The sequence below is a fragment of the Cyprinodon tularosa genome, unplaced genomic scaffold (assembly GCF_016077235.1).
Source record: "Cyprinodon tularosa strain WSP-4 unplaced genomic scaffold, ASM1607723v1 ctg622, whole genome shotgun sequence".
In the NCBI taxonomy this organism is placed as follows: domain Eukaryota; kingdom Metazoa; phylum Chordata; class Actinopteri; order Cyprinodontiformes; family Cyprinodontidae; genus Cyprinodon; species Cyprinodon tularosa.
This window is the reverse complement of record NW_024039366.1, coordinates 152254-440611: the sequence shown is the minus strand read 5'-3', so window position 1 is coordinate 440611 and position 288358 is coordinate 152254. Positions and strand designations below refer to the sequence as shown.

Genomic DNA, 288358 nt, shown 5'->3' with positions numbered 1-288358 from the left:
GTTATAGAGAGTGGAATATTGAACAAACCAAGATTCTATGTCTAAAAGTCTATGAACCCTCTGGTGCATGCCAGTTTGCAACAAAGCAGAACCACTGGCATGATCACTGTGGAAGTTTTTAATGCCTGTCATCCATCATTTTTATTTGGCCTTCTTTTAATCTTGTCAGGAAAACCAAGATGTTGCTAAAAATAGATTCAAGGTAAAGTAACAAAAAGTAATCTTTTCCCTATAAATGTTATCCATAAAGATGATAATTCCTGTTTTTTTCACTCTGCTTGAGTTTAACTTCAGTCACTCTAAGTAAGATAATCTCACTCTAATCCTAATTCTCCCTGTCTGTTCGGTTCATTTTTAAAACAAGGACATAGAGATCATATAACCCTCTTTCTGTGATGTCATTAAACCTCCTTCTGTGCTGTACAAAGTGATTCCTCTTTGCATACATCCAGTGCATGTCTCTTTTAAATGTGTAAAATCCTGCTTAATGGTTTATAATGAGAGCTCTCATCATCAACCATAAACTTCAATTGCAACAATCTTGCTAAATTAACAATATGAGTGGCAGAATTAGTGCTAGTGATGCATAAGAAATAAAAAGCAGATCGGATAGATTCAACAATTCAACCCTGGTGAGCAAAATAACAGATTAAATAAATGGAAAGTGTTCTACTGACTGCTTTTATACCAGTAGATTTAAATGGATGGAAAAAAAACCTTTACCACATAATTCAACAATATCTAACATGTTATGCAGATGATATTAGAATGATTTTCATTCTAATATCATATCATATTTAGCATGATTTGCTAAGTGTATTAAACAACATGAGATGAAAAATGTTGTGAATTTGTGCTATATAAATAAACTTAATTGAATTGAAATAAAGTTTTAATTGCATGAATTCTAATGAAGGGCCTGATGATTAGATGGTACAGCAACATGCCTGTTCATGTTGAATTGCTCCATATTCCATTTCTGAGCTAACTGTTTGCAAAAAGACAATATAATTTGAAGATATTCTTGTGAAAATGTTTGCAAACATTTTAACCTTAGTCACACTGAAATCACAATTTATTTCATAGAAACTTGACATGACAGATCAAACCAGAAAATTATATATTTTTTGTAAATAGGAATGTTGAATGTGTAATAGTATAATGTATTTAGAGTTCATATACTATATACCTGTTATCTATAGAGTTAAAATAGTTTTTACAGCAATCAAAGTGTAAATACAGTTACTCTGTGAAGGCCTCAGAGGACACTAGTGGACCAAAAGCCTGTCGACCAAGAAGTATAGCAGACAGTTCTACAGTTGTGGAAAAGCTTAAAACAGATATTATAAATGGTTACAAAATAGGTTTTATACAGCTAAAAAGTGAGAAGTATTTCCTAAAGAATAATTTGCAACAACAACAAAAAACACTGTTTCCAGGACAAGAATATATTTGAATATTTCAGAGTTTCTCTTTTTACATTTTGGCTAAGAGTAATGCAATCTGTGCAATTCCACAGGAAACCATTTTACTGTTGCATGCTTTGTGCATGTGTGGGTTCTCTCCAGGTACTCCAGCTTAATGTCACAGTCCTAAAACATGACTGTTAGGTTAAATGGTGAGCTGTCCAAGGTGACCCATAGTCTGCTGTAGATAGGCACCAGCCCCGCCATGTTCCGGACATAATAAACGAGAGAAGATGGATGGATGAATGAATAGTGATATATAAATCAACAAGAAATACAAACCCCAATAATGATTAGGAGGATTCACCTTTTCTCAGGCAAATTCACTTTTAGAGTAATGTCAGAGGCAGAACCTTTAAACTTTCCCTGAGACTGCTAAAAAGGCTGTGCTGGACTCAGCAAGATATCCTGCAGTGGTTTGTGCTGCAAGCAGTGGCAGTAACTTGTGAAGGTGAGTGTACAAGTGGAGTTATTTAGCCCTTTAATTTGTCATTAAGTCAAGAAAATAGAACTCAGAACTAAGGCTGGGCAAATCATTGATAAAAATAATTAAATTTAATTGTTTACTTGTGATGATTTAATTGATGGAAAATCAAGATTTTTAATCACCACTACTCTGCTTGGCCTTCCATATATCGGTTCAACACTCTTTGTTCTTAGATGTGCTATAACTGTTGAAATAGTTCTCTGTGTGATAAGACTATCTGCAAACATTTAGTTTGTTGTATTTTAATTGTTTTTTGTGAATCAAGTTTATGTTACAAGCATATTTCACAGATTGAAATCAAATTTCCTAATTTTTAAAGGAAGATACATCATTTATAATTTTTATTCTGAAACTTAAATATGAACTAGATAAAAAGATTTTTGGTTGGAAGAAACTGGAGATTAGATTTTTAAGCCATATCGTCCAGCTTTACTTAAAACTTCATCGGTGCAGTCAGTTTATCATGAGTTAGCACACATTTAAATCTGCTTTCAGTGTTTGCAGCAGGATTGAGCTTTGTGTGGTCAGGCAACTCTGGCAATTGTCTCAGCCGGTTGTCTGATTCAACTTCTCTAACTTCTGTCAGTGGTCATTTCTTCAGCCTAGTCATCAAGATTTTCCTGAAACCTTTCACTGAAATGTGCATTTTGGAGTTTCTGGAGTGGCAGAGCTCCACAGACAAGCTGATAAGCTAGCTAAGAGAACTGACTGGTAGCACTGGAAATCCTGTTACATCAGCCTTAAGTTGACCAGTCACTCCATGATTTTCCACTATCCTTCATATGTTTGTTTCAAAGTAAACACAAAGCATTTATTAGGTATACGTGGAAAAAATGCTAATAGCAAATTATAAAATTCAACGGTTTTTTTTTTGCTCTGAAGTTTGAAATATTTGGTTAATCTACGTTCTACTTATAAAACTTTGCCAAAATTCAGTAAAAAAATAAATATGTTAATCCAATACTAATAAAAGTAATCATCCTCATTCTTCCTTTTAAATAAAAATATTATATTTAGTTTTATTTTAAACAAATAAATGCCCGAGCTACAGTTTATGTAATTACTAAGTTATTCATTTATATGAACATATTTTTTTTCAGTGATGTCTATGTCTTTCACAGATATTTGTTATTTTCCCTCTACAAAATTAAAAGGTGCATAATATGTGATATATTCATTTCCTTCTCCTGTTTTATGGTTTTAATGGGGCCCTCTAATCATGCTCTTTTTCATTAGTGTTTTGATGTTTTTCTGTGTCCTGTATTTGCTTTCTAAGTTGCATGTCTCTTCAAACTTGTATTTTGGTCTCATAATAACAAAAAAGAAATATTGGTTTTTGAAAGGCAGCATTTGTTATTGCTACCTTTTTCTAAAGCAATTTCAGTGAGTTACTGACAACTGCAGATGTAGTTTGAGGAACTAAAGTTCAATGGGATCAAACTGGAATTCCGCGATAAATCAGTTTTCTAAGATGGGGAACTATGTGAATCAGTATCCCAATTCTTGCCACGATTTTTCTTCCTGTTTCTCTCTGCCATGACGACAGCTGCCATCACAGTCACCAGCACAGTGACAGTGATAACAAGGACAGTAGCAGTCTCTGCAAAACAGAGTTGGCTGTCCACCCAGGCTAGCGAAGCCCCCGTGAGCTGCGGAGGGTCTTGGCAGGTCACATTTCGGTAGTCGTCAATATGAAGGTGACGCACGTGTAAGATCTTACTGAAGACACGATGCAGCTCACAGTCACAGCTCCATGGGTTGCCTACAAAGGTAAAAAAGTAACAGAGAAACATGTTTTCACTCTGCTTTTATTTGTATTGTATTTCTTTTAAATTGAAAATAGAGTTTGAGGCCCATTTCCACCTTGAGAGACTCACACAGAGAAAAGCTTCAACTAGAAAATGTTCAATTTATTTATACAGGTAACAAAATCATATTCTTCAACATATTTCTGTCTAAGTAAAATCAGTTAATTGCATTGATTCATGAACTCTCTGCAATACCTCACACTAAGCATGCATGTAGCAACAGTGGTGAGGAAAACTCCCTTTTAACAGAAAGAAACCTCCAGGAGAACCAGGCTCAGTGTGAGCAGCCATCTACTTGGGCCGACTGGCGTTCAAGGAGATAGAAGCAGATGAAGATATAAATGAAACAATTTCTTTGGCCCTTGGGCCCCGGCAGAAGACATTTGCTTCGATGAGCAACCTACAAAACGATAAGAGTAGTTTTAACCCCCGGGGCACGGACACTGATGGTGGAATAAGCCAGAGGGTGAGTGGGACTGAAAATGAGGGAAGAGGTGGGTGAAAGTTTGCTTCCATGTGGAAGAGAGAAGCTGGGCCAGGAGCTAAATGAAGGGGATCTTGCAAGGTGATTGACTTCAGAGGAGGTGTGGTCTCAATTTGTTTGGTGGGGCTGAACAAGTAACATTTCAGGTGGTATAGGTGAAGCTTACAAGAGTCTTCCAGATTTAATTTATACTTAAGCCTTATTTTGAAGTTCATAGTTGGCAAAGATTTTATATTCCACAACAGATTAACTTAGAATTTCAGTTTAAGCTCTATTAATTATACTATTTTACTAACTATTTTGGCGTTATTATAGGAAGATATATATAACTCTCTAAATTTTTTCGTGACATTAAGGCTAAAAGTCACAAAGACTAAAAATATATACTGTTGCAGTAGTCTTTTAATATTTCATTCCTGTCTTTGTTCTCTTTTGCCCAATATCAGCCTCAATGAAATTATACCTTAACATTGGTCAGGAACAGAGGTATCAAGAATCAAATAGTACAAATACTTTGTTACTGTACTTAAGTACACTTTTTAGGTATCTATACTTTGCTCCATTAGTTCTTTTTCTTCCTACTTCTGACTTCTACCCATTACATTTTCACAAAAGTATCTGTACTTTCTATTCCTTACATTTTTAAAACAAACGTTACTTATGACTTTTGGCTTTGGTTTGATGCAGAGATCACGCATTAGCGGCCCGCAGTCCAGATCTGGACCCAACCCGATTTAAAACATTTCTAAATTACCACATGTTGTCTGACGACAGTGTCTAAAGTCACTTGCGCCACGTCTCCTGTTACCCCGAAATCCCACATCCTCCGTCATAGCAGCGCTCCAGAACTAAGCAAAGCCTACAGCCTACGCTGTTCTTCCAGTATTGCTGTGCTCCGACTTATCCTCGGAGCTCAAGGAGAGCATGTGCGATATTATCGTTGAATTCGTTGGAGCAAAACATGCAGAAATTAACGCTTAATTTAGTAACATATTTAAAAAATCCCATCAGCATCAGCATGTGCGGTTTCTGATGGATATGAAAAATCTGCTTCCTGGTCTGTTGAAGTACCAATAGTTTGCATCCAATCTTTTAAATAAACGGTGTTAGTTTTTTGAAATATATAAATATTATGCTCTAATTTGTAGTAACCGATCTTCTGTTACTATATTTTAATTTGACAAACTGGATCTTCCCGCCGTTCTTTTTCCTGTTTGGTGTGATTGTGTAACCCAGGTAAACATAGCCCTCACTAAACATAAACCTTTTCATAAAAATAGCTATAAAATGCTCAAATAAGAAATAAATAAATAGGAAATAAATAGGTCTCAAAATAGTTAAAAAATATTAATAATAATAATTACAGATATTATAAATGGTGTATTTCATTTTATGATATTTTATTTTGTTTGAAACTACAAAAGAGATTTGATTTCATTGAAATTTGAAGCTGAAGTAGTCCATTTATGTTGTTTTATGTTAAAGACACAAAACAAAAACAAAAACCTTGATATTAACAAATGGACTGGTGTGGGTGAAGCATTTTTCCCCAAAACACACAATGTTCAGAAGCCAAACTGACGTACTCTCACCGGCCACTTTATTAGGTACACCTGTCCAACTGCTCGTTAACACTTAATTTTTAAGCAACCAATCACATGGCGGCAACTCAGTGCATTTAGGCATGTAGACATGGTCAAGACAATCTCCTGCAGTGCAAACCGAGCATCAGTATGGGGAAGAAAGGTGATTTGAGTGACTTTGAACGTGGCATGATTGTTGGTGCCAGAAGGGCTGGTCTGAGTATTTCAGAAACTGCTGATCTACTGGGATTTTCACGCACAACCATCTCTAGGGTTTACAGAGAATGGTCCCAAAAAGAAAAAACATCCAGTGAGCGGCAGTTCTGTGGGCAGAAATGCCTTGTTGATGCCAGAGGTCAGAGGAGAATGGCCAGACTGGTTGGAGCTGATAGAAGGGCAACAGTGACTCAAATAACCACCCGTTATAACCAAGGTGGGCAGAAAAGCATCTCTGAGCGCACAGTACGTCGAACTTTGAGGCAGATGGGCTACAGCAGCAGAAGACCACACCGGGTGCCACTACTTTCAGCTAAGAACAGGAAACTGAGGCTACAATTTGTACAAGCTCATCGAAATTGGACAATAGAAGATTGGAAAAACGTTGCCTGGTCTGATGAGTCCCGATTTCTGCTGCGACATTCGGATGGTAGGGTCAGAATTTGGCGTCTACAACATGAAAGCATGGATCCATCCTCCCTTGTATCAACGGTTCAGGCTGCTGGTGGTGGTGGTGTCATGGTGTGGGGAATATTTTCATGGTACTCTTTGGGCCCCTTGGTACCAATTGAGCATTGTTGCAACGCCACAGCCTACCTGAGTATTGTTGCTGACCATGTCCATTGCTTTATGACCACAATGTACCCACTTCTGATGGCTACTTTCAGCAGGATAATGCGCCATGTCATAAAGCTGGAATCATCTCAGACTGGTTTCTTGAACATGACAATGAGTTCACTGTACTCAAATGGCCTCCACAGTCACCAGATCTCAATCCAATAGAGCGTCTTTGGGATGTGGTGGAACGGGAGATTCGCATCATGGATGTGCAGCCGACAAATCTGTGTGATGCCATCATGTCAATATGGACCAAACTCCCTGAGGAATGCTTCCAGCACCTTGTTGAATCTATGCCACGAAGAATTGAGGCAGTTCTGAAGGCAAAAGGGGGTCCAACCCGTTACTAGCATGGGGTACCTAATAAAGTGGCCAGTGAGTGTATATGTTACTTTATTCAGTAGAAAGCAAAGTTAAAAAGAAATTTTGTTAAGCTTTATTGGTTATAAAACCAGGCCTTTAAGTTTCTGCTGGAGACTGGAACGGAAAAGTAGAACCCAGGAGCCCTGTAACTGCCGTCTAGCAGGAGATACGCCCTCTGCTGGACATTTCAAATCATCCAAACTGGTATGACCTGCCCATTTTTTTCCTGCTAAAAAAGCAGTGGATTCAGAAAACCAGGGTTAACCCTTCAGGATCAACAGAGGGAAAGGACATTGATTGAAGCACAAGTTATCCAATCTTTTGCTGGATTGTTTCTGTTGTGTTTTATTGATTTTCTTTCTGAAGCATTTTCAGTATCATTGTAAGTGTGTGGAATGTAAATTGTCTGTTGGGTTATAATAGAAACAAGAACTAGTTAAAATTAAACCCTTAACTTCCTAAAAAGAACTCTACATAACTGAAATTGATTTTAAAAAGAGATTCATTCGTACAAACTATAAATGAAATAGTTAATAGTATCATTCTTGAACTTAAATATAACTTTAACCTAGGTTTAAATAAATAGTATCCTTTAATACCTAAAATTAGGTGTAGATGTGAAACAGGGGTCAAACCGATCATTCTGAAAGAAATAGGGAAACTATTGTGGATTGAATTTTGTGTCATTGTATGTCTATTGTTTGTAATATTGCTCTTTTCAAATAATAAGACGGCAGTTTAATTATATTTTCTGGTCTGTGGTCATTAATACACTTACATATTTCTCTACTTTCATAGCCGAACCTAGCACTGGTCTTATTATCTGTTATATCAAATGTAAACTCATTGTAAGTGTTACAATTGCAATAGCCTTTTTGACCTGGCCGGAACGGAGCGGAGCCTGAACATTTAGAGAATGTTTGGCTCAACCTGCTGCTGTGAAGCATGATTCTCCACCATGAACAAAATCAAAAATAAATATGGATCCAGGCTCAAAATGAGCACCTTGATATGTTCTTGAGAAAGGCTTTGTCTTTATTCAAATCCAGGTTTAAAGCCTTGCAGGGCAGCCTAAAGCCCACTGCTCTCATTGAGCCAGACAAAAACAAACAAACAAAAAAAAAAAACAATCGGTTCAGGTGTTTTAAAAAATATATGAATCAGGAAATTGTCTATATACCAAACTAAAAGATTGTTGTTCTCTACTTCAGAAAACACTTTACATTTTTAAAAAGTTTCTATTTTTTTAAAAGATGTTGAAAGGTCGGACACAGGCGAGAGCGTATCGGGAGATGGAGACAGAGCCCAACAAGACCTCCCTCATCCTTGGCCCTATCTCAAAGGAATTTTCAAAATAGTCGTAAAATTGACCTTTCATATACTATAGTGGCTGTTTTTTAAAAGTTTACTTTATAGTTTTATACTTTAAGTAGTTTTTGTAGCACATACTTTTTCACCTTTACTTGAGTATAGAGGTCAAGTTGATATTTCAACTTTTACCAGGGTGTTTTTAAACTGCAGTATTTATTCTTGTACTTAAGTAACAAATGTGTGTACTTTTGACACCACTGGTCAAGAATTAGAATTAACAATTTTCTTTGAAATTTCTTTTTACAGCTGTATGCTCATGTCGCCATTCAGACCTTTGGTGCAACTACAATTTAATAAAAAGAGACTAGGGACAGATCATGTAACTTCTTGCTTTTGAAAACTAGGAATTTCAGAGATTAAAGCATGTATCGTTCTTACTCTTCACCAGCAGCAGTTCATGCCATCAGCTTCAAAGTTAAGTTTAAAAGCGGCCATCAAAGGTCAAATGCAGACCGCAAATGAAGATACTGTTGAATCCTTTGAATGATTGTGAGACAGAATCTATATGTAGGTTGTGGGTGATGTATGCAGATCCTTTAGGGATGTTTTTTTGTCTATGTTGTGCTCTAAATAGGCGTTAGCTATTAATGTTAAATAGAATTTAAAGAATTGGCAATTTGATTTAAACTGTCATGTCAACTAAGCTTATTTAGGAGACATAAGAGGCTAATTAACAAAAACCTGGGGGGTTGTCAGGTCTGAATGCATAAAGGATTTACTTTACATTGAATAACCCATTACTACTTGCAGTAATAGAGAAAAAGTATATAAATTTTTTGTTATGTTATCAAAAAATGCTAACATATTCCCTGCTGCTACACTTGCATGTTTAAATATGTAAAATGTGTAAAGAAAGAAATCTTATCTGATTCTATTACTAAAGTTCAGATTTATAACATTTAAGTATTTTTATCACCGAGCAGGAAATGTCTCCAGATTTTGTCTCAGGAATCTGATCGCCTTAAATTGGTATCATACCAGTAGGCACTAACTGCTTAGATCTAGATTAGATGAGATATTAGATGAAACCTAAAGGAAACACCTTAAAAGAACCTAGTTAAATACTATGACTTTGTGATTTTTCAAGGACTAGTTCTATGCTACAGTAAGATACCCAGGTTCAGCTGCAGTAAGTGAGATATTAGCTGTAAAATAACCCTTTATTAGCTGCACATTGGCTCAGTATGTAGCTCTGTTTCATTCCAGCAAGAAGGCTCCAGGTTCAGTTCCCAGCCATGGAGTTTGCATGTTTTCCCTGAGCAAGCGTGGGTTCTCTCCGGGTACTCCAGCTTCCTTCCACAGTCCAAAAATATGACTGTTAGGTTCATTGTCTTTTCAAAATTATCCTAAGGTGTTAGTGTGTGTGTGAATAGTTGTTTGTCTTTATATGTCTCTGTGTTTCCCTGCAACAGACTGGTGACCTGTCCAGGGTGTACCCCGCCCCTCCCCCATAGACTGCTGGAGATAGGCACCAGCCCCACCATGACTCTGATGTAATAATCAGGAGAAGAAGGATGGACAGACAGATGGATAAGCTTTTATAAGTTATTTTAAAAAGTGTCACTTTAATATCCCTATGACACTCATAACCCATCTACTAGGGGCTGGGCTCTTTTATTTGGTTGCATCATTTAAAGTCAGGTTTAGAAATAATGGCCAAAGAAGAACCAATCAAAAATGTTTCAGTTAACCTGAAAGCTGAATGTGTGTTGCTGTTGTATGAAGACTGATGAAGGTCTTAAACTTCAGGTGATGTAAGTTGTTTCCCTCCAGATTGAGAACCGCCAGACTATGGAGGGGAGCCAGGGCATCAGTATCTATCTGGGAAATGTTGTTGTTACTCAGCTGGAGCACCTAAACCGACAAAAATGGATACATTTCATACAAGCACTTGTTTTCAAAATCATTCCAAAAAAGGCCGACCTATTAATCCTTGTCTATTTCCATGTCACACTGTTAATCAATACCACAATTTTTTCGTCTTAAGATACATTGTATTATATAATTATATATACAGTTACTAAATAGTGGTTCTATAGAATTATTTTATGCTCAGTATTGAATTCCAACAAAACACCTTAATAAATACAAACAACATTGGAGTATTTACCTCAAGTCCAGGCAGCATATCCAGACTACCCTGCTCCACCACAGTCAATCTGTTGTTGTGCAGATAGAGCTGTCTCAGCCTAGAGAGGCCCCTAAACACACCAGGGCCAACAGATACCAATCGGTTATGACTGAGGTCCAGCTTCTCCATGTTGTCCCAATACTCCAAGCTTTGAGCACAGAAAGAGTTCATTTTAATTCAGACAAAACAATAATTCTTTACCTTTTTTTTTTTTTTTACCCCAAAATACCAACATTTTGTTCAGTAAAATGTATAATTGACTTTGATATGAGAACTTAGGAGCTTCTTTGAAAACCAAAAATTTTTTTTACACCTTGATACATTGCAAACACAAATTTTTGTTTTATTTTTTATATATATATTGTTTATCTGACAAACCAACTCAAGGAAACCTAATTAAAAAAAATGTGGTCTGCATTTGTGTTTCGCCCTCCCAGAGATTATTTTTAATACAGCCATGTTTCAGATCACCTTGAAGAGCCCTTAGCCATCTATGTGGCAGAATTGCACATCTTAATACATTCTTCAAACTGGATTTGAAAGAGGTTGTTTTCTACGGTTTCTCCTGTATTTGGTTAGAACTGACCACATGGCTCTCTACAGGAGAAAAACATTTCCAGAGCATAATGCTGCCACCATTGCTGTTCTTGGTGGAAGATCGGTGTTCAGGGTATTACTGAATACTGGAACAGGAAATCTAAATGTAAGAAGAACACTGTTGTTGATATAAAGTATATTTAAAAGATATAAAAAATTATTTCTGTCCTTCCTGTGAACTATGCACACTTAGACAGACTGAGACAGGCACCGTTACTTTGTTTTTATTTCCACCTTTACGGTTTAACATTTTCAAGGTTACACACTGACCTTGAGTCATTTATGGAGTTGAGTAATTAATGTGTGCAAGGAAAAAAAACAGTACTCAGTTTCCAGCTTTCAAAAACGTACCATGCAGCAATTGAGTTAATCCTTTCCCTTTTTCATTGCAACCCCACCTCCTGCACAGGAAAGTGGAGGACCTCGCCTATTCAGCCAGTCCGACGATACCCTTTAACGACCGACCTTTCAGACACCTAGATGGATATGGGGTAGTGCAGTCTAATAAGTGAAGCTAAAAGATCCCCATTCCAAATGGTGGACCCCTTCGTCTGTTCCAATTAGCAAGTTTTCAAAACCGGCTTTTGTTGGGCTACTGCATAAAACCTATTCCTGACATTTGAATTGAAAAATAAAAAGCGGAAAGTCTTCAAACTCGGAAACCAAGTCCAGTGGATTGTTTTTAATTTTTTTGGAATGACTATGACCTGGATGACTGAGAACTTATCTAAAGAGAAAAAGTAGTAACTAAAGTTTACACTGTCTGGCAGTAGTGGACAAAGTACTTAACTATAGCACTTAAGTACTATATTATTATTATTATGAGTATTGATACTCATTGTCCAATCTTAGTCAACTACAAGTAAAAGTTACTCTGTCAAACACCTACTCAAGTTTAAGTATTGAAGTACCCACTTTTAAAGTATTCAAAAGTACAGATTAAAATTTTCTAATATCTACTTTTCTGTATAATTTTCAGAGTAATATTAAAGAACCTTGTAACTTTTAGAAACCACCTGATGTATTGATTCTTATAAAAACCTGCTACAAATTCTAAACCATCAATAAAGAACTTAATAGCATGAAAATGCCACAAATAAATAAGAACAGCGACTGATTTATTATTCAAAAACAATCCAAAAAGAAAACAGGAGTGTCTTGATTCTCCTCATGCTTTCACTATGGAATAGAGGTTTAAGGTTGCATCTATTACCACAAAGAAACTACAACTCTGATTTCAGATTAGTTGATTACTTGGTCACATGGGAACAACTAATGCGTAAATAAAACTATTAAGTACAAAAAACTTTTTATTTGAGTTTTACATGTGTGGAATTTCATGCAAATCTCTTAAACAGTGGTGTCCAGATTCAGTCCTAAGGGCTGCTCTTTCAAGAAAGAAAAACAACAACGGCGGAATATAAAGCTAAGCTGAGCCAAAAGGAACAAGGAACTTTAGCATCTTATTAGAAATTGAGTGGAGTAGGAAGTACAATATTTGACTTTAAAATGTAGTGGAGTGAAAGTTATAAGTATCTCCAAAAACGTGACTCAAGTAAAGTAAGATACTCAAAAAAGTACTTAAGTACTGTAATCAAGTAAATGTACTTTGTTACGTTCCATCACTACTGTTCGGTATGAAGCAAAGCATGATGCAGGTTGGGCTTATTTCTTCTGATCATCGCCTCCATGCAGAAAATCTTGGGGAGCAGCTCCTCACCAAGACAGAAAGAAGTAAAGGAATGATCATATATTAAGTCCTCTGAGTCCTAATATTAATTGTAGAACCATATATTTCCCTTAATTCCTTTCAGTAACAACATCCTGTGGTTTTCCTTGATAGACCTGCATTTTCCAGTCTAAATTTGCTCAGCATCACATGTTGCCCACATCTTTTGGCCATATATACTGCTTGAAGGGGCAGCATCAAATGAAAGCAACAAGATGCTCTCCCACTGTGATATTTGGACTTCGTTATTGGTGAGTGGCAGGCTCTGTTCCCACACATCCCTAGCTTTCTCTTACTGCTGCTGGTTTGTCTTGTTGACAACAATCTGGTTTTATATCCCGGTTCTCAAAGTGAATCCCACACTACAACCTGTGGAGTGACATAAAAGCCTGAAAAATTGCTTCTACAACTAATTGTATGTTTTATTCCCAATACATCTTTGTAGATCCAGATCAGATCAGAACACACCCAAGCGTGATTTCCATGAGTAATCTCACGTTTAATTTCTTTTTTTTTTTTACACTCTTTTCAGATCTCATTATTTGGATTTGTTGAAGAACAAAAACCTACAATTCTATAGGAGTTTCATAACACTGACAAAATTCTATGTAAATCAACAATGAGTTTTGTTTGTTTAAATCCACTTTTTTTTCTTTACCAGATCACAACATGGGTAAGAGAAAGTTAAGAAACATGCTTTTATTTGAAACCAAAACAGGTACCTGAATCCTGATATATAAAGTAAGTTGTTGTGTTCCAGTCGCAGCTCCTTGAGAGCAGACATGCTGGAGGAGAGGTCCACAGGGAGCGTTATTAACTGATTCCAGCTGAGATCCAACTTCTCCAGGAAGGACAAAGAGAAAAAAGCCTGTGAAGACAAAGATAAATTATTTTTTACAATCTAGTTGAACATTTCTTCAATTGACCAGCTTGCCTCTTTGTCACTGTCTTTCTGGAAAGGCAGAATCCAGCAATCTTTAAATGACCCATCTAGTTTATTTTGTCAACAGCGTGCTCATAGCAAATGCATTGTAACATATTCATTAATAAAGATAGCATCTGCACTCTCCACATGATCTGATTCTAGCTACTTGTCTGGAAAGGTTGCTAGGCGATGATGTAACTGCAATCCGAGAGAGAGCAAAAAAAATCCGCAAGCAGAGCCTACGGGTTTGCGAATGTATCTGAGACTCGAGCAGAGCGCGGTTTGTGCGCAAAGAGAAGGAGGCAAGCAAGAGGAGAAAATATCTGTGCAAGAAGCATTAAATCTGAGAGAAGAAACAAAGATTTTAGAGAGAAGAGAAACTATTTGAGAGAGAGCGCATATTTTGAGTATGAGCAGCATTATAAGTTTTGAGTGCAAGAAGATGAAATTATTTTCTCAAATTGAAATTATGTGCTCCTGCATTATGGCAGGATAATTACCCCATACTAGTTTACCTTTATATTTTCTAACATGGAGAGTATTTATGGATCAGTGCTTTGATGTTGTTTTTGTTTGTCTCCTTCTATCTCATGAGTCCCAGTCAGCCTCGGCAGATGGCCACTCACACTGAGCCTGGTTCTGCTGCAGGTTAAAAGGGAGTTTTCGTCTCCTCTGTTGCTACATGCAAGACTCATATCTAACCCTAACCTCAACACTGCCCCCCACCTCATTTCTTGGACCCCCTTTCTTTACTGAAAAGATGAACATGGAACTTTCATGCATCTGGAAATTGTACTGAAGGAGCACAGTTCCTTTCCTGGAAGCTAGACTGCTTTCTTTTGCTAATGCATGTTAGAAGTGTACCTATTTAAAGCTCAGATGGAGTGAACAAAAAAATTCTGACGCTAATTAGGTAATGACATCATTAGGTATATTAAGGTATGGTAATTATAATATGCAATTAGAGAAATCGCTTTTATTCGTCAGACAACTAAAATCTAAATAACTTTGATAATGATTACTAAATTACCTAAAAACTTTAGTTTGATTATATTTAAACTGTAATTGAATAGTTTTCTATCTTCCCAGATCTTGTATTTACATACAAGATCTGGAAGGATAGAAAACTGGTTTTACTACAGTCTAATTGGGATAATGCTTCAGGCTCTAAGCCGGTCTGTTCTGCCTACCTGGGGTTGAATTTCTCTGATCTGATTGTTGGTCAGCACCAGTACCCTCAAGGACCACAGTCCAACGAAGGCTCGGGTTCCTATGGTGCTCAGATTGTTTCCTCCCAGCTCGAGCAGCCATGTGCCACGAGGGAGGCCCCTGGGTACATGTTCAAAATTGGCAAGGCGGCAGTCCACCAGTTCAGCCTGTTCATAGCAAATGCATTGGTGTGGACACACATGTGTGCTTCCAGCAGATGGGATTAGCAGCCCAGGGAAATGGATGAAAAACATGAGGATGACAATGTAAAAGAAAATAATGTTCATATTTGACAATGATTGAAGGCTAAGAGTGAAAGATTCAAATACGTTACATCCCTTTTTTTCTGCTCCCAACATTATGGTCAGTATCGACACAGCTCTGAAAAAATAAAGGAAAAACAGAGACTTTACAACAAGGTTTAAATTGATACCATTAAACATCTTGAAAGATTGCAGTACCTTATATACGTCTCTTTAACTTGTTCTATTTTTTCTTACATTACAACTACAAACATTATTATATTAATTTGGTATTCCATGTGATAGACCAAATATTTAGCTTGTTTGCAGCTGGGAGCTGCCAAAGATCAGGTGTTGCATCAGGGGAGAGGGGGAATATTTGATCAGCTCCTGTTGAAGAACCTATCCAGATCAATTAGCCAACCCACAATGTCCTGCAGCACAGGAGTTTGGTTGGTAACTTAAAATTGAGATTTGCTTCTCTGAAACCCAATGAGGTTATATTAATGCAGTTATTCCCCCATCTTTTTCCTGTTTATGTTTTCTTATTGTTTCTATTTTTTTTCCTATTTATGATCTTTCTTCTCAGTTCCTTCTGCATAATCTTTATCTCAGGGTGACCAGGGCTTGTTTTTTGAGAAATATTACCTTAATGTGGGCAACATTATGGTCCACACAGAACTTTATGGATTTTTCAATGCTTGAATATACTCTTGATTGTGAAAAAATATATGCTGAGTTGCAGGATGTATGTGAGCCAGACCTACAAACCTGACCAGCTCATTTAGATCAGTTCTGTTTGGAGGAATGAGCAAAAATTCCAAATACTAAGATAAAATTGGTTTATTTAAATAGCGCAATTCATTTAAATTATTCAAGGAGATTAGTTCAATTGTTCGGAAAGCTTAGGAAACTATTGCTGGATGAGCAAGTGGCAACAGGCATTCATTTAAATTGTTGACTAAATTGTAGCAAGAAAGTCTGTAATTTCAGATTATCCAAGATTTACTGAGAAAGTTTCTTTTCTACTATTTAAAAGGAGATAATGGAGCTCTGCAAAGATGACTGCTTTCATGAAAACATCTCAGGGTACGGAATTTTACTCTGTTTTAATTCCCTTAATGATCAGTTTGAGTTGATCTGATCTGAATTAAAATTAAAGTAGTATTGAGCTTATTTTTCAAATTTTGACTCACCTCTAATGCTGCTGCGGAGCCCAAACATCTTGATAAACATCTTGATGATACCAATTTTTTTATGTCCCTTCAATTAGCTGACTGATGATGAGACAAATGCAGCAGTAGAGATACAGGAATATAAAACAATGAAAGACAATCAATGTTGATAATGGAGGCTTTGAGTTGCAGACAGCTTTGTTAGTAATCCACTAATCCTCTTGAATCACAAAATGCTTCCACTCATCTTCTGACCTCTCTGCATTGATGGGCTTTCTGTCTTCTTTCCCCTCCCTCTTATATCGTGTTAATACCTCTGCGGGTCCCTCCCATCTGTTTGTTTCTGCATAATTGATGTTATATAAAGGAACTAAGCTTAGTGTTTGCAGTCAATGCATTTTAGAGCTTGTCAAGGTTTTTTATTTTGTAGAAAGAATTCTTTGGATAATGTCTAGCAAGAGGAAATAAAGCATTGTTCTTTTGTTTAATATATTATAAATCAGTGAAGTTATCTTAAGGAGCAGATACTGTGCAAACTGTTCACAGAGCTTTATTAAATCAGTCATCCAAGACATACCAAGACATGAGAGGATTGATTAAAGAACTTAACGGCAGATTGACTGGAACTCTAAAGGAGATGCATGGAAAAGTGGCTATAAAACAACAAGCTGCTGATTCTAAGCTTGTATCAAAGAATTCCTGCTCAATTTAAAATATTCTTGTCATGATGGGATCCTAAAATTTGCCCACTTGCAGAACACAACTCAGAGGCAGGGTAAAAGTTTACCAGTTTATTGATGTATGCAACCAGAGAGACAAACATAAAACTCAGATGGACAAACTAAGGGGAATTCTCAGCAGGAGGAAAATCTAGCGGTCTGGTGAACTGGAACCGGAAACTTTAGAGGGGAGGTAACTGTGATGATGACTGGTTGTAATGATTCACTTAACGGGGTTCTTGGTTGAACCTCGGGTTCAGTTTGTGGGGGTATTGACCAGTGGTGGTTGAACTCATTGGAGGGCGGACAAGGCCGACTAGTGATGGGTCCTGAGGAGCAACGGAGCAGACTGTCACAGGGTTTTCCAGAGGTTGGCTAGAACGGATCTGGTGAAGGTTTCCCCTTGCTCAGTGTGACTCAAATATTTCCTTCCAGGGAGGGAGAAGGACCAGGGTTATCCAGCGGATCAGGAGGATATCCTACCGGAAAACAAAAGGAGACAAAGGCAAAAGCTTAGACTCAGAGAGACAAGGCTCAAAGGTTAGACTCTGCTAATGTCGGTATGGCTAGAGTACCCAATACTGGCAAACACTCTGGCGTCGAGGTGGTGACAGTCCACTGCTCTTATACCCCTCAGGTAATGACCCAACAAACCGCAGGTGGGGAAGAAAAAACCCGGAAGTCCCCCTCCAAGCCAGAACGGGGAAAGGGCACCACCTGGAGGTGGAGGGAGAGACTAAAAGACCCCACAAACAGAACCCTAAAGATTCTTCTGTATAAAATAATCTTCAGAGTCCCTATAACACAGCTGGCCTTCGCCATTAGCTTGTTGAGCTTTTTTCTGAGTCCTTATCTCTTAGTAATGTTACCCCAGCAGATGATGGAGGAAGAGATCACACCCTCCACAACAGACTTACTGTGTAAAAGAACTGCAGTATCTAAGCTCCAAACACTAAAAGACCTAAACTTCCTTGGGAAGTACAATCTGCTCTGTACTTCTTGCAGAAGGCTTCACAGTCGGTCTCCAGTCTAGTTTGTTGTCCAGGTGAACACCAAGGTATTTCTACTCCTCCACCACCTCCACTTCTTCTCCCTTTATGTTAATCATCTCCCTTGTTTTGTTGAGATTCAGGATCAGGTGATTGCGTCTATACCATGCCATAAAGAGGTTCACCAGCTCTCTCTACACAGCTTCTTGTCCATCTTTGTTTCACCAAATAACTGCAATGTCATCTGAGTATTTCTGCAGATGACAGGACTCTGTCTGGTCCTGGAAGTTAGACGTGTTATAGAGTAAAAAGGAATGGTGAGAGTACCGTCCCCTGTGGTACTCCCATGCTGTGGACTACTTGATTAGACAGCTGACCCTTTAGTCTAACAAACTGTGGTCTGTTTGTCAGGTAGTCTTTGATCCAGGTGATTGTTGATGCCTGGCATCTCCAACTCCACGACAATAAACAAACTTCAGGGAACCAACAGAAGTCTCCCCAGGACCTTCACAGAGGTGTCAAGTAACAAAGTACAAATACTTTTTTTCTGTACTTAAGTACACTTTTTAGGTATCTATACTTTACTCAATTACTTATTTTTCGTCCTACTTCTGACTTCTACTCATTACATTTTCACACAAGTATCTGTACTTTCTATTACTTACAGTACATTTTTAAAACAAACGTTACTCATTATTAATTACAATCCCCCATCCTCTGCTCCGCCCTGCAGTGCTCCAGACCTCCTGCACATAGCAAAGCCTCCAGGCGCCAGTCTTCCTCCCATACTGCTGCGCTCTGACTTCCTCTGAGCTTTAGGAGAGCATGGGCAATATAATCATTAAATTAGTAGGAGCAAAACATGCAGAAATTAAGGGTTAATTTAATATGAAATCCATATGTTTCCAGTATATGTTCAGTTTCTGATGGAGATGAGAAATCTGCTTCCTGGTCTGTTGAAGTACCAATAGTTTGCATCCAATCTTTGAAATAAAATGCATTACTTTTTTTAAATATATAAGAATTATGCTCTAATTTGTAGTAACTGATCTGTTGTTACTATAGTTTAATTTGACAAACCGCATCTTCTCGCCGTTCTTTTTCCTGTTTGGTGTGATTGCAATAGCAGATCTTGACCTGGCTGGACAGGAGCGAGCCTGAACATTTAGAGGATGTTTGGCTCAAACTGCTGCTGTGAAGCAGGATTCTCCACCATGAACAGAATCAAAAATAAATCTGGATCCAGGCTCAAAATGAACACCTTGATATGTGCTTAAGAATGGCTTTGTCTACATTCAAACCCAGGTTTAAAGCCTTGCAGGACAGCCTAAAGCCAACTGCTCTCATTAAGCCAGAAAAAAGAAAGAAAAATAACAAACGCTCAGTTCAGGTGTTTTATAAAATATGTGAATCAGGAAATTGTCTATAAACCAAACTGAAAGATTGTAGTTCTCTACTTCAAAAAAACACTTTAGATGTTAAAATGGAAACATTTTCTTTTTTTTATTTATTTATTTATTTAAAAAGTCAATGTATAACATGGATGCATAAACACCTTAATTTATTTTCAGTGTTAAATTCTTTTTAAAGTGAGAGCTCATTAAAAATGTCTCTGGACCTTTAATGGTTGATGATTTTCTTTATCCAGACCCTGCTGATTTTTAATTGGTTACCCCTGGATTAATGTTTATAAATATTTATTTAACGTCACGTGTTCCATCCACATCTAGTGAAAACAAGTTAATTGGATGAGTCATATAGCGCAAACACTTATTGGTTAGCAAAAGGAAATCATAAGAAGCAAGCAGGTATTCTTCAAACTGCAAACGTGAATTGTCTATGCCATGCTACGATGTCGGATTCAGAAAAAGATGTTGAAATGTCTCTTCCTGTTTGGCCGTGACCCCATCCTGGAGAGAAATATCAGCTGTGCTGCTTACATAATTTGTTATAGATGTTTGAGATCTGCCTGTTTTTAAATGTAATCATGTTTCTCTCACTGTGATTAACTGGATGTGACTTCATCCTATGAGATAGGAGCAGGCTCGGAGCTCGTCTGTCTGGCTGTGTGTTTCTCGGATGGGGCCGCCTTTTACAGCTGCTTTTTGTATCTCTTCTTTGGTCTCCTTGAACTGAGCCTGGTTCTGCTGGATGTTTCTTCCTGTTTAAAGGGAGTTTTTTCTCTCACTGTCGCTACAAGCATGCTTAGTGTGGGGAATTGCCTTTGAGTCAACGAATCAATATAATACACTGGTTTTCCTAAGACAGAAAACTTTTAATTAATTTGACTGTATGATCTGGTGAACTGTAAAGTGCCTTGAGATGACGTGTTGTGAATTGGAGCTATATGAATTAACTGAATTTAATTCAATTGAGTGTAGTACTTAATTACACATGATAGTTAAGTACTACTACAGGGAAATGTGTATACTGTGGGGAGGAAGAATAATACATGTACTGAATAACTGAACAGGAATATTACATGTAAAGATGTATTGAGATGCCAAAAATAAAAATGAGTTATGAGTAGAGTATTTAAAAGAATTAAGGAAAAGTTTAACATCAATGAAACATTACAAAGGGAACAAAGGTATAGAGATTATTTTTAATTTTTTAACAAAAAACAAAATCAATTAATAGGATTTTGTAATGTAACATACTTTGGAGCTTAAATCCTGGGTAGTAAAACGACATTGGAGATATGGCGCGGTCTAGACAGAAGGTTTGCGAGTGGAGTAAGAAGTTGATAGGAGTTGAAAACTTTTTGGTGGATGGCATAAACTGTACATTGAATGTAGCATTATGGCTTCCACATTAGGTTGAAATAGTTGAGAGGAAATGGAGTGGATGATGTCTAGGTCTTCAAGAAGAAAGTGTGAAAAGAGGCAAAGAGAGGAAAGAGATAGAAGTTGGTCAGATGGGAGTGAGGTTAGAGAAGAAAGTAAAAAGACAAAAACAAACACAAGTCCGAGAATACGAGCCCAGTGAGAGCAAAATGGGGAAGAGGAGTGAAAAGTTACAGTCGAGTTTAAAAAAGAAGGAGGATATTTACGTCCGATAAAACTAACTAAAGCAATTGAGAAGAAAATTGGACAAATCAAGTCACCCAGGATAATGCACAACCATAAGATACAGATTTCTGCTGTTAGCAAAAAACAAGAAGAACAGATTCTCAAAATGACAACTCTTGTAGGTGAAAAAAATCAAAACATACTTCCCTGGCGCAGCTGCAAGATTAAGAGAGTACATTCCCAACCCAATAATATGTTTTGCTTTTCAAAGAATGGGTCATGTAGCTAAGGAGTGCAAAGGGAAAATTAGATGTGCAAGGTGTGGAGGTTCACAGGAATATGGAAAGTGTGATAAAGATGCCAAAGTTAAATGTTGTAACTGTTGGGGAGAACATAGTGCAGCATTTGGTGGATGCATATTACAGAGTGAGGCAAGACAAGCACAAATATTAAAATAAAAGAGAAGGTTTCATATGTTGAGGCAGTCAGAAAAGAAAATACACATTATTTGGGGAATCAAGAAACAAGTCAAGGAGAGTTAAATCAGGAAAATATTGACTCACAAAGAAAACAGAATCAAAACATTGTCAAGTCGACAGATGAACACTATGTATGCAAGCATAAATGTAATATAGCTGAAAATACAATGCTGGTGAAAAAAGATAACTTTGTGGCATTTATTTGTCACATTATTAATGTTGCTGTGCAAATGAAAAAGATGATAAAATCAAAGGTGATAAAATCAAAACGATCGTAGGGGCAGCAGGACGGTTCCTAGACATTCAAGAGGTCCAAGCAGATCAAATTTACAAACTTCTGAGTTCAGCTGATGAAAAGGATAAAAAAAAAAAAATATATATATATATATATATATATATATATATATATATATATATATATATATATATATATATATATATATATATATATATATATATATACATATATATGGTCATACATGTCATGATTGGTTTAAGCGATCTGACCCACATGAAGAGAACCACTCAGAGACCAAGGGAAAAAGTTAAACAGGTTTATTAAATGTAGATGAAATACAGAAGTTGGATCTGGAACTCAGTGGACTGATGAACCGGAACTGGAAAGTCTGACGGGGAGATCACAGTGATCAGTTCAGGGACAGTAGGAAATTTGACTGATGCTTGAATATTACTGGAGAGGGACTCACGTTGGAGGGGAATCTTGTCAAACGTTGAATCCAGCTTGTGGGGGGTTAATCCAGAGAAGAGGGAACATGTTGGAGGGCGGACAGATAGACAAGCGTTGGACCCAGAGGAGTAAAGGAGCGGACTGTCACTTGGATTTACGATGAGGACTTGAACGGATCATGTGGAGGTTTTCCCCTGCTCAGAGTGTACTCAGTTAATCCTTCCAGGGGGAGAAGGTCCAGGTATCCAGTTACTCAGGAAGGCTTCCTGCCAAAGAGCAAAGACAAAAACTAGATAAGACTCAGAGAAACAAAGCTTAAGTTAGACTCTGCTAATCTCAGGTTGGCTAGAGTACCCAAAACTGGCAAACACTCTGACATTGAGGTAGTGACAGCCCACTGCTCAAATACCCCTCCAGTAATGATCCGCAGGTGTGCAGGGAGGCCCAACGAGGACAGGGCACCACCTGGTGGTGGAGAGAGAAAAACACACAAACATCCCCCACAAACAGTGCCCCCCTCAACAACCGCCACCCGGCGGCCCAGCAGAGCCGCAGGTCTGGGACGAACGAAAGTCTCTAATCAAAGATGGATCTAAAATAAAAAGATCCAGGGACCCAAGAACGGTCCATAACCCTCCCAGTTGACGAGGTATTGCCAACCGCATCCACGGTGGTGGGCATCCACAATCCTGCGCACAGTGTAGGCAGGGTGGCCGTCAACGTCCAAGGGGGGAGGGGGCTCAGTGAGTGGGCACAAAGGGCTGGAATTGACAGGCTTGAGATGGAAAACGTGGAAAGTAGGGTGGATTCTGAGAGTAGAGGGTAGACGAAGGCGAACAGCAGATGGGCCGATGATCCTCTCCACCTCGCAAGGGCCAATGAAGCGGGGAGACAACTTCTTGGACATGGCCTTGAGGAGAATGTCTCTAGTGGACAGCCAAACCTTTTGGCCAGGGGTGAAGGTAGGGGCGATCCACCTCCTGCGGTCAGCCAATCAACGTTTTTTTTTTCAGAAGTGCGTCCGAGAGCCGCTGCAGTCCTACTATAGACTGCTTTGCACCGGCGAATGTGATGCTGAACGGAAGGGACGGCAGTGTCTGCCTCCTCAGCAGGAAAAAGGGAAGGGTTATACCCCAATGAGACTTCAAAAGGGGACAGACCTGTGGCAGAGGGGTGTGTGAATTGTGGGAACCCAGGGAAGATATTGGCTCCAATCGGTGGGGTTAGTGGCAGTCAGGCATCTGAGGGTGGCTTCCAACTCCTGTTTCATGCACTGGACTTGTCTGTTTGAGTTTGGATGATAGCCAGAGGTGAGTGAGACCTTGGCCCCAAGGGCCGAACAAAAACTTCTCCAAACCTGAGATATAAACTGAGGTCCTCGGTCCGATAGAATGTCTTAGGGAATCCCAAGTAGGCGAAAAACATGTTTGACCAGGATTTGGGCCGTCTGAAAAGCTATGGGTAGTTTCCTCAATGAGACAAGGTGGCAGGCCTTGGAAAAACGGTCGATTATGGTTAGGATGGCGGTCATACCTTTGGAGGAGGGAATTCCAGTGATGAAGTCGTTAGCAGTATGAGAACAGGGTCGTTTGGGAATGGGCAATGGCTGTGATAGCCCAGCTTTAGGCTTTCGAGACTTGTTCCAAGCACAGGTCGGGCAGGCTAAGACAAACTCTTTCACATCCATCTGCAGGGATGGCCACCAGAAACGCCACAGAGCCACAGTCCGGCTGATGCCTGGATGAGCAGAACATTTAGAAGTATGAAGCCAGTTAATAACTCGAGCACGAATAGCACTGGGGACAAAAATCCTGTTGGGAGGACCAGTGCCTGGATCAGGCTCACACTGTTGAGCCTGTTTAACAAGGTCCTCAATTTCCCAAGTGACAGTGGCTACAGAGCAGCTAGGAGGGAGAATAGGAGCAGGAGACTTCTCAGAATCATCAGGGGCGAACTGTCTAGAGAGCGCATCAGGCTTTATGTTTCGAGACCCAGGACGATAGGAAATAGACAGGTTAAATCGGGAGAAAAACAGTGACCAACGGGATTGACGAGGATTAAGTCTCTTAGCACACTAAATGTGGGAAAGATTCTTGTGGTCTGTCCATACCACAACAGGGTGAATTGCGTCCTCTAGCCAGTGCCTCCACTCCTCAAGGGCAAGCTTAATGGTTAACAGCTCTCGGTCCCCAACATCATAGTTCCTCTCAGCGGGTGACACTCTGCAGGAATAGAAAGCACATGGGTGTATCTTGTGGTCTGATTCAGAAACCTGGCAGAGAACGGCTCCAACTCGGAGGCATCCACCTCTAGAATGAACTGTTTCGTGTGGTCAGGTTGAATTAGTACAGGAGCATTGGCAAAAAGGTCCTTCAATCGATTAAAAGCTGCATCAGCCTCAGGAGACCAGATAAAGGGGGCATTGGTGTATGTGGGAGATGTAAAAGGTTGAGCTGTTTGACTGTAATTATGGATCAAACGTTGATAGAAATTTGCAAAACCCAAAAATCTCTGTAATTGTTTCCTAGTCTCTGGAGCAGTGGCGGCCGGCCCATAGGGGGCGCTGGGGCACCGCCCTCCCTGATAAGAAGAGAGAAATGTAAAATATATTTTTAGAAATTAACTCATAAATGTCTGTTTTACTCTCTAGGGTGTGTACCTATAAGCAAAACAAATTATATAAACTACATTTCCCTACCTACTGTCATTCATTTGTGGATTTCCACAGACAGACTCGTCTCTGTCTCTGTCTTGGGGCGCTGATCAGACAGACCCACATTTGCAGAGAATCTGTCAATCATGTACTATTGCTAGATGAATTTAATGGCCAATCAGCGTCTCAGAACTTTATGGTCTTGGGGCGCTGAAAATACTGCGCTTTTACAGGCTTCTGCACTCAATGCGCAGGTGCAGACAATTAGAGGGATGATGGCGAATGTAACGAGCGAGATGCAGCTTCCACCAAATTCGGTGAGATCCTTATTTATCTACCCGTTTGCCAGAAGAACATCCCTGTTGTAGGATATGAAACTTTCCTGTCATGGTTATTGTGACTGCGACGAATCCACCTCGTCGCTTAAAACTTTGCATGCCACACACACATTCCTGTTATACTGTGCTTGTGAGGACCAATTCACTCGCGCAGAGCCCAGTAGCTCCATTAACTTAAAACACACAAGCTGTTCCTGGTTACCTGCTGGCGTATTGAGGGTGCACACTTAATATTTCAGTGGGGTTAGCCGTGTGTGTGTGTGTGTGTGTGTGTGTGTGTGTGTGTGTGTGTGTGTGTGTGTGTGTGTGTGTGTGTGTGTGTGTGTGTGTGTGTGTGTGTGTGTGTGTGTGTGTGCTACGGGGACTTGTCATCTTCAGTCTGGCTGCGTCTTTGCTGGGTTCAAACCCTGTTTGGTGTAATTGAATAAGTCAATGAATCTGTGTAAAAGAATTAAGTTGTAAAAATTATTTGTTTTTGTACATCAATTGTTTGTGGAGGTAATATATGGACAAAACTGATTTATGAGAAGAAATCAGAAATAAGAGAGCCTGAGGGTAGGGGCTTAAACTATTTAATGAGGGCTGTGGGAAGAAGAGCGGCCATTTCTGTTTTCTGTTTCTTTGTTACATCATTGCTGGTAACTGGAGGGAGGCTGAGGCCCAGAGGATCTTGTATATGTTTAGTTTATTTTGCACCCTGTTTTGAGTTTTTGAGCACAATAAATCACCAACACCGGTAACCCGACTGAGCCTGGATTCTTGGAGGCCAAAGAACCCCGTCACAGTGACCCAAATCATCACTGTTACTGTTATTATATAGTAAATTAAATCATTACTGTTAAATTGTATGTATTGTGCAATTGTTTATTTGAATTCATATTCCGGATTAGTTGGAGACATACACTAGGCTATATCAGCCCCACCAAAAATATTTTTCACCAGCCGCCACTGCTCTGGAGTGGGCCAATCCAAAACTGCCCTTATTTTTTCCTTAGTGGGTCTTACCTGTCCGCCCTCAAGTATGACGCCCAGGAAGGAGACAGATGATTTGTGGAACTCACATTTCTCAGCCTTGACAAAAATCTTGTTCTCCAGAAGGTGCTGAAACACTTGGTGGATATGGATCCTGCGCTCTGACAGGTTCTTAGAAAAGATAAGAATCTCATCAATATAGACAAACACGAAGACATTTAGGAAGTCTCCCAGGACTTCATTGACTAGCGCCTGGAAACAAGCAGGAGCGTTAGTCAAACGAAAGTGCATCACCAGGTATTTAAAGTGTCCAATGGTAGTCTTAAAGGCGGTCTTCCATTCATCCCCCTCCCTTATACGGAGAAGATGATAGGCTTTTCTTAGATCCAGTTTGGTGAACACCGTAGCTCCCTGGACAGGCTCAAAAGCAGAGGATAAGAGGGGCAAAGGTTACTTATTTTTGACCATGATATGGTTCAGATCTCTGTAATCTATGCAGGGTCTCAGGGAACCCTCCTTCTTACCCACAAAGAAAAAACATGCTCCCAAGGGTGAAGAAGAATGATGCCACCAGCCAGGGACTCCTGAACGTACAGTATTTCTCCATGGTCTCTCTCTCTGGCCTGGAGATATTAAACAGGTGACTGTTAGGTAGAGGTGCACCGGGGAGCAGATCAATGGCACAATCATAGGGTCTGTGGGCAGGCAGAGAACAGGCTTTAGACTTACTAAATACCTGAACGAGGTCATGGTAATCAGCAGGAACAGAAGAGATATCAGGGGGGTCTGCCTCACATCCTTCAGCCGGTTGAGAACCTGGCGGAACTGCGGATCGGAGACAGCAAGAGTGGCAGTTTATAGACCATGAGTCTATATGTCTGTTGGTTCAATTAATAACAGGGTTGTGTAGTTGGAGCCATTCAAACCCTAAAATTAAGGCAGAATTAGCAGTAGGGAACACGTAGAGGGAGATGTGCTCATTGTGATAACCAGAAACAGTCAGTTGAATGGGATGAGTCTCATGGGTTATTTGAGGCAGATTTTGTCATGATGTTACAAAGTTCAGACCCAAATGCAGAAAACCGAACAGAGAGACCAGGGTAAAGGTTTAATGGGTTTTATTGAAGAAGTTTAGCAGAGGGAGAAGTGTTGCTCTGAACACTGCTCAACCGGAACTGTGAAGTGAGGGGAAGACACAACGGTTAGTTCAGGCTCAGTGGGGAATTTGACTCTAGAACTTGGGGAAGAGGATTTGGTTGCTGACTCACGTTTCAGAGAAGTTGTTGAATCCTTGACTCCTGTCTTTGTGCCGTGGTTCCAGTGTTTGTCTAATTCGGTGGAGGGCGGAACAGGGTTTACCCAGAATGCGGTTGAAAGTTGGTGAACGGAGAAACTGACTGCCAAACAGATTTCCTGCAGTACTTAAACGGGTCGTACTGGAGAATATCCCTTTCTCAGTGAGAAACTCAAACGATCTCTTGGGGAAAGTGGATCCAAAACTCCTGTTTGAATCCCAGCTCAGTTGATCCTTCCAGGGAGTGAAGGTATGAGAAATCCAGTTCGCAGGATGACTTCCTGCCGAGAGGCAAAGACAAAAACAAAGTTAAACTCAGGTAAACAAAGCTCAGCTTGACTCAGCAAAAAACTCAGCTTGGCTAGAGTACCCTAAACTGGCAAACACTCTGGCGTTGAAGTAGTGGCAGTCAGCAGCTTAAGAACACTCCATTTAACGAGGAAACCATTAGCAGGTGTGTGAGGAGGCGGACCAGAACCAGGCACTTCCTGGTGGATGAAGGGAGACAAACACAGAAACACAAAAACAGGAGTCCTGACAGATTTATGCCATCCAGAGCAAAAGTGGGAGTAATCTTCTGGTCCGCCAGTAACCTCGCCTTTGCTGGTGGACCCTGGCTTTTAGCAGAAGGGGGCAAACAGAAACAAAATGGCCAGCTTCACCACAGTATAGACAAAGCTTGGCCCGCATGCGGTGCTGCTTCTGCTCAGTACTCAGCCTCATGCTACCTATTTGCATAGGTTCAGGAGTAGGAGGACTGGAAAAGGCCTCAATTAAAGTTGGGTGGTTAGTTGCAGAAAGAGGTTTAGGAGGAGATGACCTTTTACCTTTCTCTTTGGCTCGGGCTCGAATCCAGTTGTCCAAACAGATCGAAAGTTTGATTAGGTCCTCCAGCATCTTGGGCTCACCAAGGGTAGCTAGTTCATCCTTTATTGAGTCATTGAGGGCATTTGAATAGACACATATGAGAGTAGCAAGGAAATATTCATAGGAATAAAAAATAACAAAAGCTCAAAGAATTTAATTATATTTATAAAAAGAAAGATAGATCGGTTTTAGCAACAGATTAAGAAATAAGTATGAATGAAATAAGAATAGCTATTAAAGATACTGGATACTGAGCTCCAGGAGATGATAATCTATGTTATGCAATGTTTAGAAGGTTACCGGAACCGACTTTAAAATTAATATTACAACTTTTTAATAAAATATGGAGAGAAGGTGAAGTTCCTAATAAATGGAAAACTGCAAGAATCCTCCCATTTAATAAACCAGGAAAAAAATCTTCAGACCAATAGCATTGACATCTCACTTATGTAAATGGATAGAGCAAATATTAGTAAAGAGATTGGGGTTTACTTTAGAGTGGAGGCAGATAATCAGTAAAAATCAATGTGTCAGGAATCCAGTTTGTGTGGTCTGTTTTTGTGTTTCCTTTCCTCCTCCACCAGGTGGTGCCCAGTCCTCATTGGGTCTCCCTGCACACCTGCAGCTCATTGCCTCATTACCTGTGGAGTGTTCTTAAGCTGCTGACTGCCACTACCTCGACGCCAGAGTGTTTGCAAAAACAGGGTACACTAGCCATGCTTAATTTAGCAGAGTCTAACCTAAGTCTTTGTTTTGCCAATACTGGACACTCTAGCCATGCTTATTTTAGCAGAGTCTAACCTGAGTTTTTGTTTGCCAGATTTGGATTCTCTAGCAAAGCTGAGCTTTTCTGAGCAGATTGAGCAGTGTTCAGAGCAACACTGGACTCATTTCCTTCTACTCCGAGCAGCATTGGTTTCATCACATTATTCCTAAATAAAAACTAATTAAACTTTCCCCTGGTCTCTCTGTTTGGTCTTCTGCATCTTGGGGTCAGACCTTAATATAATCATGACACAATGTGGATTTATAGCAGGAAGGTCTACAATGGATGCTTTGGTGAGAATTTCTAATGACATAGAAAGGGGACTAAAAATTAGATAATTGATATTAGCAGTATTCTTTGACATAGAAAACGCATACGGCTCAATATGAAGGGAAGGTTTACTGATTTAGTTGGAAAATAATGGAATAGGTGGAAGAATGTATAACTGGACGGCAAGTTTCTTTACAGATAGGAAAATTAGAGTTAAAGATAGGGACGAATACTCAAGAGATTTTAAAGTAGAAAACTGCATTCCTCAAGGGAGTATAATGAGTCCTGTACTTTTGAATACTATGATAAATGATATAATCTTAAATCTAGAATAATGCATTTTATTTATGCAGATAATGGAGCCATATGGTCTAGGGGAAGGAATGTCTCACTTGTAGTTAAAAATATAAAGAGAGCAGTTAATAAAATAGAAAAATGGTCATATCAATGGGGTTTCACATTGTCAGTATCCTGTTATATGATTTTCGGTAACAAAAGAAATATTGATATAGGAAAAAAAATAATTATATGATCAATGTATTAAAAGAGTGGCATAATTCAAATATTTAGGATTATGGTTAGATGGTTCATATACATGGAAAATGCATATTAAGCAGTTAGAAACAAAAGGTATTAAAATAATAAACCTCATGAAAGCTGTGGCTGGGAATGGTTGGGGGCTGATAAGCAGTCACTACTGAATATCTACAGGGCACTTTTGAGATCAGCAATAGATTACGTATGTATGGTATATGGAACAGCAGCAAAATCATCGTTACAAATAGCAGATAAATTGCAATAGAGGGCATTAAGTATAGCTACTGAAGCAACTAAGACTACCATTAATGCTCTTTTAATAGAGGCTGGAGAAACTCCTTTAAAAATAAGACGGGTCAAAATAGCACTTTCATATTGGATCAGAATTAAAAGCAGTAGTGAAGGAAACCCAAGCATAATTAAGAACTGTTGGGAATATTAAAAATTTACAAGAAAGGGCTTTGGCTGGACTGCGAATGAATGGGCAAAAATACAGTATATGAATTGGATGATAAGAAATTCTGTAAAAATAACCCAACCAGTGCTGTACCGTCATGGTTCTTTCCAGAAACAAAAGTGGACTTTGTTGTAATTTTATGTTCAATGCCCATCCAGATAGGATGTCACATTAACGTTGGGATTTTATATTCTATTTTATTTCCAGCCAGCTGGGAATGTATATTTCTGATACTTTAAGATGTTTATTGCCTTCCCCGGTGGTAAAATATCTTATTTAATCAAATATTTTTTCAGCTGTTATATACTGTTTCTGAACACACACCCTACTAGCTGTGTGATAGAACAATAAATGAAAGAGTGATTCGAGCACTAATCAGGGTCAAACAGTTAATTCTGCACATACATGGAAAAAATTCACCACATCTTCTGTTCAAAATATAAGAGTTTATTAACAAAAATCAAGAGCCAGCTTCTTCAGCCGAGGATCAGAACGCCAAGGTCCCTGCCCTCGACTGCCACCCATCACAAATTGCACCCAACCCGTTTGGCCCCTCATACAGGTGGTGAGCCCATTGGAAGGGGAACCCATGTTTCCTCTTCGGGCTGTGCCTTACCAGGGTTCCATGGGGAAAAACGGGGTGAGGGAACACTACGTCCATTTATTTTACTCATCATTACGGGTCTTTGGGCTGCTCTTTGTCTGGTTCCTCACCTAGGACCTGTCTGCCTTGGGTGACCCTACTAGGGGGCATAAAGCACCCAGACAGCATAGCTCCTAAGGTCATTGGGACACTCAAACCCCTCCACCACGATAAGGTGGCAGCCCAGGGAGGATTCCACCTACAGAGGAATCACACTCTTAAGCCTCCCTGGTAAGGTCTATTCCGGATTCAGGAAGAGCAGCGTGGTTTTCGTCCTGGCCATGGAAGACTGGATCAGCTCTACACCCTAAGCAGGATTCTGGAGGGTGCATGGGAGTTTGCCGAACCAGTCTACATGTGTTTTGTGGATTTGGAGAAGGCATTAGACCTTGTCCCTCGGGGGGTCCTGCGGGGGGTACTCCGAGAGTATCGAGTACCAGGCCCTTTAATAGCGGCTGTTACATCTCTGTGTGACCGATGTCAGAGCCTGGTCCACATTGCCGGCAGTAGGTCAGACAAATTTCTGGTGCAGGATGGACTCTGCCAAGGTTGTCTTTTGTCACTAATTCTGTTCATAACTTTTATGGACAGAATTTCTAGGCGCAACCAAGGTGTTGAGGGGATCTGTTTTGGTGTCCTTAGGATTGCATCTGTGTTATTCACAGATGATGTGGTTCTATTGGCTTCATCAGGGCGTGATCTACAGCTCTCACTGGAGCGGTTTGCAGCTGAGTGTGAAGTGACCAGGATAAGGATAAGTGCAGAGTGCCTTCTCCGGATTGGGGAGGAATGACTGCTGCTAGTGGAGGAGTTTAAGTATCTTGGGGTATGGTTCACGAATGAGGGGAAGATGGAACGGGAGATTGATAGGCGGATTGGTGAGGTGTCTGCTCTCAAGCTTGCACTGTACCGGTCTGTTGTGATGAAGAGAGAGCTGAGCCGAAAAGCAAAACTCTCGATTTACCGGTCGATCTATGTACCTATCCTAATCTATGGTCATGAGCTTTGGGTCATGACCGAAAGAACAAGATCCCGGATATGAAATGAGTTTTCTCCAAAGTGTGTCCAGACTCTCCCTTATATAGATAGGATGAGGAGCTCAGTCATTGGGGGAGGACTCAGAGTAGGCCTGCTGCTCCTCTGCATCGAGAGGAGCCAGTTGAGGTGGCTCGGGCATCTGATTAGGATTCCTCCTGGACGTCTCCCTGGTGAGGCGTTCTAGGCACATCCCACTGGGAGGAGGCCCAGGTGAGACCCAGGACACGCTGGAGGGATTATGTTTCTCGGCTGGCCTGGGATTGCCTTGGGATTCCCCAGGAGGAGCTGGCCCAAGTGGCTGGGGAGGGAAGTCTGGGCCTCCCTATTGAAGCTGCTATCCCCGTGACCCAACGCAGGATAAGTGGAAGAATTATGTCAGGTCCTGCGGAAAATAGAAATAGGAATGTTTTCAAACCAATTCACAATGCAAATCCAGTAGGTGAATAAAACATTATTTGGCCAAACAATGTTTGATTTAGCTTTTTTTGGGGGGGGGGGGGGGGTCTGCAGAGGTCCTGCAGCTGTTCATCATGTCAAAATGAAATATGGACACTGGTTCCCAATGTCCAAAAGCTATGATCATGGCATATGGAACAACAACTTTAAAATACATTAAATGAGAAGAGAATGGAAACCTAATAAAGTTGAGGTTAAAACTAGCTTATATGTTAGACAATTGAATTTTAGTTATTTAAAAATGTACACAAATGGTTCAAACTATTCTAAGGGAAATGTGGGAATAGGGATGTTCATTCCAGATTTTAATATATGTATATGTAAAAGATTAACAGAACTTTCATCTATATACACAGCAGAAATGGTAGCAATTATTTTTAGTTTACAGTGGGTGAAGGAGGTCAAACTGGACAGGGTGGTGATTTGCATAGATTCCAGAGTTGCAATAGAAAGCATTCATTCAGGAGGAAATAATAGGAAAGACCTTGTAATAGAAATTAATCAGAGTTTGTTTAGGTTATTTAGGTATGGAACAGATGTTCAGTTCTGTTGGGTTCCAGCACACGAAGGGATGAGAGGAAATGAAATAGCAGACAAGATAGCTAAAAAGGCTTTGGGAACGCAGACTATAGATCAGATTGCATTTGGGAAAGGGGAAGGTAAAGCAATAATTAAGAATAGAGAAACAGAATTATGGCAAATAATATGGGGTGAAGATGAGAAAGGAAGATTATATAGAGTTAAAAAATCTGTAATTGTTAAAAATTATGGAGAAAGAAGCAGAAGGGAAGAGATCATTTATACCAGAACTGGACTTACCTACTTGAATGAGTTTTTGTTTATACTAGGGAAGAGAAATAATGACTTATGTGAGGGTTGTGAAAGAAAAGGAAATGTGGATCATCTTTTGATGGATTGAATTAAATATGCAACTGAAAGAGAGAGGATGAGGAAAGTAATTATGGAAAAAGCGAGAGAATGGAGTATTACAGGAATTTTAGGGACAGATGGAGATAAGGAGGAACATTTGGTTATTAATAAAGCATTGTTTTTATTTTTATAAAACACAATAAAAAATAGAATATAGTAGGTGGCACTATAGAGCTACACACTCATGTAAAGTATGTGGCGGTATGCACCTATAAGCTGTTTGCAATCCGCCAATCTAACAAAGAAGAAGAAGCTTAAATGATTGCTCGGTTCGAAATCCTGGGACGCGTCCTTGGATGGTGAGATTCGAAGGACGATTACGTCATATCGCGGCTCCGAGGTCTGGTTGATGTATACTCGGTATCCCTGGTTTACCCAGGATTCATTGCGAGACCAAGCAAGCCGGCTGCTCCGTGATCAGAGGAAAGGTCAGTTGGCGCCGAACAGTAGTGAAAATTGGAAGTTCAGTTTAAATATAATACAAGTCTGTTAATAGTTCCGTCTGAAATGAATGAAAATAGTTGTTTTAATGGTTTTTGAGTCAGATATGTGGCGGTAATGTTTGATTTATCTAAAGGTTTTTATCTGTTACTGTGTAAATGGGTTTGGCTGTAATTTAAAAACAGATTCTAATAGATCGGCAGTGTGGGGACTATAAATCTGATATTTTATTTTTTTATTGCTGTTTTGTTAGTATGGTTAACTAAGTATTTTTTGTTGTTGAATATTAGAGATTTTGCAGATATATTTTTTATACATACATTGTTTAGATTTACTTATATACACTATATTGCCAAAAGTATTTGCTCACCTGCCTTGACTCACATATGAGCTTAAGTGACATCCCGTTCCTAATCCATAGGGTTCAATATGACGTCGGTCCACCCTTTGCAGCTAGAACAGCTTCAACTCTTCTGGGAAGGCTGTCCACAAGGTTTAGGAGTGTGTTTATGGGAATTTTTGACCATTCTTCCAGAAGCGCATTTGTGAGGTCGCACACTGATGTTGGACGAGAAGGCCTGGCTCTCAGTCTCCGCTCTAATTCATCCCAAAGGTGTTCTATCGGGTTGAGGTCAGGACTCTGTGCAGGCCAGTCAAGTTCATCCACACCAGACTCTGTCATCCATGTCTTTATGGACCTTGCTTTGTGCACTGGTGCACAGTCATGTTGGAAGAGGAAGGGGCCAGCTCCAAACTGTTCCCACAAAGTTGGGAGCATGGAATTGTCCAAAATGTCTTGGTATGCTGAAGCATTCAGAGTTCCTTTCACTGGAACTAAGGGGCCAAGCCCAGCTCCTGAAAAACAACCCCACACCATAATCCCCCCTCCACCAAACTTTACACTTGGCACAATGCAGTCAGACAAGTACCGTTCTCCTGGCAACCGCCAAACCCAGACCCGTCCATCAGATTGCCAGATGGAGAAGCGCGATTCGTCACTCCAGAGAACGCGTCTCCACTGCTCTAGAGTCCAGTGGCGGCGTGCTTTACACCACCGCATCCGACGCTTTGCATTGCACTTGGTGATGTGTGGCTTGGATGCAGCTGCTCGACCATGGAAACCCATTCCATGAAGCTCTCTGCGCACTGTTCTTGAGCTAATCTGAAGGCCACATGAAGTTTGGAGGTCTGTAGTGATTGACTCTGCAGAAAGTTGGCGACCTCTTCGCACTATGCGCGTCAGCATCCGCTGACCCCGCTCCGTCAGTTTACGTGGCCTACCACTTCGTGGCTGAGTTGCTGTCGTTCCCAAACACTTCCATTTTCTTATAATACAGCTGACAGTTGACTGTGGAATATTTAGGAGCGAGGAAATTTCACGACTGGATTTGTTGCACAGGTGGCATCCTATCACAGTTCCACGCTGGAATTCACTGAGCTCCTGAGAGCGACCCATTCTTTCACAAATGTTTGTAAAAACAGTCTGCATGCCTAGGTGCTTGAATTTATACACCTGTGGCCATGGAAGTGATTGGAACACCTGATTCCAATAATTTGGATGGGTGAGCAAATACTTTTGGCAATATAGTGTATTTCTACCCCTTTTATAGAATAGAAAGTCCCTTTATTGACTCACAATGGGCAAATTTACAGCAACAGAAAGATTATTAAAATGGTCACACAAATGTGAACCTTAGAAAAATGTATAAGCATAACATCATAGGGGAGAGTTAAAATATAAACAATACAATTCTGTAAAGTGTTTTAACAGTATATAACTGAAGAATAAATAACCAATATGTAGCTATGGACATTTTTACAGTAATGGATATTTGAAAATAGCAGCAACATCAGAGATGTGCAAAATGACAGCAGCATGTTATTTAACTTGACTGAGGTTTCTATCATTATATTTGCTTTTATTTGTTCCTGCTGTTGGAATCTTTATTCCACTCTGGATTCTTGTGAGTGTAGTCTTTGTTAACTTTATTATAAAAAATAAATAAATAAACAATTTTGAAAACTTCGCTTTTCATTATTTTCCTGCTTTGTGTGTCAACTTTCACGGTTGCTAAGCAACAGAGCATACGGCGGTAAAACCCTCCGAAATGTAGACCTGTTCGAATTCACAGCCAAAACTCTTCCGGTCTCCTTATTTTCAAGGACTTCGAAGGATCCAGTCTAGGTAGACCGCGTCCTTGGAGGATGCAGCCCAGGTTTTCGAACAGAGCCAAACTGTTTGCAATCCGCCAATCTAACAAAGAAGAAGAAGCTTAAACGATTATTCACACTCTATACCGGTTGGTGGCAGTAATGTGCTCGTTAACGTTTTTGCTAACAGCCCATAAACTCCGTGAGAAGAAGAAGAAAGGGTGTCGCTGCCAGACGAAGTGGGTATTCCTCGGTTCTGTCGGAGCTGATTCTGGCTGCTGACCGCTGGACAAGAAAGCGCCGCCGCGATGCTCTTATCCTGGTGTGTTATTCCTGGTGCACTTCACCATGTTCTTAAATCTTCTTGTGACTAAGACGCGTAGAAATCGACGCCGCTTTGCTGCAAACAACAACTACAGGAAGGTGAGTTAAATTTAGCAGAATTTCATAAGATCAATGTGGTATTTATTATACACACAATTTAATCTCACAGCAACTTATTTTGAATAATTCTGAAAACCTAAATATATCACTAACTGTTTCTTTTTCAAACCGGGTTCAAAGTCCTATAAGGAGTCACCAACCAAGGACAGTCGTTAACATGTAGTGAATTTGTGTTTGTTATTATTTCCCTTTAACTCCTGAAGAAATCTGCTTTTTTTATTATTATTATTTGTATTTTTGTTACTGTGCTGGACCGAGTTTGAATTGATCAGATATTGGGTTGAATTAAATAGAACAATCATATACTTGCTCAATTCAGGCTTTCAGCAGTAAGCTTACACCATGAGGACTGATATTGTAGAGTTTATTAAGAAGAGTGACGTTTGTTAGTTTGTTTTTATAAAATGCATTTGCTGCTATGTCATTGATCTGCATTGCTGTTATTTCCTTATGCTTCTTTCATCCTGAGAAATAGACTCAATATTTTTTTTATTTTTTTTTACAAATATGTCTTCTTGTTTAGTTTGACAAAAAATATGCCTATTGTGCAAATTTGTCTCTGGCATAACAGAACATATCCTGTGATAAACAGATCTACAGAAACTCTTTGTTCTAGCCAATCTACCGCAGCATTAAGGTAAGAATCAACCAATTTCTAAAATCATTTGGACTGTAGAGCCAGCATTGAGATCATTAAACATTGTCAATTTAGCCATATCTTAAAATTTTGGCAGCTTTAGCTTCAGAGACATAAATTCTGCATTCTAAGCACTATTTGAGTCGTATCCCTCTTGGTACCAAATATTTTTCTTTTTCTTCACGCTGGATCTCATCTAGTTTCCACTCTATGCTTGGAAGTGCTAACTGGCTTAGCCACGGTATGCTACTTCCTTGTTTACCCCCTGTGCACATGCAGTGTCATAGCTCAGCTGTAATTGTAAATACACACAAACAGCTTTAAGTCTAATAAAAAACCAAATTGTAAAAGACTTAAAACAACAAATGACAGAGCAGCAGGATGTCACATTAATTTATAAAAAAAACTTTGTAGTTTTTCATCTTTATACACCAGTAACTCACTCTGGTTTCATACCTAACTAGGTAACTAGGGCTGATATCATAATAGTGATTGATCTATGACTGAAATATTCTTCACCTAGATTAGTAATCAATTAATCATTAGGTGGAAAATAGAGACTAAACCATGCCTTTTGCAACCCTCTTAGAACAGTAAATATGCTAAAATTTGAGTTAAAAAAAAAGTTTCTGTCTGTCAGTAAACTATCCAGTAGAGCTGGGTATCGATTCAGATTCACCAAATCGATTCGATTCATGATTCAGTCTGATTTTTGATTCAGTGAAGGCTATCCCACAGTTACAATTTTACTTAGATATGAAAGGCATTAGCTAAAAAACTAATGAAACCAACTTTAAAATGTAACCACATACAGTTACCTTCATCATGTACTTTTTATTTACCATGACCAAAATCCCATCTTAAACCATAAAGATGTCTGATCTGTGCACATGGAACTGAAGTCAAATGAGGGGCGTTGATTGGGTGATCAATCAACACCCCTGTGATTGGCCTGTGATCCTGAGAAAAAACAAAAAGTCTACAGCAGAATGGATCATGAGCTCCGGGGTTATAAACGTCCTTAGGGGAACAAATGTCTACAATGACCCAAACACAATGACTTAAAAAATGGCAGAATTCCTCTTTGACAACATGAGATAGTTAATTAGTTCAGAACACCTGCCCTCTGTCTTCTCTATGACGGTTCCAAGGCCACATGTAAATGCCTGTTGTTGTTCTTCTGTCTTGTTTGTTGCCGCTGCAAAAAAAACCCCAAAAAACAGCTGATTTGTTGCAAAGTTGTTTTTATGTATTGTTTTTTTTTTTTTGCAGTAGCAGTCATGGCGGAGGCCGGAGCCCATCTGACCTCAGCGGCTGTTAATGAACTGCCATCCATCTTTGAAGTTCTAGCCCAGGACTCTCTGATGGAAGCAGTCAGACCTGCACTGAGACACGCCATCATGGTTAGGCTAAACTGGAACCCGTCCAATCTGGTTGTCAGCAGGGCTTTATAATATTATCCCTCTGCTCTCACCGTCCTAGGTTCTGGCTGAATCCAACCCTTCACGCTTCGGTTTCCTGTGGAGATGCTTTGACGAGCTTTACCTGCTGCTGGATGTCCTCCTGCAGAACCACTTCCTGTCCCACTGCAGCGCCTCCTTCTCTGAGAACTTCTATGGACTGAAGAGAGTCCCAGCACGACGGAGCCTCCCCGCACGCCTGGGCCTTGGCAGGAGTTTGAGCTGCAGGTCCCTGCTGCTCCTGTGCCTGCTGCCGTACCTGCGGGCCAGGCTTGAGGCCATGCTGGCTCAGCAGAGGGAGGAGGAAGACTTCTCTATCAGGCTGGCACAGACCTGGAAGCTGAGATTGTACCGAGCAGCAGTGGCAGCATACCCATATATCAGCTCGGCCTACCAGGCCTGGGTCTTCTGCCAGCATCTGCTTTTTGTTTTTGGAGTCAGCAGGACGCACAGTCCCCTGCTGTGGTTGGCCAACGTCAGATTGGCAAGACTCAGTGGTCAGGACCTCATAGATATGGAGCACAAATCCAGCCCTGCGAAGCCAGCAGATGGGAGGTTCGTGATCTTAAGGACACACGTAGTGGGATGCTAAGCTGGTTTTTCTGATAAATGTTATATTGGTTTCCTCTCCAAGTGGTTCTGTCCCAATTAGACTGATACACTGAATTCTATTGTGCATGAAGGCTCCTAATATGGCATTACATGAGAAAAGCTCCATGAAAATATGCAGCGTGCCCTTCAGAATCAGTATTTACAGCTGAGATGATGCACTTCTGCACCACCAGCAGACAGAGAGCAAACGTTGAAGGCAGGAGTGAAGGGAAAGATTTCTGGGCTTAATGGCAAATACCCAAAATAAGAAAGAAGACATGGGTGCAGCAGAGAAAGTTTTTAGTAGTTTTAACAAAACAAACGATATTCAACAATTTAGAATTGGGGCAGGGAAATATGATCTCAAATCTAAATCACAATAATTTGGGCAGTTTGACCTTTATGCGAGGGTAAAGATGTATATATGCACGATAAATGCTCCGGCTCCTGTATGACAAATAAAAGCATGTGCAAGAAATGCAACTGATTTATTAATAATTTACTTATTCAATAAATCACATTACATATTAGTTTTATTTAAATATTAAAGTCTTGAGCCCATTCAGGTTTAAACTTTAAACAACATCTCATTGAATAGGAGAAAAATGTTTCCTCTCTTGTAAACAGTTTTGTGCAAAGGTAATGTAGCCTTTTGCATATCTTTGAACTCCACAGTGTGGCTTTGCTGCACGGGGAGGTTGGATGTGTTACTTTGGGTATTCCAAGACAGTTTTCAGAAAAACTTTGCATTTCGTGTCCCTTTGCTCATCATCTATGGTGTAATTTGTGTGCCTCTGAACTGAGTGTGCAGTGAGAAAAATGTGCATCGTTTAAACTCGTACAACCTCAAATCCGATCTGCTGCCCATTTAACTCCGACAAACCGCTTTCAACTTTTTCTCTGCATGCTCAGCTTAATCTCTGCTATCACTCAGCTTCACAGGATTAACTAATGTAATTTCGTTTACAGCCCTGTTAACGCTTCAATGGGCTCATCCACCATTCTCTTTGTGTGTTCCGACTGGATCGGTGGAGTCATGTGACTCCCCACATGCTGCAGTGTCTTAAAGGGGAAGGAACCACCCAACATCGCACACAGGAAAAACAGCAAAATCACGTTTATTTCATTCACCGACATGGGAAAAGCAATCCGGTTTATCGCCCAGGCCTAATTAGAATACCGATTTTTATTAGTCATTGATTCCTAAAAAAGGATTCCAACTTGAGAAACTATGAATCCATTCATCTTTCAAACCATTTATCTTTGTTCATCTGTCCATCTGCTAACGTCGCCATTTGTTAAATAATCTGTCCATTTTTCTCTGCTTTCATTCATTATCTCCTTCATCTGTTTGTTTCTTTCATAGATTCATGTATCCTTCTGACTCTGAAGTCAGTGTTTTTGCAGACTTTAGATTAAAACCTGATCTTTGTGAAGTATCTGTAAAACAAAAACAAAAAAAACGTAATAGGTAAATTTAGCTAAAAATGCTTTAAAACTAGAAAAGCAGACTTCCGCCAAGCAGCCAATTTTGTAAATCACAATTTTATTGTGATTTACACCTAAAGGTAAAACTCCTATAATCTAGATTATTACCAAGCGTTAATGAATCATAGCTTAGAATCTTCTTTCTATCTTTGGGAAAAATCCCCTTAAAATCTTTTCATAAGTTTCTAAATAAGGCCCAGTGTGTGTCTGCAGCCTCTGGTGTTTGTTCTGCTCTCACCGTCATTCACTCTGCTTTCTTGTTTGATGAGCAGATGTTGACTTTGAGCAAATCGTGGCTCACTTTTCCTGTGTTTTTGTCTTTATTCTAAAAAATTCTGTCAGATGCTGAAGTTGTCAATAGTCACTGCTGCCATCTTCTGGTTCAGAGGGGAACTGCTTGTCCTGCCAAATAATGTTAAAGAATCCTTTAGAAAATGATGTAGATCATCACCAACATTTAACGGTTTGTTCTTTGGACTGAGGTGCACCTTTGGTGACAATTTTATTAAAATCCGTTCATAATGTTTCATGTTATCCTGTACCCCGACCGACATACGGACAAAACAAAACAAAACCTCCTTGGCAGAGGTAATAATCTGGAAATGTAAGTTTTAAAGTCTTACATTTTAAAAGGGGAAGTTAAGGGACCCTGTTTAGAAAGGGCCAGCAGCACTTTCTCTGTTTCAAAGGGAAAATGTTGTTACATTCACTAAACAAACAGCTGCTATATTTTATTTAATAGGACATTTAAAAAAAATCTAATAATGTCTTCTTTCACCTGAAGAAACAATATTTCAGTGTTTTCTTTTATCATTCCTCTTCCTTTGTTTTACAGGGTTTCCATAGGTCATTAAAAATCATTAAACTATAATTTTTTAATTTAAGGCCTTAATTGGCATTAAATTTAATTAAATGTGATTATCGTGGCATTTAAAATGCTTTATTTAAAAAAAATAAATTTTTAATGAGAATTTTGTCAGATACATTACATCAGATATAACTGGTTCCACATGTCTGCGCAGAAATGCTTCAGGTTGATCGTAAAGCTGTATGTCGGAAGAGAAGCTCGAGGCGGAGAAAAAGCTAGCGAATGGGAAAACAAAAATTTCAACAAAAGTGGCTGAAAAAATTAACATCTTATTTGGGGAAAAAAAAAAATTAGGAGGGGAAAAATGTCAGTGGCCTCCACCTGTAAAATCATTCTTGTTTTGATGCTTGTCTCGTTGTTGCCCCTCTAGGGCACCTGTTGTTCATTTCATTAACATCAACTCATTCCTGTATAAACCCTGTTTAAGTAAAGATGATCCTGCATGCAACAGTTTGGCTGAACTAAGGTGTAAATCTGAGTCTAAACCAAGAAACATGTTCCTATGTTTGCAGGCTGGTGCAGAGAACATGGTGGCTGCTGTCCCAAGCCGCACAGGGTGCAGCCGTCTCCCTCTCCACCTCCCTCTCTCTGGGCGTCTTCTTCCTACAGTTCCTGGAGTGGTGGTATTCCTCAGAAAACCAAAGCACGGTGAAAACCGCTACCTCCCTGCCAGCTCCTCCACCCCCGCTCCATCTGCAGGGCCTCGACACGCAGGCAGCCGCCGACAAGAAGAATTGTCCCCTGTGCCTAAAGCTGCGGACCAACTCCACCGTACTGTCGACATCAGGCTTTGTCTTCTGTTATCGCTGCGTTTACGCTTACGTCAAGGCTAACCGCTGCTGTCCGCTCACTGGATTCCCCACAGAACTGCAACACCTCATCAAGATCTATGAGCCGGAGAGTTAACTTTCTGAAGGCTGCTTTGGCTGCTGACCCTCTTTGGAGAAATGTGGCCTTCCTTTTATCTCAATTCCTAACTCTGCTTGTATCAACAGCTCTATAGAAAGGACTTTATAAAGAGTAGAATTATCCCTCTTTGCTGTGAATATTTTACTCTCAGTGTTGAGAAATTTGGATCCAATGGTGTTTTTTACTTAGCATTGATAAATAAGCATTGATTAAATAAAGATCATAATATATATTCTAGTGCTGCTAATAAAGTCTGTTTCAGCTTCCTTTGCAGAGCTTTTTCAAATTTAGCCACATTGCAGGATTCCCATTGAGTCTTGGTTGAATCCAGATATATCCTCTTCACCTTTCATGGGCTTCAAAGTTGTCCATATTTATCAAAAGGTTAAAATGTGTATTACTGAAGTAGAAGTATAAATCCTACTGTTTAAAAACACTTTTGTAGTAATAAGGACATCAATTTAAGCTTTTTACTGCAGTAAAATTGTAAAAGCACCATTTTTAAAACTACTTAAAGTATAAAATTAAAAGTAATGCAGTAAGAAATGTTAAGGACAGATGCTCAATCCATCAATTTCTTTATTGTCAACTACAATTTGCCATGCGTGCCACAGAACACTGCCGTTGGCACGATCTCACGGCTGCGTGCTTACTAGCACAGCTTTAAAATTAAAGGAGAATTTTTTTTCTACAATTCTGTTTGATAGCTTCCTTATACTTGCTTATATGGCTTAGCACCTAAATACATCACAGACTTGCTATCAGTGTATCAACCCTCCAGACCACTCAGGTCTTCTGGCTCCAGCCTGCTCTGCATACCTAGAACCAGAACTAAACATGGAGAAGCAGCATTTAGTTCCTATGCTCCACTTATCTGGAACAAACTTCCAGAAAACTGTAAAAGTGCGGAAAGCCTGAGTTCCTTTAAATCAAGACTAAAAACACATTTGTTTAGGATTGCCTTCGACTGTTCTAGTTAAACAATTCAACAAAAACATGTTTTCTTTAATCCAACTGTTTTTAATATTCTTTTTTTTGTTTATTTTATTTTATTTGTTTTTTATTTTTTCCTACTTGCTTTGATTCTGTTTTATCTTCCTGTATTTTAATCATGTAAAGCACTTTGCATTGTCTTTGTACTGAATTGTGCTATACAAATAAATTTGCCTTGCCTTATACTTAATTTTCTTAGTTTTATAACTAATTGCAATAGTGCCAAATTTAACTTTGCATCATCTTGAAAAACTTATTTAATTTGGTATGCAGTAAACCACAAATAAATGAATTATTTGAATAAAACTAATTATTTTGATGGATTTTATTTTTAAATACCAAAAAATTAGCTTAAATTAAAGAACTAACAAGTCTATAATTAAAATGTAAGGAATAGAAGTAAAAAGATGTCCAGGTAGCCAAAGTTTCTAAGATAAATTATTTTCTGTTTCCAGCTTCCTGGAGCTCACTGACTAAAGCGGGGCTGCAGTAGACAGGCGCCACTGTCCCCTCTTACCCTCCATCAGTAAGCAATGCTGGAGAAGTGTCTTGCCCAAGGACACATGTTTAAAAGGCAGACTTGAAGCGATGACCACTCGGTTGTACAGAAAACAGGTACAGGTTGTATGAACTTCCTGTAATATGTATGAACTTCCTGTGGTTTGGCTGCTACCTTGGCCAGGTCTCTCTTGAAAAAGAGATTCTGAATCTCAATGGGACTTCCTGGTTAAATAAAGGTAAAAAAAAACTTAAAAAAAAACTGCTGCATCTGAAGGTACTGTCAGATGCAAGTAGACATTCTTAAATATATCTGCTTCAGAGATGTATGAAGGATTCCATAAATAACAGAACAGAACCAGGCTCAGTATGAGCGGCAATCTGCCAAGGCAGACTGGGGTTCAAGGATGTTCTGACAAAGAAAAAGGAACATAGAAGCTGATAAGACAAAGATACTTTCCATAAATACTTTCTATGTAAGTAAAGGTAACACTAACTAGCTCCAGAGCTGTCTCTGTTTAACAATGAAATGGTTAAGCAGACAAACCCTGAGTTGGTTTGCATATCAAAAGGGATGAAAGATAGAACATCCAGTTGGTCACAGTGAGAGCTGAGATCATAGCTATACGTAGGAGAGAAACAGGATTAAACACTGAAGGGGGAAAAAAAGCTACTATGACGATAATAACCAGAGAGAATACTGTTAAGGGTTTAACTAACAAAAACTACAGCATTGGAGAATAGAAATAGAACAAGGCAGAACAGTTAAAACATAGTGGAGGGGATAATCTGAAACACTAACTATAGGCTTCATCAAAAAGGAAAGTTTTAAGCCTAACCTTTAAAGTAGACAGAGTGTCTGCCTTACAGACTAAAACTGGTAGAGTGGTAGACTAAAAGACTTCCCTGCCATTCTACCTTGAGGAACTTCTAGAAACCACTAGTAAACCAACAGATCAAGAGCATATGTTAGATAAGGAACAATCAGATCACTGATATCAGATGGAGCTTGGCCATTGGCCAGCTTGGCATATTCAGCTGAATATTGATTATATATTCTCCAGATGCACAGTATTTATATTTGTAAAAACACTGTACTGTACAGTGTTTTATTTGTTGAACTCTTTCACATATTCTGTTATTTTTGTACAGTTTTAAGGTCCACATTTGTGTGACCACTTTTGCTGTAATCTTTTGCTGCTGCTGTAACACCACAATTCCCCCACTGTGGGACAATAAAGAGATTTACTGTTCTGTTCTATTTAAGGCTTTATATGTGAGAAGTGAGATTTTAAATTATATTCTGCATTTAACAGGAAGGGAAGCCAATATAGGAGAGATATGATCAATTCAGTCAATTTATATCGCAGCAATTGACAACACATGTCATTTCAAGGTATTTAACAGAGACAATTCAACCAGATTATCCAGTCAGATTGGTTTAAAGTTGTCTATGTAAGGAAAACCATCTGATTGCATCGACTCAAGGACACCAAAGTGATCCCTCATACCAGGCATGCCTGCATCGACAGGCATGTTAAAAGGGAAAATCCCTCCTAACAGGAAGAAATCTCCAGCAGAACCAGACTGTCATCTGCCGAGGCCAAATTTTAAAATTTCATAAGAACCCTGGCTGAAGCATTTTAGATCAGCTGAAGGCTTTTAAGGAGTTTGTAGTCTTCCTGTGAGTAAAGCATTACAATAGTCCAGCACTAAAGTAACAAATGCAGGGACCTGTTTCTCAGCATCACCCCTGGAAAGGATATTTGTAATTTTTGAAATGTTATTCAGATTAAGTAAAGGAACCTCTTTGATATGGGATTTAAATGACAGGTCCTGATAAAAAGTAACACCAAGATTTTTTACTTTAATCTGAGATGAATTTAATCCCATCCAGTTGAAGTGACTGATTAATCAACTTATTTTTCAGGCTCTGGTTTTGTCAGCATTCAGAAGCAGAAAGTTAGGAGTCATCCAGGCTTTTATGTCTTCAAGAAATGCCTGTAAACTACTGTATGTAATGAATTAGTTTCATCTGGATTTATAGACAGATATAGCTGAGTATCATCAACATAACAGGGGAAATTATTCCCTTGCTGTATAATATTTCTACTGATTGGGAGCGTGTGTGTGAATATATATATATATATATATATATATATATATATATATATATATATATATATATATATATATGAATATATATATATATATATGAATATACATATATATATATATATATATATATATATATATATATATATATATATATATATTAGGGATGCACGATATTGGGATTTTGGCCGATATCCGATATGCCGAAATTTTAAAACTCATGTAGCCGATAACCGATACCGATGTTAAAGCTGGACAAAAATAAGTAGGTATTGAAAATAGCAGTTTTGTTATCCATTTCTGACACTTTGAAAAATAATATACTCAAATATATTTTCATATGCTGATATCAAATCTATTTTTAAAAACGCCGTATCTATCTATTTTACTTTCAAAATCTCGTGAAATTTCATCGTTCTGTTACAAACTCTTGTGACATTTTGCAAATTCTTGTGAGATTTTGTTAGTAAAATAGATCGATACCGCGTCAATATATCAACATATAAAAATATGGCAAAATTTCATGAATTTTCGGGGGATTTCGTAGCATAACGATGACATATAGCAATATTTCATTAGTAAAAGAGATTGATATGGTGTTTTTAAATGCCAATATATCAGCATATGAAGATATTGTGATATTTTAATGTATCAATATTTTTTTCCTTCGTCTTTAGAAGTTTTTAAGTCTGTAAAAAAGAAGTTTTTGAGGAAGAAGAAGAAGTAATATTTTTTTTTTTTTTTAGACTTTAGAAACTCAGAAGCTGATCAAATATCGGGTTAAATATCGGTGGGGTGGCCGATGTCCGATATTCAATTTTAAGGCCGATACCGATAGGGGACCGATTATATTGTGCATCCCTAATACATATATATGTATATACTAAGAGAAATGGCCGGCTCCTGTGAAGCTGAAATGTAAAGAGATGTGCTTCCTTTCAATGGCTTCTAATAGCACATCTTACTTTATGCCATGTTGCCCATTCTTCATTGTAGAACATTTCAAATCTCATCGGGTTGGAAAGGAGACGTCTGTACATTTTCAGATTCTCCAAAGATGTTAAGTCAAATTTAACTCTGGCTTGGGGGTCATCTTTGATAGTACCACATCAGTCACATTACCTGATATGCATATTTTTATCTACGAAACATTCTTCGTCTTCATTCCTCTCTTTCCCCGCCCTTTGGTTCTGTTCTTATCCGTAGCCTTGTCACCATCTGCATTCATTACTGCAACTTTTTACTCCTCGCTAGAAATTCCCCCCATGAGTTTCAGTTAGTTCAGAAATTAGAAGCTTGTTAAATTACCAAAGCCCCTCATTTCGTCACATCACCTTAGACTTAGAGGGGCTCCACTGGCTCCCTGTCAACTTCAGTACAAAAAGTTCAGTACAAAATCCTGCTGTTCACGTTCAAGGTCATCCGACCATAATCTTGCCTGGACTTAGATCTCGTTCATAGATGCTACCCACCTTATTAAGCCTCTTGCCTCCCTCATCACAATAGGGAGAGCTGTCTCCAGCTCTGCTCCCAAACTCTGGAACCACTCCCTCCTGATATTCGTAATACAGATAACTTACCTCTCTTTAAACAAAGCTAAGAACTCATCTGGTCAAGACTGCATACCTCCACATTATGCATTGTTGATTATGCTAGTGGTACACGATCAACAATCCTTGGGTGTTCAAATAAAATATATTATTATCATCATTAAAATTACGCCTGAGACATTCATAGATTGCTTCCAAAGCCTTTTCTTTGAGATTGTGGCAATGTGTTTTGGGTCATTGACCTCTGAGGCAGATTTTTAATAAATGATTATTGCTGCATTCATCATTCCAAATTATCCCGACTAATTTGCCAGTTCCTACTGCTGAAAACATGCCCATAGAACGACCACTGTGCTTCGCTGCATTGATGGTAATAGCCTTTTGTTGCTCCTCGTATGCTAAAGAGTTTCATCATAATTTTAATGGTCTGAGAGTCCTTTCAGGAGCCTTTGTAAATTTAAGAGCAGAAAGTTAAGAGTCATCCAGGTTTTTATATCTTCAAGACATGCTACTACAGTAGCAGCCATTTAAAACGGCCCTCCCAGTCAGATGCCAGTCGAATGGCAGCCCACTTCCAGCCACTGGAGTGACTCCCTCCTTCTCCTGGGGGTGCATTTTTTTTTTTAATCCAACTCCAGATTTTCACTGAATTACAGGGTCTGACTAGGAAAGAGCACTTCTCTTTAGATGTTAATGTCCACAAATCATGACAGAGAGAATATTTTAGTTTATGATGTTTAAAAAAGGAATCTTAGGGGGGCAGCCAAGGGCCCATCAATGAAAGTGGGGACATTTTGAATGGCTAATACTGTAATGATTTAGTTTGATCTGGATTTATAGACAGATATAGTTGAGTATTATCAGTTAAGACAGGCCGCCATGCCCCCTTTAGGAGGTCACTTAAAACTTAGATAAATTGTAAGCTGCAGAAAAATCTTAAGAATGATCAGTGGAAACATTATTTTGACCTTTACAGGAAAGACTGTATCATTAACATTGTCAGATCTAAGAAAGCAGAGACATATCACCACAATCCTAATAGCCTTTTATGTCCCAGTCACAGTAGAAAGCGTTATCAACCATTTATAAGTTTATGTCAGGTGCTATTTTAGTCCTAATCCTGAAAGTTAGGATGTTTTTTGTTTTTTATCATACTACATAGCAAATTGAAAAGTTTTAAATAATACGGTGTAAGTAGACTTTGTTCAAAGACAGTGTTAATTTAGCTCTTAATAGAGTTATATCATACAAATAAAACTCTGAGGTGTCACATGTTAGTAGTCAAAATTGAGTGTTAAGAAATTGTGTTACATAATAAATCTGGAGGTGTTAAAATGGAAAAAATAAGTCTTTGTCTATCAACTCTGAACACCTATAGTGGATTTGACACCCAAAGAGTACACTGACACACTCTAATGCTACAGGTACCGAACAAAGCTGAGGAAAATGTTACTCTCCATTTTGCTCTCATACAGACCCGTTTACCCAGCCTGGTAAATAATTACTCTCAGATGGTTTAAATTCTTTATCTGCGTTCTAACTCTCAAGCATTTTTTGAGTCAAGATAGAGCCGTGTGATAGACATTTGCTACATTGTGTTAGCTACATTGCTTTGGCGACAGCCCAATCATGTTTAGCTAACTTGTAATCTTTGTAACTATAGTGTTGAAAAAAGGGGTTGTAGAGAATATTTGATGTATTTTTTTGGCTAAACTCATCAACATCGATACACCTAAAAGAATGATTTGAGAAATGTTATGAACACATGGAGCTACGTGAATCCCCTCCTTCAGAAGAATGTGTCCCATAAAAATTGATGCAGCAAATGGTGGTTTAATTGGAGAATTGAACCACCTCTGCAGTGCCTGAACATATTTTTTTGTTTAAGTTCTCTTCGGAATTTTGTTACAAAGCAAAGAATTGAAGTGGAAATTGGCAAAGGTTTCACATTGTTACATGTTTATAAAAAATACCTTCCAATTGTGATGCCGTTTTGAAATTAATGTTTGCTGAAAAAAACAAATATTGCTTCTTAATTTATTTATTTTTCCAAACGGATTTTCATATGTTCAGAAAAGTAAAAATTTTAGTATTTAGAGAATATTTATAAAATATTCCAATTCTAACACCTAGTTGGTGTAATTAAGTGTTAAATGATCAACTCCAGAAAGATTTATTATATAACACTAAATAAGAGTTACAATGGCAACTCTCTAAAAAGAGTCAAATTAACACTTGCTGGTGTTAAAATCAAATCTGACAGAGTTGATTTAAGCATATTGGATTTGCTGTGTACTTTTAAATCCATTAAGAAGGTTTTAGGTTTCATTCTGTTTTTTCCTTGAAACTTTTAATTTTACCTTATTCAATAAAGGTAAAATGTAATAATAAAGCACAATAAAAGACTAAAATACTGCATAAAAAAATAGGCCAATACTATGAAAACTAAGTAAACAACATCAATAACTAAGTCCTGACAGTGTTAAAAGCAGGAGAATTAAAGTAAATCTTGAGCCGTGTTTTAAAATTGGACAGGGAAGGAAACTTCCTGATGTGCAGTCGGAGGCTATTCCATAAATGAGGAGCAGCAATAGAAAAGGCTCTGGGCCATCTGAGCTTCCACTGAAACCTCGGTATCTGCAGGAGCTGCTGTTCTGCTGAACTGAGGAGGCAAGTACTGTAGGCATGAAGAAGATCAGAAAGATAACATGGGGCAAGGTTATTTAGGCACAAAGATAGGAATTTTAAAATCAACTCTAAAACTTCTGTCTCCTTGAACCCCAGTCGGCCTCGGCAGATGGCCGCTCACACTGAGCCTGGTTCTGCTGGAGGTTTCTTCCTGTTAAAAGGGAGTTTTTTCTCTCCACTGTCGCTACAAGCATGCTTAGTGTGAGGGATTGTATTTGAGTCAATGCAATCAACTGGTTTTCCTTAGATAGAAAACTTTGTATCAATTTGACTGTATGATCTGGTTGAACTGTAAAGTGCCTTGAGATGACATGTGTTGTGAATTTGGCGCTATATAAATAAACTGAATTGAATTGAATTAAAACGCTGCCATTGGAGTGAGGTCAGGACAGTAGTGATGTGATCATATTTTGGAGTACCAGTTAAAAGACAGGCAGCTGCATTTTGTACCAGCTTTACAGCTGGTACAAAATGCGAGACAGCAAAGACTGGCAAACACCAACAAAGAGGCCGTTACAGTAATCCATTAAATAAAAAGCGTACATATAACTTTTTCAAAGGGTTGCTGTGAAAGAAAAGGTTTTAGTTTTGCCAATTGTCTTAACTGATAAAAGCAAGATCTGATAACTGCTCCAATTTGCTTTCCCAATTCAAAATCACTGTCCACCTTAAAACCCAAGTTCACGACGGTCGATTTAAACTATAGTACCAGGGGTCCTAGGTCTATAGTAGAGGAGTCACAAGGACTATTAGGCCCGAACACTATAACCTCAGTTTTCTTCTTGTTAAAATCTAAAAAGTTCCGGGGCCAGACAGGCTTTAATGTCATCTAAACAGTTCAATAAAGACTTAACTGAAAAACCATCTCTCTGCTTTAGTTGCAAATAGAGTTGGCATTCATCAGTATAAAAGTGGAAATTATCCCATGTCTTAAAACAAAATTAAGCCATGCAGGATTGCTCACGATGGAGAAGCCCTAGATCAGGGATCTTCAACCTTTTCCAGGCCAAGGACCCCTAAACTGATGGTGAGATGGAGCGGGGACCCCTTAATTGTATATATTGTATGAAATTGTGTTATATCAAACCGATCCTATCACTGTATGACATATTGAGAGAGACATGTAACGAAAGTAATTTCACCCTGGGATTATTAGATTATTTGAATATTTTTGATTCGGATGTGCATTGATAACTGAAAGACATCTTCTGCCTCAATTTATCAGTTCAATACAGTGTGTTGAATTCATGGTAATGTGTATTTAAAGACATATTATTTATTGGAAAAAAATTGCACAGGGGGAATATAAAAAAAAGTCTAATCAACATATTATGTATGCATGTCCACTGACCCCCTGTTGAAGACCTCCGCCCTAGATGATTCAGAATTGTCAATTTTGACATAGAAAGATCAGTTAAAAGCAGTGTGCTGGATCTCTACTAATTTATTCAGACATTTTACCAGAATATGATTGTCAACCATGTCAAAAGCAGCCGTTAGATCCATCAGAAATACAATCATATATCTACCAGAGTAACAGGCCAAGAGAATACCATTAAAAACTTCTAGCAATGTTGATTCAGTACTATGACGAGCCTTAGACCCGGAATAAAAGGAGGTAACTTTCCTCCAGATAAGCTTTTAGCTGAGAGAAAACAATCTTTTTCAAAACTTTTGAAACAAATGGTAGAAATAGGCCTGCAATTTGAAAATGTAGATTGACCCAGTCCTGGTTTCTTGAGAAGAGGTGTAACTACTGCATATTTAAGTTTTGTAAAGACCACACCAGAACAGAGACTAACATTGATAAAGGGTAAGGACAATCTGAGAAATGCAATAAAAAACCTCCATAAATAAATGTGAGGAACAGGATCCTGAGGGGAACCTGGTTGATGGTTTCAGATCTGTTACCACATTAGTTAGAAAAGCTCAAACATTGTAAAACCCACAGAGCAAGGATAAGAGTCAGGAGGTAAGATTAGAGCCCTTGTGGTGGAAACCTTTTCACCAAAATAATTGAGAAAGTTCTTAAGTCTCAAATTCAGATTCCAAAAAATAGATGAGGGAAAATGGGCTACCTCTGCACCACCACTCTGGTAGATGGCGCTGTGGAGCTCATTTGCTGTGGAACGCTGAGCCATATCTGCAGTTGAGGCAGTCATGACTCAAACTCCAAACATTATGGATGCCAAAAGAACTAAATTATCAATATCTTCTGATGAACATTTACAGCACTAGCTTTTTTCTATACATTTAATTTGATAGCTGGAAAACATATTGCAATATATAGTGATATTGCAAAATCGTGATAATATCGTATTGTAGCCCAATTTATTGAGTATCGCAACACCCATGCCAATACTCACCTTTATTATCAAGTCAGAGGGTCCCAAAGCGCTTTACAGTCATCGCATCAGTAACAAAGCAGCAAGACAACCTACGCCTTCAAACTGTCTTTGATTCCACGGGTCTCTCAGTACTCACTTCTAGGTCCCGTCAAGTTGAACCAAAGATGAGGTTTTTACATGAGGCCTTTTTTTTTTTCTCCTTAATACTTAAATAATTATTTGTTGTCTGGCTTATTTTGTTGCTGCAGTTCTTCATTCACTCTAATCAGGATCAGCCAGTGTCCTTATAAGATCTTCTGTGTTTTTCCTAAGGTCCTAAAAAATGTTTTCATTTCCTTTCCTGAATGATATGGATGAATATTCCCATATTAGTGGCGTGTAAATACTTCCATAAAAATGTTTGACCAGTTTGTATCCACACTAAAGGTAAAATGTGGATAAAATTTATCTAAAAGTTATTCTCACTTGATTTGAGTAGGTTACTAAAATCGTCTTTTAAACAGGGTTCCTACAGCATAAGGCAAGTTCAATTTAAGACTTTTTAAGACTTTTTAATGCCACTTGAAATAAAAATTTAAGACCAAATTCACAAGAAACACAAGAAAAACCTGCTTGCAACAACTTAACCCAAAGGCATCTCCCAAATGTCCCGGCCGCAACAACGCTTTTATTGGTTCGCTATCGAGACAGAACCAATAATGGCGAGATGTTATTATTTTTTATTAAAAGGAAAAATTAATTGTCAATTTTAATGTTTTATTCAGATAACAAAAAAAATCGTAATAAAAATAATCTTATTTATGATATTTAAAAAATTAAGACCTACCAAAGACTGATTTAAGACATTTTAATACCAATTAAGGCCTTAATCTTATTTTGAAGAATTCAATGCCTTTTAAGACTTTTTAAGGACCCGCGGGAACCCTGTTTAAACGAAATTAGGTTTTGGGTTTAAAATAAAAAACATCTCCATAATCTAATTAAAAATTGCATTATCCCATTTAATACTCATTCCACTGTCAGATTATTTTTATATGCCTGACAATGCAGGGGAAACAGACCTGTTTTAAAATAGTATTTTGAAATCAAAATGTACTTGATATATTATGTCACACAAAAAAGAAGCCTGATGTATGGCTTGGCTCTTTAACCTTTTTTTTAAACAGCTAACAAAGCCATAAAATGTGTTTTGCTTTTGAAAGCTATGTTAAGGCATCATGATATAAGGCTAAAGAAACCAGATTTGAGGAATGCAGAAAAAAGTCAGGCAAAAAAAAGAAACTGTTTTTATAAACTTAAAAGACCAAAAACAATTCAAGACTAATTTATTGCGAGAGTGTGAAAAAATGTTTTTATTGTTCTTAACTGTCAGCTGTATTTTAAGCAGAGAATTTCTGATCAGCTGTAAACCTTTAGAAATAAATCTGGCTTAAAGGAAGAAAAACTCAACCATAAAAATTCTTAACCTAAAATTTACACTTCAGCAGGGAATCAAATATTTCTCACCACTGTCTCTTTCACTGATAAAACCAACTGTAACCGCCTCTAATAGTTGCAGATCTACACATCGGCCTAAATCACACACAGACAGCGGCAATGGTGAATCGCTTTATTGAGTTTCCAGACAAATTTAACAAGCCCACTTAAAATAGTATTAATAATAATAACAATAAAAAAAAAAACTTGAGATCGCCACAACATTACAGTGAGTTCTCAAAAACAAAAGGGCTTTATTAAGTTTCCACAAACCCCTGAATTCAAACTTAGGGTGAGGAATCACAATAGTCGCTTTCCCTTTAGAATCCATCACCCTTCATCAGGACACAGAGCAAAATGAGGCTGAAACTTCAAAATGTAGCAACTATCAACAATATTTGTCACAGTAATAGATTGCTTGAGTAGCGTGTATTGCACGTGTGTACACAAATATGCACTTTATTTACATGAATCAGCGAGAACTAGACAAAGACCATTGCAACGGCAAAGAATTAGCAAAAATAAAAAAATAAAAATCAACATCACAGATGGACAGGATTCAGGAATGTGTTTGTCATAAGTTCCAACAACTGTAACCACAAAGAAACGCTGTCTTCTGAAAACAATTCAGTGATGAAGGAAGAAATGAAGAAAATGTAACAGAGAGAAGATCTCTCCTGAATCCTGAGGGGAGGGAGAAGACATCCAGAATGAAGGCCCAGAGCTGCCCCCACTCCCCCCACACCACTGTACAGAAGGATACTACAGTTACACCACAGTATCAAGAGTGAGGAAATATACAGCATCAGTTTAAGAAGCAAAAGAATTAAAGTGTGGTGAGATTCCCCTCATTATGTTTAACATCAGTAAAGCTGTGAAAAATCTTCACAACTTTAAAGCGATGATTCTGCAGACAGCCGGTGTGGAAACCATGTGTGGACAGAGCAGCCACCAGCTCCACCGGCTTGGTTGGGTTTGATCGTTGTAATTTTGGTCTCAGCAAAATAAAGTAAAAAGTATCAGGATAAATAAATAAACAAATGTAAGAAAACATTGCTTTCCACACCCTGTAGTGACACATCTAATGGTGCATTTTAAATTCCTTAGACTTCCTTACTGCAGATCGATGAAGCCAGTCAAATATTAAAATATATGCTGCTTGACAGAGAAAGCAACAAACTATAATGACATGTCAAGCAAAAGTACAGATGTTTCCATATCTGCTAATAAAGTCTGATTTCCAACAGGTAAACAGGTTCATGTTTTGTCTAATTAGCTTTTAGCCCTTGACCAATCTAAGGAATTTTTCACTTTTATACCACAACACGCTGCCGGCAGGGAAACTATTAATGGTAACACATTTGCTTTAAAGACCCAAATGTCCCTTGAATTTCTCTGTTTCTTTGTGCTTATTAAACTTCTGTCAACCTTTGCCGCTGACAAGATCGTGCACCATCAAACTTGGTGCTCTTACTGCTCACCTTTGACTTCCCAATAAGTTTACCACAGCAACACTGCTGTGTAGGGTGCCCCATAGACTGACACCAAACAGATAACACAAACAAGAGTGTATGAAGGCAGATAAACCCCCACACATCATCCAGGTGCTCGTGCTTTCTGTTGTGCTATCACATCAACACTGCAGTAGGATCCAACAGTATTTGAAGTCCATCACTCTGATATTGCTTTGAAAGGATGTGACCTGAATGCCGATATTTCCGCTGCAGCTCTGCATGTCCGGTTACAGTTAGGTGAACTAATGTGAGTATATGTGACCTGTAAGCTTTTAGCAGCACTGGTTAAACAGATGGGTCCAGCTCTGAGGTTTTTACATCTTCAGTTGATGAAGTGGTTTGTTTGTGAAGTAACTAACTAACTAAACTGGGCTTTATTAATCATTGTGTCATCCATATATATATTTTTGCAATTAGCAAGAAAGTTTAGCTTATGGTTCAACAGAATGTACAGAAGCAAAGCAACTGGACTAAACCCAAAGCATGAAGGGAATGAGCGAATTAATCCTAGATTTTTAACGAGCCAACATTTTTCTATAACATTCTGACGGTAGTTTTTAGAGGCCAGTCAAATTGCCAAAAAACACGACACAAATGTATTCAGTGTCGTCAAGTCCTCAAGTCAAATGGGTGAAATTGTTTTAATTTGTGTGCCTTTGAATGACACTTATCCCACCTACCGCAAACGTTGGAGAAGCCGCCCCCACTGTCCCGCATCCAGCCGTCGTCTTCCTTTATGGATGACAGGCTGTCAGTCAAAGGCTTCCTGACACTACTTCCCCTGTGATTGTGTCTGCAAGGCCCAATCAGGAGGAGGCTTACAGAAGAGGTTTGTCTCTGCCCAACCAGTTAAAACACATTTTCCGTTGCGCAGCAGGAAAAACGGTCCGAGGGCAGAGACGCTTTCAAGAGAGCAGCTATGAGATCCCGAGCACCATCCCCAGTGTGCGCAGAGAGCTATTTTTTCCCTCTTGGACCGGAAGTTTCTCACGCATGTGTGATTTTGTTGTGCGGTGGTAGATAATGCATGCGCAGAAGTAGTTTAACATGTGACGCCATACGGCCAGTGTGACGGATCAGAGATTAAAAGGTCGTACGAACCATTGTGTTTATGCTGTCCTTGATAAAGGTTACCTGTTACAAGGAGCATATTAAAGCAGGCCATTACTGGAGCCTATAGCATTAATATTAGCTTGGCATGCTAGCACCTGATAAACAGAGGAACAACAAAAGGTGGGAAATATTGATTTTTACCATTTTTTCAACTAAATGAAATGAAAGCCCTTTTTTAATCATGTTATGATGAACCATTCTGGCCTATGTGTGCTGAGTGGATTATTCATTCAGTTATTGGAAGAAGAATTAAAAGTTTTTGTTCTAGGCTAAAAAACCAAAAAGCATTCAGAGTAATTTAAAAAAGTACTTTTTTATTCAACATTATAATTCATGTTAAGCACTAAAGTAACCATTTGGCCGACAATTTGCATTACAGTTTTTTTAACGCAGCTCCTTCTGCCTCCAGCTAACCTGAAGTAATCCATATCAGACTTCCTCTGCATTCTGTACAATCAGTGACTCTTTGGCACTAAAAGTCTTAACCATGTTTGCTAACAAACGGAGATGCCAGTAAGCAATAAACATGATTTTATTGGACTCATACTGTAGTTAAATGAGGTAACGTTAACCGTTAGCGTTACATAACTCACAAAGTGTTGAATGAATAGAGATATCAGGACTATGCCCATAAATTTCTGTTGAATTATGAAGCCATGCCCACTGGACCCACCTATTAAACCAGTCATGACCTTTCATTTAGAACACCTCCTTAGTTGCTGCTGATTGTATGAGGGCGGTACAGAGTAATGGTCCTGCCAGCGCAACATCCTCCACCAAAAGACACATCCATTCATCCCTTGGCATCTGTAAACAAACAAACAAGCAGGCTGCGGTGACGGTGGTTGCCATCAAGCCGTGCACTAGCTCCCTGTCAAATAGCCAAATGTTTAAAATATCAGATTTTCCAATAGAATATATTCAGAAATCTAATTTGATTGGTTAAAACACTGTTTAAATATTTGTTTTTTTTTTCATTTTCATACAAAGGAGAAAGTATTTTGTAGTTTATTCATACACATATGTACAGATGTAGTAAAAACAGACCTCACTACCACATGCTGTGATGTTACAGTGTGCAACTTGATGGTGGACAGTAATTACACCAAAAAAGAAATACTAGTGTTAATTATACAATGAAAGCAAGGGGAAGCCATTGTAATATTTGAAAAAGTGCCAGAATCCAAAATCTCCTTTAGAGAAGAGAATAGGGTGGGGGCTCAGGTCACACGACTTATAAAAGAAACAACCGATGGGTTTGAAGGACCGCATTGTGATGCACATGTTTTGTATAAGATGAACTTATCCTGAGATAGTATCCTCAGAATTGATTTTACATTAACCTAACTACAAACATTCAAATTAGCCTCTTCTTTTTTTAAATAAAAAAAGAAAACAAAACATTTCCACTTGTGCTGACGATGTCTTTTTAGGAATACCTGAAAAATGTACAGCTCACCAAATCCTCTGATCCCATCTTCATTGAAAAAAAGATGAAAAACTAAGGCATTCAGATGAAAAACACATATAAGAAACAATACGATATACACTGAGTGAGTAAAGCAACAGCAGTATATGTGTGGCCGTGTGTTCTCCATCCGACCAGTTCTTCAGTCCTTATTGGCTGTTTGCTTGGCTGAGGTGCACTGGCAGTGAAATGTAGATTCTGATTGAATAATTCGTGTTATCAGACAGAGAAAAAGGCACCAATAGTTCTTGCTCCCCCAGTATTTTGTAAAAACACGTTTCACCTGATGTTTTCACTGACACAGACTCAAGAAGACAAGTCGTCCGCTCGATGTCCGACATTCCGACCAGATAAAAGTTTTTTTTTATTCCGTTCCTCTGAGGACACAGAGGCGTAGATTGGAAATAAAAAAGAAGAACTGGACAAAGTCGGGTGATGTTGTGAACTGGTGCTGTATAGAAAAATGAGACCTTGCTGATGCTCCTCGTCTTTGGTTTCCACGGAGATGCCAACAAGTCGTCTGCACCTCCTTTCACGGATGAACCAGAGGAAAACAGATGCGTTCCTGCTGTTGTACAGGATTGCCTCGCCTACCTCGTGTGGATGTTTTCAGCCAATCAGAGTCCTCCACAAGCATTCAGTCCCACACTACCTATGTGTGTGCTGTGTATGTGTGTGTGTCTGTACATACACACTATGGAGGAGCAGGAGGTGTTAGAAGGAGGTGGAGGTGTTTTTGTCTTCTCTGGGAATGAGCTCCACTTTACAAGACAGGCTCTTCCTCCATTGGCTCCTCTGTTGACCTGTGAGAACATAAATCCAAATTACTTATTTATATGACCACTGGTGATACTGGTATAATTAATGCATAACCGGAATTATTCATTGAATCATTTTGTGACAGAGCAAACCATTGTTTGTTTTTCAAATAGAAGTCTTTTCAAATAAAAATCTGGGAATCTTTTTCATTTGTGGTTTGTTTTTTTTTACCCCTTCACCCTGGTTCCCCAAAACCAATCAATTTCCCGCAAAAAAAACACAAAAAAACACTTTCTATAATAAAGACCCCCCATGTATAAAAGCAGCAGGTGGTGAGAATGGGTGGGGGCAGGTGGGCTCTCCTCATACTCCGCAGGAATTCTGCGACCATTATGCGAAGCAGAGAGTAACGGATTTATGACGTCTTTTTTTTCTCTGGCCAGAATTTATATGGCAAATCCTCCCTCTTCAAGTTGACAATCCAACGTCGAAACCCGTCCGTGGAGGATCAGGAATCGGAAAGGTGAAATAAATTTTTTTTTTTCTTTTTCCACTTTTACCCGATGTATTCCAACATCCAGCTGCCATGCCATGGGCATTGTCAGTTTCACTATAGCTCTGGTGAATTTCAATGGTGAAGTCCTCTGGAAATCTTCAATAATTGTTGTTGATTGCAGATGTGTCTAGTAGTTCCCAGTGATTCTGCTTGTAAAGCGGGGAGAATGGCGCTAGGCTTACCGCACCGTGACGTCACTGCTGGAAGATGGCAGGAGGGAGGGGCTACTATATTTGGGCAAAAATTACCGTTTCAGGACTCAGTGATTGTGACGAAAAATATTGTTTTTTTACTGTTTAACGTGAAATTCATTAAATCACTGCAAACATATTAGTTTTAGGTATAGATTGGTTATCTCTTTGGTGACCGGACTTTTCCTTTAATACCAAAAACCTTCTGCCTAACAAATGCATAAATATGACCTAAAAAGGGCTTCCTTTGACTCATCAGTCCAGGATCAGCCTTCTAACTGTTGCTACAGTGAGGAAGTTGCTCTGTGTCAGGTGGGGCTACAACAGAACCTCATGCAACATGAACACATGTTGTTGCTGAGATGCTTTAGGAGATAATGCAAAGCTGGTCAGAGATGATGAAGAGAAGGGTGAAGCGAAAGAGAGGCTATAGAAGATGAGGGGATTAGTCAACAATAATAAATGAAAAAAATTAAGATATTTTTAATCTAAAAAGGGAAATATATTTTTCCCTTTTTTATCACTTCCAAATTTAAAAAAGGTATTATGGATCAGTTAAAGCTATAAAAAGCTAACAGAAACCACTGACCTGCTGGTTTCTTTGCTTTCAGGAACTGAACATGGCTGCTCCACATCAACACTCAGTGAGGCCATGGCGCTGACCGTCTCAGCCTCATCCCTCTCAGACTGGCCCTGGGCCCCTGGTGACCCTGCAAGGAGGGACTGGCCGCTGGTTTGAGACAAGCTCTGGAGACACGGCCAGTGTTTGCCTGGAACAAAAACAATGAGGCTTACAGAGTGCTGTGGTGCTCCATGTGGACACCACTAGGCTTACTACTTACTCTGGATTTCTATTACTCTCTCCAGGGAGGCACAAGCCTTTGGACAAGGTTTCTCTGGAGGCCATTGAAACCCAGAGTCACACTGAAAAGCAAAAAGAAGTCGAGCAGATTCAAATGAAAATTAATTCCCACTGTCTGCATCCAAGTAACCTGAACTTTCATTAAATATGTTTTAGAACATTTCTGATTCCCTATTAAACATTTTAGCATGTTACATCTGATGGCATTCCAAAGAAGTAAAATAAAAAACCAATCCACTGGACTTTGTTTCCAAGTTTGAAGAAGTTTCGCTTCCCATCCAGGAAGCTTTTTCAATTAAAAATTTCAGAAATAGCTTTGAATGCGAGGTTTTATACAGTAGCCCAACAAAGCCTTGTTTTTGTTTAGAAAAGACGCAAACTGAAACAGACGAACGGGTCCGCCCCTTTGGAATGGGGGTCATTTGGCTTCTGTCTATGTCTCTGAAAGGGATGTCTTTAAAGTGATGAGTAGGCGAGGTCCTCTGTATATATATATATATATATATATATATATATATATATATATATATATATATATATATATATATATATATATATATATATATATATATATATATATATATATATATATATATATATATATATATATATATATATAGCATGCATTATCAAACATGGAAGATGTAATTACAGTAACAATGTTATAAATACCTACCGTATTTTCACGACTATAAGGCGGATATAAACGTCTTTTTTTTCCCTCAAAATGTGCGCCGCGCCCTTTGGTGCGATGCGCCCTATGTGTGTTGTTGCTGCGGACTTTTGAGACCACCATGCATAACTCCTCATCTCCTCATTGAGGAGATGATGAAAGAGTGGCTGAGGGAGGTGAATGTAAGGAGTCCAGTTGTTTTTTTTCCACTCATCACCATCTCTGGTAATCTGTGACTCCATCTCACAGCTGATGTGAAAAACATGGTGAAACAAATGAACGCTGTCCATATTGCGGGAGGTCTGACAAAGGAACTTCAACAATGGTTGACTTTGCATGTAAACTGGTTGTATAGGCGCAGCAAAAGGTCCCGCAGCGCGTTTTGAGCAGCAAGCACAGAGCGTCGGGAGCGTTTAAGCATCTGACGCGCTTGACGCGCCACGAACGCGCTGCTGCTGCTCGAGATGGAAAAATTGAAGTTTTGCTGCTGGACAGCAAATATAGCTGCAAGGCAAAGAAAGGATAAGATAGCTCCGCCCAACGCGCGTCAGACGCACTTTTGCACCGCGCAGGCAGAGCAGCAAAGCTGCTTCAGCCGCGTGTCAGAACTAACTGGTACAAGCAGCAAAAATGAAGGATCAGTAGGAGCAGTAGGATAATAAAAGCGAACATATTCTGCCGGCAGAATAATTCCACGAAAAGTGGAAGGCAGCTCTACTGGCGCTGTTGTTCGAGCTTTCGCAAAAGCCGGCATCCTTTCCGAGGAGCCGCCCGGCACGAACTCTGACAGCGAAGAAGGGGATATTGGAATGTCTGATTTAGCGCAGCTGTTTAATTCAGAAACAGAGGAAGATGGCTTCGATTAATACTTTGTAATACATACAATAATAAAGCACAATCATACTCAGTTTTGCTCCCGCTCTATTTTTCTACCTGAAAACTTAATTCAACAGCAGCCTCTGGGCCGGGTCGCCTCCGGCTTCACTGCGGCGGCTGGCAGGTGTTTTTTCATCTAAATAATCTGAAGGATTATAAAAGGATAATAGGATAATAAAAGCAAACATATTCTGTCGGCAGGTTTCAGGATTTTAAGTTAATTTATGCGTAATAAACAGTTTCAGAGGAGTGATCACAGCCCTGTGTCATCAGCGATGTGTCTCTCACAGCCGGCTCCCAGGTTTGAATAATACTTTGTAATAAATACACCTTGCAGCTATATTTGCTGTGATCAGTGGGAATAAAGTAGTTTTAATATGTTTTTAAGTGAGAAAATCCACCTGAAAACTTCATCATTGCAGTCAGTTCATCCAGATTATCATCCTGCCTACTATTTCTGTCGGAGGCGCTCAGACCCCCCACATACCAGCGGTGCACCGACAATAGGAATGTCTCACCGCCAGCTCCCAGGTTTGATTAATACTTTGTAATAAATACATGAATAAAGCACAATCATACTCCGTTTTGCTCCCGCTCTATTTTTAAATACGCAGTAGAGGTATTTAAAGGTAGTAGAGGACATGTACCTGTATATAAAAAACGCGCCCTATAGTCTGGTGCGCCTTATGTGTGTGTTAAATACAGAAATGGCACACATAACTGAGACTGTGCCTTTTAGTTTGGTGCGCCTTATGGTCGTGAAAATACGGTATAACAAATGGCTATTGTATAAGGCAGGGGTCTTCAACGTTTTCCAGGCCAAGGACCCCCAAACTGATGGCGAGATGGAGTGGGGATCCCCTCATTATATATATTGTATGAAATTGTGTTCTATTAAACTGGTCCTATAGTCACTCTATTACAGATGGAGTCATGTAACGAAATGAATTTCGCTCGGGGATTATTAAAGTATTTCTGATTCTGATTCCTCGTTGATGGAACAGGTGTTGTGAATGAAATGGTGCCCAGCTTGAAAGAGCTCCTGTACACTGTGTGTGTGTATAAAAAAAAAAGAGCTCCTGAGTGTCGCTGACTAATCTTCTGCCTCCATATATCTGTTTACTACAGTGTGTTGAATTCATGTTAATGTGTATTTAAGGACATTTCAATTAGTGGAAAAAAATTGCAGGTCGGAATATAAAAAAATTTGATAAAAAAGTCAACCAAAACTTTTACGACCCCCATGCAGTACCTCTGCGGACCCCCTGTTGAAGACCTCCGGTATAAAGGCTCGAACTCAACGCTATTCCTGACATTTTGAATCGAAAAAGCTTCCTGGGTGGAAAGCGAATGTCTTTCAACTTGAAAACAAGTCTATTGAATTATTTTTACATTTCTTTGCCCTTCTATGACCTGGATGACTGAGGATGCTTCATCTGCATATTTCTGATGCCTTTTACTGTTGCAAACTTATAAAACATCTTGTCCTACATTCCTTCATAACTTCTGTGTTCAGTTCATCTTTTACCAGATCTCCGAGGAGTGCAGAAACGCAGGCCTCTGAAGCGTCACAGATAGCAGTGAGGTCATGACCGCCTTCCAGTGCCATTACAACTCGCCCTCCTGCCAGTCCCATTAGCAGCTGCGTCAGCTTACCGAAACCTGCAAACATGTATAGTACAGCTAATCGATAGCAAGGCTTAAACTAGTGTTAACTCATGTTTGGAAAGGAAAATAGACCAAGACATTCATTGTTGTTAGATTGCTAAACAGTCTGCACTCACATTGTGCAGAAACATTGTAGCCCCCCAGAGGAGATTGATGACCTTCCACTGCATCAAAGCCTGCCGACACCAGGACCACATCGGGACTGAACTGCTGGGCGATGGGCATTACCACACTCCTACACAAACACAAAACAGGCATTAGAACCAGAGGCCACCATGCCAGTAAACAGGCTTACAATTTTTAATGTAAAATATCTTTACTTATTGAATTAAGTTGCTTAAAAAAATGAACTCTCAACAATATTCAAATCAAACGAGATAAACCTGCTGCTGTTGACATTAAATCTTTCTGTATGACTGGACTACATGTCCTTTACTGGGAGGTGGGGAAGATGATATTTGCTATGAAAAGTTTTTGATTATAAGTTGCTTATATATAGCACTGCTGCCTTGCAGTTCAGTGTGTGTTTGATACGCGGCATGGGGTCTTTCTGCACGGAGTTTGCCTGTTCTCGCTGAGTATGTGTGGATTCCCTCCAGGTACTCTGGCTTCCTCCCACAGTCCAAAAGCATGACTGTTAGGTTAGTAGGCTTCTCTAAATTCTCCTTTGTCCTGTTTGTCTCTGTGTTGTTCTGTGATTGACTGGCGACCTGTCCTGGGTGGACACCGCCTCTCCTCGTACACAGCTGGAGATAGGTAGCAGCACCCCTCGCGACCCTGCTTGGGATAAGTCTCTCTTTCCTTCCATCTGTTTGTTTTTCTCAGCCAGATGATCCCCTCTGGAGTTCTGACAATTGGCTTACTTCTTTCCGTATTGCCTGGATTTTGGCTTCCAGCCCTCTCTTCCATGGTGGACACTGTCTTCAGTGGATGCTCTTGACTTTACCTCGGCCAAGCAACTGAAGGATCACTAATGCTGTAGTGTTTATCAGTTCATTGGGTTCTGTGACACTTGCAGAATTCAAATCATTCAGGAGAACATCTGGTAGCACCTTCCTTAACTTTGCTATGAGAGTAGAAAAGTTCTCATCTGAGCCTGATACCCAATATCAGGGGGATTGATCTTGCCATGGAGCTGGCTTCTAATGACCTGCCTTACTCATTGGAGGTATTTGGCTGTAGCCACTTTCATTATCACTTCTTCCAGGTTGCCATTTGCTTGTGGGATTCCGAGGCACTTGTGTCATCAATGTCTGCTATTGTTCCTACGCGGAGTGAGAGCCCCTATGTGTGGATTACCTTCCCCTTAGTCACCATCCAACCACACAAGAGTTTATATATTATATATATAAATATAAGCTCCCAGGCCTCTGGTTGAGGAACCAAGCTTGGAGGAAAAAGAGAGACCGCCCACGGTCTCTCTGGTAGCAGACCGCTTAGGACCAGTAGTTTAATAAGTCAAGACTAAAGATAAGGTCACTTTAACCCCTAATCCTTTATCAGAACTCAACAAATATGATCAGGCAAATATCATAACTGCTTTTATAGCTTTTGTGTTTAAGGGGAACTGTAACTAAATGTTAGAGTCTTTTACTCTGAGGATTATGTGCTGTTTACTGCACAGCTAAACTTTACCTGAAGGCAGTGAGGTACTCCACATCACCCATAGGAGGCTCCACCCCTCCAGTCCATGCTATGTTTACATTAAATCCAACTCCTGCTGCTGAGCCTACCTGCAAACAGATATAGGCAATTCATTAAAAGGTATTGTGAAGTGTCTTTGATAGCCTTTTTTTTATATTGGCAGCTGTGTTTAAACTCAACAAACTTTCGCATTTCTTTCATTTTATACATAAAAAGTGAATGACTACATACCTCCTCTGGTGCTCCACTGCCAGGAAAGAAGTTTCCATCATCGTACCGATGCAGAGATATGTAGAGAACATTTGGATCATTGTAGAAGGCCTGCTGAGTGCCGTTGCCATGGTGAATGTCCTGCCATCACAGTTCATATTGGGATCGGTGGTTAAGGCATTGAGATGCTTGGATACATGTACAATAAACAATGGTGTTTTTCCCCTGGTATAATGTCACCTGAGTGACAAGCAGTGGTGCGATAGCAGCCACCACAAGTCTATGTCCACAGCCAGAAGTCAAATAATTAGAAATTTTCACAAACATTTGCATCATGATTTCCTAACATATATAAAATGTTTAACTCTACCCTCCTTAAACTAGACCCCTTTCTCCACGTTTATTACTCAAGAAGTATAAATCCTACTGTTTAAAAACACGTTTGTAGAATTTAGAGGATAAATATAACCTTTTTACTCAAGTGAAAGTGTAAAAGTGCAATTTTTAAAACTACTTAAAGTAAAAGAAGTAAAAGTAATGCAGGAAAAAATGTTAAGGACAGAACTTTACTGCTCTAACCTTGTTTTTTCAACCATTCTGCACGATAATTCCTTATGCTTAATTTTCGCAGTTGCTATGTGGTGAACAACCACATACCAAAATAATAACCACAAAATTCCAACAGGCCATAATGAAAAGGAGCTTAAATGACACAAAACTAATGAGTCTATTTTTAAAACATAAGGAGTAGAAAGAGATAATTGTAGAAAAAAAAGTAATGTGTAGAAGTAAAAGGTTGTCTAAAATATAATTACTCAAGTGAAGTATAGATAGCCCAAATTGTTACTAAATTAAGGTAACAAAGTATTTTTTTACTCAGATACTTGATGCCCCTGGTTTCATTTACACATAATATAAGACTTCATATAAAGTTAACCAAAGGAGTTGTGGGTGGATGTGTCATTGGGGCATTGAATGTGCCTTTTAGAAACCATTATCAAAAAACAAGTGGCAATTTGATTTTAGTTTTAAAATCCAGTAACTGAAATGAAAAAGCTGTTTCTCTTATTTTGTGTCAAAAAAAGGATGTGGAAAATATAAAAAAATAATTAGTTTAGTAAATCATAATTTGGCGAACACATCCAGTCATAAAATTAGTACCCTTTTCCTTCTCTGTTTATGCTTTTAAATAACTAATTTTTTTTTTTATCGACGTAGAAAAAAGACTCAAATAATAAAAAAATGAATATTATGTCACAGAAATAAAAATATATATATTTCAAGTAAAAATTTGAGTTTTAAAATAAAATAGCCACTTGTTTTTGTTTATTCATATCCATTTTCAAAAAGAAAATGAAATGATCAAAGAAAAGCCACATGAATAATATTCTGTATCATCGTGACCATTTCCTGCAGTGCACAGATATTACTCTTAGCTTTTATATTTTAAGCTGTATTACGCAGTATGGAGTTGGGCGTCATAGAAGCAGAGCAGGCCTTTGCTTTACATTGCTGGGCTAAAGTTTAAACCTTTTGTACTGGTGGATGTTAGACTGTTTAGCTCTCCTGTTTAACATTGTAGGGGACAGGATTTCTAGGACCAGCCTATTCTAGGACCAGCCTATGGTCAGAGGCGTTTCTATGATTTCTTTTTTTGTTTTTCTTTGAAGGAAAAGTCTGGTCATATTCAGAATTCAAAATTCTGAAAGTACATTAATTATGAAATTTTTTACATACTGTTCCTTAAAGCATAAGTGTTTTTAATTAGAGGTAATTTTCATTTAAATGTGCTTTACTGGAGGCATCCATGTTTGTCAAAGAACACTACTGCCACCTACTGGTTTGTGACGTCACAGTGCAATATCGGCTGTTGATCAAGTCCCAGTGCTGTATCTGGTGTTTGTCACAATGCCAGTCTTGTTCTAGTTATTGAAAAGCAGTAACTAGTTTCTGTTACTAGTTACTTCATTTCTAAAGTAACTTAGTTACTAACTCAGTTACTTACAACATAAGGTAATGCGTTACTGTGAAAAGTAACTATTTAGTTACTTTTTTTTAAAGGTTCACATTATGACCTTATAGCCTTCATTTCAGAAATGTTATTGCAATGGAGAATAATACCATCTGTTGAAGAACTTGACATGCATTTGCATCATGAAGCTCTGCTAAGCAATTCTATATACAAGCAACAAAGATATGTTTCAAAGTGCCAATTTATTTCAGGGCAGAACAAACTGACAATGCTACATAGTAGGTAGTTGCCTGCAAAATTGCCCTTTACAGCAGGTGGCCTGCTATAATTTGTTCCCCCCTTGTAACTTTAAGAAACAAAGGTCAATCAACTCCAAAGTGTCAGGGGTTAGTTGTCATCATAAAAGATGCTTATAAGCCAAAAATGAAAAAGCTGGGACGTTTTTTGTCTGATTTAGACAGGGGGGAACAGATTATAGCAGGTGGCCTGCTATAATTTGTTCCCCCCTTATAACTTTAAGAAATAAAGGTCCATCACCTCCAAAGTTTCAGAAATAAATTGTCATCATAAAAGATGCTTATAAGCCAAAAATGAAAAAGCTGGGACCATTTTTGTCTGCTTTAGACAGGGGGAACAGATTACAGCAGGTTTTATTTCATCCCATATTGCAAATTCTGGCAATATGGGAAATAAAACGGCTGATGTTAGAACACAAACTGTTTATTAAGGATAGTACAACAGTGATAAATTGTAAGCTAATATAAAACACAAATATAGATTTAAGTACTAAATTTCAACCAGGAAAAAATTATTTCCTTCTGCATATAGTCTTTAATGATTACACGTGCACTCCATTTTCTATTTCATTTCTATTACAAGTATATGGTTTGCAACAGTTTTCAATGGGATGAGAACATTTGGACACTGTGAAACAATTAGAGATTTTTTTAAGGAACGTGTGGAAAGGAACAAGGATCTGTTTGCTTTCAGAGGAAGGAGTAGACACTGCTGTCAGCAACCAGCTTTCAAGCAAACGTTTGTGTTTTATTATCAGTTTTAAATCAATATCACTGGCGATATTCTGCTATAACATGTGAAGTAAAGAATAAAACATTGAAGCTCAACTTTCATACACGTAAAACCTTTCAAATTTCAAGTTCTGCACGTTGGAATTGAGGCGGAGTTAAGTCGGGTTGTTCGTCCTACTCCGTGCTCGCTCCCAACGAGGGGATACAAATTTTCCCAGGGATAACTACCTTGGCACGACACCGGTAGCGTCTAGCTTCGTCGCAGCATGTTGCTTTTGTAGGTGTTGCTGTTCTGGGCTGTAGATAGAATCTTTGATCCAAGGCACAAATTGTAAATTAATGAGAATATCTCCAAGTGAAGAAACTCAAATTGGGCTCTGCAGCAGCCGCCATGATGACTAGTGTTGGTAAACACAAACACGCCTTCAGCATGTTTCCTTCCTGTCTCCCTCACTCTAACACAGGAAAACAATACTTCACTGCAGCTTTTAAGTCTCTAGCTGATCCCGAGACTATAAAATAACGCTGTAACGCATCATGTAGTAATGTTAACGGAGTTACTGAATTTAAAAACTAACGCGTTAGCGTACTAGTTAGTGAAAAAAATACCGCCGTTACAGTAACGCGTTACTTGGAACGCGTTAGTCCCAACACTGCACAACGCGCTATTATCCAAGTCAGCTTGAAAACATTCTTCTTCCAAATGTTGGCTACATATTACGTGTTTTTTCTCTGGCCAGAAGTTCGATGGCAAATCCTCCCTCTTCAATCCAACAACGAACATGTCCATGGAGGACCAACAATCGGAAAAGTGAAATAACTCGTTCTTTTTCACTATTATCCAATGTATTCCAACATCCAACTGCGATGCATTTCAATGGTCATCTGGAAATGTTCAATAATTGTTGTTGATTGCAGATGTGTCTAGTAGTTCCCATTGATTTTGCTTGTAAAGCGGGGAGAATGGCGCTAGGCTTACCGCACCGTGACGTCACTGCCGGAAGATGGCAGGAGGGAGGGGCCGCTCCCAGACTCAGTGATCGTGACGAAAATTGTTTTTATTTTTTTTACTGATTAACGTTAAATTAATTAAACAACCTTTAAACTTATTAGTTTTTAGGTATAGATATATATATATATTATGATCCATTGGTTATCCCTTGGTGACCTTCCCTTTAAATTATTGACTGATTGTTTTTCAATAAAGTACTTTATAATGGGAGCTTTAAGCACAAAATAAACTGAATGTTGTTTGTGTTTTTGTGCTCCTTACCCAGTCCACAATCAGGATCTTTTCCACTCCTAGCTTCTGCTGCAGCAGCTTGGCAGTGATGGCTACTGAGTTGAAGAAACAAAACCCCCTATGTGCCCACAAACACAAAGAAGAATGCAGATCTGTCAGGATATACACATACAGAACTAGTACACGCAGATCTCCCAATTAAAATAAAGGTGAAGGTACTGACATGGCTGTGGATTCCTCAGCATGGTGACCAGGTGGACGCACGACTGCAAAACCGTTCTAGTGGAAAAACAACACATTTAAGAGTGAAGGGTTAGAGTGAAGGCGGGTGAGAGGGTGTTTTATACAGGGGAGAACTTTTTCATGTTACCTTTAGTTCCCCTGCAGCCACTTTAAAGGCCAGCTCAATAACTGAGCCAACTGCCATGCGAACTGCCGCTGATGAGTGCATTTCATTCCACACGGTGTCACTGTCCACCTAAAGAGGGCAGCACCGAGTTTATGTTTGGACCAAAGCTGTTATAGAGCTCAGATAATTCCACATCTATAGAGAATCTTACCCCTATTCCCCCACAGGGAAGAACAGCATACATCTTCTGGCTGATAGGACCTGAAAAGCAACACAAACTATAAAATAGCCACCACGGACAAATTTACAGGCAAAAGTTCCTAGAAGATGAAGAATAACAGAATTAAAAGATGAACAAAACTAAATGACTGTTTATGATTAATGCTTGTAAAGACCAGAGGTCAGAAATCTTTTTGAAACTTAGAGCTGCTTCATGTCAGACGACAGGCTACCACCGGTGACCGTAGAAGAGTCAGAGTTCATTTAAACTTCATGTAAAATAAACATATTTTTGCAAAATGTTTTTAAATTATTTTCAAATCTATATAAATGCAAGTATGATTAAAAGCAAAAACAACAAAATAAAAATTCCCAGGTGAGTCATGCTATTTTTAGAATAGCCTCTTGTGCTTCATGTGTAGGGACTACTTGATGCCCAGAGCATCCTGTTGTTGACCCTGCTGTAGGTGTAGATAGACAATTACCCAAAAGCTTTTTGTGGTCAAGTTTGTGGCGATTGAGCGGGCTAGTTCCATACAGCAAGGTATGGAACTCTGAATGGACCGACTGGATCTCATCTAGAGACGCTTTTCTCCCACGAATCCTCTGCTCACATACAGGTCAAGAGAACGAGAAGAGAAGAGAAGCTTGGTTACATACAACACGTTCTCTCTTTTAAGTTCAAAGATTTAAATCCAAATGTTTTTTCTTGCACTATTTTCTGTACCTCACAGCGACTCAGTAAACCAGTCTCCTGCAGTCTGGACCAGATGCTTTGGACCCTCCCAGCATGCTCAGGGTGGATGTGAGCGTTACCACACACACACTGATGTTTCAGCATTAGGCTATCATATACCAATCCTGTAAAGAGACAAAGCAAGTAATCGCTCTTAAATGTGCATCATGTGTGGAAACATGTTTTCAAAAAGTTCATTTAATAAGATCCTTTATGTTCTCCACAATTTACTAACTGTTCAAGGTGATAATTTTGTTAAAAACAAACTGATAAAAACCTGATATTGTTAAACATAAACAGTTTATTTTTAGAAAACAAAAAGAGTGTCTGACATTAAATCAGGAATTCTTAGCTTTTTTTTAACTTTAGTTCCTCAGATGTGTTGTAGATATTCATGAATACTTTTTAAATAAAAGGATAATGTGTATAATTATTCCGTCTCTCAGCTGCTCTGCCTTCTCTATGCATCTGCTTCAACTCAGCTCTTTAGACTGGCTCTTCTAGTTTGCTTATCATTTTTCCCACTGGGCCTCAGTGTACAAGCTTTTTGATTCTTATAGTTCTCCATCAGAGCCATATGTTCCTTTGACATCGATCTGCTCATGTTTGGCTCCAAGTTTTTTCCTTAATAAACAATTTTAACTCACCATTCTGGTGTCTTAATCCTGTTTGGGGATTTATTCAGCTGCTACCCAAAAAAATCATATTTTTATATAATCTAATAATCCCAGAGGGAAAATACTTCTCTGCATTTAACCCATCCCCCTGGGGAGCAGTGGGCTGCCACTGTGCGGCGCCCGGTGAGCAGTGTGGGGTTAAGGGTCTTGCTAAGGGACCCAGAGTGACAGTCTGTGGGAGTGGGGGATCAAACTCACAAACTCAGGATTCAAAGCCCTATGCCCTAACCACTAGACCACCACTCCTATCAATATATAAGGTCCCATATCTACTCGATTTTATTTTCTGATAAAAACCTTCTTAGAACCTTCTTCAACATACTAATCAACCTATGCCGTTTTCAATATTATTTTTAGGAAATGTTGATTTATAGGTCAGGAAAGCTGATGAATATTTATTTGATATTCTGATACCTGCTTGTAAAAAAAAGTAGTCACAAGACGTTGGTCGGCCCCCAACCCACAATACAAGAGTGGATATTGTAAATTACATTTATCTTATGAAAAGGGTCACCTTCTGCCTCCAACTTCAAAAAAACATTCACTAAGAGGTGGGCCAAGTGGGTTAAATATGCTGGTCTTGAAAAGACCGAAGTACAGAATGGATGACCATGCAAAGCTTGTTTATTTTTTTTATTTTTATTTTTTTATTTGAAAGTTTTGTAGTGTCTAAGGATTAATATATTACTGTATCTCTCATACTTTACTTCAAAACTGCTTGGTAGACACCTTATTTATTTTTTGGCTTTTTCGTGTAGGCCTATCTTTCTCAGTTTGTTCAAAGTTGATGTAATTTATTTAACTTTGTATATTATTCCATAATTTTGTACAGACAAAAAATAATTGTGAGTGGTGGTAGTAACATTGTACGCTCCCTGAAAGTAACTACCACTGTATTGTAATGCTCTCACAAAATGAAAAAAAAAAAATTCTTAAACAATAGTTTTCTTCTTCATAAACAACGTGCTTTGTCTTATTGGGGAGCTCCAATATTTAACAGCCAATATAGTAAAACTCAAATGTCAAAAAGACACACAAATATCAAAGAGGCTCACTTTTTTTGTATGTTTACTTTTAAAAATAATAACTAAGAGATCAGAATTCCGTAAAAATTCAAAAAATATCCACTGGACTTGGTTTTCAAGATTTGAAGACGTTTCGCCACCTCTCCAGGAAGCTTTGGTGTTTGGTATCACCAAACCCCCCAGCCCATCACAGAGGAACGAGGGACCTACCCGCCCCAGCCGGTGAACAATACCTCCTTAACGACCAACCCTTAACAATCATAGACAGGTTTCAGGTATTACAGGAGACAATCCCCCCCGTTAATGGCAATCCCCCCTTTAACGACCGACCCCTAGTATCATAGACAGGTTCAGATATTACAGGCTAACGATGGAACTAACGACCCATTCATCGGTTACCATTGCATGTTTCCAAGCGATACAAGGCGTGTCTATATAAGACTCAAACTCACTGCGGATCCAGACATTTGAATTGAGAAAGCTTCCTGGAGAGGTGGAGAAACGTCTTCAAATCTTGAAAACCAAGTCCAGTGGATATTTTTTGAATTTTTACGGAATGACTATGACCTGGATGACTGAGAACCTTCATCAGCATAAGAGATCAGAACAAAATTAACTATTACAAACAAGGTAATCGTAACCAAGGAAATGAGACACCGCTCCTTGTTGCTAGGAAACAAGGCAGAGACTTTCAAGAGGTGGACTAATACCATCCCACTCTCATTTAATCAGAAAGCAGATGTTTATCCTTTAAAAGAGATCAATAAATAAGCAGGAGCCTAACCGGTGGTGAAGAGGTGTTTGATGGGATTGACAGCGGACGCAGGGGACGACTTGGCTCTTCCCAGAGGTCTGTGGGCCAGCGAGGACGAAAACACACTCAGATGCTGCAAAGACTGCTGGGAAAAAGAGGGAGAGGTATTCTGATTCACTGCAGGATGATTCACAAATCAGTCCATTCATTGCAGAGGAAGAGGTGTGTTTGTGCGTGTGGTTTAATAGGAGCTAAAAAAAATTAAAAAGGAGGTTGATAATACAAAATTGCTGCAGAACACACGCATAAACAAACACTAAGATAAAAACTATAGTTTCATTCATAAAAAGAGAATCTGCAGAATAGGTAGAAACTGAGGACATTTCTGCCACACCAGCCTCACCGAACCCATTTTTTCAACAACTACCTCACAACCCCTGTGTGTTTGGGTGTGTGCGGGATTTCAGGGATGCGCTGAGCACTTCAGTCGCACGCATACGCCGATTCTGAAGTGGCTATATATAGGGAGGTGTTGCTGAGCTCCCTGCTGCGCATTGGGTGACTCATCATGCGTGGGTGGACACTCAACACACACACTTTTAGACATACAGACACACATACACAGCGGTGAGTCCAGTGGTTGAGTCATCGCACGGTGATGTCACTGCAGCATCAACTATTGTGTATGTGTTTCTGGATAAAGTTGAAGAAATGTGATCAAGTGTAACTGCATACATCTTCTTATATATACCTTATACCATAATTATGTACTTTCCAGTGCTTTGCCATATTCATAAGAAGAAACTTGAATAAAGCTTAAGCTCAATCAGATTGGGTCATGTTGAATGAGTACTCTCGATTGACTTTAAGCCAACTGGGCCAGTGAATATTTACTGAAATATTCCACCGTAGCTCTGATGGTGGTTTAGTTGCCTTGCTGTAAAATGTATGCCATCCCCAGCTTTGCAAATATTGCTCTGTGTTTAGACAAAATGATCTCCATATACTGATTCCATGTCTCTGTTGAAGAAAATGAATCGCAACAGCATCATGCTACTTCCACTGCCTGCATGTTTGTAGGTCAAAAAGCACCTGTGTCCATTATATGGCTTACAGCAAACTATTCCAAAGAATAGCTGTATATACGCTCAGACTAAATGATTTAAATATCCTGGTGGTGGATACTAGTGACTAATTCAGAGTGCAGCATCCCCCTTCCAATCAACTCTGAAGGTCCTGCTCTTTTGAATAGAAGCATTCCTAAAAAACAATTCCAAAAATACTATGATTCTATTTGGGCATAAAAAAAAGCATGTCAACAATCCAACCACATTTATTTTTGAATTTATTAAAGTATAGAAGGGAAATAATTACTACAAAAGCATATTTGTCAGCAAAACAAGAGCATAAAACTATGCCGGGTTATTAAGGCTATTATTGGGTGTTTGTATGTGATCATAAGGATGATAAACAAATGGAGGGGAAAGGACTTTAGAAAGGATGTCATTTTTAGCTGTTCTTTTAAAGGGGAAAGCCTTTTTTTTTACATTTGAACCTTGATTTTATGTTATTACATCATGTTCTACTCACCCATATGAGTTTTTGTGTCATTTGGAGCCGTTCTGAAGATATTCCGTTAGGTTATATCCAAGTAACGTCGTTGTCCATAGGAAGATGTTACTTGGATATAACCTAACGGAATATCTTCACAGCAAATTGTGAAAAAGCTCTTTTAACAGGTGCATCTGATATAGGGAATGTGAGGAATTTAATTGTGTGCTAAAGTGCTAAATCCTGAAAGCAGCGGTTTCCTCCAGCAACTTTAAAGGATTCCTCTTCCAACCAACGCATTGATCGTCAGCCCGAAGGTTATCGCACCAGATCCACCTGCTGCTGAAACTAGCATAATTTGTGGTACTACTACACTAGTCCTCTGTTGTAATCCCACTGGCAGACGACATTAGCTAATCAGTGGTGGATAAAGGTCAGGAAGGCTTTGCTATGAACCAGTAATGATGAATGATTGGTGGACGTGTGTTTTAATAGCTTAACTCAAAAACTGCCGATCTGAATCTGAACCAGACCATATTATCTCCACCCATCCAAAGCAACTTTTGCCATCAAAATGAAAACCACCCATCTGGGCAGTAAACCACCCAATCTGGCAACATTGACGAGAACTCTATTTTCTTTTGGATAAGATTTTCTTTTTTTCTGATGGTTTTTGCTTGTGATGTTGAATGCTGTGGAACCGGAAAGAATTTGACTGATATTTACTTGTTATAAAGCGTAACCAGAGCAACCACAGCAAGTTGATTAATAACACCCTGGAGCAGCTATTAAGCATCTTTAAAGCTCAAATAATACATCAATTACTTCCTCAAGTACAAGCTGAGTTGAAGAGGAGGCACCAGGGACGCAGAGCAGGAGCAAGGAGAAGAAAACATTTGACCCATTTCTTCCATCAATCATCAAGAAAAGATCAATGTAAGATCTTAAGGAAACGAGTTAGAAGCCCTCCAAGCCCTAGCGAGGACCCAGCCAGAATATTTGTAATGCAGTATTAAGTGTTTTACTGAAACATGGCTGTGGGTTTATATCTCGGAGCTCTGTGAGATTCTACAGCACCTCTTATACCTCATCGTTGTCACTGGAATTGACCCAGGAGACAATTCAAGAGATGTGGAAGACCTCCTGCCAAGGGCGTAGGAATATGTTTACAATTGGGGGGGACACATGTCGGAAATCTGAGATTCGTAAATATTCAGCAGAAACATATCTTAAGTACGCTACTTAAAAAAAGGCTATTTAATCTTTTACTTTATTCCTTTATAAATGTGTTTGCAAAAATAATGCATTTAAAATTAACATAATGCATTTGTTCATAAGATGTGAGCATATCACCAAACAAAATGACTGGACTCTTTTATTAAGCAAAGGGAGATGTCTTTCAAGGGCTTCAGCCCTTGGCATATTTAGTGTCCGCATACGCACTAGAAAATCAAAACAATTCAGTAGGCCACACAAGTGCAAAGTTTGATATGTTTTATTTTGTCAAACTTGCAATAATGGTCAAAAATGAATTTATATAGGTTGACTGACAGAGGGAGCTGACGGAGTGTGTTGAAGAATTATGGACAGGGCGCTTTGAAGCATCTGGTTCAAAAACGCATTATCAACCTTTGGTAGAAATCCATCCATCCTTCCATTTTCTGTACACCCTGTCCCTTAGTGGGGTCGGGAGGTGCTGGTGCGGGGTCCACCCTAGACAGGTGGCCAGTCTGTCCAGACCTTTGGTAGAAATGGCGCCTTTAATTCCAATTTGCAGTACAGAACAGAGAAAACTACAGAGTTGTCATTGTTGTGTTAATCTGTTTATAGTCTAAAAAGAGGAGCCAGCAGTTTATTTGAGGAAATAAAGATGCAGAAGTTAATTAGTTGGTTAATTAGTGGTTGTGCAGCAGTCCACTGCACGACCAATGCGGCCGCCGCTGCTAAGAATTAGAATTAATTCTCCCTGTGGTTAACTAACGATCAGGAGCGTGGCAGGTATAACATCTGTCCATTTCGGCGAATCAAAACCATGCAAAAAATAAAAAATCCTCGTAAAACGCACGCCCAGACCGGGCTAATTTCAACACAAGTTGTGTTAGGTGACTGTTACTCACACTGACGTTTCTCTTTTAAAAAAATCTGAGTAAGTCCTGCTGCTGTTTCAGCCTTTTAGTTGGTGGTGGCATTGTACTGAAATGAGATATAAAAAAAAATATATAAAAAAAACATTTTGGCTAGCGTGGCAAACGTCTAGAGAAAGTTAGCAGTTAAATATTGGATGAGTGATCAGCCCAAGACTACGGAAGAGGATTAGGGCCACTGGAAAAAAAAATGTTAAATGATTTTTACATTTTATTTCAGTTTAATACGGGAAAAAGTCAGAATTCTGACTTTTATTTTCAGAATTAAGACTTTTTTTTTCTCAGAATTCTGACTTTTTTTCTCAGAATTTTGGATCTTAATGTAGATGGGCACCATGAAGGCAGAGATGTGGAGCACTCAGCTTCACTGACATACAGGTGCTGGTCATAAAATTAGAATATCATGAAAAAGTAGATTGATTTCAGTAATTCCATTTAAAAAGTGAAACTTGTATATTATATTCATACATTACATACAAACTCATATATTTCAGATGTTTATTTTGTTTAATTTTGATGATTACAAATGACAACAAATGAAAATCTCAAATTCATCATATCAGAAAATTAGAATATTACTGAAGACCAATAAAAACAAAGGATTTATAGAAATGTTGGCCAACTGAAAAGTATGAACATGAAAAGTATGAGCATGTACAGCTCTCAGTATTTAGTTGGGCCTCCTTTGGCCTGTATTACTGCAGCAATGCGGCGTGGCATGGAGTCGATCAGTCTGTGGCACTGCTCAGGTGTTATGATAGCCCAGGTTGCTCTAATAGTGGCTTTTAGCTCTTCTGAATTGTTGGGTCTGGTGTATTGCATCTTCTTCTTCACAATACCCCATAGATTTTCTATGGGGTTAAGGTCAGGAGAGTTTGCTGGCCAATTAAGAACAGGGATACCATGGTCCTTCAACCAGGTACTGGTAGCTTTGGCACTGTGTGCAGGTGCCAAGTCCTGTTGGAAAATGAAATCTGCATCTCCAAAAAGTTGGTCAGATGCAGGAAGCATGAAGTGCTCTAAAACTTCCTGGTATGTGGCTGTGTTGACCCTGGACCTCAGAAAACACAATGGACCAACACCAGCAGATGACATGGCACCCCAAACCATCACTGACTGTGGAAACTTTACACTGGACTTCAAGCAACGTGGATGAAGTGCCTCTCTTCTTTTCCTCCAGACTCTGGGACCTTGATTTCCAAAGGAAATGCAAAATTTACTTTCATCAGAGAACATGACTTTGGACCACACACCAGCAGTCCAGTCCTGTTTCTCTTTAGCCCAGGCAAGACACTTCTGACGCTGTCTGTGGTTCAAGAGTGGCTTGACACAAGGAATGCGACAGCAGAAACCCATGTCTTTCATACGTCTGTGTGTGGTGGTTCTTGAAGCACTCACTCCAGCTGCAGTCCACTCTTTGTGAATCTCCCCCACATTTTTGAAGGGGTTTTGTTTCACAATCCTCTCCAGGGTGCGGTTATCTCTCTTGCTTGTACACTTTTTTCGACCACATCTTTTCCTTCCCTTCGCCTCTCTATTAATGTGCTTGGACACTGAGCTCTGTGAACAGCCAGCCTCTTTAGCGATGACCTTTTGTGTCTTGCCCTCCTTGTGCAAGGTGTCGATGGTCGTCTTTTGGACAACTGTCAAGTCAGCAGTCTTCCCCATGATTGTGTAGCCTATAGAACTAGACTGAAAGACCATTTAAAGGCTTTTGCAGGTGGTTTGAGTTAATTAGCTGATTAGAGTGTGGCACCAGGGGCCATCAATTTTGAACCTTTTCACAATATTCTAATTTTCTGATATGATGAATTTGAGATTTTCATTTGTTGTCATTTGTAATCATCAAAATTAAACAAAATAAACATCTGAAATATATGAGTTTGTATGTAATGTATGAATATAATATACAAGTTTCACTTTTTAAATGGAATTACTGAAATCAATCTACTTTTTCATGATATTCTAATTTTATGACCAGCACCTGTAGATGTGAGTTGTTTGAGAGCCAGTGACACATTGGTGGAAAATGACAGAATTAGGCAACTTTTTACGTGCCCGAGGGGTCCCCCCATTAATGGAGGAGCAAGGTCATTAAAACAAGAGAGCTAGTCTCTAAAAGAGACATGGCTATGGCTTGATGCTAACATGTTTGTTGTTAAACATACTTTTGTTATATTACATTTGTGTTGTGTTTTCCAAATAGTATAGAAAATTAATGGTGGGTTTATAATGTTTACCTTTTATGAGCAGGACAGGAAGCAGAGAAGTGTAGCATTACCTCCAACTAGTTAAACTCATAATTATGAAGTTATTCAACAAATTCCTCAAGTAAAAAAGTGCAACTTTTATTTATTTATTTTTTTTTTTTTTACCAGATTTGTTGATTAATTTCAGAATTATGTATTCCTTCCAAATTTCCAAATCTGAAGAATTTTTTAAACCAATATCTACATTATTTAACATTTAGTTTGTTTTAGCAGTACTTCCTGTTATATTTCTTTATACGTATATTTTACATTTTCTTGCACAGCAAGCTCAGCAGATTTGAAATTGTGTGCTTGTGTAAACACAAGTAGTCAATCTTTACTCTAAACATATATTCTGGTTATTTTTTAGTTAGACCTTCTTGTTTTTATATATCTGTATAGTACCGACGCCCCCCCCCCCCCCCCCCCCCCCCCCCCCACCAAAAAAAAATGTAAATTGATTAGAAACATTAATCATCTGTCAGATTTCTGAGAAAAAAGTCAGAATTCTGAGATTAAAGTCAGAAATCTGAGAAAAAAGTCAGAATTCTGAGATTAAAGTCAGAAATCTGAGAAAAAAGTCAGAATTCTGAGATTAAAGTCAGAATTCTGAGAAAAGTCAGAATTCTGACTTTTTCCCCCATGTTAAACTAAAAAAAATTAAAAATCAGTTAACCTTTTTTTTCAGTGGCCCTAATCCTCTTCCTACAAGACTAAGATGCCTAAACCAAAAAGATTCAGTTTCTATATATGAAAATGAACTGACAACAAGACGTTATAAATAAGCAATATTCATAGCAGCATTCCCGACAGACCATTTTACCTCATTCACAAGTTTCTGACTTTCTGTATCGCTGTTTCCCTCTGAGTGCTCAAACACTCAACAGTTCACAGAGGGGAGGGGGAGTACAGTGACGTAACGCTATGCTGCGCCTTCAAAATAAAAGCACGATAGTTAAAAAATTGTCAAAATCTAATATTTTGCGGTACAATTTTTGGGGGGGACATATCCACCTGGCTTTTATATTGGGAGGGACATGTCCCCCCCGTCCCCCCCGCTTCCTACGCCGCTGCCTCCTGCCTTGTTCCATTGCCAAAGATGACTCAGTGAATAATGAAAATTAGGAAAGTCCCAGAGAGGCTTCTGTTGGTTCTCCTCACCAAGAAACAAACTAGACCGGAGACACAACCGTTTAGAAATCTACAAGAAGGAACAGAGCAGACTACTTCCTAAGGAAGCTTAGATCCTTTGGAGTTTACAAGAAGATGCTACTTATCTTCTATAAGTCTATTGTGGACAGTCTTATCTCTTCCTCCATCATCTACTAGGGTAACAGAGCAAATTACCTTAAAAAACATTAACAGGCTAATTAAAAAGACCAGTTCTGTTCAAGGAACTCCTCTAGAAGCTCAGGAGATGATTTCACATAGAATAATTATTCATAAAGTCAAGAAGCTCATGGACAACTGTGAGCATTCTCTTGAGAAGATTTATAAGCAGCAAGATGTCCTCAGTCAGAGGCTTCTCAAGATCCGGTGCAAGCCAGACTGATACAGAAAATTCTTCCTGCCTGCAGCTATCAACACATAGAACACCTGGTAAAAACAACCAATGAGTAACTGCAACATTTACCTTTGGGATTAGTAAAGTATTTTTTTATTTAATTTTATTGAATCTTTAAGTTAAAGTTAGATGTTCCCAGACATTTAGCAGGAATCGTTTCCTGCTTTTCTCTTAAATTAAAGTAAGAAAAGAAACATCCAATATTAGTCTCAAGTAAAACCTAATAGGAGGAGCTCAAACTCTTTTTATTAGTTTTATATTTATTGTTGGGATCTGGAGGTTTGTCCACTTTCTCCACCAGAGGGCGCACGAGATCTCCTGGAGCATGAGCCGACCGCACCACCTGTCTCTCATCTGCTCATCAGGAGATCCGTACTTAAGGAGGCGGAGAGCTTCACTCCAGTGCCAGTGTTTTGCCAGTAACGGTTAGCATGCCTGAGCCAACCTGCCTGTCTGTGATCTCTGACTTTCTGTGAACCAAACCTGATCCCGTTTTTCTCCTCTCTGCCTCCCAGGTTGATCCTGCCTGAATACCTGAAACTCTGGAGAGTTTCTCTGCCGGTGATCTGTCTGCTCATTCTCAGTAGGACTCTGGAGAGCAGCCTCAGTCAAGTACCTGCCTGCCCGCTCTCAGAAGATTACTGGAAGGAAAACTCAATCAGTGATCTGCCTGAACTCAGTAAGCTCTGCCTCCGCCTCTGCCCTCAGCCAGCCGACAACCTCTGGACCGTCAAGGTTCCCCCCCTCTGCAGCTCTGCTCCATTTCCGAACAGGTACAGACCTGAACACTCACAACCAGCAAAAGACCTGGACCTCCACTAATCTCTCTGTCCTCCTCAGCAGTGAACCCACTCGTGACCAGTCAAGCCCCCTCTTGGATCTGAACATACTTGGTACATTTATTATTAATAAATCTTTGAACTTTTTCATCTGCCTCCGAGTGTTCTGCATGTGGGTTAGACACATTAATCCGAACATTCTTACTCAGTGTGAGGGATTGCTGAAGAGTCAACAGCACAATGTAAGCCAGTATCTGCTGTCGCCTCATGTTCATCCAGGAGAGAATCCTGCAAAGTCAATGACTGGATGTAATCAGCTTCAGATGCAATCAGACCATTTAGATCAGTGCATGCCTGAAGTACTAAAAAATCTGGCAAAAACGCAGGAATATGTTGGGTAACTTATGGGTACGTTTTGTTATGAGCACACTGAAGCACGCTGGCACACGTCGACATATGGCGAGAACATGAAGAAGCTTTTAGCATTTTCTAAATTTCCCAATGTATGCCATATTACATGTTATTTATCTGATTGTTGACATACGTTAAGTGTAAGTTACTCATAAGTCGTGGTGTCTAGCTTATTCAAAACCTATGAGTAACTTGTGCACAACTTATCAAAAGCTTATCTTCAACACATACAGCTACTGTATAATTCCACATTGGCAGTGTTTTAATTAGGGGTGGGTATTGGCAAAGAAGTCACGATTCGATTCGAATCACGATTTACATGCCACGATGCGATTCTATCACAATGCATCCTGATACTTGAAATATTGCGATGCATTGCTATATTTTCACTGAACACTGTAAGAAAAAGATACAGCCCTTACCAGTGGCTGACTGGCTGGGTGTGATCTGGATAGTGTCTTCAATTGATACATAACTGAAAGCAACTGAATTCATACATAGCTGCAATTATTGAAATGACTTTTGGAGGTGTTGGCATGAAAACAAATACTGGACACAAATATTACTATTACTGGTGTGGACACGCTGACAAAAAGATCTTAGGATTCATCAAACTTAAAATAACAAAATAAGGATAATCAGTGCCGTTTACATGGCCTCAGTGGTCCTTTAAACCAATGAAACGAAAACATTCAAAAGTATGACATTTCCCCTTTTGCAAATTACGTGCATCATATCAATGTTGTTATTACCTTCTTTGTTTTTAAAGCCAGAATGCATCCAAGCATCTGACTTGAAATGTGATGGAGCCGGGGGGCGAATTTTCATAGTGTCCTCCATGTTTTATTTCGTATGACTCGGCGTCAACACATCCGCAGCGACATCTGCTGGACTGGAAGTTGTATTCCACTTGGTTTGGCTGATGTGCGCCAACCATTAATGTATTTTATTATTTTATTTTAGTTTTTTTTTTATAATCGATTCTTGCCTTCAAGAATCGATGCAGTAGATCGCAAAAATTAGAATTGCGATTGCATGATGATTATTTTGCACACCCTTAGTTTTAATATAAGAGGGGGTTCACAGGAAGAAACAATGAGTTCTCCTCCATACATCATCCCCATTATAGGGTGAGCCAGAAGGTGAGTGTGAAGGATCCTCCCTGCGTTCATGCCCACGGCCAACAAACCTTCTAGCATACATGATGCTGAATCTGCTGTGACTGAAAACAACTCTTTCTTTTTTATTTCTATTAGGGATGCACAATATAATCAGTCCCCTATCGGTATCGGCCTTAAAACTGAATATCGGACATCGGCCACCCCACCGATATTTAACCCGATATTTGATCAGCTTCTGAGTTTCTAAAGTCAAAAAAATACTACTTCTTCTTCTTCCTCAAAAACTTCTTTTTTACAGACTTAAAAACTTCTAAAGACGAGGGAAAAAATATTGATACATTTAAATATCACAATATCTTCATATGCTGATATATTGCCATTTAAAAACACCATATCAATCTCTTTTACTAATTAAATATTGCTATATGTCATCGTTATGCTACGAAATCCCCCGAAAATTCACGAAATTTTGCCATATTTTTATATGTTGATATATTGACGCAGTATCGATCTATTTTACTAACAAAATCTCACAAGAATTTCCAAATATCACGAGAGTTTGTAACAGAACGATGAAATTTCACGAGATTTTGAAAGTAAAATAGATCGATACCACGTTTTTAAAAATCTATTTGATATCAGCATATGAAAATATATTTGAGTATATTATTTTTCAAAGTGTCAGAAATGGATAACAAAACTGCTATTTTCAATTACTACTTATTTTTGTCCAGCTTTAACATCGGTATCGGTTATGGGCTTCATGAGTTTTAAAATATCGGCATATCGGATATCGGCCAAAATCCCAATGTCGTGCATCCCTACTTTCTATGTATTTTTTTTTTGGGCGGGCAGCAAATAGCAGCTAGTTTAATACCGAGATCAAAGACATCTTTTTATTCAGACTGGGCGCCTTCGGGCGCATTGCTTCTCCCTTCAGGAGCAGCAATGCGCCTGAGGGGAGCAGCTTTAACTGATGCTGCAGTGCATTATACATAAGATTAGCTGCCGCTGGACATTGACTTGTTATGAATACGGTATGTTTACGCCCAAAATACATAGAAATTTCAGCATATGCCAGTGTTTTAGGAGATTCTGGGATGTAGGGCAGACGCTGTCCAAATCGGCAAGGTAAGACAGGGCCCTTAGATAGTAAACTTTTTGAATTGTCTCTTTGAGCTGCCTTAAGATGACGAGTTGTGAATTGGCGCTATAAAAATGAAATAAACTGAATTTCATTGAATTAAAAAAAAAATTTATTTATTGAAACTTGTGTTGTTTGAGTGTGTCACCATACCACACTGAACAATCCAAATCACATTTACTCAGCTGTTAATAGGGCTCACATATCATTAGCAATGTGATCCAAGTAAGCAGGGAGCAGCTCTGTATAGAAGCAGGCATCACATATTGTACTTTCAACTCACTAAACCTTAATAAAGAGGAAATATTTAAAGAGACATAAAGAGTTTTTTGTGTTAGAGCAGCTGTGCAGAGCCTTCCTCAGGTTTATGTTGAGGTAGGGGCGGATAATTATTAGCTTAAGTCAGAAACACAACATGGCGACAACTGAAATAGGACAACAACAAAAAATCAGTCAGAGGGAAAAAACATCAAGACATCAGCTGATGATGCATTTGAGTGATTCAACCATCTTTGTGATAATGTTTCATAAAAATGATGACCTTGGTTTTAGACTGAAAAGTTATCAAACATTTCATTTCATTAACCCTCAATGCTATATTGCTACTGCACTGGTCCATAAATGATGGATTCAATGTTGGATGAGAAAAATCCTATAGTGTAGAAGTGGCTTAATTTACCAAATTAACTTTAACTACTTCATTATACGTTGGTGAAATTATTTAATTTTTTGCAACAGTGAACTATGGACATGACCAAGCTCATTTTCGTCTGTGTAAAATTAACATTGAGCTTGTTTTTTTTAATTATGAACTGGAACAAAAATGTCTGTACCGCTGCAGTGCTTTTCAATTTTTTTCTTCTTTTCTATTTTAATTTTCTGTCCTGTTTTCATTAAATTTTATTCATTTCAGTATTTTAACTGTGAAGGAAGGAAGGAAGGAAGGAAGGAAGGAAGGAAGGAAGGAAGGAAGGAAGGAAGGAAGGAAGGAAGGAAGGAAGGAAGGAAGGAAGGAAGGAAGGAAGGAAGGAAGGAAGGAAGGAAGGAAGGAAGGAAGATGTATGATATTATCATACATATTAATACAATACATAGAAATATTAATATTTGGAATCTAATATCTTTCATTTTTAACCAGACATTGAATATCACTGAATGAAATTCCAGAACTTTTCCAAAAATTTTCCAGATTGTTTCAAATCCTGAATATCCAGGTGTTTGTAATGAATAGTTTTGATACTGTAGAAAGGCAGTATTTTCACACCAACCTGCATGTAGCTGCCCCTTTCCTCTTCCTCGCTCTCTCTTAGCTGGATGACATCATCATCTTCCTCATCTTCATCCAGCTCACTCTCCGTGCTGTCGCCTTTTACATGCATTATCCTGGGCTCCTCCTCCCCCTTTATGTGCACACCTATTCGCTCAGATGAATGGCTGCTGTCATCTGATCCCTCCTTCTGCAGCCTGAACAACAGAAAAAAACACATCAGAGTCTTCTAATTTGAACAGAAACATCGGTAACCTGGATTTATGTTTGGAAGTAAAGAGCTTTTACTAAACCTGTGTTGCCCCGCCCCTTCGTCTTCCTGCATGTCATTGTTCTCTGTTAGCTCCTCCTCTATCTCCTCAGGGTGAGTGGGTGGTGGTCTAGGGAGGTCCCCCCCTTTTGATAACATCTACATACCAAATGCAGTGTTACTGTACAGACCTATGACAGCTGAGGAAGATTGTGAACTGGTTATACCTTGTAGTGTTTCTCAAGGAAGTGCTGGTGCTGCTGTTGGACTACCAGCTGCTGCAGGGCCTGGGGTGACTGGGGTAAAGGAGCACTTTGTGTGCGAGCCAATGGTCGATGCCGGGGCAGCTTGGTGATGGGCCGCATTCCAGTGCTGACGCCTCTTTCTGCAGTAACCAGTGGTGATTGATTGTACATGGGCCCTGATTGGATGGAACAGTACTCAGTAATGACTGTATTGTTATTGTGACAATGTTAGGGTAGTTTTTAATTTGTTTTACCGAGCATAGCTGTTTGTTGTCGGGCCTGCTCCAGCAGCAGGACATGTTGCAGCAATGAGGAATGGGCTGAATGAGAGTTGGGGGGCGGAGTCTCCACATCATGAGCAGCACCTGTAAAGGAATCAAAAGACACCTGTCCACCAAAAGTATCCCTGGAATGTTTTGAGATTTTGTCACATTACAAGAAACTGAACTCTAGCCTAGTAGCTTGGCCTCGTCTGTTCCTATTTGGCTGTGACTCCATCCTGGAGAGAAATATCAGCTGTGCTGCTGTCATCTATGTGGTGTAATTTGTTATAAAAAGTTTTGTTTTATTGTGAAGGGCCGACAGGAAGCACTTAGGTACTTCTGGGTGGTGGTGGTGAGAAGCTAAATAAAAGAGACATAGTTGTTCTATGAAGAGTGGCCTGAATTCCTTTGAAAACCGCGAGCACGACATGGTGTAAGAGGTGGGGAGGATTGCCTGAAAGTAATATTATCGGAGAGTGACATTCACCATTCAGCCTCCAGAAGCATTTGATTTCGCAAAGCCACAGGAATGGGAAAAGTGGATACGCAGGTTTGAAAGATTCAGACTGGCTAGCAACCTACATCTTAACTCAGAGGCTAATCAAGTTAAGACACTCATATATTGTAGGGGAGATGAAGCAGCGACATTCTGCAAGGCCAGGTATTATCAGATGCCCAAAGACACCAATACCAAGCAGTGAGAGACATTTTGGATGCATATTTTGTGCCCAGAAAAAATATTATTTATGAGAGAGTCAGATTTAACCAGAGAGTGCAGCAGGTTAATGAGACTGTTCACTCGTTTGTCACTGCGCTTTATGCCTTGGCTGAAAACTGCAACTACAGTGCACGATGAGTAAATAAGAGATCGCCTCGTTGTGGGATTGAGAGACACCAGCCTGGCAGAGAGACTTCAAATGGATAAGGATTTGACGCTTGAGAAAGCAGTGAATAAAGCCCGCTAGTATGAAATCATAAAAAGGCAACAGACAGACATCAGGGGGGAAAATAAAGTGGAAATGGACGCTGTTTTGGCAAAACACAAAAAGCAGAAACATCCTTCCTACAAACCCCAAATTCAACCAAAGTACACTACAAAAGCAAGAACACCAAGTGAGAGATCATGCTACAGGTGTGGTAGCTCATGGAAAAGGACAATGCCCAGCAAAAGATGTGAATTGTTATACATGTGGTAAAAGAGGACATTACAGTAAAGTGTGTAAATCTGTAAAATCTGTACATGTGATAGAAACTGATGGCTGTAATGACACACTCATGTTCCTTGGTTCTGGGTCTGACCCCTGGTATGCAGACATTACTATCTGAAATCACAAAGTTAGATGTAAGATAGACACTGGAGCTGATGTATCAGTTATTCCATCCCAGACACACTTCCACACTAACCCAAAAAGGAGAGAGCTGTGTAAACCAGATAGAACTTTTAAAGGACAACTACCCCAAATTGTGTCAGGGTTTAGGGGCAATACAGCAACCGTACACCATTAAGTTGAAACCTGATGCTGTACCTTTTTTGCTGGCCACACCCAGACGAGTCCCCATCCCTTTGTCAGGAAGAGTGAAACAGGAACTGGGGAAGATGGAGTCAATGGGAGTCATCAGCAGAGTTGAAGAGCCAATGGAATGGTGTTCAGGTATGGTCCCAGTGCCAACTAAAATTGGATCAGTGCGCATTTGTGTGGACCTCACTCATCTTAATGAAGCAGTGTGCCGGGAAAAATACATCCTGCCCTCGGTTGAACAAACACTTGGATCCCTGGCTGGAGCAAAAGTTTTATGTAAGCTCGATGCAAACAGAGGCATTTGAAAGGTTCCACTGTCATCAGAGTTAGCAAACTACACAACATTTATCACGCCTTTTGGACGCTACCATTTTAACAGACTTCCTTTTGGGATTCCCTCAGCCCCAGAACATTTTCAGTGTAGAATGTCAGTAATCCTAAATGGACTGCAAGGTGTGGTTTGTCACATGGACGACATTCTGATTTGGGGACAATCCGTGCTTAAGAAGGTGCAAGAGGCTGGAGTCACGTTAAACATGGATAACTGAACAAACAGGAAGTAAAATTCGTAGGACACATCTTGCCTGCAGATGAAGTTCGACCCGACCCAGACAAAACAAAAGCTGTAAAAGGAATGGAGGAACCAACTAATGTCAGTGAACTTCGCAGTTTCCTTGGGATGGTTAATAATTTGGGCAGATTCATTCCAGGACTGGTAGACAAAGATAAGCCCCTGTGTGATCTCCTGTCAAAGAAAAATCTATGGGTTTGGAGCTGTGCACAACAAAAAGCGTTCAATCAACTGTAAAATGATCTGACGTCGACACCAGTCCTCAGACTTTATGACCCAAATAAAGAGTTGAAACTGTCAGCAGATGCCTCATCCTATGGTATGGGAGCCGTTCTATTTCAAAAGGAGGAGGAGAAGTGGAGACGTGTAGCATACGCATCACCCTCCCTAACAGAAACTGAACAGAGATGGGCGCAGGTGGAGAAGCAGGTGCTTGAGCTAACGTGGAGATGTGAAAGATTTAAATACTTTCTTATTGGGAGACAGTTCTCCTTAGAAACGTACCATAAGCCACTTATCAGCCTGCTAGGACAACAAGCACTTACAGAGCTTCCTCCCAGGATCCAGCGGTTTTGACTTAGGCTTATGAGGTATAGCTACTCTATCACCCACACTCCAGGTAAAGCTCTCCTTACAGCAGACACATTTTCACACGCACCCGTTAACCAAGATCCAGATCCTAGAGCTAACATTTATGTGGATGAAATCATCAGAAGCCTACCTGCTAGCTCAGCATACATCACACAGCTGAAAGAAGAGCTTATAACAGACAGTAAATGTTCAGAGGTTATCTCATATTTTCAGAAAGATTGGCCAGACTACAGCTTTCTTTTTGGCCCTATAAAAACATATTGGCCACATAGAGACTCTAACTGTTCTGGATGGACTGTTATTGAAAGCCACCACACTTGTTATTCCAACCACTATGCGGAATTCTGTCTTTGTCGCCCTACATGAGGCACATCAGGGAATGTCCAGATGCAGAGAACGCGCCAGAGAGACAGTGTGGTGGCCTGGTCTGAGTGGTCAAATCAACAAACTTGTGAAAACTGCTCGGTATGCATAAAAGACTGTGCCAACCCTGTGGAGCCTTTAATGCCTAGTGAGCTCCCGGAGAGACCCTGGCAGAAAGTCGGAACAGATCTTTTCACCTGAAATGGCAGTAATTATTTACTTCTGGTGGACTACTACTCCAGGTTTGTGGAGATAGCTAAGCTCACTCCTACGAGATCAGAGGATGTCATCGTGCACCTGAAGTCGATCTTTTCCAGACATGGAATTCCTGAGCTTTTCTACAGTGACAACGGTCCTCAGTTCTCTAGCCAGCAGTTCAAAGACTTTTCAGCAGCCTATGGGTTCAGATATATAACCAGCAGCCCAAGGTTTGCTCAAAGTAACGGCAAGGCTGAACGGAATGTCCAAACTGTAAAAAGGCTATTAAAAAAAAGCAAAATACCCCTATCTTGCACTTTTGACCTATCGTGCAACCCCATTGGCAAATGGATATAGCCCAGCTCAATTACTAATGGGACGGAGACTTCGCACCGCTGTACCAAAACTTCCCTCCTTGCCCTTTCCCAGTTTGCCACACAAGAATGCGGTGGAGTCAAGAGAGAGAGAGAGAGAGAGAGAGAGAGAGAGAGAGAGAGAGAGAGAGGGGGGAGAACAAAGGTCAGCTAAGTATTCAACAGAAGACATCAGGTTCGAGACACCAAAATCAAAGGGATTGTCATCTCACGTCACTCCAAGCCCCGTTAATATGTGGTGGGGAGCCCTTCTGGTGCCATCAGGAGGAACAGACATCACCTATTGCCACTATTTACGTCACACCAAAGGAACAATTACCCAGTACACCAACAAGTCCTACAAAGGACACCTCGTCCACACCAAACCAGTCTGAGAATGAAAGTCAGAAGTCAAGGACAGTTTTCATAGCTCCTGTCAGAACAAGATCAAGAGAAACAAAAGAAGTTCAGCGCATATAAGAGAAGAAATTTGATGTTATAAAGTTGATTTGTGTGAGTGTTCACATAGTGCATTGTTTTCTAAGAAAGGGGGATGTGGTGTAATTTCTTCTAAACAGTTTTGTTTTATTGTTAATGGCCAACAGGAAGGACTTAGGTACTTCCGGGTGGGGGTAGCGAGAAGCTAAATAAAAGGAGACAAAGTTTTTCTACGAAGAGTGGCCTGAATTCCTTTGAAAACTGCTAACACGACATGGTGTCAGAAGTCGTGAGGATTGTCTGAAAGTAATGAACTGGATTTGCCTTCTTCATCCTCTGACATGGGAGCTGGCTCAGAGCTTGTCTGCCTGGCTCTGTGTTTCCTGGACGGAGCTACCTGTGGAGCTGGTTGCCTTTTGTTTCTCTGCTTCTGTCTCCTTTAACCCCACTTGGCCTTGGCAGATGGGCGCTCACACTGAGCCTGGTTCTGCTGGAGGTTTATTTCTGTTAAAAGGGAGTTTTTCCTCTCCAAAAGCTTGCTTAGTGTCCGAATTTTAGGTTCACTTATTGGGTTATCCGATAATCCGAGGACCAACCACCGATGCCGCCGGGTCCTTGGTCCTGGGATTATTGGATGTGAGTGTTTTGAAGGTGCATCCGCGTATTTTTGGCTCATCTCTACAGAGTCTGTGTGGTATGAGTGGGGGGCACTAAGGTGGGAAGGCATGACTAAGACTGTGAGTTTATTTTGTTTGTTTTTGTTTTTTCAGGTTGGGGTCTGAACTGCTCCCTCTCCCAAGCACATCTCCAGTCTACTCCAAATGCGGAGCCCATTCCCCTGTCCTGTTCTCTCTCTGCTGGCTGGCGCCTGGGCTTGCAGGTACACTGGTGGAGCTTGGGGTTTGGGGGTGGATGCCCGGGTGGCTACTGGCTTATTCCTGGTGGCTTTTCCACAGGGCCTGGCCGGCCAGGGGCCGGCAGGGGCTCTCGCCGGCGGGTGGGGCACCACTGGGGCCTCGAATCCCTGGGGCCCATGGCCGGATTCACTTCGGGGTTGCTGGCTGCCGGTGGAGCCTGTGGACTCGTCGCCGTGGCTCCCGGGGGTTCCGGCATTGTGGCGGCTGGGGGACTTCCTCAGGGCTGTCTCTCCTCCTCCCTTGGTGGGGGTCGGATCTCCTGGGTTGGCCCCTCCTTGGCGCCTTCTCTCTTGGGGTCCCTGTGGGCGTCTGGGGTCCCCCGGCACTGGACTCAGTGCTCTGGAGGGGTACCTCTTCTGCTTTTCACAACCACTATTGAGCGTTTTTTCATTGTATAAACTTTACATGCACAAGTGCACTCTCACAAACAACTACAGGTGCTTGGTTCCCGGTTCTTAGAGATTCACTTCCATACAGAAAGCCCATATTCTTATCTTCAGGTAACACAGAATACATGTCAGATTAAATAATACCACTTATATTTCAGCGATAGTATCTAGGTGTTACTTAATTGTATGCCTTGTACCATGTCCGTTGGTTGTGCCATTATTTTTACATCTCTTTGCAGGTGATGAAGCAGACTGGAAATGTTTTATCACTATCTCTCTTTTATTTCCTCTTTCTTTCATCTTTTCTCCTTTTTTGTCTGTTTTTCCTTTCCTGTTCTACTTACATTGCGTTGTCCAATTAATCTGTAAAACTCCCTGCATAATAATAATAAAGCAATTTATATGTATAAAACAAGCGGAACACTATGTCGATAGCCGTACTGCTCCACTTGTGAAAGTAAAATCTGTTGGGCTCTTTTTGGCATCAAGACAATTATTCTTATTGCCACATTGCCAGACAGGACACTGTTACTAAAAAAATTAAAAAGAATACGGAATTAATATGTAACCAGTTAAAAACTGAGCAACAACCAGGCTCATTATGTGCATACATACTCAAACATCAGGGAGTTTATGACAGAGAACATTTAACCCAAACTGATTGTTTTAGACTGTGGACGTAAGACACAGTTTCCAGAAAGAATCCAAGCATGCACAAAGAGAGCAGGCAAACTTTAAGCACAAAGACAAACTGAGGAGTTTGTTTTACCAACTGCAGCTTGAAAATGATAAATGGCTTTTAAGATAATTTACAAATAATGTAAACGTGAAAAGTATGATGTGCTTTTGTCCTCAGTTCTGATCTGTTTTTAGCTAGAAGCTCCATAATTGACAATCTAACTTAATAATATCATATTTTTATGGCAAAATGAGTCGCACTCTATCTACTAAACCTTTCTTCTTCTCTTGCCTGTATAACCTGCAACTTTAAGCAGCAATATATTTCATGTAAATATAAATATATAATATATATATATATATATATATATATATATATATATATATATATATATATATATATATATATATATATATAGTATTTATATATAATATATAAATATAACTATGTGTGATAACCTGCTCTGTTGAATTAGTCGTCTATTACACCTTAAGCCGAGCATACATTGTGCGATATTTTCAATCTTTGCACGCAGATACAACTTAAACTGTATGATGAAATCGCAGGGTTTAGAACTTCACAGCTTACCAAAATATTTACAAAAACGGCAGTTCAGGGGGCTTTTGTAAAGCACTGTAGATGCTAATCGAATGTTTAAATGGTGCATTAATCTTGGTGCTCGTCTGCCTGGCCGTGTGTTTCCTGGACGGGGCCGCCTTTTACAGCTGCTTTTTCTATGTCTGCTTCTGTCTCCTTGAACCCCAGCCGGCCTCGGCAGATGGCCGCTCACACTGAGCCTAGTTCTGCTGGAGGTTTCTTCCTGTTAAAAGGGAGTTTTTCCTCTCCACTGTCGCTACAAGCATGCTTAGTGTGAGGGATTGTATTTGAGTCAATGAGTCAATGCAATCAACTGGTTTTCCTTAGATAGAAAACTTTGTATCAATTTGACTGTATGATCTGGTTGAACTGTAAAGTGCCTTGAGATGACATGTGTTGTGAATTTGGCGCTATATAAATAAACTGAATTGAACTGAATTGAATCTTACCTGCAGGTATGGAAGAAGTTGAGAGGAACTTTCCCGTAAGAGCTCCGCCCCCTCGTAAGGACTGGATGGCCTGATGTTCTGCCTCTTGCTGATTGGTCAGCTTCTGAGGCGCCTGTGAATGGAAGGTGTCTTTGATGTTAAATTAAGGACCAGGTATAGAAAAGAAAACAAAATAAAGCTTAAGTAACAAATACGCTAGAAAGCAGGTGCCTGTTAAATGTCAGCCAGCTAATCAACAATGTATCACAAACACACAGAAATCTATAAGGTGACGTCTACAATAAAAAAACTGGTATATACATTGTTCTTATATGAAAGAAAGAAAGAAATGGCCTTTATATTGAAATCATCTTCAAAACTATTTTATTTTCCTCTCCCAGGTGGAGAGACAAACTACTTACATTCAAAGCACAGCCATTTTTATAATTTTTATATTACTGTTCATACAGGTACGTATATATGTATATATACACATATAATTCAATTATATACATATGTATATATGTATATTTACACATATATGTATATATATATATATATATATATATATATATATATATATATATATATATATATATATATATATATATATATATATATATATATATATATATACACATATATGTACACATATACATATATATGTATATATATGTATATACACATATAAGTGTCCTTTTGTTTAAAGCAATGTCGATCCAAAGAATCTGCCCAAAAATGGCAGCACATATCGGTGATTGGTTACACTGATGTCAAAATAATGGTTGTTGGCATGGGCCTTGGAAATCCCTTTGAAAAGACTGGTATTCCTTACTTCTCTGCTCTACAAAAAAATCTTATGGAAATGTTGCTATAAGAAAAAAATCTCATTATCTGCAGGACTAATACCACCAAGCAAAAACATAAAATGTGGAGGTTTAATACATTTAAGCAATGACTTACTGTGATGTGTGTGTTGGCTGGAAGGCCTAAGGAGATATTGGGTAGGGAGGGTGAAGTGTAGAGGCTAAGATGACTCAATGTCCCATCAGCCCCCAGAGTCTGATGAAGAGATCTCAGCTGCAAGACAAACAGTCAGCTTAGAGCCATTTTCATCCAAAACATGAACATTCTGCTTCCAACATTCAGTCAATAGAAAAATTTAATCAAAAAGAAGATTCATCAGTCTTCAAAGGTATAAATTTCACTGGTTTTATCACAACAATTAGCGGAGACCATGGAGCTACTGTAGGTAAAAAACGTTTTCATTGTTTTTGGTTTTTTTCACAAATGTAGATTTGAGAATGAAAAATGTCCAAAATCAAGTATTTAAACCAGTGTGACTGTTATTAAACAAGTGTTTTGGTCAGAAGCTTTCCCACAACCACTGAAAGACAGAGCCCTGCTGGTAATCTGTCCTGCCTACAGCCATCAGCATCAACAAAAATCCCATACAGACCATAATAGGATTTAACCCAAATGTCATTTCCAAACCTGAATTTAAATGATTTCCATGGCATAGTCGAATTGAGTGTGGGAACCAAGACTCTGGATTGACCACCATCACACCAAAAAACTAATTATCTGGGATCCTTGGTGAAGTAGACCCAAACCAAAGTAAAAACAGGTATTTGACATAATCTCTGCTGCTTCAGGCTAAACTATCAGGGTTCCAGTAGCCAGTAGACGGTTATGGGTAAGATGTGCTCTCTTCATCCTCTGACATGGGAGCTGGCTAGGAGCTCATCTACCTGCTGATTTTCCTGGACGGGGCCGCCCATGGAGCTGGTTGAAAAGTTCTTTTTGTATCTCTGCTTCTTTCTTTATGTCTGCTTCTTTCTCTTTGAACCCCAGTCGGCCTCAGCAGATGGGCCTGAGCCTGGTTTTGCGGGAGTTTTTTTTTTTTTTTTACTATTAAAAGGGAGTTTTTCCTCTCCACTGTCGCTGCATGCATGTTTAGTGTGAGGGATTGCCTTCAAGTCAATGAGTCTAAACAATCAACTGGTTTTCCTTAGATAGAAGTGTTTTAATCAATTTGACTGTTTGATCTGGTTGAATTGTCTCAATAAAGGGCCTAGAGATGACATTTGTTTTGAAATTGGCGCAATATAAAAAAACTGAATTGCTGGATTGAATTGAACTGAACTGAAAAGCTTTCCATATAGAAAGAAAGCTAAAAACACACAAATAACAAATCTATTTTTATCAACAAGTGAACTGAATTCACAAACTTTGTGCTTTCATTTTGGGCATACGGCCAAACATTATCCAGAGATTTGGTTCTATTGGCGCTGTTGTTGATGGGGGAGATGCAGTGGAGGCATTTCAGAGACAAGGGTCGAACAGAACGGAGAAATACCTGCTGCTTCTCACTAACTTAGTTTTGAAACTTTGCATGTGTGACTCCACTGCCTTGATTCCCATAGTGCCTCATCTACAATCCTGGCTATGGGTTTCACCATGCAGAAAACTGAATTTCGTTAATTCTACACTTCCCCATGTTGTCAAGATAAAAGTTAGTGGCGCGTTACGCCAAGTCTGGCTACAACATCGTTTTTATTGCTTCCGCTATCAGGACAGAAGCAATAATGGTTACACACTGCAAAAAAATTTAAATCTGAATGTGTCAGGTTAATTTTTTCTTGAATTGAGGAGGGAAGTGAGACACTTTGCCAAGGGAACAAGACAATTTACATGTAAAATATAATAAAAAACTTGTCTTAGTTTAATTGCATATTATCTAATTACCTTAATTTAAGAGTAAAAATACTCAATCCATTGGCAAGTCATATTATTTACCTACTTAAATAAAGGGTAAATACACTTGATATAAAGCATTTTTACTTATTTCTAGATTGCTTTTGCAGTGCAGCAAGCCATTCGGTAAATGTAAAAATATAATCATTTCATTATTTCAATGTTTGGTATGGATTTCAAAAAAAATTCTATTTATGATGCAGTAACAATTTAAAGACCTGTGACAGGCAGCGTTAGTTTTTCACTGAAAAATTCAATGGATTTTAAGACTTTTTAAGGATCCGCGGGAAGCCTGACTCAGATTGTGTTTGTTAAACAAAAGTTTACTATCTCCAAAGGCAGAGCCTTAGTACTGGGATGAACAAAGGGTTCAGATTCTAACCTAATGACAAAATAACTACTTTCCACAAATTAGATTTATCAAAATGTTTTATAAATTCAACATAAAAAACCACTTTTGATTCTAATACACCGTGAAGACATCAACAAAGTAGATGTCTAAGTCGCTGTGGAGAAAAAGCTGATATGAGCAAATATGAGAATGAAAAATGGCATTTCAGGCTTCATTGCACCCAAAGTAGAAAGGGTGGTAGATCTTTTAGTTATCAGGCTCCTCTCCTGTGGAACCAACTACCAGTTTTGTCCGTGAGGCAGACACCCTGTCTACTTTTAAGGCTAGGCTTAAAACTTTCCCCTTTTACAAAGCTTCTAGTTAGAGTGGCTCAGGTTATCCTGAGCTATCTCTATAGTTATGCTGCTATAGGCTTAGACTTCTGGAGGACACAAGGAGCTATTTTTCATTGTTCTGCTTTATTCTACCTCTATTCTCCCACTGTAGGATCTGTTAGTTCAATCTCTAACATTCTGCTCTCTCTGCTTTTTCTTATAGTAGCTTCATCTGGTTTGTTCCTGTTTGGCTGTGACTCCATCCTGGAGATAAATAATATCAGCTGTGCTGCTGCCATCAACGAGTTTGTGTATAGATGTCCAAGGCTACGTTCACACTGCAGCCTGAAGTGACCCAATTCCGATTTTTTTGCCCATATGTGACCTGTATCTGATCTTTTTATGACAGTCTGAACGACACAGATCGGATTTCTTTAAATGCGACCCAGGCCACTTGGATATGTGGTCCTGAATCCGATACGTATCTGATCTTTTCAAATGCGACCTGTGTCTGTACGGGCAGGTCGCATTCATCCGACCTACACGTCATTGACACTTGACAAATGTTACTAAACGTTACTAATCTGCGTCCTACTAAGCGGAGGCGGGAAAAACTAACAACCATGGCGGAAGATAAAACAGAGAGCAGTCAATGGAGAGAAAGTGAGGTTGCTGACTTACTTTTGATCTTCTTAAAAAGATTTCGTTCGTAATGTGCCTGCTCCTGTTGGAGAAGAACTTAAAGAACGCAATATACACTGCGGTATTACGAGTCATGTTTACTTCCGCAAACACTGAGGACGCTTGCTACATGTGACTTCATTGCGTCCTCGAGTGCGCATGCGGGACACTTCGGTTGAACGCTTTCAGTTCACACAGTAGATCACATACAAGTCGCATATACTTGGAAGTGTGAACGGACACGCAAAAAAATCAGATTTCACAACAAAATCGGAATTGAGCATTAAGGCCTGCAGTGTTAACGTAGCCCAAGATCGGCCTGTTTTTCAGGGTAGTCCTGTTTCTCTGACTAACTGAATGTGCTCTCTTCATCCTCTGACATGGGAGCTGGCTCGGACCTCATCTACCTGGCTGTGTTTTTCCTTGACGTGGGCGCAGTTGCCTTTTGTATCTCTGCTTTTTTCTGTATGTCTGCTTCTGTATCCTTGAGCCTCAGTCGGCCTCAACAGATGGCTGCTACAAGCTCGCTTAGTGTGAGGGATTGCCTTTGAGTCAATGAGTCGATAGTGGTTTTTCTTTGTTAAAAAACTTTGAATCAATTTGACTGTATGACCTGCTTGAATTGTTAAGTGCTTGAGATGACATGTGTTGTGAATTGGCGCTATAGAAATAAACTGAACTGAATTAAAACTGCACCCGACTAAGATGGCCCAGGCTACAATATACAAGGGAGAATGTTATACGCTTCTTATCTGCATCGTCTCACCAGTTTCAGTGGGCAAATCTTCCCCATAACCTGTTGTTAAATTTGTATGGTCTTAAATGTTAGATATAATGTGCATTCAAGACATTAGTTTTATGCTGTAACTGGTTTTAAGCAAACTATATGACCTTTAGGAAATTGACTGCACTTCTAAGACTCTTTCATCTAAAAAAACATGTAAAGAATTAATTTAAAAAAAAAAGAGGGAGTTTCACAAAATACAGCAAACAAGGTTGACACAAACATCCTCTGAATAATTGGTGTCTGTTCTTATTATTATGTTTGAGTCACATTCAAATAATGTCCAAATGTCCCATCTTTCATTTTTAAACCATCTGTCCAGCTGGCAGCCCACCAGTAAATATTACACTTACAATTTTCATTCAATTGTTTCTATTCAGTTGAATAAAAACATTATCAGTATAATTCATTAATGAAAATTAAATCTGAATAAATTAAATGCATTATTTGATGAAACAAGTACGTTACTTTCATTTTGCTAAAGCTAATTAATCTTTAATAAAAATACTGATTACTGATCCGGCCAGTCTTGACTTGTTTATGAAAAGGTAGAGACTGAAAAACTCATGGAACAGACCTATTAACTTTGCTTGAATAATTTAAGTTGTGAATCTCTACCTCAGTCTGTATGTTGGGGACTGATCCCGTGTTGCCATTGGCGATCGCTGTGTTGGAACTGTTGGGACTGCTGGGACCTGAACCTGGAGCGCTATTACAGAGGGTGGAAACTAGGACAGAAATCGAGAAAATGGTTTCAAGTCGCTTTTCAGGCTTTGGTGGTTTGTTCGTCTTCTCTACTTTAGAAAGAAAGAAGTCTTTGCTTACCTGATATCTCAATGGCCCTTTTCTTGAAGGCGCTGATGACGGTTCCGTCCTTCCTGCGCAGGAGCGGGGAGCTACGCCTTTCTGCCACTTTTTGCTTCAACCTGGAGCGGACCTTCAGATTCGGCTCCGAGACTGAACAAGTCCGACATAGAGAGATGGCGACAAAGGGACTGTCTGTAGAACTTTTTCAGATTTCAAATATTGCTGAACATTTCATTTGGCAGTTTGGGAATTTCAACCTTCAATGAAGCCTGCAAAGTAAATCCTCAGTCGTGAGGATTTCAGAGATGAGTGTAGTAGAAAATACTATGAGTATTTCAGTATTTTCCAGACCATGTTTTTCAGATGAAAAATATTGATCTGTAAAACATTTTACTATCATGTAACTATGGAGAGTGGTGAGTGCTGGCAATGCACTACATAAATTTGTTAAGACTGTGATCCTGGTGAAGACTGTCAGTCATCCAGGTCATAGTCATTCCATAAACATTAAAAAACAATCCACTGGACTTTGTTTCCAAGTTCTAAGGCATTTTGCTTCCCATCCAAGAAGCTTTTTCAATTAATAATGTCAGAAATAGTGTTGAGTTCAAGGCTTTATACAGTAGCCCAACAAACGGGCGGACGAACGGGTCCAACCCTTTGAAACGGGGGTCGTTTGGCTTCTTTGTTAGCCTGCAAAGCCACATACCAGTCTATATCGCTGAAAGGCGGGTTGTTCCTGGATGGGAAGTGAAATGTCCTCAAACTTGGAAACAAAGTTCAGTGGTTTGTTTTTTTTAACTGTTTTGGAATGACTATGTGCCGGATGACTCAGAATCTTCACCAGCACAAAGCACACTTATGTTTTAATAAATTATCATGGATCTTTCTTGGTTTGCAACAGGGGTGTCAGGTAACAAAGTAGAAATACTTTGTTACCTTAAGTAGAAATTTTGGCTATCTATACTTTACTGGAGACAACTTTTTACTTCTACTCCTCACATCTTTTTCAATTTCCTCAAATTTCTACTCCTTACGTTTCAAAAACAGACTTGTTATTTTTGTTCTTTTTAAGCTAATTTTCATTATGGCCTGTTGGTATGTTGTTAAAACATCCAAATAATTTATATCAGCCAGACAATTTCTTTGTGGTTGGACTTGGTGCAGGATCAACTTGTTGTTTGCCACATTTATGCTGCAAAGTTAAATTTGAGACTATTACCAATAGTTATAAAGCTTTGAAAATTAAGTTTAAGCAAGTTGTCATCTAGAATTGCAGAAAAATTATCTTAACATTTTTTCCTGCATTACTTTTACATTTTTACTTTAAGTAGTTTTAAAAGGTGTACTTTTACACTTTTGAGTAAAAATCTTAAGTTCTACAAAAGTTTTTTTAAACAGTAGGATTTATACTTCTACTTGAGTGATAAACATAATAAATCAATATAAACATAATACTTTTGACACCTATGGTTTGCAATATACCAGGTATGGAATATGATGTTTACATTTAAAATAATAAAAACAAAATATCTGATTAATTTTTTATTCCAGTGCAATAAAGGGAACACTGAAATAACACATCATAAATATTCTTATTTAATACTTTGTTGAATGTGCTGAAAACAAAATTACACAAAAATCATGAAAGGAAATCAAAGCAGAAAAAAAATTCAGGCTGATCCAACTTTGACATAATGTCCTTAAAACTGGTCAAAATGAGGCTCAGTACCGTGCGTGGCCTCCATGGGGCTGGATAAGCTGCCTATAACCGCTGGGCATGCTCCTGATGAGATGTGCTCAGTCAGATTCAGGTCTGGGTAACATGCAAGCCAGTCCAGTTCAATGATTTTGTGTTACAGGAACTGCTGACACACTCCAGCCACATCATGTCTAGCTTTGTCCTGCATTAGGAGGAACCCAGGTCCAACTGCAACAGCATATGGTCTTAGAGGGGTCTGAGGATCTCATGTCGGTACCTAATGGGAGTCACTCTTGCGAGCGCATAGAAGGCTGTATGAAACGCCTCCTCACACCCTTACTGACCCCCTGCCAAACCGGACATGCTAAAGGATGTTGCAGGCAGTATATCGCTGTCTAGGGTAGCTCAAGACACTGCTACGTCTGTCGCATGTGCTTAGGTAGAACGTGCTTTCATCTTTGAAGAGCACAGGGAGCAGGTGATGAATTCGCCAATCTGGTGTTCTATGGCAAATGCCAAGCGTCCTGCACGGTTTTGGGCTGTGAGCACAAGCCCTATCTGTGGAGTTCATTTTGCAGGGGTCTGGCAGTGCTCCTCCTGTTCCTCCTTGTACAGAGGTGGAGGTAGCAGTCCTGCTGCTGGGTAGCTGCCCTCTTACAGCTTCCTCCATGTCTCCTGGTGTACTGGCCTTTCTCTTGGTAGCGCCTCATGTCTCTGAACACTACGCTGATGGACACAGCAAACCTTCTTGCCACAGCTCTGCGCCATCCTGGACAAGCTGCACTACCTAAGCCATTTGTGTGATTTGTAGAGTCTGCCTCATGCTGTTGGGGAGGGTGAAAGAACCACAAACATTCAAAAATGGCCAAAAAATATGGCCAAAACATCAGCCGTAATGAGAAGTGATCTGTGGTCCCCACCTGCAGGACTCATTTGAGTGTGTCTTCCTAATTACCAATAATTTCCAATTGCTTACACTTATTGGTTATCAATGTCAAATGCTGTTTAGCATTTGACATTGATAACCAATAAGTGTCTTAACAAGTGGACAGTTTGATTTCACAGAAGTTTGATTTAACTAATTTTATTTTCTGAGCAGTGCATTCATCAAATTTTAGGTGCCAAATCTTTACTCATTGTTATATGAATTTTTGCATTGATGGAGCAAGATTTAAGTTCATTTAACTCTGATAGTATACTGGCAATTTTATTGCTAATAAGACAATTTTACATTTCGAATAATCAAATTACAAATATCAACTTAAAAATATTGCGATATCTGTTTTTTGTCCACATCATTTCCAGTAGCAGCCATTCAAAATGGCCCTTCCCAGCCAAATGGCAGCCCACTTCCCTCCAACTCCCAGCGAAATCCCCACCAACTTCCAGCCACTGGAGTGACCCCCATCTTGCATCTTTTTTTACTGACTCCACCCTTTAACGGAATTACATGATCTGACCTGGAGATGACGGTTCTCTTTAGATCTATATGTTCACAAATCGTGACAGAAAGAATATTTTAGTACAAAGATTAATGTTTAAAAAGGAATTAAAGGGGACCAGCCAAGGGCCCATCAAGGAAAGTCGATAAATTTTGAATGGCTTCTACTGTTTCCTCACCAAATGACTCAACTTTTTCACGTTAAAAAGCATGACACAGGAACAGATCTGTTCTGAGTAGTCTGCTACATGTCATCATAACAGATGCTCTCTTGCAGCAAAGGACAGTGGGACTGCTCATTTCTCAATCATGGCATAGAGTTGTTAAATCTCTACATTGTGTTTGGATGCACTTTGTTGTCAGTCGTATTAAAGAAACGGTGTTAGCTCAAACAGGAGCATTGTGACATTACAGTCTGAATGAGCAGTGTTCACCTGTGCAAGAAATAAGGCAACTTTTTGATGTTGATAAATAACTCAAAATAAAGACTGCTTTCTGCGCTTCTCACCCGTCTTTCTGAGAGGGAAGTCATCTTTACCCTCATAGTTGCCGAGCAGAGAGGGGAGTTTATAGGAGGGAGGGGTTCCGGGGGTGTTACTCTGAGGTGGAGAGCTCTGCTCCAATGAGGTGTGCTGGCCTCCCCTGCAGTTACAAACACACACATTAGATAGCAGCTAACCAATGTCTTTGTTTTCTTTAAGAGGCTTTGTGTTTTATTTCTAAAGTTAATCTTTTGCTAAAAAAAAAAAATATTCTGCTATTCTATGAATGAGATTAATTCCACCACGTGTCTCTTCCCATCAATTTCTTCCTGCAATGAAATAAAAGCTTAAAAGGTTTAGGAAAAAGCTTCAGACATGCTAAGAAGATCCACCTATCAACTTCAGGCCAGAAGCCGGGGGGGGGGGGGGGTTATCACACATCTGCACACAAATTTTATACTCAATATCAATACCAAGTAAAATAATCAATGCTTGGTTGATAGCATAGGGATAAAAAAAAAATAACAATTGACAACCCTAGTGCATTCCAAATGATTCCAAAAGTGAAAAAGTAACTCCTCTTGTTATAACTAGACAGGCATATTTGTTATAAATGCTTGTCTATAAATTGATACTGACTAATAAGAGAAGACATTTTCATGTATGGTGAGAAATGCAACAACAAGTTACAATTCTGTTTTTAGCATCCTTTAAAATAGGGCAGCAACTAAAGATTATTTTGCAAATCGATTATCTGTCGATTATTTTTAGATTAATCGATTAATAATCTGATAGCCAAAGGTTCCTTAAAGAAGATTTTTTATGAAAGTAAACCAGGTAAAACTAAAACTTTACCACTTCAAGAGTTCTGTATAAAGAATATTGACAGATGAAACTTTTTTTTAATCTTTAATGCAAAATGTTTATGTATATATATTTTTTTATAATTTTGTTATAATTGCTGCTCTAAGTGGGTCGCTCTGGAAGCTAAAGGGCAGTTTTACAGTCTCTATGCTCCAGTTAATGATTAATCAATTACTAAATTAGTTGAGGATTATTTGGATAATCGATTAATCAGATTTTTTCAACCTTACAATAAAACATAGCCTCCCTTGACTTAACTGGGCTGTTATTAGTTGAATTAAAAGTGTTTACACTACTGAATGCCACATTTTTTACATTGAAAACCATCAACACCACCCCGGCCGGCTCCGGCGGGGGTGGTGTTGGGGGGCCGGTCTGGGCGGGCTGGCTGCGCTGGCTGGGTATTCGGGTGGGTTTTCCCTCCTGGAGGCATGGCGGGGCTGCTCTGTTCCCGCTGATCACGGCGGGTGGGGCTGCGGGGCGGGTGGGGGCCTGGAGTGGCTATGGCCGGCGCGTGTTGGGGGGCCGGGGCGGCGGAGCTGCTCTGGCCGTGTGTCAGGGCCTGGTGCGGGCGGCGGGGGGGGGGGGGGGGGGGGGGCGGCGGACGTGGCTGAGCTGCTTTGGCTTCGTCCGGTGGGGGGGTGGCGCGGTTCGCTCCGCTCTGGCTTTGTGCTGCCCCTCGGGCTGCTGGGGGGGGTGGTTGCGCCGGCTGCGGTCTGCTCTTCTTGCGGTTTTGCGCCGGGCGGCCTTTCTGCTCTCGGGCTGATTCTGTGCGCGGTGTGTTTCGTTGCGCGCTGTTGGCATCGGACTCGGTGGGGTGGGGCTTCGCTTTTGGCCGGGGGGGCGTTTTGGAGGGGTCCCGCGGCGCTCGCGGCCGGTTCGCGGCGGATGCGCGTGGGCCCCGGCCGGGGGCAGGGCCGCCTGAGTGTTTATCCTGGGTGGTGCGGTCGCGGTGGGTGTTGCGGCCGGTCGCCGGGGCTTGGTGCCGGGGGGCGGGGCGTGTTTCGGTGCTCTGTGGGGCTGGGGCGCTTCGGTCGGCGCCGTGGGGGGGGCTGGTGTTCGGTGCCCGGCCCTACCTCGGGGTGGTAGGGCCGGGCACCGCGGACTCGTCCCCGCGGCTCCCCGGGGCGCCGGCATGGCGGTGGCTGGGGGGCTTCTTCGTGGCTGTCTCTCCTCCTGCCTTGGTGGGGGTCTGATTTCCGGGGCTGGCCCTGCCTTGGTGCCTTCGCTTCTGGGGTCCCCTTGGGCGCTTGGGGCTTTGGGTCTCCCGGCGCTGGACTCAGTGCTCTGGGGGGTGTGCCTCTCCGGCTCTCCGCAACCACTATTGAGCATTTTTTCTATGGTTAAACTTTACATGCACAAGTTCACCCTCACAAACAACTACAGGTGCTAGGCTTCAGGTACTTGGAGATTCACTTCCAAACAGAAACCCCACATTCATATCTTCAGGTAACACAGAGTACATGTCAGACTTAATAATATTACTTTAGCGATAGTTTCAAGGTGTTTGCTTTATTGTATATCTCGTACCATGTCTTTTGGTTGTGCTGTTCTTTTTTTTTTTTTTCCATCTCATTACAGGTGTTGAAGCAGACTGAAAATGTTTTGTCATTGTCTCCTTCCTATCTCCTCTTTCTTTCATCTTTTGTCCTGTTTTCTTTTCTTTTTCTTTTTCCTTCTTCTTCTTCTGTTTTTCTGCTCTACTTACATTGCAGTGTCCATATGAACTGTAAAACTCCCTGCATAATTATAATAAAGCAATTTATATACATGGAACAAGTGGAGCAGTATGGCAATTGCGATACCGCTACACTTGTGAAAGTAAAATCTGTTGGGCTCCTTTTGGCATCAAGACAATTATTCTTATTGCCACCTTGCCAGACAGGACACTGTAAAAAAAAAAAAAGAAAACCATCATAAGTCAGGAAAAGCCGTGCATACACTGTATGATTTTTTTCCCTTTTCGGGCCGATTAGCCTCTCACGATACCTCCCAGTCAGGCAGGTGGGCAGATCCTGCTGTTGAAGCAGAGCTACGAGCCGATTTACCAGAACATAAAGCACTGTGCATGTGCAAACAAGGGAGTTCTTCTTCTTCCAGATCGACGAGTCTGACCAGCGCAATCTCTCGGCGCTGAGTCCGACGTGGGGTTTTTAGACATACAGCGTGAGCAGTTGATCGTGTCAGAGCGTCAGGTCGCACAGAGTGAAAACATGCATTGTTAGCTGTGAACTTTTAAACTCTGCAGTTTCATACTATAGTTTCAGTTGTAGCTGTGTGCAATGATTGAAAATATGTGTATGCCCGGCTTTAAGCTCCAAATGTTTTTGATGTTTAGTACAGGATAAATGTGCTAAGTGACCAAAAGAAAGAAACTAATAAATGTCCTAAAGATAGTCCTTGTTTGTTGGCTTATTGAAGTCCTTTTCATTTAAGGCCTCTTTTAAACTCCCCACAGGGTAAAGTGTCATCTTTGGTTAGTTAAAATCGTAGGGAACCACGATGTTCCAACTGTTGCCGTTCCAAATTCTCTTGAGTGGTGCCTGAATTTACAGAGAGTAAAGTGAATGTGACTGGTCGATTATGAAGGGGCCGGGATTGTTGTGGCGGAAGGTTCGCAAGCAAGTCTGGTGTGTCGGAAGCATCTTGCTAACCAGTTAGCAATTTAGTGCTAGTAGGTTCCCAATGGGAAATTCCATTGGGACGAAGTAGCACTAAATAGGTGACTTAGAAACGACGCTGTCAAGGAACGCTATGGACAGGGGGACATGCAAGAGGAGGAGAGTTTAGTGTCAGAGGTCGTGGATGAGCCTCCTCTGTCATCCATTTTTTATTTAGAGGAGGAAAGCGGGGACGAAGATGTTGTGGAAGAGGACGCCAGGGCGGCAGAAGCTTGGTTTGGTGTAGAAGGCTTCCAGCCGTACATGTTTGAGCCCTTGCCTCGCAACGCTGCCAGTTCTGTTAGCTCTACGCCTGCCGAAGACACAGACGTCCACACTGGGACGGAATGCAATGGGAAAGTACATAATGATTCTTATTTCTAATTTCAATCGTTGTTTATATTAGCTGCGACATATGAATCAAGATGCTATGGCCGAAAAAATTTGATTGACGGTTGACCGTTATATGATTAGCCGTATTTAGGTGTTCAAGCTGAGGTATAACTAACTGACCGAATTTAAGACAGGATTTTTTCTAACTTTTGGGACAATATTGTCTGGTAAAGAGTACATTTATATAAATGTTTAAGCCAGAATGATTAGAAAGTTAAATATGATAACTTTAAGCAAAATACATCCAGATAGTAAAACTTTTGTGTAGCTCAAACTACTAAAACTAGAGACTAGCTGAGGAAGCCGGTGTCATACTCACCAGCACTTTGGGGAGAAGGAATGGTTGAGTCCTACTGGACCAGGCTCTTTCTTACTGAGAAGGAACTCCTGCAGCTTTAGCTTGACTTCTGTGCTGGCAATGGCGCCTTCCAAAACACAAACATCCGGCGATCAGGATGTTAAACTGTCTTTACATTCACATGGCTATTTTAGGTGTAGCCACTGATGGCAGCACTGTAACCTACTCTCTTTGCTTTTCTCTTTGTTCCTCAGCAGCAACAGTTGTTGTTCCATTCTCTGTTTCTCCTGTTCTTCGTGCCTTTGTTGCTCCAGTTTCCTTTTGTGCTCCATCTCTTGTTGCCGTTTTGCTGCCAGCAGCTCCTGTTGTTGCTAACACACACAAAAACACATGTAGAACCTGGGTTACAGGTTGCTTCTGGAGAAGATGGATAAACCCTTAGAAGTGGTGGCTGTACTGAGAATGTAAGCTACCTTTAGGTGCTCTTGTAACTGAACCTCATGTTGTCTTGTCAACACTTCATGTTTTTTCTGAAACTCAGCAAACAGCAGCTGTTTCTGGAGTTCCTGCTGCTGTTTGAGGAGCACCAGCTCCTGCTGAAGCTGTTGCTCTCTCAGGGTTGTGTCCATTGCTCCGCCACCAGACAGAGACCCCACCCTGGGCTCTGTTCTCAGGTCGACTGGGCATCCACCTCCACCTGGGCCTTCTCCAGAACCACCGCCTGGACAAAACATTACAGACAGTTCTTCAGGTTCCTTCACAAACATAAAGGCCTGAACCGGTGCGTATGAATTATTAAAGGTATAGTGGAGGAGGTTCTTTTTGTGGGTGGATCATCAAAATTCTTTCTTGTGATATATTTATGTAAGGCCATCCTAGGTGCTCGTCCCCATTTTTACAGTGGTGAGTCTGACATAGTGGAAAAATTACAAATCTTCTTTTGTAAAGTAAGCTTGCATGAGCGATGCAAACAGCAACTTTTAAACAGAGTGTACAAAAGGAGAAATAGGCTTGTGCAGGCTTTGCAGGCATTAAATGAACATTCCCTCTCAGGAGCACGTACAGGGTCACGCAGGTGCATTTTAAGTGGGGACCTGGGTCTTTTAAAAAATTTGCTAAGATCCTCCACAATACCTTCAATCTCCAACCCAAATTTTTTTCCATGTCACACTGACTACGTAAAGAGAGACTCCAACTAGGCAGGGTAAGCAGATCTGCGGATTTTTTTCACTGTTGTCTCTGTGCCACACAAATTTAAACAATTTCCCACATTTGCCTTTGAAAGATTATGAAAAGCACTGGCGTAACTTTCTGATGGACTGGTGGGGACATGAGTCCAATCTTGAAATGGGTGGGGACAGTCCCCACCAATAATTTGTACATTTGTATTCGGCTCATTTACTTTAGCCATCAACAATTACCTCAGGACGCGCCTGGCTGTCTGTATTCTGAGAGTTTTCAGTCAGCGTTTCTTTCTCGCTATCCCACTGCTCCTGTCGCTATTCACCGCGTCATCACTAGCTACATGATTGGAGGAGAGACGACACACAGTGCACTATCACTCATTAATATTTACCAGCAGCTACTTCGGCTTTTATTTCGAATAAAAAAATAGTAGACGGGTTGGTTTGAAAAAAAAAAAGATGCCACCGAAAAAGTCGTCAGATATACGGAGCTTTTTCAACAACAAAAAAGAGTGTAAGTAGCCTTGAAAATTAGTATTGTAATGCAATAAGTTTGACAAAAGCAGGTGTTTAAATAGCGTGTTCTTTGCTAGTTAAAAAAAGCAAATCTCAGCTCCTCACAGGACCATGACTAGGGGTGTAAATAATAATCGTTTTGTATCGATGCATCGATCCAACAGCCGACGATCCGATGCATCGACACGTGCGCAAGAGAATCGATTCATGTTTTTTCCCCCTCCGGTCTATTTTTATCCATTTTCTCCTGGGCGTAATTCTCCCTCCCGTGCTGCGGTTGTGCTAAACCTATTTTGCCCTCCTAGCTCGCTTCCTGGTTATACTCTTACAGCAGTGTGTTGCAGTGAGCTTGACACAGACGTTTTTGATTTATGCTCAATATGGAAGCGTGGTCTGTGCTACACTGTGGGTCTAGATACGGCCGAGGCGGCGAGGAAGTGGGGGCGAGTCCGACGACCGAGGGACATGAGGGCCAAAAAGATCGGAGATCCAGGAGGAAAAAGGGTCCCAACGTTCTCGCGCACCTCACTCTTCTAGCGGGTCAAACTTCAGGAGTTGTTTTCTGCAATTTCGGTCATAAAAACAAAACTAGCCGGCCTCCTGTCTGCGGCACTGTCAGCTACAATTTGGGAGAGGAGCAGCGGAGCGTCTGTGGAGGGGGCGGGACGTCTGGAGCCGAGGCATTGCACTGCACTCATTGCTCTGATTTTGTGCATTTTTTTTTGATGCAACTTTTCTACTTCTGTTATGTGCTGTTTTTTCTTAAAAAAATGCATAACGACATTACAGCTTTCATTGATTTATTTGAAATTTGAAACATTGTCTAGCCTGTAAGGTGTAAAAAAAAAAAATTAACCAATTAATCGAATCAAAACGAATCGTGGTGTATTCTTGAGTATCGAAAATAATCGAATCATTGGATCAGGAAATCGATACTAAATCGAATCGCCATGATAGATGTGATTTACACCCCTAACCATGACTCAGAGTTAGTCTGATTTAAAAAATGTAGCAGAGTGCAGAGGTTCTAGATATATCAAGGAAAAATCTTCTAGATTTTTTAAGTCATGCAGAGGTAAATTGAAAATATGTTTCTTAGCTTCTTAGATTAGTCGACATCTTCATGAAATGTATGTTTCAGGAGTGATCAGAGACAGATTGAGGGACAGCTGCAGATTTCAAGATAAAAACGATTTACTGGGATATGCAACAAGCAATAAAATCTGGCTGAAAAAGTACTTTGCAAGAAAAAAAATCTATATTAAAAATGTAACATATCTTTTTGTCTTTTGTAATTCAGCAAGACTCAGAAATAGCTGTTCCAACAAACTCAGACCCAGATGCAGAGTCAGAATCACAGGTAAGACCGACTAAGGAAGCTACAAGAATCAAAGCACAAACAAGAGTGTGCAAATCAGTTAATCAATGAATTGAAATAAAACTTTCAATACTGAGACTTTTGCTGTTAGAGATATGTGGGACACAATTCAAAAGTAGATTTTGCTGCTCCTGTGATGGAGGATAGTACAGCTGAAAGGCACATTGAAATGATTGTGTGCTTTCAGATGTTTTTCTCAGCTTTTAGTGTATAAATCCAATATCAAACTATCTGATATAGAGAGGATTTTGTTAACAGCCAAATATCAGCAGTAAAATAGTTTGGTTGTTAGGATTTTTGATGTTATAATATAATCGGTTGTTACACAAGAGACAAATACGTTCATATTTTAAAGTCTAAAAAATAAATTTTCACTTACATCTATTCGTAAGAGTTTTCCTGTTTTTATTTGTTATTTATGTCGCTGAAGTTTCTGAGCCATTACAAAAAAGCCACTTTAATGAACCAGTCTATCTGTACATTATAACATTTTTATTTTGTTACTGTTTTATTCTCAGCTATATGAAAGCAGTGAATCCATCCATCCATCCATCTTCCTCCGCTTATCCGGGGTCGGGTCGCGGGGGCAGCAGCTTAAGAAGGGAGGCCCAGACTTCCCTCTCCCCAGCCACTTCTTCCAGCTCTTCAGGAGGAACCCCAAGGCGTTCCCAGGCCAGCCGAGAAACATAGTCTCTCCAGCGTGTCCTGGGTCTTCCCCGGGGCCTCCCCCCGGTGGGACGTGCCCGGAACACCTCACCAGGGAGGCGTCCAGGAGGCATCCTAAACAGATGCCCAAGCCACCTCAACTGGCTCCTCTCGACGTGGAGGAGCAGCGGCTCTACTTCGAGTCCCTCCCGGATGACCGAGCTTCTCACCCTATCTCTAAGGGAGAGCCCAGCCACCCTACGGAGGAAACCCATTTCGGCCGCTTGTATCCGCGATCTCGTTCTTTCGGTCATGACCCAGAGTTCATGACCATAGATGAGGGTAGGAACGTAGATCGACCGGTAAATCGAGAGCTTCGCTTTTTGACTCAGCTCTCTCTTCACCACGACGGACCGGTACAGCGCCCGCTTCACGGCAGACGCTGCACCAATCCGCCTGTCGATCTCCCGCTCCCTTCTTCCCTCATTCGTGAACAAGATCCCAAGATACTTAAACTCCTCCACTTGGGGCAGGACACCCCCCCTGACCCGGAGAAGGCACTCTACCCTTTTCCGGCTCAAGACCATGGCCTCGGATTTGGAGGCACTGATCCCCATCCCGGCCGCTTCACACTCGGCTGCGAACCGATCCAGCGAGAGCTGCAGATCACGACCCGATGAAGCCAATAAGACCACATCATCTGCAAAAAGCAGAGACGCAATCCTAAGGCCACCAAAACGGATCCCCTCAACACCTTGGCTGCGCCTAGAAATTCTGTCCATGAAGGTAATGAACAGAATCGGTGACAAAGGAGTCCAGCTCTCACCGGAAACGAGCCCGACTTACTGCCGGCAATGCGGACCAGACTCTGACACCGGTCATACAGGGACCTGACAGCCCGTATCAAAGGGCCTGGCACCCCATATTCCCGGAGAACCCCCCACAGGGCCCCCCGAGGGACACGGTCGAACGCCTTCTCCAAGTCCACAAAGCACATGTAGACTGGTTGGGCGAACTCCCATGCACCCTCCAGGACCCTGCTGAGGGTGTAGAGCTGGTCCAGCGTTCCACGACCAGGACGGAAACCACACTGCTCTTCCTGAATCCGAGGTTCGACTATCCGACGGACCCTCCTCTCCAGCACCCCCGAATAGACCTTGCCGGGGAGGCTTAAGAGTGTGACTCCCCTGTAATTGGAGCACACCCTCCGGTCCCCCTTTTTGAACAGGGGGACCACCACCCCAGTCTGCCAATCCAGGGGGACTGCCCCTGATGTCCATGTAATGTTGAAGAGTCGTGTCAGCCAACACAACCCTACAACATCCAGGACCTTGAGGAACTCCGGGCGGTCTCATCCACCCCCGGGGCCCTGCCACGAGGAGCTTTTTAACCACCTCGGCGACCTCGCCCACAGAGATTGGAGAGCCCATTCCAGAGTCCCCAGGCCCAGCTTCCTCAATGGAAGACATGTTGTGGGATTGAGGAGGTCTTCGAAGTATTCTGCCAACCGACCCACAACGTCCCGAGTCGAGGTCAGCAGCACACCATCCCCACTATAAACAGTGTTGGATCTGCACTGCTTCCCCCTCCTGAGACGCCGGATGGCGGACCAGAATCGCTTCGGAGCCGTACGGAAGTCTTTCTCCATGGCCTCTCCAAACTCCTCCCACACCCGAGTTTTTGCCTCAGCAACCATCCGAGCCGCATGCCGCTTCGCCCGCCGGTACCCATCAGCTGATTCCGGAGTCCCACAGGCCAAAAAGGCGCGATAGGCCTCCTTCTTCAACCTGACTGCATCCCTCACCGGAGGTGTCCACCAACGGGTTCGAGGGTTGCCGCCACGACAGGCACCGACAACCTTGCGGCCGCAGCTCAGATAAGCTGCCTCGACAATGGAGGAACGGAACATGGTCCACTCGGACTCAATGTCCCCCACCTCCCCCGGGATGTGTTCGAAGTTCTGCCGGAGATGGGAGTTAAAGCTCCGCCTAACAGGGAACTCCGCCAGACGTTCCCAGCAGACCCTCACAACACGTTTGGGCCTGCGAGGTCTGACCGGCATCCTCCCCCACCACCGGAGCCAACTCACCACCAGGTAGTGGTCAGTGGAAAGCTCAGCACCTCTCTTCACCCGAGTGTTCAAGACATACGGCCGCAAGTCCGATGAAACGATGACAAAGTCGATCATCGAACTGCGGCCTAGGGTGTCCTGGTGCCATGTGCACATATGGACACCCTTATGCTTGAACATGGTGTTCGTTATGGACAATCCATGATGAGCACAGAAGTCCAACAACAGAACACCACTCGAGTTCAGATCAGGGTGGCCATTCCTCCCAACCACGCCCCTCCAGGTCTCACTGTCATTGCCCACGTGAGCGCTGAAGTCTCCCAGCAGAACAAGGGAATCCCCAGGAGGGGCACCCTCCAGTACCCCCTCTAAGGACTCCAAGAAGGGTGGGTAATCTGAACTGTTGTTCGGCCCGTAAGCACAGACAACAGTCAGAACCCGTCCCCCGACCCGTAGGCGGAGGGAAGCTACCCTCTCGTTCACCGGGGTAAACCCCAACGTACAGGCACCGAGATGGGGGGCAACAAGTATGCCCACTCCTGCCCGGCGCCTCTCACCGTGGGCAACACCAGAGTGGAAGTAAGTCCAGCCCCTCTCAAGGAGACTGGTTCCAGAACCAGAACCATGCGTTGAGGTGAGACCGACTATTTCTAGCCGGAACCTCTCAGCCTCGAACACTAGCTCCGGCTCTTTCCCCACCAGCGAGGTGACATTCCACGTCCCAAGAGCCAGCTTCTGCAGCCGAGGATCGGACCGCCAGGGTCCCCTCCCCCGGCCGCCACCCAACACACATTGCACCCGACCCCTATGGCCCCTCTCACGGGTGGTGGGCCCATGTAGGGGGGGACCCATGTTTCCTCTTCGGGCTGAGCCCGGCCGGGCCCCATGGGTAAAAGCCCGGCCACCAGGCGCTCGCCATCGTGCCCCCCCTCCAGGCCTGGCTCCAGAGTGGGGCCCCGGTGACCCACGTCCGGGCGAGGGAACGCTGAATCCAAATATTTTGCTCATCATAGGGGTCTTTGGGCTGCGCTTTGTCTGGTTCCTCACCTAGGACCTGTCTGCCTTGGGTGACCCTACCAGGGGCATAAAGCCCCAGACAGCATAGCTCTCAGGATCATTGGGACACTCAAACCTCTCCACCACGATAAGGTGGCAGCCCAAGGAGAGGAATGAATAAATGTGTGCTGTTCAAATTTGTGTTTGGGCTTATTTTTAGCTAAATACATAAACCTAAGAAAAGCCTTTAAATCCTGTAACTGCAGGTTGATCATCACCAACCCTTATAGCAGGGGAACCAATTAAAAATCATGGGGGTCCGAATAAAGAAAATCATCAACCAGTAAAGGTCTGGAGACATTTTTAATGATCTGTTACTTTAACACTGAAATAAAATGAGGTGTTTATGCATCTATGTCATACATTGAATTTTTTAATTAAAAAAAAAATTATATTTTAAAATGTAGTTTTTTTTTAAGTAGAGAACAACAATAGTTTGGTATACAGACAATTTCCTGATTACCATAGTTTAGAAAAGACCTGAACTGACCGTTTCTTTCTTTTTTCTGTCTTAATGTTGGCAGTGGGCTTTAGGCTGCCCTGCAAGGCTTTAAACCTGGGTTTAAATGGAGACTAAGCCATTCTCAAGCACATATCAAGGTGCTCATTTTGAGCCTGGATCCATATTTATTTTCGATTTTGTTCATGGTGGAGAATCCTGCTTCACAGCAGCAGGTTGAGCCAAACAGCCTCTAAATGTTCAGGCTCCGCTCCGGTCCGGGCAGGTCAAGATCCGCTATTGCAATCGCACCAAACAGGAAAAAGAACGGCGAGAAGATCCGGTTTGTCAGATTAAAATATAGTAACAACAGATTGATAACTACAAATTAGAGCATAATTCTTATATATTTAAAAAAAAACTAACACCATTTATTTAAAGGATTGGATGCAAACTATTGGTGCTTCAACAGACCAGGAAGCAGATTTCTCATCTCCATCAGAAACTGAACATCTGCTGGATGCTGATGGAGATTTTTTTTATATGTCAGATTAAATTAAGCGTTCATTTCTGCATGTTTTGCTCCTATGAATTTAATGATAATATTGAGCATGCTCTCCTAAAGCTCAGAGGATAAAGAACAGCGGAGGCTGTAGGCTTTGATTTGCGGCGGAGCAGTGATGGAGGATGTGGGATTTCAGGGTAACAGGAGAAGTGGCGCAAGTGACGTTTAGACACTGTCCTCAGACAACGTGTGGTAATTTATAAATGTTTTAAATCAGGCTGGGTCCGGATTATCCAACAGATGGATCTGGTTCCGGACCGCAGTCAGCTAATCGGTGACCTCTGCCTTATAGTGTCCCCACCAACTTTCATTACAAAGTTACACTCTTGATGAAAATTTATTTAAAAAAACAAAACAAAAACAAAAGTCTCTAAGGCTTTGCAAACATGGAAAATGTAACGTACCATGATAATAAAGACCAAGTACACATGAGATGCTGATCTTGCTCTCTTTGTAGTTTTCCCAGAGCATTGCATAGTCTTGGAGTGAATTTGGGAAATAGCCAATACCAGGAAGAGCGGTCACTGTTAAAAATGTCCTGACATTTTCAGAAAACCTGACCCAATCTCCAAGGAGGCAGGATATTCTTATTTGCATTACTTTATAACTACAAGTTTAACACCTCCTGGCTACTTGCCTGCTCCTGTTCCGTACTGTTACCTGATATTAGCATTAGAGCTGAACAATTTAGCCAAAAATGAAAAGTGGGATTATTTTAAACCAATATTGCATTGAGATTTTATTTCGATTTTCCTTATCATTAACCAAAATCATGTAAATGTTTCACTACAGCATATCAGTTTCTTCATGACCTGGAGAGCTTGCTTGTCCAGAGTCCATTGTTGCAGGACTTTACTGTAACTTCTGCATGCTAGCTGCACCTCTCTCTTCCTTTCTGTGTGGTTGCAAACCCACTTTAAGCATATTACCGCCTGCTAAAGGGCTGTAGGGATAAATCTTTCTACCTACTGTTTAAATGTAACATGACCAATAGTGATGGCCTCTTCGATTTGAAAATTACCTTTTGTTATATTGCGATTATATTGAAAATGCTATTTATTGCCCAGCCCTAGTTAGCATATTATGCAACAGACTGGCCACCTATCTAGGGTGAACCCCGCCTCTCGCCCGTAGACAGCTGGAGATAGACACTGGCCCCACAGTTCGGAAGAGGATTAGGGCCAATGAAAAAAAATAAAAAAGTTTAAAGTTTTATTTCAGTTTAACATGGGAAAAAAAGTCAGAATTCTGACTTTTTTTCTCAGAATTCTGACAGATAACAAACATGTTAGCATCAAGCCATAGCCATGTCTGTTTTAGAGATTAGCTCTCTTGTTTTAATGACCTTCTGCTCCTCCATTAATGAGGGCACGTAAAAAGTTGCCTAATTCCGTCATTTTCCACCAATGTGCCACTGGCCACCTCAAACAACTCACATCTTTGTCAGTGAAGCTGAGTGCTCTCACATCTCTTCCTTCATGGTGCCCATCTACACTAAGATCCACAATTCTGAGATTAAAGTCAGAATTCTGAGAAAAAAGTCAAAATCCTGAGATTAAAGTCAGAATCCTGAGATTAAAGTCAGAATTCTGACGTTTTTTCCCATGTTAGACTGAAATAAAATTTAGAAATCAGTTAACTTTTTTTTTTTTTCAGTGGCCCTAATCTTCTTCCATACCACAGCCACCCTGACAAATATTAAGCTCAAAAAAATGGATGGATGGATAGTTAGAATATTAAAGCTACAGTGTGTAATTTTCAGCGACATCTAACGTCCAGACTGCAGACCGCAGCAACATGAACATCTCCCCCCCACCGCTTCTCCCCCCCAACAGTACGGCAAGCGTTAGGGGACAAAATGTCTTCCACGACGTCGGAATCACCTACCTTCTCAAGTGATGAGGTTTGTTTACATAGATAATTTTACAGATAGTATTTCATTAGTCTGTGTAGGGTATAGATTTCATGTAGACTTTAGATAATAAATATACCCGTTATTTTTTCTACATCGTTGTGACGTTTTGGTGAGCTGCTTTGCATGGTGATATAAACAGACGAAGGAATTGTAGTCATTAGTTTAACAGCAAGATTGTGTTCGCTGGAAGAATATATATTCCCCGTTTACAGAGTCCAAGTCTTGTTTGTGGCACGGGGGTTACAAGGCGAGGAAGAGGGCGAGGGCAGAGAGGCCGGGGTGGGCGTGCAGCTAGGGCCAGGCGAGGGAGGGGAGCCAGCGGGGTGAGAGCAGAGGAAGAAAGGCTTGAAGATCTCCAAAGGAGCCGGAGAGAAGTAACCGAGGTATATATCCAGAAAATTATTTTACAGAAAATTACTGAATCATTACCTGTGAAACGTCAGGGACGTTGCTGAATAAGTATACTGGAGAGTAACAGCATCATCACGCAGCATGTTATTGTTTTAGACAGGTCTGAGCATTCTGTACTCCAAAAACTGCAGTGATATTAGACAATTGTGTGTGTAGGATTATTTACCTGTCCAAGAGAAAACTGGCAACTTGAGCGTCACTTTGAAAACCTTTTTCCTCCATCAGTGACTTCCATCGTGTAAATGCCGTGCCAATGTTGATCCGTGTTTTTTGTCGTTTCTTGTCACGCTTGCGTTTATTCTCGTCGTGTTTCCGCTTCTTAGATGACGGGGGTTCGGTGTCCGCCGCTTTTCGTTGTGATACAAAGTAGGCACGATCCTCCATTCGTCTGATGTTTGGCCACACAGTGCCAAACAGTTTGCAAAGTCACTCGCGCCTGCCGCCTTGTTCACCTTTCTTGTTACTGAGGCGCAGTATACCTGCTTCTTCTTCTTCTTTGGTTTCAGGCAGACTAAACGCTTCTCAGGCATAGTACTGCCATCTACTGTTCAGTACCGTCTCAGTTAATCTCTCTCAACTTGCCGTAGTTATTTTCGAGCGTAATGGGCGATCTCGCAATCGCTAGTTTGTTGCCTCTGCGCTTGCCGTAGCGCAAAGATGTCAGCCTCCATGGCTGCGAGACCCGCTCCTATGTAATTATAAATAACGAATTCTAAGGCAACGCAAATATTATGGTTAAATGGCTGAGCTCATAGGTGATGATAAATAACATAGTTATGTATAATATATTAAATTTCTGACTTTATATCCCTGTAATTATTACACACTGTAGCTTTAATAAACTAAGCAGCAGCAACCTCCTCATGGATTTTGAGCCCCTCTTCTTTTAAGTCAGCACCTATCCTCAAAAGATTTGGGGGTTTTGTTGCCTTGAATCTGAGAAATGTAACGGCTGGATGAAGCCATTTCTCAGCCCTATAACAAAGTTACTACCATCTATAAAATCAGACACTTCTAATGCAAAGTTAACATTTTTTAAAATGTGTCTATTTTGAGTTATATTCAAGTACTTTTGAACCTCGTTAAGATGAGCGCATTTTGTTTATGTTCTGATGCGTAAAATCCTAAATCTGAAAGTGTGTGTAGTTTTATATTTCGTATTATCTGATTCTGCTTGTTTTTCTTGGGAGGAAACTCACCGCCTTCCCCCCCGCCTCCTCGTTGCTCACTTGTTTCTTCGACTGGGCTCTGCATACCTGATGGTAGGCTGCTATTTACCTCCAAGACTGAGGGAGAAAAACAGAGAGAAGTAAATGATTAGCCTTGGACAGTGAACAGTGTTACGTCCCTCAGGAATTTCCACAGAGTGTATCAAGTCAGCTTCTATTTCCTTCACACAAACAGTGGTAGTGAAAGTCAGGGACACAGTGTCCTGCCTCCCTAAAATAGGCACAAACCTAACATTAGCCGTAACACTGTTACCTTGGCATTAGTATAAAGTATATTCAGCACGTTTCAGCTGAAGGACACAGAGGAGAATGATTACTGCTGGAAAAACAAAACTGTCACAGAGGATGCAAAATATCGCATAAAGTTGGCGACAAAATTTGGAGAGATGAAAAAAAAATGAAGATGTTTTCCATTAATAATTATGTTTAGCAGGCATGGGAGGGTTTGTGGCGGGTCTAAACCTGTCAGGTTACGTATGTAGAAACTCATCAGATTGTCAAAAGAACTTATCACAAATAATGTACAGAGACTGTAGAAATATCTTGCTGTCATTTGTGCGTATGGTTGCCTAGAGCAGTGACTCGCAACCAGGGGCACAAGTACTTGTACTCCTAGTGGTTCATGAGTGCATTGCAAGGAGTTAAAAAATATGTATATTATTTCTCAGGTAATACGATGAAATAGGGCTGGGATCTGTTCTGCTTTGTGAGGACCCATAGAACAAGCTTTTTTCAACCAAAAAATAATTTATTCTTACATATTTGAGTTCACCTTCAGCTTTGACACACAATAAAACTAAGCTGAGGAACAGATTGGATGTAGAAAACAGCCTGGGATCAGCTGATTTTCCACACCTGAGCTCATCAAAGCAAGCTCAGGTGTCCTGAATGACGAAAACAATATAAAAAGATATGGTTTCAGTCTGACTATAATTTTTGTTCAGTATTGTGTTCCCAATTCCTCAAGTTTAAAGGAAAAGTCGGTAATATTCAGAATACAAACTTCTGAAAGTAATTCAAATATGAAATTATTCCATACTGTTTAATAAATGATAAGTGTTTTAATTAAGAGTAATTTCATCTGAATGTGCATTACTGTAGACATCCATGTTTGTCAAAGAACACTACTGCCACCTACTGGTTTGTGACGTCACGGTGCGGTATCGGCTGTTGATCAAGGCCTAGTGCTGTATCTGGTGTTTGTCACAACGCGCTATTATCCAAGTCATCTTGAAAACATTCTTCTTTCAAATGTTGGCTACATATTACGTGTTTTTTCTCTGGCCAGAAGTTCGATGGCAAATCCTCCCTCTTCAAGTTGGCAATCCAAATTTTTTTTTCTTTTCACTTTTACCCGATGTATTCCAACATCCAGCTGCCATGCATGTGGGCATTGTCAGTTTCACTATAGCTCTGGTGAATTTCAATGGTGAAGTCCTCTGGAAATGTTCAATAATTGTTGTTGATTGCAGATGTGTCCAGTAGTTCCCATTGATTTTGCTTGTAAAGCAGGGAGAATGGCGCTAGGCTTACCGCACCGTGACGTCACTGCCGGATGATGTCAGGAGTGAGGCACTATATTTGGGCAAAAACGGCCGCTCCCAGACTCAGTGATCACAACGAAAATTCATGTTCAGACAAAATGCCCAAAGGGGTTAACAAGTCTAAAAACATGGGGAAACTAGCCTGGATGTAGGATTAGGCCACTTCCTGGGAAACGTTGCTACCACAAGCTGGGAGGTCAGGATATTTCCTACCTGCATGCCAGGAAGTAGATTCAATTAGGACTTACTCACACAGTGAAGTCTGACCTTTGTAATGCGCTCTTCATGGTCAGCTGCCACACTTTCTAGTTCTGCATCTCACATGTCTTATAATCTCATTAAACAGCAACATTGACGGTAATGCCAAGCTGGTTAGCTCTGTCCAGGAGGATTGGAACTAGTTTGGCCTGGGACTATGATCAGATAGTAAGGAGTGACAGTAGGGGAACTAGATCTGCTTTTCTTTTAAGTATCTTGTCTTTGCACAATGTCTTCTTGCATCTCAATAGACTAGAGTATGACTGAGAATGTCTTTTGATTTAATGATTATTTCTGAATCTTTGAAATAATAAACAAAGTTGATTGCATCCAGCAACAGGAATTAATAGTAAAGTTATACATTTTCTTTATATATATATATATAATTGATGTGTAATCAATCTAAATTAGTTTAACTTTTTATACAGAACCACATAAATAAATAACGTGTTTAAATCATTGGTCATTTACTACCTGATTTTTTTCCAGTCATGAATAGAATCTGGCCTTCCTTCTGGGGTTTCAATCAATCATGTTTAGTCATTGCTAATTTTTCCAACTTCAGGGGTGTTTTGTGCTTGCTTTGAAAGCTGATGATTTGATGTATTTTACTTTAACCTGTCAGAGTTTTCTGCGAGAAAATGTGATAATATGGCTCAACTGAATCATTATTTCCATCAGGCGATCACTCAGAACTCTGGTTTCATCAGGGGAAATAATCTGTTCTATAACAAGAGAGATAACTGTTCAAAATTGGCATCAGAACCACCATTGAACAAAACAGCATGCTATAAAAGACCTTGAAAAACATTTGTATTAGATTAAATGAGATTTAAATATAATGCAGTATATAGAGAAAATCTGTGTATGTTTCAAAACTAGATTGCAAAAAGAAAACACCCATGATGTCTTTGAAACCTAAATCCAAAAATAAATACCGGTAATTGTAATAATTAAAAATAAGTTGTGTTTAATGTTAAGTGTTTTATATTACTTTTAGCCATCCAATTAAAAAAGAAAATATACTGCTGTAGTTAGAGTGAGAGAAGTTTGGCTCCAGAAATTAATTTTTACAACTGTTGCAGTTAAATCTAAGCTATAGAAAATGATCAGCTTAAAAGACTCTTTAAGTAAAAAGATGTGGAAAGACGGTCAGGAGAAAATAAAAACAATGTTTTAGAAAATTTGATAACTTGTAACACTTTTCAAACCTTTATAGGGCAAGTTACCGTTTTTGATCACTTGCATACCCCTTACAAATATCCCTCCCCGTCCCTCAGTGATGTCTAGAAGAACAAGATCTATATCCAGCCATTCAGCAAAGATACTGCTGCATGGCTGTACATCTTATTTTGGCATTTGATCAATTAGATGAACCCTTGAATGATATATTACCTATTGTACATTAAGTTTTGTAAAAAAGGTTACAAGCTAATAAAAAAGTTAAAAAGCCTAGTTAACAATTATAGTTAGGTAATGACAATAATGTAATGTCATCAGGAAACTAAGATGTGAGTTGAACTGGTTTAATGTAAACATCAATACCGCATAATGACTGTTAGTCACAGCATAATTTAAAGAAGACAAAAGTGTCAGCGATGAAATGTTTGCCGTTTTGGTGTCGATTGAACATGCAATGCAGCAGATGTTCAGAACACAACTTTCTGCAGATGGTCCAAAATGGTAGACTGATAAAGATTAGGCATGTCTGTAATTTAAACATTAAAAAATAGCTTTTTTTATTTTAGATTTTTTTTTTTTTTTTCACTTAACCTCTTAAACCCTAAGGGGATATAAATAAATTTCTGCCTGACAAAAACACACAAAAGTAAATAACTTATAGCCTCAAAGCTATTAGATTTAAGAAGAAACTTTTGGTACGTCTGTAAAGGTAAGATGTCATAGAATGGTTTTCTGGTGTCAGCACCATTGTAGCTTTGACCCTGCCTGAAATATTAGGGACAAAATACAAAATATTTTGCAATTTTTGAACCTCGCCAAAATTTTCTTTGAAATAAACATTGCAAAACACTACCAAAATATTATTTATAGCACAAAAAAGTAGTACAGACTTTCAAATCTAAATGTTGTGTAAAAATATACAAAATGTGGACTCAATCAGATGAATCATATTTATTTTAGAATGGTATTAGTGAGAAATTTCTTAGGCGGAGAGGCCATTTTGGCACATTTATCCATAAATGTCACCAAACTGTGCCAAATATGTTTTTTACATCAAAACTGGGGGTTTGGTAAAACTACAAGGTCATGTAGCAGCTGGACCCGCCGGTGGGTCCGTAGGGTTCAAGGGGTTAAAGAAACTTGAAATTACCAACAGATTGTTACTTTTTTCTCTTTTTATTCAGAAACAGAAAATCCAAGGAGCCAACCATACGCTATTAATGACTTTGAACATTGAAAATGTCAGTTATAGTAGCAGCCATTCAAAATGGCCCCTCCCAGCCTTCCTGCCTGCAGCTGTCAGCAAAATCCCCTCCAACTTCCAGCCAGTGGAGTGACCCCCCTCTTGGATATTTTTTTTTTTTTTACTCTGACTCCAACCTTTCACTGAATTACAGGGTCTGACGACCAGGAGATGACGCTTCTCTTTAAATCTTAATGTCCACAAATCATGACAAAAATAATATTTTATTACAAAGTTTGATGTTTAAAAAGGAATTGTAGGGGACCAGCCAAGGGCCCAACGAGGAAAGTGGGGAAATTTGTAATGGCTACTATTGTATTTCAATAACCAAGTGATACAACAGGTTTTTTAATCTTATTTTTGATTCTTTTACATTAAACGTGACATAATCAGAACATTACATCAGCCAACTAATATAACACTATAAATACAAAAATGTAGTGCAGTGAAAGGTATGTTTAATACCTTCTCAGAGGTCCTTTTCTAATAAGTAATTTTTATCCAAGCCTGATCAGAAGGCTAATTTATGAAATATATATTATATTTGTGCATCTTGTGAATATTTAAGAGAATCCTTTCTAAAAAAATACTTGGACCTTACCCAGAGGCGGTTAAAGCTCATCCTTACAGTTTCTGCTTTGTAACAGTTACTGTGGATGAAAACCTGAAACTGAAAAATGTAGATAAACATGGCTATGTGTGTGTTTGTTTGCTTTTTTAAAATGTTTTTATATTTAGACATATGCAACTGCTCATATCTAAATAACCTAAACAAATATCCCGGCGCTTTACTGTGACGCATGTGTCTCCCTTCCACTACCACAAACTGTCTCTGTGTCTGGGTGTGTGTTTGGGAGTGTGTGCCTGTGTGGGAGTGTGTGTGTACGTGAGAGACAGCTCTGTGAGTGTGTGTACAACAGTCCGCTTGGCAAGAGAGCCGCATTCCACAGCAGCAAGCGTCTGACGTCAAAGCAGGGACATTTATAGTCTGGTAAACACACACTCACATGCAGTCTGACAAAGAGGTGAAACTGAGGTACCATTTCACTCCATCCAGAAAGTTTCTTAGCTGAATTTTAGCCACTTTTCACAGTAGTTATAAACTGACTCATGATCAAGAAAATGATCAAGCAAGTTAGGAGTTTGAACTGTTTGTTTTGCACATAAAAATTATAAAGCAGAGCTTATGACAACAAAATTGTATTTGAAGCCACCATGCTAAATAACAAGCAACACTGCAAGATTAGCTGGGCTTTAGTAATATTCAATTCAGTTTATTTAAAAAGTGCCAATTCACAACACATGTCAGCTCAAGGCACTTTACAGAAACAGTTCAACCAAATCATACAGTTAAACTGATTCAAACTTTTCTATCTAAGGAAAAGCAGTTGATTGCATCGACTCATTGACTCTTCAGCAATCCCTCACACTAAGCATGCTTGTAGCGACAGTGAAGAAGAAAAACTCCCTGTTAACAGGAAGAAATCCCCAGCAGAGTTAGGGCCGACTGGGGTTCAAGGAGAGAGAAAATAAACAATTTTATTTTCAAAATATTGACATAACACATACTTCAATGGATCATAATGGGATTTTTTTGTGTCATAGACTGGAGTATACACTTGTGAAGCAGAGCAAAGTTTTTCTAATATTTTTTAAACAACACCTTTATCAGACACACTGACCTTTAACTTTAGGGATTATATTTCAAGATGTTTCACCTTTTACATATTTTTTTTTCTTATTGAGACAAAAATCTGAGGAACCTTACATGGCTCAGGTTGTTTCTGACATGGAAACAACCTGACATCTAACGATTATTTTGCAATCGATTAATCTGTCGATTACTTTTCACATTAACTGATTGATAATCTGATAGCAAAAGGTTCCTTAAAGAAGACTTTTGACCAAATTAAACCAGGTGAAACTAAAATGTTTGCACTTGAGGATTTCTGGATAGAGAAGATTGACAGACGAAAAAGATTTTAATCTTAAATGCAAAAAGTTTATGTATTTTTTTTTTACAATTTTGGTGTAATTGCTGCTAAAAGTGGGTTGCTCTGTCAGCTAAAGGCACGTTTTAGATTCTCTACACTCTAGTAAACCATTCACAGCTTGCTACATTAGATGATGATTATTTCAATAATTGTTTAATCATGACTAATCTGATTAATTGTCTCACCCCTAATATCAACATTAACTAGCATTCCCAAAGAAGATGCTGCTACCTAAATATTAGATTTGCAGTAGTCAATGCTCAGAAATTGCCTGATTTTCACATGATCGGCCATGACCTGTTGCATTTTTGAGTCTCTGAGCAGACACGCATGTTTCTCCTGCGCTTGGTCCAAGTTTTTTTTGGTCAGAGAGCACACAACAGCAGGGGTGAATCCCCCAGACACCAGTGGTAAGGTGAAACAGGGTTCTAGAACTCAAACAAGCAGCTGGAAATCAGTGTGAGAACATTGGCTGAGGAGCCCCATAACCAGCCATGCCCCCTGCCAGAGCTAAGCTCGTGGAACAGGGGGAGAGGCGGCAGCTTGCTGGTGCGGCTTGGAGGTAGCACGACGAAACAGTCCTTCCAGGGCTGAATTGAAACTGCTTTTTCAAAAGCTGCCAAGAAACCTTTTAAGAGAACTAACCACTTCATTCTTTATCAACAGTATTTTCTCTTTCTTCCATCTCAATTTAAAAAAGCATGTCTCCCCTGCATCCTTCTCACTCCAACAGTGATCAATTCATGATGCGTTTTCATCTCCTAATTTCTACACTAAAAACAACGTTAATGAGACAACAGTACTGAAGATTTAATGGATTTGATGCCGTGCATTCCTCGGCAGATATTGATTTTGTGATTGACTACCAAAATCCTGATTGAGTTCATAAAACCGGAAGTGATCTACAGCACAATGTGTTGTTGAGGACGTTGAAAGGAGACAATGTGCCAATGGGAAGGTGGGTCAAGCTCCTGGTGGTTCTGACCACACCAGTGGTTTTAACTAGGGCTGAAACATTAATCGACTTAATTGTGATTAATTAATTATTTAAATAATCACCGACTAATTTGGTAACCAATTTATCATTAACTGGAGAGTAGAGACTATACAACATGCCTTTAAATGAAAGAGCCACCCAATTAGAGCAGTAACTTTATCAAAATTGTAAAAACAAATATCTAAAAATCCTCATTTAAAATTTAAAAAAATATTCTGTATATCAATATGGTCGGTTCAGAACTGCTAAAGTGGAAACTGGTTTAATTTCGTAAATCAGTCTTTTTTAAGGAACCTTTGGTTATTCAATTATTAATCAATTAATCTAAAAAATAATCTACAGATTAATCACTTTGCAAAATAATCGTTAGTTGCAGCCCTAGACTTAACCAATCCAAAATATCGATGGATTGGCTAGATCTGCATGAGTCTGCACACAGATGCAGTGTTCAGATACTCTCAGGTAAATTCAAATGTGTGCAGATCTAAAAAAAGGCAACATTTTTCTTTGTGCTCTTTTTGTTTTCAGTCAGTCACACTGCTGCTGCCAGGGGAGGTATTTCTGGAGACCGGTGTTTCTTACCTCAGAACCTCCTCGCTTTTACTCTCTTTCTCATTTTGTTTTGCAAAAAGAAAATAGGCTCCATGACGTCAGCCCTGCAAAACACTCAGCTAAGGGAGAGAGAGGGAGAATAGAGCTAGCAAGACCGAGAGTGCGGTAAAAATAGGATAATAGCCGTGTGTACTTTAGACAAATTAGAAGCTAAGAGACAGAGACAAGAGGCCTCATGAGAGCTGTTGCTATAGAGACTTTAGGGTAGGTTGGTAAACTGTAGGTCATCCACTACTGGTATTGTGTTTTCGGTTGAAGCCCTCATAATATCTTTGAAAACATCTATTCAGTTATACTTAGTTTGATGAACACAGCTCTTTAGGTCCTCTCCTTTGCCTTTTCTATAACACTAACATACAGTGTTTTGCATGAGGTTGAAGACCTCATGACTTTTTATCATTTTGCAAATTAAAACCTCGAACTTTACTGTACTTAAAAACACAAAAAATATTATTCTCACTGTACCACAGGGATTGTGTTTTAGTCAAGTGCTGTGAAATCGTGATCCTGTGTGTGGTGGAAAGTACAACATCCCATCATCATATTCAGAATTCAAACTTCTCAGAGTACTTTAAATGTAAAATTGTTACATACTGTTCAATAACTGATAAATGTTTTTAATTAAGAGTAATTTCTTTGAATGTGCTTTACTGGAGGCATCCTCCACGGACGGGTTGGTCGTTGGATCGCCAACTTGAAGAGGGAGGATTTGCCATCGAACTTCTGGCCAGAGAAAAAAACCCGTAATATGTAGCCAACATTTGGAAGAAGAATGTTTTCAAGATGACTTGGATAATAGCGCGTTGTGACAAACACCAGATACAGCACTGGGACTTTGATCAACAGCCGATACCGCACCGTGACGTCACTAACCAGTAGGTGGCAGTAGTGTTCTTTGACAAACATGGATGCCTCCAGTAAAGTAGGGGTGTAAATAATAATCATTTTGTATCGATGCATTGATCCAACAGCCGACGATTCGATGCATCGATACGTCTGCAAGAGAATCGATTCATGTTTTTTTTTTTCCTCTGGTCTATTTTTATCCATTTGCTCCTGGACGTAATTCTCCCTCCCGTGCTGCGGTGGCGCTAAACCTATTTTTCCCTCCTACCTCGCTTCCTCGTTATACTCTTACAGCAGTGTGTCACAGTGAGCTTGACACAGACATTTTTGATTTATGCTCAATACTGAAGTGTGGTCTGTGCTACGCTGGGGGTCTAGATACGGCCGAGGCGGTGAGGAAGTGGGGGCGAGTTTAGTCTGACTACGGAGGGACATGAGGACCAAAAAGAGCGGGGATCCAGGTGGAAAAAGGGTCCCAGTGTTCTCGAGCACCTCGCTCTCAGTGGGTCCAACTTCAAGAGTTGTTTTCCGCAATTTCGGTCATAAAAACCAAATAAGCCGGCCTCCTGTCTGCGGTCAGCTACAATTTGGGAGAGGTGCAGCAGAGCGTCTGTGGAGGGGGCGGGGACGTCAACACTCTGGAGCCCAGGTATTGATAGATAGATTCTGAAAGGCCTTGCATAAAAAAAATACTGCACAAAATCAGTGCAATGAGTGCAATGATTTTGTGCAGTATTTTTTTATGCAAGGCCTTTCAGAATCTATATCACAGAGGTATTATTATTTTTCAGTGAATGAGGTTTTATTAGGAACAGGTGGAGTAAAACTTTTCTACTTCTGTTATTTGCTGTTGTTTCTAAAAAAAAAAAAAAAAAAAAGCATAACCTTATTGCAGCTTTCATTGATTTAATTCAAATTTGAAAAATTTTCTAGCCTGTAAGGTGTAAAAAAATAATTAAAATAAAATAGAACCAATTAATCGAATCGAATCATACCGTGGTGTATTCCTGAGTATCAAAAATAATCGAATCGCTGGGTCAGGAAATCGATACTGAATCGAGTCGCCATGATGCAGGTACATTATAACCCTCATCTCCACAAAAGAATTTAATCTAAGATTACTGTTATGCTACGTTCAAACCTAACGCACTTTGAGTAGCAGAAGAAGCTGGTTTCCCTGTAAAGTCTATGGTTGATGCACATTAAGGTGCATCCAAAGGTACAGCAGTGCATCTAGAGCAGCAGGAGCAGCGCATCTTGAAGCATCTGAGTAGCTGAACTGGGAGCTGTCAGGGAGACAGACACAGCACCTCTAATGCAGGTCGTTATGATCACTCCTATGAAACAGTTTATTTACACCTAAATTCACTTAAAATGTCGAAACCTGCCAGCAAAATGTGTTCACTTTTATTATCCTGGTGCCTGAAAAACATAACATCTACTTCCAGCCGCCACAAACAGTAGGGGAAAACCCCCAAAAGGCCTGAGGCAGCAGCTGCTGGGGATTCCCAGTGACAGTGCACCTCCGGGATGTGGGGGTCTGAGTAGCTCCTACAGTCAAATAATAGTTGAGGGTAGGATCATAATCTTGATGAACTGTCTGCACAGATGATATTTTCAGGTGGACTCTCTCACCTGAAAACACTTTTCTATGTTTTACCCACTGATCACAGCTAATACAGCGAAGCCACTCTGCCATTGAACACAGGAGCAGCAGAATCATCGGAACCATCTGGACACACATTACTGGACGCGCTTCAGCAGCAACTTTGATACGTTTGACCTTAATCTGTGCAGGCATCGAAAATCAAGCAATAGGCAAGCAATGAATGATTTTTTTGCAAATAAAAAAAAATCATGCTTCCATTTTTCTTTTAATAAACACTAAAGTAATTTATTTAGATTTATTTTCAAAGACATAATTGTTTAGTTCCCTCCAGTAAGAAAAACTGCATTATCTTTAAATAATATCAAGGGCTATGAACATTCAGAATCCACTGAATTAAAAAGGAATCCCTAAAAATGTGCTGGTGTGTATATGATGTTCTTGATGAGACCATTCCAATAAATTCTGCAGAATATGCTGTTTTTGCATATTAAGTCCATCAACTTTGAGCAGCTACCTCACTCATGCAAAAGAAGCCCTACAACAGGATGCTGCAACCACCATGTTTTTTCAGGATGTTGCTGTGTGAAAGGTATTGTGGAGGATGATTTTTTTAAAAGACCCACCCTCTCCACTTAAGAAAAAATAAGGGATATGCCCAACCCTGAACCCGCCCCCGAGAGGGATCGCCTATTAAATGCGTGCGAAAGCGTGCACAAGCCCATTTTGTCCTTGTGCACGCCCGGTTCAAAAGTTGCTGTTCTCATACCTTATACAAGCTTACTGTGTCTAAAAACTAACCCCTAAATCCCTCAATCACTATATAGAGTTCATCATATAGAGGAATTTATAGTGAATTAATTTAAGTGACTGTTGTGGGCAGATGATCACTGCTTTTTGCTCCGTTGGTCACGTAACTCCTCCTCCACCATGCGGTGCCCGGCCACTTTTGTTATTAGTCGTCACTGTTGGGTAGAAGAAGCCTATTGCGACAGCAGGCCGCTATGACAGCAAATCCCATAATGCTTTGCGATGAGAGCTCTCCGTGCAAAGCATTCTGGGATATATCTGCCTCTTCTGAGGCCTTGATTTTCTTCTCATAAAGTTGGTAGACAATTTATCTACGCTCACCGTTTTCAAGGAACCGCCTTGAGAAAGGTGAGCTTCAATGACTGTCTGAAACCGTAGCCCACAACACATATACGCAGCTGAAAGTGCGCATGCGCAGAAAAAAACAACTAACGGGACGGGCAGGTAGGATGACTATACACAAACATATCACCAGAATAACTCACAATTAGGAGGAACATTTATTTGGACGATCCACCCACAAATAAAAGATTGTCCTCTATACCTTGTCTTAAGGGTTAAATTTTACTCTTTTTTTTCCCCCTCCAACATAGGGATTATTAAGTGACTCCTCAAGGTAAAAGGGTTTATATTGGCACATCATAGGGAAGGAGGCTGCATCAAATGCACATCATAAATTTCACATTTTCTAACACCACTGAATTCAGAAATAAAGGTATATGAATACCTTCATGAGCCACTTTGTAAGTTACAGCTCAAAAGACTGACCGCTGTTCATGCTTATTAAGTGTCCGAAATAGAATCACACACCTGCCTCTTCCACATGGGATCTAAGACCTGCGGGTTTCCTCCTAAAACTGCACCCTATCAAATCTTCCATTCTCTATTAGAGAATGCCAGCCAGCTACATTCTCATACCCCACTCCATCAATCAAATATACAAACACTTTATAATCTCACATATGAAAGGCTTGTTTAAAACAGGCAAATGCATTCATTCATTTCATCAAACACCATTTTCTAACATCCCCACCTCTACCTTCCCAGAGATGACTCACCAGCAGCAGTCATGTCAGCACCAGTGCCCCTGCTGCCGTTGAGGAGCTCCAGAGGCTTGTGGCGGCTGTCTGTGCTGCCAGTGGAAAAACAGGATTCAGTCTCATAGATGGTCTGCAGCATGGTGCACAATCCTGTCACTGTGGGATGCACCAGCATGCCAGGACAAAAAACTGCTGCTTAAGTAGGTGAAGGGAAAGCAGTCAGCTGCACCTCAGATGTAGCAGCATAGTTTAAGAGAGGCTAAATCTGCCACAGATTGTGGAACAAAAATACTCAATTAGGTCTTAACTGCCCCATCAAGTTAAAAAAAAAAAACACAAGCACAAGTGTTTTATTGCGTAATCCAGCCTCGGTTGGGATCGCAGATTTGCTTGGGACTTCTGTGGCTGCTTGGTTTGTGTTGTTTTGATTGGTCTCCGACACCTTAATTAATTCCTCTTCTTCTTCAAAGCAGGTATGGTTTCCAGGAAGTTCTCTCTCCAATGGGATTTAGGGGATTAGAGTAATAGTAAATGATAAGAGACCAGGCTTCCATAGATCTCCCTAAATCCTCTGCTGGCTCCTGAAAACAGTGACAACGGCTGGTGAACTTGGTGAGCTATCCATCAGTGTTTAGCAAAAGGAAGGAAAGTTTGTTCATTCTGTTGCGGTGGCTGGTCTGGGTCAAAAATCCCAACAAAGGAAAACCAGGTTCATATCAATCCCCTCCCGATGACTGATTTTGTGAGCCGAACAACAACAAAATTCCCAGACGAAGGAGAAGCCAAGTTCCCCCTGCTCCGTAACATCAAAGGATCTTTTCGCTGTTCCCCTCCTTGCTGAAGAGGACAGAGAGAGAATTAGAGGAGGAGGAAGAGCAGCAAAGATGTAAATAGCTTTGAAAGAGCACTCCCCGAGGTTCCATGTTTCCAAAATTAGAACGAGGCTCAGAGAAAAAGGCAGTGAGAGGGAGACCGCATGAAAGGAGAACAGGGCAGCTGGGTTGGAGGACCGAAGCGGAGAATCCTGATTCCTTCCCTAAAAACCTGATCAGAAAGCCGATTTGATCCAATCAGATAGGTATTATTCGCAGCATCAAAGTCACTGGAGTATATGGGGGAGTGTGTCTGTGACGCTCTACGGGCTGGTGAATGGATGGAGGGGGGAGGCAGAGAGAGAGAGAGAGAGAGAGAGGTGGCATTAAGTGGATCACTGGGTAGGAAAGAAGTCAGACAGAAGGAAAGAATAGTCAGCAGTTAATTTTATTTCAACTAAGGAACACAAGCTGAGCAGGAAAACAAGGAGCTTTAAACATTCCCTTCTAAACATGTTTCACTGATGAAGAAAAGAGAAGAGAAGAGAAGAGAAGAGAAGAGAAGAGAAGAGAAGAGAAGAGAAGAGAAGGAGATGGTGCTTCATGGAGGGAGTTGGTCTGAAAATAGTCTGCTGTAGTGGAGGAGGAGCCACAGATAAAAATAGACAGCAGCAGCAGCAGAGAGACAGAGTTGTAGGTATAGCTCTAGGGTGCAGTGTTGGGGTGAGTGTGAAGCAGGCGGTCGGTTGTATTCAGTTATGTCCTTTCTCTCCACTGCACGTCTCCAAGACAATCTACTATATCCATCATACAATGGGATCAAAACCAGTTTTTTGCCCAAAATATCAAAGCCTCATTAAACTACCACATAAAGCCTAACATTAAACACTACTGTTCAGGTAAAAGCACATTTGCTGCTCTGCCAGAAATTTCACAGTTGCACTGGTGTTAAAGGAAAAGTCCGCTCAGCAAGGATCATCAATGGATCCTTACTTATACCTAAAATTAATATGTTCGCAGTGATTTCATTAATTTAGCGTTAATCAGTAAAAAAATAAAGGTAATAATTTTCGTGGCGATCACAGAGTCTGGGAGCTGCCATTTTTGCCCAAATATAGTAGCCCCTCCCTCCTGCCATCTTCCAGCAGTGACGTCACGGTGCGGTAAGCCTAGCGCCATTCTCCCCGCTTTACAAGCTAAATCAATGGGAACTACAAGACACATCTGCAATCAACAACAATTATTGAAGATTTCCAGAGGACTTCACCATTGAAATTCACCAGAGCTATAGTGAAACTGACAATGCCCACGTGCATGGCAGCTGGATGTTGGAATACATCGGGTAAAAGTGGAAACAATGACATTTGTTATTTCACCTTTCTAAATCCTGACATCGAACTTCTGACCAGAGAAAAAACCCGTAATATGTAGCCAACATTTGCAAGAAGAATGTTTTCAAGATTACTTGAATAATAGCGCGTTGTGACAAACACCAGATACAGCACTGGGACTTGATCAACAGCCGATACCGCACAGTGACGTCACAAACCAGTAGGTGGCAGTAGTGTTCTTTGACAAACATGGATGCCTCCAGTAAAGCACATTCACATTAAAATTACTCTTAATCAAAAACCCTTATTATTAATTGAACAGTTTGTAATAATTTCATATTTAAAGTACTTTCAGAAGTTTGAATTCTGAATATAACCAGACTTCTCCTTTAAAAAACATTCCTGTTCAGCAACAATCTAAGGGACGAAATGTTGAAAACCTTTGCACTGTGGAAATAACTCTAAATACAGGATAATAGTGGGTAACAGGCATTAGATTTTTTACCTTTTTAAAAACCATGGAAAGGTGTACTACTTGCTGATAGTGATTGCTTCTGCATCACCTTCATATATGGTATGATTTATGCTTCAGATGCAGGTACACTGCTCTGCCGATAATGCAAGCATAGAAGAAGAAATGTGCTGTTTACCTGTGCAAAGAAAGAAACAACGAAAGAAAAATGTCTGAGGACTTCAGTGTTGAGGAAAAGCATGAATTCTTTGCCGAGCTGAATGCGCACTTTCATCTGGTTTGGTCTGCCGCGCAGGCGCGCGCTTTTAGGAAATCCTATACACTACTGTTTACATTCTAAACATTCTAAATGACTTCCAGAGATGGGGACTCGAGTTTGTGACTCGTACTCGAGTCGCACTTAAGTCGCATATTTAATGACTTAAGACTCGACTTAGACTTGCATTTAAAGGACTTCAGACTCGACTGAGACTCGTGATTTCCAACTTGTGAACAATATTTTATTCCAGTGTAAAAACACTTATTAAAGTGTTTTTTGTTTTACTAACTTGACTGATCGCCGCTCGCCTTACCCGCACACAGAAGAGGTAAAAAAAAAAAACTCAAAGACCCAAACCGTGAAGCACTCAGGTTCAAGTGTTTTATTTATACAAAAAGCCACAGCAAAAGTGGCATAATAAAACAGTCCTTTTCTTCTCCTAATAAAACCTAAAATTCAAGAGTTTTCCTTAAAAATCACAGGCTGGAAGTTGGGCTCCGCTTGTTATGCTGCTTCAGGTGCGAGTGATCGGCCTGCAGCACCCACTGGCTGATCCACAGACTCTGCGGCACTCCAGCACTGTTCCACTCCCTGGCGTGCCACACCCCTTTCCTGACCGATCCAGCTAAAAAGAGAAGCAAGGAGAACGCCAGCATCCACGCGCAAAAACCCCGTCGGAAGATATATTCCTGTTTATGCTTTAAGCGAGGGGGAGCGCTACTTACAGGCGAGGTTCCTCCTCTGCCCTAATACTTCTTACTGGGCCATCTGTGCGCCCTCATGGCGCACGGATCCCACCTGCATCTCCCCTGGCAGCGCGTCCGTCTCTGTCACCTGCAGATTCCGTTCTCCTTCTCCTTTCCTTCAGACTCCTTTTATGTCGGCTTTAATCAGCCGTTGCTCACACCTGAGCGCAGCATTAAGCAGCGCAATTAATGCCTCCTCAGACAACTACTTCAGTCAAGTGCGCATGGATTGTCACAAGGGAAAAACAAACCAAAACAACCCAACATGCAGGAAAAATTCAAAAGTCTAAAATAAAGGAAAACAATCATAAAAAAAAGAAACATCAAAACATGCAAAGCTCAAGAAGAAAATACAAAGAAAAACAAATCATATCTTCCTCTCCAAACATGCAAAGCATAAAACTAACATTTAAATGAAAGAAAACCATAAATCATATTTTTCCCTGTGCAACACACTGACGTCACTGACGCAACAGTACGTGGACGGCAGGATTGTGATTGTTTTTTTTTCCACAGTCCTCATTTTCAATAAAAGAGCAGACATTTATTGCTAAAACTAGAAAAAGTTGTAACCTCAAATGTCAGGTAAATACTGTAAGAAAATGCAAAATTTATCTGGAAAAAAATTTTGCGTGTGCTTTTTTTAATTGTATTTTTCATTTAGCAGTTCAAGATAATGATCATTCCATAGATATTTAAGCTATACCGTCTCAGTGACGGAGATGAAAACACAAGGAGAAACAAGCAAGCACGAAAATTATTACACTTTTTTAAATGAATCAAGTGATTAGAATTTTTTGTGCGATTAATTGATTATTGCGACAGGCCTTCTCAAGACTTGAGACTTGACTTGGACTTGAGCTCTCAAGACTTGAGACTTGACTTGGACTTGAGCTCTCAAGACTTGAGACTTGACTTGGACTTGAGCTCTCAAGACTTGAGACTTGACTTGGACTTGAGCTCTCAAGACTTGAGACTTGACTTGGAATTGAGCTCTCAAGACTTGAGACTTGACTTGCAAAAAATGACTTGTGAACATGTCTGATGACTTCGTTTCGAGTAAATTCTGGATGCTACCCACTCAGGACACTTGGAATACATTGGACGAGCAGTATGGAGGAATATTGACATGTTTTTTGTGGACTTTTATGGACCTTTCTGCCTCGGGCACCATAGACCTCCATTATTTGAATGTCAGCAGACAGCAAGAAGCCTCCCAGATCTCCAGATCCATTTGAGATATCAAAAAAGTACTCCAGAGTGTTGTTCAGCATGGGGGTGAGTAGAAAATGAAGGCTAATCATGTTTTGGGTGTACTATTCCTTTAAAGTACTTTCAGAAGTTTGAATTCTGAATATTCTAATTTCCTTTAAAATTAAAGGTAATATTTGGTTAGACATCCAAAATGCTCCTAACTGTTACCTGGTTATAAGCATCAATAAATGTAGTAATGGCCAAATAATAAACATAATGATTGTGACTATTTTTTTTTATTCTCAGTTAAGCTAGTGCACCATTCATCTTTTCCCATTTTTTGCCAACATAAATAAAAAAAGGATGCAGCACAAGATGTCTTCAGACACAGACAAAATGCAAAATAAGGGATAGTTTAGCCAGATGTATTTTTCTCTCTAGTCACCACCTTTTAATGGCATTGCAGTGAAGCGCTTGAAACAGTACTAATAATAAAGGAGTAGTTGAATGAAGATGTAAGACTGCGTTCTTAAACTGTCACTCAGGACAGCTTTTGAAAGAAAGTTATACTAAAGTAGAGCAGGAGGAGTTTTTCCTCTTAAAGTGAGAGGTTTGTCTTATAGGATTAAATATTACCTGGGATTACATAGGCTAATGAACAGCTGGACTGCCTGGATTTAGAGCTGAGCAGTAAGGCTTAAAAACCTAATCTCAGATTTCTTTCCGATTAATCGATTCTCTATTTTTAACTTAAGTTTAATAATAAAAATGACTGAAGATGGTGTTATTTTTAATTTTTATATTTATTACTCCCCTCTTCTCACTGTAGTGCTTCTGCCTGAATGTTTTCATTACGGGTCCAGTTACTAGAACCACATTTAGCAGAGCACAGTTTCTTTTCTGTAAAGGATCTAAAAACACACAGTATTTTTTTGGAATGCTGTTAAAAGTAAAAGAACCAACTTAAGCCAGGAATAAGCGTTTTTTGCCCTTTTCGGGCTGATTCTCCAGTTGTGCAGGAATTTTTCTATCTGGCAGACTTTCAGCTGTTTGACGTGTAGTGAACAGGAGGTAACGAGGGGCGATCAGCCTCACACGACCGCCTCTCGATCAGGAATCGTAAGGTCGGGAGAAAATCAAACATGTTTGAAATTCAGTTCAACATCGTAAGGTGGTGGTGGGAAAATCGCTGAGTGGGCAAACAAGGATTCTTGTTCTTCTTCCTCTAAGATGAAAACACAGAAGCATAGCTTGAAATGGAGTTCTTGCTGTAAAATTGACAGATCGTAGTAGCCACGTTTGCTCAGCCATGTCTTTGTCCAAATCTGTCGCCTTTTCTTTTTAGGGCTTTCAGCACAACATTGCACAAATTGCCAAGGTACAGGTTTCACTCCAGTGAGCTTCATATTCCTCTTCGACTCGCTTGGCTTCTGGATAGACAAGTCCAAGTAGCGCCATCTCACTGCAGAGCAGAGTCCGAAGTGACTTTTAGACATGTGTGAAGGTAGATCGCATCAGAGCATCAGGTCGCACAGTGTGAGAACAGCTTTAGTAGGGAGGCCCAGAAGTTCCTCTCCCCAGCCACTTGGGTCAGCTCCTCCGGGGGAATCCCAAGGCGCTCCCAGGCCAGGCGAGAAACTTAGTCCCTCCAGCGTTTCCTGGGTCTCCCCCTGTGCTTCCTCCCGGTGGGACGTGCCTGGAACACCTCACCAGGGAGACGTCTAGGAGGCATCCTAATCAGATGCCCGAGCCACCTCAACTGGCTCCTCTCGACGTGGAGGAGCAGCGGCTCTACTCTGAGTCCTCCCCGGATGACTGAGCTCCTCACCCTATTTCTAAGGGAGGGCTACGGAGAAAAATAATTTCAGCTGCTTGTATCTGTGATCTTGTTCTTTTGGTCATGACCCAAAGCTCATGACCACAGATGAGAGTAGGAATGTAGATCGACCGGTAAATCGAGAGCTTTGCTTTTTGGCTCAGCTCTCTCTTCACCACAACAGACCGGTACAGAGCATGATTCACAGCAGACGCCGCACCAACCCACCCATCGATCTCCTGCTCCATCTTCCCCTCACATGCCCTGATGTAAAATTTGAGAAATGCCTTATGAAGTATGAGTATACCCTTTTTGGAAAATGACGGTTCAAGCCCCATCTCTGGCATTCAATGTTATTGTGTCCTTGGGCAAGACACTTTACCTGCATTTTCTACTGGTGGTGGCCAGAGGGCCCGATGGCGCCAGTGTACGGCAGCCTCGCTTCAATCAGTGGGTCCCAGGGCAGCTGTGGCCACAATGTAGCTTCCCAAAACCAGTTTTTGAGTGCGTGTGTAAATGGGCAAATAACTGAATGCAGTGTAAAGTACAAGCCATTTATGATTTACCATTCCTACTAAGGTGGCTTTCTCATGGCAAAGGCTTAATGAGGCTCTTTGCACTGAATGACAAGGTCTGGATATTTTATAGGACTGTAGACCCTTGCTGATCATTTGAAGGACCCAAAGTGGGTGGCAAGCCTTGCATATTTAGCCAGCATTTTTAACAAACTAAACAGCTTAAACTTGTCCCAACAGGCACAAAAACTAATGTTTTATTCTCTCTGATAACGTCACAGCATTGAAGAGAAACAGGGGCGGTGGGCTGTACGAGTGGATGAGGAAGTGTTGAAATGTTCTCAGAGCTGGAGGACTTTATGGAGGGTTAACATAACATGAAACAAATTACTGCTTCTCACCTCAGGAGCCTGCTTGAAAGTTTCAATAATTATTTTCCAAATGATGCCGGAAAAGTACCACTGGATACGCCACCTTCTCCGTGCATCACCTGTGATCAGAACTGCAGAACACCCTGCACCATCTCTCCTCTGATCGCACATTACAGACTGCTTTCTATGCATGTGTACTGGATGAGTTCTGGTTGTCAGTAGCAACAGAGTATGCAGCTATGTTTCCATTTGCATCCACATATCTGTGAGAAAAGACCTTTTCGGTAATATCTGTGTGGCCGTGTCTACCATTAAGCCAAGAATACAGCTGCTCTGTATTTAACAGGGCCAGCCCTCACATTAAATAGTTGCAGAAAGACATTTCATATATATATATATATATATATATGTACATAAAAAATTTTTTTCTAGTGTGTGTTTTTAAAGTTGAGCACATGCTGTTATGATTTTTTTTATAAAGAAATAAACAAGTGTGCAAACTGATGTTTGGAAAGTTTGTCTGTTTGGAAAGTTTACCTTTTGATGCTGCTTCGAGTTTTTTAAAATAAATAAAAAATCCCGGTTTGTTTCACACAAAAAGATAAAGTGACTAATAGCCAAAGTGAGTTCATAAATAATTGTCCAATTATGTAGGTCTGCAGGGCACAATCATGCCGTCCCTGAGCACGCACCATGTGCTAAGCCTCAGCGCTAGGTTGCACACCTCTGAATTATTGCAACTTGGGGCGGACCGCACACGCCAGCCTTGTTCGAAATGGGATGATATAAAGTTGTTATCTATGAACAAGTTTGCCTTTATTAACATCAAGTGGTGCAGAATGTTCCAAAGGAACAGAGCAGTACTGTCATTGTTCATTCAGTGACTGAAAAAAGCATACAGGGGCAAGTTCATTGGCTAAGCCTGTGGTACAAACAAGGATTTTATGTTTGGTTTACATCACATACAATGTAAATAAAGTCTAAAACAATTACACACTGTATACAGTGCATTCCGCTTTTATTTTTTTTATGTTATAAAAAAAAAGAAAGAAAGAAAGAAAGAAAGGTCCATAGGGGCTTTAAGGGTTGGGGGTCTGGTTCCCCCATCATTACATCTCTGTGTGCATAAGGTAAACCTACCGTTTTATTCCACCATATATTTCTGTGAAAAACACCTCTTATTCTTGAATAACCATAAAGTCTTACATAAACAATACAGCACACAGCCATTTTGTAAGTGGGACGTCAACTGTTTTTCTCTTTTTTTCATGTCTTTTTGCTTATTATGTTGATCACTACCGCTCTGTGGTTTTTGCGAGTACTGCATCTACATCTACCCCAACTATAAAAGGGTACAGCGTTTCTATGGGCACGTAAACAGCGTGCACAGACCGACGCACAACTCAAAGCACGAGTATAATTCGGCCTTTACACTGAAGGGTCAGATGTCTAATCAAACAGTGAGCAGCACAGGAGCACCACAGGGATCAGTACTCTCACCATTTCTTTTTAATCTGTAAGCGTCTGACTTCCTGTCATCCGCAGGAATACTATGATCACCTGCAGTCATTGGGTGAATCAGAGATGGACAAGAAACTGGTGAACTGGTTTGTGGCATGGTGTGGAAACAATCATCTGATCCTGACTGTCAACAAAACAAAAAGATGATTGTAGATTTCAGAAGAAATGCTGAATCCTGTTAACATCATGGGAGAAGAAGTGGAGGTGGTGGAAAAGTAGAAATACCTTGGTGTTTACCTGGACAACAAACTAGACTGGAGACACAAATGTAAACTCTTCTACAAGAAGGGACAGAGCAGATTTTACTTCCTAAGGAGGTTTAGGTCCTTTCTGTGTTTGATGCAGGAGGCTATATATCTTCTATCAGTGTGTTGTGAAAAGTGTGATCTCTTCTACCATCATCTGCTTGGGTAACAGTATTAGAGCTAATGACTGTGAATACTTTTTTCTGTTTAAAACATGCAACACCAGATGAAGATCAAATGAAGGAAATGAAACAAGCTTCAAACCCTGTTGGTGGGAAAACAGATGCCCTATTTTCCTAAAGCAATGCTACAAAAACTGAGGTGCCAACTTCATCGACTGATTATTGAATTAAAATGATGCTCTGTTAGAAAAGTGTTCAATAATTTAGTTTTAATTTTGTGTCTTGCAGCAATATAGAGCAAGGACCCTTTTTAACCAAAAGAGCTAAAAATCTAACCTTGATAATCTCAAAAATGACCATTTAAAACTGCTCATTGCTGTTTTTAGTGTTTGCGTCTCTCATTCAACATTCAGTCTTAAGAGAGGCTTTGCGGTAAGAAGGGCATTCTAGCATTAAAGCAGATTATCGTGGGATTTGATTGAAACTGGCTCCAGGTAATTGATGCAAATACCCGTTTGCCATCAGTGACAGAACCATGAAAAAGACCCAGTGAGCCGACATGAACTCTAATTTAATCTGCATTTCTGACTAACCTGTTGCTGCTTTGTCACTATTTTTCCTAAAATTGTGATCTTTGCACCATTATCATAATCTTTTTTATCCTCATTGGCATCTCATCTACATAATCCCTGGAAAACACCTTGTTTAGTCTAGGGCTGCAACTAACAACTATTTTGCAAGTCGATAAATCTGTCGATCATTTTTCAAATAATCGAATCAAAAAGAAAAGTTAAGGAAGACTTTTTATGAAATTTAACCCGGTGAAACTAAAACCTTTGTGTTGACAGAAAAAAAATTTCAATAAATCTGAAATGGCTTCCCTTTACAATTTTTGTATAATTGCTGCTCAAGGTGCGTTGCTTTGGGAATATTTTAGAGTCTCTACATACCAGTAAAGGATTAATCTATTACTAAATTGACAATTATTTCAATAATTGATTAATCATGATTAATGTGATTGTTTCAGCCCTAATTTAGTGCCAAAGCCTGTTTTTAACAGTGACCAAACCCACATAAAAAGTCAAAACAGTGCTGAGTGATTCAACGTAACCTGGAAAGCTGCGATTTTACCTTAGATTAATTGCTGTTGTTCTTTGATCCAGAGCTGTGATTACTAATTCACAAAGTGTCCTCCCATCATAAGGGATTATTTAAAACGAGTCTGACTGTAAAACAGATGGGATGGAACAGGTACCAAGACTCACATGTCTGAAGTCTCAAACACATCTGCTGATTTGTTTGAGATTTAAGGTGTGTGTGCGTGTGTGTGTGTGTGTACTGCTGCGGCTCAGCGGATGACTCATCTCTGCGTTTCTATTAGACGCGCATCAACCCCAAGAATCACAATGAACCATGTAAGGTTTATTTCATAGGTTTGTGTTCAACTTATCTTAAAAAAAAGTCAATTGGAATTTATTATATAATAAAATAAGGGTGAAATTATTAAAGATTGTAGCAAGAATATTAAACATCATAATTGTTGGTCAAAATGAAAATCTTACTATTTTACCTTCTCTATATGTTTTCTAGGATTACAAGAGAAAGAAGGCATAATTATTGAACCAAACAAAAATTAGAGGTGGATACCAATTTCTCATTTCAGTTGTTTAAAGTTTTACCTGAGTACATAGATCCACACGTTGTTAGTGGGGCTCCAGAATCCCCTTCCTGAATAACTTAAAGTTCAAATAGAAAACACATATTTATAGTTTCTCATTTCATTGTATGTACAGAATTAAATGCATCACAAGGTAAAAAAAAATTACAGAATTTTGTCGTGTATAGCATAAAATAATTCGTTAAGATAGCAGACGGCACGAAAGTCCTCTTTCAGTCATGTGACCCACTGAGGGATGCCTTGACGTTAGTCTAGTCAGGAAGTAGTCATCTTAGATAGCGTGTCAATATTTATTCACCTTTGTGATCAAGTTTTTACCCTTTAACAAGGACGAATACGAAGCAATCAGAGTGGTTCTATTAATGCTCGCTGGTTTAATCACCGCTGCTAAATGTTCTTTGATCTTATGCAGAGCCGGAAGTGGAAGAGGGGATCGCAGGATACGCATTGGTTCTTTGGTGGCTGGGTTCGGTTCTGAATAGCAGGGTGGGCAGCAACAGGGGAGGTAATTCTCAGCACAACAGATGAAACCCGGAGGAGAGAATCAAAGCAGGGGCAAATTTCGGAAATTTGGGGCCCTAGGCAAAGACAGGCATGGGGCCCTCTGAATTGAGAAGACAACTCATAATACAAACATTATTTACTAAATTATGACTGCCCTTAATGAATGTTTTTATATTATGTCTAGGAAAAAATAACAATTCAAGATATCTTTAATTACATTTTGGAGAGTTAAAATCCATTTGAGATATCTTAAATGTCGTCATCTGATTTGTCATTTAAAGTGTCACACATCCAGAATTATACTCAAGATATTTCAGTTAATTTGGACTAGTCAAAACTATATTTTTTAATGTCCGAATTATGAAATATCCCCCTAGTGCTGTCACTGAGCTGTCCTGTTTCCTGCAGAATTTTGTGTGGCAATGGTGTTGGCTCTTCTTGACAAAGTTGTTTCAAAGTGCCAGAATATAGAAAGAACTCAGGAGTGTTTTTTCATATATTTATACACATCTAGCTTACTTTAAATTAGCCAATAGAATCAATACTGATTTTCTGCTAAACAGTCTATTTTATAAAATAAATACCTTAAATGAATATTTGAAAGGTGAGTAAAATGATTAGATTTAATACAGGCTTATTTCATTTTCAATCTAATTCTAATGTATTTGAATTTGTAAGCAGTTTTTTCAGATTTTGAAAATTATTTCTGCTGTTTCAATTAAATTGATGGAATTTGAATAAAATACTTGGCTTGAAAGGATTCAGATGAGGTTTTGTTCCATATTTTAATAGATTTATTGCCAAAAGATTCTCCAAAGTAAAACTAAACAAGTGTCCTAGCATGACTATAAAGCTGATCCCAGTGGGAAATGAGTCCCTTACTCTGTAGTTAGCATGGCTAACATGTTAACTCTGTAGGGGCAGTGATAGCCATGCTAACTATGTAGGAACAGTGATAGCCCTGCTAACTGGGTAGGGGCAGTGAAAGCCATGCTAACTCTGTAGGGGCAGTGATAGTCATGCTAACTCTGTAGGGCAGTGATAGCCATGCTAACTATGTAGGGGCAGTGATAACCATGCTAACTCCATAGGGGCAGTGATAGCCACGCTAACTCCGTAGGGGCAGTGATAGCCCTGCTAACTATGTAGGGGCAGTGATAGCCATGCTAACTCCATAGGGGCAGTGATAGCCATGCTAACTCTGTAGGGGCAGTGATAGCCCTGCTAACTATGTAGGGGCAGTGCTAGCCATGCTAACTATGTAGGGGCAGTGAAAGCCCTGCTAACTGGGTAGGGGCAGTGAAAGCCATGCTAACTCTGTAGGGGCAGTGATAGTCATGCTAACTATGTAGGGGCAGTGATAGCCCTGCTAACTGGGTAGGGGCAGTGAAAGCCATGCTAACTCTGTAGGGGCAGTGATAGTCATGCTAACTATGTAGGGGCAGTGATAGCCCTGCTAACTATATAGGGGCAGTGATAGCCATGCTAACTATGTAGGGGCAGTGATAGCCCTGCTAACTCCGTAGGGGCAGTGAGAGCCCTGCTAACTCTGTAGGGGCAGCAATAGCCATGATAACTATGTAGGGGCAGTGATAACCATGCTAACTATGTAGGGTCAGCGATAGCAATGCTAACTATGTAGGGGCAATAATAACCATGCTAACTATGTAGGGTCAGTGATAGCCATTCTAACTATGTAGGGGCAGTGATAGCCATGCTAACTCTGTGGGGGCAGTGATAGCCACGCTAACTATGTAGGGGCAGTGATGGCCATGCTAACTGTGTAGGGGCAGCGATAGCCATGCTAACTATGTAGGGGAAGTGATAGCCACGCTAACTATGTAGGGGCAGTGATGGCCATGCTAACTGTGTAGGGGAAGTGATGGCCATGCTAACTGTGTAGGGGCAGTGATAGCCATGCTAACTATGTAGGGGCAGTGATAGCCATGCTAACTCTGTGGGGGCAGTGCTAGCCATGCTAACTCTGTAGGGCAGTGATAACCATGCTAACTATGTAGGGGCAGCGATAGCCATGCTAACTATGTAGGGGAAGTGATAGCCATGCTAACTATGTAGGGGCAGTGATAGCCATGCTAACTATGTAGGGGATGTGATGGACATGCTAACTGTGTAGGGGCAGTGATAGCCATGCTAACTATGTAGGGGCAGTGATAGTCATGCCAGTCCAGTACTGTAAAGTGCCTTGGTCAAGGTCAATTACCGGTGTACCTGACATGTAACAACCAGACCATGCATATTGCTTTAGGTTAATAGAATATATTAATTAGATATATATACTTCTAAAAAAATAATAATAAAAATCCACCATCCCCCTTCTTTTTTTTTACAACTCGACTGCTGAATCCAACTGATGCTGAGAGAGCATGATTGATGACATGGGAATCTGCTGTGGTGTGATCAAAACATAGTTTGTGGTATCGGTTTGGACGCCACAGACTGTCCAGTTGATTTTTGTCTAATTTATTTTCTTTCCAGATTGAAATTTGACACAACACCGGGTCCTTCTGATAATTGGAAGCAGTACAAAAGTGATGATGTTTTAACTACCATGCGTGAAGTAGTTTTTCTATACACCTGCCAGAGGACATTTGACTACACTAGCTACGTTTACATGCGCAAAATTTCCCCGATCCAATCCAAACCTTGGTTGATCGGAAATTCAAAATCTCTGTTTACATGGACACTAAATGAAATGATCCGATCATGACGTGTGTATACATGTACCAAGCGTTGGATCAGATTAAATCTTTTAAGCATGCGCAGAACTTCCTGCCAAACTTGGCAGTTCTGTCTGCGTCTGGTTTTTGGGAGGCCTGACAAACGATGCGCTCGGAGCAAGCGGAAAGAAAAAAGGAGAGAGGAGGAAAAAAGCGCTTGGCAGCGAAATGTCCGAGAGAAAATGTAGAGAATGAGCGATTGAACCGGCGTGGGAGAGCGAGTGGGCTGTGGAGAGGAAGAAGAGGAAGAGGAGGAGGATAAATTCCTGCTTCCTGCAGCTTTAAATGAACTTGAGTGTATAAGTCGGCGTTCCTAGACTCCTCCCGCCATGTTGTTCACAACAAGAGCGAGAGCGACCGGTGGTTTCCTGTTGTTGACAAGGCGGAAAAACGTCACGCTGACGTCGCACACATGCGCAGTGAAGATTATTTTACTCTTAAGATCCGAATGGGTGTTTACATGGACGCCAATCGGAATGGCGATCGGCAAAAACCACCTCTCTCTTTCGGAATTAAATTTAGATCCGATCGGACCGAATCGGATTAGAATCTTCAGTCTGACATGTTTACATGAAACATTTTTGATCTGATCAGGCCTTCAATCCGATTAGTTGTGTCCATGTAAACGTAGCTACTGACGTCACACCTGGGTTTCGTCACATGAGTGCTCTAGAGGAGTTAGAGGCACTCAGCATACTGTAAAATTCTCTCGATTTTTATTATTTGGAGCATTTTTAACGTGATTTAGACCAGCCACATAGAGAAAAGAAAGTATAATCTACCATCACACACGATAAAACTGCTCTAGATGCACTGCTTTCTATTTGACTTTTAAATAGCTGTATATACTCTAAAAAAGAATGTACCTCCAACCGTAATAACTCTTTCAATTGGTAATGAGTAATTGATTTAAGATTAACTTAATTATTTACAGTGGTTAACTTGTAAACTAATAAACAAAGTTAAACATTTTTAGTTAATTTAGTTGAGTTAATTTAGTTAATTCAGCTTCTCCTTTAGAGTGTGTGAATTTGATCTTGTTTTAAAATTGAAGGAGGCAGCTCAAGTCAGTTCTAAAAACCTGCTGTTTTGACTTTAACAATATTTAAAGCTACAGTGTGTAATTTTCAGCGACATCTAACGTCCAGACTGCAGACCGCAGCAACATGAACATCTCCCCCCCACCGCTTCTCCCCCCCAACAGTACGGCGAGCGTTACGGGACAAAATGTATTCCAAGACGTCCGCATCACCTACCTTCTCAAATGATGAGGTTTGTTTACATAGATAATTTTAATACTGCCATCTATTGTTCAGTACCGTCTCAGTTCATCTCTCTCAACTTGCTGTAGTTACTTTCGAGCGTAATGGGCGATCTGGCAATCGCTAGTTTGTTGGCTCTGCGCTGCCGTAGCACAAAGATGTCTGCCTCCATGGCTGCAAGACCCGCTCCGATGTAATTATAAATAACGAGTTCTAAGGCAACGCAAATATCCTCTCCACTGTCGCTACAAGCATGCTTAGTGTGGGGGATTGTATTTGAGTCAATGAGTCAATGCAATCAACTGGTTTTCCTTAGATAGAAAACTTTGTATCAATTTGACTGTATGATCTGGTTGAACTGTAAAGTGCCTTGAGATGACATGTGTTGTGAATTTGGCGCTATATAAATAAACTGAATTGAATTGAAATATTAAGGTTAAGAGGCTGAGCTCGTAGATGATGATAAATAACATAGTTATGTATAATATATTACATTTCTGACTGTATATCCCTGTAATTATTACACACTGTAGCTTTAAAGGTGTAATAACTCCTTAAAGTCAGTGGCTATTTACAAAAATGTTGCCTATATATTTAAAAAAGCCTGTCACAAAAGACGATTAACCACAATCACACAGAGCACAAAACCTGAGCTCTAAACAATAAAGAAGTTGTCTTTGTTTTTTGTTTTTTTCTATTTTAGGTAGAGAATCTATTTAAATTAAGAAAATATATCTTTGAATTGTTTCCTCCTTTTTGCCACCGACAGATGAACAACGATGTTAAAGGTGTTTACCTATTGGTGTTTAAGTCAACAAAAAGGCTTTGGACAATAGATAGAAGTGACAACCATTGTTATTCCTTTTCTCCATAGGAACTGCAGTTTAAAGGCAGGATAGTAGAAATGGCTCATGTTAGTTACCTGTTGTGGAAATTGACCTGTTTGCAGGGGGGGTAAGGGGTGGGGGGGTTGTATATGTATATATATATATATATATATATATATATATATATATATATATATATATATATATATATATATATATATATATATATATATATATATATATACTGGCGTTCAAAAGTTTGGGGTCACATTGAAATGTCCTTATTTTTTAAGGAAAAGGAAAAGCACTGCACTTTTCAATGAAGATAACTTTAAACTAGTCTTAACTTTAAAGAAATACACTCTATACATTGCTAATGTGGTAAATGACTATTCTAACTGCAAATGTCTGGTTTTTGGTGCAATATCTACATAGGTGTATAGAGGCCCATTTCCAGCAACTATCACTCCAGTGTTCTAATGGTACAATGTGTTTGCTCATTGGCTCAGAAGGATAATTGATGATTAGAAAACCCTTGTGCAATCATGTTCACATATCTGAAAAAAGTTTAGCTCGTTACAGAAGCTACTAAACTGACCTTCCTTTGAACAGTTTGAGTTTCTGGAGCATCACATTTGTGGGGTCAATTAAACGCTCAAAATGGCGAGAAAAAGAGAACTGTCATCTGAAACTTGACAGTCTATTCTTGTTCTTAGAAATGAAGGCCATTCCATGCGAGAAATTGCTAAGAAATTGAAGATTTCCTACAACGGTGTGTGCTACTCCCTTCAGAGGACAGCACAAACAGGCTCTAACCAGAGTAGAAAAAGAAGTGGGAGGCCGCGTTGCACAACTGAGCAGGAAGATAAGTACATTAGAGTCTCTAGTTTGAGAAACAGACACCTCACAGGTCCCCAACTGGCATCTTCAACAAATAGTACCCGCAACACACCAGTGTCAACATCTACAGTGAAGAGGCAGCTCCGGGATTCTGGGCTTCAGGGCAGAGTGGCAAAGAAAAAGCCATATCTGAGACTGGCCAATAAAAAAAAAGATTAAGATGGGGAAAAGAACACAGACATTGGAAAGAGGAACACTGGAAAAAAGTGTTGTGGACGGATGAATCCAAGTTTAAGGTGTTTGGATCACAAAGAAGAACGTTTGTGAGACGCAGAACAAATGAAAAGATGCTGGAAGAATGCCTGACGCCATCTGTTAAGCATGGTGGAGGTAATGTGACTCCGTTTTGCAACGCCATGCCATACCCAGCGGACAGTGCTTGAATGGAGCCAATTTCATCCTACAACAGGACAATGACCCTAAACACAGCTCCAAATTGTGCAAGAACTATTTAGAGCAGAAGCAGGCAGCTGGTATTCTATGGGTAATGGAGTGGCCAGCGCAGCCACCAGATCTGAACCCCATTGAGCTGTTGCGGGAGCAGCTTGACCGTACGGTACGCAAGAAGTGCCCATCCAACCAATCCAACTTGTGGGAGCTGCTTCTGGAAGCATGGGGTGCAATTTCTCCAGATTACCTCAACAAATTAACAGCTAGAATGCCAAAGGTCTGCAATGCTGTAATTGCTGCAAATGGAGGATTCTTTGACGAAAGCAAAGTCTGATGTAAAAAAAAAATCTTATCAACCCCTGCCTATACAATATGTAGGGGTATTATTCAGGGTAACACACACTTCATAGAAATTACAGGCCTTGATGTTTAACTGCATTTATTTCATTCCCTCACATTTAGATCCAAAGCATCTATTTCAATACATAAGACATTATAAATAAAGCTCTTCTCACACAGTTTAGACATAGATTAGTGATAGTATTAAAGTATTAGTAAGATAGCATTAAAGGCTGCTCTTAAGCTATTACCTTCAGTGTCAGCATGGATGTTAAAATCCCCCACTATGATGGTAACCTGACTCCGCCAGATGGATTTGCTCCGCATATCCATCTGGAAACCTTCCGTTGAAGTAATTTTGGGAAGGGGCGAAAATACTGGTTAGCTGATTGGCCTATGTTGGTGATAGACGGGCCAAATAAACCAATCAGATCAACGAAGCATATGATGTACTAACAGAGCGACGACGAAAACACAACCACAAGCCAGGCACAAGCCAATTGATAGAACAAACTCTTGCCGAGACCAGTCGGGAGAAGAGCAAAAACATCTTTTCCTCTGAGAAAAGCCTCCAGAGCAGTGTTTTGCTCTTCTTTCAGTGAAGAAATACTCTGGAATTCCAATAAAACTTGCTCGATAGCCACGCTAGCGCTAGTTTCATCGGCTGAAGCCGCCATGTTCTTTAGACTGAACATTTGCGCTTCTCGTTGCATCACACCTCAACCCGCCTCAAAGCCAACGCTGATTGGACATTCATTTGGTGAACTGCTCCAAATTTTCTTTAACGGGAAGTAGCCAGACTGATCTGCGAGTGAAACCTTGAAAGCTCGCGAGATCAGGATGGTCTCACGAGGCAACTATGATGGCCCTTTCAGTATGCAACACCAAAACAGATAGAAACTCTGAAAACTGATCTAAAAATTCAGAGTAAGGACCTGGTGGAAGAAGAGGAATTTTTCTGGCTTTGCAATTTGGATGAGGGAAACTAAGGGTTAAATGTTCAAAATAGTTGTAATTATTAACTGCCTTTGGAGTAATCACTAAGTCAGACTGAAAGATTTTTGCTAATTGTCCTCACCCCGAATTTCTGGGTATGTGAACATTTAAATAGCTAGAAGGAGTTGCCTCATTTATGTTCCACTCCAGGGTTTCAGTTTTTTCATGACCTTGAAAGCTTACTTGTGCAGAGTCCATTAATGCAGGACTTTCCTGTAAACTTTGTTTGGAAAAGAACTTGCATGCTTGAAACTGCATGCTAGCTGGAAGTTTCTCTTTTCTTCTGTGTTACAACAAACCCGCTTTAAACATATTATTGTCTCCTAAAGGGCTGGAGTAAGTCTCGTTCATTTAATGTGACCTAAATTGAGTGCCCCTGCGATTTGATTTTGATTTAGTTAAATTGCAATTATATTGCAAACGCAATTATTTGCCCACCCCTAACAAGTATGGCACCATTCTAATGACAGATACCTTCCTACAATGAGTCTTTGAGACATTTTATAAACTGTGGTTTTATATAAAGGACAAAAAGGTTGAAAAATTAGGACTATGAAAAAATATATTTCTTTCAGTGAATCAGCAATTTCTATCAATGAATTGTAATTTTAGTTGTAATCACAGGAAGACAGCCCTGAAGGTTAACCACAAGGATCACAATTATGCACCCATATTATTAAAAAAAAAATTCCCCCAACCTTCCATATCTTATGTGCAAAACATTAAATGTTTCCAGTGGAAAAACCTGGCCTTTAGCAGAGGTGTGTAGGTTTTAGAGTGCCAGTAGATCACGGTTTCTATATAACAGCTTGATAGAGACTCACTGGTCTGGTGGGAGGAGTTCATGAAGGCGAAACCTGGACTTCCGCCTTGCATAAGCTTCTGTTAAAGGGGGTCTTCTGAGTCAGCCATGGGTTGACAACAAAAGGAGGCAGGTTCAAATTCCTTGCTCCTCAATAGAGTGTTCACCTGTGAAACATATAACAAAGATTTAGATTTGACCCGCTACCATCTGATAATCCAAAAAAAGAAACCAAGTGTCAGCGGTAACATAAAAAGATTAGAAAAGGAGCAGATGAGCTTCTTCAACAGACATCAGCTTCAGCACAGGAATGAAAATAACCTGAACACACAATATTAAAGTACAGCAATCAATTGGTCAAGTCAATTCCCGTCTTGCATTGATCATGCTGGATAAAGCATGTTTGCCGGTTTTTATTTTATCGTAACAAATAAGGTAAGGTTCTATGTCTATATAGTCCCTTATAGAGAATACATAGCGTATGCTATTTACTAACTATAATAAACGCTAATATGGGATACTAAAGATTTTCATTTCATTTTCAAGATTTTTATTTTCCTCCTTTAAATATTTGTCCTGAAATCCTAAAAATTCCCAAATGCTGTCTCTCCTGGAAACACAGTGTGGTCCTCATATTACTAAATAAATACTGATCACAAAAAGGTTTCTTTATGTTCCTGCACATTTGAAATAAATTAAATACCCAGTGCCAATATATATTAATATGGATACTGATGTGTTAAACTGAATATTAAACAAAAAAAAATATATATATATACTACTATACGTCTAAGTTCTGGAGAAATTGGTGAGTAGGAATTGGCTGCAGCACCACCGATTGGAGCGTTTTAAAGAAAGTTCAGTCTTTGACCTGCCAGTCACCAGTGAAACCCAATCAGAGAACATTTGATTTCCAACACATTAAAGGAAAGTTATATTCTTGTTTGTAATTTTCAAGATGGTTTTTCAAATATGAACACTTTTTAATTTGGATTTTATTTAAAGCTATTTTTCTACCATTTTATTTCAAAGTTTTATTGAAACTTTTTTCCGCCAGTTTACTGCATAATAAATTAATTACATACATTACAAGTGTAGAATGAGAAATAAATATCAATTACAATACTAGGATAAAGAAGAAACATATCATTAAGACTCTGAATGGGTATGATATTTAGTTTTAATGTGCATACACAATCTAAACATGTGCATAAATAAATTCCTGCAAATACAACCCAGTAGCTTTCAGCACTAAACCCTGAACAGAGCCTTTCTGTTTGGTTTGGTTCATGGAAAGTTTCTTACTGGGGAAAAGAAATGTAGCAATAAGATTATTGGAGTTCCCACTGGCTCTCTGGCTCCACCTGCTGCTAAAGTAATGGTAAAGCGAGAAAGAACATGGGCTGAAGTGATAATTATCTGAAAATAAAGGTGCATGATGCATCATGTTAGCAAAGCTCAAATAAGGCCATTAAAACATATAGAGACACTCAATCTGACACTCTGATCAGTGCTTCTATCTAATCAAGGGTCCTGACTCCCTCAGGTTGGATTTTTCTATCTGGATATCACCTTGCGATGCATCTGCTGACATCCAGCTGCAATGAAGTGACTGTTTTGGTCTCTTGCGTTATATACCAACCAAGCTGCATTTGTGGCATCAGACTGAACTTTGCTGTAGATTCCCTTTAAATAAGGTTAAAATATATATTGTTTTTCTTATTTTGTATTTTGATGAAAACGGGTTTCATACAGGAGGTTTACTAAACCATTCCATGCTCAACATAGCTCAATAACACAGCAAAATTACAACATAATGTTGCTGACGAGATATTAAGAGCGTATTTCTTAACACAGAGATACAGCTTGTTTACTTTGTCTTGAAAAGCCAATTACTATTTGAACACCCTGTTATTTTGCAAGTTCTACCATTTAGAAATCATGAGAGGTCTGAAATTGTCATTGTAGGTGCATGCCCACTGTGAGAAACATAATCTAAAACAGATCTTCAACAGGGGGTCCACGGAGGTACTGCATGGGGTCATGAAAGTTTTGGTTGATTAAACTTTTATTTTATATCCCCCCCTGCAATTTTTTTCCACAAATTGAAATATCTTTATATCCACATTAAAATGAATTGAACTCACTGTAGTAAACAGATCAATGGAGGCAGAAGATGTCTTTCAGTCATCAAAGCAAACATTCAGTGACTATGTCAAGCCTTTTTAACCATCCACAATTACGTTCCAGATATCTTCAAATATATTTTGACTAGACAAAACCACATTTTGTATCCGGAATGGTAATTTAAAATATCTGTATTTACACTATGATTAGGAAGAATAATAATTCAAGATATCTTAAATTACATTTTGCCTAGTAAAAATTCCTTTAGAAATATCTCAAATTACGTCACCGGATTTGTCATTTCAAGCGTCACACGCTGATTTAACTTTTCCTCCTATGGATTAAACTGACAGTAAGACATTTTTTTAGGAATGATCCTCCTGGAAGCCCATTAAAAAGATCATTACAAATTTTGACTCTTCAGAATGTCAATTTAAGATATCTTTAATGGAAAAGCTGAATAATTCAAGATATCTTTAATTCATTTAGAGATATCTTAAAAGGAATTTCGAAGTCAAAATTACAATTCAAGATATCTTTAATCTTGTTTTGTCTAGTCATCATTTGCTTTTAAGATATCTATAATTTAGTTTTCACTAGTCAAACCTGCATATCTCCTATCCTAAAATACATTTAAGATATCTTGAATTATGGTGGCATTTGAGATATCTTTAATTAGAATTTTGACTAGTCAAAACTAAAATCAAGATATCTTGAAATTACTTTATGACTAGTCGTAATTTAATCATGGATATCTGAAATGTGTATTTCAGATAGTCAGTAATTCCTTCTAGATATCTTAATTGTCATCTCTATACAAGTTAATGGTAAATCTGATGTCATTTCGACTAGTCAGAATGTAATTAGAGATATCTCGAATAGGAATTTTGACTAGTCAAAATATAATTAGAGATATCTTAAATCGCTAAAACGTCTAGTCATAAAACAATTTGAGATATCTTGAATGTAAAGGTGTTATAACCGAATTTATGCTAAAACGGCTTGCCATACTGTGACACACTTTCAAGCTGGGCACCGTTTCATTCACAACACCTGTCCCGTCAATGAAGAATCAGAATCAGAAATACTATAATAATCCCAGGGTGAAATTACTTTTGTTATATTACTCCATATGTAATAGTGTGACTATAGGACCAGTTTGATATAACACAATTTCATACAATATATAAAATTAGGCGATCCCCACTCCTTTTCGCCATCAGTTTGGGGGGTCCTTGATCTGGAAAACGTTGAAGACCCCTGATCTAAAAAGACAATCTAGAAATCACAATGATTATTCTAACTATTTATTTGTTTGATAAAGCTAGAAAAAGGTATTTGAACACCTGTCTATCAGCTAGAATTCGGACCCTCAAAGACCTGTTTGAATGCCTTCAAAATGTCCATCTCCACTCCATTTATTATCCTAAATTAGATGCACCTGTTCGAGGTCGTTAGGTGCATAAACACACCTGTCCACCCCATACAATTAGTAAGAATCCAACTACTAACATAGTCAGGACCAAAGAGCTGTCCAAAGACACTATAGACTAAATTGTACATCTCCAAAAGGCTGGAAAGTGCTATGGGGAAATTGCCAAGCACCTTGATGTAAAAATTTCCACTGTTGGCCTAGTGGGGGAAGTGTTGACCTAGTGGTAAATTGCCTGTACTTATATAGCGCTTCTTCAAGTCAGGAGACTTGACCAAAGCACTTTACACTACATTCAGTCATTCACCCATTCACACACACACTGATGGTGGCAAGCTACATTGTAGCCACAGCTGCCCTGGGCTTCACTGACAGAAGCAAGGCTGGCGTACACTGCCAACACCGGGCCCTCTGACCACCATCAGTAGACAATGCAGGTGAAGTGTCTTGCCCAAGGACACAACGACACTGAAAGACGGAGCCGGGGCTTGAACCGTCAATCCTTCGATTTCAGGGCAAACTCGTACATCCGACACCACTGTCAGATGTAGGAGTAGTTAGAGAAGTGTGCTTGTGCTCTGAGAAGGTTGCAAGTACCCGGTTCCATCCCCACAGCCTGCACTCTGGGTCCTTGAGCAAGACCTTTAACCCCACACTACATTAGGGATGGAACGGTTTATGAAAGCCGGCCGAACCGTTCGGTTCGACTGTCTCGGTTCGATTCGTGTGTGTTGCGTTCGTTTCATGCGCTGCTCGTTTTTCTCATAGAGGAAGGGCGTACACTCCAGAGCAGAAGGTGGCGGTACTGTGACCAAAGCCAACCACCAGTAATAAACAAGAAGAAGAAGAAGCGAAGCAGCGTAGCCGGGTGTAGCAGAAAAAAATCTGTTGTTGTGGAGAATTGTGTGGGTATGGCGAGTGGGAAAGAACAGGAGTTGGAAGATGCGCCAGCAGCACTTTATAGGTCTGCTGTATGGGACCACTTTGCATTTAGAGTGACCTACGATGATGGCGGAAAGCATTGTGCAACACGTGTTATACTATACAAGACATAATTGATTTTCCTAACAATCAACATATACCGAACCGAACCGAAAACCGTGACCACGAAACCGTGAACCGAACCGTGGATTTTGTGAACCGTTCCACCCCTACCGGGTATTAAATTATTTTTTTTTCTAATCATTAGAAAATGGAAGAAGCTAAACATGACTGTCAGTCTCCCTCACACTGGGGCTCCATACAAGATCTCACCTCGTGGGGTCTCAATGATGCTAAGAAAGGTGAGAAATCAGCCCAGAACTACATGGGAGGAGCCGGTCTATGACCTGAAAACAGCTGGGACCACTGTTTCCAAGGTTAGTGTTGGTAATACACCAAGACATCATGGTTTGAAATCATGCATTGCACAAAATGTTCACTTGCTTAAACGAGCACGTCAATGCCCGTCTCAAGTTTGCCAAAATATAGCTTTTTGGTCATAATTCCACTAACCGTGTTTGGAGGAAGAAGAATGTTGAGTACCATTCCTAGAGCACCATCCCTACTGTGAAGCATGGGGGTGGTAGCATCATGCTTTGGGGGTGTTTTTCTGCACATGGGACAGGGCGACTCCACTGTATTAAGGAGAGGATGACCGCTGCCATGCATTGCAAGAGTCTGGGGAACAACCTCCTTCTTTCAGTTAGACCATTGAAGATGGGTCGAGGCTAGGTCTTCCAACACGACAATGACCCAAAGCTCACAGCCTGGATAACCAAGGAGTGGCTCTGTAAGAACCATATCAAGGTTCTGGCATGGCCCAGCCAGTCTCCAGACCTAAACCCACTAGAGAATCTGGGATGGAGCTCAAAATCTGTGTTTTTCAGCGACAGCCAAGAAACCTGACTGATCTAGAGAAGATCTGTGTGGAGGAGTGGGCCAAAATCCATCCTGCAGTGTATGCAAACCTGGTGAAAAACTACAGTAACAGTTTGACCTCTCGAATTGCAAACAAAGGCTACTTTACCAAATATTAAGATTGTTTTTCTTCCAGGTGTTCAAATACTTATTTGCAGCTGTATCATATAAATAAATAGTTGCAAAATCATACATTGTGACATGCACCTACAGTGGTACCAGCATCTAAGATGACAATTTCAGACCCCTGCAGGATTTCTAAGTGGGAGAACTTACAAAATAAAATAGCAGGGTGTTTAAATACTTATTTTCCTCACTGTACATGTGCTTTAGGGCTACCATCAGTATCTTTAAATTGGCTTGAGTATAGGCCTGAAACAATTTTATCAGGCAGCTAATGTATTAATCTTTTATAACTGATTAACTAATGCTGGTTATATGTCTTTAAAAGTGTTTAATGTTCACTAGGATTTCTAACTAGTGCAAAAAGAGAATCATTGCCACTGTCAAGATTAAAGAGTAAATATGACCATTTTCATTTCTAAATTCAACTAAGTTTGATTCAGTTTATTTATATAAGAGTAATTCGCAGCAAATTATAAAGCCCTTTACAGAGGAAATTTAATAAAAAATACAGACTTATAACAGGGAAACCAGCTGATTGAATCAAGTAATTGATTTTGCAGAATCCGTCCCACCTGGATGAGCATGTGGCTACAGTAGACATTGGGTTGCATTATGTTGTTGAAAGCAATCTCACACACCAACCATGAATGCAGCAACAGCCATTTAATGCAAAAGGCTTGAAATATCCTCCATTGTTCCTGCAAGACCGTTCACTGACAAATTGACAACTTAATTGACATTAATTGACAACTTTTTAAGTGAAGGAGTCTGCAGAGATGGGCTTTAATTAATCAAAATGAAAGATAGAAAAAATAACATTGACAAAGGATGATGGGAATGCTCTTATGAGGTTAGAAGGTGGCTTTTAAAAAAGTCATTTCAATTTAGCTCTAGAAGGACTGTTTGGTGTTCCTAGTTCTACACCAACCAGCAGTCACATTTTCTCCTCACTCTGCCGCTGTTCTGTCAGATTAGCATACCCCGTCAGACCAGCACACCCATAGTCATACACATGCTCAAGATGTCAGATTTGCGTTTGTCCGTTTCGTTTTTTACAGAAAATAGACTCTATACTACCTCGAGAGGCGTGTATCCATTTAGTCATGTACAAAAAAAAATATTTTAGGTCAGATCACCATATGCTTCAAAAAACACCAAAAAGTACAAAATTGTAGTTTTTTTTTTGTATATGACTGAAGGGATACACACCTGTTGAGGTTGTTTAAAGTTTATTTCTTCATACAAAACTAAAGGAATAAACTAAAAGGATAAACTGGTATTGACTATGGGTATGCTGGTCTGACCGGGTATGCTCATCTGACAGAACACCGCAGTTTCTGCCGGCTGCAATTTTTCCATCTCAAGCAGTTAACGTCTAGGGGTTAGCCGTAGCCTCTACCTGCTCTTTCCCCAAGTACTGCTGTCCTACTCCCAACTAGAGACTGACATTTTTTCGGGAATCCCACGGGTCACGGGATTCCCGTAGGATTCCTGTGGGATTCCCGTGGGATGGGAGTCAGTATTAGTAACGATCACGTGATTGGGACGGTACAGGATTAAACATTGATGTATTAAACTAGGATGGATGCCAAAAAATAAAATAAAATAGAAAGAAAAAAAATCCAGTACTGGCGCCGCCATTTTGTAGTTTTTTTCCTTGAAGCCTACACTATAATGCGAGTCAAAAAAACTACACGACCCAAAAACCAACAGTGCTTCCACCCTGAGTTTTTCACCCACGCTCAAAAACAACAATAGAGGGACCAACAGTTACTACAGTTAGAAACAGGAACTTAACTGACCCTTCATAGAAATTCAGATTCAATGTATTGGCAGAAATCTTATTGAAGACAACAATAATGGGAGTGGTGTAGGAGCGGGAGTCATTCTGAATGGGAGCGGGAGTAATTTCACCAGGAGTGGGACGGGACAGGATTTAGATTTCTACTCTGGCCCGGGATCGGGACGCAATTTGTTTCTGTGGGAGTGGGACGGGACACAATTTTTTTTGTGGGAGTGGGACGGGACAGGAGTGAAAATCCACTCCCGTGTCAGTCTCTACTCCCAACCAACAGTAGCCTCTGGTTCAAAGTCAGGGTACTGTTTCTCCCAGGGGACTTATGCGATCCGCGCTACTTCAATCCCCCGCATTTAGCCTAGCTAGCCTCAGTCAGTTGTAGCCTCGCCCCACCTGAGCACTGTTTCCGAGGCACATCTACCATCTTCTAGTATGCTCCTCCGATTTTGAGTTCCCTGATTTGCCCAGTGGGTTACTCCTATCTTCCTTAGCTTCAGAGGGGGGTGCAGCTGGCCCCCTCATCCAGGGTATGGTGTTCTCACACTGATCCACAGCTGCTTCTGTCTAAGCTCAGAATGCTGTCTTCGTATCCCTCTGTTGACGGATGATTCATCCCCGTTTTGGGTAAACATGCAACAAGCATAGAAAAAAGATGCATATCAGATCTCAGTAAAATAAAATCACCAAATATCTAAACTTTTTCCATTTAAAATAAATAAAAATGTTGTCATCTGACAATGTGCTTTGGCCGGAACTCCTCAAGTGGAAAAAAATCATGAAAATTTGGCTATCCGATTACAGATGAATCGATTTGCAAAAGCAGTTGCTGCCCTAGACTCATTTAAGAAAAAAATTCTAACAATTTCACAGTACTAAAAGATTCTGGATATTTCTTCTCTTAAATCCAGCGCTGATATTTTTTTAAATGTTTGTGGCCTTGCCATACAATTTTAAACTTTTAACTGACCCTTGTATGGAATTTTTAAACAGATGCATTTGTGACAAGCATGTGTTACCCTAATATTTGGCTTCTAAAATTGTGAAAATATTAGCAGATGGCATCCTGCAATGGACGGCTAACTAACTATTGTTTTCTTGCATAAAGTCTATCTCAATTACCTATGCACAGCCAGCTGTGTACTGTACATACTTTAGTAGTGTAAAGCACTCCAAAGATCTTCATGCATAAATAAAACTTTCTGATGTAATCGGCTAAAAGAAATGTTTTAAGTAAAGTTGATCTGTTTGGTTTACAGTGCTTCACACTTTATTTAAAAGCGATCAAACATTGTTTTTTGTTGAGCAGCTAAGTTTCTTACTTGCTGCTAAGACTAATGACATAAAGCAACGTGCCTTTTTGGCGAAAACACCACAGCACCTTTTTTTTTGTTTTCTTTTTTTTATTTCGCTGATCAAGCATCAGGAACTGGATATCAGTCCTATTCCTCCTTCTCTACCACCTCCTGCTCCTCTTCACACCAGCATTTCCAAAAATACATGGCCCCTCCTATTGTGTAAAGCAGCAGGAAGTGCTGCCTGGCAACCAGGGGTCTCGCTGCCGTGGAAACAGCTCACCTGAACACCTCCTTCCTAAACAAACAGCAAGTGTGTGCACTAAAGAAAGGCTGGAGGCAGAGAATTTAAAGTTCAATTCCTGCTGATGTCACTGCTTTCTCACACAGACAGAAAGCCATAGAGGTAAAGTCTGTCCATAGTAACACACTTCCAAATTCAAGGCTGCATATATATATATATATATATATATATATATATATATATATATATATATATATATATATATATATATATATATATATATATAATTATATATATATATATATATTAGGGCTGCAACTAACGATTATTTTAAAAGTCGATGAATCGGACGATTATTTTTTCGATTAAACGATGAATCGGACAAAAAAAATTTTTTATATTAACCTCTTTATTCCAAAACACATTCGCAGTCTGGACGCTGAGGCTCTGACTGCAGCGCTGAGAGGGACTCCTGCAGGAAAACGCGGTTGGGGTGGGGGAGGCGCCCCACGGCAGAGTAGGAACGATACATGCTTTCACGTAAGAGTCTCCAAAAGCCGCCAGTGACACCGAAAAAAGTCGCCAGATTTGTCGCTAGTCGCTTTTTTGAAAAATAGTCACTGGAGGGGTCTGAAAAGTCGCTGAGTTGGCGGCGCTGGCTCGCTCTGCCAAGTACATCCCGCTGCAGCCTGCGGGAAGGCGGGGCTTGACGTCAAGCCCCGCCCACATCAAGGACAGCCATATTGGAAATGCTGACGTAAACAGGGCAGGGAATATATAAAGATATATGTAAAGATATGTTTTCATCTTAATTGTGAAAAGTTATCCCTCGAGCCCTGACGTAAATAGTCTGTAAATTTAAACAAAAATACGCCGCACAGTGCTGAGGCATCATTAGTCAGCTTGAACCAGCATGTTTGAGAAGCAGGTCGACCGCCCCAATATGGCGGCCGTAATTCCTGCGCCGCGACAGCCAATGCGGGGTCTAAAACAGAAGGGAAGAAATAATTATGACTAGATTAAGAGTAGGACACACCTATTTAAATGACACTTTACATTTAATAGGGAAGAAAAGTAATGATAAATGTGAAGGATGTGGAGAGAAAGAAAATGTAGAACATGTATTAATGTTTAAAAATGGCGGCGCCCCTGGCGGCAGCGGCTGGCATACAGCTCTGACCAACTTGCGGAGATTTTCATAAAAATATACCGCCAAACCCGCTGCAAACTGCTTATCTACCTAGCAGATCATCACTGGACCGCCAGCGCCTGCTGGAGTTACGATCATGCAGTGTATTTGGACTTGTAACCACCACTACGCTCGACTGTTTACGTGACTCCGGAGTGCTCCGGGATCAAGCCCCGGAGGCCTGCGATGCAGCGGACCCGTCGAGCGGCTCACGCTGGAGGAGAGCCAAGCGAAAGCGGTGCAGCCGGCCGAGGAAACGCGGCTGTCGCGGAGGTTTAGCAGCCAAGCTAAAGGCTAACCCCCACAGACCATCGCTTCCATCCATCCTGCTCTCCAACGTACGTTCACTTGATAACAAAACTGACCATCTTCAACTCGAGCTCTCAGCAAAGAGGGAGTTTAGGGACTGTTGCGCTCTCATTCTGACAGAGACGTGGCTCACATCATCAACCCCGGACAACGCCATTAGCCTGGAGGGGCTAGCTACTTTCCGCGCCGACAGAAACAAAGAACTCAGCGGTAAGAGCCGAGGAGGCGGACTCTGTGTTTACATCAATAACAACTGGTGTAAAAATGCTAGAATAGTCACAAGTTTTTGCTCTCCGGACATAGAGCTTCTGACTGTTAGCTGCAGACCCTTTTACCTGCCCAGAGAGTTCACTGTTGTTACCATCACAGCGGTGTATGTCCCCCCCAGCGCTGATACAAAGGAGGCCATGAGTGTTCTCTATCGGACTGTCTCTGAGCTGCAATCTACACACACAGAGGGCGTTTTCATCATTGCTGGAGATTTTAATCAGGCGAATATGAAAACTGTTCTCCCTCATTTTTATCAACACGTGGATTTTGCTACTCGTGGAGAGAACACTCTGGACTTAGTTTATACAAACATAAAAGACGCATTCAGAGCAGCCCCCCGCCCCCACATCGGCTCCTCAGACCACCTTTCTGTGATGCTAATTCCTGCATACAGACCCCTGCTGATCAGAGCAAAACCTACAGTGAAGCAGGTGAGGGTCTGGACGGAGGGGGCCATGGATGCACTCCAGGACTGCTTTGAATGCTCTGAATGGGACATGTTCAAATCAGCAGCAACATATGACAACAAGATCAATGTTGATGAGTACGCCATGACTGTTTCAGCCTACATCAACCACTGCATCGAGGACGTCAGCACAACAAAGACCATCACCACCCGAGCCAACCAACGGCCCTGGATGACTGAGGAGGTCCGCCACGCGCTAAAAGCACGGAACTCAGCCTTCAAGTCTGGTGACAAGGAGGCACTGAGGACAGCTAGAGCCACCCTGAACCGTGCCATCAGGTTAGCAAAGCGGAACCATAACCAGAAAATCCAGCATCTGTTCCACGACGCCAAGAACACCAGGAGCATGTGGCAAGGCATACGGGCGATCACAGACTACAACACGCCCCCTGCCCCGGTGGATGAAGTTGATGCTGACTTCCTAAACGGACTAAATAACTTCTTTGGGAGGTTTGAGGCACTAAATCGCACTCCAGCAGTGAAGGCTGTCCCACATCAGGAAGAGGAGGTTCTCTGCCTTGACACAGCCGACGTGTGGAAGACTCTGAGGAGGGTCAACCCGCGGAAGGCCCCAGGTCCCGACAACATACCTGGGCGGGTGCTCAAGGAGTGTGCAGGTCAGCTAGCTGGTGTCCTCACGGACATTTTTAACACCTCGCTGGAGCAAGCCACAGTGCCAGCATGCTTCAAGTCTGCCTCCATCATCCCAGTGCCAAAGAAACCTCAAGTCACCTGCTACAACGACTACCGGCCCGTCGCACTGACTCCCATCATGATGAAGTGCTTTGAAAGGCTGGTAAAGGAACACATCGTCTCCAGTCTCCCCCCAACACTCGACCCGTTCCAGTTTGCCTACCGGCGAAACCGCTCCACTGAGGACGCCATCTCCTCTGCTCTTCACCTGAGCCTGGCCCACCTGGAGGAGAAGAACACCCACGTGCGGATGCTGTTTCCTGGACTTCAGTTCAGCGTTTAACACCATCATCCCACAGCACCTGGTGGGAAAGCTGGAACATCTGGGCTTCAACACACCCCTTCGAAACTGGCTGCTGGACTTCCTCACCAACAGACCTCAGTCAGTCCGGGTCGGTCAGAACACCTCTGATGTCATCACCCTCAGCACGGGCTCCCCTCAGGGCTGCGTCCTGAGCCCCCTGCTGTTCACCCTGATGACATATGACTGCGTCCCCAGGTTCACCACCAATCACATCGTGAAGTTTGCGGACGACACCACGGTGGTGGGCCTCATCAGGGACGACAACGACCGGGACTACAGAGAGGAGGTGGAGCAGCTGGTGGACTGGTGCAGTGAAAACAGTCTGATCCTGAACGTGGAGAAGACGAAGGAGATCATCGTCGACTTCAGGAAAAACCGCCCCCACCATGCTCCACTGCTCATCAACAGCTCAGCTGTGGAGGTGGTCAGCAGCACAAAGTTCCTGGGGGTGCACATCACGGACAACCTCACCTGGACTGTAAACACTTCATCTCTAGTGAAGAGGGCACAGAAGCGCTTGTACTTTCTGCGGAGGATGAGGAGAGCCCGCCTGCCCCCGCCCATCCTCACAACCTTCTACAGAAGCACCATAGAGAGCGTTCTGACCAGCTGTCTCTCTCTGTGGTGTGGAGGCTGCAGAGCTTCTGACTGGAAGAATGTGAGGAGGGTGGTGAGGACAGCGGAAGGAATCATTGGGGCTCCTCTTCCCTCCATTAAGGACATTTCATCACAGCGCTGTGTGTCCCGAGCCCGTAATATCATCAAAGACCCCTCACACCCCCACCATGGACTGTTCTCCCTGCTGCCCTCTGGAAAGAGGTTCCGCAGCATCCGCTGCAGATCCACCAGGTTGTGCAACAGCTTCTTCCCCACTGCCATCAGACTGTTGAACCTTTGATCCACAATCCGAACTCTGCACCTATTGCACATTATCGGGCATCAAATGCTGCTGAACTTTTAACTTTTAGCCCTTTAAATTGTTCATCTCATTGTATTTTTCAATAACGCATTTTTTGCACAAATGCCATTTTGCACTGAACCACTGCAACTTGCACACTGTCTCTTATCCTCTGCACTGTTCACACTTTGACCACTGCTGCACTTTTTGTATTTTTCTATAACTCGTGCCATTTGAAATATCAATGCAACGTTCATAAGCTGTATGTAACGCAATTTCGTTCTGTATGCACCCTGTGCATACAAAATGACAAATAAAGAAGTCTAAGTCTAAGTCTAATGAACTGTAGAACATATGAATCTGAAAGAGAAAATCTGAAAAGAATTGTTGGAAGGACAGGAAAAGAATGGAGTCTTAAAGGAATATTAGGAAATGAAGGAAACATAATGGAGATTTATAGAGTAAGGAAAGCTTTATTTACTTTTCTTAAAAACACAAGATTAATAAATAGAATTTAATAAATGTAGAGAAAATGTTGCTACACACTCGTGTACAGTAGGTGGCGGTATGCACTAGGGGTGGGTATTGCCAAAGAAGTCACGATTCGATCCGAATCACGATTCACATGCCACGATGCGATTCTATCACGATGCATTGCGATACTTGAAATATTGCGATGCATTGCGATATTTTCACTGAACACTGTAAGAAAAAGATACAGCCATTACCAGTGGCTGACTGGCTGGGTATGATCTGGATCGTGTCTTCTATTGATACATAACTGAAAGCAACTGAATTCATACATAGCTGGATTTATTGAAATGACTTTTGAAGGTATTGCCATGAAAACAAATACTGGACACAAATATTACTATTACTGGCGTGGACACACTGACAAAAAGTGCGTAGAATTTATAAAACTTGAAATAACAGTGCCGTTTACATGGTCTCAGTGGTCCTTTAATGGAAACATTCTTTCGCAAATGACGTGCGTCAAATCAATTTCTTTTTAACTTCTTTGTGTTTAAAGCCAAAATGCATCCAAACATCTGACTTGGAAAGCGATGGAGCCGGGCAAATTTTCTCAGTCTCCATGTTTTGTTTATGAATGACTCGTCGCAGTATCTGTAGTGACATCTACTGGACTGAAAGTTGTATTCCACTCGTTTTTGGCTGATGTGTGCCAACCATTCATGTATTTTATTTATTCCTTTTTGTTGATTAAGAATCGATACTTGGCATCAAGAATCGATGCAGTAGATCACAACAATTAGAATCACGATGCATCATCATGACGATTATTTTGCACACCCCTAGTATGCACCTAAAAGTTACTTGCAATCCGCCATTAATGAAAAGAAGAAATAAACAGAATTTCCAATATGGCTGTCCTTGATGTGGGCGGGGCTTGACATCAAGCCCCGCCTTCCCAAGGGCTGCAGCGGGATGTACTTGGCAGAGCGAGCCAGCGCCGCAGTTGCAGTGTTGCCAACTCAGCGACTTTTCAGACCCCTCCAGTGACTATTTTTCTTCCCGCAGGCTGCAGCGGGATGCTTCTCCACTCTGCCGTATTTGTTTTCTTCCTCTTTCAGTCAAGAGGCAGTGATGACGGCGCGGCGGATGACGCATTAATCGCGCGACACAACTAATTGATGATGAAATTCGTTGCCAACGCTTTTAAAAGTCGATTTTTATCGATTTTATCGATTCGTTGTTGCAGCCCTAATATATATATATATATATATATATATATATATATATATATATATATATATATATATATATATATATATATATATATATATATATATATACTATCATGAACTATCATGCAACAGGAGTGTCCTGGGGCCCACTGCACCAGCAACAGTTCTGCAGATGGATGTGTGGATTCCAATGCATACATCCCAACATTAGCTAAGGAGGTAGGCGCTGGTCTCAGCTGTTTGGGGCCTTGGACAAGACACTTCCCTGCCCCTGCCTGTTGATGGTGGTCAGATGGTCCACTAACTCAGATTATGGCAGCCTCGCTCCTGTCAGTGTGCCCAAGGGCAGCTGTGGCTACAAAGAATTTTGCCAATATCAGCATGTGAATGCAAATGGAAAGAACTGTAAGTCCTTAAAGTCCTTGGTCTTCTTGCAACACTATGTACGTACAGGTACAGCCCCCCACCGAAACAGAGAAGGCTCCAACTGTAAAGAGACATATGAAGAAAACTCTAACTAGGTTCAAACGGCACAATAACTCTAGTATTTTTTGACAATGATTTACATTTTTGAGAGTATAATGGGTGAAAATAAGTGTGTAACTTGTGGAGCACTTAGATATAAATAACCCCAGAAACCACAGCAAACCTGCAGCCTGAGATGACTGATCTGGCCTAATGATCGCTCTTTTCTGAGTCTCATGAGGAAGACCCTCTTCTCTGTCTGGCCACTGTTTGTAAAAATCTCTTAGTTTGTTCTGCCAGTCAGCTTCATGAGGCTCTTTGGGTGGCCCTTGCTCCATAGAAATAATCCCCATTTACACTAGCCTTTTGTAACCGTGCCGAGACCAGTCCGAGCATATTAACCAAGCAAAACCCTGTTAATGGTAGATGGCATGCAAAATGGGGCCGCGCCAGACACAACCGCACTGCTCTACACTGGTACTAGTTCATCAGTAGGGCTTGGCGTGGTTCAGTTCTGGCCTAGTTCTCAGATAAAGCGCGCATATTCAAACAGCATCATCTACTTACAGTCAGCCTCTGTAATCATGAAATTTGATGTGATGCTTCTGCTTAGCAGTGTGATGAACCTCGATGTCTGCTGTTTTTTTCTGCATCTGTAAGGCCTGAATAGACTATTGTTTGTATCGACTTCCCAAAAGCCCACTCTGTCAAATAAATTTACCAAAGGCTGCCTTGTTCGCCTGACTCTCCGCAAACAGAGAAATATCCCAATTATAACCAAACTACCTGAACGTTACGAGCGCTGCCATGTTGGTTTGCTTGTTTACCTCTAGAGAACAGTAGTACCTTAGATCGCCACTCGGAGGCAAGGAACCATGCTAGTGTGGTGTGTAAAAGGTCGTAAAGAATCGAGCTGGGCATGGTTAACTGATCCAAGTTCTGTCCAAACTTGGCATGGATCAGTTTTCAAGGGTAGTGTAAATGGGGTATTAGCCTCCCTGGAATTGATGGACTTTTGTTGTTTTATCCAATCAGGAACCCTGCTTTTCTTGCTGGTTTACAAAGTAAAACACCTCTGTTTTGAGGGGAAATTATAAAGTAAAATGTGTCCATCTCAAGAGAAAACAGTCAGGTTTGGAGTCACAAAGTACGTATTACGTACTTTGTACGTAATACGTACTTTTACGTATTTCGCTTGTGTTTCGTTCGGTTCATGCGCTGCTCCTTTTTCTCATAGAGGAAGCGTTTACACTCCAGAGCAGAAGGTGGCGGTACTGCGACCAAAGCCAACCGCCAGTAGTAAACAAGAAGAAGAAGAAGCGAAGCAGCTTAGCCGGGTGTAGCAGGGAAAAAAATCAGTTGTTGTGGAGAATTGTGTCGGACTGGCGAGTGGGAAAGAACAAGAGTTGGAAGACGCGCCAGCAGCACTTTATAGGTCTGCTGTATGGGAGCGCTTTGCATTTAGAGTGACCTACGATGACGGCGGAAAGAAAGTTGTGGATAAAAGTGCAACAGTGTGCAAGCATTGTGCAACACGTTTTGTTTATGCTAACAGCAACATGTCATGTTAACCCCGAAATCCCTCATACTCCGTCAGCAACCCCCGCTCCGCCCCGCTGCGCTCCAGACCGGCTGCTCAAAGCCTACAGCCCCCACTGTGGCTTCGTCTGCTCCCCTCTGAGTTCCTTGGAGATGGTAAAGAGCATGTAACCTGACAACAGCCAGATGCATGTCTCGCTCATGTCTCGCTCCGCCTAGCAAGACGTGAGCGAGACATGAGCGAGACATGCATCTGGCTGTTGTCAGGTTAGAGAGCATGCGCCAGATGATTAAATTCAAAGCAGCAAAACATACGCGAATGATCCAGGGTTTCCGCGGATCATTTAAAATAATTACAATCCATTATTTTTGGGGGGATTTTGTCATTAATTTCATAATTTTTTATGGGATTTCGGTGTAACAATCAACATGTATCGAATTGAACCGAAAACCGTGACCAGAAACCGTGAATCAAACCGAACCGTGGATTTTGTGAACCGTTCCACCCCTAGAACGTATATAGCAGGCTGGGCAGACTCGTACATAAAAAAAATCAATGAAATATTAAAAAGAAAAACAGAACACTTTACCCAAGCTAGGAGTTTTGAAGGACAGAAAACAGATCAAGTAAAATATTGATCCTCATTCATACTTGCAAAAACAACGAGCGGCAGACTCTGCAGGTAAGCACAGCTCATCACTCTCCCCCTTAATGAAACAAATAAATAAAAATTCAACAAACTTCACTGATCTCACCCTGAGAATCACATTTCACTGCCTCACCCAGTACTCCTATAAACCATCTGACAGTTACATTCTCCTTTTCTTTCAATGTATTTCACATTATATGTTTAATATATTCCTCTAAAAATTCTCCATCTGTTCTGGCTGCTATATGCATGAAGTGGAGCTTTGCTTCTGTCAAATGCGGGGCATAATTGTAATGCATGGGGCACAGAGGCAGAAGGGGAAGAAATCTGTACTAATTGAAATCTGATAACCCTGTGTAGTCGGAGCCTCTTTATAGGCAGTCATTGTGACATGGAAAAAAATTCAGATCTGGGATTAAAAATTCGTACCAAACTGGTGATCACTTAGAGACCATTGGTGATCATTTAGAGACAATGATTAACCAAACGGTCCAGTTTGTTGGACTGTGGAAGTAAGCTCGAGTACCCAGAGTTGACCCATATATGCAAGGGCACATGGTGCATACTTCATGCAAAAGGACCCTTGGTCAGGAATCGAACCCAAGACCCAACAGGGCTACAAACTGTTCCACCGTGCAGCATGCGGCAATGAATTTTCAAAACTTATATCTTAACAAATTATTTTGTTTGATTTCATGGCCTAGCGGTTTGAGAGGTAATCATTTCTATTATAATTTTGTTATATAGCTAATTTGCTATTTTCTAAATTACTCTAGATACATTTTTTTATTATTTAAATTCATACAAAAATTGCAGTTTCATTTTAAATAAATTGTGATAATCTGTAAACTGGTTTTCTTTCTTTATCTTTTTCTGACATTTGTTTTTTTTAAATGACCTTAAAAATGTAAGAATTTCAGAAAAAGGTTGGAAAGAACAGAAGGCTAATCAGTGTCGACAGTCACAGCATATTTTTTAGCTAGCCTACATTGAGGCAGATGATGAGCAGCAGAAGTACTTCTACTTCTAAAAAAAGAAGTAACTCTCTAGCAAAAAGAATCTCAGCAGATGATAGACCACTTTCAGTGTTGCCTTCTAAAAGAAAAGATGCCGATGAGGAGGGGGACCGAGGATCTACAGCCTCCAGGGCGAAGAGAAAGGTAATTGAAAAATGGCACTTTCGAGAAAACTGTGTTTCCCAAGAGACTGGCTTATTTATGAGGAAGATGCTAAGCTAATGAGCTGCTCAGTATACAGCAAATACGCAAATGAAACGGAAACAATGAATTTGTTGCAGGCTGTCAGTCTATGAAACACAATGAACACAAACACACTAAATGCCACATTTACTGGATGTCCGTGTCTCAGGCTCAATCTAAACAACCCATGCCTCGGCGAATGTCCGTGCAGTGATGGCTATATCAACACAAACACAAAGATGAAAATATTGTTTTGCACCACCCATGCCATTGGAAGAAAGGCTACGCTTTTATGTATGGACAAATTAACAAATGAAGAACAAAAGCATCTTCGAACAAATACAGAAAAGGTGCTCTGAGGGTGTGATTGTCATTGTCTACCAAGTCACCTACATGAATACGTATAACATCCATTGCCAATTGTTGGACTGACTTTTACATACAACCTTAATATACATATTTATATATATATATATATATATATATATATATATATATATATATATATATATATATATATATATATATATATATATATATATATATATAATATATATATATATATATTTAGGTGTATAAATGACACATAAATATATACATATACAAATGTAGTCCATAAATTATTTTTGTAAATTGGGCTATGTATGGTTAGTCTGATTTTTCCCCCCCCACTTTCAGATCGTTGAAAAGACGTTGGATGTTGGAAATACATTATATAAATAAATTATTTGAACAAGGGCACAGCTTTATTCAATATAAAACTATATTTTTCATTTGCTCATACAGTACATTTTATCCCCTATAAAGAGGTTTTATTTGCTTGTTTTTATTTAATTTGTTTAATTGTTAAAACAGTAAGTAAATAAGCTGTGAACATGCTTTTTTAAATAATGTAGCCATTACGCCTGTGATCAGTAAATACTTCATATATTTGGGCAGTGTGGGAAAAAAAACTTAAATCTGGAAAATATCTTAATCTAACCACCATTGTTTATAGATTGCAGATTCTGTGACTGTGACTGGCTGGATGTGCTTTTTTCATCCTCTGACATGGGAGCTCATCCGCCTGGCTGTGTGTTTCCTGGACGGGGACGCCTTTTAGAGTTGCTTTTTGTATCTATGCTTCTTTTTTTATCTCTGCTTCTGTCTCCTTGAACCCCAGTCGGCCTCGGCAGATGGCCGTTCAGACTAAACGCTGGTTCTGCTGGAGGTTTTTTTTTTTCTGTTAAGATTGAGTTTTTCCTCTTCACTGTCGCTACAAGCATGCTCAGTGTGAGGGATTGCCTTCCGGCCAATGAGTCCATGCAATCACCGGGTTTTCCTTAGATAGAAAAAAACTTTGATCTGGTTGAACTGTGAAGTGCCTTCAGATGACATTTGTTGTGCACTGGTGCTATAGAAATAAACTGAATAGAACTGGATTTTAAAAACTGTAATAAAGACAGTGTAACCTGATCCTAATGCAGAATATCATTTATAGATGTGGGGGTAACCAATTTATTGCTTAGATGATCTTCCCACTGGGAAACTGTGGAGATGGAGCCTGGAGGCTGCGGTCCTTTACAAGTTGGCTTGTTCTAAGACATCAGTGGAGTTAATTGCTGCCATCTGTTAGCTTTATGCTTGCACTGTACATCCTGCCTGGTCCTTTGGCCGTTGATAGTTAGCTATAGTCCAGTTAGCTCTACCTAGTTAGTTCCCCTGCAGACTGAGCAAGCAGCGGTATCTATCAGCAAACACCTGTACTATTATCAAGCTGGTTAGCTGCTGTATCTGTCAGGTGAAAGCTTCTGTCCTTTAGCTAGCTGTAGCACTTATTACACACTTTATACGCACAACGATACATTATATCTGCCATCAGGGAAAATAAAAACAGGCAAATTTGCACTTCTTCCATCCGTGGTTCCTGCCGCTGAATGGTCACAAGCATCCACGCACGCACAGTACCGTGACTTTCGGCGGAGACCAGGTCGTTTCCTATCGGGATGCGGTCGCTGCGGTGTGCTTCCCCTCCTGTCTCAGCAGGATCCAAAGTGCCTTTGGGTGGCCACAGAAAATACTGTAACTCAGGATGCGTCTCACCTTCTACCGTTTCAACTCCTCCATATTTACAGTATGGCCGTTTTTTCTCCCTCGCGCACTCTCTCTCCCACCAACAACAACATTATTGACGTCCTCCCCCTGCCACGTGACCAGACTACTGGGGCTAAAAATAGACTCTGTGGCAGACAGACAGATAGACAGACAGGCACTACAAGCAGAGGCGGACTTAGTCATACTGCGGCCCCTGGCAGAATATATATATATATATATATATATATATATATATATATATATATATATATATATATATATATATATATATATATATATATATATATATATATATATATATATATATATATATATATACATAGGCGGATCTACTGGGGTGGCATAGGGTGGAAAATGCCACCCTAAATGACAGCCTTGCCACCCCTGCTGCCACCCCTGTTGGCGGTAGGGGTGGCGAGGCTTATAAATTATGGATCATTTGAGAATTACGTCCGCTAATTTCCAATGTCGGACTGCAGTGAATGCAGCACGAGATGACAAGAGAGCGACTGAGACTGATTGTTTTGAAAACCGAATGAGGCAAGGCGAGGGAGCCAGGGGTGATGGGGAGAGGAGAAACGGGATGAAACAGGTAAAAACTGATTAACTATCTATAGAGAAATTAAATCATAATGAAAGCACAATGTCTCTAGCATAGCTGCAATGCTGATTTTTGAGATGATAAAAATCAGGTTGTAGATCGTCATTTCTCTAACTATGATGTTAGTTAGGCCTGACGTCTCAGCCTCATAAAGACATATTTGCGGTCAACTATGACAGAAAAGAGACTGTTAAGTTTGGTTTTACTCAAATCAAAATGCACAAAGGCATTGGATCTAAATAAAGTTGTGAAGCGTTTTGCTGAGCAACATGGAAATCGCTGCATTCAGCTGTTATAGTCATGTTAACTTTATGTTTGCTCTCTGGTGAACCTTTACAGAGCCGTTACATTTTGTTTTGGCACCTGAGAAAATCTGATATTTCCTTTAATAAAACCAAAAGTGTTAAAAGTTAAAAATGTGATACTGGTGTAAATCCTGCTTAATATGAAGCAGTGTTGTTGTTTCTTTTTTTTTTATATATAATATGAAACTATCCAGAAATGACCCGTATGAACCTACTCACAAGCAAAATGTATTTTTATGTTGCTTCTTTTCAGATTTGTGGAGATTTTGATTTAACATACAGAACCCGCCTTTTTGTTGATTTGTTGATACAGCTGTATGGAGGACCAACTCTGCCATATTTAAAAATAAATACAGAAATAAATAAATGCTTAATAAATAAATAGCCATACAATTAATTGCCACCAAAAATACAAACAACAAATAAATGTAACTAGAAATTAAATTATCCAGCTAGTCATAAAGGTATATAACTCTTTTAATTGGCTTCTTTATTTCTTTGCCTTTTTAATATTTACCTTATTTATTTTTTTTGTCATTTATTATCTTCAACTTCATTTTTTAATTACTTATATTTTTAAGTATTTATTTATGTGCATGTTATCGTATTTTTGTCTGTTTTATTCTTCATTTGTATTTTTTTACCCTAGTTATTTCTTCGCCGCTATTTCTTTCTGCCTGCCCTTTTTACATTTCTGCCTGCCATTATAATATAATTTCTAATTACATTTATTTGTTGATTTTATTTTTGGTGGCAATTAATTGTATGCTTATTTATTTATTGAGCATTTATTTATTTCTGTATTTATTTTTAAATATGGCAGAGTTGGTCCTCCATATGCAGCTCTATCTACAGCTTATTTACATGCATGAAATGTCCCTTTCATGTTGCCTTAACTGCTGTATGTCAAGTTACTGAGGAACAAATGGGGTAAATGTGTGTTCAGAGTAAACATTACATGGATGTCCAGTACCTTGTTTGGGTGCCTTGACCCATTTATTTCTACTGTGTAGTTCTGCTCACTTTAGTACAGCTCAGTCCATAGATCTCTGATGGGAAACTTTTTCTTTCTATAGTTTCTTCTTGTGCAAATGCTGCAAAGCTGCCTCTCTGACAGTCAATCTCACACATCTGCGACTCAGCACCTGTGTCTTACCTTAATACCTTTCCTGTCATAAGGCCCCTCTAGAAGTAGTGTTATCATTCTTCTATCTCCTATTAATTGAGATCACATTGTACGATGTATTATTAATATGAACTGTTTCACATGAAACACCAAACTGTGATAACTGTGATTAAATTCAGTGTAAACAAATACCATATGTTGCCACCCCTAAAAAAATTCCTGCCCCCCTCTTGCCACCCCATAAATATTTTTCTAGATCCGCCCCTGTATATATATATATATATATATATATATATAAAAAAAAAAAAAAAAAAATATATATATATATATATATATATATATATATATATATATATATATATATATTTTTTTTTTTTTTTTTTTTTTTTTTTTTTTATAGACATGTATATATAAATAAAAAAACTAAAAACTAAAGAGTCATGAGATTGGAAACCCTTCTAATACAGTGGAGTTGATCCGTTTCATTGAGCCATACAAAGACGTATTCTGCAAGCTTTTTAGACTGTGCAAAATTGCTGTTGCACTCCCAGTGAGTTCTGCCACCTGTGAGAGGAGTTTTTCCAAACTAAAATTAGTGAAAACCTACCTCAGGTCCACTATTACTGATGAACGTCTCAGCAGTTTAGGGATGCTAAGCATTGAATCCAGAAGGGCAAAGGCTTTGGATCTTGATGCATTTGTGGACTATTTTGCACGAAACCACAAACGCAGAATACTATTATTGTAATGTTTCAGGATTTGGTATTGCCAGTGCACGTGCATGCGAGATTACTGAAATTAAAATTTGACTGTTAGTCTCCTAAATGTTAGTGTACAGGTTTGTGAAGGTTTATCGTTCACATGTGTTGTATGTGAAATATTTTGAATAGAAATTTTTGTTTCATTGGTGCTCTAAATAAACAATAAAGTTGTTTAAAAAAAGATCGTAATTTTTTTTCCCATTCTTCTTTCTGTGCCCCTGTGAAAAAACAATGGCCCCACCTTGGCCTCCCTGGAAATGTTTTCCTAGAACCGCCCCTGAAACACGCCCCATAATCACAGCTCTATGGAGCAGTATCAGACTCATATTCTGACTAGAATTGAGTAGGACTACTATTTACTATTAAAAAAAAAGAGAAATATAGAAAAGCAGAAATCAACATCTAATCATCAGGGCTTGCCAAGCAGCCTTAGATTAGATGCAGAACCTGGAGGTCTTTGTCCAATATGGCTAATTTGCACACAGAATCCAGGGAAAGTTGTCTGATTAACAACTTTAAAAGTTTGTTAACAAACAGTGCTGTTAAAGTTGCTATTTATGAAGAACACGTGTTACGTTAAAACCATAACTGTTTTCCAGTTTATTGCTCATATTTCAGTTAAAGTGTGACATTATTAGAACTTAAAGCTCCAATGTCAAAAACAAAATGAAAGCAGCATACTGTATTTCTCTGATTTTTTTAAGTGTAGTGTGGTCCATTGAAGGTCAAAATGTAATGGTTGGATGTGGAGGGCTGAAAGGATGTCATTTATTTTTGAACAATTGTCACACAGAGTTGATTGCACACTTTGAATTTAAAAAGAATCATAATTTCAAGAATTATGGATAACAAGCATCAAGAGACAAGAATGCATTGGTCCAGATGTTCAGTCCTGCCTGCTGGCAGAGTCTTAAAGCCTGAGGAGTTGCCTTGGTCAGGTAAAGGACAAATCAGACTTATGATCAGTGAAGCCTGGTGGAGTTTTCTCCAGGGGGGCTATAAATTCAAAATAGACATATATAAAAATCCAATCCAACATATAGGAAGTTATCACACCATTATATTTATATGACTACCAACAACAAAAACATTATAAATATAATAATTATAAAAACAAAACAATTTTTCATTTACTTTTTGTACATAAATTTTGCACTTCGTAGGCTTTGTGAAGGTATACCTGTGTTTAAATGGTCCAATATTTTCTCACAGACCTAAAAAATTAAATTAAGTTTTTTATTTATTTATAAAAACTATTTATTTTCTAATAATTTTTATTTAAAAGCAACTATAAAAATTAACAAACACCTAGAAAAAGTACACTATATTATTTTCCATGTGAATCCCAGATTGTTCATCCTTTTCTACCTTTTCTAAAAAGTGCTTTAAATCAGTCCTACCTGTCTTTATCCATGCTGGGTCAGATCCTGGAGTTTGAAAAACGGAGGCAGGCAGACAAGGCAGCAGAATAGCCTCACTGCATGCAGTTAGCCAAGCCATGTAGCTAAACCAGGTCCTGGGAAAAGACAGTGTACCACCTCCATCCTTCTTTGCTCTGCTGATTAATTTTGATGTTTGGCTGATCAGGTCTAACTGGTTTCACCCCCAGCTTCTCTTGGTAAGTTGTCTTTTTTTTTTTCTACAGTGTCCTGTCTGGCAATGTGGCAATAAGAATAATTGTCTTGATGCCAAAAAGAGCCCAACAGATTACCTTCACAAGTGGAGCAGTAGGGCTATTGCATATAGTGTTCCGTTTGTTTTATGCATATAAAATGCTTTATTATAATTATGCCGGGAGTTTTACAGATTATATGAATACTACAATGTAAGTAGAACAGGATAGGAAAAACAGAAAAAAAGGAGAAAAGATGAAAGAAAGAGGAAATAAACCGGAGATAACGATAAAACATCCTCAGTCCTCTTCATCAGCTGCGAAGAGATGTATGTAACACCACAACCAACAGACATGGTGCAAGATATACAATAAAGTAGCACCTAGATACTATCGCTGAAGTATAAGTAGTATTACCGTATTTTCACGACCATAAGGCGCACCGTACTAAAAGGCGCACTCTCAGTTATGTGTCCCATTTCTGTATTTAACACACACATAAGGCGCACCGGACTATAGGGCGCGTTTTTTATATACAGGTGCATGTCCTCTACTACCTTTAAATACCTCTACTGCGTATTTAAAAATACAGCGGGGGCAAAACTGAGTATGACTGTGCTTTATTCATGTATTTATTACAAACTATTAATCAAACCTGGGAGCTGGCCGTGAGACAGACACATCGCAGATGACACAGCGCTGTGATCACTCCTAAATTAACTTAAAATCCTGAAACCTGCCGACGGAATTTGTTCGCTTTTATTACCGGTATCCTGGTGCCTGCAGTTAAAATTATTTAGATGAAAAACACCTGCCAGCCACCGCGGTGAACCCGGAGGCTGCCCAGCCTAGAGGCTGCTGATGAAAGGATTTCTACTGTCGGTGCACCGCTGGTATGTGGGGGTCTGAGCGCCTCCGACAGAAATAGATAATCTGGATGAACTGACTGGAATTATCAGTTCATCGGCTGAGCGGCTCCTCAGAAATGATGCCGGCTTTTGTGAAAGCTGGAACAACAGTGCCAGCAGACACGTTAGTCCAAGCATCTACAATCCATCCGCAAACGGTGGCGTAACTTGCCCGGCGCTGCCTTCCACTTATCCTGAAACTGTGGTCTCCGTCTGTCATCCATCGCTCCCACGCCGCTCGCAGCCTTACTTTGAACGGCCGCTTCACACCGATGTCGAGCGGTTGAAGTTCCTTTGTCAGACCTCCCGGGATAACGGTGAGCACAGCGTCCATTTGATTCACCATGTTTTTCTCATCAGCTGTGAGATGGGCACGCATGGAGTCACAGATTAACTGCGATGGTGATGCGTGGAAAAAAACACCTGTTCTCCTCACATACACCTGCCTCAGCCAAGCTTTCATCATCTCCTCATCCATCCAGCTCTTTTCATTTGCGTTAATATAATATGTCATCAGAGTGCTGTGCCTGTCTCGCTGTCAGCTCCCAGATCAGCTTCTCGAATTGGTTGATGCGGCGCGTCCAGCAGCAAAACTTCAATTTTTCCATCTCCAGCAGCAGCAGCGCGTTGGCAGATGCTTAAACGCTCCTGCTGCTCAAAACGCGCTGCGGGACCTTTTGCTGCGCCTATACGCGCGTCAACCATTGACTTTGCATGTAAACTCGCTGCTTCTGCTGCACCTGCTGGGTCCGGTTCACACCGATGTCGAGCGGTTGAACAGCGAGCACAGCGTTAATTTGTTTCCCCATGTTTTTCACATCAGCTGTGAGATGGGCACGCATGGAGTCACATATTAACAGCGATGGTGATGAGTGGAAAAAAAAAACACCTGGTCTCCTTACATTCAGCCACTCTTTCATCATCTCCTCAATGAGGTGGTCTCAAAAGTCGCATTTACAACACACATAGGGCGCACCGCACCAAAGGGCGCACCGCACATTTTGAGGGGAAAAAAAGACGTTTAAGTGCGCCTTATAGTCGTGAAAATACCATACTTAATCTGACATGTATACTGTGTTACCTGGAGATAAGAATATGGGCTTTCTGTATGGAAGTGAGTCTCTAAGAACCTGGAACCAAGCACCTGTAGCTGTTTGTGAATTTGTGCATGTAAAGTTTATCCAAAGGAAAAATGCTCAGTGGTCGTTGTGAAGAGCAGAAGAGGCCAGCGCCCAGGGGAACCAAAGCCCCACCGCAATGCCGGAGCCTCCAGGAGCCACGGGGACGAGTCCATGGGCTCCACCAGCAGCCAACTGCCCCAAAGTGAATCCGGCCATAGGCCCCAGCGATCCGAGGCCCCAGGGGTGCCCCATCCCCCGGCGGGAGCCCCAGCCTTGCCCCGGGAGGCCAGGCCCAGTGGAGAAGCCACAAAGAACAAGCCAGTTGCCACCTAAGCATGCTTGGTGGGAGGGATTGCCTTCAAGTCAATGAATCGATGAAATCAGCTGGTTTTCCTTAGATGAAAAAACTTTGAACCAACCGACTGCATGTTCTGGTTGAATTGTCTCCGTAAAGTGCCTTGAGATGAAGTGAATTGTGAATTTGTGCTATATAAATAAATTGAATCAAACTGGATTGAAGTCTAATATGAAGGTGATGGGGAGAACTAAAAAGATTTACCTTCATTCCATCTATGAGGTGTCTGTGCTCAGGCAGGCGCAAAGGGTAATGTTGGACAATCCAACATACTTCCAACTGAGTACAAGCTCTAGCAGAAGAAACTGAATCCCAGATAACAATTGTAACCATTATAACTACTGTATCGTTCATCCATTTTCTTTCATGCTTTATCCCAGCTGTGGCTGCTGCTCCATATCTGCAGCTGTCTACAGGCAAGAGGCGGGGTTTATCCTGGACATGTCGCCAGTCCATTGCAGGGCAACACAGAAACACACAGGACAAACAATCATTCAAGCACACATTCACACCTAAGGAGAATTTAGAGAAGCCAATTAACCTAACAGTCATGTTTTTGGACTGTGGGAGGAAGCAGGAGTACCCCGAGAAAACCCCCACACGGTCAGAGAGAACATACAAACACCATGCAGAAAGAACCTTCTACCCACTTTTAAACTGAGCAATACTACTGTATGGTACTCCATCAATTTCTTTTTCATCCCAATCTAAAATAGATCTGTAAATCTAGGTCTGGCAAAAGAATTATAAATTGGTGCTCTGCTTGCTGTAATCTTATGTAGCCTGTACGGTGCCAGCTGCTATATGTGTTTTATGTGTATTTACTAGGGCTGCAACAACGAATCGATAAAATCGATAAAAATCGACGTTTAAAAGCGTTGGCAACGAATTTAATCATCGATTAGTTGTGTCGCGCGATTAATGCGTCATCCGCCGCCGCCGTCATCCCGGGGAAGAAAAAAAAATATGGCGGAGCGAGTCAGCGCCGCAGTTGCAGTGTTGCCAACTCAGCGACTTTTCAGACCCCTCCAGCGACTATTTTTTTAAAAAGCGACTAGCGACAAATCTGGCGACTTTTTACGGTGTCACTGGCGGCTTTTGGAGACTCTTACGTGAAAGCATGTATCGTTCCTACTCTTGTCCTCCAGCGGCAGCTGCTGCCGTGGGGCGCCTCCCCCATCCCAACGCCTTTCTCCCTCTCCCACAGGAATCCCTCTCAGCGTGCAGTCCGAGCCGCAGGATTTTAGTGAGGAGTTTACCCTCAGCGTCCAGACTGCAAATGAAGCGCGCATGCCCCGGGATTGACGGCGCAAATTGATCACAATAATTAAAATAGCCTGCGCTTTGTAAAGTGAAAAAAGTCGTAACATGCAACTTTTGTAAAAAACAAATGAACATGGCACGGAAGCACCACTGTTATGACGCAGCACCTGAAAAGAAAACACGTTGGAGCCTTCAATGGCAGTGAAGATAGCTGATCAGCAGGATGAGTAACCATGTTTGTTTCATTTTAAAGTGGGGAAACGTAAGTTAGTTTCTCAGATAGCTCATCTGATGCTTTCCTTAGCTTGTTAGTAGGTTACAGACAGTGATAAGGTTGGCTTCTTATTTTACTTTTAATTTCATTTGAATTAGCTTAAGCAGCGTTTATATTTTCTTTATAAATAAATAAATTTGCAAATTATGAGGGCAAGGCTTTTAAAGTTTAAATCTTCTGGCAAAGAAAGTAAAGAAGATCCTGCAATTTATGGAAGTAAAGCAGAATAAAATCCAGCAAGATCAGTAATATGTCAATTAATTATCTGCCACATTCCCATGTAAATATCTGTCTTTGGAGGATGTGTTTTTTTAACACCCCTAGTTCTCTCATTTTTATTCCAAATACAATTTATAATTTGAATCACAGGGCTATTTTTATCTCTATGGTTAAGTATTTTCTTAAGTAGCAACTTTAACTGCTATACTTTCCTGTCTTAAAAGGCAGAACTCTTCTAGTCTAAAAAAAACTCATTTGTTGAAATGGGGGGGCCTATTGTTTGAACCCCTTAGGGGCTTTTAAAAACAAAAATGTCTTTTTTTGCGCTTTATGAAACAAAGTACCCTATATTTTGTGGATGTACAGCTACATTTCTCATGTAAGTTTGCATAGTTTTAACACAAACATTTATTTTTCATATAGCACCAGTACAGTTAATGAGAAACCTGTACTTGTGTGCTTGTTTGTTCTGTCTAAAATGTTTATTTTGGAATAAAGAGGTTAATATAAAAAAAATATTTTGTGTCCGATTCATCGATTAATCGAAAAAATAATCGTCCGATTCATCGATTTTCAAAATAATCGTTAGTTGCAGCCCTAGTATTTACATATAATTCACACACACTAGAACTAGAAATGTCCCACGCCCTATCCTGGTTTGTGCTCAGAGAGCTACACAGCCACTTATCATGTCTTTCAGACTAACAAAAATAAGGTATATTGATACTCCTAAGGAGTATGCAAGAGAACAATAAATCCACAAATTAGGATACCGGTAGATTGATGTGTAAGGAAGAGAACTGAAAAATGTCAACATCTAAGTATGATGTAATTGCATAGTGAAGAGTGCCTACACAGTTACTGTAAGGAGCTTCATGGCCTGAAATCCATGGCCATGTGAAGTCCGTGAACAAAAATGCCACGGTATTTGAATATGTAAGTATGTGAATATGGCAAAGTCTAATATGTCTTGGGGAACATCTTGTATCTTCCCCACTTAATGGTGATATCTGTGCTGAATTTTCTGTAGATGACAGATCTTTTTTTTCTGTGTCTGACATCTTAACTGAGTCTGAAGACACCCTAAACTGGGCAAAGCAACATACGCACCTGTTATTTGTGGAACTCTCCTCAAATAAAGGGCCACATGCTGTCTCAGAACATGTGCAAATTAAACTTTTTTCATTTGCACTTTAGAGTAATTCTATTTCTTATTATCTGAAATAGAGAAATAACTCCAATCAATTTTGAAATTTCCCTCATGTTTTTTGTCTTGGAAACTGAAAAAACAGAAATTAGTTTATGAATATCGTTTGCATATTTTCAACCTTATGTTTGGTATTTTGTTTAATAAATCAATTAGCCAAGTGTTTTGGTGTTTTTATACAAAACTTTTATTCTAAAAAACAAATATGACCGAAAATTAGTGCAGTACCGTGTGGTGGTATAGACTGAAGTTCTATCATAAATGAATAGGCAAAGAAAAAAATTAAATGTGTTACATAGCATACATTGCCGCAAGAATTAGAAGGTAAAAATCAAGATAATTGGATAAAATAACATGTATTACACAGTAAAAGAAAAGCTAGATGCCAGCTTGATAAACGATTCTGCACAAACCTTTCATCTTAACACAATAGCTAGGTAAAAGAGATACACTAAGAGGTCGGGAAAAAAACAAAAGGACAAAAAAAAATGAAAAAAAAGTGAAAAGTCATGGAAAAAGTGAAAGAACAAGTAACAAAAAAGGGAAAGATACAAGTAAGTATGTGAAAAACAGGGAACAAAACCAAGGATTTCCAATGGAATGATAAAGGAAATTGCAGACAGAAATGGTGAGTAAGAGAGATGTAAAGATATATTTCAGTAATGATGTGGTTGCCATGGAGACGATGTACCACTCCACAGGTTCTCTGCAGATTTTTAAAGAGGACCTCCCGATTGGTGCAGCTCTATGCAGCAAAATAAATGTACTAGTTGAGATATGAAGGTCAGAAGTCATCCAGGTGCCTTGTTATTTTTTTCATTCTTTCTGTTTTTACTGCTTCATTTATACAAATTATGGAGATAATTTGTGTAAATGGTGAAATCCTGTTTCATTCACAAAATGCAATTACAACATAGTAGAACATTGATCTGACTAAGCAAAGGCTATGATAATATCCTAAAAACTCCATCCATCCATTCATCTATATACACACACACACACACATATATGTATATCATACACACATACATACATACATACATACATACATACATACATACATACATACATACATACATACATACATACATACATACATACATACATACATACATACATACATACATACATACATACATACATACATACATGAGCCTATTTGCACAATCTGAAGCCACTCTATGGGACTGATAGCAACTTATAACACCCATTTGTCTGCAAACAGACCCTTTACTGTATTAAAGAAGACTGAATCAATATTAGGAGGGAACGCATGAGCTGATCCACAGGTTCTATATATTCGAACTTTTTTTCTTCATCCTCACCTCCTGCCAGTAGATTTCACCTAAATACATAAATTGATTCACTACCATTCAAGAAATAACTCGGCACTATTTTCACGCTAACGGCTACAGCAAGCCATTTTGATATGTACTAGTTTTAGTTTTACTGAATATGTATCCCTGGTATCTGGAAATAAAATATATTTATTTGTCTAAAAGACCATTTCCAACAACATTACATTCTCCACATCTAGAATAAACTTTCTGGATGTCGAGAAATTAATTTTAAATCTCCACATTCATAATATTACTGGTCAGCATTTGTATTATTTCAACTATAAAAAAAGGTTTTTCGGATATAATAAATACATATTCAGACAAGCTGATAAATGTCAGAAGGGCCACTTAAAATGTGTAAACATTTCTTGATATATAAAAGTTAATTCTTACTAGTGTCATTTTATTTTTTTTTACTTTATAAAATTAAGTTTCTGCTACAGAAATGTAGTTTAGAAAATATTACAGTTTGGTCTAGGAGTGTGATTTTGATCAGGAAGAATCTTATTTTAGTGATATACACATGGAACAACAGAGAGGAGTGCTTTAAATAAATGTAAAAACAGCCTGCCATAGCCATCTTCATATAAACGTACGCATTAACTGGAGCAAAAGGCTTCTCCTTTGCCATCTTCCTCTCCTTTATAGCTGTAGTGCTGTTTCTCTGTCCTTTAAACACATTCTCCTGTTTTATTTTTTATTTTTTGCATTTCTGCATTAAAATCTCTAGTTCCAGTGGGGTGAAATAGGCACTTCCTGTTGTCTGTTGTCATGGTGACTCGTCAAAACTGTGCTCCACTAATAATGGCTTTTCATACTTGTTACACACACGCTTAACTCTAAGTAGACCTAGTTCAAATTGATTGAACTTATTGATAGCAGCCCTTGTGAAACCGAACACTCAGAGTTCCCAACTTTTGGGTAGATCAATTTTGAATTGCAGATTTGAATCTGAATTTCTTACACCTGCTTCATGAAACGGACCCCAGGAAGAAGACAGGGTGAAGTGGAAAGAGTTTTTACAGCCACCTGTACATGCTGTACCAAGCATGAAACTACTGGCTATTCTCCCTATCAACTGATGTTTGGGAGGCAACCTAATCTGCCTATCAACATTGCATTTGGATTAACCTGTGAAAGAGGGACACACACAATATGTGAAGAACCTCAAAGAAAGTCAGACAGAGTTCCAATTAAAAAATGTTATTTATAGTCAGACCTCATATATGTATCAAACTGCAGTCATTAAATAACATTTTTTTGAACACTTTAATTTTTATGTGGTCCTTAACACTTGAATCAAATGGCTAAATTTACCTCTGCAGGATGTAGTCAGTTCTACATAACTCTTTGAGACCTAATTATTTCTCATCTCAAAGTTGCAGCACTTTCTCCCATATGTTTGTTTGAGCTCATTGAAACACCTGTAGAAATAAAACTCCTTTCTTCTTTAATGATTAATATTTGTTGCATTGTAAGATTCTGCTGCATAAGAAATTTAGCCTAGAAATGTACATGAAGAGCCATGTCATGGTAGGAAGGGATACTCCTTTGATTTGAAGGTGATGGATTGACCAATCTTTGTTTAAACGGTAGTTGTGAATATTAATCCTGCAGTTAGTTGCACTGGATTTTTTGGATTTAGGGGCTATCAGATTAGGAAATGTCAATGCCAATTTTTTTAAATTAGAATTTTGTAAAAATAGCTGAAAACCTCGTAACAGCTCTTTTCACATTAAATCCCAATAAACTGTTGTTTTTCTTTCATATTTTGATAAAATGAAAAGAGCTTAATGCATTTCCCAGAGTTTTGCAGAGTGGTGTAAATTTTGTCTTTTTAATGACCACAACCAATTCTGATTTCTAATTGTGATCACATATTACACCATAGGATGTGTGTGATATTCAAGATCACAATGGCAGAAATGTATCCTGGAGCAACTAATGAGGTCAAGGCAGCTTCATTATTTCATCCTAACACTGTGGCTGAATTGGCCAAGGGATGTAATTAAAAGTCATGAGGCAAAAATACAGAAAGGGAGACAGAGAGAGGAAAATCAACAAATAATCCATCACTACGTAGCACTTACGCACATAGCTAAGGGAGCTGTGGTGAGTCAGCCTCCTGTGAGTCACAGGAGAAACTAGAAATGTCAGATACAAAAGACCACACACACTCCCTCTCACACAAGCATATGTTGTGTTTTTCAATCCTTACAAGGACTTTGCTTTATTTATATTTCAATTATTTCCATGGCCTAAACTTGTTTCCATACCTGACATTATGATTACACAACTAAACCTAACCTCTGACCCCCAAAAGGATTTCCTCGACGTAAAAAGTAATGATCAGAAATACTAAAGTAAATACTAAAGAAGCCACAAAGGCTACGTTGACACCGCAGGCCTTGATGCTGTGCGTGTCATGGTGTTTTTAAAGAGATCTGACCCAAATGCAGGAAACCACTCAGAGAACCAGAGTAAGAGTTTAACAGGTTTATTGAAATAATCAATAAGGTTGATCCAGGGTAACTCAGAGAGCTGGTGAACCGGAACTGGAAGTGAGAAGGGAAGTTCAGAGGTTAGTTCGGGGTCTGTGGGAACTTTGAACAACGTCTTGCAAAAATCAGAGAATAACGGGACTCACGTTAGAAGAAAAAGGCTCTCTTCTTAGAATCCAGTCGGTGTGGGTTTTATCCAGAGATTGGGGGGCTTGTTGGAGGGCAGACAGGTTTTTGGTTTGTTTGGTTCCTTGAGGAGCAATGGAACGGACTGCCACTTAGTTTTCCAGGGGAACTTGAACGGGTCGTGTGGAGATTAATCCCCTGCTCAGTGTGAAGCTCAAAACAAGCCTTCCAGGGGGAAGGCCAAAAAATCCAGTTTGCAGGATGACTTCCTGCTGAAAAGGCAAAGATAAAAAACAAGGTTAGAACTCAGAGAGACAAAAACTCAGTTTGACTCAGCTAAACTCAGCTTGGCTAGAGTACTCAAAACTGCCAAACACTCTGGCGTCGAGGTAGTGGCAGACCACGGCTTAAGAGTCCTCAGTAATGAGCGCAACCAGCCGCAAGTGTGTGGGAGGACCAACGAGAACAGGGTGTCACCTGGTGGTGGAGGGAGAGAACACAAAAAACAAACACAGCCCACACACACTGAGTTCCTAACAGTGCGTCTGTCTGTCTGTTCACATTTCCAAATATATGCAACATGTATGAGATATCCTGTGTCTCTCTGTGCTAAATCTACAGTATATGATATTTCCTACATTCTTTCTGTGTCATTGGGAACTTGAAACCCGTTGAATAAAAGTGAATGACGTTAGTCATATCAGAGATCTGATTGTTCCTTATGTTCCTAACAGAGCACTTCGCTCTCAATCTGCAGGTTTACTAGTTGTTCCTAGAATTTCTAAAAATAGAATGGGAGGCAGATCTTTTAGTTATCAGGCTCCTGTCCTGTGGAACCAACTACCAGTTTTTGGTCAGTGAGGCAGAAACCCTGTCTACTTTTAAGGCTAGGCTTAAAACTTTCCTTTTTGATAAAGCTTATAGTTAGAGTGGCTCAGGTTATCCTGAACCTCAGACCGTGACTGGCTGGATGTGCTCTCTTTTTTTTTTTTTTTTTAGAACTTATAGTTTTATGATTTTTTACAGAGCAATTACAGCCATACATCAATGGTACATAACACAAAAGTTGACAATATAAAGTTTTCCATAAAATGAACATCTGAGCTCGATATCTTATGATCTCAGCCTCACATTTGTAGGCTCATCATCCTAAAACCCTACAATAAGGATACACTTTGGGCGGAATAGCTAAACACCATATGCCAAGAGACAAACTTGTTGGGCTTATTTAGATCAACATAGCTTCTGCTGCTTTATACAATTCCCTTTCTTTTTGTACCCATAAGTCATAGAAAGGAGGCTCCAACTGCATCCACTTGATTGTAATGCATTTCAGGGCTGCTGTAAAAAGAACATTCAACAGATACGTTTTGGCCGGTCCTTGCAAACTCTCCGGTATAATACCAAGTAACGCAACAATAACATCCCTCGGTATAACCTCCGGGAAGATATGGTTTATAGCCCTGTACACCTCATCCCAAAAGTTTTGAAGTTTGGGACATGACCAAAAAATGTGTGTATGATTGGGGACCGCTGGGCCACAGTTTCTCTAACACAAGTACTCTAGGATCCATCTTGGCAACAACATCTGAGGTCCTGAAATATCTACTTATAATTTTCCATTTATATTCCCGCCACGTATTGGAGTTTGTAACTCGATGTGCCTCAGTCCACACTCCCTTCCATGTTTCATCAGAGATTATTCTGGTCGTCTCTACCTCCCATCTTTGTTTTGTCCAAGTGGGATTGTTAAGGTTCATTGACAGAAATACACTATATAACTTTGCTATAAATTTTTTTTTATCTCCTCCCCCTTTCTGGTAATGAATTAGGAGGTTTTCAATTGGTGTGGGGTTGAGTACTCTTTCCCAGTCCCTGTGTGCAACTAGAAAAGAGTGCAACTGTAAATATCTAAAGAAATTACTTTTCTGGAAATGAAAATTCCTACATGACTCTTCAAATGACATAAGGCTGTTTTTGTCGATTAACTGATGAATAAATGTAAGCCCCTTTTCAGCCCATTTAGAAAACTTTTTGTCCAATTGAATGGGTGTGAAGGATTTAATATGTCCAATGCTTGATAAAATTGATTTTATCAAGCTACCAATTTTCTTCACTGCACTTCATTCCACATTTCAAGAATGGTTTTAGTCCACAATGGCAGTTCCTTTACTGGAATATCTAAAAATGGCAACACCGTTAATGGTACTGAACACTTTGCTTGCTCAATGCTCAGCCATCTTGTTTGAGAATCCTGTTGGATCCATGAAATTAAAGGTTTTAACTGAGCTGCCCAGAAATAGTATTTTAAAACTATTCCTGCATGGCTGTGATGCCATCCTGGCGAGAAACATCAGCTGTGCTGCTTTCATCAACACACTTGTTTATAGATGCTGGAGATCGGCCTGTTTTCCATTGTAGTCCTGTTTCTCTGACCGTGACTGGCTGGATGTGCTCTCTTCGTCCTCTGACATGGGAGCTGGCTCGGAGCTCGTCAGCCTGGCTGTGTGTTTCCTGGACAGAGCCGCCTTTTGCAGCTGCTTTTTGTATCTCTGCTTCTGTCTCCTTGAACACCAGTCGGCCTCTGCATCATCATGGTTGCTCACACTGAGCCTGGTTCTGCTGGAGGTTTCTTCCTGTTAAAAGGGAGTTTTTCCTCTCCACTGTCGCTACAAGCATGCTTAGTGTAAGAGATTGTATTTGAGTCAATGAGTCAATGCAATCAACTGGTTTTCCTTAGATAGAAAACTTTGAATCAATTTGACTGGATGATCTGATGAGCTGGAAAGTGCCTTGAGATGACTTGTGTTGTGAATTGGTGCTATATAAATAAACTGAATTGAATTGAATAGTGGGTTCTGTTGAGTTGCAGTAACTGTTTTACTATTTTTTTGGTTGACAAGACTCCTGTATACCAAAAAAGTCCTTTTCAAAATTCATTTTGAATTCAAAAACCTTCCTGGATGGTAGGTGAAATGTCTTAACATTTGGAAACCAAGTCGAGTAGATTGTTTTTTTTTACTTTGACTATGACCTGGATGACTGAGAATCTTCACAAGCATACTCCAGTATACGCTCCCCTACATAAAAAAAAGTCTGAAACCTTTACTTAATGAACAACTTGGGATGCAGCTAATTGTCATGTAAGGAGACTGTATCTTAAAGTCAAAGTGTATATATTTTGTATAGTTTCAGCTCAATCACTGATCTGAGTGGCTTTTCTCTCTGCAAATATCATGTTTAGAGTCAGTTTAAGTTAATACATATTTGATTACTAAGTCATTACTTCAATCATTTATTATCTAATTGTTTCAGAACCTGAAAACAGCAATGATTTATTCCTTTTATACATGTAATTTATATTATCATATGTGAAGGAAAGTCACCTCATATGATGTTGTAATTTTCAAACATTTTGAGTATTTACCCTGGCAGACTATAAGGAAACATTTTACAGAAAAAAAAACGTTTAAATCAGGACTATGCTAGGTCTGCAGAAATCAAGAACAATAGCTACTTACTCTGAGGATTACAGAAAAACCTAAATCTAAAAAGATAATAGTGAAATCAGGAATTTGCTAAATATCAGTTTTAGAGAGGTTTGTGGGCTTTAGCCTGGACAAATGCTCTTCACACTTCAGATCATTACGTTCTGTGCCTCTTCCAGACAGTTGCACCTCAAGAAATGTTTCATAGGGGTGGTCATATGGGGTCACTAAAACTCTTGGGGTGGCACACTGAAACTAAAAGCCATAATTTCAGGGTTTGATTCTACTATTGTGATAAACCTGCCTGTAGAAATCCTACAGACTTAAGTAAGGACCTACTCATATCTTGTTTTATTGTGTGATTTTTAATGTTACGTTGCTGGCTGTGCATAATGGAATGAAATGCTAAACTGATGCTACTACAATTTCCACTGGTGAGTGGGTGGCCAGGGTGGTGCCATCGGTTCCAGACCCCTGCGCTGTTTCTGTGACATGGATAATCTTCGATATAAACAGTCGAGGCAGAGATACCGCAAAGTACACTTGATACATTTCTCAGTGACCTTTTGTCCTAATATCTCACACCATCAAGTTCCTAGAGTCCATCATACACCTACCTACACAAACCTAATGTCACTAAGACAAGGCACACAGCACTTTTAGGATCACATTCTTTGATTTCTCCAGTGCATTAAAGAAAATTAAACATGACTCAATTTATTTGCAACATTTAAAGCATTTCTTATTGAATTGATAATTAGTTTTATTTAGATATTAACATTTTATGTATTTCTTATTGTTAAATAATTGTTAAATAAGGAATCTGTAGAGAGCTGGACTCAAGAGGTAAGTCCTGAAGAAGTTTAATACTGTGTGGTGGACCGCATTCCCTGTACTGGCATCCTCATGTGGCGCAGCAGCTGCAATGCAGCCCAGAGGATGGCTTTGCAGAGGTTGGTTAAGGCTGCACAGGGGACTTTAGGGAGCAGCCTTTCTTTGACATTGGACCTCCACACATCATTGTGCAGGCGGACATTGCTCTGCATCATCAAGCACTCCTCTCATCCTGCACAAACACTGTTCCAGCCCCTCCTCCGTAGGCAGGCAGCTAAGGAGCAAGAAAAACAAGACCACCAGTTTGAACCCTGCAGCTGTTAGACAACAGAACTCGAGCCACACTGAATCCTGTTCATTATTTACTTTTCTATAATATTCTTTTCTTGATTATTAAGCTAAGTAAACTCAGATGTCAATCAAAACTTTGTACCAGAAACATGCAATTCTGAGAAGACATGACAATAAAAAAATCTTTAATCTTTCATCAAAATTTTCATCCTTTCTCTTTAAATTGTATTTTTGAAAATCCTAACGTGTATGAGTACTTCATACTTTCACTTATCGCTCCTTTGTGTAGCTACTCACAGTTTGAATTCTTATTTCTAGGTCAGTTCCCTGTCAGGAGCTCCCATTTCACTTAAGGAATTCACATATATATATATTTTTTTTTTAATGGCATACTGTAGTACAAGAGTTATTAGGTATCAACCAGATGTAGTCTTTGGTTTGTTTCATATAGCCTTACAAACAAAAAATAATAAAAATAACTTTTTATTTAAAAAAAAATGTGACACAGATACCACTGTGTTTTTTTTTCGTGAGCTGTCAAAAGTTTTAAAATTAAGGAATGTTGCCTGGACTAAGGCTAAAAAATCCCAGTCTGAGGCAGGCTGGATGAGTTTCAGACATCTCAGAAATCGTTGTACTACTCCTATTAAAAGGACAAATCTGAGTTTTGGTCATCCAAAACAACATTCACTTCAGAACTGACAATTAAGAACCATCAGCAGTTAAATTGAAAAAATAGCTATTGTAACTATTTCTCACCCAGCAGAGTATTTATAAAGCATTAGATGAAGAGAGGGGAAAAGGGAGTTTACTGTGCTCACTTGATTGGGTTGGTTCTATTAATTTCGTCTCAAAGGAGTGGAAGAAGTCTGGCCCAATTCGGTTCAGGAAACACAGTCCACTCATCCAACAGGCAGCTCTCTGAGAGACGTGAATTATTCTGATGCAAACAACAAGAGGAAACTTAGCAGGTCTTAATTTTTATCAATTACCGCAGGCTTGGCAAGGGCGTCCCTTTTAACTGGTGGTGGGTAGCGCTGTAGCAGCGGCTACAGCTCCAAACAGCAGACGAACTAATGGGTCACAGCTCTGCAAGTGGCTTCGCGGCGGGACAGCAATTGAGCATGGCTGTTCCAAGGGTGGTACACGTGATTTTACCTGACAAAACTAGTGTAGTTTCTCATCTGCTTCAGCAGGTGGTTTCACAAAGCACTGCATTCAACTTGGTTAGAACTACAGGAAAAGAAAGTCACTATGTTCAGCTCTTTCTGAATTGTAGGCAGGGAGTAGTCTGATGTGAGCACGGACTCTTCTTTCAATTCAATTCAGTTTATTTCTATAGCACCAATTCACAACACGTCATATCAAGGCTCTTTACAGTTCACCAGATCATCCAGTCAAACTAATTCAAAATTTCCATCTAAGGGAAACCAGTTGATTGCATCGACTTATTGACTCGAAGGCAATCCCTCACACTAAGCATGCTTGTAGCGACAGTGGAGAGGAAAAACTCCTTTTTAACAGGAAGAAACCTCCAGCAGAACAATAACATAGGCCCACCACTTTAATTTTAATAAACTTTTTTAAACAATTAACCTCTTTATATCTTATAAATAAAAACAAAAGTTTGACCCAAATTAAACATGCAGGCATTGTATATAATGCAGGCCTAACAACAAATGTAGGCTACATGAGAGATACATAGACATACCATGGTAATGGGAGCAGTGGGCCTGATTGCTTCTACAGTTTGTCCAGTCTGGGCTTGATGTCTGTCAGAGCAACACGCATGTCATTCTCCACATTCAAACATGATCTGTGTTTAGTTTTCAGTACTTTTAAAGTGGAAAAAACAGACTCACACAGGTAAATGGTTGCAAATGGAAGAAGACATTTCAAAGCCCTTTCAGCTAGGGTGGGAAACTCTGGTCTTACATACAGCCAGAAAATATTATTTGTAAGCTTAAGGTGAATAGTTTTCATAATTTTTTCTCCATCTTCGGGCCGCGGCCCCCACTTTGAAAACCAGGGATCTTAAGGACCGCAGAGGCAATCAAGGGGAGCCAGGACTGGCCAAGAGAAGTTAACTTTCTGTGAGCTCCCCTGGAGCAAGGCATACAGGAAAACCAGGGACAAGTTGGCCCTGGGAGGTCCACTAACCCTAACAACTCCCAATTGAAACACACAACCTGAATTCTTTACACTACTCCGAACCCAGGACCCCATTCATGCCACCCTACCTAGAGCCAAAATATCCCCCTTGTCACAGAGAAAGAAGTAGCAGTTGGTCAGAAAGGAGTACATAACTGCCTCCGGCCTGCCCCAGCTCAGTCTCTGCAGCACACCCTGTTGGTGGTACAACAAGCCAAGCCTGTCCCATCACAGCCCTAGGGTTGTACCCAAACACGCAGTCTGGCTATGGACACCGTTGCACTGGTGCCAGCATCCCCTTACTCTTTCGCCCCCAGTCTGTTATTTATGTGTTCTTTAATGCACCTTTAATTTGACCTCTTCCTGCTTTTTCACAACATGCAACAAAGCAGTTTACCAGCTTCAGGCAGTTTCACTCAGGTCCTTGTCCATCTCTGATAAACACTACTAAATCAAAATTGTGTATTTCTGCAGGTGACAGTTGCCACCTGTCCCTTAAAATATGAAATAATCTTTTAGATTGTTAGTTAAACATTGGGCGTTGTATTTAAACAATTAAGGAAGCAATTTGTCCCATAGTTTCATGAATAACCGATACCTTCATCGGTCAAATTTACATCCACATTAAATCTAATAAAAATTAACAAAACAAATTGCAGGAACGATAAAAAGGCTACTAAACTGTTCTGGTGGGTTCTAAGTACAATCTCTTCCGTTTTGCATCCGCTGCTGCTGGTTGCCTAGAGACGGATTCCCTTCACCTACTCTGCTCTCTGTCACCCATGTTTACCCCCAATACTCCACTCCATACTCTATTTCCTCAGTAAGAAAGGCTAACAAAAAAAAGAAGTCAGTGGGAAGAAGCTAATCCCTAACTAAACAGTGTCAGCAGGGATGAGGACAAAGAAAATTATAAAATACGTGAGGCTCTTTGTAAGTGCTTACAGCAGACCATTCATGGCTCATGATTCAGCAAGACAGAAACATGATAGACCCCCTATGAACGCAGAATCTCAAGCATCAGTCCTTCATACCATGAGTCATACCCTCTGAGGCTGAGATATTATTGTTTTATATTGTATTATATATATTATATGTATTATATTATGTATTATATTTTTGTTTTTCTGTTGATCGTTTACATAGAGCTAAAAAAAAAATTGATTTAACATTTAATTATTAGTCAATAAAGTGGCGATTTAGGGAGTAAATAATGCTAAGAGTAAAAAAAATAATCCAAGCAAATATTAGTTTTGCTAAAACAAAATCTACTTTTAAAAAGGTAATTTTATTTCATTAATGTAAGGACTCAGTATACAGAGATAATCAATTAAGTTTGATATCAAGGAGAACACAAGAATGTTTATTTTTAGTTTCATAGTTATAATAGTACAGTATAATGAGCATTTAGCACAGACAATATTACATTTTTATTTTATATTTAAAAAGGTTTTATTTACACAAACTGACCAACTTCATGCGCTAGTAGTATGTTGTAGATTATACAGTAAGCATACAATCATATATAGCATGGATGGATATGTGGGTGCAGGAACGAATCAGTCTTCCAACCTGTGTATGCTTTCGGTGAAATTACCACATTGAACGTGAGTTGCAGTTGGAGCCTCTTAAGAATTAGATTAATTTCCTTTTTGCTAAATTGTTAATGTTACAGATCTAAGGCTATGTGAAAGACCCTCCTCCTTGACAGGCCGTCTCCTGCTGTGATTAATAAGCAGAAGCAGCTGCTGTGGTTGATCGGATTGTTTGGTGAAGGAGTGAGGAGTGAAAGTTTTTCTACCACAAATTAACGTTAATTATTTAAAATTTTAGTACATCAACTTGATTATTTCAGTTATTTTTAGTAGAGAAAACACCTTTTGAAACCAGAAAACTCTCCACGAGTGCTTTTTTTTTGAGTGAGTCAAAAATCTTCTCCTAAGAACTTAACTGATGACTCAAAGAAAAGCACAAAGTTGGGGGATCCAGCTGATCACTCGCAGATGAACACAGAAAGCAGCCAGTTTGATTGATAGACTCAACTGATTGAGTTTATCAATCAAAGCTCAACAATTGATCACTACAGAAAGCAAAGTTGTTTATTTTGGAAAAGTATTGTGGCAAATAAGGATGTTTGTTGATGAACCTGTTTGAAAGTGAATGGATCTGTGTGATCATTAATGTGTCTGACCCTGAAACTCCGCCTGCCTCTGAGAACATGTTAAACATTGATGCAGCTGTGAAAATGCCGGGTTTGCTTCAGGGAAAATTCAATTCAATTTGGGTTCAAGGAGACAGAAGAGGATATACAGAAAGAAAAGGCAACTGTAAATCAGCTCCACTGGCGGATGAAGAAAGCACATCCAGCCAGTCACAGTCAGAGAAACAGGACTACACTGAAAAACGGGCCAATCTCCAACATCTAGAAACAAAGGTGTTGATGGCAGCAGCACAGCTGATATTTCTCTCCAGGATGGAGTCACAGCAAAACAGGAACAGACAAGATGAAGCTACTATGAGAAAAAGCCGAGAGAGCAGAACGTTAGAGATTGAACAAACAGATTCTGCAGAGGAGAAGAATAGAGACAGAATGAAACAAGTGATGAAAAAGGGTCACTACGTCCTCCAGCAGTCTAAGCCTATAGCAGCATAACTATAGAGATAGCTCAGGATAACCTGAGCCTGGAAAATGAAAATTAGGAGGATGTTAAGAGGTGATGAAGATTCTCAAAGGAAAACTCAACGAGACCTTTAGTCTTGTTGACATCCACAACTTGATCTTTTTACCTAGTGGAATGCAGAACTGGTTTACTGCAGGAGTTCTTCCAGTCTCAGGTACCACCTAAAGGCAGGTAGGCAATGTTATGTAATTTACAATTTCATTATACTATGATGCCACAGATGATTACCACAGTATTATGTTTGCTTCTTGATGATTGCTTGGGTGTATGTGGGTGAAGTTGGACGCTTTCTGAAAATGTGGCTTCTGTGGTATTTATTTTGCCTATTTAATTTATGGAGCCAAAGTTTTATATGATTCATTTTTAAAAGAACTTGGAATCTTCACATCACAAGAGAAATTCTAAACACAGATTTTATTATTATTATGTAGAATTATGTTGTTTCCCCAAAGTTGGTCTGCCTGAGTGACTGGTGGAAAAAGGAGAGATAGAGCTTTGACTGACGGACAGAAGGCTAATGACTGTAAACGGTTCATCATGACCTATTATGTAGGCCTACAGTTATGTTTATCTGAATAAACACTTATCTCAATAAACACTTATTTGTGGTGAAATTTGGAAACAACTGTTTTATTTGCTTTACCATCTGCTTTCATATAATTTTCATCTTTACTTGCTTTTATTCTGCTTTTCCTCTCCTCTATTTTACTGTTTAATTAATCTAAAGCCCTTTGAATTGTCTCTTTACTTGTCAGGGTTCTGACCTCTGTTTGCGTTTATTCTTAGTTTCTTTGTATTTATATTTGCTCAGCTCATTAGTCCATCCTTTTTTCTGTTTACCTTATATGCACCTCTGCAGTCACTGAGTGCTGGTTTGTTGTTAAGTTGCTTCCTCGGCTCTGGCTCCCCACATGTATTATCCTTACGTATCTTATTTTTGGTTGTCAGTATTTTGATGCCCGTTGGGTGGAGCTACCCAATCCTCTCTTTGCCTCTAACAAAATGGATGAAATCAAAATAGTTGCTTGGCTTATTTTAATTAATAATGCAAGTACTGGAAGCAGCAAAAAAGCTTCTGTCGCTTCATTTTTTATTCTTGTTCAATTTAAGGTCAGACATCCAGTAAAGTGTGTCCAGATGCATCTGATGCTTCTGCTGTTCCTGTGTTCAATGGCAGAGAGCAGCTTTGCTATATTCACTGTTATAAATGGGTAAAAAGTAGTTTTAATATGTTTTTAAGTGAGAAAGTCCCCCGAAAAAGTCCACAGAGAACACTGTAACCCCTTTTCCACCTGGATCCCTGCTCTTTTTGGGGGACCAAACTTGTCCGCACTTCCTCACCGCCTCACCTGTATCTACTCCCACGGCTAGTTCATCATTGTCCCTCTTGCGTTGTGGTTTAGAATAACATAGCACAGACCACGCGTCAATATTGGCCATAAATCAAAAATATCTGCGACAAGCTCGCTGCGACACACTGCTGCGGGAGGATAACCAACCCTTAAGCCTTTTGCAGCATAATTATAGAGATAGCTCAAGATAACCTGAGCCACTCTGACCATAAGCTTTATTAAAATTGAACTTTTAGGTCTAGTCTTAAAAGTAGACAGGGTGTCTGCCCATGGTGTCAGACCAAAACTAATAGTTGGTTCCATAAGAGAGGAGCCTAAGATCTGCATCCCATTCTACTTACAGACATTCTAAGAATCACTAGAAAACCAACAGACTGAGAGCAAAGTGCTCTGTTAGGAACATAAGGAACAATCATAAGGTGGAGCTTGGTCATTTAAGGATTTTTATATGTGAAAGGGGGAAATCAGTTCTATTCTGGAAAATCAAAGGAATCTAAGAGAGGAGACGTAGATATTTATTTTTTAATTTCTAATCAGAACTGTTACTTTGCTTCTTATTTTTGTTTAGACTTGTCAGAACTAAGGAAGGTGTATATTTTTGTGTGTTGGTAAAAGTTACATTTAAATACACTGTTATCCTGAATATGAATGAACCCAAAAACTTCAATGCAAGTAGTAAGCTAATAATTCTTAAGTTAATAAATCAAATCAGACGCTATCAGAAAAAAAATGTCTTATTACATTTTACTGACCGTTTAGTTGCAGTTTAATTTAAAAACGTTAAAATATGAGTATAAATCTATCTTAAAGATGAAGCAGTAGGGTCCATAGCAGAGGACCATTCAGCTTAGGGGAGAAGGAAGAACCTGATGGATTCAATTCGCCATTCACATTAAATCACCACTGCTGCAAGCCAAGCGATACGGGTAACCATAAATTAGGTAATATTGGCCTTTAGAAACAGATTATTCCCTCATTTCCTCTCGACATATAACTATCCATCCCCGGTTATTTCTAATAGTAGGGCAGCCATACCTTCTACAGTCAGAATAAGCCATCAGCCCCCCTCCCTCACGTTCACTAAGCCTTTCTCCTTAAGTAACCCCTCCAAGTTAGATTTTTATGTATTTTTATTTCTTTGTTGATAACTTTTTACATTTTCAATACGTATTCAAAGTAGGGGTGGATTGTAAACAAGCTGTCAGTGGCGTTTTTCTACTATGACATCGTCTCCTAGTCACGTGGTTTGAGTTGGCCCCACCTCTAACTCTCCCAGCTCCGCGCGCTGACAGACAGACAGGAGGAAGACGGACCTGAGGCAGGAGACTTCCTCAACCCTGCGCTCCTCAGCAGCTTCTCCGGCGCACTTAGTCTCGTCTCCAAAAGAAAACCTACTTGGTTCCTCTTCATTCTGCCTTTAAAGGTGAGTTTTCATAGAACTGTCAACGTCACCCTAAAAGGTAGACTCTACAAGCCGCGGTGCTGATGACAGGTAACAGGTGTCATTAAACGCAACTGTATCCTGTATTTAATGCCGTTTCCCTAAGGAGCGCCAATATTGATGCTTTTCCTGTTCACCTTTTAGCCGAGCATAGCTTTAACTTAATCAAGACATTAGCAAAATAATAGGCTTTGCTGAGGTGTCACTAATGGATGCTCAGTTACCATAATAGCAAGGATAATTGGTTCTTTCCTGCTTATTTCACGGGTTCATGTAACTCTGTCAGCTGACCCTCCCTGTTATGCATTTTCAACCTCTGCAGCTGATGACCAGAATAAAAGATGGAGGGTTTGGTTATATACCTAAATTATAACACAAACTATTTATATTCTTGATATAAACTGCCCTTTAAACACTCTTAAAATCAACCAATACTTCCAGGTAAAGGTTAAAAAAACAAAACAAAAACAACCAAATCAGCTGTTGCATTTTGTTTTGTTTGCACGTGTATGCTGTGGATATAATTATAATGTGATATGAATAACTATAGCAGGATTAGACTCTATGGTTTCTAGGTTTTGATTCCAGCTGAGTCAGCAGAATAGGTGGTTTATTAAATAACCTCAGGTTCAGGTCTGGATTTTCAGCATCATTTTCTTCTTATAAGAGCAGGTTAGGTTACCAGTTTCAAGCTCAAGAACAAGAATCCATGATCCATGCCCTTAGAAAATGAGAAAATAAAAAGGATGGCGGCTCTGAATGAGAAACACAGTTACGTCATGGTTAACAGTTACGTCGTGGTTAACTAGAACTAATTTCTCAAATGGGTTATTCTTCTCCTGTATCAGAGATCTCCCTTCTATTTATTATGGTAGTGCTTAATGCTTAATCTCAGTCAATGGATTCCTGAGGAACAAAGACTTTGTTGACAATTTTCAATGTAGCTCGGTTGATGATGGTGTTTTTTCCATAACCAGTATCAATCCTCACAGAGTTTCTGCAGATGGTGCCAGTGCGGCTCTTATGTTCAAGAAATTAGTCTCCATGATTTTATTCAATAATGAAAATTCTTTACAATCTTCATAGAAAAATATTTACGACAAAATAATGAACATTGATTCCTTCATTATTCATTATAAGCAAAAATTTTATGATTTTGTCGATTTATAAGATCCCTGTTTTTGTGTACTATATAAACAATTTTTTTTTATTTTTATTTTGATGTAAGTTTTCCTGCTGCCAAAGCATCGACAGGTTAAGATCAATTAAAGTGATAGTTTTTCCTGAGGAATAAGGTCACAGTTTGTTATTGTTTGGCCTAAAGGTTATTTGCAGTTATGGTGGTTAAAGAGGTATAACTTTGTGTGAAAAAAACTCATATTGTGATAATTTAATTTAGTTTTTTATAGGGATGCACAATATTTTTCGAGACAATAAAATATTGTCCAATTTGGCTGAATTTTTATCAGCCCGATACGTAATTTTTTCGATAAAAAATAGCCAATAAATCAATTAAATTTGGTGCAATTTTATTCAAGCAGAGGAGTCCCAAAGTGTTTTTTTTCCCCGCACCTTACTAACAGGACCTAAGCGTGGCTCCTTCAATACCTGACAGTTAATTACCAGATATATCTTCACTAGTGCATGGCTGCAGGAAATAGGGATTCTGGGGGTGCTACAGCATCCCAAGTGGCAAGAGGGAGATAAAAAATGTATTAAAGGGGTCATAGAATGATTATATAGGGTATCTGGTGCTGGTCCTTACGGAAGAGGATTAGGTCCACTGGAAAAAAAAAAAAAATTAACCGATTTTTTTTATTTTATTTCAGTATAGTATGGGGAAAAAGTCAGAATTCTGACTTTTTTCTCAGAATTCTGACTTTAATCTCAGAATTCTGACTTTTTTTCTCAGAATTCTGACTTTAATCTCAGAATTCTGACTTTTTTCTCAGAATTCTGACTTTAATCTCAGAATTCTGACTTTTTTCTCAGAATTCTGAGATTAAGTCAGAATTCTGACTTTAATCTCAGAATTCTGACTTTTTTTCTCAGAATTCTGACTTTTTTTATTGTATTTATTTTTTATTGTATTTATTGATTTTTATTTAAAATTTAAAAATCAGTTTACTTTTTTTTTTTTTTTTGTGGCCCTAATCCTCTTCCGTAGGTCCTTTAGGGTTTTGAATAGGGTGTGTAACATTGGTTGGGCTGAAAATGGCATATTTGCTGTTCTATGAGCCCTAATGCAAGCCGTGTTAAAAGCCCCAGAATGAAACGTTTTCTTCCTTTTATGGTATAATCATGAATATTTAGATGAGCCGTGCGCTGATTGGTTGATTTACCACAAGCGAACCTGCGGAGCAAAGATGCATCATAGCAACAAGCACCCACTCACTGAAACATCGAAATTGTTGATATGGTAGGGAGACCAGAAGTCCTACATTGCTTACCTAAAAAAATGTCTGGGGGAAATTTCAAAATCGTCTGGTATTTTGGTCAACTACAGTGCAGCAAGTAGTTAAAACACACCGGGGACTCAAACTGAGCTGTCAGCTCAGCAACCAAACCGGACCCAGTGATGGTAGCCTGGACACCAGCAGGCCCATGCTTCCACCCGCCTGCCTTACCGGCCCCCAGCCCCCCCTCTCCCGGCTGAGGACGGGCTGCTCATGGCTCTCTGCTGAGGTCCGATCTAGACAGCGGCCCAGCATTCGACACCTCCTACCCGTATCCTCGTGGGTGACAAAAGTACAGGCCAGAACCAAATAAGGCAACATCCCAGAGTTTACGGCAATTCGGGGCTTCGTTTGGATTCACCTATTTCATGGTGGAGGTTTGAAATTTTAAGACTTGCAAAGAAAGGAGGTGTTTTTGGGGTTTGAACTTCTCTGTACGCCCATTTCAACCACTAAACTATTGTTATTCATCTATGACAGTGGAAACTCGGTTTTGCATTCTATGACCCCTTTGAAAATACTCTGCACAATTTATAAATTTCTTATGAATATTTTGGAAATTATTTTGACTTTTTTTTTATTTTACTATTGCGTGTATTTGGATTTTAATTTAATTATTCTGAGGCCTAATCAACACAAGTTTATGGGAGATACGTTGTCATGGCAATGTCAGGCAAGCTAGTGTCCCGCATGTGGCAGCAGGCTAGTAATTTACATAGACTAAAGACAAAAACGAGGAGGAAATGTGGGACAGAAACGCATTTCAGATTTGTCCGCTTTTGAGAGACTTTATCTCCACGAACCCCGGAGCGCACCGCAACATTTGGACACCTGTAACCAGGCAGGGCACCCTGCCTGTAGCTCAGAGTAAGAACATGGTGCCGTCACGCACTTTTATGTCTATTCCTGCAGTTTAACATAACCACAGTATTTTAGAGTCTCATTTTGATCTTGTGTTCTTTGTGTAATGGATGTGTAGAACTGTTCAATAATGTTTAAGTAGTGTAATAATATAATGATTTTCCTGGCGGTTCACGTAAAAAGAGCTAATAGATTAACGTGTGACATAACAACAAGTTCATGCTAGCTGACCAAATCTACGTTGTTAAAGTGTTGTTAGAGTGAAATTTAATTAATAGCGCATTTATTCACCTGGTTGCATGCAATGAAATGTATATGACAGTAAAGTAATGAATGTTAATCTGTTTGATTATTTATTTTTTATTGCGTTTTTACTGTATTATACCTATGAGCCTACAAGCTCATAGGTCTTTTCTCTAAAAAACTTACTCCCAGCGGCGGTTTTTTTCTCGGTTTGCAAAACCTGTTCAGCAAGAAATCTGAGAGGAGGAAAAAAGTATTCAGGTTTTAACACAACAAACCTAATAGCTCACCTCATGGTCATCGTGGCAAAGCAATATGGAAAGAGTACGAAGCAGCTGCGATGGCAGGTAGCGGTGCTAAGCCACGGTGCTAAGCCATCCCGAGCCATTGCTTTTTCTCAGACATATTGTGGTAGTCACAACACACATCCACAACTTGATCAATAAAATGGATTGCATGTAAGTTTTACCAGGGACAAATGGACATCAGATGTTATTCCGGTTAGCATATTAAGCTTAACGGCCCTGGTTGGATAGAGATTTTAACATGCAAAATGCAATGCTAATGCACAAGGCCTCATGCATTCAGGCAACGTTTTGTTTATTATTCATATTATTCACATAATTTTTGTTAAATACATGTGTTGTGTTGGTACATCTAATGTGTTGGTTGAAAATATTAGACTTTGCTCCACAAATACCTTTGCAGATTCAGATTCAGTGGTCGTTGATGGTCTAGTGGTCAGGATTCAGCACTCTTACTGCCAGGGCCTTGGTTTGATTCCCGGTCAAGGCAGCTACCTACTCTTACCCGGTGGTGTGAAAATTTAGGAAGGTGATGGCCTAGTGCTTGTGCTCTGAGAAGGTTGCAAGTACCCGGTTCGATCCCCACAGACTGCACTCTATGTCCCTGAACAAGACACTTAAGGAACACTGCCCCCCGGGTGTCGCACAATGGCAGCCCACTGCTCCCAAAGGGGATGAGTTAAATACAGAGGGGATTTTTCCATTGTGAGATCAATTGAATTCAATAATTATTATTATCACATTTTTTTTAGATGCCCTTTTTTCTTCAATTTTGCCTCCATGTTTTGTTACTGAGTGAATGCCAATGCATAAAGGTTTTATATTTGAAAAGTAATTAAGTTCATAAATACCTCTGCAGTTAAACCACTGTCAGTTCAATAACTGATTGTCTAGGAATGTTCTTTGTGTTTGAATTGAATTTTCTTTTGCTGTTGTTAATTACAGCAAAAGGCCACTGTTTTGTGCGATGACAGAAAAAAATAAACATTTGAAGAGCCAAAACCTCTTGATTTCTGTTAAAGATAAGTCAGAGCTACAAAATATATATATATTTTTTTGTTGCTGACTGTATCCACCACAAGCCCCAGATTATGCAAAGATTCTATTAAATATGAACTTATCGATATCGGACTTGAAATTGTTAATAGTTTTTTAATTATTTGATTCCTACTTTTTGCACATTGAAACATTTTGTCACAATGTGCAATCAGACTTTCTTATTTCGTCATGTTTTGTGTTTTATGTCATGTTATGTACAAAACTAGATCCCTCGATGAATTTAATGTTTCATACATGTAGATGTTTTTGTTCGAATTTTGTTCTCGGATATGTTAAATGCAGTTTTAAAATGTTTTCATTCAGCCAAAGAATTTGACAGTTCTGTGAGGAAGAATTGTAGAAATTCCTCATGTGTGTTTTTTGAGGAACAAATGAAAAATCTACACATCTTGCATGGAGAGAAGTCCAACTAACTTTCCTGCCTTTTTCTTTATCAGAAGAGTATGGGTCCCATTTAACGTGGTTTGAATAAAAAATTCTACGAATCATACTTGTTTTGCTTTAGATTCACATCTCTGCAGTCAGGAAATAGGAAACACCAGCTAATGCTCGTCTATGGCTTTTGATTCTGATGGCTTTTGGTTTTTTTATTGGAACACTCTTTAAATAAGCCTTCTTGGCCTCTGTTTTACTTCAACCATTACATGATTACATCCCCAGGTGTTCAGTAGCACTTAAGCTGAAACAATAAGACAGAAGGTAACAAGCCTTTCAAATTAATTCATTATCTTTCATATTTTATCCTTAAACTTAAATGTAGTTTTTACTAGGGGTGTAAAAAAAACTAATTTGTGATATATCGTGATTTTTGGCTGCTCAATGTGATATTGATCTTTAGGTTCCTAATATCGATTTGATTTAAAAAATGACCTAAAAACAATTAGGCAAAATGGGCCACCACTGCACTGCAACTCTAGTACAGTAGATAGCGCCGTGGAGCCCTTTTGCTGTGCAGCAACATTTCTGTAGTTGAAGCAGTCACAGTAGAAGTCATGGACTGACTCAGACCAGAAATAACATGGATACCAAAATAACTGAATGATCAATACCTTCTGATGAACATATACAGAACTTTTTTTGTCTTTACAGTAGGAGTCATTCAAAATTTCCTCACTTTCCCTGATGGGCCCTTGGCTGGTCCTCAGCTGGTCCCATAAAAGTCCTTTTTAAACATCAGTCTTTGTAATAAAATATTCTTTCTGTCATCATTTGTGGACATTACGCTCTAAAGAGAAGCATCATCTGGTCAGACCCTGTAAGTCAGTGAAAGGGTTTGACTTGGAAGGGCCATTTTGATTAGCCTGGGTGCCAGTCCGAACTTAGTCCCCCCCACAAGGTTTGAGTTCGGGGAAGTTCGGTCTGGCTCTGCTCCATAGTAGCGCGAGTATTATCGCCCACTGTCAGGCGATCCAATCAAATTGTCAGGGCGGGCTTTATACGATGATGGACAGATGATCAAGAGTAACGTAATCAACCACGTGACCAAAGCGCGCTTGGGTGACAACAATAATGGCTGCCGCTGGAGAGTTTGGGTGAGTAGATTCTGCTATTAGGTCTGTTCTAGAAGATATCGACGGCAAATTAGTTTTAAAAGAGGAACAGAGAAACGCGATCAAGGCTCATCTTCTTATTCTAGGCGTAAAACTGCACGCTTTGATTTTTGTGGACAACTACTGTATGCCTCGCTTAACATACGTCACGCACTCCGTTGCTCTTATTGGTTGTAGATATATCCAATTGAGTGCAGAGGCATTTTTTTTCCTGGTTCGTTCGAAACACGCCCCATAATCACAGCTCTATGGAGCAGTATCAGACTCATATTCTGACTAGAATTGAGTCGGACTACGTCAGGCTACATTTTGATTGGCTGGTGCTGTACATTTTGATAGCTGGATAAAATCTCGCTCTATGTTGTGATATTGAAATATTGTGATAATATCGTATTGCGACCAAAGTGCAGTGACACGTATTGCATCACTGCACACATGCCAATACTAAAAAAAACAGTTGAAGGAAGTGGAATGAGAATGATCTAAATGCTCATTCTTCTACGTTTCTATTTCTGTTTTAAGTCTGAGGAATGTATTCAACAGCAGTAATGACTTTCTTTCTCTTTACTTCCAAAAGGACAACCTGGAAATTACACAATTGATTGTTTAGGCCTCTTAGTTGCTTCTCTGATTTGACCTCTCCTTTCCTGGCCTGTTAGTTTAGGTGGATGGCTATTACCTTACTTTCCATTTTCACAGGCGTTTATATTAACATGTCTATACAAATTTTAAAGGCTGGGATGTTTTATTATACTTTAAACTTCTCCACATAAACATTCCTGACCTGTCTGCCGCGTTCCTTGGTTTCTATCATGTTTATCGACTAATGTTCTGATAAACCATAAATTTTAATTTATCTTTATAGGGCCTATGAGATACTTACAGTTCAATTAAATCATGCAAACAGATTAATTAAAAGTTATCTAAGAAAACCCAGCTGATTGCATCCCACAAATATGCATGCAGCGACAGTGAGGAGAAAAAACAGATTAAGTATTTAAGTAAATCTGGTTCTACTAATTTACTAAGGGGCTCTAAACACAAACCCCCATCACACTTCTTTGAGTTTTATTTTAAAAACAAAAAAGAACCACCGTGCTTCATTTGTTTTCTATTTTCTTCCTTCTTCCAAATTATTAAATGATTGACCTAAATGACCTAAAAAATAGTTGGGAGTTTGTTGTAGCTACATTTGAAGAAGTTTAAGGGGTAAAGATATCTTTATAGTATTCTGTGTCATGTTTCATAGGAATTATTTGTTCAAAAAAACAATTTTTTGAGCATTTAGTTAAATTTCTTAATGTTAATTAACTTTTTTGATTGTTTCAGACTCAGACTATGGAGGATTCAAGCCCTCGCCGTGGTGGCTCTGTGTTTGCGGGGCTGGTGGGAGCATCGCAGGTACTCGGACTGGTGTCTGTTGTTTTGACCGGCGTGTGGATGGGTCACTACAGAGGTGGCTTTGCCTGGGATGGTTCAGCTCAGGAGTTCAACTTGCACCCTCTTTGCATGGTGCTGGGCCTAATCTTCCTGCATGGTGATGGTGGGTCCACACAAAGTCTGCATCACTGTTAAGTCAACAATAAAGAAATGTACAGATGTGTTGTATCCTTATCCACACAAGAGACATCTCTTCAAACAACAGGGACTCCTCATGTGATTTATTGAAGGAATAGTTAGATTATAAAGCAATTGGGGTCAATGATTTGACTTGATTTTCAGTACTAATTTAGCACAACCCGACCATCTAACTATTAGATATATTTGCAAGAAAAAAATATTTATTATTTCTAAATTACTGCTTTCATGGCTGAAATTGTAAATAAGTAAGAAGGGTAATTCAAATCTGATTAGCGATTTTGTTTTCTGCTGTGTTTGTGTGTTATAAATGCAGGGGTGGATGCCTTGGCCTCAAGCTACTCTTTTGCTGACCCATTGCATTAGGGAAACAAAAACCAGATGCATGTAATTCCCATCCTTATCCAGCAAGTTAGATCTTTTACTGAAAAAGAGACTAAAGACTGTTGGGTTAATATGTCAACTGTTGGTCAATCATAAAATTAGATAGTGTGTCAGGAAGAAAATAAAAGCCAAGAAAGGAAGACAGTAAACGCGTGTATAGAACCACTTTAGTCAGATGAGCACAAATGTTATACTTTTACCTCATTTAAAAGATGTTTCGTGGTGGAAAACTGAGACCAAACCTTCAGGGTTGGTGAGGAACCTCAGACAACGGTTATGTTCACATTATAGAGTAATATATTTAAAACATATCTTAAGAAATGATAAAGTAAAATCCTGAGTCAAAAGACACTCTGCCCTTTATCTATCCAAAATGAATGTCAGTGAATTTATTTAGTCACTTTCTCCGTATGCGATAAGATTTTTAAGAGGAATTTTATTGAATAATGTGTAATGTTGCTAAACAGGCAATTGTCATTACACTTTTGTAAACTGGAACGTATGTTTCAGGTCATTTTACCTCAATAAGATGTTAATCTTAGTGCCCAGCCTTTTAATAAATTATTAAAGCAGTGAAATATTTTGGTTACGGTATTCTCTTTGTAATGCTTGTTTTTTCACAATGTCTTCAAAAAGTATTTTCCAAACTCTTAAGTATAAGGTTTGGATATCTCTACTTTACTGGAGTAATTATTTTTGGAAATCTTTTTACTTCTACTCCTTACATTTTAAAAATAGACTCTTTAGTTTTTTTTTTCACTCAAGCTCATTTTCTTTATAACTTTTGGTATTTGAAAACAAAAACTCTAAACAATTTGTTTCACCCAGACATTTATTTTCTTTGTGGTTAGACTCGGCGTTGCACCAATTTGTTGCTTCCACATACCAAAATAAATAGGTGTAAAACTGTCACCATTAGTTATAAAACTAAGAAAATGAAGTATCAGGAAGTTGTCCTCCATAATTGTGGAAAATGTTCATTTAATAAGGTAGTGCAGTAACCAGTTTAAAGCGTCTCCCCTTAACATTTTTTTCCTGCATTCCTTTTAGTTTTATACTTTAAGTAGCTTTAAAAACGCTATTTTTACACTTTTACTTGAGTAAAAAGCTTAAGTTGATGCTCAAGCTTCTACAAACGTGTTTTTATACAGGAGGATTTATACTTCTACTTAAGTTCTTTTCACACCTCTATTCTAAGAGAATACTGAATGTAGTTGATAACTCAAAGTGTACACTGCAACAGATCCAGATTCTGTGTTTTTACTCATAAGAGACGCACGATTAATAATCTTTTTCACTGGTTTGGTGTCTGTAGCCTTTGGCAGTTTCAGCAATGAGGATAACAGCATTAGTCCAACTGGTGCAGTCCAAATTGCATTAGGGTCATAAAGGAAAAGGTCAATTAGACATTAGATGGTGACTGTAATTGTGAGGCTGATGTCAGATGGAAAACCCTCCAGGGGAGCCTCTTCGCCGTTTAGAAACAGAAATTGAGGGTAATGTAGTTATATTTCTAAGCATACAACTCTAACCACCATTTCCCTTCTTCTTGTTAGAAAAAAATCATATCTCATGTTACAAGCTGTATTTTTAATAAGCTAAATATAAAAAAACCTCTAAATAAAATAAAGTTTTAGCTCTTCAGTCCTTTATGTTTAATTATGATAACAAAAAGAGTATTTTATTTCTTTGATAATCATGTATTTGTTTGCAACACAATATTAATAACATTGTTGCCATGACAAACTTTTTTGGTCTCACTGTTCAGAGTGATCATTTAACTTAAATTTACCTTTAATTTTTCTTGTTTCTTTTTGAATAAAACCAGCACAAGCTAAGTATTTAGCAGAAATAAGTCTTTCAGGCCCAATAGGCTCCCTGCTATTTAAACATGTTATTTATAATCTAGTATTAATCGTTGTTTTACCGATTAATTTAAGTATATTGATTTCACTATATTAGTAACTTTACTGTGTTTCATAACCTAAAAAAATATGTAGTCATATAACTATTAAATCATACATTTTTAGTTTTAGTGTTGAATACAGATACAAAGTATTGACCAATTAAAAAGATGGACAGCTTAATCCAGGGGGAAATGTTCTCTCTGAGGCCTCCTTTCAGTTATTTAGAACATGCAGAATTTCAGCTGTAAATTTGACTGATTCCATGTAGCACTTTGCTAATTGTCCATTCCTTTCTGTTCAAAACATATTCATCTACCAATATGCAGATTAGAAACTTGTGGTTTAAGGTTTGTTGCCTGGAAGCACACTGTCAGGTGGTTTGGGGAGTAAACTGTGGAAAGAAAGAAAGCAGTGTGTGGTGTCACAAGGGAGAAATGATTACATTGTCTTTTTGGGGATTTATGTCCTATTAAAGGAAAAGTCTGGCCAACAAGGAATGATCAATGGATCGATATCTATAACTAAAACTATTAAGTTTGCAGTAATTTAATGAATTTAGTGTTAAAAGAATGAAAAAAAAAATGAAAGCAATAATTTTCTTTGCGATCACTGAGACTGGGAGCGGCCATTTTTGCTCAAATATAGTAACCCCTCCCTCCTGCCATCTTCCGGCAGTGAAGTTACGGTTCGGTAAACCTAGCACCATTCTCCCCACTTTACAAGCAAAATCAATGGGAACTATCAGATACATCTGCAATCAACAATTATTAAAGATTTCCAGAGGAAATTCACCATTGAAATTCACCAGAGCTATAGTGAAACTGACAATGCCCACGTGCATGGCAGCTGGATGCTGGAATACATCGGGTAAAAGTGGAAACAATGACATTTGTTATTTCACCTTTCTAAATCCTGATCCTCCACGGACGGGTTGGTCGTTGGATTCCCAACTTGAAGAGGGAGGATTTGCCATCGAACTTCTGGCCAGAGAAAAAACACGTAATATGTAGCCAACATTTGGAAGAAGAATGTTTTCAAGATGACTTGGATAATAGCGCGTTGTGACAAACACCAGATACAGCACTGGGACTTGATCAACAGCCGATACCGCACAGTGACGTCACAAACCACTAGGTGGCAGTAGTGTTCTTTGACAAACATGGATGCCTCCACATCCATGTAAATCACATTCAAATGAAAATTACTCTTAATTAAAAAACGTACCATTTATTGAACAGTATGTAATAATTTCATATTTACAGTACTTTCAGAAGTTTGAATTGTGAATATGACCAGACTATTCCTTCAAAGGAATTTTTCCTCCTCCCAATTCTGTCAGAGAAAAGTGGGAAAATAGCTCCTTTAAAGCTCCTTAACTGCATTACAATGCTCCCACTTGATTTTACAATAAACTTAAGTTTTACTATCAGAGTTGTTTCCATCTGAGCAAACTCCTCCTGTCTCTCTCTGAGCTTCTGGTTCTGCTCCTCAACCTTCTTCTGTGGAGAAAAGATGAAACAAAGAAGAGATAAAAGGGAGACAATGATAAAACGTCTTTAGTATGCTTCATCACCTGCAAAGAGATGTAAACAGCACAACCAACGGTTATAGTATGAGATACGTTAAAGTAGCACTTGATACTATCACTGAAGTATAAGTAGTATTGTTTAATGTGACATGTATATTGTGTTAGCTGAATATAAGAATATGGGCTTTCTGTATGAAAATGAATCTCTAAGTACCTGTTAACCAAGTACTTGTAGTTGTTTGTGAGAGTGCATTTGTGCATGTAAATGTAAAGGAATAACGCTCAATAGTGGATGTGAAGAGCAAAAGACTCGCCCGACCCCCAGAGCACCGAGGCAAGCACCGGGGGACCCAAAACCCCAGATGCCAAAAGGGATCCTCAGAGCAAAGGTGCCCGGGAGGGGCCAACTCAGAAAATCCACCCCCACCAAGGAAAGAGGAGAGACAGCCCCAAGGAAATCCCCCTGCCACCGCAATGCCCAAGCCCCAAGGAGCCGCAGGGACGACCGCCGTCAGCCAGCGAAGTGGAACACAGCAATGCTGATTCAGGGAACTATGATCACTCCCCCGAAACTGTTTATTAACGCCTAAATTAACTTAAAATGACGAAACCTGCTGGCAAAATATGTCTATATAAATAAACTTAATTGAATTTAAATGTTGCAGGCTTGAAAAGCCACATCTTACTTTTGTTCAATTTCATTATTCATACTCTTATCAGATTCAAGTTATTTCTGTGACTACTGCAGGTTTTTCTTTAATGAAACGAAACAGTTTTATCCTTGTGTATATACCTCATTGCAACATGCCCAATGCTAATTGTAGTTTAAATACATATATTAGCAAGTCTGGTGACTTTTCAAAAGTGATTTTTCTTAATATGATATTGTTAAAGCTGATTAAAACTTGTCTTTCTCTTTAGCCATATTAGTTTACAGAGTTTTTCGCAATGAAGCAAAGAAACATGTGAAGCTGCTTCATGGCATTATTCATCTGCTTGCCCTCATCATCAGCATCGTAGGTGAGAGTCTTTTTATCAAACTTTAACATCCAAACTGTTACTTTACTTTTTGGTTACTTAAAGCTATTTGTGTGTGCAGGGATTGTCGCTGTGTTTGACTTCCACAGAGCAGCTAAGATCCCAGACATGTACTCTCTGCACAGCTGGTGTGGCATGGCCACGGTAATTCTGTTCTGCTTACAGGTATATACACACACACACATAAGATATATAGCCTTATTGTGACCCATATCCTGCACCTAAACATCACAGGTTCATCTCTAACCTAAACTCAATCCAAACCTTAGTTATAAACCTAACACCTAACCCTAAAAGAGTGTTTATACAAAAGTAGGTCCTCACAATATCCTGTGATTTGTGAAAAATGGTCAAGAAAAAGTAAGAATTACATGCAATTTAATTACATGTAAATTTGGCCCATTTCCAGAGTCAATAGACTTTAAAGACCATTTATTTTATTTCTTCCAGTTCAGTGATAAGTTACTTTTCATTGGTCTGTCACATAAAGTTTTAATAAAGGCGTTGACGTTTACATGGGCCGGTTTGCAACGGTACACAGTACCATGACATGATCATTGAAGGTTGAATTTTGCCCAGGTTTAAGGTCCCCTCCCTGAGAATATGTTAACACATAATGAATCCTACCACACAGGGCAATGCATGATATGATCAGCCATTTTCATCCAACATGTCTTCATCTTTTCAACCTTTTCTTTTTAAAGCTGAACACGGGATAATTTTTCATTCATTCTAAAAAGTTAATTGTTCAAAAGGTTTATCAATACTTTGTAATGCATTTAAAATGAAGCAAACTTATCATTTGTCTTTGTTTTCCCCAGTGGGTGTTAGGTTTGATGTTCTTCCTGTTTCCTGTTGCATCATCATGGTTACGAGCCACATACCTCCCTATCCATGTGTTCTCGGGCCTGACTCTGTTGGTCATGGCTATTGGGACGAGTCTGCTTGGTATCACAGAGAAACTCCTCTTCAGCATAACGTATGTGTCTGATTGTCTGTTATTGTGTGTGCAGAGAAAGAGTGTGTAAAAAAAAGGTCTTAAAGAATAGGAGAATAAGGGAAACTATTTTATAAAGACTAGGTAGTTAAGGACAACATTTTGAACAAAAACCAAATTGCTCTATAAGCAACCAAAAATTAGACTTAGAGACTTAGTAAGATTTATTTTGTCATTTTGTATACACAAAAGAAATTTCATTTAAAACAGCGCTAGATAATTTCATTTTCTAAGGTGCAGCCTTGAAAATAGTAATAAATACAGAAAAAATAGTAATATAAACATATGACTGTAAATTTACAGTTCTAACATTTAATTTTTTTATTTTAATAAATAAAATAACCCATTTTACACAACATTCAGCAGTCTAATGGCAGTGGGGAAGAAACTCATTTATGATGTTACGGGCTTGAGACACGCAGCGCTGGGAAGAAATGTCTTTAATGGAGGGAAGAGGAGCCCCCATGATCCTCTCTGCTGTTCTCAGCTCTCTTCTCACCTTCTTCCAGTCTGCGGCGCTGCAGCCTCCACACCACACAGTGAGACAGCTGGTCAGAACGCTCTCTATGGTGGTGAGGATGGGTGGGGGCAGGTGGGTTCTCTGCATCCTCCGCAAGAAGTTCATGCGGTTTTGTGCCCTTTTGATCAGTGAAATGGTGTTAACATGCCTGGTGAGGTTGTCTGTGATGTGCACCCCCAGGAATTTGGTGCTGTTGACCACCTCTACAGCTGAGCTGTTGATGAACAGTGGAACATGGTTAGGCCATTTCTTCTTGAAGTCCAAGATGATCTCCTTGGTCTTCCCCACATTGAGGATCAGGCTGTTATCTTTGCACCAGTCCATCAGCTGCTCCACCTCCTCTCTGTAGTCCTGGTCATTGTCGTCTCTGATGAGGCCTCACCACTGTGGTGTCGTCTGCAAACTTCACCATGTGATTGGTGGTGAACCTGGGGACGCAGTCATGTGTCATCAGGGTGAACAGCAGGGGGCTCAGGATGCAGCCCTGAGGGGAGCCTGTGCTTAGGGTGATGACATCAGAGGTGTTCTGTTTGACCCGGACTAACTGAGGTCTCTTGGTGAGGAAGTCTAGCAGCTAATTTTGAAGGGTTGTTATGAATCCCAGCTGTTCCCGTTTGCCCATCAGAAGCTGTGGGATGATGGTGTTGAAAGCTGAACTGAAGTCCAGGAACAGCATCCGCACATGAATGTTCTTCTCCGCCAGGTGTGCCAGGCTCAGGTGGAGCGCAGCAGAGATGGCGTCCTCAGTGGAGCGGATCCGTCGGTAGGTGAACTGGAGACGATGTGTTCTTTGAGCAGCCTTTCGAAGCACTTCATCCTGATTGTAGTCAGAGCGACAGGCCGCTAATCATTGAGTGAGGTGACCTGAGGCTTCTTTGGGATCGGAATAATGGTGGCAGACTTGAAGCATGCTGGCACTACGGATTGGTCGAGCGAGATCTTAAAGATGTCTGTGAGGACACCAGCCAGCTGATCTGCACTCTCCTTATACACCCGCCCAGGCATGTTATCAGGCCCTGCGGCCTTCGTTGGGTTTACTCTCCTCAGGGGGGGGGTGGGGTGGGGGGGGGTTGTATTGTAGTCTGTGATCATCCGAATGCCTTTCCACATCCTCCTTGTGTTGCTGTCGTTGTGGAAAAGATCCTGGATCTTCTGGCTGTGGTTTTGCTTCGCTGATCTGATGGCACTGGTACGCGCTGTTCTCAGTGCCTTTTTATCACCAGCGTTGAAAGCTGAGTTCCGTGCTTTTAGCGATTTCCGAACCTCTCCATTTATCCAGGGTGGTTGGTTGGCCCGGGTTTTGATGTTCTTTTTGATGCTGACGTCCTCAAGGCATTTGTTGATGTAGGCTGACGCAGTCATGGCATACTCATCAATATTTAATAAGTTGTCATACGTTGCTGCAGCCTTGAAGATGTTCCAGTCAGAGCATTTAAAACAGTATTGGAGTATTTCCATGGCGCCCTCAGACCACACTCGGACCTCTTTTACTGTCGGTTTAGCTCTGATCAGCTGGGGCTTATATGCAGGGATAAGCATGACTGAGAAATAATCTGATGACCCAAGGTGGGGGTGGGGGGGCTTCTCTGAATGCATCTTTGATGTTAGAGTAAAACAGGTCTAAAATGTTTTCACCCCGAGTTGCAAAGTCCACATGTTGGTAAAAATGAAGGAGAACAGTCTTCAAGTTAGCCTGATTAAAATCCCCAGCAGTGATGAAAACACCCTCTGTGTGCAGATTGGAGCTCAGAGATAGCCTGGTATAGAGTCTTCATGGCCTGTTTAATGTTAGCACTGGGGGACACATAAACAGCAGTGATGCTAACCACACTGAACTCTCTGGGCAGGTGGAACGGTCTGCAGTTAACAGTGAGAAACTTGATGTCTGGAGAGCAGAAGCTGGCGACCGATCTAGCTTTTTTACACCAGCTGTTGCTGATGTGAACACAGAGCCCATTTCCCCGAGTCTTACTGCTTGGTTCTTTGTTCCTATCGGCGCATTATAGCGTTAGCGCCTCCAGGTTTATAGCATTGTCCAGCATTGCTGGATGCAGCTATGAGTCCTTCAGAATGATGGCACAGCAGATACTAATCTCCTTCTTTGATGAGAGTTCCAGTCGAAGATTATCCATTTTGTTTTCCAGCAAGTGGACGTTCGAGAGCAGGATTGATGGAAGCAGAGGTCTGTGAGGATTTCTCTTTAGCTTCGCAGTTAGCCCCCCTCTGTAGCCCCGCTTCCTCCGTCTCGTGCATCTCTTCCTTCATTCGCTCTTTTATCTGAATCCCTCTCACCAGAGCTGCTCCATGTTTATCGAATGTAAAAAGATTTGTTTCGGCTTGTAAGATCAGAAGCGACTGCCGCAGTGTGTTGACATCTGTATGTTGAGTTTAATGTTATTACATAAATTAGAGGGGTCCATCTTCACGAGTCGTTTTCCACAATGGCAGTCATACAGACAAAACAAGCCGGTAAGGTACAAATAGGGAATACGCACAGTTTAGAGCAGATGTAGATTTGAATAATCAGAGGCCTCCTGTCTGCTGCCACCTACAACTTGGGAGAGTTGCAGCAGAGTGTCTGCGGAGGGGCGGAGAACGTCTCTGCCTTCACTGTGACACACACGCAGACAACCTGGTTTCAAATGAAATCAGTCTTCATTCACACTACATATAGATGTACTTTTGCCATCTTCTGGACGATTTTGGTATTGGATTTTCAAAAGTCAAATTTAGTCTTCAATCATTCATGCAATCTCTGATCCCATGCCCCCACACCATCCTGACATTGCTTGAAAATACACACATTTTACCCTGGGAACAGAGCTTCCATCATGAAGCCTACATTAATCCCATATTTCACCATTGTTATCACAAACAGTAAAACAAAACAAAATAGCCCAAACAAAGAAGCAGACACAAATTAGGGCAAAAAAAGCAAAGCAAAGTAGAAAAAGTTAATGAATTAAGAGACATTGCGAAAAACTTTAGCTGCCTTTCGGAGTTCTGAGGTTTCAGTTATAGTTGCGCTTTAAATCGTTCCATTGTTATACTTAATATTTTGCATCCAATAATCCATGTTAGGAGGTTCAGGCTTCATCCAGTGGGTGGTGATCATTTTCCTGCCTTTCAATTAGAAGAATATGTAGCAAAGTCTTGTGAAGTTGTCAGGGAACACTAGCCTAGTAAACTAGCCCCACCCATTAGCAGCCAAAAATTTTTTTGCCTGCGAATGGTCTAGCCTCCATCAATGCCCCAAGTCCTAGAACTGGTGGCCAATCAAAAAGGTAAAAAGCTAATTGAAAAGTTAAAAAGTCAATAAGTGAAGTTAACAATTATATTTAGTTTAAAATGTAAGTGTAAGTGTGTAAACTGATCAGGAGGGCCGATGATGTAGGGGAGCACTCTGACCACCGTGGCAGAGGAGGATGCTGTCCAGGCTTCAGTCCATCTTAGACAATGACTCACATCCTCTCCAAGACACACTGGTCCAGCAGACGAGCTCCTTCAGCAGAAGACTCATCCTACCCAGATGCACCACAGAGCGCCACAAGAAATTATTCCTACCTGTGGTCATCAATCTCTACAACGCCTCCCTCAAGCTATTCAGACGTATATATATATATATATATATATATATATATATATATATATATATATATATATATATATATATATATATATATATATATAGATATATATATATATATATCTATATATATATATATTTGTATCTGGAGCGTGTAACTAAAGTAATTTCCCTCTGAGATTGTTAAAGTATTTCTGATAAGTTCCAGTATCAACATTAATGCCTCTAAGGTTATGTTGTACCTGTCTTTCTTTCAATCTCAGTGTTTTTCATGAATTTATCATAGAAGCACTTTGGTTATTTTTCTTAATATATTCGTGCAAGTTCACATTTCTTGTTATTACATTGACACTCATTTTTGCCATCAAAATAACCATATTTTTTTAATGTTACAAAGGTAATAAAGTCTTGTCCTGGTTTCCAATTATGCTATTGGCTTGAAATTTTGATTTTCAAAGTATTTCACTGAGTGCCCTATAAGTGGGGTTTGAAAAAAAACTTTCAGTACACTCTCCACAAAAACGTCCACTTCCAGTCAAACTCTCTCCAATGCTGACTACCAGTTCCCTTGTGACAGGAAGTGCAGATGTTCTCCCATGTTTCTTCCTTTAGAACCGCGGTTCTCAAAGTGTGTGGCACGACCCACTGGTGGGGAATTGAGACGTGACAGGTGGGGCGCGCCAAGTTCCGGTGTGTGTGTGTGTGTGTTGTGTGACTATAAATGTAGAACGTGTGAGAGCAAACTGTCCTTATAGCTGCATGTTGCCGCTTTTTAGACCAATCAAACCCACAAAGTAATCATTAATAGCCTACATGCAGTCTAATTAAAAGAACATTAGATATGAGAAAAATTTCACCTGGAACTGAAGTGCCAAAATAATGATTGACGTGACGTCGGCATATTATTTGTAACGGAATAAACTTTCGCGCCCCAGTGTTGCCAACTCAGCGACTTTGTCGCTATATTTTAGACCCCTCCAGCGACTCTTTTTTTAAAAAAGGGACTAGCGACAAATTAGCGACTTTTGGAGACTCTTACGTGAAAGCACGTATCGTTCCTTTTCTTGTCCTCCAGCGGCAGGTGCTGCCGTGGGGCGCCTCCTCCGTCCCAACCCCGTTCTCCCCCGCTATCGCAGGAGTCCCTCTCAGCGCTGCAGAGACACAGCATGTTTACCCTCAGCGTCCAGACTGCAAATAAAGCGCACATGCGCCGGGATTGACGGCGCAGGTTGATCATAAGTAACTGAATTTGAAATATTTTTTCTTAAATAAATAGGACCAGTTTATTGAAATGACGTCTGACTCCACCCTGAGGCTCAGGTTTAATGCTCAGACTAATAGTGAATTCTGGTTTGGAGTGGAGAGGGAGTATCCACTCATCGGGCAGAGAGCTGTGTGCATTCTTCTTCCCTTTGCCACATCATATCTCTGTGAGATGGGCTTTTCAACTGTTGCTTCACTGAAAACAAAATAGAGATCTCAGCTGAACATTGAGCATGACTTGAGAGTGGCAGTATCAAGCCTGCAACCCCGTTTTGAGAAACTGTGCAATGCAAAACAGGCTCATTGCAGCCACTAATGCAGGGATAAATAGACCTGTATTGCCAGATGGATTTCACTTCTTTTCTTTTATTAACAGATTGCAGAGTGGCACTTTAATTTTTTCTATCTTTGAGCTTGATACAAATTTTGACACAGCTGCATTTTTATTTTCTTTATTTTTGAGCTTGCTGTTATTTGATGTAGATGGTTTGTATTTAGATACTACTTGTTACTTCAATAAAATTGGAAAATTTTAAGATTGTTGCATATTTCATTAGCATTGTGTTGGGGCGATGGGGACAGGCGGGGCTTGAAAATTCCCCCTTGTCCAAAGTGGGGAATGACAGAAAAAGTTTGAGAACCACTGCTTTAGAATAACATCCAATTCTGTCTCCCATTAATATTTAATATGAGAGTCATCTGATATGTCCATTTTTAGTTTTTTATATTACCTTTTCTACTTTAAATGTACTGTTAATGTGATTTATTTTTGTAGGCTTGTCATCTGTATTTTTGCTTTTCTTCTTAGGTCAACCTACTCTCAGTTCGCCCCAGAGGGGATCCTAGCTAACATCTTGGGGATCCTGCTGGTGTCCTATGGAGTTGCTCTGGTTTACTTGATAACCAAGGATGAGTACAGACGCCCCCCAAACCCAGAAGAAGAGGCGCTGTCTGTCCACTTTAAGAACCTGACTGAGGGTGGGGAACCAACAAGCCCCTGAAGCTGTGACTGCAGGAGCTGCCATATACAGGTGCTGGTCATAAAATTAGAATATCATGAAAAAGTAGATTGATTTCAGTAATTCCATTTAAAAAGTGAAACTTGTATATTATATTCATACATTACATACAAACTCATATATTTCAGATGTTTATTTTGTTTAATTTTGATGATTACAAATGACAACAAATGAAAATCTCAAATTCATCATATCAGAAAATTAGAATATTACTGAAGACCAATAAAAACAAAGGATTTATAGAAATGTTGGCCAACTGAAAAGTATGAACATGAAAAGTATGAGCATGTACAGCACTCAGTATTTAGTTGGGCCTCCTTTGGCCTGTATTACTGCAGCAATGCGGCGTGGCATGGAGTCGATCAGTCTGTGGCACTGCTCAGGTGTTATGATAGCCCAGGTTGCTCTAATAGTGGCTTTTAGCTCTTCTGAATTGTTGGGTCTGGTGTATTGCATCTTCTTCTTCACAATACCCCATAGATTTTCTATGGGGTTAAGGTCAGGAGAGTTTGCTGGCCAATTAAGAACAGGGATACCATGGTCCTTCAACCAGGTACTGGTAGCTTTGGCACTGTGTGCAGGTGCCAAGTCCTGTTGGAAAATGAAATCTGCATCTCCAAAAAGTTGGTCAGCTGCAGGAAGCATGAAGTGCTCTAAAACTTCCTGGTATGTGGCTGCGTTGACCCTGGACCTCAGAAAACACAATGGACCAACACCAGCAGATGACATGGCACCCCAAACCATCACTGACTGTGGAAACTTTACACTGGACTTCAAGCAACGTGGATGAAGTGCCTCTCTTCTTTTCCTCCAGACTCTGGGACCTTGATTTCCAAAGGAAATGCAAAATTTACTTTCATCAGAGAACATGACTTTGGACCACTCACCAGCAGTCCAGTCCTGTTTCTCTTTAGACGCTTCTGACGCTGTCTGTGGTTCAAGAGTGGCTTGACACAAGGAATGCGACAGCAGAAACCCATGTCTTTCATACGTCTGTGTGTGGTGGTTCTTGAAGCACTCACTCCAGCTGCAGTCCACTCTTTGTGAATCTCCCCCACATTTTTGAATGGGTTTTGTTTCACAATCCTCTCCAGGGTGCGGTTATCTCTCTTGCTTGTACACTTTTTTCGACCACATCTTTTCCTTCCCTTCGCCTCTCTATTAATGTGCTTGGACACTGAGCTCTGTGAACAGCCAGCCTCTTTAGCGATGACCTTTTGTGTCTTGCCCTCCTTGTGCAAGGTGTCGATGGTCGTCTTTTGGACAACTGTCAAGTCAGCAGTCTTCCCCATGATTGTGTAGCCTATAGAACTAGACTGAAAGACCATTTAAAGGCTTTTGCAGGTGGTTTGAGTTAATTAGCTGATTAGAGTGTGGCACCAGGGGCCATCAATTTTGAACCTTTTCACAATATTCTAATTTTCTGATATGATGAATTTGAGATTTTCATTTGTTGTCATTTGTAATCATCAAAATTAAACAAAATAAACATCTGAAATATATGAGTTTGTATGTAATGTATGAATATAATATACAAGTTTCACTTTTTAAATGGAATTACTGAAATCAATCTACTTTTTCATGATATTCTAATTTTATGACCAGCACCTGTATATAAAGAGCTGAAGGAAATTTGATTCCAATTTGATTTTCACTCATTTCTACATAAAATCATTTGAGCTCTAATAACTCTGCCATCCAGACCTTCATCTGACCTGATAGCGGGTGAATTAATTGGATCACCAAACATAAAGCTTGAACATGTAGTATTTTTCACGCTACAATAAGTATTTCTTTATAACAATTGGAAAGAGAAATATTTAACATAATGTGAAAACTTCTCTTTCTATGGTGACTTAAAGTGTTATGGAGATCTAAGCTTGCCAGGTGCAGTTTTTAAACCATGTTGAGTGTTCTTTCAGTTTCCACTTATTTCTGGCCCTGATGACTGCATTCATAAAATTCTGTCATTTATTTAACTCAGTAGATGTGCTTTCAAATGTATCACACCAGGGCTAAACTGATTTATATTACTGTGTTTTATGTTTTTGTAGCCGTGTGTAACAGAGAGCTATGCCAAATTTCTATTGCTGAATGTTCTCCTTTCTATTACCGGTTAAAAAAGTAAGTCTCACTGAAATAAAATGTGTTTGAAATGGCTTTACGAAACATCTGTAAGTTTTATTTCCTGTTTAGAATAATGCCCATGCAGAATTGCAGTCAACATGTTTTTTTTAAATTCTGAGATTGAAGTTATTCTAATTTGTTTCACATTTCCAGCATTTTATACTGATTTGCTTTTTAAGCCATCTAAGTTTAATCTCCACTACAGCTCAAAAATGTATTAATTTGGAAATTACTTTGTATTAACACATTTATATTCAGTTATATATGATGATTAAGTTACCTTAATCTAAATTTCTCAATTTACATAAAAGAGACAGGAAAAGATCTTATAAAAAATTGACTTGCAGCAATCTCTTCTTGGATGAGCATGTATTACAGTATTTCTGAGTTGCTAAAACACTTTTTTTGAAAATTTCTCTCGCTTTCCCAAAACCTTAAACACAAATCGCCAAACTTAAGCTACACTGTCAAAACCTTTGACTTGTCTTGCTATATCAAACAATTGCTTCAGAACTATGTTATCTTTACCCAAAACCAAACACTGTTTTCAGATATCACACACATCCAGCTAATGCATAAACACTACACAGCAGTCATTACACACTACAGAGATAAATGCAAAACACTGCACTCAAAGCAGAGCAGGGGAAAAATTAGATTTATTATGAAGTACTTGCACAATCCTGCACACAAATATAGTCACAAGCAAAATATGCAGCAGATCGATAGCAATGTCTTGGAATCATTCTGCCTCAGCATCATGCCTCTGGGCATGGTCAGGCCACAGGACCTCATCAACTTCACAGGCAATCCTGTCCCTTGCTAAACAACGGGGAAAGAATCCTTTAGCATGACGAATCCAACCTTGAATCGATTCCACTCCAATGTTGTCACATGCTGCATCCATTGACTGAAGGAGATTTTCCTGCGCATAAGGAGTTCTGTCATAGACCTTCCACCTCCATGCAGAAAAAAATTCTTCAATGGGATTAAAGGAATAGTACACCCAAAACATGATTAGCCTTCATTTTCTACTCACCCCCATGCTGAACAACACTCTGGAGTACTTTTTTGATATCTCAAATGCATCTGGAGATCTGGGAGGCATCTTGCTGTCTGCTGACATTCAAATAATGGAGGTGCCCAGCGCCCGAGGCAGAAAGGTCCATAAAAGTCCACAAAAAACGTTTCAATATTCCTCCATACTGCTCGTCCAATGTATTCCAAGTGTCCTGAGTGGGTAGCATCCAGAATTTACTCGAAACGAAGTCATTTAGAATGTTTTTAGAGCATAAACAGTAGTGTTTAGGATTTCCTGAAAGCGCGCACATGCGCGATCACGACGCTACGGAAGCCGGCACACCAAACCAGCGCATTCAGCTCGGCAAAGAACTCATGCTCTTCCTCAACACTGAAGTCCTCAGACATTTTTCTTTCGTTGTTTCTTTCTTTGCACAGGTAAACGGCACATTTCTTCTTCTACGCTTGCATTATTGGAAGAGCAGACGCTGAATGCGCACTTTCATCTGGTTTGGTCTGCCGGCTTCCGTAGCGTCGTGATCGCGCATGTGCGCGCTTTCAGGAAATCCTATACACTACTGTTTATGCTCTAAAAACATTCTAAATGACTTCGTTTCGAGTAAATTCTGGATGCTACCCACTCAGGACACTTGGAATACATTGGACGACCAGTATGGAGGAATATTGACACGTTTTTTGTGGACTTTTATGGACCTTTCTGCCTCGGGCACCATAGACATCCATAGCTGTACTATTCCTTTAAGGAAGGGCGAGTATGGTGGGAGGCACACATTTATAAAACGTGGGTTATTTTCAAACCACTCACGTATTCTAGGACCATGGTGAAAGTTCACATTGTCCCAGATTACCACATACATGGGATGCTCTGCCTGCTCATCACCTCTCTCTTCACGTCTCAGTAATGCTTCCTGTAGAGCATACAGAAACGTTATAAGATGGGCAGTGTTGTAAGGTCCTAAAGTCACATGGCGGTGAATGACCCCGTAGCTGCTGATGGCAGCACATATGGTCACGTTGCCACCACGCTGCCCTGGCAACTCTACAATGGCTCGTTGACCAATAATGTTGCGGCCTCTTCTTCTCCTCTTGGTGAGATTGAAGCCAGCTTCATCCAAGAAGATGCACTCATGAGGCCTCTCCATGGAATCCAGTTGAAACATTCTCTATAGAAATGAAAAAAAGTTAATTTTTTATATTACGTAAATGACATAGCATTCCAGGCTTCATGACTCTGTATACATGTGCTGAATTACATTCAACACAGTAAAGATGTACAGTAACTCAATAGTGCTGTATAATCTCTGGACATTACGTATTACTTGTACATATTGATATCGTAGCTCTTTTACCCTCTCAGAATTTCTCTCAAATGGTACTCTGTAGGGTTGTTTGAGACTTATCAGGTTGCGTTTCAGGACACGGTCAATTGTGGAGAGACTCAAACTGTTGATTCCTTCAAAGTTCTTGTTGTCTTCCACTCGCTGTTGTATTTCTTGCAGACAAATGAGATTATTATTGACAATAATGGTCTCCTGCTGTTGTGAGAATATACCTCTCCTTCCACCGGCATGTGGCAGTCTTTCAATTCTAGCAAATAAAACATCTTGTTAGAATTGTACAGACAGACCTAATGCAATATAACCAAATATGTAAAATACATAAAATATATATTTTTATGTAATACTATTAACAGTTTTACTGTAAAAAAGAAAAGGGCAAATTTTTAGAGATATTACAGTAATTTACCGAGACATTCCTCAACTGTACATACTGTACTGTAAGTTTGAGGGACCACAAATGATAGTACACTTACCGGTTGTGTTCTCTGAATGTCCTGACAATGGAGGCCACAGAGAACCTGTTTATATTTGGTTGGACACGTAGTCCTGCTTCCCTCATACTCATTCCATGAACCAGAACATGGTGTATGATTGTTGCTCTAATTTCATTGGAAATGATGGCTCTTGTTCCTCCTCCTCCTCCTCCTCCTCCTCCTCCTCCTCCTCCTCCTCCTCCTCCTCCTCCTCCTCCTCCTCCTCCTCCTCCTCCTCCTCCTCCTCCTCCTCCTCCTCCTCCTCCTCCTCCTCCTCCTCCTCCTCCTCCTCCTCCTTCTCTTCCACGTCCACTTCTACTTCCACCTTCTCTCCTGCCCTCCATTGTGAAAATCACACATGCCATTTGGATTTGACATGGCTTTATATCCCCATTACTGATTGGGTGCAACACATTACTGATTTGAAACAGGTGTGTTAAATTTTGAGTGCTTGTGTGTTACTGATGACAACAGTGTGTTACTTGTATTTCTGAGTTGAAGTGCACCAAAATGCTACATGTGCTTTTTGAATGACAATGTGTTTACAGTTTTGCACAAAGAGCGATTACGATTTGCTAGCTGTGTCTAACCACATGAGAAGAGTTTAAAGTTCTACAAACTGTGTGCTTCAATCAATAAAGTTGTTTGTACACTCGCAACTTTGGTTTTGCGAATGGATTTTAGTGTTTTAGCAACTCAGAAATATTGTAAAGGTTAACAGTAGATTGGAAAGACTTTGCAAAGCTACACAACCTTTTATAGGTTAAAGCTAGAGCAGAATGTGGTTGTACGAGCATCTATTACTTGCAGTGGTGGACGAAGTACAACTATAGTACTTGAGTAAAAGTGTTGATTCTCAAAGTCAACTTAATCAACTTCAAGTAAAAGTCTGTCAAACATCTATTCAGTTTATTTCTATAGCGCCAATTCACAACACATGCCATCTCAAGGCCCTTTTCAATTCAACCAGATCATCCAGTCAAATTGATTCAAAGTTTTCTATCTTAGGAAAACCAGTTAATTGCATCGACTCATTGACTCGAAGGCAATCCCTCACACTAAGCATGCTTGTAGCGATAGTGGAGAGGAAAAACTCCCTTTTAACAGGAAGAAACCTCCAGCAGAACCAGGCTCAGTGTGAGCGGCCAATCTGCTGAGGCCCACTGGGGTTCAAGGAGACAGAAGCAGACATACAAAAGGCAACTGTAAAAGGTGGACCCATCCAGGTGCAGTTATTCAAGTTAAATTATTAGTAACACTTTAGTACACAAGTATTCAAAAGTACAAATTACATTTTCTAATAACAATTATTTTCTGTAAAATTTTCAGAGTAATTTTAAAGAACCTTGTAACTTTCAGAAACCACATGCTACAGATGCTACACCACTAGTAACATAAAAATGCCACAAAAACATAAGGACAGCTATTAGGCAATACTGCTCCTAAAAATGTAGCTTGAACTAGCTAGTTTAATGTAACAGTTGATTTGACATGATTTTGCTTAAAATGACACTGGAATAAGAAGAAATTCAGAGAAAGCATTGAAAGGCTGGCATGACAGAATACCAGGAAAAATGTGAGGTGCTATTTAAACCTGCACTGTTTAATAATTACAGGGATTTACTAACTGAAATTTGATACAAGATACAAAAGTATGCTAGTCATTATCATCCAAGAACTAAAAGTCTCAGTTATTATGTATTTGTAGCCTTAAAAATATATATTTATAATTACATAGAAGCAGATCTCACAGTTATTGAAGCAGACATCTTTGTTTTACGGAACTGAGTTGACAAACTAGTGACTTGAATTTATGTAGAGGTCTATGTAAATTCTACTATAAAATTGTATTAACAAACCCTGTCATAACTTGACAATATGGTTGATGAAGGCTTTGAAGATGGCATTTTGTACCCTGACACCCGCTGTATAGACCTCTTTTCAATTGTTAAACATTGCAACACATTTCTATGGGTGGAGCTTAGCTGGAGGCAGAAAGATTCCCCTCGTGCACTTTAACAAGGGTTAATAGCAAGTTTGCTCTGTAGAAAATCTGGTTTTATCTGAATAGGTAGCCTAAGGTTTTTTTTTTTTACTTTTGTGGCCTGGACAGTTATTTATAGAAGCCAACTGTAAAAAGGACGGAACCAGGTTGGTTGACACATTAACTCCAATGGATGGAGGTTCTAACAGGATCCCCTGTGGCTGAGTGAGACGACTTCTACACCTAGCTAACTGAAAAACAGGGCCATCCGAGGTTCTGTATAGCTGCACCAAGTCTAGAAAACGAGCATGTAGCTTGGGTCTTGTAGGTATTGGCTGCCTCCAGCTAACACTCTGACATAACTGTGCCATAGACAGAGAAGGGTCTATTGTTGGAAGGTAGGGTTAGCGGTTCATGTCGCAGCAGTCTGACCATTAGATGCTCCTAATAATGACACACTGTAGCTTTTAGATATAAAAGTTCAAAGTTATTTTCATGTCAGTATGACTAAATACAAATTATTGCATTTTTTAGTATTTGAAATAAAATGAGTTGTCTTTTAATATTAGACTAAATAAACAATATAATGAAGCCAAAAACCCACTCGTTTTTGTGATTAAAATTTTTTCATTTCATTTAGTTTCAAAAAGGGATAGAGATTGGTTTCAAGATACAGTTGCTTTGAGGTGAAACCGTTCTTCTATTAATAGTCTATTTATTCCCGAATAGGTTTGAAAGCATTTATTCAACTGTATATAGACAAACAGTAAGAATAGCTCATGTATACCAGACCACAGACATATATACGTAGACGCCTGGTTGTGCATAAGTCTACTTTTACTTTTACTGTCTACTTTTAAGGGTATAACTTTCCTTTTTGATAAAATGTATAGTTAGAGTGGCTCAGGTTATCCTCTATAGTAATGCTGCTATAGGCTTAGACTGCTGGAGGATATAAGCACCCCTTTTTCATCATCCTGCTACATACAATCTATATTCTCCCACTCTGTGGTGGGATTGCCTAAGAGTCAATGAGTTGATGTAATCAACAGGTTTTCCTTAGATAGAAAACTTTGAATTAATCTGACTGGATGATCTGGTGAAATGTAAAGTGCTTTGAGATGACATTTGTTGTGAATTGGTGCTATAGAAATAAACTGAATTGAAACTCAATAAATGGTGTTAATCTAGTCACAAAGGGTTGTGTTAAAATTCTCAATTTGATTATTATTCCCCACTCCCGTTATGAGTGTCAAACGATGTGTGGAGTTCAGCCAGTATAGTAATTTGCAAAGAAATGGGTATGAAATAGTTGGGATTTATTTAGGCGAATGGTGGCAGATAAAAGTCATAGTGACATAAATCAACAAATTAGAATTTTATTGCAGTCTTATGTTTCAAAGTCTTTATTTCTGTTAGCTATCATTAGACACCTGAAATCAACTATAGCATTGTCATATTCGTTGACGAGTAGGCACACTGAAAATAGCTGAACTTATATACTTCTTATATTTTTACTTATATATATACTTATATTTTTTTTTAGGTTGGTGATCTTTCATCCTGGTGAAGACCTAAGTTCTAAATGCTTTGTTTCACATTTTGGCTAAAATTTTATATATTTGAACTAATTGAAAATTAAGGTATTATTATATTTTTATTTAAAAATTGTTTTATGAATTAAATCACTTGATTTTATTTTCCTCCCGTCTCTATCACTGATTTTATTACCAATCTAAGTTTAAATTACAATCCTTCCAACAGGGACCAAGAACCCGGGGAATCTTTTTGACTGGCCACAACATTTGCAGAGGATCCAAGGCTCTGATCCAAACCACTGAATCACTAATGATCCTGAACCATGGTCCATTATGGCTTAGTTTTTGTTAAAAACACTTTATAAAAGCCAATTAAACTATTTACCTTTTTTTAAACTTAAAAATGTATGAGTCAGGTTCTGACACGGATGAAAGCATTCAGATATCAAGCCAGAGTTATTACAGAATAATGGATTGAAAGCTAAGAGAAAACCTGAGCCACTCTAACTATAAGCTTTATCAAAAAGGAAAGTTTTAAGCCTAGCCTTAAAAGTAGACAGGGTGTCTGCCTCACGGACTAAAACTGGTAGTTGGTTCCACAGGAGAGGAGCCTGATAACTAAAAGATCTGCCTCCCATTCTACTTTTAGAAATTCTAGGAACCACTAGTAAACCTGCAGATTGAGAGCGAAGTGCTCTGTTAGGAACATAAGGAACAATCAGATCTCTGATATCAGACAGCGCTCAGTTATTAAGGCTTTAGGAAAAACAGCATTTTCAGTTGTATTTTATATTCAAGAGGAAGCCAAAGAAGGGAATTTAAAATAGAAGAAACGTAATCGTACAATTTTCTTTAGAACTCTGGCTGAAGTTTTCAGATGGACTGAAGGCTTCTAACGATATTTAATGGACTTCCTGATTGTAAACAATAACAGTCCAGCGTTGAAGTAATAAATGCACCGACCAGTTTCTCAGCATCACCCCTGGACAGGATGCTTCTAATTTTTTACAATATTCTGCAGAATGAAATTCAAGAAACCTCTTTGATATGGGATTTAAATGACAGGTGCTGATTGAAAATAACACCAAACGTTTTAGTTTACTTTCTAAGATAGAAACTTGAACATGTGGCGACAATAGCAGGTTACTTGCACAATGTTTTTGACACTAAAGCAATACCTCACAATGGGCATAAGAAGAGAGGAAAAGCAACCTGGCCTTCTGCCGAGGCTTACTAGAAGTGGAAAGAAACAGAAGTAGATGCACTAAAGCACATAAAGTCGAAGCCCTGATCTATGAATACATTCTATGTTAGAAAAATAAAAGCAAACTGGCTCCATAAGTGGCTCGTTATATAAAACACAAAGTTGAGAAGATAAGCCCAGATCCTGTTTTTATATTAAAAGGGAAGAAAGAGAGCACATACAGTACATTTAGTCACAGTAAAAGCTGAGCTCATAAGAGAGAAACAGTACTAAGCACTGAAAACCAGAAATGAAGAGACAAGGCTTTCACATCTCAGTAATTTTTATTCTTCTATGGAAATATCTCACAAGAACACATTCATGTCAGATAATCTTCTTTACTGTGATAACTGTCCAGGGCTTTAAATATCCTTCAGCTAACCAACACTGACCAGGTCACCCACTGGGTGTCAAACAAACTGTTTCAATATGATATTTTTACCATTCAGTCCCGTTCACGAACTGGACAGAGTTTTTTTCCTTTTGCTGCAGTTTCACCTTTACAACTGGAAACTCTTGAGAGGTAAGAAATATTATAGGCATCTGTCAGATTCTTTACAACTGGAAAAAACGTCAGTGACATCACAAAAACCATGGTTAAAAAGGACCGGCATGTGCAGTTTGTTCCCATATAACAACGCTACGTGTGGAAAACATACCGTTTACTCCAGCTTCTCCAAATAGTTCGACTAAAAATTCCCTTTTTAAAATTTCTTTTCAGAAAGTTTAAGTTTAAACTGAGGTAGAGAGCATCTTAGTGGCCAAAAAGGGAGAAACATGCTTTAAAATACTTTTTGTTTTTACATTATGTGTCCTTAAAACTAAATTACATTTAAATTAACAATGCAAATAAAAAAAAAAAACTAAAGGAGTAAAAAAATGGAAAAATCAATGATACATTTCAAATATATTTTTCCTTCGTTGGCCTCTAAGTCACTGCTTTAGAGAAGAAAGATGCAATCCCGAAATTCAGCCATTACAATGCTTTTTAAGAGTGGACATAACACATGACATTTCATCAATTGCAGCACTTTAAATCGGTTAATCATGGAGTTTCTTGGTGCTTCAGTAACGCAAACAACAAATAAAAAAATGAGATGCATTGTTTTAAAGTTGATTCTTGTCTGTAGTCTGCAAAGCTTGGATTTGCTAAACACATATTTCCATTTAAAAACCATCATAAAATACAAAGGAAAAGAAATTATTTTTTTAAAGAAAATTATTGTGCTGCTTAGCATATTATTATCAAACAGTGTGTTTAGCATTTAGCATCCTGATACAGCAGTCTTAAGATGGCAGTCCTTTCCTTGCCAACATTTCTATATCAAGCCTGTTCTAAAAAGGTCCAAAGCATAAAATAATAAAACAGACCAGCTTTCAGCTTTTGTATTATTGGACGAACACCCGAGCTAACATGTCTAAAAATGTAGAGAATAGTGTCCGTTGCAAATTATTAAGATAAAAAAAGTGTTGTCAGCTTAGTAACAAACCACAACGTGTTTGCAACATCAGTGCAAAGCAGAAATGCTCAAATTTGGTCAATATCCAAACCAAATCAACACTTTATAATGAAATAAAGGAAGATGTTGGTAATGATGTGAAGCCCATAACCACAAAGCGAGCATAGCGGGATTACTTCCAGTCTGATGTTGTTTTCAGTCGGGACCTATAAACTGGATAAACTTTTCAGGTTGTTTTCAGACCAGTTTAATGCAATACAGATGAAGTAACTGAATAATTAACTTGTTTTTTAAACATTTTGCTCTAATATATCTTAACTCCTCTTTTGTTTAAATTCAAATGTAGAAAATGAAAAGTCGTCCAGGTTTTGTGTGTTGAGGAAATGTCTGTAGTCTATATAATGGGTGAGTTTCTATTACGTATAAAAAAAATAGCAATGGAAATCCAATCCTAATCTGGCTGCTAATTCAGATAATTGGCAGCATATAATTTATATAGTGAACAGATCTTAGCACTGATTCCTGTACTGGTACTCCATAACTACAAAATGCATAATAATTTTGATGGGAATGCCAAATAATTCACAACCAAGACATAATTTGCAAATGCAAATGTATTTTGTTTGCTTTTTTCTTCACTTAATATTCAATGAAGAATGTAGTTTCAAAAAATTTTCTGACAATCATTGCACAATTCAGGCTTTAGATGGGTTATCAAATTTTCAGTGGTTAAAATATTTATTGCCAGTCAATCCAGTTTAACCAGTCCACAATGATGGCCTCTGGATCAGAGTTACCATGAGGCTGGTTATCACTAGCCTCGTGAGACCATCCTGATCTCGCGAGCTTTCAAGATTTCACTTGCAGATCAGTCTGGAGACTCTCCGTTATTTGGAGCCGTTCGCCAAACGAACGTCCAATCAGTGTTGGCTTTGAGGCGGGTTGAGGTGTGACGCAACGAGAAGCTCGACAGTTCAGTCTAAAGAACATGGCGGCTTCAGCCGATGAAACTAGCGTTAGCGTGGCTATCGAGCAAGTTTTATCGGAATTACAGAGTATTTCTTCACTGAAAGAAGAGCAAAACACTGCTCTGGAGGCTTTTCTCAGAGGAAAAGATGTTTTTGCTCTTCTCCCCACTGGTTTCGGCAAGAGTTTGATCTATCAATTGGCTTGTGCCTTGCTTGTGGTTGTGTTTTCTTCGTCGTTCTGTTAGTACGTCATATCCTTCGTTGATCTGATTGGTTTATTTGGCCCGTCTATCACCAACATAGGCCAATCAGCTAACCAGTATTTTCGCCCCTTCCCAGAATTACTTCAACGGAAGGTTTCCAGATGGATATGCAGAAATCCATCTGGCAAAGTCAGGTTAGGTTATCACCATGCTAACTCCATCCAGCTTCAACTGATTATGAATCTGTGAAGACAGGCCGGGTTCAAGGTAACAGACCAATCAGAAGAACGAGCACAGAAAGGAGAACGCCGTATTTCTCCTGAGAGGGAAAAAAACTCATCTGGCAGAAAAATGAGGACAAAAAAGTCTCAATGAAAAGTCAAACATGGTGGACGCATGAAAGAGACGCCAAAAACGCTGGCAAAGGAGCAAAGTTACACATGAGATGTTTAATACATCCAGCATCCCAATCACTGCAGTGCATGAAAACAGCGTTCCCCTCAGGAGTGTAGATGACACATAATAAAACAACATAATTTCATCTGGTTAGTTGGACTTTTTAATTCAACAGTGTTTGGGCGACAATAAAGCTAAAGCTATGATTGCATCATATTAATACAAGAAGAGATCAGTCTGAGCGAAATCACCCTGATTTCTGCGCTCTGCCAGAACTTTTTGTTTACCTGTCGGTTTACTATTAATCCCCCATCAGAGCAGTGTAAAATCTACCCTCCTCATTCATACTGTTACAGCAAAAAAAAAAAAAATAAAAACACACACACATACATATTGGCCAACTTGTATATTTAACTGCCTGATTGTTCTAATTGCATAAACTGCTTCTTTTTAACTGTGTATAGGCAATGGGCTCAGCATCCCTGATGGTGAACATGAAGCTGCCAGTTACATAATAAAGGCCAAACATCCAGTCTGTGATCCAGTTAGGGAAGCATTAATGCAAATCCGACACTCTGTCTCATGGTCTATATGCCAGTCCGGCCTGTGAAAAGCTGTATCACTTCTATAAGTAATCGTCATAGTGATCCAACGGACCCTCTTCATTTTTGCACTCTGATTTTTATTATATCTTTATTTAGCTTCATATATAAATCAAACAAGAAACAAGTGAATGCCAGTGGTGTATGAGATCATTATACAGGGGTAAACAAATACAGATTAGTAAAAGGTCTGTATTTGTCAAGGATAAGTTCAGTTTTAAGTAGTTGTTGGTGTTTAAAGGAATAGTACACCCAAAACATGATTAGCCTTCATTTTCTACTCACCCCCATGCTGAACAACAGTCTGGAGTACTTTTTTGATATCTCAAATGCATCTGGAGATCTGGGAGGCTTCTTGCTGTCTGCTGACATTCAAATAATGGAGGTCTATGGCGCCCGAGGCAGAAAGGTCCATAAAAGTCCACAAAAAAGTGTCAATATTCCTCCATACTGCTCGTCCAATGTATTCCAAGTGTCCTGAGTGGGTAGCGTCCAGAATTTACTCGAAACAAAGTCATTTAGAATGTTTTTAGAGCATAAACAGTAGTGTATAGGATTTCCTGAAAGCGCGCACATGCGCGATCACGACGCTACGGAAGCCGGCACACCAAACCAGATGAAAGTGCGCATTCAGCTCGGCAAAGAACTCATGCTCTTCCTCAACACTGAAGTCCTCAGACATTTTTCTTTCGTTGTTTCTTTCTTTGCACAGGTAAACGGCACATTTCTTCTTCTACGCTTGCATTATTGGCAGAGCAGACGCTGAATGCGCACTTTCATCTGGTTTGGTCTGCCGGCTTCCGTAGCGTCGTGATCGCGCATGTGCGCGCTTTCAGGAAATCCTATACACTACTGTTTATGCTCTAAAAACATTCTAAATGACTTTGTTTCGAGTAAATTCTGGATGCTACCCACTCATGACACTTGGAATACATTGGACGAGCAGTATGGAGGAATATAGACACGTTTTTTGTGGACTTTTATGAACCTTTCTGTCTCAGGCACCATAGACCTCCATTATTTGAATGTCAGCAGACAGCAAGAAGCCTCCCAGATCTCCAGATGCATTTGAGATATCAAAAAAGTACTCCAGAGTGTTGTTCAGCATGGGGGTGAGTAGAAAATGAAGGCTAATCATGTTTTGGGTGTACTATTCCTTTAAGTTATTTAATTATTATGTTATTTTGTATAGGTTCTTTTTCCCTCTGAATTAAATCAGGTCTTCAATGAAAAAGTTGGTCATTGTTTCCCAACAGCTGATTGGCTGCTTTCTAGCATTCAGATCAATCATGAAAGCTAGCCTGCCCCGAAGCAGATTTGCCATTCAGAATATGTTACCATGGTGACTAGCCTTCGTAAAACCTGAAAGTCAGGTTCAAACCTGAAGTTATCAGGCTAACCCAGTAATCCTGCTTCATGGTTCAGGACTCTGGCATTTCATCAAATCTACAAGAAAATAATTACATTTAATAAGGTAAAAAGGTCTGCATACTTAACCAGTAGAAAAAAAACATGATATAAAATTGTAGAAAAAAACAAAGAAACCAAAAATAGCTGAAACAAAGTGACTTAAACCAGAACTATGTCATTTTTGAGTTGCCTTCTCCCTACGGGACCTTTAGAAAATAGCACCTTTGTAAACGCAGACAGCTCTCAGTGCGCAGCACCTCAGCTGCACATACCAAAGTCTGAAGGTGTATTTTACATTTTTAAATGTAAATTACTGTGATGCAGCAATTTCAGACGAAAAAAAACAAACTTTCATAAAAGCCAGCCTCTTCAGTTAACCATTTTTTACCTGCTGTTATCGGCGATTCAGCCTCTCCAGGTTTTATAGCTGCACCACATCTAAAGTTACAACAGTTGAACTAACAGAGGTTAGCAGATTTGGTCCAATAAGAACATTTTCAGGTCTGAATCAGTTTTCAACCTTCAGGACTAAATGCTTTTCTTAGAATCGGGTCCCGACTGGATTTACGTTTTCCTTTCATTTCCTTTTCAGACAGGTTTTCTTTACCCGTTTTTCCAGCCTCAAGGTGACATAAATCTCCAAAATAGAACAAAAGCCCAAACTATTCTATAACCTTTGGGTAGCACAGCAAGGTGGTTGGTTACTGGAGCTAAAGGCTTTCTATTGGGCAGCCATAAAGTAGCCGTGAGACTTGGATCAGAACCAGCAGCAGTAGATGAGAGTCACCCAAAGGGTCTCATAAAAACTGGGATGATCACCACAGGGACTTAAATGAGATGTTACTTAATAAGTGCAAATTAAATAAGGTAACTGATAAAAACTCAGAAAAAAACACCCACAAAGGCTAAAACAATTCTTAATGTAAAAAGAACATATTTGTACAGTTAAATACAGACATAAGTTAAAAAAAAGATAAATATAACCCTTTTATACACAATGAAAAAGTGCTAATAACTGAACGGATTGCCTTTCTAATTGTTTGGCTTTAGGTTTGACACGCTGACAAAAACGACTTACTTTCTGACAGTTGGATCTTCGCACATTGAGATGATTTTCATTAAAGGCATAATAGCATGAAAAGGTAACAGTGGTGCATTATTTACTTTAGTGCTTTATAAACAGGAACTATTTTTCTCTTAAAAGTTCATTCAACGTGAGATGAGAGAGAAGGAAAGAAAGAAGGATATGTTGGTTTTTTTGCAATTGTTTCCATTTCACATAATTGTTCTCCATCTTGTGCTTTTGATGCATAAAGATGTAAAATAGTTTTTTCTTTTATATTAGTCTTCTTTTCACAGTAAACAGTCTCTGTCTGGCTAAAAATAACAACGCTGTTGTTGATTAAATTCATAGCCAGGATAAATGAGAGCCCTCTCTGGCGATCAGTTGAGATTGATACTGCATGAAGACTTTAATGTAGAAATAATTTGTTTTGTTTTTACTTGTGTCTCCAAATAAAATAAATAGTCCCTTCCAGTTAAGTGCAACAGAAATCTGATTGAGCACCATAAGAGACAGCTGGGATCTCTTGGAATAAACTGGTAGATAAATTCCTCTTCGCCTGTTTAATGTTTATGTTCCTTATTAGACATTGGACTCTATAAAGGGTCTTTTTGGTTTGACCGGGGAGGAAGGTACAGTCGTCCTTTCTGTCAACCTGTCGGGGCAGCTTTGGACAACCGGCATTGTTCGGGCGACCTTCACGTCAACATAGGAAGGTTGCTGACCTTTTACGCGTCCTGAAACTTCCCGCCATCGGCTGCTTTGAGGAACTCCTTTATAGAAGTCCATTTGGTTTTCGTGGCGCAGGTTGTGTGCGTTGTTGTTGCTCCGGTTGAAATAGGCAATACATGATGGTGTTTCTGGAGTCAGAGCCTTGTGGTCGGCAGGGCTTTTAGTTGGTGAGGTAACAACCATGTCAACTGAAGAAACAACCCAGGAACGAGAGGGGTTGATGCAAGATGCTGAACTTGAAGGAACCTGCTGTTGCGCTCGGACTCTCTTGTCTGTTACTCCCATGAAAATCATGTTTCTGGTTAAGAGTTCTTCTGACTCAGGAGAGGAATCGGGAAGGAGCTCATGAGTATCATCATAAACACCTTTGGATTTTGGAGGTAGATCCATTTGCTGGGCAGAGGAGGAGGTTCGAAAACTTTGGCCTTGATTAGGGTGCATCCCACTGGCAAGACTTCCATTGCTAGAAGAAAAACGCACATTCACACTATGGGAGTGGACCAGAGACCTAGGAGGAGCACAGGAGGTAGGGTGGGCACTGAGAGGGCGACAAAGTCCACCCTGGTGGTAGTGAAAGTCTTTGAATGATTTATGCCCCATCCCAGCCTCAGTAACTTCCATTGGGTAGTAAGCTGCTTTGGACTGGTTGCGGCTGAGTTGTCGGGACTGACTAAAACTATTTACTCCAACTTCTGTACCTTGGCCATATGTGGGGGTTGCTCTGGTTTGGCAAACAGGTTCAACATCTGCGTTATCTAAAGCATACAAATCTCCAACGCCGCCTCGAACTTGTGGATTGGCATTGAACGGGCTCGCATAAAAGCCTTTTCCCAATTCTTCTAACTCTTCAGGAAGATGGGCAAGATGGGAGTAAGCAGAACTATCCAAAACAATACCGGAAGGAGCCGAGGAGCTAAGCTGAGTGCTTAAGCTCCCCTCAGCCTTGGTGTTGTGGAGCCACTGGCCTTGGGGACGACTGTGCTTCGGTAGGGATCTCTTATTGGACACAGGATAGTTCTGCTGTGCACCCTCATTCGGACCTTCTGGGCTCAGGCCTGAGACGTTTTGAAAGGTGTACTGACCTCTACTTTCAGACATTATGCCGGCTCTGTGTGGATGCTGCATTGGGGATGATGGGAAATCAATGTGGGCATAGGAGAGGGAAGAAGGAGGAGGCAAAGACTGACTGGGATGGGAGAGGTTTGTTGAATGGGTGGGACTAGAAAGGTGCTGATGCATGTGAGTAGGGGACAGAGAAGATGGTGATTTCTCTCTGGAGCAGCCGTGGGTTTCTGGACTTTGAAGTGCTTTAGCAGCATGTAGGAAGGAACAGTCTTTATCTCCCTTGTAATCTTCATCTTTTTCCTCTTCCTCTTTCTTATCTTGTGGGTTAAAGCTTTCCTTGTCCTGCACCTGCAGACGGTCTGAATCCCGGCACTGCGCTTCGCTGATGGATATCGCCACCTGGTGTTGAATAGAGGAAGGAAGGTCGTGTTGCTGTGCAACTTGCCGACACTCTTCTTTCACTCTGGACAACAGTCGCTGAATTTCCCTGTTGGAAGGACACAGACGGCTGGCCTCAATCAGGTCCTCCAATGCCGCATGGAATTGTCTGAAAATTCAAAACATGATAGTTTAAACAGGTTTTAAGAGACAGAAAAAAAAATGTATTCAACTCTAAAATCTAATTCTTTCTACAGAAAATGAAGTAATTTCATCTTAAATTCATTTAGGTTTTATCTCCTTTCCTATTGTGCCACTTAAAAGTGGGACAATAATAGAACCAGGTAACAGATATAAAGATTTTTCAGATGAGGCTGCACAGTGGGGCATGTTGTAGCTCTGTTGCTTTGCAGCAAGAAGGTTTGGGGTTCGATTCCCAGCCTGGGGTCTTTCTGCATGGAGTTTGCACGTTCTCCCTGTGCACATACGGGTTCTCCCCGGTTATTCCAGCTGACTTCCTCCAAAAACAAGACTGTTATGCTACGTTCAGACCGCACACAGCAGAAGCAGCAAACTCGCGCGTGTTGCTTCATTTTTGATGCTTGAACAGGTTTAGTGCTGACGCACCGCTGAAGCATCTCTGCTGCTCTAGCTACAAGATCGAAAAGTGGATCTGATGCGCGTTGGGTGGAGCTACCCTATCTTTTCTTTGTCTGTAACAATGGCAGCTATTTTTGCTGTGATCAGTAGTAAAAAAGTAGTTTTAATACGTCTTTAAGTGAGAAAGTCCACCTAAAAACTTCAGTTCATCCAGATTTACCATCCTGCCTTCAAATATTACTTGTCTGTTGGAGCCACTCAAACCCCCGTGCACCGGCGGTACTGTCACTAGGAGGCCCGTTCAACAGCAGCTCTGGCGCAGTCACCTCTTTGCCATTTTCTGCTACTGTTCGCGGCGGCTAGAAGGTGTTTTTTTAATGTACGTAATCCAAACTGTAGGCACCAGGATAATGAAAGCAAACATATTATTCTGGCAGGTTTCGACATTTTAGATTAATTTAGGTGCTAGTAAACCGTTTTAGAGGAGTAATCATAGTGCTCTACATCAGCAATGCTGTGTCTGTCTCCATGCCAGCTCCCAGATCAACTACTCTGATTGGTTGAATTTTTTCTCCAGCAGCTGCTGCTTCTGAAGCGCATCACGCATCTCGGATGCTCAGGAGCTCATGCTGCTCTAGACGCGCTGCAGGACCTTTTGCCGCACCTTGATGCACGTCAACCATTTACTTTGCATGTAAACTAGCTGATCCTGCTGCTTGCAGTCTGAACGTAGCATTAGGTTACTTGGGTTCACTAAATTGTCCTCACATGTGTGTGTGTGTGTGTGCATGGCTGTGTGACTTTGTGTGTCTCTGTGTTGCCCTGCATCTGACTGGCGACCTGTCTAGGGTGACCTCACCTCCCCCCCTACAGACTGCAGGAGCTAAGCACCGGCCCCTGATGGAATACACAAAAGATGATGGATGGATGGAAGGATGGATGGATGAAGGATGGATGGATGGATGGAAGGATGGATGGATGGATGAAGGATGGATGGATGGATGAAGGATGGATGGATGGATGGAAGGATGGATGGATGAAGGATGGATGGATGGATGAAGGATGGATGGATGGATGAAGGATGGATGGATTTTTCAGATGTGAAAGAACTCCATCAAGAATGTTTACAACCACACGTAAGAAGCAGAACATGTATTGCTGGGTTTTGCTCACTATAATTCAAACCTTTTTTAATGGTCAAAAAAATGTTAAGCTACTTGAGTAATTAAAGTTCTAATTATATTAACCAATTAAAGTGACTAATTTGAATTAATGATACGTACTACTATTAAGACTATGAGAAACAAAAAAATCAAAATTGGTAAACAGCAAAGCAAAAACACTTGGCAGTAACCTACTCTAGGTGTATTCTTTAGCTGTGAGTTTCACCAATTTTATTTCATTTTCCATGGATACGCAGAAAGATTTATATCAGTACGGTGCATCAGGTGGATTTTATCAAGAATTAATTGCTTTAAATCGGTCAAAATGTACCTTTAATTTGACCTGAAAAGCAGTCACACTCATTCAGAAGCTAAAATGACAAAAAGTTAATAAAAGAAAAACACAAAACATATTTGCATACTCTAATTGCTTATAAAATATTTTGCTAATTAAATAATACAATGAGCAATAATTTGAGTGAACTAGAAATAAAGGAACCGGTACCTGCGGCTTCGTTTAGCTCTGGCTCGGGCGTAAAGTGCTTCATAGGATTTGGATTTCAGCTCCAGAGCTTTTGTAGCTAACTCTTCAGCACGGCCGAAATCCTGCCACATAAACACAATATAGCAATGAAATACAAGCATTGATTCATTAAAAAGAAAGCTTTTAGTTTTGCTGGAGATAAAAGACTCACGTTCATTTTGCGACAGCAGCGGGATAGATTGAGCAGCACGCACACTTTAAGCTGTTTGAAAGTCTTTAGCTCATCTCCTGGAAACTTCTGCAGGGCTGACTGATAGGACTGAGCAGCTTCTCTTAAATTTCCTTCCTATGAAAAGACACAAATTAATTCCAAATATCAGTTGCTGTGAATGGGGTTCCTACAGCATAAGGCAAGTTAAATTCAAGACTTTTTAATGCCACTTGAAATAAAAAGTAAGACCAAATTCACCAGAAACACAAGAAAAACCCTCTAGCAACAACTTAACTCAAAGGTTTATTTTAACATAAACCACTGCACTAATGTTTCAAATTTTGAAAAGCTTCCCATACAGGAAGAAAGCTAAAAACACACAAATGACAGATATATTTTAACAATTATTTAACTGAATTCACAAACTTTGTTTTAGCAGGGAACAAAACAAATCAGTTTTAAAGCCCCAACATAACCAGTGCTAAGTCTTTTTAGCAGCTATTTTTCTTTGTATGGTTTTCTTAGTATGTTTGATGGTGATAAGTGGAGGCGTTGCAGAGACAAGGGTGGAACAAAACTGAGAAATACCGGCTGTTTCTCTGTAACTCCATTTTGATGCTTTGTGTTTCGCGTTTCGCATGTGCGACTCCACTGCCTTCATTCCCATCGTTCTGAGCTTGAATGACTTCTTGCACAAAATCCACTGAGCCTCATGTATGTTCTCTGGTTTTAGCCATGGAGAAAACTCTTGGCTTGAGACAATTTTGGTTACATTTACTATTATTATTTTATATTATTTTCTCTTATTTTCCAGACAAAAAGTTAATGGCGCATCTCCCAAATGTCCTGGCCGCAACAACGCTTTTATTGGTTCCGCTATCGGGACGGAACCAATAATGGCGAGCCGTTTTTTTTTTTTTTTTATAAAAAAATAAATAAATATTGTCAATTTGAACGTTTTATTTAGATTACAAAAATAAATCGTAATAAAAATAATCCTATTTATGATGTTTTGAAATTTAAGACCTACGAAAGACTGATTTAAGACATTTTATTACCAATTAAGGCCTTAGTTTTATTTTGAAGAATTCAATGCCTTTTAAGATTTTTTAAGGACCCGTGGGAACCCTGTGTGAAAGTCATTCAGCAGGATACTGATGGCGGGAATTACCTTGTACAGCTTGTCTCCTTCCTGGATCCTTTTACTGAGCAACACCATTAAAATGTCGGGCTTGGAAGTGGCCATGGCCCAGGTTGCAGGTCCTAGAGAGACATTATTATTTAATTTTCTAAAGGTTACAGTATATTTGGCTTGCAAATGAATGGATAGAAGAAACATGTGGACATGATGCCATGTTAAAAAAATATCCCTAGAATCCTTTGCCACAAATGTTTTAAATATTTTACAGGTATTTTTATACATTTACCACAAACATTTGCACCAACTTTGGCAAAACTGTGAAGTGGAAGAAAAATGATACATGGTTTTCAAAAACTTTTTAACAGTTAGTGAAGAAACATCCTGATGATGAAACCTAATGTTGTGCAACTGTGGCAACTGCAGTTTACTTTAGATATAAAAGATAAAAGGGAAACTGGGTCAAACACGCTGAATCATAATCCTACCGATCTTGGCTCCCTTCTTGAGAAGAGCAATGACTGCTGAAGTGTTTTTGCAGCCTACGGCTCGGTCCAGAGGGCGCATCCCGCTGCAGTCCATGTGTTCCACCAACGCTCCATGATCAACTAGATACTGCACCTACAGCATAATGTCGAAAAAAAAATTGGTGTCATTTTTGATCAGGACCTGTCATTTCAATGTCATATCAAAGAGATTTCTATAATTTCCTTCTTTCATCTGAGGAATATTGCAAAAATGAGAAATCTCCTGTCCAGGGGTGATGCTGAGAAACTAGTCCATGCATTTTTACTTCAAGGCTGGACTATTGTAATTCTTTACTATCAGGAAGTCCACAAACTGTAGTTAAAAGCCTTCAGCTGATCCAAAATGCTGCAGCCAGAGTTCTGATGAAAATGAAAAAGAGAGATCATATCTCTCCTATCCTGGCTTCTCTTCATTGGCTTCCTGTTAAATCCAGAATAAAATTTAAAATCCTCCTTCTCACATATAAAGCCTTAAATGGCCAAGCTCCATCTCATATCAGAGATCTGATTGTTCCTTATGTTCCTAACAGAGCACTTCGTTCTCAATCTGCAGGTTTACTAGTGGTTCCTAGAATTTCTAAAAGTAGAATGGGAGGCAGATCTTTTAGTTCTCAGGCTCCTCTCCTGTGGAACCAACTACCAGTTTTAGTCCGTGAGGCAGACACCCTGTCTACTTTTAAGGCTAGGCTTAAAACTTTCCTTTTTGATAAAGCTTCTAGTTAAAGTGGCTCAGGTTTTCTCTTATCTTTCAATACATTATTCTGTAAAAACTCTGGCTTGATATTTGAACGCTTTCATCTGTGTCAGAACCTGAATCATACATTTTTAGTAGTTAGAGTGGCTCAGGGTATCCTGAGCTATCTCTTTAGTTATGCTGCTATAGGTTTAGACTGCTGGAGGACATAGGGACCTCTTTTAATCATCTCTAACGTTCTGCTCTATCTGCTTTTTCTCATAGTAGCTTCATTTGGTCTATTCCTGTTTGGCTGTGACTCCATCCTGGAGAGAAATATCTGCTGCCATCAACACCTTTGTTTATAGATGCTGGAGATCTCTCTTTTTTTGTACGTCTGCTTCTATCTCCTTGAACCCCAGTCAGTCTTGGTGAATGGCCACTCAAACTGTTTCTGCTGTTCAAAGAGTTTTCCTCCCTACTGTTGGTACAAGTATGCTTGGTGTGAGGGATTGCTTTTGAGTAAATGGGTTGATGCAATGAACTGGTTTTCCTTAGATAGAAAGCTTTGAGCCAATCTGACTGGATGAATCTGTACAAAGTGCCTTTAGATGACGTGTGGTGAATTGGTGATATATAAATAAACTGAATTGAATTTAGGAAATAAAGTAATCAAATTTTTTAGATGAATTGATCTGAGCCCAAATATTATCCGTTAAACTCTCAGTAGCTCTCACTGAGTATTCGAGCATTTGTTTTTTCTTCCATCAATTCTCCCGGATAGAGACAGCAACAAGGACAGCTTCATTTGGAAAAGCATCTCTATCTGTAACTAACCACGTCAGGATCCCCACGAAATGCAGCCAGGTCCAGAGGAGTGCGACTACTGCGGTCAGCATGGTTGACGGCTGCCCCTCTCTGCACCAGCTCTCTGACCAATGAAAACTGGCCTTTAAGGCACGCCCAGCTTAGTGCCGTCAAGCCTTCTTTGTCAGTCTGGTCCAGAGAGGCTCCTGGAAACAGAGAAAGAAGAATAATCTTGATCAACGTATTTCACTTTTTTAAACATTTTAAAGAGATTCTAAAGGACAGCCTAACAGGAAGTAGAGTATAACAGTACAGAGGATGTAAATGAAACAACCTGCATTTTCATTCAGCTCCTCAGACTCACTTTCTTTTAAAACCCAGGTGTATTCTTTTTCTTTTTTCATTGCCTATAGAGTAACTTGGGCTTAATCAGAGTGGATGCATAACATCACTAAATATAATTTTTTCAAGTCTTGGAACAGATTCTGAATTGGATTTAGATCTGGATTTGTACTTTGGCATCCTTTGATCAAACGCTTCCAATGCAGCTAAAACTATTGTTGTGTCCAAAATCAATGGCTGAATCCCAAACCGGTCCCTAAACTACTAATATTATTTCTTATTTGTCTCATGCACTGTTCAAACTAATTGCCTTTGGTGTGAATAATATAGTGGTCTAAATCTAGACGGATGTCATGCTCGTCTTTTTAATTATAATTATGAAAAATATAAGAAGGCCCAAGAGGCATGTTACCATGATCCAATAGAAGCTTTGCGGAGGTGATGTGTCCTTCTGAGGCTGCCGTCATCAGAGCTGTTCGACCATGCAGGTCAACCAGATTAATTTCAACGCCGTGGTTCAGCAACAGCTGCGCCACCTGTAACCAAGTAGAGGCAGAGACCCTGAGACCCTGCAGCATTAAACCCAGTTGTATGCTCTGATTGCTTTTTACCTGGCAGTGGCCGTTTCTCACGGCGCTGAAGAGCGGAGTGACGCCCTGTCTGTTGCTTTGCTCAGCAGCAGCTCCTTGATCCAGCAGAAGCCTGCAAACAGGAAGCTGTCCATGTCCTGCTGCAGCAGTCAGAGCTAAAACACACACAGCAACCACACAATCAACAGCCACACTGAGCAGCTATAAGAAACTAAGGTCTGAGCTGGAGTCTTAATCGTCCTGAAAGATTACAATAGCTAAAAACGAACAGCCATTCAGTAAAATCTACTAATTTAACTCACATCTATTCAATTCAATTCAGTTTATTTCTATAGCGCCAATTCACAACACAAGTCATCTCAAGGCACTTTACAGTTCGAACCAGATCATAAAGTTAGATTGAATAAAGGTTTTCCATCTAACAAAAACCACTTCATTAGATCGACTCATTGACTCGAGGGAATCCCTCACAGTAAGCATGCTTGTAGCGACAGTGCAGAGGAAAAACTCAGTTTTAACAGGAAGAAACCTCCAGCAGAACCAGCTCCCATGTCAGAGGATGAAAAAGAGCACATCCAGCCAGCCCAAATTCAGAGAAACAGGACTACACTGAAAAACAGGCCGATCTCCAACATCTGTTTTCCAGATAAAGAGTCGCCACATCCTGTTTCTCTTCCATTAGGTTCCATTCTTTCAGATTTTATCGCCAGCTGTAGGGCTGAACGATTTTGCCAAAAATCTTAATTGTGATTATTTTCAAACAATATTTAGATTTTTCTGTGACAGTCTTTTTTACTAGTGATGGGGCCAGCAACACTGATGCATCAGTGCATGCATGGAGCCCATAGAGCAAATTACTGCATCGGTGCGCTGGTTAATTAAAGAAAGTCATTTGACTGATACAGGAGTTTCTAACTGACTGACTCACTAAACTGTGTTTAAAAGTATCTGTCAACATGATGCATCTGCTAAAAAAAATGTATCATCTTTTGCGGTTTATCATTCAAATTATCAAGAATATTGGAGCAGCCTAAAAGGAGTAGGAAAAGTTTCAGCCGATTTTTTTCGTTGTGTCATCCTTTTCCTCTCAGTCTCAACTTTTCTGAATTGAAGTTAATTTCAAATTTAGTCCATTTACTTTTGTTTTTTAACTGTACTTATTGTTTTAAAAAACATGATTTAAAGTCCACGAGCATCCTCATTTAGATTTTCCCCTAAATTTTCATGTGTTTATATATGTTTACATTATTTATTGGTTGCATCTAAAAATATCTAAGATGTTTTCAATTTAAAAATACATATGAAATGATACAACATAACCCACAATAACTTAAGTGATATCATTGCGCTCTGGCATCAAATCAATAAAGTTTAGGATTTCTGCGTTACATTAACGCACAGTCTACTGTGTGTATATAGCTTGTGTGTGTATATACAGGTGCTGGTCATAAAATTAGAATATCATGAAAAAGTAGATTGATTTCAGTAATTCCATTTAAAAAGTGAAACTTGTATATTATATTCATACATTACATACAAACTCATATATTTCAGATGTTTATTTCGTTTAATTTTGATGATTACAAATGACAACAAATGAAAATCTCAAATTCATCATATCAGAAAATTAGAATATTGTGAAAAGGTTCAAAATTGATGGCCCCTGGTGCCACACTCTAATCAGCTAATTAACTCAAACCACCTGCAAAAGCCTTTAAATGGTCTTTCAGTCTAGTTCTATAGGCTACACAATCATGGGGAAGACTGCTGACTTGACAGTTGTCCAAAAGACGACCATCGACACCTTGCACAAGGAGGGCAAGACACAAAAGGTCATCGCTAAAGAGGCTGGCTGTTCACAGAGCTCAGTGTCCAAGCACATTAATAGAGAGGCGAAGGGAAGGAAAAGATGTGGTCGAAAAAAGTGTACAAGCAAGAGAGATAACCGCACCCTGGAGAGGATTGTGAAACAAAACCCATTCAAAAATGTGGGGGAGATTCACAAAGAGTGGACTGCAGCTGGAGTGAGTGCTTCAAGAACCACCACACACAGACGTATGAAAGACATGGGTTTCTGCTGTCGCATTCCTTGTGTCAAGCCACTCTTGAACCACAGACAGCGTCAGAAGCGTCTTGCCTGGGCTAAAGAGAAACAGGACTGGACTGCTGGTGAGTGGTCCAAAGTCATGTTCTCTGATGAAAGTAAATTTTGCATTTCCTTTGGAAATCAAGGTCCCAGAGTCTGGAGGAAAAGAAGAGAGGCACTTCATCCACGTTGCTTGAAGTCCAGTGTAAAGTTTCCACAGTCAGTGATGGTTTGGGGTGCCATGTCATCTGCTGGTGTTGGTCCATTGTGTTTTCTGAGGTCCAGGGTCAACGCAGCCACATACCAGGAAGTTTTAGAGCACTTCATGCTTCCTGCAGCTGACCAACTTTTTGGAGATGCAGATTTCATTTTCCAACAGGACTTGGCACCTGCACACAGTGCCAAAGCTACCAGTACCTGGTTGAAGGACCATGGTATCCCTGTTCTTAATTGGCCAGCAAACTCTCCTGACCTTAACCCCATAGAAAATCTATGGGGTATTGTGAAGAAGAAGATGCAATACACCAGACCCAACAATTCAGAAGAGCTAAAAGCCACTATTAGAGCAACCTGGGCTATCATAACACCTGAGCAGTGCCACAGACTGATCGACTCCATGCCACGCCGCATTGCTGCAGTAATACAGGCCAAAGGAGGCCCAACTAAATACTGAGTGCTGTACATGCTCATACTTTTCATGTTCATACTTTTCAGTTGGCCAACATTTCTATAAATCCTTTGTTTTTATTGGTCTTCAGTAATATTCTAATTTTCTGATATGATGAATTTGAGATTTTCATTTGTTGTCATTTGTAATCATCAAAATTAAACAAAATAAACATCTGAAATATATGAGTTTGTATGTAATGTATGAATATAATATACAAGTGTCACTTTTTAAATGGAATTACTGAAATCAATCTACTTTTTCATGATATTCTAATTTTATGACCAGCACCTGTGTATATATATATATATATATATATATATATATATATATATATATATATATATATATATATATATATATATATATATATATATTCTATCTTATTTTGTTTTTTGTCTGCACCAACAACACCAAGTCAAATTTCTTGTAAGTGCACACCTACTTGGCAATAAACTTGATTCTGATTCTGTTTGTCAAATAAGCTGCCTGTAGTGTCTTTAAATGTCCAGCAGGTGTCAGTATTCTGTCAGACAGTATCAATGCAGGATCAATACAGGTTGGCAATGAGTCCAAAGGCTTCAAGATGCCTCATTAATCATCATTACTTTTTACCAAGCATAAGCATGTTGATGTTCTACCCCACGGTTTCAGGTTTTTTTCATGACCCTGAGAGCCTGCTTGTTCAGACTCCTGTGTCGCAGAAGTCTTGTTGTTATTTAAAACGCTTTGAACTTTCCTACTGACCGTCTTACCTTGAATACTGGGTCCATCTGTCCCGTTCTAAGACAGTTTTAATCTTGTTTAATGTATAGCGATTAAAAAATTGAGTAACTCTGCAATTTGACACCTGCATTTTCCTAAATTGCTACTATATTGCCAATGCCATCAATTGCATAGCCCTAATTGGGTACCTGTTCAGTTAGTGAAATGGCAGATCATATGGAAACGATAACTGCTGAACTTTAAGCTTAACATCAGAAGTAAAAAAAAAAAAAAAAATTGTCACTTTAAACATAGAATGGTAATTGGTCAGGCCCACCAACATTGGATAACACAATAAAATGAAGGAAAAAAAGTAAAAACGTAAGAACATTTCTGGTTGCAATAAGGCTGACGCAGCTTTGATGCTCTCATGTCTCTTCCCCTTTTTTTGCAATAAAAATTAGAATAGTTTTTAAAGTTAAAGACTTTACTGACACTGATGCCCTTCATGGCTGCTAAATGCAACTCAAGTCTAAAGCAAATTCCAATTTTGTAAAATGTCCACCAAGATGGCAGTATCTACTCCACAAAGTTTACTAACTTCTCAGTGAAATGTTAATTTGTTTCACGGGGAACCAGGGAACGCTGCTGAATTCAGCTCAGTAAAGAATGAATGAAATTATAAAAATGTGAAAAGCCCTTTAAATCTGAATGCAAAACAAAAATCCTTCTATACCACAGGTCCACCATGATCTGAGGTTAATGCGTCTATATTCTGATGACAGGGTTTTGTTCAGACACATCCTCTCCCTCCAATGTGTATATTAGCAACATAATGTGGTCCTATTCATTCAAATATATACTTTCCCATCATTTGTCTGCAACCACGTGACTAAAGTTTGGGAGTGATGGCCTAGTGGTTAGAGCAGTGTGCTTATGCTCTGAGAAGGTTGCAAGTACCCGGTTCAACCCCCCAGCCTGCACTCTGGGTTCCTGAGCAAAGACCCTTAACCTCACACTGCTCCCCCTGGCGCTGCACAATGGCAGCCCACTGCTCATCAAGGGGGGGGGTTAAATGGAGAGTGAATTTCCACAATGCGTGACAATAAAGGAATTTACATTTACAAAATGGGTCTAAAGGCTGATTTATACTTTGAAACTAGGTCGTCTGCGTAGATGGCGCGGTGAACACAGACACGTTCCCGCCCACCAAAACGACTCGTGAAATTGGACCAGCTAGAAGAGCGAGGTGCGCGAGAACGGTGGGACCGTTTTTCCACCTGGATCCCCGCTCTTCCTCACCCTCATGTCCCTCCGCTGTTGGACAATCGTTTTCACTGCCTTGGTCGTATTTAGACCCACAGCTAGTTCGTGATTTTCCCCTTTTGAGTTGTGGCATGGAATAAACAGCGCAGACCAAACTTTAATATTGAGTATAAAGCAAAAATGTCTGTCATACCTGCGACATGCTCACTGCGACACACTGCTGCAGGAAGATAACCAGCCCTTAACTGTCAATGTTTACTTTCACATTGCCTGGTAAAGATATTCACGGTCAAAATTTCATTACAACAAAAAACTGTTTTATTGGGGTTCCAAGAGACGTAGCAAAATAAGTAATGTATAACCGTAAAGTAAGACATTGATTTAGGGCTGAAACAATTGGATTAATCGATTAATGAAATAATCGTCAACCAATTTAGTTAACTGCAATATAGAGAGTCTACAAAATGACTTTAGCTGAAAGAGCAACAAACTTAGAGAAGTAATTATACATAGATTATAGGGCTGGGTATTTTTGCCAAAGTCCTGAATCAATTCAATTTTGATTAATACATTTCTAAATCAATTAATTTTGATTCGATCTGTTTTTACAATAATGAAAGTGTTTCAACTGTTTTTCAAAATGCTGTATTTTTTCCTGTCATATTAAACACCAAGTGCAAACTTGTAAATCAGACAGTTTAAACTTGAGATGTGAGCAAAACTGTCTCAAAAGAACAAACTTATTTGTGAAAAGTGAAAACGTGAAGCCTCACTCGAGCGAGCAGACGTGACACAGAGGGGACACAGCAGATGTGTGAGCTGCCTGAACTGCAGCATTTTAACAACTACAGGGTGTTTTCTGGTCAGCCCCCATTTGTTAATGTCTTCAGTCAACCTATTTGCTATATTTGCAGCTGTCTGGCTTGAAGTCCTCTTGAGTGCATCTTTCCTGCTCATTTGAATGTGAACGTCACGCCTCACTATAAAAATAATCAAATAATCTCATTCCCTAGACATTGATTTTGCAAAAATGAACAGGAATCGATCCGAAATCGATTAAATCAATTTTTTACCCAGCCCTTATAGATTGTACAAATATATATTAGCATTTAGGTTTAAGGTTTAGGTTTTTTTCATTTGTCAAAATCCTCTATCCAGAAAATCTTAAGTTTCACCTGGTTTAATTTAGTAAAAAATCTTCTTCAAGGAACATTTGGCTATCTGATTATTAATCAAAAAATTATTGGAAGATTAATCAACGTGCAAAATAATCATTAGTTGCAGCCCTACATGGAATCCTTTTTTACAAAGGGAATTTGAAAAGTCTTATTTACCCTCCTGAGTTGTTACTTTAGAGCACCACCTTTCACTGCATGTACGTCTATATTTGGGGAATGACTATCAGCGTTGCAAAATCCAAGACTGCTTTAGAAAATAGTTTTCTTTTTTGCTAAAAAGCTCAAGAGGAGTCAGATGGGATACAGAATTTCTAAACTGCAGCCTTTCCACGGATTCTAAATGGAAACTGGTCTGTTCTATTACATTAGTAATTTTTTGCTTTAAATCATAACATCAAAGCTATGATGTGCATTTAGAGCAATAGATTTCCATTTTTTTACAACTTCTAACAAGTTTTCTTTAGAGATTACGCTGCATGATCAATATGATGATTTCAGACCTAAATTCTTTTTGCTGAAAAATAAAATCTGCACATCTTGTCACATGGTGGGGAGGAGGAGTCTGAGATAATGTGCTCTCTTAGTTTTCTGCCACATGTTATGTTTTGCATGTAGAACAGAGAACCCCTCTGTGGCCTCATCTGTAGCACCCTCTTCCACATGAGTCTTCTTTATCCCCTTCACAGCTTGCAGCAAACAACAAACACTGCTTTTCATGGCTCTTTTTCAGTGGCCCTAACCTGACTAAGATAGGTTGGCAGCAAAGTATTTGTGTAATTGAAAACTGAAAAACCACAACCCTCCCCCTCTGTTCAGTGATGTTTTTTCTCTTTTCACAACCACAACCCTCCCCCTCTGTTCAGTGATGTTTTTTCTCTTTTCACAAACATGGCTTCCTTCACGCCTCTTTAGAACCATCTGTCTTCTCCGTTCAAAATCTGAGCATATTGCTCTTCAGATGTGTGATTGAAAGTCCAGGTACCTTCCAGTTTAAACCTGTTTTATGGCTGCTATGAACTGCATGACTGAGAATTTGCAAATGAGTCTATTGCCCCAAAAAAGGTACATTTATGTGTACAGATAATGAGTTTTGCCTGACAACTCTGTGCGAACCCAGAGGGACTCCCCTTGCATGTTTCTGCAGTCAAAGCCCCAGCAGCTGCACCATGTTCAGTGCGATTCCACCGTGAGGGTATCATATAAAGGTTCATGCATAGAAATCATATTTTTGTTCAACTCTAAGTTATCCACAGCTTAGTTTTGATTCGTGACGTAATTTTTCTGTGCATGAAAAACGTTTGTAAAGCCTGGTATTTTCTGCAATGGACTGGCGATCTGTCCAGGGTGGACCCCGCCTCTCGCCCGTAGACAGCTGGAGATAAGCAACAGCAGCCCTCGCGACCCCACTTGGGGTTTAGCGTGTCTGAAAATGGATGGATGGATGGATGGATGGATGGATGGATGGATGGATGGAGCCTGGTATTTTACTTAGAACCTGTGGCAACTGTGTTGAGATGAACTTTGTTGTGACTCATACCCGTCTCTCCCCAGACACAATCATATGAGTTAATCTCAGGTCTCTGCTCCTCTTTCTCATCTTCCTCTGGAAGATCCAGGAGGTATGACACAATCTACATAAAAGACATAAAGTGTATACTGCGTTCATTATAAATATTATAAATAGACAAATGTTCCATGCTATTGTCACAGATTTTCACCTCTGAATGCCCCATGCTGGCTGCTGCCACCAGTGTCTGTTGGACGGCCTGGCTCCGGCTCATTCCTCTACAGCAGGAAGTGCAATTCCACTCAGGGCTCTTCAACAGGAGGCGCAGCACCTCAAGGTGACCGTGCTGGGCTGCTAGAACCAGAATGCACCGGCCTGAATTATCCACATGTCCAACCTGAGTGCACATTGAGGGGGAGACGTACGGCGGGTTCAGTTTTAGAAAATAAACTAAAAAGGTTAGATATTCTTTTTGTTGATTCTCTTTTTAATAAGAAATTTCCCTACAGCTACCTTGGCCTTGTGTTGACAAAGCATTGTGACAATGTCCAAGTGACCGGCTGCAGCAGCAAATCCCAGGGCAGTTAAACCATCATTTGACTTAGCATCCACCTATATATAAGACAGAAAGTCCTCATGTTTGGTTAATGTCTTTCCATTTCATCAATTCCAGAAGGTACAATTAAGAAAGAAAATAAATCACGTGAGCTCCATGGTCCAGCAGCAGTGCTACTGCATCTTTGTGGCCGAGGTGAGAATGGACACACAGTAAGGGAGCACCATTGCTGACATTGGTTTGGTAATCCACATCCGCTCCAGCCATAATCAGGAGTCTGCTCACCTGGATGGGAACGGGAGAAAAGGAATACACCATCACTCCCAATACATAAAACTGCCACCGTTTGTGTCTAATCCTACCTTTATATTGGGAGTGTAGAGGTTGCGAAGCGATGAAAGAACAGGGCTAAGGCTTCCTGTGCTGTACGACATCCACAGCCCCTGAAGAACAGAGGAGGACACTCCAAGCTTCTTACTCAAACCCTGAAAGAGAGCGGGTACAGCTAGAGTTACAAGACCTTTATTCCTGTAATGGTGCCATTCATCTGCTATCTATTCTTACATTTCCAAGTTAAAACATTTATTTTAAACAGTATTAGTATTTTTGGGTTCATGAGGCATCATGAAACATTTCGACAATTGGCGAATTGGATTGACATTGTGTCGATACTGTGTCACTGAATACTGACACCTGCTGGACATTTAAAATCCCTACATGTACCTTTCACAGGTTAAACTGATGCTGATTTGATGACTTATAACAGGATTTAAGTCATAGTTTGCTATAATGTATTATTTCATATCTTAAATTAAAAATATGTTTTTAGATTGATTTTTAGACAATCCATAAATTTGAACATATAACGGGAAAATTCCAGTGAAAAAGTAAATAAGGATGTTTGTGAACTAGGATTTATTTAGTATTCATTTAAAAATAATAACTATAGTAAGAACAGCAATTTAAAATCCTTTAAGTTCAGATAAGTTGAGTGATAATTGAGAGGACCAGCATTACACAACAAGACAATTAAAACAAATACAAGCTCAAAATGGTCCCACTCAGCTGAAACCTTTCTTTTGCCTTCCGGCTGATCCATTTTTCTTGATTCATTTGATGATAAAGATCAGAGATCATTTTGGCAGATGTGTTGCATTGACAGACGCGCTTATAAACACAGTTTAATGTGTCAGTTAGAAACAGCTCCTGTATTGGTCATGTTGAAACGACACGCACACAGACGCAGGGTTAAGCTCTATTAGCTCGACATATATGCAGACGCTTCAGTGTTGCTGGACCAATCAATAATTATTATATTAAAAATTTTTCCTTGCTTATTTTTGGCCTTTCTCTGGATCTGATATCATTTTAAAGGCATAGAAAGATACTTTGCCATCCACCACATGTTAAGTGCAAATACTGGAGTAAAAACCAAACAATAACGTTAGGTAATTACATGCAATTCTCTACAGTCTGTCTGTGCCTGTGAGGATTCATCCTCCTCTGTATTAATGAATTGTTAAATTTTATTTTCCTTTAGATCTTCTGCTCTCAGCTTGAGAAGAATCTCCACAGCATGATGCTGTCACCATGGTGTTTCATGCTAGAGATGGTGTGTTCATCAATATGTGTTGTTACTGTAGTCTTCTAAAGTGTTTGCATGTAGGACAGAAAATGTAGGTTTTGTCTCATATAAAGTGAGCGCCTTCTTCCAGATGTTTGCTGTATCCCCTGGATGCCTCATGAAGGCAGATGCTTGAAACTGATGGCCTGATCTAGTTTCTATGTAATTATACTCATAATCATCTGACCATTAAGGGTGACTCATCGTTTGCTAGCATTTATTTTTTATTTGTAAATACAGAAAAAGAAAATCACAATAAAGGAGCAATCAATCCAAAGTAGATTACAGTGAACTCCTCCCCTATAATCTCAATAAACCTGCACTTCTGAAACTGGTAATGTAGTACTACTATTCCAGATTGCAAAAATACAAGGAGAGAAAGGTGTGACATCAGTTTCAAGCCAATGTGCAGTGAGCATCATACAAGTCAAAAACATAAAAAAAAAAAATAAATTTGATGAGATACAGTTGTTCATGAAACTCTTACAGCTTGACTCCTGAGTAAAGTCTCTTGCCTTAAGCCTAATTTAATTCTTAAGTCTGCATCTTCAGTGCAACTCAGGCACCAGTTTAAGTCCGAGTCCACGTCTCTTCTTTAGATATGAATTACATGGCATTCTTTAACAGTTTGTACAAAAACAGCAATGAACTGTGTCTAACTCAGTGAGATTAATGTTCATCAGACTCAGGGCCAAGATTTACTTTAAAAGACAACATCTAAAAAAAAGTCACCATGCCGTTAGCTTGACAAAGGACTTTCCATTATCAGAGTTTAGGTTAAACGTTAGAATTATACTGTAGTGTGTGGGTGTAAAATAAAAGAACATCAGCAGTGATTAGCAGCAGAGTTAGGTTATAAAAGCAAACTCTGAAAGGACTAAAAAAGAATTGCTTCAGTGATAAATACTGACCTTGTAGATATGAGCTTTCAGAATGTGATGCCCCAGCTCCAGCGTCTGCTGTTGGCTTAGCTTTCCTTCCTGTCTGCAGAGCCAGAACGCCAGCAAGGTGTGTCCACTTCTAGAAAAGATGGATCAGAAAAAAAGATAGCCATACTATTTCCTGACACCAACCTGGTCAAATATCAGAGAACACAAATAGCGAATTAATTTTTTTAGGACTTTACAGATATGAGTTTTACTCTCAAAAAGCTCTGACTAAAGTTCTATTAAAGTCAGTTGTTAAATACTGACAAGGCCATCATAGTGGGGAGATTTCTGTTGAGTTAAAGAGTCGATGCCATCTGCTGGTTTTCCTTAGATAGAAAACTTTGAACCAATCTGACTGGATGATCTGGTTGATTTTCTCTCTGCCTTTTGAGATGACATGTGCTGTAAATTAGCACTCTATAAATAAACTGAATTGAAAAACTCACAACTTATTCTCAATGTGTTGTAATATTGTTAAGATGACCACATTGATTTATTGATATTTGCAGACAACACACTTCCAGCTTTGTTTCAACATACCTTGGGTCACAGAGAAACCTGTCATCCTGTCCCTCCTCCCTCCAAACTAGCCACTCCCTGAAGGAGGCATGGTTAAGCACCCTGCTGCCATCACTCCTCCGTAGCAGGAAAGAAGAGAGCTGCTCTAGCCGCTGCATGAACTCCCCCTTCTGGATTTTCTCTTCAGTGAGACAACCTGCGTTCACCGCTTCAAACAGCTGTGAAAACAGATCTTTAGTCATACTGAGGCTCATTAAAGCGGCACCAAGACTTAGTATTTTTTGACACTGTGAAAGCTAATGCATACCTGCTGGTCGCTCAGCGGGTGAAGGGAAGACACAGTCACATTGAGTAGAGGCAGCACTCTTTGAAAAGCTGACTGTGTAGGGAATCGCATGTTAAGCTGCAACAGGTACACCTCCGCTAGAGTCACCGGAACCACCTGCAACCATATATGGCTGATCATTATTTCATGCCGTTTACATTCTGATGTCTTTCTTTGTAAAAAAGAGTTACTACAATCCAAACCCTACCTTGAAGCTGGAACTCTTCAGAACAAGATAACCTCTTTCAATTAGGTCAAGTGTGAGTTTCAGGTAGAGAAAAGAGCCTTTGCTCAAGCTCTTAAAGTGGCTGATGAGCTTGGTCAGTGCTGTGCTGTCAAGGCGACCATTGCCAAGTGATACGTTGCTCTGAATCTCAGGACTGTTGTGGATACGGTGCATCAAGTACGTCTGAAACGCACCAAGAAAGATACATACAGAACTGGGTAAAATAATTTGCCCCTTCAACAAAATTCTCCCTTTTTAAAATTTTTTAGACTAATTTTTCAAGGTGTCGCATATATAGATACTCTTTCAACAACTCATGCTGCGCCTAACAATCTGAAAGCAAAATAAAAAAAAAAATAGTGGGAAAAAATAAACCTGAAAATATTATGGTAAAAGTTTAGGCAATTTAAAACATTTAAGTTAGTCTTTAATATTTATTTAATGTGCTCCAAATGTGCAGGTGTTGGTAAATCTCAAATCTTATCTGCCAATCCCTCTCTTTGTTCTTGAATAGGCAGACGCACGACGCAGAATGTGGGGGCTTGGTTATGAGCAGTCAGATGTTGAACTGAATCCTTCGTTATCAACAGTAGGCGATACAGAAGGCGGAAGTTACGTAGGTGGCAGAATGCAGGAATGTGTCCATCAATCCACCAGCAAATAAGAGGAACAACACGGAAGCACAGAAGAAGAAGTGCCTATAGTTATAGATATTTATATAACTGCTAGATTTCTTATGGTGGCTTGTATGCATGGGTGTCCATATCTGTCCAAAAAGTAGGGATAATTTCCAATTATTCTTTAAATGGTACAGGCATTACTTACTGCAAATCAATTATGTTTTGCATTAAGCCCTCAGGAAATAAAAATTTAGAAAATGACAAAAGCCTTTTTCCTACTTGGCTAGTTGCCATCGTTTGCTTACATACAGCTTATCAATTAGAGACAGAGCCAAGCCTAAAGCTGATTCTAACTGACATTACAGACAGGATATAAAGCTTTTTCTGCTGCACTTTATTTTCAGTAGCTTGTGTGCTGCAAGGATGTTGAGTCCAGTGCGAGTTGAGCAGGCAGTAGACTTCAGAGTTTAGCATGTGCCAGACAAATGTTAAGCAAGCACCCAAATGTCTGAAATGCACACTAGTGTCACTACTCTTAGATCTCCTACTGTGCCTTGAAACTGACAGCACAGCATATTAAAACAGGCAGCAATCAGTTTCAGGTATAGCCGCTCAGTGGTTCAAAGGTGCTGGCTTTCTTTCATCCTGTAAAGCAAACTGGTGAAGTTTCTCAGTCATCCAGGTCATAGGCATTCCAAAAAAGTAAAAAAAAAAAAAACTATCCACTGGAGTTGGATTTCCGAGTCTGAAGACATTTCGCTTCCCATCCAGGAAGCCTTTTCAATACAAAATATCAGAATTAGCTTTGAGCTCCAAGCTTCATATAAACATGCAAATTGAACCAGTTTAATAACCGCATTCATCTGAAAGTGGTTATTTGAATCTACTCAAGATGCCGTTGTTTGATATCAAAGTTTGACTAAGATTCCAAATTAATTCAAAAGAATTGATTTAGAAAATCCTGATTGTTTTTTAAGGAAGCAATTGTTTTTTTTTTATGTCATAGACACAAACAAGTCAATTTGGAAAAATCTGGAGAGGCAGTTGGTAAGGTTACCTGCAGGTCCTGGTCTATGGCATTTTTCTCCTTCTGGTCCAGAGAAATATGGTGAAAAGGTAGAGAGCGAACAATCTCCTGAAAAAAAGAAAAAACCCAGAAAAAAACAATGTTGGTCAGTACTATATTTGCAGAAATAATTTAAGTGTTGGAAATGGAATTAGATTGTAAAAATGCTTCAGATAAATTGATTACTAAGTGTGAAAAACTGTTTCTAGAACTGTATTATTATTACTTTTAAATAAACAATCAGTATTTTTTCCCTTAGACCTCTATTTGTTTAAATTATAGGACTTTTGACCAAGTACATGTAGATGGAGAAAATATTGATCAATTCCTTTATACTACTGTAAAAATGAATGTAAGCAAGAAACAAAGCAAATTAAAGAGATGTAAGATATTATGATTAATGCAATTATATTTACATTTTTATTTGATGCTAGAAATTTACTTCAGACTAAAAAGGATGACTAAAAAACTGAATCTTTTAAAACCCAAACAGAAAAGCTTTTTCAGATTCAGTTAAAAAAATTCATTAATTTAATGTTAAATCACATAATGAAATAAAACTAAGCAAAGCAATGATAACTTTTGTTATGCCTTGATAAGTAAAGCACAATAATAAAATTATGTAGCAACGTCAACAGTTTAGGGTGTTTGGTATGTTTGTAAAAACAGAAACAACACTGCAAAATTTTAAAATCTATTTAAGTAATTTCTTCTTGAAATAAGTGCATTCTTTGCCAATGGAACGATTTACAGACGATTTCCAATTAAAATATGAAAAATATAAAATATATTCTTATGTAATGTATGTATTTTCTTATTTTAAGAGTAAAAATATTCATTCCATTGGCATCATTTTATTTACCAACTCAATTTAAAGGTAAATGCACTTATTTTAAGAAATATTTACTAATTTCTAGATCATGTTTGCAGTTAAAAAATTTAGAGAAATTGTACTGTCTAGTTCATTCCAATGCTAGAATTTATTTGCAACAAATTGACATGCAGTTCTGTGTAGTACGTACAGAGGGATTTTTTGCACTAACAGGAACAGGAATACACATCAGGAACGTTTATAGTCTAGCTTTAAGAACAGAAGAATATTTAAATTGATTGATGTTTGAAATGCTTTGATGGATTGTGGGTGTGGGTAATGGGTACCTGCTGACTGGTCCTGACAGTAACAATGACCTTCAACCATGGAGGAAATTTCTGAATGTTTTTGGAGAGAAAGGAGGCTATTGTATCTCCATAATCAGGCCGGTGAAACTCAGCCTCATTAAGCCCATCAATAAGTACAATAAATTCTTCCTCATCATTGGTAATTTTCCTCTCTGTAAAGGAAAAAAATAAAAACACAAAATATAGAACAAAAGGTGGCTCAGACTCAAAGTGCTTTCTTAAATGTTGCACTTGTACCTTTGTGCAGAGTATCCAGGGGTTCTAGTATTCCTTTCTGTAGGGCTGAAGTCGGATCCTGAATGCAGTAGCGTAGATTGAGCATGCTTTGCAGCTGTGGTGAACGATGTAACAGTTCTCGATAGGCGGCCAATTGAGGGGCAGCACTCAGCATGGCTGCCATGTTATGGACGTACTCAGGAACTAGACAAGTACGACAGTCATCAGCCTGACAGAAGTGATAAGACACTACCTGCAAAACAAATGGGTGAGGTCATCTGTTCAGACTTTGCTAAAAAGTGTCAGATTAAAAAAAACCGATGGAATACCCCTAGAAACATTCACATTATAAATCCCTCAGTTTGAATCTTTTCACAATTTCTCAAGTTAAAATCAAAACTTTTAATATATTGCCAAAGGTATTTGTTTCTTTGTCCTCATCTAAATAAAAAACTTAGTAAATAAGGTGTAATATAAGTTGGACTTGCCCTTTGCTGCAGTAAGAAGCCCAGTTCAGTTTTGAAGGCTTTCCAAAAGTGTTTATTGATGTGTTGAAAGGAATTACTCATCATTCTTTCACAGGTGCGCTGAGCTTGGAAAATGTGGCTTTGTTTGTCGTGTTTGCTATCAATCATGTCGAAGCTGTTCTGAGGCCATAAATATGTGCAGGCCAGTTAAGGCCCGAACACGCTGGTTGTGTATGACTTTTTAATCTCCTATCCTTTTTTCTCTATGTCAAACTGACTGCATATAGAGAGGTTCCGTCTAGTCAGGGTGAGAATATCTGTGCAGATTATTTTCACTTCTGTCTCTGAGCTACACGCAAATTAAAACTATTTCCCACATTTGACTTAGACAGAATATCAAGTTATTGAAAATTCTTTAAATAAAAATAAAAACCACCAACGCATTCTATAAATCAAAGCCCCACTTAACAAGTAGAACAGATAGAGAATGTTCATTTGCCTAATGAAAACATAATGAAAACTATGTCTAAAGAAAAGAAACATTGCAATAAACGCCGTGTGGCTGTTTATATGTGACTGAGACAGTGATTCTCAGAGAGAGGGTGCCTACGTGGGAAGTTTATCTGAGTTATTTTGTTTTTTGCAAGGTTCAAAGAGATAATTTTTTTTCTTTATCTGTTTTCCGTCCTCCTGAACTCCTATCATGGATAAAGTTTTCTTTAATGTGTCATTCATTGTTTTTGCACAACTCTGTCCCACTTGCTATAAAAAACTCATTCCCTGTGCGATTAACAGATTTTGTATTTTCCCCCCAAAGGGGATGTTTTATTTTGTAACCTTGTCTCTCTTCCTGTCAGACCCATCAAATTGCAGCTGCATTGCAGCATAGTCTGACTTCAATATACCTGGAGTGTATCTCAGTCGGACCAACACAGCTCCCTGCAGAAAAACATGTCGGGTGTGATCATCCCCATCGACTATCAATGAGCATTAAACGCCACAACCTCCAAGGCACAGTTTTCTGTTGGATCAGACCCAAACTCAGATTCGGTGTGTTCTGGCTTTTAGTGTTTTCCACAGATGGGCCCCAGAAGGCTCAGTGGTGTTCGTTTCTGTTTAGCTCTCTTCAGTCAGTTAACCTTGAAAACCCAGGAAAATTAGGTCCCAAATTCTAAAGGGAAGTTCAGTGTAAATACAGCCGTTCTGTGAGAGCATTACACCTGAGAGACTGGACATTTATCTTTTATCAGACTTGTTGAAGTCCAGGAGTTCTTTGCTGAAAAACATAAACTGTATTTTTAGAACTTTTAAGCAGAAATCCAAACCGACAGGCAAACCAGTGGGTAGCTGGAAAGAATTTGAGTTTCTGCCTTTAAGCACATCTCTTTTTGTTCTTGGCTAAAATTTCCACGCTTGTAGATGGATGTGGCAAAAACAATTTTTAAGAAGTGCCGTGTTTCAGTGTCAGTGTCTTTTTCTGAAATCTTTACCCTGAAATAACACCTTAGGTCTGAGTAAAACTGATACCATATTCCTCTCCTGAGGGTAGTGTGGGCCGCCAGGAAATAAAGGCCATCAGAAAAGACTGGCCACAGTCACCCTAACTATGTTATTATATATACTGTATGTTTATTTTTGGTAGTATAGTAGAACTGATTTAATCTGATTTAATTGAACCCAAAAACATAAAAGACAAAGAGGTACATATCTAATGAGTGAGTTTTGTCTCTAACATGGTTTGTGAAGCATATTATCTCCCCACTTATGTTTGTTTTCTTTACTTTTTATTATCATTAAAGGCTGAGAATGTGTATTCTGTAATTTACAGTGTTGGGCACGTTACTTTGAAAAAGTAATTAGTTATAGTTACTAGTTACTTCTCCCAAAAAGTAACTGAGTTACTCCACAACAAAAGTAACTAGTTACTAGTAAAAGTAACTATTGCATTACTTTTGCGTTTCTCGCCCCCGTAACCCTCACCACCCGGCCCCCACCTTCTCGCCGTGTGTTTCTAAAGCCAGCTGAATAGAGCGGACGACAAAGACAAGAACCTGCAGAGAGTTTAGCATTTATTGCAACTCAACGTAAATGACATCAGGGGGGAACGCTATCTGCTTAACATGGGGGGGACGGTATCTGATGCGGTGTAAATATCAGGGTGCATTACCTCTACTCATGGGTGTGACGTTTTTTAACAGGGCATTCAGATCTGGTTAGTTTATGAAATTAATAACTGGGGATGTCTAATTCTGAAATCCTGTGTGTTTGGGTTGTTATTGATACTGCAACATCCATCTATCTATCTATCTATCTATCTATCTATCTACACTATATTGCCAAAAGTATTTGCTCACCCATCCAAATTATTGGAATCAGGTGTTCCAATCACTTCCATGGCCACAGGTGTATAAATTCAAGCACCTAGGCATGCAGACTGTTTTTACAAACATTTGTGAAAGAATGGGTCGCTCTCAGGAGCTCAGTGAATTCCAGCGTGGAACTGTGATAGGATGCCACCTGTGCAACAAATCCAGTCGTGAAATTTCCTCGCTCCTAAATATTCCACAGTCAACTGTCAGCTGTATTATAAGAAAATGGAAGTGTTTGGGAACGACAGCAACTCAGCCACGAAGTGGTAGGCCACGTAAACTGACGGAGCGGGGTCAGCGGATGCTGACGCGCATAGTGCGAAGAGGTCGCCAACTTTCTGCAGAGTCAATCACTACAGACCTCCAAACTTCATGTGGCCTTCAGATTAGCTCAAGAACAGTGCGCAGAGAGCTTCATGGAATGGGTTTCCATGGTCGAGCAGCTGCATCCAAGCCATACATCACCAAGTGCAATGCAAAGCGTCGGATGCGGTGGTGTAAAGCACGCCGCCACTGGACTCTAGAGCAGTGGAGACGCGTTCTCTGGAGTGACGAATCGCGCTTCTCCATCTGGCAATCTGATGGACGGGTCTGGGTTTGGCGGTTGCCAGGAGAACGGTACTTGTCTGACTGCATTGTGCCAAGTGTAAAGTTTGGTGGAGGGGGGATTATGGTGTGGGGTTGTTTTTCAGGAGCTGGGCTTGGCCCCTTAGTTCCAGTGAAAGGAACTCTGAATGCTTCAGCATACCAAGACATTTTGGACAATTCCATGCTCCCAACTTTGTGGGAACAGTTTGGAGCTGGCCCCTTCCTCTTCCAACATGACTGTGCACCAGTGCACAAAGCAAGGTCCATAAAGACATGGATGACAGAGTCTGGTGTGGATGAACTTGACTGGCCTGCACAGAGTCCTGACCTCAACCCGATAGAACACCTTTGGGATGAATTAGAGCGGAGACTGAGAGCCAGGCCTTCTCGTCCAACATCAGTGTGCGACCTCACAAATGCGCTTCTGGAAGAATGGTCAAAAATTCCCATAAACACACTCCTAAACCTTGTGGACAGCCTTCCCAGAAGAGTTGAAGCTGTTCTAGCTGCAAAGGGTGGACCGACGTCATATTGAACCCTATGGATTAGGAACGGGATGTCACTTAAGCTCATATGTGAGTCAAGGCAGGTGAGCAAATACTTTTGGCAATATAGTGTATCTATCTATCTATCTATCTATCTATCTATCTATCTATCTATCTATCCATCCATCCATCCATCCATCCATCCATCCATCCATCCATCCAGATTTCTCCCTTTCTCCATATAGGCTAACATTTGATCGTTCACGCTCTCCATAGTTCTCCTGTGGCACGAGCTCAGGGCGGCTCGCCTTTAGCGAGCATGCGCGCTGAGTAACGTGCAGTAACGGGATGTCGGCAATGGTAACTGCATTATAGTTACAAAGCAATTAGTTAGATTACGCCGTTATTCCCATCCCTGGTTATGTATAAACTTTTGAAATTGAAAAGTCCTCCATAAAGAAAATGATCCATCAAGTTCAAGTAATAGTGGGAACAGAAGTGAATGTCTAACCCGTTTAGCTAGCCTTTTTAATGCCTCCTCCTGTGTTCTTCTTTCTGGAGTTTCTGGACAGCTTCTTTCTCTTTCATCTTCTCCCCCCGTCTCTCCTCCTCTTCCAGGAGATTCATATGAGATTGAATCAGATTCTCCATCTGTAACAAGAACAATGCAAGATTCAGCTCTGTCTGAGATTTCTTTTTAACAAATAAGTAAGTACCAAAAATCACACTTCCTGTGGATTCGATGAAAGGAACTCTAGAAACTACTGGTTAAGTTAATTTTGTCTCACAGACAGCAAAAAAGGTTTTAAACAGATTCCATGTTACAATGAAGCAGATTATTGCTTAGCAAGTCCCATAAAAATAACGGAATAAGCGGCAGAGTTTAAAAAATAAACAAATAAAATATGGTACTGTACAGTGTTTTTGCAAATATAAATACATCTGAAGAATAAATAACCAATATACAGCTGTGGACATTTTTACAGTAGTGGATATGTGAAACTGAAAGTATCTACATCCATGTGGATAACACGGAAGTGAAAGCATCATGCTGTGGGGCAGGGAAGCTGTTTAAAGCTGTGAAGAAAGAAAAAAGCTAAATACAGAGAAATAATAAAAGAAAGCCTGCTATGCACCTCCACATGTACCATGGGTAATACAGATGCCAGAAATCACCCAATTTTCTTGATTCTTTTAATATTCCAAAAAAGTAAAAAAAAAAAAAAAAAACAATCCACTGGACTTAGTTTGAAGATGTTTAGCTTCGCATCCAGGAAGCTTTTTCAATTCAAAATGTCAGAAATAGAGTTGAGTTCGATGCTTTATGGAGTAGCCCAACAAAGCCATGTTTTTGTTTAGGAAAAACATGCAAGCTGAAACGAAAAAAACGGATCCACACTAGGGATGCACGATATAATCGGCCCCCTATCTGTATCAGCCTTAAAACTGAATATCGGACATCGGCCACCCCACCGATATTTAACCCGATATTTGATCAGCTTCTGAGTTTCTAAAGTCTAAAAAAAAAAAAAATACTACTTCTTCTTCTTCCTCAAAAACTTCTTTTTTAAAGACTTAAAAACTTCTAAAGACGAGGGAAAAAATATTGATACATTAAAATATCACAATATCTTCATATGCTGATATATTGCCATTTAAAAACACCATATCAATCTCTTTTACTAATGAAATATTGCTATATGTCATCGTTATGCTACGATATCCCCCGAAAATTCACAAAGTTGATATATTGACGCGGTATCGATCTATTTTACTAACAAAATCTCACAAGAATTTGCAAAATATCACGAGAGTTTGTAACAGAACGATGAAATTTCACGAGATTTTGAAAGTAAAATAGATCGATACGGCGTTTTTAAAAATCAATTTGATATCAGCATATGAAAATATATTTGAGTATATTATTTTTCAAAGTGTCAGAAATGGATAACAAAACTGCTATTTTCAATGACTACTTATTTTTGTCCAGCTTAACCATCGGTATCGATATCGGTTATCGGCTACATGAGTTTTAAAATATCGGCATATCGGTTATCGGCCAAAATCCCAATATCGTGCTTTAGGGGTGTGCAAAATAATTGTGATGATGATGCATCGTGATTCTAATTTTCGTGATCTACTGCATCGATTCTTGATGCCAAGAATCGATTATTAATTTAAAAAAATGAATAAATAAAATTGCATGAATGGTTGGCGAACATCAGCCAAAAACAAGTGCAATACCACTTCCAGTCCAGTAGATGTCGCTGCAAATGTGTTGACGCACGCTGCCTTGTGTCACAAGCATTTCCGGCCGTGGGATACTGTGCCGAGTAATTAAAAAACAAAACATGGAGGAGAAAATATTGCAATGCATCGCAATAATTCAAGTATCGTGATGCATCGTGATAGAATCGCATCGTGGCCTGTGAATCGTGATTCGAATCGAATCGTGACTTCTTTGGCAATACCCACCCCTATCGTGCATCCCTAGTCCACACCTTTGAAATGGGGGTCGTTTGGCTTCTTTTGTCTGCAATGCCCCATACCCGTCTATGTCTCTGAAAGGGGGGTTGTTAAAAGGAATTGTTGGTCTGGCTGAATAGGCGAGGTCTTCTCTTCCCCTGTAAAGGGGTTGCGATGATAGCGGGAAGGGATTAAATCAATTGCTGCATTGTAGGTTTTTGAAGCTGAAATCTGAGTCCACCCCATCTGTTTAAGGTTGGTTTGTCTTTCTTAACATGGATGGCTTCCTTTACGCCACTCTTAAACTATTCTCTTTGTTGAAAATGTGAACATTCTGGTCCTTAAAAGAATTCCCTTTGTCTTTAAGGTGTAGATGGACACCAGAGCCTTGTCCCGAGGAGACTGCTTATCTGTGTTGGGTCATTGTTCTGTGGAGAGGTTGTTTGCTTTCTCCACTCACTGCATCAAACTGCATACATCACTCCGCTCATATTTGGTCAGGGGGTTTTGTCCTTAGGATGCAATACTCCCTGTTTAAGGGTCTTGTTTGTTTTGAAATGTACTGGGATTTTGTGTTTGGAGAATAGGACTAAACCCCCAAACCAAATATGAGTGGAAAACAGGTGCTGCTCAGTTTGTTTCAGATTGACCTTCATGGGAATATTACATATATTCACAATGAAAGAGAGAAGATAATCTAAGTATGCTTACGTTTTGTTACAGTGTCAGCAGTTGTCAGCCTCATGCGGTGTCCATGACAGCTGAGGTCCACCAGCTGTGCAATAATTGCCGTCTTTCCAAAGCCCATGTTACCAGTGATTATGATGCCCCTGTTGGTTGTTGGGTGATTGCTGCGCAAACAGGTGTAAACTTCCTGGAAGAGCCACTCTCTACCTGTGAAGAGGCGATTCGACAGCAGGCCGGGAACCTCGAAATGGAGCGGTTTCAGGTGTAGAGACGGAGTAAAATCAACTAAGGAAGGACAGAAAGTAAAAGGTTTACATTATTTCCATTTCAAAATGTTTTACCAGCATATTACCAGCATCTCTACCTATGTGGTCCTGCTGACCGCCACGCCTAGAGTTCTGTCTTGCCATTCGAAGTAGCCTCTTCGGGGGAAGATTCCTGTGCTGTTCATCAAGATAGCTTAGATCTTCAAGGCGGGCTGAACCTGTGGCTGGATGGAAAGAAAATGTTTAATGCTAAGGTGAAAACAGATAGAAGTAGTTTGGCTGTAAAAATATCACTGTTGTGTCAGGTGTTTTTTATAATCTTTTTTAAACACACTTTTGTACAATACCTTTAAAAGCTTTCATGCACTTTGAAATATAAGGATTTTTAAAAATCTTTGGACATCCAGTAATTTAATCTGGCCTCTTCTTTGTAAAATAGGCCAAGCTTAGTCAGACTAGATAAGAGGATTTCTGTAAAAAAGAAATTTCAAGTCTTGCCACAAATTTCTCACAAATTCCAAGTCTTGAAGGTCCCATTTTATTCTATATTTAAAATAATGAGGCCCCAAAATGCATTTTTGTCATTTGTGCAGAAAAATTCCTCTCAGGTTAGCCATGCATCTATCAAACATCTCCCTATTCAGCACTCCTCTAGACGTACTGTGTTGGCTTTCCACACCATGGTCCTCCCAAAGGCCACGCCTCCACAACCCGCAACCATGACAACAAGTAAGATAGCCTAGGATCGTGGAATAATACATAAGATGATGGCCAGTGATTAACTGATTTGCAGCTACAACCACCTCTCGGCAGCTTTTTCCCCCTTATGATGTCGTAAAGGGCATGATTTTGAGCATACATTAGCTAAGAGGCTGTCACTGAAATGTTTGCCAATCCTTTTTACAAAACAGCTAGAGCTTAGTGAGGTTGGATGGAGAGCCTTTTCAGTTCTTTCCACAAATTCTTGATTGGATTCAGGTTTGGACTTCGACTAGGCCATTCTAACATCTGGATATGTTTATTAGGGAACCATTAAATTGTAGATTTTGTCTTCATGTTTGGGATCATTGTCTTGATGGCAGATAAATTTCTGTCCCAGTCTCAGGTCTTTTGCAGACTCCAACAGCTTTTCTTCCACAATGCTCCTGTATTTGTCTCCATCCATCTTCCCATCAATTCTAACCATCTTCTCTTCTCCATCTTCTGAAAAAAACAGGCCCAAGCTGCCACCACTGTGTTTGACAATGTGGTGGCATGTTCAGGGTGATGAGCTGAGTGGCTTTTAGACCTAACATTACGTTTTGCAATGTTACCAAAAAATTTGGATTTTGGTTTGATCCGACGAGACTTTATCAATGATCACAATTTGGTGTGGCCAAAACCATTTAGTCTCTTTCTGCAAGCCCCACAGGATCTTAGCTCTGTCATTCTCCATCAACTTAGGAGGTGGCTCCCATTTTGACCTGGGGGGGTCTCCAGTTTGTGTATTGCATAGAGGTTTGTGTACTATACCAGCCACTTATAGCATTTCATGTATTCTTCTCCTGTTAGTTTCTCAATGTCCTGTGAGATGGTGGATTGTTTCTGGAGCCACTTTGCAAAGCCTGAACCTGTAATCTTGCCTGCTATGGCAGTTCTGGGCCTCTATTGTTCTGATGCTCAAGGCCTGCTCCTATGCTGCCAGTGCTTCTGTGCAGCCTTCACTAGCCATTGGTAGGATTTGGTCATACCAGCCACTTCAGCTATCTGTCAGCGGTACATCAAATGCAGTTTTTTCTCCAGTGATGGTTCATCAAGCTCCTTCTCTTCCATCTTCCATAGTCTAAGAGATTCACTGTAGGCTTCATCCCTTGAGGTCATCTTCCTGATATATTGTTGTAGTTTGGATTGCTAATCTTCAATGGTGGCTCTGATGCTCACAAGGCCTTCTACCTCCTTCTCTGTTCTTAGTGTATAGACTATGGATACTGGATTTGGGGTGGAATCACCATGAGTTGATGTCTTGTTCACTCTAAGGATTCAGCTTGATGTTATCCAGTTAAAGGAGGTGGCTGATAGTGGGCCCATTTCTGAGTCGGAATCCATAGCTAGTCTTGTTGATTATTTGGTTGAGGGTGTTCAGGCCTATACAGAACAGCAGGGGAGACAGAGCATTTCCTAGGTATATTCCACTTCTGATGGAAATTTTCACAACTGGCTTAAAGTGGGCCTTAATTGCGGTTTACCACATCCCCATGGTGTTTGCAATAAATGGCTCTTATAGCCCTGTTTATCAGGTACAGTTGCAGGCATTGCAGGATCCATGTGTGGGTCATTAAGTTGTGGGATTTCTTAGTAATCAACCCAGGTAGTGTACAGGTGTGTTTGTCTGGTTTTTCAGTCTCTGACAACTGTTCAAACAGCAGTTGGTGATGGCTTCTCTGGGGTTTTTACAAATTATTTTGTGCATCTCTGACATGCTGATCCATGAGCCCACTTATCTTTGCTGCTATGATGCCTGACAGGCACTTTAATATTGTGGAGAGACAGGTTATAGGCCGACAATTGGTTGGCATTGTCCCCTTCTGAGAGCCGTTCATTATGAGGACTGATTGGCCATTCAGGGTGGGTCCCGTCCTTCAGTAGAAAGGCCATTTGATTTAGGTGTTCGTGGAGAAAGGTCATCTTCTTCAGCAAGGTGTGGATCATGACTAGGCCTTGTTCTATCCAGTTCTTCATAATTTCACAACTTATCATAACATTGCAGATGTTTACTGTTTGAAATAGAAATTGACTGACTTTGCCTGTACCTAGATATATGACCGTCAAAATAATACCTTCTTTCATGGATCAAAGGTAAAAGATGAGAAGGAGAATGCAGTGTTGCTGTGCTGCATGTGACCTTTTTCGTCTCAGCCTATTACTATTAAGTTCATTCTCGAAAACTATAAATATGATATTTGAGTATAATTTCAACAATGCAATATTAATTTCAAACTCAAATTATCCATTTCTTTATTAACCTTTGTCAGTACAGGCGAGCTCACTATTTTTGAAGTTCCTTCCTAACAGATAAGTGTGTGAGGGTTTTCCTTACTGCAGTAGTCTGTTATCTTACCTGCAACCGAATTGGGGCGGGGAATAAGGTTAAGAGTGATGAAGTGGTTAGATCCAGAAAAGTATGAAGAGTTTGGTCCTTGGTGTGGATTGAGCTTGTTTAGGCTGTAGGTGGAAGCAGACAAGCTGTCCTCTATCCAGTACAGCGAGCTGCTGTTGGGTTGACTTCCATCTCTTACGCACACGGTGGAAACTGAGGCCACCACCGGTCGGCCTTCCTGCTGCCAGGGGTTGCTACCATGGCAACTGTCAATGGACTGCCTTGCTCCATCCTCCGGCTCTGGAACTGTCTCGGCAGAATAGCTGGTCAGCGTTGCTGGAAAAATGTATGGAGAAAAATGTTAAACCAGTAAATATTAGAGTATTTTCTCAAATTTTTCCTAAATTAATTGAGCAGCTCTAAACAGAAACATTTTTTTTTCTTTTATACCAGTGTTATTATGTAAACACATTGTTGTGATACAGCATTGGTGAAGAGATCAGTCTGATCAAAGCCACTGAGTGACTACTGAATGATTGTCATGCACCAACCCCCTTTTTGACTGGGATCATGCATCTTTTATGAAGATCACAGCTGGCCAAATTTACAATGTAGATCCCGTGACTGTGCTGCTGTGTGCTCCTGCTGAAGATGCAACAAGCTCTGACCGCGCAACTGTGCAAACTAAAACCCAGACGTCACGCTGTGAGACGAATCAGCTGGAGAAAAAGCTGTGATGCAGCAGGACAACCGCAAACATCATACAGCTTTAGAACCGAAGAGTGCAAGCGATCATTCTCTTTTAAAGCCCATCCAACACCCTTGTTGCTTTCATCAGACTGATCTAAATCTCTCCAAAAGCAGACCCAGTTTAAAAATATCCACTGGCTTGGACTGAATTACTGGGATCTGCTACAATTCGCCTTGCAAGGCTTGAGGCTTGGTACTGGTTTCATATCTCCTTATTGTCCCTAAGGGGGACTGTTTATTTTATTATTTTAAACTGCTTTAAAGCTAAAAACAGAAATCAGACCGCATTACCTACGATTCAGAATGAGCTGAAGGTAGTGTCTTGTTTTCCCTGCCAGATTGAACCCAGTGTATTGTGACCCAGCTTGCAGAAACAGATGAGAAACTCTGGCTAACCAATGGAACAGCTATTGCTGTTCTACCAATGAGCCACATAAGTCACTGACCCCTGCCACACTAGTTGTGCCTCTGTCTTGAACTTTGAAACCGCTGGACCATAACCTATTGGTTTGGCTGCTGTTTGGAGCTATGCTGCCACCGTCTGAGCCGCTGCTACAAGCTACCTGGGGACGCCCGTGATAAGGCTGCTGTGAATAATAAAGTTAAGCCCTGCAGATCTGTCTCTGTTGTTTGCATCAGAATAACTCAAATCTCTCAGAGAGTTGCCTGTTGGATAAGCGGACTGTGTTCCTGAGCTGAATCGAAACAAATTTCTTCAAACATTTTCTGACTCAGACAGAACAGAACCAAGCCAAACCCCTTCCATTCCACTGAGAAATAATTACAAATAACACATTTTCCCTTCTTTCATCTGATGCTTAATAGATCAAAATTGCTTGGTAGAGAGATAGGAAGAATAGATATTTTTGTATGTGTTTTACCTGAAAGAAGTTTTATGATTCAACTGCTGATAATTCAACTGCTGATGGTTCTTAAGTAAGCGTTCTGAGCTGAATGCTAATGCTCACTGAGCCTGACTGAACAATCCATGCTGTGTTACTGTCTGCTTTATTCCTCTTTTTCCATTTGTTTGAAGAATCAAGCTACTACAGTTGAACTGGCTAGCATTGTTAGCTCTAAGCCAACTCTTTCCCGACCTCATGGTGGTAGCCATTTTGAGAGTCTCCAAACCCCTTCTGATGTAGCTGGCCCATCCAGGAACCAGATATCCTGGGCCAGCTGAACTAACCTATTCTTTCCATAGTCACTGTATTTTAATGTATTCCTACGTCATTGTTCATTATTCACTATAAAACCAGGTGAAACTTCCCTGTTTTGATTGCACTGAATATCTCTACAGCAGTTTTTCATTTATCTACAGCTATTTCAAAGGATGCCTTGAATGCATTAAGCCTTAAACTTGAACATTCCCCAGAGACTGATGAATATACTCTTAAAACCTTTTCCTGTTTTTGTTTGCTTTTATTTAGTTGTGCTTATTTTCAGCAATATGTAGTGTCAGTGTAGTTATTAGATATAATAATACTGTGATAGGGATTATTAGCTAACAAAGGTACCAGTGTATTTGAACCTTCTGTGTTTATTTTAATGCGGTGAATGATTTAGATCCACCATCCTTTGAATAACATTTGAATGAACAGAGATTTATTTGGTTGGTGATTAATAACTGATGCTAATAACAATGCTGATAGCCATAGTCTAATATATTACACGGTGAAGGCAAGTGGATTTTAAACCGCCGGTCGAGGAGCCCAACCTTTATGTAAAAGACTAAGAACCTGGTAAGGGAGTTATTTTCAGTTATAATCATTTAACTAATAATCATGAACTGGTTTTACCCTAGATTCTAATGACCTAGTAGTAAGAACTCTACTCTATTTTATGTGCATGAAAAGTGAGGTATGATCATTCCACCATAAAATTTGAATAATGTCTAAATGAACTTAAAATGTCATAACCTGCTGGTAAAATAGTACAGAGCTGAGTACATAGAGCTGGTGAAAATCTTTGTGGCATGGTGTGGAAACAATCATCTGATCCTGAATGTCAACAAAACAAGGAGATGATTGTAGATTTCAGAAGAAACTGGAACAAGTTGAATGTTGTTAGCATCATGAGCGAAGAAGTGGAAACATAACTGCAAAAACATTCTACAAGAAAGTACTGAGCAGGCTATACTTCATAAGGAAGCGTAGGTCCTTTGGCATTTGCAAAAGGAAGCTACATATCTTCTATCAGTCTGTTGCGGAGAGTGATTTCTTCCTCCATCATCTGCTGGGGTAACGGCATCAGACCAAAGGACTTAAGAAAGCTCAACAAGCTGATAAAGAAGGCCAGCTGTATTCTAGGAACGCCCCTGAAAATTATTTCACAGAGAAGAATTCATCATAAAGTGAAGAAGATCATGGGCAGGGCTGAGCATCCTCGTCAGAAAATTTTTAAACAACAACTGAGTGTCTTCAGTCAGAAGCTTCTCCAGATGTGGTGCAAGACAGACTGATACAGTTTCTGCCTCTAAACACCTAGAACATCTATTGAAAAGCTTCCCATGAGATTTCGTAACATTTCCTTTCCCTTTGAGATAAAGTATTTTTGAACTGAACTGAATTTAAATTTATAAAATACCTAATTAACCAATTGTTGTCAGTCCCACCCTTTTAGGAGGTGGTAGTCAGGGGTGGATCAAGGATTTTCAAAAGGTTGGTGCGCACCTAAGAATAATGTCAAGACAATGTGGAGTACCCCAGCCAGGGGTACGTGTACCCCTAGAGGACCGCAAGGGACACATGAAAAATATTTTCTAAAGAAGTAAAATATAATATAAAATAAAAATATATATGTAAAATATATAATATAAATAAATATGTAAAATATAATAGGGCTGTGATCTGTGATGCTGCGTTAGAACCCAATTGAAAAATTTAACAAGCTTTTATTAACCAAAAGTTTTATTACATTAAGCTTTGAAACGTCAAAACCAAGCAGAGGAACATCCTGGACTTAAAGAACAGCCTGGGATCGGCTGTCTTTCACACTGAGCTATCTGAGCTCATCAAAGCAGCTCAGGTGTCAGACTATAATTTTGTTTTGCATTTTGTTCCAAATTCATCAAGTTTAAATGTATTTGTAAGGGAGTTACTTAGAGGAATCCCTGTTTTATAAATACAGGTTCATATTATGATTTTATTTATTATTTATTTCGATTCCTTAGTAACTTCCAGGCAACATTTTTATGTTTTTTTTTTGAGACGGAAAGAATATGATGATAAGAATTATTGTCAAATTAAAAGATCAGTTATTGCATGTTCCACTTTTGGACAATTATCAATACTTTTGACTGAGAGGGGAACTCATGGTGAGACAAAATGTTGAGTTAAAAAAGGTTGGGAAACACTGAGCTAAATGACAAATGCCTTTTTTATTCTTTCACAGAACCCCAACTATTCATCTAAATATATTTTTTTTTATTTAATGTTAATTTTAATGGATGAACATAAATTAAATTGGCATGATTACATAATTTGTAACTGAAAAAGCATTTTTCAACCAAAATCTCTCAGTTTAAACAAAATTTGATCATCATGTTGACATTTTATCACTGCTAAGATGAGGAAATGGAAATGTCTTTAGAGCTGTACTGAACGAAATTTCGTCTTGTTTACACTCTGTGTATACTAAATGAAAATAAAGTCTCTAAGTCTAAAATTATTCTTAACAATTAAACAAACAAAGCTTTTCTTCATTCCCAGAAATTATTTATTTATAAAAATAGTCAAGGACTGAGAACAGTTTGATATGGTTCTCTTTCCGTCTGCCTGCCTGCCTGCCTCTTTCTCTATATAGGCTAACGTTTCATCGTTCATGCTTTCTGAACTTCCCTTGTGGCACGAGCACAGGGCGGCTGTAGCGATCATGCGCTTTTTCTGCCACTTGCGCGGGGCAGAGATGCTGGGGAAACCGTAACGGATTGGGGGATCGCGGCCTGATGTAATAGCATGTTTCGGGTGACAGCTACTGGCTGTTGATCTTAATACAACGAAGTATGAAAACAGCTTCGAACTCAACGCTATTTCTGACAGTTTGAATTGTAAAAGCTTCCTGGATGGGAAGCAAAACGTCTTCAAACTTGGAAACAAAGTCCTGCGGATTGTTTTTTTTTTTTTTTACTTTTTTGGAATCTGTAGCTGGCATTTATTTTGGTCTCCAAAAGGAGGGGGGGGGGGGGGGGGGGGGGGGGGGGGCATTACCCTGTCTGTATCCTCCACAGGTAGTTGTGTAATGATGAACACCACAAAGTTAAGCCCAATTAGTAAAAGTACATCATTACCCCATTTACACTACCCTTTAAAAACCGATCCATGCCGAGACCGGTCCGAGCTCGGATCAGTTAACCAGGCCGAGCTCGGTTCTGACATATCACGCTATCTCGGTTCCTCGCCTCCTAGTGACGATCTGCTGTATTACTGCCAGTATTGAAGGAGGAAATCAAGCAGTTGGTGGCGGTAATGCACCAAAAGTTGTTTGCCAACCGCCATAAAACACAAGAAGAAGAAGACGAAGAAGGAGGGAATCAAGCAAATCAAAATGGCGGTGCCCGTCACATTCAGAAAGTTATGCTTGATTATCATTGCTGTACTTTGGTGTTAATATTTAAAATGCCATTATTTAAAATGTTGCTTGGAGAAGATTCAGATTGTTGTTTATAGTTGTTGTTCTTCTTCTGTTTTGTGTTGGTTGGCAATCAACTTCCGGAGGGGCATTCCCACCACCTACTGGAATGGAGTGTGAATCGCGATGTGCAGCCAGACGGAGATGACGCGTTCTGCTCATGCGCTCTTGTTATCAGAGAAACGAGGCAGGGAAAAACCGAGCCGAGCCCACCTCTGGAACTGGTCTGCAGTTATCTCGGTTCGGTTGTGTCTAGCTCGGTTCAGTTCAGTTTGCTTTCCATTTACACACGATAAGTTATCTCAGTTACCGGTCTCAGCACGGTTTTTCACTGGTAGTGTAAATGGGGTATAAGATTATTGCCCATTACACTACTGGTCTGTGACAGACGAACAGAAGCTGAGGGAGAATAAATCCTACACTCCCAAAACTGTTTGGCTTCTTACATCTATTTCATATATAAAAGGATGAGATGCAGACTGCAACTAGAAGAAATTAAAGGAAACAACAGAGTGTCTGAAAATGAGCTGCAGCTCATTCAAGCAGGCTATAGGTCATCCTCTAGAAGTCACTGTTTCATCTCTCACCCATGATTCCACTGTCTCTGCTCTCCAGTGTAGAGGAGGGGGAGGTGACGGAGGCACAGTAGGAGAAGGGCTGTTTGCTGTTATTATTACCACCTTCCCCCACAGGAGGCTGCATAGTGGAGCAGGGGGAAGTGTTGCTGCTTGCCAGACTGGAGGAAGGAGACATCCTCTGTGGAGAGGATAAAAACTTTGCCATTGTGTAGAATTACAGAGTAATAACTTTATCCAATAAAACATTTACTTTAATGTGTGTGAAAAGGGAGGGTTTGGTGTTAGATGTATACCTGTCCATCACCCTGGCTCTGGTTAGGCAAGTAGGGTTCTCCAACTCTGACCTTTTCTCCCAGAAGGAAGCCCAGCTGGGTCATCAGCGCGTCAGCCGCTTCGTCTACAGAAGGCGGCGGCCCGAGTTCCTCTACCTCATCTAGGGAGCAATGGCAAGCAGAGAAGAAAAAAATGGTTTATCATTCCTCTTAAGATTAGAAAACCATTTCTGATCCATGATTTGGGTTCAAAGATCCCACTATAAGAATCCAACTCTCATTTTTCAGCTGTTTTATCCAGGGTTATCAAAATTGCACCAGCTGTGAATTCCAGAGATCTTCTTTTATTGCTAAACTTTCTTCTTTTTGGTACAGAAATCTAGCCTTTACTAAGTTAAAATGGTTCATATACAGGAATCAATATGTTGAATAATACTTTTTTTCACACCCTCACATTTTTTAACGCCATGACACCTGTGAGCTGCAACTTTGGTAGAAACTTTTTAACTTTAGTTGGAAGTCAGTAATTATAAAATGTTAAGACTGACAGTTTTTGTAGTCTCCAAATGTAGTAATGCTTAGAATTGAAATAAAGTATAATTATTCAAGTTAAACTGCAATTTTTTTACTTTTACAGTATAAAAAGACTGATCTATATTACTGTTATTCATTATTTAAACCTAACCCAAAATGAAAAAAACTTAATTCCCATCCATATGATGTGAAAACACTCTTTTCTACGGAGCCCCTCTGATGACATGGTCAAAAAATTTTTTTTATTGTGGCCACGAAGTAGTATTTCGTGCGCACGAAGTAGTATTTCGTGGCCACGCAATAAGTTTATCGTGCGCACGAAATACTATTTCGTGGCCACGCAATAAGTTTAACGTGCGCACAAAATACTTATTAATACTATTAATATCATTCCTGGACAACTGGGTAAGCAAATCGAGCGCGCCTTCTCTAAGGTCTAAGGCGCGCTCGATTTGCTTACCCAGTCGGTCTCCGCCAGTCACGTGACATTTGTTGCTAAGACGCTATTTTAGGTGGAAAAGGCGTAGTGTAAACAACCGCAGCATAGCTAAACGAAGGACTAAAGGCCCGTTTACATAGCAGCCTGTCCAAGATAAGTCATTACAGTTAACATAAGCCTGAAAACAGGGGCGGATTTATTGATATTATTAATAAGTATTTCGTGCGCACGTTAAACTTATTGCGTGGCCACGAAGTAGTATTTCGTGGCCACAATTAAACATTTTTTTTGACCATGTCATCAGAGGGGCTCCGTACTTTTCTTTAGTGCCAATTCAATTAATAAGTGATAAATCGAAGATAGAAAAGGTTTAAAGTAATGTGCTGTAAAGAGAATTTAATGGTCCAATATTATGTAAAATACACATAAACATCTTGTAAGAGTCTTTTATGTGTCCTGATGCATTTGTATGAGGTTCACAAATCAATAAACCCTTTCACCTCTCTCTCTGCCACTTATCGTGCTCAAAATGCTCTGTCTGACAAACATGCACTTCTTCCATCTGAGCCCACCTGCTACCTTCCTGACACTGAGCATCCAAACAGGCAAGGCTAAGCGAAGAGCTAAGCATGACAGACATTTTGTGGCTGAATCAACAAAAGTCTCTTTCCTGCCTTCATCTGAGCCTCCGAAAACTCAGTTGATAGATTTTATTTTTGATGGAAATCTACCTGCAAAACGTCCTCTGTGTGCTGAGCATTTCGAGAAGACTGCCTAGCCTAATGCACTGTAAACACATTAGCACTGCAGCCAGTGATCCAATCGCTGTAGTTTGTCGTCTTTGGGGCTCGCTTTGGAGATGGAAGCATATTTCCGTATACTGCGATAACATTGCAGCCATTAATAAAGGTCACTTCACCTCTCAATCTCTCATGCCATTTATCAGAAGCATCACTAGGCAAGCAGTCACAAATAACTTTATCATCACAGCTTGTCATGTTCCCGGCTATTCTAATTCTGCTGCTCTTTCTTGTTTCAAATGCCAGACTTTCTTCCAAATTCGACCTGCAACCGACCCCTGTTACTGACTTTCCTCCAGTTTTTACAGTGAGTCAGGTTTAGCCCCTTCCACTTTCAGAACCTATGATTTTGCATGGCAATCATTTGCAAAATTTTCCTCAGGTTTCAACATTTCTTTATATCCAGTACTCATTACTTCTGTTTTGGCATTCATATCTTACTGCTTCGACAGTCGCCACATTAAACTTCCTTACATTCTAAGCTTACCAGCAGGTATTATTAGCAGTTGTAGCATTTTCAAAATACGACAACTCAAACTCTACTAGCCTCTTCGCAAACTACTGCATTAGGCTCCTTCTGAAAGGTTTCAAGTGAATGAAGTGAACATTCTTAATGTTCACTTTATTCACAACAGTTGGTTGGCTTTGGTCGCAGTACCGCCACCTTCTGCTTTGGAGTGTAAACGCTTCGCCTATGAGAATGAACCGTACGCAACACACGCGAACCGAACGGTTTTCATATATATATATATATATATATATATATATATATATATATATATATATATATATATATATATATATATATATATATATACACACTGTTGCACTTTTATCCACAACTTTCTTTTCGTAGGTCACTCTAAATGCAAAGTGGTCCCATACAGCAGACCTATAAAGTGCTGCTGGCGCGTCTTCCAACTCCTGTTCTTTCCCACTCGCCATACCCACACAATTCTCCACAACAACTGATTTTTTTCTGCTACACCCGGCTAAGCTGCTTCGCTTCTTCTTCTTGTTTACTACTGGTGGCTGGCTTATGTCGCAGTACCGCCACCTTCTGCTCTGAAGTGTAAACGCTTTGCCTATGAGAAAAGGAGCAGCGCATGAGCCGAACGAAACACACGCGAATCGAACCGAGACAGTCGAACTGAACGGTTCAGGCGGTTTTCATAAATCCTCCCATCCCTAATATATATATATTAGTGCTGTCAAAATTATCGCGTTATTATCGCGTTAACGCGAGGCCATTTTAATGGCGATAATTTTTTTAACGTGAGATTAACGCTATGTGGTTTTATGGTACAATTTTCCAAGTACATCCCGCTGCAGCCTGCGGGAAGGCGGGGCTATTTTCCCCCAGTCTATGCATTTTCCATAGGCTTCGAGAGCGGAGCTCCTCAAGGAAAAAAGACGCTCATACACTGGGTAGCGCTAGTGCCTTTTCTTTAAGCCCCACCACCAACAAACAAGTTGAGTGTCTGGTGGCTAGTAGCAACCTGAAATACGCTGAGAAAACAGATTCCTGAGGTGAAATGGAATCTGCTACGGCACTCTTGCTGTCTGTGTACGCCACAGGTCAGTATCGTGTGTGTGTGTGTGTGTGTTCTGATTTTTGTTAAGAGGCTGAAAAGTAACTTTCTAGAGCATAGACTACCTCCATCTAATGATGTCGGTCTATTGATTTTGATGTATTGATTGAAAATTGTTCATTATTACCTTGGTTAATTAACATCTAATGTTAACTCTACTACATTTTATAGCAGTAGGGTAAAATGCTTGTCTTTGTTCAAAAGACTGTATTGACTGTAAAGACTGTCTTTTACATCAGCCTGTTTTCAGGGCCTTTTTTTTTGGCTACATATTTGTTATTTTTTGCTACATGCCTCCCCATCTTCTTGCCATATGTTTCTATGGCATAAATCAGTGTCTGTGACCTGTTTTCATAAAAAAAAAAAAAAAGAACATCGGCACAAACCTAGCCTGTATGTATTTTTTGTATGTCATGGAGAGTATTTAAATGATTTTCAATCAGAAAAAAAATTTGCGATTAAAATGCGATTAATCGCGAGTTAACTTAGGCATTGATGCGATTAATCGCGATTAAAAAAATTTAATCGATTGACAGCACTAATATATATATATTACAGGAGGGCTTCTTAAAGAAGAACTAACATGTCTGTGAGAGCCAGAATTCTTACTGGTTGATAGATGATCAAATACTTATTTCACACAATAAAATGGAAATTAATTATTTAAAATTCATACGTTGTATTTTTCTGGATTTTTGTTTTAGATTCCATCACTCACAGTTGAAGAGTACCTATGATAAAAAATTACAGTCTTCTACAAGCTTTGAAAGTGGGAAAACCTGAAAAATCAAGTGTATCAAATACTTGTTCTCCCCACTGTATATCGGCCCTGAGCATTCATCCATCCTATCTCCTCAACGATCTCTCAGCATTTAAGGGTAAGCTAAATGCAAATACTGGTGGTGGCTTCGAAACTTATTCACATCTTTCACCAGATCCCTGTAGGTTTGATTTTCTCAAATTGTGTTTAATAACCCATCCTCACATCACACTCCTGTAAGTCGTTATCCTAGATGGTTGATCTCATCAGGTTTTTTTTCTCTCATCATCTAAATTCAATTCCCTCTTTGATCCCATCATTCATCTCAGTTTTCCTTCTATGAAACTTTTTGTAGGCCTTTGCAGTAACTGCCCTCTTTTGGTGGGCCTTCGTGGCACATATCCTCTATTATTTATCCTTCTGTTCTATGTTTCTAAGCTTTAAACTCAAGGCTCTTTCAATATTGCTGATGTATTGGCTTCAACCTCTGCAGTTTTCCTGGGGAAACATCCCTGTTCTTATACTCCTGCTTATGCATATCAAAGCAAAAATCAACGCTAATGTTTCTTGCCGAGGTCTGAGCACCAAAGACTAAATTAATTGTATTAATAAAATTCTTATGATTTTCTTTCCGTGTGAGTTTTTCAGATTGAAATGAAGCCTAGACGGAAGTTCAACTGAAAAAAACGGAATAACTTGTCCGCTTTCGGCAGAAGCCAATCAGCTTTAAACCACACCTCCACAAAGCTCAATCAGCATCCAGATTTCATCTTAAAAGGTCTCCAAATCCAGAACCCACTCTGCCACCCAGCCAAAGCGCAATCAGTGGTTGCACTATGTCAAACTTTGGTTCAGATGAAACCAATTCAACCCAACTCCATCCCTTTCTCTACCATCGTAGCTAAAGCTTCATCTGACTTTTCCACGGTGCTTCTTGTACTTCGTCTCCATTAGAGCTCAATTCCTCCTGTACTCTGACTGCATTCCCAGTCACATCTCAACCGGTCCGGCTGAAGACCGCCATGTTGAGCCTGGTTCTAACAGAGGTTTCTTTCCAAAGGGAAGTTTTCCCTCTTCATTGTTCTGTTCATTCTTGCTCATCATGGACAGGTTCATGCAACCTCTGTTATTCCCAGGTCCCTGAGTGAAGCAGTAGTATCAGCTCATGCAGTCTACTGTATCTCACCAATAGAGCTCAAGAATCAGGGTAAGAAGAGAGGCAGGTGACGTGATGCACCCACCATGCCTAGTGCCTACTGTACAAGCCTGTGGGGGCGGTGTTATGATCTGGGGATGCTGCAGTTGGTCAGGTCTAGGTTCAGCAACAGTATGTGCTCAAACAATGAGGTCAACTGACTACCTGAATATACTGAATGACCAGGTTATTCCATCAATGGACTTTTTCTTCCCTGATGGCACAGGCATATTCCAAGATGACAATGCCAGGATTCATCGGGCTCAAATTGCGATAGACTGGTTCTGGGAGCATGACACATCATTTTCACACATGGATTGGCCACCACAGAGTCCACACCTCAACCCCATTGAGAATATTTGGGATGTGCTAGAGAGGGCTTTGTGCAGCGGTCAGACTCTACCATCATCAATGCAAGATCTTGGTGAAAAATGAATGCAACACTGCATGGAAATAAATCTTTGGACATTGCAGAAGCTAAACGAAACAATGCCACAGCGAATGCGTCCAACAAAGTATTAGAGTAAATGACCTTTTTTTTTGGTGGTGACTTTTTTTTGGCCAGGCAGTGTATAAAGTGCTGTAATGGAATAAGCAAAACAGATCTGCTCTCTTATATCCCTTTCCCAAAGAGGCTTCAAACTCTCAATGGTGATAGCAATAGCACATACAGAATCTGTATTTAAAGTGAGGTTGTCTACAACAGTCTGTGCGGGACAGACTCAGTTCATCTACAGACTATGTTCTTGGGGTATATGATGGATAAGAAGCTGGTCATCTCATCATGAATGTGAATAAAACAACAGGGATGTTTGTCAGTTTCTCTATTGTCATCATGAGAAATGATGTGGTAGATGTAGAGCAGTACAAATAACTCAGAATTTACATCAGGCTCATCTGGAGGCATAACTGTGAAGTTGTCTACAAGAAAACTGAGAAAACACTTCTTAAGGAGGCTTAGATCTTTCATTATTCGCTGCGTAGCTTCAAGAAGTCTGCTGGGAAACAGCAAATGAATTCAATGAGTGTAACAAGCTAATAAAAAGGCCTGCTGTCCTCTGAATAAAAGGAAGCAACAACTGGTCATTGGTTCATGGCAATCTATGAGTCAATGCTTTGTAGTTCTGCCTTTGCTGCAACTCTAGCTGCACGACTGCATGTTGGCAACTATTTGCATAAATGAGATCAAATGACATCAGTCGTTTCCCACAGGCAGACATCTAAAGGTGCAACCTTAAAAGGCATAAGAACAGTTTGCAATATTCTTTAGATGGTTTAAAATGATATTAGATGATTGTCTTTTAATAATTCCCCAGCTACTTTTATTTAAATTCTTCCAGTTTATGACAGTCTGATGGTAAGGCATTTTTAAACCTGAGGAGAAACTTTGGATCACCTCCTAACCTCTAACAAAAGGCTCTGAAAACTAGTTCAATTAAATATTTAAAAATGTTTGTCATTCTTCAGAAACTAGCACCGTTCAGATCTTTTTGGGATGCATGATAAATCAAGAGCTTATGCTCAGAGAGACCCGTACCCTCACCTTGCTCATGTTTTCCCCTTTGGTTCTCTGTTCCATCCACTGGACAGTCTCTCCATTTCTGACACAACTGTGTGTTCCTCTCCTGAGACTGGCAACAGCACCAGGGAATCAGTAAGCTGTGCAGGAGAGATGATGCAGACACATCTCTACCACATCTGCCGCTGTTCAGCAGCCCCCATGGCTGTTGTGCGGAGGACCTCCTGTTTCGGGACCACTTGCTCCTAGAGTTGGTCCAGGCTTTAGCAATCGCAGCTGAGCATTCCATGTTGGTCAAAAAAAAGAACAGATCTGAGAGTATCTGCTGATATCACCTTTGTCCAGACCTCTTATTTCAAATTTACACATAAAGGATTTTGAGGTATAAGTTAAGAGCCAAGAGAAAGAAAGAATTCTTCTTCAGAAAAAAAACAAGATCCTCAGAGGAAAATAAGTGTTGCTGCAGGATTCCAGGGAGAGCAACACACGTTCTTTATTATGAAAGCTGTATCCACAAAGACAAAAGAAGAATTTTAAACCTGACCCAACTCAGCAGATTTGAATGATGCAATCCTTCACTCTTCATGCTTTTAATTTTGCAGAGAAGCCACACTTTGTTTTCAAAGCTAAACCACAGCTGAGAAAATCCGCAGCTAAAGCACTACGGTAAAAAAACAAAAAAAAACTATTTTGCTTTAAATAATACCACGGCTGAAAATCAAGAAAGGATTTCAAGTTTTGTTGAAATGTTGCTTTTCGCAGCAAAACCTCTGTATGTGCTCCGAAAGACGATCTCCTTTAACTCAGCTCACTGCACATTAAAACCTCCCCTCCTCCAACAGAAAAGGGTGGAGCATGCACGCACTGAAGGTCTGCAAAATGAGTTCAACTAGAAGTAATCTGTCTTACACAGAGAAGTACGGGGAGAGTTAGGGGACAACTCTCTACTAATAGTTTAAAAAGGAGAAAAAATCCCCTGCAGAGAGGGAATGGTTGATCAAAGTTTAGCAAAGCACATACATGAACTTTTAAAAGAAATGTTACATCAGTAAATTACAGGGTACAACAATAGAGCTGCCTCCTATACTTATGTTTTTCTGCTTCAACAAAGAATGCATGCTTGTGGGAGCGGAAATGTGGATCCAGGATCATTTAATAAAACCATGAACTGACAGCCATAGATTATTTTTAGACGTAAGTGTCTGGACTGAACAGCCTTTCCACTCAACCTCTCTGCCCGGTAAAGGACATCTGAGAATGGTTCCCTAATTGGTTGATTGATGTTGCTAAATCTGAGTTGCATAGTCACAAAACACAGGTCAGGTCACTTAAGGTCAGAAGCTGCTGATTAGATGGTACCAGCTGTTCTCCCTGTGCTCCCCCTCCAATGTTGTGCCAGTTCATAGTTAAAAAGAACAAGTTCATAGTTAAAGGGGGCACAAATAGCCACCTTCATTTTACGTTATTACATCATGTTCTACTCACCCATATGAGTTTTGTGTCATTTGGAGTTTCCAAGTAACGTCTTCCTATGGGCAACGACTTGAAGGCACAAACTAAACTGTATAATTTATTCTGTATAATTTATTCTTTATGGTGCGCCAGCATTCATAACATGTAGGCGAATCACTGCCCCCAGGCATCCGTGGTTATATCTTTTATATTTATATTTTTTTTTAAACAAAGCAGAGTGTGTATGATGTCATTCGCGCGCTAGACTGGAGTTGTGACAGGCAGCCCGGGCCACAGGTGGCTACGCTCTACTCCTATTCATTCTAGCTAATCTGAATCGTTCAATTCCACTTGGAGAGCGAGATCATCTGTGGTAGCAGCACTGGACATCTTCCAGGCATGTGGGTAAAACTAGCAGCAGTTCAGCGGACAGGAAGAATGAACGGTAGCCGTAGCTTGGTTTTAAAAAAAATATAAAAAATATAACCACAGATTTCTGGGGGACAGTGATTGTGACCACCGCACCACCAGGAGGTGGCCCCCTGAGATGGAAAGTGCCCTGAGGGACTGCTTTAATACCACAAACTGGGACGTGCTGACTGATCGCATGGTGAGGACATCGAGGGGATAACGCACTATCTGACGGACTATCTGAACTTCTGCACTGACCTGGTCACACCTGTCTGCTACTACCCAAATAACAAGCCTTGGTTAACGGAAGTCAAAGCTGTCCTAAACAGGAAGAAGGCTGCCTTCAGGAGCAGAAACAATGAAGGCAGCACCACAGGAAGTAAAACATGGTGTGAGGGAAGCCAAAGACATCTACAAGAGAAAAGTGGAGAAGAAACTGAGGGAGAATAACATGAGAGCCGTCTGGGGATGTGTGAGAACCATCACAGACCACAACACCTCCCTTTACTAGTGGTTCCTAGAATTTCTAAAAGTAGAATAGGAGGCAGATCTTTTAGTTATCAGGCTCCTCTCCTGTGGAACCAACTACCAGTTTTAGTCCATGAGGCAGACACCCTGTCTACTTTTAAGGCTAGGCTTAAAACTTCCCTTTCTTGATAAAGCTTCTAGTTAGAGTGGCTCAGGTTATCCTGAGCTATCTCTATAGTTATGCTGCTATAGGCTTAGACTGCTGGAGGACATAGGGACCCCTTTTTCATCATTCTATCTATTCTCCCACTCTGCAGGATCTGTTAAGTCAATCTCTAACGTTCTGCTCTCTCTGCCTTTTCTCATAGTAGCTTCATCTGGTCTGTTCCTGTTTGGCTGTGACTCCATCCTGGAGAGAAAGGAGCTCGTCTGCCTGGCTGTGTGTTTCCTGGACAGGGCTGCCTTTTACAGTTGCCTTTTGTATCTCTGCTTCTGTCTCCTCGAATAAGGAGACAGAAGATAGAAATCTTTAAATCAATTTGACTGTATGATCTGGTGAACTGTAAAGTGCCCTGGGATAACATGTGTTGTGAATTGGCGCTATAGAAATAAACTGAATTAAACTGAAGACAAAGACCATGGACCAATGGAGAGGGCTAATTAACTGAGCAAGTTCTTAAACAGGTTTGACAAGCCTGTGACCCCCACACAGCCACTGCAGCCATCTCCCCTCTCCCCTACAGCTCCTCTGCCCCCCCGACCCCCGCACCAGAAACAGCACCTCCACCCCCAGCCTCCACCTGCCCCCCCAACCATAGCTATCACAGCACAGCCATCCTACTCTGCTCCTGAAGCCCCCCAGACATGCCACCTACTGAGTAGCCCGTGTAATTTCTTAGTTCGGTCAGTACACCTCTTCACTACATATGCGGTAATCCAAGTCAACTACTGTGTAGTTGTATATTTTTCACTTGTTTATATGGTCAGTACATTTCTGCAGTGCAAGTGCAATAGATATTTTTATATCTAAGGGAAGCATATTCTAGGACATTACAACTTTTTTATGCTTTTTTGTTCCATATACACTAATTTTATGTAGTTTGTTGTATTGTTATCTTTAATGGCATTTTGCTTTAACTCTTTATAATTTTTATAACCAGACATTTTGAAATGAGAAAGCTTCCTGGATGGGAAGCGAAACATCTTCAAACTTGGAAAACAAAGGTATAATTGCTAATTGCACTGAAGGTATAATTCCAAGGGATAAAATTGAGTCCAAGTCTTTTCTCTCCAAGTCTTTATGCATATCACTGGTGAGGTCTAAAGCCCCAGTAAAGCAAAAAAACAACTAAAATTTTAAGCAACATCTAAAAAAATGTTGACACTGTTAAGATTAAAGTTGTTTACTTTAATTCTATAGTGTTTCTTTGTCCGTTTCTGTTTCTTTGTCTTGAATATATAAATATATTTATATTTTTGATTATTATGAGAACTTGAGTAGAACTTCAGTGGGACAGTGTATATCCTGTGTATATCAATATTCACCTTGTCTTGTTAATACTATAAATTTATATCAGCCAATGTTGGATATTGTTTTTAAAGCCCCCAATATCGGTATCAGCCTTTAGAATTACATACTGTTAAATGAGGAAGTTATGTCCCCTTGAAGGCAGTTGCGCCTCGGGACTTCCCTTCCGGTTCTTTTCCTGGGAGCAAGTTATTTACTAAGCTTAAAGGAATAGTACACCCAAAACATGATTAGCCTTCATTTTCTACTCACCCCCATGCTGAACAACACTCTGGAGTACTTTTTTGATATCTCAAATGCATCTGGAGATCTGGGAGGCTTCTTGCTGTCTGCTGACATTCAAATAATGGAAGTCTATGGCGTCCGAGGCAGAAAGGTCCATAAAAGTCCACAAAAAACGTGTCAATATTCCTCCATACTGCTCGTCCAATGTATTCCAAGTGTCCTGAGTGGGTAGCATCCAGAATTTACTCGAAACAAAGTCATTTAGAATGTTTTTAGAGCATAAACAGTAGTGTATAGGATTTCCTAAAAGCGCGTTCACGAGTCTACGGAAACCACGGCAGACCAAACCAGACGAAAGTGCGCAATCAGCTCGGCAAAGAACTCATGCTCCTCCTCAACACTGAAGTCCTCAGACATTTTTCTTTCGTTGTTTCTTTCTTTGCACAGGTAAACAGCACATTTCTTCTTCTACGCTTGCATTATCGGCAGAGCAGACACTGAATGCGCACTTTCATCTGGTTTGGTCTGCCGCGGTTTCCGTAGACTCGTGAACGTGCTTTTAGGAAATCCTATACACTACTGTTTATGCTCTAAAAACATTCTAAATGACTTCGTTTCGAGTAAATTATGGACGCTACCCACTCAGGACAGTTGGAATACATTGGACGAGCAGTATGGAGGAATAGTGACACGTTTTTTGTGGACTTTTATGGACCTTTCTGCCTCGGGCGCCATAGACCTCCATTATTTGAATGTCGGCAGACAGCAAGAAGCCTCCCAGATCTCCAGATGCATTTGAGATATCAAAAAAGTACTCCAGAGTGTTGTTCAGCATGGGGGTGAGTAGAAAATGAAGGCTAATCATTTTTTGGGTGTACTATTCCTTTAACTTAAACTGGGTAAAACCATATAAAAAAGGACTATAAAAACAGGAGTAAAAAAGTAACAGAGTTTATTCCAGATCAGGTCGTTACAGGACAGAGAAAAATGCTTGGAGCTTGCACAGCTGTGGGCTCAAAAAACGTCAGCGAGCGTCCGGCAAAGACTGAGCCCCGAACAAGGTCATGTTCTCCTTCTTATAGCTCATGAGTCTCTGTGTTGGATCATGTGGAAGTTTAGCTGTCCGTATCAGAAACTGACACGCCATCCATGCCCTGAGCTGTATGCATATTGCCTCTATGCCCAAGAATTACAGATAGCTTCCCTTTATCAGACCGGCTCCAAGATGTGCCCATATCCTGTGTATCTTTAAAAGACAAGAAGGCTGTCCTATTTAGATGACCTCCTTACACACAGTGACATCCACAATGTGAAGGAAGGCCTTCTACTCTCTCTAATCTGGCTAATAAAGTAACAATGCACATGATGTATAAAAGAATAAACCTAACAGTACTGATTCAGTTTCTAGTAATTACAGGTCAAAAAGTAAGCATGGCTAAGTGAAAGCATGTTTTCAAAGTGTGATAAAGGTTACCCTCGATGCAATATTTGCGATATTAAGTACAAAGGCTATAAGAGGGAATATGTACTTCTAACCCGAGGAAGCATCTGGTTAAGCCAAAGGGTTTTATCAAAGCTGAAAAGTGCATTGCTTTCCAAAGCTTTAAGTCTATGGCGGCAGCTCCTGATCTTAGCATGCCTGCATCCATGGGTGACTTGTCCGCAACCAGCAACATGGAAGAAGTGTTGGAACAGTTTGATATGACAACAGCGACAATGAAGATGCAAGTGAGGCAGCGGCATCAGCATCTTTGTCTGCTCCAGGTAAGCATAGCGACATTAGCTTGACAATTTAATTTAAAATGGTGCAAACATCGATGTAGCTCTGAAGAAAATGCATGTTTTGAGAAGTTTTGCTCATACCCTGACCATAGCAGACCAAATAATTTCACTAATTTCTAGATTATTAATATTCTATCAATGATCATTTCCTCATACTGGATAAGAACAGGATGGATGAAGAGGTTTATAGAACAACAACCTATTTAAAGTTAGTCTTTTGAGAAATAAACAAGGTAAAAGTTTGTGTTTATTATTGAACACGTTGACATTTCTTACCACAAAAACACATGCAAAAGTAAAAAAAAAAAAAACGGGTATAGTAGAGTATCGATTCAAATGATACAGTGTCAGTTCAAATGTGTAAGGTTGCCATGCCAACCTACAGTAGATGCTGGATTTCTGAGGTACAAAGTCATAGTTTCCTTAACATTCCAAAAACAAGATCCTACATAACTGTGCCATTTATAGAACAAATAAAACCAATAGTAACAAGGTGAGCTTATAAACAGTTATAAATCAATAAATGTGACACACATTAAAATAGTTTTGAAGTTGCCCGACACACCTCTCCAAAGAACGACACTGCCTTTAACACTATCCCACCACATCCCCCCTGCTCTCTACATCATGATGGCAGCCCAGATAAATCAGCTATCTACCTATATATCGGAAAAATATAAAGACCATTTGTTTTAGAGGCAGACGAGAACCTGGAAAAGTGGATTTCTGTGTGACTGGAGGGGGTTGGGGGGGTCTTCAGTGAACGCTCTATATAGAAATGACAGGAAAAGTTCCTCACAGTGGAGAAAGAAAAGCAGCAGAGGAGGAGATGAACAGGAAGGATGGAAGGAAGGATTAGAGGTCATCACCTTTCTGTGGGGGGTGGGGACATCAACTCCACACAGGGAAATTGTATGCATTTACATGTACACTGGAAACTTTACTCAAAAAAAAAAATAATACTTGAAAATATATTTTTCATAACATTATAAAGGCCTCAAAAATCAAAGAGCTTTATTCCAGCTTGGATAAATTTTGTCCCTTGTTGCATCAAAAGAGGCCCCTTAATGTCTTGTATAGTCATATGCTGACCCACATAAAAGAAAATAGTCCTACCAGTTCTCTTGGCCAAGCGAAGACTGAAGAGGGGGGAGGAGGGGAGTGAGCGACTAAAACCCTCCATCATCCTGATGTCTGAGGCGTCCGAATCATGGCTGCTGCTATCTGTTGGTAAGCAGGATGGATATGCATCAACGTGGAAGAAAAGCTACTTTGATAAAAACTGAAGGAAATTGCAATAGATTAACATTGAGAGAGGTTATAGGGAGAGGGCAGAAAGAGATGATGGACGGCTAAGGCTAGCGTCTAGAGGCTAACTGCTGGCGATGGATGGAGGACCGCTGAAAATCAGAATCACTCCTCCCCCACGCGGTGCCATCTTAGTTATTATTTCAATTTCAATTCAATTCAGTTTATTTCTATAGCCATCCCCACTCAACCCCCCTTAATATGAGTGCTGTTTATATAGCGCCAATTCACAACACATCATCTTAAGGCACTTTACAGTTCACAAGATCATACAGTCAAATTGATTCAAACCTGACAGCAGTTAGACGCTGCTCAGGTGCAGACGGACAGGGCCGCCTTTTACAGTTGCCTTTTGTATCTATGCTTCTTTTTCTATGTCTGCTTCTGTCTCCTTGAACCCCAGTCGGCCTCAGCAGATGACCGCTCACACTGAGTCTGGTTCTGCTGGAGGTTTCTTCCTGTTAAAAGGGAGTTTTTCCTCTCCGCTGTCGCTACAAGCATGCTTAGTGTGAGGGATTGCCTTCAAGTTAATGAGTCGATGAATCAACTGGTTTTCCTTAGATAGAAAACTTTGAATCAATTTGACTGGATGATCTGGTGAACTGTAAAGTGCCTTGAGATGACTTGTTGTGAATTGGCGCTATAGAAATAAACTGAATTGAAATTGAGACAGCCTATGGCTAGGGTGGGCTGCTGTAAAAGCAAATCCCATAATGCCTTGCCAGGAGAGCTCTCTGGGCAAAGCATTCTGGGATATATCTGCCTTATTTGAGGCCTTTCTTTTCTTCTCATACACTTGGTAGACACTTTTCCTCTTACGATCCTCAGCCATTTTCAAAGAACCACAGTGAGAAAGGCGAGCTTCAATAAATGTCTGACAC

The 288358-nt window shown here is 39.9% G+C and overlaps 5 protein-coding genes across 11 annotated transcripts; 2 read left to right on the top strand and 3 right to left on the bottom strand.

Annotated features, from left to right (window-relative positions):
- Positions 1 to 2202: 2202 nt before the first annotated feature.
- On the bottom strand, positions 2203 to 16663 carry LOC119798403 (chondroadherin-like protein). Its single transcript, XM_038307859.1, has 6 exons — positions 16426 to 16663; positions 14969 to 15368; positions 13576 to 13721; positions 10507 to 10675; positions 10088 to 10250; positions 2203 to 3715 (listed from the first exon to the last, which is right to left on the bottom strand). The coding sequence occupies exons 2-6, from the start codon at positions 15344 to 15346 to the stop codon at positions 3420 to 3422; spliced, it is 1152 nt and encodes a 383-aa protein (XP_038163787.1). The 5' UTR covers positions 15347 to 15368; positions 16426 to 16663; the 3' UTR covers positions 2203 to 3419.
- Positions 16664 to 36193: 19530 nt separating this feature from the next.
- Positions 36194 to 42732, top strand: pex12 (peroxisomal biogenesis factor 12). 4 transcript variants are annotated; one of them, XM_038307874.1, is made up of 5 exons: positions 36194 to 36526; positions 37140 to 37184; positions 38457 to 38587; positions 38667 to 39199; positions 42104 to 42732. In XM_038307874.1, exons 3-5 carry the CDS (start codon positions 38465 to 38467, stop codon positions 42495 to 42497), a joined length of 1050 nt encoding a protein of 349 aa, XP_038163802.1. In that variant the 5' UTR covers positions 36194 to 36526; positions 37140 to 37184; positions 38457 to 38464; the 3' UTR covers positions 42498 to 42732. The 4 variants fall into 4 exon arrangements, with proteins under 4 accessions (XP_038163802.1, XP_038163801.1, XP_038163800.1 ...); XM_038307873.1 differs by having other exon boundaries at positions 37119 to 37184; XM_038307872.1 differs by lacking the exon at positions 37140 to 37184 and having other exon boundaries at positions 38460 to 38587.
- Positions 42733 to 54287: 11555 nt separating this feature from the next.
- On the bottom strand, positions 54288 to 171460 carry hdac5 (histone deacetylase 5). 4 transcript variants are annotated; one of them, XM_038307864.1, is made up of 29 exons: positions 171342 to 171460; positions 150676 to 150820; positions 118652 to 118738; positions 107746 to 107993; positions 107499 to 107643; positions 107294 to 107399; positions 103084 to 103217; positions 99451 to 99582; positions 99244 to 99353; positions 94701 to 94817; positions 93759 to 93870; positions 86685 to 86795; positions 86413 to 86606; positions 86229 to 86344; positions 85937 to 86132; positions 73736 to 73850; positions 71241 to 71374; positions 70999 to 71119; positions 70506 to 70555; positions 70316 to 70423; positions 70169 to 70224; positions 69976 to 70063; positions 65724 to 65843; positions 65484 to 65581; positions 63965 to 64083; positions 63709 to 63842; positions 60612 to 60693; positions 60359 to 60539; positions 54288 to 59066 (listed from the first exon to the last, which is right to left on the bottom strand). In XM_038307864.1, exons 2-29 carry the CDS (start codon positions 150725 to 150727, stop codon positions 59027 to 59029), a joined length of 3306 nt encoding a protein of 1101 aa, XP_038163792.1. In that variant the 5' UTR covers positions 150728 to 150820; positions 171342 to 171460; the 3' UTR covers positions 54288 to 59026. The 4 variants fall into 4 exon arrangements, with proteins under 4 accessions (XP_038163792.1, XP_038163791.1, XP_038163790.1 ...); XM_038307863.1 differs by having other exon boundaries at positions 171207 to 171448; XM_038307862.1 differs by lacking the exons at positions 150676 to 150820; positions 171342 to 171460 and adding an exon at positions 130832 to 131974 and having other exon boundaries at positions 73736 to 73847.
- Positions 171461 to 197138: 25678 nt separating this feature from the next.
- LOC119798405 (cytochrome b561) lies at positions 197139 to 217610 on the top strand. The gene is made up of 6 exons (XM_038307865.1): positions 197139 to 197292; positions 205114 to 205327; positions 210103 to 210201; positions 210281 to 210384; positions 211041 to 211198; positions 217394 to 217610. The coding sequence occupies exons 2-6, from the start codon at positions 205123 to 205125 to the stop codon at positions 217584 to 217586; spliced, it is 759 nt and encodes a 252-aa protein (XP_038163793.1). The 5' UTR covers positions 197139 to 197292; positions 205114 to 205122; the 3' UTR covers positions 217587 to 217610.
- Positions 217611 to 233892: 16282 nt separating this feature from the next.
- LOC119798409 (protein TANC2-like) lies at positions 233893 to 281107 on the bottom strand. Its single transcript, XM_038307867.1, has 27 exons — positions 280328 to 281107; positions 273486 to 273625; positions 273202 to 273370; positions 267257 to 267571; positions 264258 to 264383; positions 263918 to 264178; positions 261252 to 261391; positions 256853 to 257084; positions 256595 to 256767; positions 255428 to 255505; positions 253733 to 253933; positions 253507 to 253641; positions 253221 to 253417; positions 252663 to 252771; positions 250490 to 250612; positions 250275 to 250412; positions 250085 to 250183; positions 249783 to 249968; positions 249602 to 249695; positions 242184 to 242317; positions 241985 to 242108; positions 241261 to 241436; positions 239712 to 239844; positions 239257 to 239348; positions 238086 to 238220; positions 237896 to 237996; positions 233893 to 235796 (listed from the first exon to the last, which is right to left on the bottom strand). Exons 1-27 carry the CDS (start codon positions 280590 to 280592, stop codon positions 234035 to 234037), a joined length of 5838 nt encoding a protein of 1945 aa, XP_038163795.1. The 5' UTR covers positions 280593 to 281107; the 3' UTR covers positions 233893 to 234034.
- Positions 281108 to 288358: the final 7251 nt, after the last annotated feature.

What these genes read in the sequence shown, in the direction of transcription:
- LOC119798403 (XM_038307859.1), bottom strand. Translation starts at nt 15,346, where the DNA reads ATGTTGGGAGCAGAAAAAAAGGGATGTAACGTATTTGAATCTTTCACT. An exon ending in CTTTATATATCAGGATTCAG is followed by an intron (nt 10,676 to 13,575) that starts GTACCTGTTTTG and finishes CTGTGCTCAAAG; the next exon opens with CTTGGAGTATTGGGACAACA. An exon ending in AACACACATTCAGCTTTCAG is followed by an intron (nt 3,716 to 10,087) that starts GTTAACTGAAAC and finishes TTACCTTTGTAG; the next exon opens with GCAACCCATGGAGCTGTGAC.
- pex12 (XM_038307872.1), top strand. Translation starts at nt 38,465, where the DNA reads ATGGCGGAGGCCGGAGCCCATCTGACCTCAGCGGCTGTTAATGAACTG. An exon ending in CACTGAGACACGCCATCATG is followed by an intron (nt 38,588 to 38,666) that starts GTTAGGCTAAAC and finishes TCACCGTCCTAG; the next exon opens with GTTCTGGCTGAATCCAACCC. An exon ending in GCGAAGCCAGCAGATGGGAG is followed by an intron (nt 39,200 to 42,103) that starts GTTCGTGATCTT and finishes CTATGTTTGCAG; the next exon opens with GCTGGTGCAGAGAACATGGT.
- hdac5 (XM_038307860.1), bottom strand. Translation starts at nt 130,988, where the DNA reads ATGCTGGTGCATCCCACAGTGACAGGATTGTGCACCATGCTGCAGACC. An exon ending in CAAAGAGAAAAGCAAAGAGA is followed by an intron (nt 107,400 to 107,498) that starts GTAGGTTACAGT and finishes GTGTTTTGGAAG; the next exon opens with GCGCCATTGCCAGCACAGAA. An exon ending in AAAGGGGCAGCTACATGCAG is followed by an intron (nt 73,851 to 85,936) that starts GTTGGTGTGAAA and finishes TCTTTTTCCCAG; the next exon opens with CAGTCTTTGCAGCATCTGAG.
- LOC119798405 (XM_038307865.1), top strand. Translation starts at nt 205,123, where the DNA reads ATGGAGGATTCAAGCCCTCGCCGTGGTGGCTCTGTGTTTGCGGGGCTG. An exon ending in CCTCATCATCAGCATCGTAG is followed by an intron (nt 210,202 to 210,280) that starts GTGAGAGTCTTT and finishes TTGTGTGTGCAG; the next exon opens with GGATTGTCGCTGTGTTTGAC. An exon ending in AAACTCCTCTTCAGCATAAC is followed by an intron (nt 211,199 to 217,393) that starts GTATGTGTCTGA and finishes TTTTCTTCTTAG; the next exon opens with GTCAACCTACTCTCAGTTCG.
- LOC119798409 (XM_038307867.1), bottom strand. Translation starts at nt 280,592, where the DNA reads ATGGAATGCTCAGCTGCGATTGCTAAAGCCTGGACCAACTCTAGGAGC. An exon ending in CGGTCAGCAGGACCACATAG is followed by an intron (nt 264,179 to 264,257) that starts GTAGAGATGCTG and finishes GTCCTTCCTTAG; the next exon opens with TTGATTTTACTCCGTCTCTA. An exon ending in TGCTGGACCATGGAGCTCAC is followed by an intron (nt 250,184 to 250,274) that starts GTGATTTATTTT and finishes TCTTATATATAG; the next exon opens with GTGGATGCTAAGTCAAATGA.